Source organism: Grus americana, chromosome 3 (assembly GCF_028858705.1).
Source record: "Grus americana isolate bGruAme1 chromosome 3, bGruAme1.mat, whole genome shotgun sequence".
In the NCBI taxonomy this organism is placed as follows: Eukaryota; Metazoa; Chordata; class Aves; order Gruiformes; family Gruidae; genus Grus; species Grus americana.
The window spans coordinates 92,142,398-92,430,755 of NC_072854.1; the positions used below are offsets into that span (position 1 = coordinate 92,142,398).

At 47.7% G+C, this 288,358-nt stretch overlaps 1 protein-coding gene across 4 annotated transcripts; it reads right to left on the bottom strand.

Moving 5' to 3' along the window:
* Nucleotides 1-34,566: 34,566 nt before the first annotated feature.
* On the bottom strand, nt 34,567-177,796 carry MDGA1 (MAM domain containing glycosylphosphatidylinositol anchor 1). Of its 4 annotated transcripts, none has more exons than XM_054821119.1 (17): nt 177,208-177,796; nt 130,692-130,831; nt 128,357-128,531; nt 123,796-123,992; nt 120,836-120,968; nt 115,349-115,618; nt 114,626-114,955; nt 111,071-111,364; nt 87,079-87,348; nt 83,584-83,735; nt 66,149-66,326; nt 65,033-65,056; nt 56,797-56,937; nt 55,451-55,585; nt 37,445-37,575; nt 36,372-36,480; nt 34,567-35,046 (listed from the first exon to the last, which is right to left on the bottom strand). In XM_054821119.1, exons 1-17 carry the CDS (start codon nt 177,332-177,334, stop codon nt 34,955-34,957), a joined length of 2,898 nt encoding a protein of 965 aa, XP_054677094.1. In that variant the 5' UTR covers nt 177,335-177,796; the 3' UTR covers nt 34,567-34,954. The 4 variants fall into 4 exon arrangements, with proteins under 4 accessions (XP_054677094.1, XP_054677093.1, XP_054677095.1 ...); XM_054821118.1 differs by having other exon boundaries at nt 56,785-56,937; XM_054821120.1 differs by lacking the exon at nt 114,626-114,955 and having other exon boundaries at nt 56,785-56,937.
* Between the last annotated feature and the right edge of the window lie 110,562 nt (nt 177,797-288,358).

A 288,358-nucleotide genomic window follows, 5' to 3' on the forward strand; every position in this document is an offset into this window, starting at 1 on the left:
CCCAGTGCTCATAACCACCCTCCCGGCCCATCTTCCTGCTCCTGGGGACTACACTTGGTGTAGTAGGTGTCCGTGAAGCCTCAGCCCCCACCGTGAGCACATAGGGATGGGGTTGCCCTTGCTCCCCAGGCACCCTGCGCCTGTGTGCGAGCACTGGGAATGATAGTAATACAGCTCCTTCGCAGGAGAAGCTCGGGGGCTGTACTCAGCCTGTCCCTGAGTACCGGATGTCTCAGGTGCTTGATGAAAAAGCAGTATTTATAGAGTAGTCCACTGGAACCTAAAGCCTGAAAGGTGCTTTTTAGGGGAAATACTGGCTGTCTGGTATGATTAGCTGGGAATGGCATATTTAGCGTGGAGGCTTTTATCTAGCTGCATTTAGCACCCTCAGGTAATGCGAGGTGAATCTGCAGGCTTGCGCTCTTGCTGGCTTTGCTCTGCAAGCGCTGGGAAGCAAGCAGGTCTGAGGGGATCAAGCTGCAATGCCCGCAAGGTTTGTGGGCTAATGGATGTCGCACACCCACCTTTATTCTCAGGATGTTGAGAGCAAGGAGAATTCACTGTGCAAATAAGAGCAAGTTCAGCTCCTTTAGGCAGAGCAATACTGCAAATCAAGCTGTGCTGATGCACACAGCATGTGCTGAGCTGTGGAACTCCTTGCCACAAGAAATTATCCTGCTAACGATGAGAATAACTTAACAAAGCTTAAGGACACATGTAGCTAGGCAAACCAGCGTGTGTAGTAATACAACCTTGTGATCCATGGCATAAGAAGGAGTTTCTTTTCTAGCTGTTAGGTCTGAGGGTCTTTCTGAGGTTTTTTTTTCACCCTACTGAACAAATGTGTCTTTACTGTAGGCATGTTTCTGTTTGCACCCATTTTTTTCACAGGGCATTAGATAGAGATGACAAATGTTTTTCATCTCTGGGATGCTGGTTGGCTGATGTACCCTGAGTCAGAGAAATGGGCTTGTGTAAATGTAGCTACTCCTCTTGCCTTCCCAGAGCTGTCAGTAAGTACAACACCACCATCTTACAGTTCAAGCCCCTTAGCCAGACCGGCTGTTGTTTGGGAGAATTTGTGACCTTCTTCAGCCCTGATCTTCTGCTGGGGCACTCTCCTTGTCCTTTTCGGTCTACATCCCAGTTCCCTCATCCCAAACTTTGCACTTGTCAGACACTGCCCATCAACTTGGAACAAACAGATGCTGTTTGCTGCCCGCTCAGCTGCCTCTTTCGTGTCCCTGTCACTGTGGTTGCACACCAGATTCAAGGCAGTGTTCCCTGGTGTGAGCTGGGCTCTTGTCTTTTCCTTCCCCTCCGCTGCGCATCATTTGTGTCCTTGTCACCTCTCTGGTGCCATGCTGCCTTCTCCCCTTGCCTTCTCCCTGGCGTCTCCTTATTAGATGCCACTTCTAGAGGTTGCATTGGCTCCCTGCCTTTACACAGTCCCAGGAGCACCCATTAGCTTTAGACTTTCCCTCCTTGCAAGTCACGGACAGCCCCACTCCTTTTGGACTTAGCCTCTAGTTTTAGCATCTCTTTCTCTTACAGCTGCTCTTCTCATAAGGTCATAAGAGTCCTTGCCCTGTCAGAGAAGTCATTCTCTTGGCAGCAAGCAGATATTTTGCCATCATACAAGCCAGCCTTCTCAGAACAAAGCAACCTTTATTAGGCAATGGGGATGCAGCGATCCAGGGTCATTAGGCTAGGCTGGCATGGAAAAGCTCACACGCACATCTCTGTTGTGAGCATGTACCTGCAGCTCTGCCCAGCAATGACTGGCGGTCCAGCTCCAGCCCTGCACTGGGCAGCAGAGGGGTCTCCCTTCGCTGGCTGGCACTGCTCTGTGGCAGTGTCCTCTTTTTCTCTTCCCACTTCCCAAGGTGTAGGGAATCCCTGCAGACCCTGCAGAGGTCTGTGCCTGGGGATGTCCCTAAGCTTGGTCCTTACCCAAAGGTTATTGCTCTGGTTTTGTGTCTCAGAAATCTACTTAAGTGCTTGGGAGAGCAGAGCCCTCCCCTAGCTCCTCTGGGAGAAAGATATGCTTCCCTAAGCAGGAATTCCCCGGGTCGCTCCACATCTCCTTGAGTATGGCTTTTCACAGAAATTGCCTCTGTCGTCTCTGAATTGACTGACACCCTCTGTGAAGTGAGCTGCCTTTTGGTCGCACTGCACTGATGGTATGACAGGGCTGTGCATTGAGGTTCTTGGGGAAGAAAGGCAGCCTATGAATTATTTAAGCACCTCTGTTTCCGATTAGCTTATGACTAACGTTCATCGCACTAACCCCTGAGACGCTGCACGTTAAAACTACTGGAGAAAATATAATAGGTTGAATTGCTTTCTAGGTAGCAAGGTACACACAGAGCTTTTGTGGACTTTTGTGTGTTTGTTTTGCTTTTAGTTTTAAATAGGCACACTGAAAGAGAACTCAGAAAGTCTGCTTAGGGATTGGGAGTCCACAATGGGCCTGAATAATTTTTCAAGGGCAACAGGGAACAACAGGGAGTGAATACCACAGCAGACAAGGGAATTAGAAAGAAATCTTCTTTCTGGTGTTACATTAAGGTTTTAAAAGCCTTAAGACCAGGCAGTGAAGCAGGGAGTAGGGATTGCCTTGAGATAGCCTGTGGAAAGAAGGGTGCATGAGCAACACCAGCAAATTTCACATCATGTTGAAAAATAATAAAAAATAGTCTTGTTGGAGCTCAGAAGCCAGAGGCTGATGTTAGGGCAAGTTAATAAATGGCTGATCTGTACTGACCTCTTTGTGGTCTATGGCTGGAGTTGGAAACCCTTTCCTGATGGAGTGGATATATGACAATCCCAACCACCTACCTCTTAACAGAGGGTGTGAGTCTTACGTAGGAGCTCAGCTACAACCCTCCTTTTAGACTGAAAAGACCAGTCCAGAACCTGAAAATGCAGAGATTTAACTAACAGTTTCATGTAGGATTTGGATACTCAACATTACAGTTTCCCAAATGATTCCTGTATCTATTAGCAGCTCCCCTTGCCAGGTGGCAGGTCTGTCTTTGGGTCATTGGGGACGACAGATATCCTTTTGTCTGCTTCCCTTCTTGCTGTGGGTCAAATGAGTTGAAAACTCTCAGCTTGTACTTCTTTATTCACATGCACCGACTGTTAGCGACATGTCCCTCTGGATACCTGTGCTGGCTTATTAATCAACTGAGTTATATTTGCTAAATAAGGATATGGTTCTTGATCACAAAGCCCAAGCAGCGACTAAAAAGGAAACTTCATTATTTGTCATATTATTCCACAATATCAAAGCCAGCTGCAGCATGTTCCAAATGGTGTGAGTTTGCTGGAGACCTTTCATCGGCTGAGCTCCCTCCTGGTAAGACAGCTAGAACAAAAGACATTTAGAACAAAAGTTTGGGGTCCAGAAGGAACACCGGAATGTCCTCTGTTGGGGACCCCAAGCCAACTCCTGCAACCTCCTTCAAAACTTGCATGTAGTTCTCAAACTTCTTTTGTCTGCACATAGGTCTTTGGGTTCCTTCCCTCTGAAGGAACAATATGTGGTGGGCCTGTCAGGATTGTCTGAGACCCCACTTAGCATCAGGGAGAAAATAAAGAAAAAAAGAAGTATATAACAATAAAGCCAAGGATTAAGGTCTCAATAACAGAATGTGCAATTCATTGCATGATAAGCATTTTCAGAGGGTACTTCATCTGCTCTCTTTATCTGGAATAGATGAGATTTCTCTTGTCCTTAAAATGGCTCTTCTACTGTAAGAAGAGCATGGGGGGATTATTTTACATGGAGGCATTTGCACAGCGGACATCTAAAACGTGAGCAGGAGGGGGCAGATTTTGCCCCTGGTTACAGAAGTAAATCAGAACGATGAGAGCTATCACCCAACTCTTCTCCTTGCTCCCTCGTAAAGTTTTATGAAGGAATATCTTAGCTGCAGGAACCAAAGTGGTGTTTTCCAGAACAGACCCAACCAGTGAGTTTATGATCCCCGTTCAGACTTGAGAGCTTCCAGCTTCTACTGGAAGCAAAGACAGATTCAAAGCATTCCCCAAGAGCTCCTCAATAGCTCTATTCATTTGAAGGATCCCACTGTGCAGTAGCTGTGCCCACCTCTTGGTGCAGGCGAGAAAGCCAAGGGAACATCTGATCCACAGCTGGTTTTCCTGCCACGGGCGCAGAGAGTGCTGGAGCACTGGCTCTCCCTTCCCTGCTACCCTCGCCTCTGAGGAAACCAGCTGAATCACAGCTCTGAATTTATGTGGGTGGCTGTTGCCAGTCCAACCTCATCTGAGCATCTCCTTGCTGTGCGGCGAGCGCTGGGCTTCCTGGCAGTTTACAGAGACTACGTGTCTCAGACTAATGAAATAGATGTGGGACTTCTGCTTGCTCCCTTCGTTAGCTCTGGGGAACTAACTAGGTCTTTTAGCCATTTGAAGTCTCCAGAGGTTCTTCCCGTAGTCTAGATTTCACCAGATCTCCTAAAATAAACAGGATTCTGCCTGGTCAATGTCCCCATGGGAAGCCTGCAAGGCACATGTGAAGTGCTAAAGCAAACAGCAGTGGCTTTCTGCATCATTGGCGTGGTCTGACATGAAGGGAAGCTTTGCTGCAGGATGAGCAATCTTGTAGCTATATCCTGAAATGCAGACCTCAGTAATGCCTTGACAATTTTTAGCCCTGCTTTTGTGACTGTACCACAAAGTTTGTGACACTGCTTTGTGCACCAAGCTTCCCACTGCGGCTGATATTTTTCATTCTTTGTCTGATTTCTGCAAGTGCTGCCCCATAGTCCACCCCAGGGGCAGCTGCACTGCAGCACTGAGGGACCCCATTACCTGTGGGAGCCCCTTTGAGGTGGAAGGTGCCACAGCAGTGCCTTGATGGTGGCACAAGGGAGACCGCTGCTGGGGACCAGCTGCTCTCTCTTTTTGCCATATGTCTGCTTCTGTATGCAGCCTGAGTGCAAATGCATTTTATTAAATAAAAATGTCTTTAATTGAATGAAACTCCCAAAGCTGGTTGGACTCCAAAAGCACGTCAGCTCCAGGCACTGCTTTCCTTCTCTCTTTTGACTTTTAGCTTCTTAAGTCCAAACATCTCTCAGATATTATCTCTTCTGCATTTTTAATTGGCAGGGCTCACAGGATTAGAACACTTGTGTGCTCAATTCAAGGAACAGCATGGCCTCAGGACTGCTGCCAGCAGGATGCACAGGTGAGGCCATCCTGATTCAAGAGAAGAGAGTTTAGCTGCACGGATGTCAGCACCACGCCATGCTGCTTGGTTTACTCACCAGAAAACAGGCCCTGGCCTCTGAGACCAGGAGAAAGGGTGTCTTGTCCTAGTCCAGCACTTCTGGTCTTCTAGTGCTCCCTGTCACTGCTCCAGAGTGTGGAGGCCAGGCTGGCTGCAGAGGAAGGCCCTTCACCTCCACAGCCATCCCAGGAATAGGACGGATAGAGCAATTTTTCTGTAGCCCTGAGGCTTTTCTCCTTGCACACATCGCTCCCCAGCCATCATAGCAAGGCTTGACTTGAGGAAGGTAATGTGTTGGAATGGTACAGGCTCCTCCTGCTCTTGGGTTTCTCTGTAAGATCTTCCTCCCAAGCCAGCAAGCCTTTTGTGTCCTATCTCATATCAGACAGTCCTTCCTCAGAGCGGGGTCAGCCCTGTGGGCGTACTGAAATGGAGCCCTCCAAAGGAGACACCAGTTCTGCCCTGGCCTAGGCAGTCAGGCACTTTCCCATGATAATAATGCTACCTCACGTCTCTGTTGTTCTGTGGAGCAAACCACCAGCAGAAGACATGCATGCTAAGCTGGGACTCTGACTCATCTAGAGCCGCATAGCTCCTCTGCTTGCAGGGACATGACCGCCAGCCCTGTTCACAGCCCGAGCTGTGTTTACGGCAGCGCTGTCCTCGTGGGGTGCTGAGGACAGGAGAGTGGCAAAGCAGAGAGAGGGCCACAAGCTGTTGAAAGTGTGCAGCAGACTAAAGCACTCAGAGAGGAGATGTGCGGTATCTCAATAACATCTTAAAGGCATGGCACCAGTGTGTGGAAGAGAGTCTCCTTCTCCCAGTATAGCTACAGGAGCAATTTTAGTCTCCATTTTATTATGGTCACTTGCAGCAAGGTCATGAGTCTTGCTCGCGCACCTTTGGTGTTGCTTTGAGCTTCTTTTCCATAGTGACGCTGCTATAAAACATCCTACTGAACTTGTCCTCTCCTTGATACTATCAGTGTCACTCACTAAGAGAGGGAACCTGTCCCGTTGTACTTACAGCCTGCTAAGAAATCCCTCTCCCTGGAGGTCCTCGTCCCCATTCTGCCCATGCTGTGCTGAACTAGCTGCAGTGTAGGCAGCTGCCTACCCCCCAGGGTACCCCCCAGCTGCAGGGGACACACATGTCCTGGAGATGGCCAGATGGGCTGGCACAGACCTGGGCCATGCACAGGGTGCAGAGCAGCCTGTCTGGAGTCTTTAGGGGGTAACCAGACTCCGGCAGGATGGTTTTTTCATTCACGTGCCAGTCTCTGGCCGCCACACAAAACTCCTGGCTGGGTTCTTCCCACAAATATGCAGCATTGGAGCATTACAGAGCTATGTGCTCTGGCACTGTGCATTAGGCAACCTTGACGGACACTTAACTGTTGTTTTCAAACAAAGAAAGACAAAGGCAGTCATTAGTGCGCAGACATTATCTCATCCATCCTAGCAGTATCCACTCCTGCTTCCTCAGCATTTGTCATGGCACCCCCTCAGCCGAGCGCAAGAGGATGGCTCGACTGCCCGATTCCTCTTCATTGCACCTAATTGCCGCTGCCTGCAGCTGGCACCAGAAACAGCCTGTTTTCTCCCAACACTACTTTCAGGCTTGGGATTAAAGCAGTGAGAAGCTGGGAATATTTCTCTTCTCTACAGTCAGGCTGTTGTCATTGCTAGTCTTTATTTGCCTGGGTTGAAACTTGAAAGCAGAGTGCAGGGATCTACAATCAGAGCGAATTGCTTCTATCACCTGATGCTTTCAGCACTCACCTGGACACAGTCCTCAGCCGTTCCTACAAGAACTGACAACACTTTCACAGTGGCATCATTTCTTGCAACGAAAGCACGTTGCTTCTGACAGTTGTCCACACTATGCTTTTTGCAAGACTCTTGGTTAATGTGTTGCACAGATCGTACGATGCTGTCTCAAATCCCTGGCATCTTTAGTACTTGTTTCCAGTGATATTCTAATTTTTTGAGCAGGTTTGGGGTCAAATCAGCCTCACTCTATAATCATTGGTTGGGGGTTGTTTTATTTCCCTGAACACAGAGTACCCAGTTCCTTCATGCATCATTTATATTCCCTGCACCCTGGCAAAGCTCTGGCCACTTCTCTATTCCAGCCACGTTTTCAGAAATGTTAATTTTCTTTCAGATTCTCTTTATGAAAACAGAAGTGCTCTATCATCTCCGGTGACTCTGAGGATAGGTGATTTTGTAGATTTTCCACAATCTCAGCAAATGCTTTGTCTGCAGATTTAATAGACACTGCTAGGCTATGCAGTAGATTATAAATTTTAGCCCCTATTATGGTCAGTAAACTGCCAGGTTTTTCTACATGTTGTACATTGTTCACTCTCATAACATAGGGGGAGCAGTTTTCTTCCAAGGCAGTGGAGAAGCCCGTTTTCCCCAGACAGTCAGACATGTTTAATCCTTTTCTCTTTCCCTCTGCATGAGTAGATTACTTACGGCCCCACGCCTGCACCACACAGCTCCCCATGCCGTACGAGTAGGTCTCATGGCTCTCCTCATTCATCAGCCGCCCAGGAAGAGGGCAGAGCTGAACCACAGCAACTGGTGGGGAAGAAATGGCTGTAAATCCTGAGGGCTGGTCTGTACCAACACTTTTGCAAAGGGATGGTTTTGTGCACCTGTACTGGTGGAAGAGCTGTACTGTCACCTCGTGTGATGCTACCCAGGCCTCCCCCCACCTTCCCTGTCTTGCAGAGTTACAGCAGGAGCTCTGCTGATTCCTGCTGTGGGTTTGCAGGGCATGAGCCAGCGCTCTCATCTTGGCTGGTAACCCAGTTATCGCCATGCCTCAAACACCATTAAGCTGCCTGCAGGTTGCTAACAAGCTGCTGCCACTTCCATGTTGGAAAAATGACAGCCAGGTGGGCTCTATGCAGTTTTTGCCTTAGCTGGAGCATCTTTAAAGAGGAGGGTGGCTGCAAACTGAGCAGGTGAGGCATGACATGAACTTTCTTCCTCCTTCCCCATGCCTGTGTTTCTTGCTGATGGCTTAGTGATGCCTGGCTGTTTTGTGAGCCTGGACATCTCTAGCCAGGAGGTAGCTTCCCACCTTTTTACATTGTGCAGGCTGGCTGGTGAGGACCTGCGAATGCTCAGCCAAGCGGCACAACTCCAGGACAGCTTCTGAGTACTCTCCCCACCTCCCCACTCTCTGTGTTCTGGTCCCATTGCTTTCATGTTACATTTCCCCCCACAGCTGGATTTTACTCCTGATTAGCTCTCCTACTCTCATGTTTTCTGCAGCTTGCAGTCAGTTCACTGGGTGGAGGCATGGGGAGATGAACAGGAGGGGGATGGACAGAGCAGGCTGTGGCTGTGAGATGCATAGCCCTCAGCATCTTGCTTGTGCAATGGTGGGACCTATGAGTTATGGTATTGCTCAGTATCAAGAAGCTGGGCACAAAAAGCCTTTATTCCTGTGCCGTAAAATGGAGACATTAGGCTGGCCAAGTGGTCTCTCAAGCAGAAACCACTGAAGCAGGAGGAAAGGCTTTTCCAAGATCCCTCAGCCCCCAGTCTTTGGGCAGATGTGACGAGGGAGGTCACACTGTGCACATCCCAGGCCCAGCGTCCCTCTGGAGACCTCTCAGCTCTGGGTTACTGCTCTTTGCTGAGCCATCCTGACCTCCAGAGACCTGGGAGAGATGGGTTAAGGCAGAGCATGCCTGAGCTGCAGGAGGCCCTGAGGCTGTGATGCTGCTGAGCAGAAAGGCAGCTATTGAGTCTGCTGAACATTTTATAGTGCGTTCAAGTACTGAGCCTGCTATCAAAGCTGGGCATTATCCATTTAGAGCCTTGTCTTTAAAATAAATGATAACTCTTTGAGGATGAGCTGCTGCCAGGTGAAAGAGGCAGGTTGTATGTCTGATACGGGGAGACAAACTATACCAAGAAGCGCTCTCACCTGAAGGGAAGCAGAGATGGGAAATCGGCTCCCAGAGCCTAGGTATCTCTCCAGACCATGGCATCGTACTGGGCAAATTTCCCAGCCAATGATATTTTTGCATTAAATTGGAGAATTTTGAACCCCACATTCATCCCAGGAGAGAGGTTTTGCTTATGTTTTTTTAAACTGCAGAGATAAGTAAAGCATCAGTCAGTACAAATGGTTGGGGGAGGAAAGGGGAAATAAAAAGGACTGTGATGGGTGGGGAATGCGATGCCACAGGCTCTGGCATGCAAAGAGAGGCAGCATGGGCCTGGGGAGGGAGCTGTTTTGTCAGGGAATAAACTCTGGGAAGAAGATATTGTGGGTTGTGGGCAAAAAGGAGCTGTAGATGTTTACAGATGTGGGGGATAGGTAAGCAGTGGGAATATAGGAAGGTTTGCACAGATCTGCAGGGAGCTGTGGGGCTTGTGAGCCCCGGGGGGCAGCAGTGTGAGGGAGCAGTGTTGCATCTGAAGGAGGTGCATCGAGCAGGTGACCAGCATTTATATGACAGTAATGCCCACTGTGTGCCCAGCCTTGCTCAGATATACAGAAAGAGACAATTGCCGCCTGGAAAAACACGAGCAGTGAAACCAACCAGTAAACAAAAGGCATGATGGAAGGGAGAAAAAGCAGCCATTGTGAACAGAGGAGATGCCGCACCGGACAAGATGAATGTCCCTTTAGGCCCTTATCTCCACCCTGACAGTGGCTGATATCAGATGCTCCAGAGAAAGCTGCAAAAACAATCCTCACAACACATCTGGGCATTGGTGTGATAGTATCCCCACGAGGGCTCTTCCTGCCAGACCCCATTTGCTCATCAGCCTACACATGGAAATCAGCAGACTGAGAGCTCTTGTCAGTTTTGCTCTGGCTGATGTTGCAGCCAGAAGGACTTTCACTCATGTAACCTGCTAGCCCAGCTGGTTTTCTTCCCCAGTTGCTCTGTTCTGGGTGTACTATGGGCTCCTCAACCCTTCTGGCAAGTGTAGACCCATGAGCTATGTCCCTAACCCCTGTGCTCCTGCAGACGAGCACAGTCCAAGGTGGGGCTGGACTATACCCTTTCTAGCTATGTCTAATTGCCATGAATTGAGGGCTCACCCAGTCTCCATCCCACAGGTTTAAGCACCTCTCTTCAAGCGTAGGTAGGCAGTTGGAGCAGTGTGCCACCACTCTTATCCTCTGTGAGGGACCATTCCCAGAGGATGGGTTAGCAGGGGTGTGAAGAACAAACCAGGTGATCCACATACCACTGCCACGGATAGTCATGGAAGGACCAACAACGCTACATGGCCCAACTATCGGGTCTATACCAGCATCTGCAGGTGCTCTAGACATTGATCCTGCTGCCTCCATTGTGTGTGCAGAAGGAGTGTTGAATAGGGAAAATAAATTTGAGGAAGCAGCCCAGGAGCAGACAACAAGCATCTGGGATTGATTGACGATTGCTGAGCAAGTTGATGGAGTGCAGCGTTACCCTGAGAGACCTTTGACAGTCCCTAAGATGATGTAAAATACCAGAGTAGGATCTACAGAGCTATTGTGCATAGATCTGTTCATGGAAAACCCACGCTATCTGTTCATACTCAAAACAGAAGAAAATCAAACAACAAGAGAAAAATGAAAAGAAGTAAAAGAACTTTCAAAGTTTTATTTGGCTGCTAATGACAGTTGCTGTGGGCTCTCTGCACAGGATGCTTTTCAAGAAGGTTTCTCAGCAGCTTAGGTGGCCAGCTACAAAAACAGAGGTGGTGAAACTCTGACCTGATAGGTTTTCTGGGCAAAGTCCCCATGGATGTGATTAGACGTGAGCCTGGGACTGCCCTGAGAAAGACCTTCCCTCTCCTCAGTGCTGCATAGGAAGTGGCAGCATAAACCACGGAGGACCTCCTGGCTTACGGCTAGTTCAGTTCCTCTGATGGAGACTGCTGAACACACTGAGGGGTGTAGGGTTTTGGTCTGGGACCTCCCGCCCCCTTGCATGCGTACACACACACGCATATGCACAACTGCCAGTGGTTTCCAAGTGCCATTTCTGTGATTTCCCCCCACTGCAGCATTACATGCCCAGCGAGCAGAAGTGGTTTTGTTCTGTCCCCCCATGACCTCCCTCAAAGAACTGATTTTGCTGAACACACTGCACCGATTTATTGCTATTCCTTTACATCCCTACTGTAAAAGCGCTGACCATAGATCACAGATCCACTGGCCTGTTTAACGTGTTCAGGTTCATGGCACTACAGTCCCCAGGCAGCGGTTGCAGCCCGCCGGCCTCACTGTGCCCACTCGATGGAGGTGCCCCAGGGAGAGGAGCACTTGGCTGCTCAGCTGCTGTCAGCCCTCTGCTCACACCTCCCCTCTGCTAGCACCGGGGCTGTACCCCACATGGCACATCGTGAGAGGCTGGATTGGGACACACACAGCGAGCACATGGTGTGGTGAGGTCCATCCCAATCCGTCTGCCCTCCATGCTCTGCTGCAGCCCTCAGAGGAGGTGGCTTTCACTCCTTGACTGCCTGCATCACAGGGTCAGGGCTGCGGTGTCACCGCGTGGCATGCGAGCCCAGTGGAGGAGAGCAGGTCATTCATAGGAGTCATAACACATGAGACTTGGCTGGGCACTCCAGCTGCATTAAAGTCCTTGGGAAGATAAATCACTGGCTCTCCAGAGATGATCTCTCCACGCACCAGCCCTTTCCCTCTTCTTTCTCCTGGCCTTTAGTGTGAGCCTTCTGGATCTCAGGGAGGTAATTAGGGACACTTGAAAGCTATGATTTACGGGTTTAGACTTACACTGCCTGATTTTTTTAAGGATCAGAATTATTTGCTGCCGGGACACCGCACTCATGCTCCAGCAGCCGCTTCAGTGCCATTATGTGCCACAGCGCCCGTGCAAGAGACAGCGCCCAAAGCAATGCCTCAGCAAGACCTCTACTCTCCCTGGGTTATCACTGCCCTTCCCTGAGCAGCTAGGGGCAGTGGCAGCTCAGCACTCTGCTTTGGTAAGTGCAAGGCAAGGGCAATGAGCAGTATCCCTCCTTGGGCTGCTAGCGCGTCCTGGTTTGGTTTGTGGGAGCTTTATGGTTTCTGGTGCTTGATTTGGAGCGACTGGCTCAGAATACCTAATGTGGAGCAGTGAGCAAAGCCTGTTCACAGACCACATGAATGCTTGCACTCTCTTTCCCTTAACACTTTCAGGTTGTCAACACGGAGTTTGGCAGCCTGCAGAGATCTGGGGGGTTTTTGCCTTTTTTATCCCCACTTTAGTGTAATTGTTTCTTCAGTAAACATTGTTAGTTGGTTTTGTGGGGTTTTTTTTTGTTTTTTTTTTTTTTTTTTGCGGGGGGTGTGTGTGTGTGTTGTGTTTGGGGTTTTTTTCAGTAGTAGCAATGCCTAGTTCAAAGCTACTTTTGAAACAAAAACCCCACAGAATTACTCAGAAAGTTTTTAGCAGACTGGGAAAACCTATAAATAATGCAAAGGTAGCTATATCCTGACACAGGTTATTGAAGTACACTGGACTTCGTCACCCCTCACTTGCAAGAGCAAAGCCTACAGTCAATGCAGACCACAAATCCATGAAGTGTTCCTTACATAGTTAAAACTGAAGCCCCAACGTGTTCTCCCCTTCATACACATTATAACCCCCCCCTCCCTCAAAATAGCAGCTTGGAGCTGGGGCAATCCCACTGTCCACACAATATGGATCCACAGCTTGAGGACTACACCAGCCAACTCTACACCGCTGCCCTCCAAGGCTTGCTGTGGGGCAGGGGTGTCGGAGGAGAGAAGGCTGTTTCTATGCAAAGAGTTTGAAGCAAAGTTTGGGTCTCATGAAGCTGAGATTAAATGGTCTATTAGCTTTGTGGAGCCAGCGGAGGATTTTGAGGTTGGATACTCTGGAAGTCAGAAAAGGCATTTGGGACAGATAGGAGAAGGGCAGGATGTGCCTCTGGCAACACAACCGTGTAGAAATGTGTTTAGCTGAATAAATTGAGTAGGATTGTCTCAGTCTCACAGAACAAGTGTCCATATCCTAAAAACTTACCTTCACTGTTGGTGACGCACATGCCTAGATGGAGGACTGAATGATGGATTTGTAGCTCCCCAATTGCTCCTAACAAAGATCCCAGTACTGATCCATGCAGTGCCTGTTATCTGTTCTGTGCATAAACAAGGGAATTCATCCTCCAGGGACTCTCAGTCTAGTTTCTTTCATTAAGAATAAATTAAACATTAAAAAAAAAAACAACAACGTAGGAGGAAATTAAAAAAAGTGGATTTTTGATTGGAACACATTTCTGTAAAGCTCTGACTGGAATAAGCAACATGTAGTGCAATGTATTTCAAATAGATAGAAATAATGCCCTAAATATACCAGGCTAATTAGATGTTCTTTCTCTGCAAAACCACAATTCTAATGTTCCTGTCTTGCTGTAATTAAAGAAGCATTTACCACGCATTGGAACTTTTAATTAGGTCTAACATCTAATAAACTTGAAGTAAACTAACAAATATTTTCTCTGTCAGTGGGTAGTTTTTAATCAGTGTTTAGAGGTTTGAAATTTCAGATAGCAGACATCAGCCAGTGCCTAAAGAGCTTGAAGAGACATTTGAGCATAACCTGGTAACCATCGTGCTCACCCTCATAGGGACGTGTCGAGGGAACCAGTTCCCAGCCTTTCCCCTTCGGTAGTTTAATTCTCCCGGGGGGGTAATTACTTTGCAGGCTGTATTTGCATGAGGTTTGCTGGGCTGTGGAGCGGGCTTGGGTCCCTGCTGGGTGCTGAGTGTGGGCTCCTTCCTCCTTGCAGCAGCCACCCAGAACTTAGACCAGCTCCTTGCACTCCTGCTGTAGTCAGTGGAGGAAAAGGGGATTAATTCCCTCTCAAACAGCTGCTTAAGAAAGGTGAGACCAACCCCCCGCCCCAAGATTCCTCTCTTTCTCCATCAAGACAGAGCACATCGGTGGCCATCCCACATTAAATGTCTAAATTATAGATGGATGAAGCGAGGTGAGAGGTGTCTCCCCACCCTGTACCCCAAGAAAGACCCACTAGCAAGAGATGAAGATCTGACTGAGTTTGCTGGGTGTCCTTGGACAGAAATCGGAGCATGGCCTACAGGAGAGCTGTCAGGGAGGAGAAGACATCTCCTGGTGGCAGTGGGGTTGCAGGAACCCAATGGGGAGAGCTCGTGCTGTCCTGCTGGAAAACTGTGGTCCTTTCCTCAGGAGGAGGGGACAAAGCTGGAGGAGCTGGGACCTGGATGCTGAGGAGGATGGAGGGCCCGGGGCCACAGCTACACCTATGTGCCACATGCCTGCGTGGGGTAGGGAAATGGACATGTCTCTTGGTGATGAGATGCTGTGAGTAGGAAGGGTGAGAGTCCATCTTAAGCAGTTTGCTAAGACTGTGTTGAGCTTTACATGGCAGTAAGACAACCAGGAAAGGACATTACAGTGGCCATATACATGCACAAATGGACAGCAAAAGTGCACAGGCCAAGAACATCTGAGGAGATGAGGTCACCAGGACAGACTGCATTGGAGGAGAAGAGGAATGGGCAATGGAGGAGTGCATCCATCTGCTTTCTTGCAGTGGCTCTTTCAGTGGGATCAGACCAGTGTGGGCCCTTCAGGACTTGCCCTTTCAGTGAGTTTGCTATGTGACAGGACAGCCCTTTTGAATCATAACCTCCTTTATCTGTTCCTCTGGAGGGCAGGGGCATGACGCCAGAGCAGCAAAGCATAATCAGCATACGGTGTATCTGCTTGCAGCACTTTCCCCAAGCATCCTAGACTGCCTCCAGAGACCTGTCATGCTATCTTCCCATGTTCTGCATCTTTCAGCTCCTTTCCTTCAGGCAGTTATTTGAAGTTAATGATCCAGATGATGGTCTTCTAATACAGCTCCAAGGTAACTTTATTCCTGTGCTAACAAGTCCTGAGAGACATTCCTACCTACTTACTGTCTTCAGAAAAGAATCCCCTACCATCCTACCCAGTGGGGTGGTGGGAGAAAGGGAGTGGGGAAACTGAGTCATGAAATATCTCAGAGATTTCCACATTCTCTGCAGAAGAAGAAGGGGCAGGGGGCATAGAGGATAGGAATAAAAGAGCTATTGAGGAAGTAAGCAGAGAAGGTGGGAGATAGATACACAGGGCAAAGGCTGAGGGAACGCTGTCTGGAGAAAGAGGGTGTAACGCAGGATTTGATGAAGTGGAGAAAGCTGGGAGGATGGGTAAGGGGTAAAGGCTTTCAGATTTGGCCATGGAAATGGGGTTAGGACCCTTTGGAGGGGCAGGATGAAGATGAGGTGCTGCTGAAAAATGGGAATACAAGACAGTGTCTGTGAAGGAGCCTGGAGAAAGGAAGACTGTAGTATTTGCTTCAGTACAACTGGCAGGTGCCTGTGTTTTTGGAACAGAAGGTCATATATTTTGTGTGAAGTCTCCAGCATCTAGGGAATGACTTTAATGTAGCTTGAAGTACCAGTAAGTGGAATAAGTATGTGCCATTACCAATAACAGCCCTGGAATACTTTCTACCCAAGGATCTCAAAGCACTCCTTTTTATGACTTATTCATTGACTCTTTATGTCCCTAGGGAGTTAGGGGATTATAATGATCACCCACTTCATAAGTGGTGAAAGGGAGGGTAAGTGGCTGAGCTGTGACTAGAGCTGTGACTGTTCTCCAACAGCATCAATTTCCCAAGTCATTGGTTGAGAGGGAAAAAGCTGCAGCACCTGCCAGGAAAAGCCTCTGACATCGCAGGGGGTGCGGAGGGTGTACCTGTTGCGCTTTCCTGATGTGACTGCAGTGTGGGGAAGGCAGACGCCCGGGGAACATTGAGGGCAGACCTGAGCAAGCTCAGCCTTGTGTGGGGCAGCGCGTTCCCAGGTGCTCTGGCTCCCGTGGCGTGGGTTCAGCGCCATGCGGAGGTGCCCCAGCTGCAGACCTGCTTTGAGAAACAGACTTACACAGATGGAGTGAGCCAGACAAGGGTGGTTGGTCTGACTTGAGAGTGGGGAGGATATTTGGGGTCTGCTACCTCCATCTGGCTATAACTGATGTCCACGTTGGCTCTTATGCTAGCAGACCAAAGATTAAGTGGTTATGGCACAGGTCCACACAGCTATGGGTCACACTGCAGACTGCATGCTATAGTGTGTGCAATACATACAAAGTGTACAGATTTAAATGGAAGTTTGAGGGGGAAACTCATCTCTACCTGCATCTTTAAGAAGTCTACTAGGAACTAACTGGGCACTACCAATGTAGTAGGCAACTTCCTAAAAGGCAGCTATCCACAGTTGTGGAGATGACTGTTTCCAGATGCAGAGTAAAAGCTTAAAATATTCGTGTTGCAGTAAGAAAGGGCTCAGGCCCTTGGAGAAGATACAGTTAAATGGCTTGGCCAAAGCCATTGAGGAAGCCTTTGTAGTTAGTGAAGCCTCTCTCTTGCCTCCTGACCCTTTCCACCAACACGACTCCCTCTTTCCCCACCTGCTGCCCTTACTGGACCTGACTGATGACAGACACGAAAACCACAGACAATCAGAGCCAAGCTCCTCAAAATGTTTGTCCAGTGTCGGCCAGCAGTCTCAGGCCCATCCTGGGGGCAGGAGGTGGCCTTGTCCCTGCCTGCACTGGCTGGTTCCATCTCTCAAACGTGTACAGGCTAAAGCAAAAAGCCTGAACTTGCCTTCTGCAGCTGAGGAGGGGCTGGGGGAGCTGCACGGCAGCGCTGAGAGTTATCGTTATGGTATTCATGGAGCATGTTGCTATGAATCGATATCTCACCATAATTACCTCATTTACCCATTTTTCAAATTAGATAACAAGGTTGAATGCTTGACCAGACCGTTCCTCATCCATTTACATTTCCTCCTCTCCTTGGCAGAGGAGGGGAGCCCCTCTTCTATTAATTAGCAGGCCTTGGGGTAAGTGGGGTTACACCCTGAAAACCCACGGCTCCTTTTGCTTCTCATGCCTAGACATCATCCTCAAAAGGTGGGAGGCCAGGCCAGACTGCCTGCTCGGTGAGGACAGGGGCCGTATGTCCCGGCTGGCTGCGTGCTGAGATCAGAGGCGGAGGGGAATGAGCTCACGCTCCGTTCAGACGGTGACATTTCCGTGGGGCAGGGCTCATCCATCATGATGTGGTGGCTGAGGAGAGCTGTTAACTGTTTCGAGCTGGTTGGCTGCTTCCTGCGCTGCAGCCAGGGCTCGCTCCCCTGAGCGGGGGACGGTAAGGAAGACAGGACACCCCCCACCATGATTCAGTGTTTGGGGAACACAGAGCACCCATTTCTAGGGGCAGTGCTGCTGTTTCACCCCCCCAATGGTAAGCACTGGGGAGAGGGTTTTTTTCCCCTTCGTACCTGCTATTTTCTTCACGGAGGACAGGCAGACTCCCCCCAGCACATTCCCTGCCTTTGTGGGTGCTCACAGTCCGCACCACAGACTGACATGCCCCCGCCTCTTACCTCAGGGGTGGCTGCACCCATCATCCCCCTCCATGCTGTGGCTGGGGCTTTCTTGTTTCTGTTGCTCAGCAAAGCACTCATGCTCATCTGGGTTGCCACTTGGCTTTTGTGAAAATGACACTTGCTTAAAATCAGAAGTTCTAGCAGCTTCTGATTGCATCCTCGCCCCTCTCCGTGCCCCATCCTCCTGAGCCAGCCTCCAGGGCCATACCTGTTACCGGGTATTACAAGCAGAGCAAACGCTTGCAGTGAGATGGTTATTAGCTCCCGCTTCTCTGGGGATGCTCCTGTGCCATTCCTTTGCTCTCCCTCCCCTGTGATGAGCAAAGGACCCCACCTTTGCAAGCGCTAGGTAAAGAACAATTAGAGAGTCATTAATCTGCAGAAGGGAGGGCAGGAGGGGCACAGGCTGCTGAGCTGCCTTTACATGGCTGAAGTGCTGCGTTTCAGGGGCAGGCTGGAGTGCAGCTTGGATCAGAGATGGGGGAACTGTCTTGTGCCTCTCCCTTGCTGTCAATTAGTCCAAGAGGTTAGCCGGACCTCCAAGGACCCAGGAGACCTTGGAGCAGCTCTCAAAACCACAAGCAGGCTCTTTGGAGACTAATTGGGGTCTTTCACCTCTTTTTAGCTGCTTCCGAGCGATGTGCTCAGGAGTGCAAGCAGGAGAGGATGCACTTAGTTTGCCAGATGCCGGGAGTCAGCAGGGCTTTACCAGTGCCCTGGAGCCCAAGGGGTAATAGAAAAAGAGACCTGGGAGATACGGGCTTGAGGTGCTCTGCAGCTGGGAACAGACCCTCGTGTGGCAGGGTGGTGTCTGCAAAGGCACAGCACCCCCAGCTTCCAGACCCTGCATGGTCACCTTTAGAGCCTGCCTGCTCTTATGTCCTTCTCCATGCCCAGGTCAACATTCGTTCATTCGTTTCTTTCACTTGGCCTCAGAGTCCTGAAACATATTGCCTGACTCCTCTGACAGGCCTCTGCACTTTGCTCAGTCCTTGCATGGGTAAAGGGGGAGCTGGGGTAGAGTGGACCCTCAGGTGGAAGCATACCCCCCACTGGACCCACAACATAAAGGATTTTGATCCCCAGAGCTGTTGCTTCCCCCTTCCCTTTCCATCACCCCAAATAACACACCACCTACTTACTCCCCATAAGGAGGCTTTGTGCACAATGTTTAAGGGACCACCTGCCTTCTTCTGCACCTTCTCTGGTGCGAACATGCGTGGGGAGGCATTTATGTGTGTGTGTGGGGCTGGTGGTCTGGCAATGTGCTGCAGAGGAGGAACACGTACATCCATGTGGGGAAGCACCCCGTACCCCTGATGCTGGAGAGGGCTGATGGTCACCTCCATCAGAAGGTAACAGAAGGTGTCCTACAAAAAGCGAAGGGGAAGGGCTGTCCAGAGGTGTCCTCCAGGAAAGGCATCTCCACCTGAGGAGAGGAGCAAGGGATGGGCTGTTCTGAAGAGGCGCTCTGGACTGCACCAAAACACGCCACGCAACGTGTTTGAATGGCGGCTGGTTATGAGCCCCGGGGGGGGGGGGGAGCAGGATTCAGGCTCAGTTATTAAGACCATAAATCATGGAGACAGTCATGGGGAAGGCTGATGAGGCGGGTGCGTGCAGCCAGGAATGCCGGGAGGGAGAGGCGGTGGGCATTGGAGGCACACGGCTTCTCCACGTTGCATGTTATTTTAAGAATTTTTCATTTTTATGGCAGTGCTGTCAGTTTTCTCAGAAGAAGGGACCAAATGATTTTAGGCTCCCTGATTTCCTGAAGACCCAGGCATGAATTCCAAGTTGCTCCTGATCCAGAGGAAGGGATGGGGAGCAGGAGTGAAACGGCATTGGCAAGGGGTGCAGGGCAAGAGCTGGAGGCAGGGACAGGACTGGGGTGAGGTACTGAAATACCAGGGGAGACCCCATGTTCAGGGCAGGGAACAGCCAGGATTGGAGATGGCAAAGTTTTCACTGCCAAAAGCAGGAGGCAATTTTTGGTGAGGGTGGAAGTCAACTTGCAGCGCTGCTTGCAGTGGAAGATGTTGCTGTTTGAGGTGGCTGGGAGGAGGCTGTGCAAAACCAGGTGAGCTCCAGCCCTTCGCTTTGGGCAGACCACGTGGCGCTGCTGGCTTTTCTGCTGTCTACTCTGCTCCAGCGCCCAAACCCTGTGGTTTGTGGTCAGCTCTGATATCTCTGTGCAACGCTGTAGATATGTTGCCTGAATACCTGGAGGATACAACAGGCAGATCCTTGCCCACTTGCAGCTGTCCAAACCTCCTGTATCTCCTTATGAGCCTTCAGCCCTTTCTGGTGAGATGCTGGGGTCTCTCTGAACTATCTGGAGCACGGAGAGGTAAACAGTCACTCAGAGCTGTGCAGCCAGTGCTCCTGGCTACTGCACTTTGCTCAGGGAGAGCCACTGTTGGGCTCAAGACTGCTCTGCGTGGCTCTGGCTTTGTTTTTGGCTCTGGCTCAGAGCACCAGGCATGGCTGGAGCTGCATGGGAGACATGCAGTGAGCTCGAGACACAGCTGAAGTACTGACAGCAGGGCACAGGGCTCAGGCATGCTGCAAAACTCATCCAGGACATAGGGTTAGCAGAGGCTGAGTTTTGTGAGTGTAAACCTATTGGGAAAAGGACATCCCAGTGATTTCCCTCCACAGTCTATCTCTTTTCAGAGGCAGATAAAGCGGAGATCAGCCAGGGCAGCCCATGAGAATATAAAACTGGCCCTGGCATTTTGAGCTGACACCCAGGCTGACACAGGGCAGGACCCTGGCCAAGGACTGCAGCTCAGCCATCAGGCATGGGGTGGGACCCCGTCCTCCTCAGCAGTACAGAGTGTTTTCTGATGCTTGTGCAGGCAGGAGGTGATACCTTGACCCGTTTTGTGGTCTCCTGACAGACTTGACTTGCAGCCCTGCACTCTGAGGAGCAGCCCTAGCCCTCCTGCCTCATCCACTCCCAAGGAAAGCCCCCAGAGACATGTCAGTCTGTGCTGCATTGCTCTTCCCTTGCACCCAGGGGCTCACATTGGATGTGGAAAGGCACTGCTGTCTCTGGACTCATGGCTGGGCTGTCATGATGGAAGAAGGGGATGCCACTGAGGAAGGAAAGCAAACACACAGTGCTGTCCCATACACCCCCATCACCACTGCATCCTCTTGCCTGTCTGTGGCTTGCTCTGTCCCAGAGCAGGCTGCATGGCAGTGTCTGCCTGAGGGCTTTTCATAGGGGTCTGCTGTGGGTGCACCAGGGACACCTCTGGGCTGGCCAGAGCAGCCAGGACCCTTATAACTACTGCCTTCACAAAGGGCTCCCTCCCCAGCCCACTGCCCCTCAGGTGAGCTGCAGCCCTGATATAAATATAACTGGCAGCCATGTGAGATGCAGCACCCTGCTCCCTGGGAAATGTCGGTGCGTGCCCCAGTGGGCTCCCATGCCATGCACACACACCAGCCCGGAGAGCAGGTGAAGGTTGATCCATCTCTGTCACCCCAGGGAGCGATGTCCCTCCTCTCCAGCAGCATGCTCCTGTGAGGAGCAGGGATGGATGGGGCAGCTCCAGGCTCCACCTGCAAAGACCTTCAGCCTGCCTTGGCGTCCCCCCATACCCACCAGCTGCAAGGTATCAGGCACTGAGCTAACCTGTCCCTCCTCAAGGTAATGTGAAGTCATTAGCTAATTAAGCCCCATTCGCTCTCTAAGGCAGGGAGGAGTACTGGCTCCATGCCAAACCCAAGGTGACAGGCAGCGATTTCACCTTATGCTGGATGAGGTAGCAGAGCTAGTGTGGAGGGCTCCAGCATCCCGAGCCCCTGGTGCAGCAGGGGACAGGGCAGCGAGCCCAGGGGACCAGACTGCACTATCTGTCTCCTCCCATCAAAAGTCTCCAGGGCAGCAAAGAGGATCAAGATGCAGCCATGAGAGACTGAAGGGAGTCAAAGTGGCTGTCCCCATGCAAGGGGGGACAGTGCAGGTGGCAGGCCACGGAGGGAGGAGAGTTTCCCAGAGATCAGAGATCTGATGGGAGCAAAGAGCCAGGAGCAGATCTGTAGCTGGCATCGGCACGGGGCTATCGCTGACAGAAAAGGGCTGGGGGAGGGAACCAGGCACAGTCAGAGCCCTCATGGGGATGGATGTGTGGCGGGTACAAGGGACCACACGATGGAACAGCATGACAGCGTGTGTGGAGAAAAGCAGCTGGAGGGAGGTGCCCCCTCCGTCACCAAATACCCAAGCATAATCTAATCCAACACATCTTCCCTTTCCCCTGCACGCCCAGCTGATGGACGAGGCTTTCCCAGCCAGAATCACGACCCCGCTCTGCTCTGGGGCTCACATGGGCTGGCGGGATGCTGCTGTGGTGGGCTGTAGCTGCAGCCTGTATCTCTAAATCTTCTCTGCTTTTTAGGTCACTTTGTTCTGCTTATAAATCCTGGCCTTGTCATACAAGCCATAAATCTTCCTCTCCAGTCAGCATCATTTTTTTTTCCCTGGTATTGTTAAAATAACAGGGTCAGAATGTTTAAAATCCAGATTGTTGCATTTTCTGCAGTTTTGGCTCATAGTAAGTATTCTCTTCCTCTCTGGGAAACTGCCACAGACTCATGGCCAGACAGGATTGCTTGGGAACTTGAGGGGAGAGAGAAATGGGCGAAAAGGAATCCAAAGGATGTGCTGAAATGCTCTGCCACTCACATAGCCCCCACACATATGGACAATCCCATGCACGCATGTAGCACTCCCAGTGCACCTACACGCACGCAGCCTTGCCTTCCCTGCTTTCACACACCTACCGCCTTGCTGGCACCCTGCGCCTGCCTTCTCTGAGGCACGACTTTGCACAGATCAGAGCTGCATCTCCTCCCTCCATTTCTGACCCCCATATCCACCCCGAGATGCCTGGCAGGGTACCACACAAGTAGTTCCTATCCTCCCCCTTGCCAAGAAGGGTTGTTCACCCAAACCTGGTCCCTACCATCCCAGCTCAGTGCTCTGCAGCTTTCCACCCTCCCCAGTGCCAGGAGTACCTTCCCAGCCACATCTCTACCCAGCTGCACTCCTCACCCCTTCCTGCAAGATGCTGCTGGGTCCCCATCTGGGAGGAGCAGCACCTCTCCTCTGCTGCCTGCCTGGGCAGGGGGAGAGACTCTGTGAGAGTTGGGTTCATGCGTTGGCACAGTGGGAAAAAGCCTCTGCTAAGCACCAGGTACCAGGGCAGCCCTGCATGGGATCACGAGCCTGCCAACAAGGTGTGTGTGTGATGGTGCAAAGCCAGCGCTCCCACGCTCAGCCAGCCTGGAGCCCGCAGAAGTGCAGTGAAGCATCCCTGTGTATCTGCATTACAGTCCTCTTCTAAATGACCGTACCACTAGTGTTTCTGCAGGTTTCATGTGAAAGGCTGTACTCACTTGAGCATGCAGTCGATACTCCTTTCGATCTTCATCACTCACTGTCTGGCTCCAGGCTTTATTTATTGCACAGCATCAAATCACTGAGCCAAAGACAAAAACGGCTTGCTCCCTTGCGGCCTTTTTGGTGGGCATTCCCAGTGACCAATCTTTAACAAAATTAGCATTGCTTCTACCTTTGGAGGTGATATTGGTGCCTGCGGTTCATGCAGGAGGGGCTGAGCCGTAGCAGCTGTACAATGAATAGTACCGAGCACTGTGCAGGAACAGCCTGGACCTCAGTCTAGTTTCTAGTCTGCCAGCACACCCTCTTCTCCCTCAGGCAAGAATTGCAACATAAAGTCCAGGAATATACTAGTGTGTGAGAATGACCGCAGATGGGGTGTAAGGCATAGACACAAAATAAAAAGTAAAGCCTGGGTTATCAGAGGTAATTCTCAATGGTGGTGCCCTGTCCAAGAGAGCCAGAGCCCATGCTTTTAGGCTATATATCATTTTATAGTCAACAACACACTGTAAGATGTGGGTGCTTCTGCAAAGCAGACCCTAAAGTTGGGGCATCTAGAACAGGTGGAATTAACAATTAATGACAAAACTACAAAGTGACAGGACAAAAGGTCAGTGGCTGGAGCAGACTCCAGCTCTCTGGGTGGTATTTAACAACCTTACATGTTCCTTCTCTGGCTGCCCCTCCTGCCTCATTTACCTCCCAGCCTGTGCAAGAAATAACGCCAGGTTCCTGCAAACTGGAGCCTGCTTTCCTGCCCAGCCCCTTGCCCATCCCCAGGGCTGTTCTGGTGTGTGTGCTAAAGTAGGGGGGGCCCTGAGGAGAAGACATGGCAAAGTTGGACTCTCTATCTCAACATGCACATGACAAGGGCGAGCTGAACTTGTGCAGGGGTGAGAGAGAAGAACTCTATGTGCGTGCATATATACGTGTATATATATGCATGTTGCATACATATATATATGTGTGTGTGTGTATTTGTTTAGTAGTACTTTCCCTCTTTAAGACCTGAAGCTCCACAGTAATTCCAGTATCCAGTTCCCTCCAGATTCCCATCTGGAGCAGTTATTTTTCATTATGAGAGGGAAAAAAGGAAGCATTTACTAGGCATAACTACTTTCCCCTGAAGGAACCAGCCATCCGTTTTGCCAGTGGGCTTCACAACTGCTTGCTGGGAGGGAAGCATAGGAGACAGAAATGCTGGGTTGGCTTGGAGGACTTTTTTGCCTTCCTTTGAGCCCTGTCCCAAACCTTCTCCAGGCAGCCCAAGATGCCACTGACTCAGCATCACTAACACCAGCAGAAGCAGAGGAGCTGTAGCTTATGTGATCCACTGGCCCACAGTCAGGGCAGGTATCGGTGCTGTTTTAATGTTTTAGCGTCTGTGGAGCTTCAGCCAATGATTGCAACTTGTGGCATTTAAAACAAAACTATGTGTGGCACTCACATCCAATGCTCTTAAGTGTTGCTCTAACCACAGTGCTGGGATGAGGCAATTTTTACTTCGGCTCTAGCTGAGTAGCCCTGAAGATCTTCCAGCACAGAAAAGACACCTTCACCCAAGAACATCTAAGGCATCATGCGGGCCATGGCTGGCATTGCCCATTCCCTGATGGGTCTGTGGTGTAGCTGGATCCATGTTGGAGACCCTGGGGTGGCGGGGAGTACCAGGACAAGGGGGCCTGGTGCCACTGACATTCTATGGCTGCCAGTTGTTTCACACCTACTGGTTTTGGAGCTGCTGCCGCACCTCCTTTCCTTGCAGAGAGGCCAAGAGCAAGGGACAAAAGCGGACCAGCTTTGCTTAGTGGCAGCAGGAGCCAGCAGCCTCAATAGCTGCAGGCCTGGGGCGGGAAGGAGAGGTTTGGGGAAGGCGGCAGCGGTGCTGGGTAAGGGCACATCAGGGGAGGGCTCTGCTCCCTTCACAAGGCTCGCCCAGCACTAAGTGCCCCAAACCTGTCCGCGCCATGTCCTGTGCCCAGCCGCCATGGTGGGGTTTGAGCAAAAAGTGAGAAGCCTTCCCCAGGGACCTAACCAGATGTTTTGGGAAGACCCAAGGGTTGAACACTGGTATGTACCTCAGTGTTAGGCAGCAATACGAGCTCCTCCCTGCCCCAGCCACTGTGAGCACAAATTGCAGGCTGCACCTTGTCATCCCGACCCGGCACAGAGGGACACACAGGCTCACCCACTCCAGTACTGCAGCTTTATTTGAACGAATCAATCCATGTTGAGAATCTACAGGTTACATGGCGGGTGCGTCAGGGTTGGAGGGGGCGTGGATGAGGCAATGCTTATAAAACATCTCACCCTGTTTAAAAGGTTCAGTTCAGTCCCTTTGTGTTTTGTGCTTTTAACGTTGTGGACGGCTTGGTGTAGTGGCGGCGAAAGGGTCCCAGCTCCACTCGATGATGGTGACGGCACCCTACGAGATGTAGAGCAGGGACAGGACAAGATGTGGTGGCAATGAGGGAGGTGGGTGGAGAATGGGGCTCTGTCCCAGGGTCCCCACACAGGATACCGATGGGGAAAAACCCCAATAGACACCAGAGGAACCCCCTATCCTCCACAGTATCCCCAAATACACAGAGTCTGTGTGTAGCTCCTTTTGGGGGTGTGTTTCTAAACGCTTCTGTCAGGTCATAGTATACTTTCTACTGGCCTCGGCGACCTGGAAGCATGAGGGTGGCATAGTCCCACTGGCACTGGATCCCACTGAAGCGGCTCACTGTTGGGCCTGAGCTGGTTCTCCCTGCCCCTTGCAAGTTGAGGACGGGATTTTGGTGTGATCCCCTTCTATGGGATCCAGGGATGACGTCTGCTGATGATCTCTCCAGGCTGGAAATGAAACACTTGGTGAGGATACATATGGAGCAGGGGGATGGAGTGAGGAAGCGTGGGAAACACTGTCTGACACTCACTTCTGGCCAAAGGCAGGAGTTGCCACAGTTGCTTCCCCATGAGACAGTCTTATGTTGGGTGACGGCCCCTTTCCTCCACTATATACATTGTGATACAGGCAGGATGGTTCTGGCTGGGAAAAAAGACCCAAGCAAAACCATGCTGACATCAAATTTATCATCCCAGCTAGAGATCAGAGCTTGTCTCCATGCTGTCAGGCAAGGGCTATGACCAAAACCACAAAGAAAAGCCATGTGTCTCTAGCATCCACAGCTTTTGGGGAATGTCCTGAGAGATGAATGCATGCTGTGGGGCCCTCTGGGTCAGATCGTAAAACTAGAAGTTCCCAAGAACTGGGAAAACAGGCCAAGATCATCTATTCAAAAGCACTGACACTAGGCCGCTTTACCCGGCATTGATGCCACCAGTTACATCAATGCACAGAGAAGCTGGGGCTGGGGAGCAGAGAAGGACAAATATCAAGGCTTGATGAGAGCAGGAGGTCACCTCCAGCAAACTCTGAGAGAGTCTTCTTCTCCCAGGATGTTACATACCAGGGCCTTCTGGAAACAACCAAATAAATGGACAGGAAAGCTCCTTTGCTCCCAGTCTGTAAATACATTTCCCTACCAGCATCTGAATTTTCCCAGGGGAACCTCCAGTGCTCACAAGTCCCTTGCTGCTCAACCTCTGTGCGGTACATGATGCTGCCTATACAAAAGACCTAAAATACTGACCCCAGCCAATGCTTGGGGCATTTCAAAGACAGAACAAAATTGATTTTCTCCTCTCACCACAATTTAGGCGCTGAGCTGACCATGCCGCTACAGCCTCTCCTGGGTGTTGCTCTGTTTATTGATACCCATAGCTGTTTCTTGAGAACAAGGCCCAGTGACACACGATATATTAAATACCCCCACCTTGGAGGGTGCTCAAGGTTGGAGTGTGGACAGTGGGAGAAGGGAAAGGTGAGGGCTGGCCGGAGATGTTGCTGCCTCCAAAAGGGGCTTTCAAGTCCTGTCTCCTCCCTGCTGCATTGCTGGCAGCTGCAACACACCCACACCTCATTTTTCAGCTCTGATCCCTTCACAAGCTGCTAAGATAAACACCTCACCAGCGCTGGACCTACACAGTACGAGCAATACCTGGAGACAGCTTCATCTCGGCGCCGCATTATAAATCACAGTCACCAGAAGAAAACCAGTTGGTGCCTGCCCGCAGAGGCAGACAGGGAAGTGGGGCTGCACTCGCTCCCAGCTGGTTTGGGCTCAGCCCTGAGCAGATGTAATGCTGAGGGCAAAGGAGTCACTGCTCACCCACAGTGGCTGAGCGGGACTGCTGACGTCTGGCATGTTACAGCTCCTGCCCTGGGCCTGCCTTTGCTGATGATCTGAGGCACACCATAGTTATGCAAGTTTTGAACATCTAGGAGTAACTCTCCATTATAACAGCTGGGTTTTAAGCAACGGGAAGTCACATTGCTGCCTGAACGGTAGGACCAGAGCCCAGCTCCCTCAGCCAAAGTGGACCTCCATTGGCTAGCAGCAGCGGGTCTTTTGACCTGGCTGGTAGACAGGACGTATGCGTATGCAGGGTGGTGGAGCAGCCAGGTACGTTTCACTTGGCTCAATGCTTCAGGCAAGGACCTGGCCGTTATAACATAAAACACAGCCAGCACTGTGAGCTTTGGGCACTGGCACTGCTGGGGGTACCGGCACGGTGTGAGGGCTGTCCAGTTGCCTCTGTATTATGCTGAGTTTAGGCCACCCTGGGGGTAAAAAATCCCACTGTAAGCCAAACATTCATAGCCAAATTCCCCTTTAGGACAACAGTTAATGGAAGCACAAAATTTTGCCTCCTTCCACAGGAGCAAATGGTTTATAGGCCATACCAAACCCATGCAAAACTTGGATTTACTACAGGCCTTCACAGCTCTCCACAAAAACCTCTGTTCACCCATCCTTCCTTTTGTAACAGCCGCCAGCAAAGATGACATTTCTCCCTCTCTTCTTCCCTTGTTCTCTGCCCCATGCTGGAAAACCCTCACCACAAAAGGCAGGAGAGGGAAAGGCAGCGCTCGTGTGCTGGGACCTGAGCACCACCTCCCTTTGCAGCTTCCCTGAGGGAATACCCATGTGGGCACAGTGGGTTGCTCGGCTTCTTCATGCACAGACGTGCTGAGGATCTGGAGCTGGATCGGCACATTTTACTAGTACAGGTCCATATGGGAAATGTGGTCTAAAGGCTTTTCTTTAGTCTCCATTGCTGCAGGTCAGAGCCCACTGCCTGCCACCAGTGAAACGACTGACAACGCAGTGTGGAGCTCATCTTTCCCCTCTCCTTCTCACAAAGAACACAAACAAGCGCTGTTCCATCTTCTCAGTCACCCATGGGGCTCTTGTGAGCCCTCTTCTACCTCTGAAGAAGCCATGATGTGACCCACACTACGTCCCTGATGGAGCCAACACATGCTCTGAAGTGCTCCTGTCTTGCCGTTCCACCACCACCACCTCAGGCTGTGTCAGGGCTGGGGGGAGCAAGACGGAGAAGGTGCCAGACCAGATGAAGGTGATGCAGACGCTAACAAGTGCCTTATCAGTGGGACTGAGCCCCCCATCACCTGCAGCCACACAGCATGGAGACATGGTGAGCCCTGCTAACCTGCTGTTGGTCTCTGGAGCCTTCTCTCCTTTTGAGGAAGGATGCTTGATGGCAAAGAAGCTGAACATGCACCTTATACCCAACCCAGGATCTAGATGTCAGGCACACACCTCACTCAGCCATAAAGGAGCGGGATGGCACTGCTCTTCCATTGACAAGAGGTGTCCTGGAGATTACAGCTCCCTGCAAGCTGTATCCTCTCCCTCTCTGGAACTGCATATAGGGTGAAGGTGGCCCTGGGCTCTCCTGCGGTACTCCTTGGGATGTTTAAGGCCTCCAGGGCACAAGTAGTTGTCTCCGGTTTAATGTGACCATACCAGGCTGTAAGTAGCCATCAGAAGACTCCAGAATCCCCCCGTGGTGGGCTAGGTGGTGATGGCGAGCAGATGGTGAGCCAAACTGGCATGTCCCTTATTCCCAAGGGGAGTCCTGAAAAAGACATATATACCACAGCTATCATTTGGGATGCTGAGTGTACTGGGGCTATTCAGCTCCCTGCTGGAAACCACCAGCTGCCAGTTATTACCATGGAGTGTAAATTGAGCCCTGTTAAAATGCAATTTCCAGAGCTCTCCAGCACTTGTTTTTCTGCAAATGCCTTTTGTCTGCATTAAATGCCTTCCCAGGCTTAGCGGGATGAGCAGTTATCAGTGGGGCCAAAGCAAAAACGCATGGTGGCAACACCTTGCTTCTCCTGCAGCCCGCATAGAGTCTTGCTGCTGTATGCTTGTTCTACAAACAGGGGTGCACCCGCATTGAGGGCAGCCTGGAAAAGACAAAATGTCAGGGCAGTTTAAAGGAAAAAGACTGAGGGACCAAAACTGGTCTCTGCCAAAGCCAGCAGCGTGAGAAGGCCTCTCTTTCACACAGGAGATACAATGCAACTTCTTGTCCTCACCATAACGCAGGGTCCTGCTCCCTGGGTGCAAGAGCTGGCCATCACTTGGGCTGTGGTACTGTGTCCCACAGCTTAAAGCGCAGAGCCCACGGTGATGTGTCCCTCCATGCCGTTGCTGGGCCGTCCAAAGGCACACAGGAGGCAAAGGGGTGCTGCAGCATTTCCAGGGGAAGATGGATATCTGCATGGCTCCGACAGACAAAGGGGACTGAAACAGCAACACCCTGAAGCAGCAACTCCCTGAGCTCTCTGCTTTAAGGCAAAAGTTTACCTCTTTGAGTAGGGTGAGGTGACACCCTTTACCCCATCTAGGAGTGCAAGTGTGCTGGTTCCTTTGTTAGTCACTGCCGGGGGCAGGTGGGGTCCCTCAGGGCAGCGTGAAGGACCCCCTGGCTCTTCCCACAGGTAAAACTCCCTGCCTCAGCCTCACTGAGAGCTAGTGGGGAGCAGGGCTTGCTCCCGCCAGCGCCTTGCACGGGGACCGATTCACGCTGGAGACAGGGCTCGCAGCAGCAACGGTGTGATGGAAGGAGGGAGGGATGCTTCTCCCAGCTGCGCCGCTTGCTGCTGCCAGTGACTGTCCCTCCCAGGCTGAGAAGCGCAGGGCACCAACCCAAAAGCAGGGTGCTTTTCCTGGCACAGAGTCATAGGGATGGGCTGAGGAGGAGGAATCCAGACCCTGCTCTCCCTTTGGTACTAAAGCATTTGCGTGTCATTCTGGTGTAGTGCACCCACAGGATTTCGTATAGAAAGAAATTAAATTTCCATATAGCAATAGGGAATAAAATACAGTTTGTATCATGTTTACTACACTCATTCATACATCCATAAATTATTTTTGCAAGAAATTTACCAGCCTAAACATCTGAACTTTTTCCCTGATTGCTGCCCTATTTCCTTCCAGAATAAATCTACTTCCCAGAAGAAGGGCTCCACATTGCTGCTGCTGCTACAGCTGCTCTTCAGGCAGCACGCTGCGTGGCTCTGCTGGGACAGCTCTGCACGCATGCCAATCATAGCGCTTCACTTAAGGAGTTTCCAAACTGTTTGTACACTAAGGAAAGTTTTTCATATAGATGAAACGTTTTTTTTCACTCCCATACGGCTGGGAAGAGTTGCGCTCAGGCATTCCGAATTACTTAACTCCACATCAAATGAAACATATTAGCTCCGTTGCTTTCCAGTGACTGATCTATGTGGAAGAAAAATAGTCTATTACTATTACCAGCCAGGAGTTGCTTTTCAGAGCAAGCGGCAGGAATTGATGTTCATATTGTTAAAAGCCATGGATTAAAGTCCTGTTGATGACCTGTTATTGGGACTTGCACTGAACTGTGGAAAATTATAATAAAAGAAGTATATTTTTCAGAATACAATGAAAAACTACAAAAACAGGTTTCAAATGGAAGTTTCTTTGTAAGCCCCACTTGTAACTACATAGTAGCATTCACTACTTCTAATATCTACAACTTACACCCAGGAGCCTCCACACTCACATATTTTCTGTTTTATACCCTGGAAAAAAAAAAAGAAAAGAAATTGAGTATATATCGGCTAACACCCACACAGCATTCTTCCTAATGTATTTCTACAACTACCAAGCAGAGGTCTCCTTGTAAATAAAAGCAGTCTCTTAAATTTATATTGCACTCTTCTTCTGCAGGGACTTTCATACTATGTACAGGAATAATCTCCACCATCACTGAAATGCAGCCAATTCTGGAGTGGAATAAAGCAGCTACTCGATAGGCACAGAGCAACATAAAACACCAGGAAGAGAAACACAATGTACCCAGTTGGGACTACAACAGATATTTGAGAAGACAGTCTGTAATTAAGTTTAAGGACTGTAATTTAGCCAGAACACTGTGAAAAGTGTGAGGGGATCTTTAATTGCAAGGGGTAAGGAGCATGGCTTTACATCTCACCTGGGATGCATTGCCACCGCAATGAGAATTGCCCCCTCAAGCATGGGGCTGGGGTAGTAACCCACAAATACCACTGCCCTCAGAGAGGAGGGACATTGCCTCCCCCCGACCCCGTCATTGCACAGCTTCTCGTCATCGCTGCTGAAGTGCCTTTCCTCTGCTACACTCTCTCAGCACATCTGCCAGGGAAATGAGGTCCTTCCTTTCATCTTCAGTACTTCTGACAAGCTGAGGCACTTGGGTTAATGACTTTCCCCCAAACTCACCACCAGCTGCTTTCTAGCCAGAGATAAAGGAGCAGAGGTCTAAGTGGAAAGGGCCTCCCTGAGACTTTTACTGAAGTTGACGGGCCCATGCCTGAGAGCAGGAGAAGGCTTCACATCTGACTGGTGTGATCTGCTTGCTCTGCCCTGGACCCACTGCCACCTAGGGGCTTCTTCCCCCTGCGCTGTGGGTCGGCTTGGTGAGGCACTGACATCCTCCCTCGCAGGAGCTGGCAGCAGGGTACAGACACCCTCCCTGCAGGTGTCCCTTTCTAAAAATGTGGTGCCCCTTTGCTGGCTCTTGCCTCATAGAAAACGCTTTGTCCATGATGTTGAACCTTCAGGCTGGCCCTCCCCAGCCCCACAGCACCTCTGCTGTCCACCAAGCATCAGCAAAATGTGCTTGTGCAACCCTGGCTAAGCAGCCAGTAGAAGCAAGGCCACAAGGGTCTCTGCCTCAAGGCCTAGAAGGTGAGATGGTTGCCCTGGGCTATCTCTTACCAATGGGGAAACGCTCCTGTCTCCACCTTCTGCCCAGCAGAAGCCCCCTGGAACCAGCAACGTAACACAAATGTTTTGCCGCTGACAGATCAGGAGCCATCATGAAGCACCCAAGGGCCCCTGGAAAGCAGTGTCCTAGGAGTGAAAGCGGACTCTTATCAGGAGTGGGGTGATGACTTCTGGCCTACAACAATCATGGAAGAAAGGAAGAGCATCAGATCGAAAGACCTCATCTAAAAGATGACAGTGGCACTGACTGCCTGTGAAAATGGCAACAGACGGCAAGAAGCAGAATTGCTTTTGGCACCCACAGCATCCCACAGCACTGCCTGGCCCTGGGAGACAGCCACAGGTCTCCCGGTCAAATATGTAGTGTGATTGAGGTCTGGGCTCTGGAGGGAGGTGTGGAGACAGAAAAGACAGAGTCCTCGTTCTTGGAAGTACAGAAAAGCAACAGGAGCAAGGCAGACCCGTACCATCCCCTCTCTCTTGTCCCTCAGAGCTGATGTCTCTCCAGTGGTGACCGGGGAGCATTAGTGCAGATGAATGCCCTTCCAGGAGCTAGAGAGAGCTGGGTTTCAAGACTTCAGAGTGGATCTCTTGGGAGTTAAGTAAGAGCTTTCTCCCTCCATCAGTGGAGAAAATGAGGCACTAGCTGTTGCTGGAAGCTGAGCGATGCAGGAGGCAGCTAAAACATTCAGGTGATTTTAGACAAACACAGTCGTCTTGGAGAAGCTGATATATTCATCAGAAATGGGGAAGGAGCCATGGGTACAGGGGGCTCCGGTGAGAGAGCTCATCATACATCTGTAGTGCCCAGATATGGAGTTTGGATGGGGCGTCCCTTAGGGGGAAGAGTCCCACTTAACTACACTGCCAGAGCGTGGGCTAGTAAACCCCAGTCCAGTCCTGTGGGGCTAAGTCTGCCCTGTGCAGGGAGGTAAGTCATGCCCAGAGCTGCTGACACTTGCAACAAGGCAATCGGCTCCCATTTGGCCAGTGTGGGGCAGAACCTTCTCCTGGGCGTTCATCTGGAGCAGCACGTGCCTCCACCCTGAGGAGGTGTGCAGCAGAGGGAGACACCAGCTTTACCGTTTCACGATGCCAGCAAGTAAAAGGTGAATTTCCCTGTTCTTCAGTGGCAAACGGGGCCACAGTTCAGCACAAGCCCCTCTTTTGGGTCAAGCTTCCTGCCTCCATTCTTCTTGGGGCACTTTCCTGCCTGTTCCACCTTTCAGCTCCTCTGCCCGCTACTTTGGCAGCGGAAGCCGAGCGCCTGCAAGACCTCACACGCTGACAAAATTCAGCCACCTCTCCCCTGAGCAGCGATGCTGTTGCCACACTTCGCCCACCCTACTGCTAATGCACTTTGCATGCTAAAAGGCCTCAGAAGGTGAGAGGACAGTATCGGAGCTGCCTGAACTGCTGGCCCAGGGTCTGGTCACGGACACAGGACCCACTGTTTGACTGAAGAAGGTTGAAATGCCTGACTCTTCCCACAATCCAAAAAGCTTGAGGTAGGGGAAGTTAAGCAATGGGATAAAAGACCAAAATAAATAGGTAACAAAAGAGAGGCAGAGAAGCAATCCTGGGCTTAGGGCTGAAGCAACTGTCATCCCAGCATTCACAGGGGAAAGCCAATGTGCAACTGCTCGCCCCTTCCCATCCCACCCTGCCCCATCCCTCAGCCCCACAGAGACACCTTTCTGTCTGCAGCTCAGACCTGCTCTCATAGTTTCTCCACCCAGCAAGAGTGCTGAGAGAGAGAAAGAGGCGCTCAGAGGCCAACGCTGCAGCCGGATCCAGCCGGGACTTCTCCACCACTCAGCGTGGTCCACGTGATGGGTCCATTCCTGCTCCATCTTCTTCAGGCTGGCGGGTGAGAAGCACAGAGCGGTGGGGAAAGGTCAAAGCAAACCACACAGGGGGTAATTAAATACATGAGAGCCTGGAAGATGTGAATGGATGGAGACACTGAAGCACATGCGGTGCGAAGCAAGATGCTCCGGCCACTGGCAAGTGGGGCGGCTGCTGCCCCACTGTTGAGGCCGGCGTTACTGCAGGGAGCTGCAGCCGGAGCGGGGCAGCCCCAGCCAGTGGGAGAGCATGGGGAGACCAGGGGAATACTGCGGTATATCATCCACTAAGCTGTGGGCTCTGCAGTAAAGAAGGTAACTGTTCTGGTAGAAATTTGTGCTTTAATATATTTTTGTTTGTTTTTTTAAAACAAGTTCCCACTTCCCTGAGGAAGCCCTGTCCGACATTCCCAAGGAAACATGGGGGGTGGTTTTTTCCTCCATTTGCTCTTCACTTTTCTTCATTCCTATTTTTTGTCTTTCATTTCTTCTCTTCTGTATGTTTCTGTTTCTTTCCTTCGTTCCTCTCTCTCTCTCACTCTCTCTCATGCACGTGCTTTTAAAAAAAATTTGTCTTTATTTTTTAATTTTGTTCTAGACATTATGACTTTCTCAAGGAGTGCTCCAGTTCTGAACCAGATCCCTTTGCGTGGTCATGCCTGTCAGTCTTTGGTAACATATGGACACTTTGGTGTGCCAGTGAGGAGGGGAGGAAGAGGAGCAGAGGTGGCTGAGTAGGAAAGGAGCAGGAATGTCTCGGTCCGAAGACAGGAGCGCTCGCTTGCCATCATCTGAGCAGCACGTAAAGGAAGAAAGTCAATGGGCCACGAAGACAAGGGCTGTGCACGGCCGGGACACCGCTTCCTGGAAGAGCAACCGCTGCCAGCCAAGAAGAGAGAAAAAGAATTAGTGATGGGATGGATCCAGACATCATCAAACAAGTCAGTGCACATCAGCGTTTAGCCTCTCCTCCCACCTCGAACCATGAAGCACCTCCCAGATCTACTGGAAGACCTTTCTAGCCTTCCCTGAACATTTTCAAGGCCTCCCAGAATTATTTCTTTTTCAACTTGGGACAAAAGGTTGAATCTCAGTTACTTTTGCAATTCAACCCTCCTTTCTTCCCCATCTTCCTTCAAGATTCAACTTGAGTGAAAAAAAAAAAAGTTTTGCTTGTGTTTTGGTTACAGCTTGGCCATCTCAGGCTGAAACAGACATTTAACTGCACCTGAAATATTGAAATTTTTGTGTTCTGTTTTGATGTTTTGTTTCCCTCTTCACCTTTGGAATTAAGAAAATTGCTGAAAGTGACTCTTCCTCAACAAGAGTTTTTTTCCTTCAAAAATAAGTAAGACAAATTGAACTTTGCTCACAAGTGCCGGTCTGGCTCTGGCTTGCATACTCTGAACATCTTCTCTCCTGCCCACCTGAGGCATGCTATCAAGGGCACAGGCAAGACTAAGGCACAAGGCACACCAGTGATTCCCACCCAAGGACTAACGCCTATGTAATGTTTATGCACCTTGCTATGGCTTCAACCTACGGCGCACCTCAGCGAGACTGCGATTGTCTCCATTTCTGCAATGCCGGCACCAGGATGATGTGGATGGACTGGAAAGGGGCTGGTGAGATTTAGCTCAAGCACCCACTGTCAAGATCAGGAGGGAGGTGATACACAGCTTGAGTAGCTTGCTCCCATCCTGCACGTGCAATACCCTGCCTGGCTGTGCCTCTCTGCTCAGAGGGCAATGGGAAGAAGCCCAGCCCTCCCTGGCTCCAGGCTCCAAAAGGCAGATTTTTTTTCCCTGGAGAAGGACTGACTTAATGCTACAGGGGCACTTAGAGCCTGCAGAAGGTCCTTGCCCCTCCAAAGCTCCCATATCTAGGCTTTCCAGGAAATGGGATATTGCAGAAGCCTTCAGCTTCTTGGGGATGACATCCCCAACCCAACATACTGGTGCAGGCTTCAGCACGCTGGTGTCTGGCAGCACAGTCCCTACAGGATCTGGTTGTTCCTCTGAGCTCATGACTATAAAGAACAAGTTCAAGGTCCTGACAGCCCTTTTGCTAATGGAGTCGACCCATCTTGTTGAGTGCCACCAATGCCTCAATGTGCTCTGAAATTAGCTGCACATCCCTAGCATGTGCATTCATGTATACACTCCCACCGATGCGTTTTTCCTCTCAGGCATGCACACTCTCACCCTTATTCGGTCCAATTGGCTTCCTTGGACAGTCTCCCTTTTTCAGAGTGACATCATCGATGGCAATGTCCCCCTCGTAGCTCGTGCCCCGGACACCTTCGAAGATGATCTGCGAACAGAGCACGGGACAGAGCCCAGCGTGAAGCTGCAGTTGTGGGGGACCCTTCCCGTGCTGCGGGGCGCTCTGGAGGTGAGCAGGGCACAGACCGTATCTTATCAGGTCCACAAGTGAATGACTCCTTTCTGTGCCTCCAGTACACACAGGATCTGAAACCCAGACCCCACTGCTTACAGGAGACCAATCCCTGGGTGCAGAGCATCTGTAGAGTAATAAATGAGCATGCAGAGCTCTGCTTTATTAAGTGTGCTGCACTAACAAACCAACCAATACTGAACAGTGCTCGCGAGAGTAACTAAATCCTTATTTATTATTTTAAAGTACCCAAAAGCAAGCTGGGCATTTTGCCACAGTGCCACAACTTATCGGCCTGCACGGACCCAGCTCTCACAAAATAACATATTGGGCAAAAACATCAACAATAAAACATCGAGTAACAAAGCAGCCCACTTCCTGGGTACGCATAAACAACTGGATGAGCAGGTCCAGAGTGCCCAGCTCATATTCACAAGCTGTCCTACAGTCCTAAACCAAGAGGACAGTGGGGGTGGGCTCTTGCAGCACACGCTCAAAGCACCTCTAGCGCTCAAAGTCACTTTACACCAACAGGCCAGCATCCCCCAGCTGCTCAACACCAAGAGACCTGTCACACAGACCTGGTACCAGAAGGAGCTCTTTCCAGACCAGCAAAAATCAGAAAATTTATAGTGCCAAACGGATGCTTGCACATAACAACGTTGAATGGTTTCAGAGAGAAGTGGATTTGATTTCTGTGCATCCACCAAGCTCTTGCCCTGCCCCAGTGACCCTGGGGGTGGCGAGCTCCCAGTGCCCTCCCTGTGCGCGACCAGCCTGTGTGCCACAGAGTCAGGTGTCTGCTGAGAAGTCTCCTACAGCCCATGGCACATGGACAGGACAGGTGGCAGGTGGCTCCTTGGCTGTGGACCTGACTTACCTGGAAGGGCCCGGGTGGGTTGATGGGCACGTGTGCTTGCTGCCACATGTTCCCCCGGTTCCCACTGAGCGACCAGACCTGGGTGTCGATGGCTCGCTTGTTCCGCACACGAACTAGGAGGTTCAAGGCGCCTGTAAAAGAGAAACCAGGTGCTGGCATGATGGGGCAGGCGGGTAGCCCAGCCTGCTGGGTTGGTGCCCGGCGTAGCTCTGGGGCTCAGCCTTGAGCCACAGCTGTGTGCCCCAGCCGGCCCAGGGACAGCCTGCAGAGCCCCAGCGGTAACCTCTGGAGGGAGCCAGCTTTCTCCTGGCTTGATGGGTAAGTGTCATTGGAAGCATTTCATCCATCTCGGCTATCCAAGGGAGGACACAGACCCAGAGGAAGACAGAAAGGACAGGATGAGGAAGAAGTCTGTAGCATGGCACAAGAAGGGGGTAGCAGAAATGCTAGCTGCAAGGAACCTCTAGAGGCTTCCCATCCAACCTCCTGCTTGAAGCTGTCTCCAGCTCTACATGAGGGCAGCATGGCTTTGCCTGGCTAAGTCCTGAGATTCCCCAAGGAAAGTGACTTTTCCTAATGTCCAGTATGAACCCCCAGTGCTACCAGTTGTGGCCGCTGTTCCCTATTATATTGTCTAATACTACTGATAAGATTTTGGCTCCGTTACCTTTGAAATTGCCCTTCAAATAGTTGGGGGCCAAGGGCTGATAGCAGCCTCCTCTTTGCCAGTCTGAGCAAGTCCAGCTCCCTCAACTTCTCTTCCCCAGGACTTCTGCTCCTGGCCCTTGACCATCCTGAGCGCCCCTCTGTTGGACCCGCACCAGTTTCTCTACATCCCACTTGAACTGTGGAGCCCAGGACACATGTTTGCCTCTCCCTGTTCGCCACTAACACCTGATGTATGCTATGCAGCTTACAGCCCTCTCCCTGCCCTGGCCCTGCCCGTCAGCTGCAGCAATACGACTTGTGTCCTCAGTCGCCAGCTGCCCTGGAAGCAGCCTTGGAGCGAGCAGCCGTTCTTTGCTTGTGCTAGGCGGCATTGCCTGTACCACACACACTGCCTGTACCATCCCAGCCCCACGTTTTCAGAGGGACACAAAGACCCTGTGAATCAACGCTGACTTTAAGTTCTTTCAAACAAAGCAATTCCCAAAAGGTTTCGTCTGCCATTAAACCAAAACCAAAGCCAACAAATCTCAATGCATTTCCAGTTCTCACTTTGAAGTGTCACAACCTCCTACCCTCCACCCACAAATGAAACCATTTCAGTTTGTCTTCCTGCAGCATCTTTTCAGTAATCCCCTCAGCTGACTTTTTTTCCTTTTTTTGTTTCAGTGAAAAAATATTTTTAAACATTAACTCAGAGTTGACCTGAAACACTTTATCTCTTCTTTTTTTTTTTTTTTTCAATTCAGCTGGCAAACCAAAAGATCAATCACAACTCTAGTCATGCTGTTGCTCATCAGTGTTTCTGGTCTCCATACACAGACATATTACACCTGAGAGCAGAGAGGCAGTAACAACCCTTACTTATAAGTCCATAGTCTGTCTGCACCTGGGATGCTGCATTCCCACCTGGGGAAGCCCTTCTGAGAGGCATCACTGAGAGCTCAGGGGAAGAGACAGGGAAAGAAACTTTCCTATATAACCTCCCTCCTTCACGATCCCCTGAAATTCTTCATTCTTGGCATATCGGCCTTGGGGGCACTGTGTGAAGGACAGGGACCTGGAAGTACCCCCCCATGGAGTACCTGGCTGTCAGAAAGCTCTGATACATCACGGGGAGTTCAGAGATGCATAATAAAGACGATAAAATGTTTAGATTCTGAGTGGCTGACTTACAAGAAAAGGTTAAAAGAATGAAATATGTGTATAATTTAGTGAACTGAGAAAAGAGGGGCATGTTATTGCCTGGAAATATTCAGAAACGTTAGCAGTAAGTCTGGCTGAGAAAACTAGATGAAGGCCTGACCAGACAGGGAGAGTGTTCAATTCCCTTCCCCGGTGGTACCCAGTTTGGGATGCACACCACAACCCAAGAGAAGAGTGAAATAACTTGTTTCTCTCTCTAGAGAGAGAGAGACCAGCTGGCACTGCATGACCTTGGGGAGGCAAAGGCGAGTGAGTGGGATCTTCTCCTGGAAACACGGTGCCAAGGACGAGAGAAGTCACTACGGGAGCCTCTGGCAGAACCAGCTTTGAGCTGCTGGTTTCCTGGTGTCCTCTCTGCCCTCAGGAGCTTCCTACGAGGGAAAGCCTGTCTTAAGAAGGATACCTAGTCCTCATGGAGGCCCTTGGCCAACCTGATGGCCAATGCAGGATCTACATAACACCATAGATCAGTGTCAACAGGAGTGTGTTCAGAACAGCTAGTTACAGATGCCAGAGCTGGTAAGGTGAGGGATTGAGAGTGAATGAAGAATTAATATGAAGCTGCTAGCAAGCAAGGATTAAAAACAACCGTTGTCTATTCTACCCTCATTTGGGGACTTGCAGCTAGGATCTGCCGTGCAAGAGCCTGGCTGAGTAGCCAGCACTGGGACAAATCAGGCAGCAAATGAACTTTGATGCCCTAGGAAAAAAACAAAGGCGAGATAGAAAGAGACCCAGAGAAGCATCTGGAATGCAAATTAGTGCCCCCAAAGCACTGGCTGTGAATGCCTGGCCTAAACCCAAACCAAGCCTGAGCAATATCCTGGCTGACAGCTGCATGTCCTGACAGCATCAGGAAAAAAGTTTCAACCTTTTGGCCCCTGAATTCCCTAACAGAACAATACTGAATATAAGCAGGCATTCTTCAAATGGGTTGCAATTGGAAAGGAAGCTCCCTTATTTGCCCACAACATGCAGTGTTTCACCACCCCTGTCTACACATGGAAAACTGAAGGTCAAAACAGATGAACGGTGTGCCCATGACTTACAAATCAGAGTTGTGGAGTCAGATCTCATAGCCCTACCTGCAATCCCTGCCAAATTACAGAGCCTCCCTGAGGCTGGGGGAGAACCACACCACCCCCCTTTCCCAGTAATGCTGTCACTGGGAATGTGTTTCTGGGAGGCATGGCAGAGACTCCAGGACCTCAAACTAAACAAGGATGAAGTCTCTACCCCATCTGAACTAGGTCCACAGTGTTGCAGATGCTAAAAATTGTGCAGGTCTTCTAGTTTATTCCTTTCTACCATGTGTCAGTCTCCCACAGGCTGCCAGTCAAGTTTAAGGGCATGTAGCCTGTGAAGGAGGTACTTGAAAATGAACCTTCAGGTCTGAGCTCCAGGCAGAGCCATAAAGCATCGCAGTCCCGGACCACAGAAAGCTCCAAGTCATCTTTCCAATTCCTCAGAGCTTCTTTATCTCCATCTTCCAGTTTGGCCCCAAAAGCCAACTGTGTGATGGAACAAGTGCTGCAGGGCTTTGTGTTTTCCAAGGGAAAGCTTTGGGTTCAGCCCACTGCCCTAAAATCAAATGTTGTTCCAGGATCCCACTTACAGTCATGAAAATCCATAGATTAAGTCTCAGGCTAAAAAGGAGGTGGACCCTATGTAGATATTGACATCTGTAGCTCCTGGCCTCTGGTGAATTCACACCTGCCCATACCCACCTCCATGCAATCTAGTAATACCCATCTTGTGCCTTATTAACTATCTTTGCTCCCTGCGTAGCTTTCAGCATGTCACACAAGTTCAGACCAAACTAGCCACCTGATGCTTGTAGGGTGCCCTTCCTAGAGCACAGACTATATATCCAAATCCCACTTTGCAGGAGGTGGCCAATGCATGGTCCACACGTGTGGGGTGTGAGGAGCCCATTCACAGCTGTGAAATGACTTGCCACGTGATCCTTAGCAAACTGCTTTTACCTACTTTTATCTGCTGACATGATACGATGATAATTAAGAAGGATAATAACACTCATTCACTTAGAGGGGAACTCAGAAGCACAGCAAACATTTTACGAGACCTGAGCAAGAAGACACTAGGGAACAGAAGTGCCTGAGTTCTTCTACCTTTCCAGTGGTCACAAAATGAAGAAGGAAAGCGGGACCTGCTGTCCAACCCCCATCCCTCCACCAGTGAAGATGTGAAAGACCCATCTGGGTTGTTCTCCAGCGCCAGCTGCTGCAGCCACCCCTTTTGCCTGGTTTTATACTACAATCATGCCTAATTTCTTGTATCAGAGTCCAAATCCAGCTGGCTGGTTTTGTTACCTACTTCTGTCATTGTCTCCCCTTCCCCATCTCCCCCATCAGATATGTCTGGCATTTCCTAAGGGCACCTGCTGGTGAGGGACACACAAAGACAGACCATCTATCTGCTGCTAAATCTCTCCAGCTGACCAGAGACAGACAAACACAAGGGAAATCCCAGGACACCAGCAATCCTGTTGTTACCTCTCCCCATACAAGGCAGTCTTCGCATTTGTCTTGTAATCTGTATTATCCCTTCTTCCCAATCAAAAGGGAGAATAAAGGCCAGTGACGAGTGATGAGGAATCAGTTACAGGAAGAGTGAGCTGTACCTTCTGCTGGCTGCCTTTAAGACCAGAGCTGGCATTTCAAAAGAGTGGCACTCACACAAAAGAGCACCAGCTGGGCTGCCGGATAGAGTAGCCCAAGGGATGCCTTTAAATGTTACCTTCTCACAACAAGAAAAGGTCTTCTCAGTTTCCACGGGATGGGGACTTCACTGTTGCACTGAATAGCAGTGTAGATCCAGAAGAGCCGGCGCAGGCGGCACTGGGAGGGAGGCAGGGTCTGTAAGGGCAGGGCCACGGGCACAGTCCCTACGGGATGGCAGAGAAGGTAGAGGTTTCCTCAAGAGCTCTCTGTGGGGCAGCTGGGGGGGGTGGTTAATGAGGGGTGATGGGTGGGGAAAGACCGAGGCACAGCTCGGTTTACGTAGCTTGGATGGAAGGTGGGCAGCTGGAGCTAAGAAGCAAAGGGAGGACGACGCTGAACGCTGAGAGATGAGGTGCTGTGCCAAGTGCAGCAGAGCTCCGTGGGATGCGTAGGGAAGGCTGTCGGGATCCACAGCCAGGAGCTGGGCTGGCTGCAGGCTCGCACGCAGCCTGGTCTCACTGTGACTCCCTGCTGTGCTCCTGCAGGATCCCTGCTCCAGCACGGGGTGATCTCAGGAGATCAGCTATCCATGAGAAATCCTGGCTGCAGCCCCAGTATAGGTCTGGTACCTAACTGGGAATCCAGGGCTGGAAGCCCCCATGGAAATTCCCATGGCATATCAACTGCAGGCAAGACAGACTGCGATAAGAAGAAGAAACTGATTCATAGCAAGAGATGTCCAGTGGATGGAAGGAGATACACGGTGTGGGGAGGACTCAGACCTTGTATAGCCTGGCGGAGTCACTCGCAGACCCAGTATGAAGGCTAAAACCAGGCCAGGGAGAAAAGAGCTCTCACCTTTCTAACAGGGGCTCTGAGCACTTCCCTAAGTGTGGTTTAGTGTTAACACCACTGATCACAAACTAAAACCCCAAAGCTTAGTGTAGGCAAATGCTAGGACTGAATGACGGTCCCCAGAAACAATCTATTACTGTTCATAATCCTCACAACAAACACAGGTCTCCCTCACTCTTGCATTTAAACGGATGTTGATGAATAGCAGTCAGCGTCAGGCTGGTGTTCTCAGTTACAGTGCTGTGGGGGAAAGTTACCGCTCTGAGAGCTAGAAAGCAGAGGGTGGAAAAATAGAGATGGAGAAATAATATCAGCTTGTACTGACTCATAATTTCTAGGAATGTAAGTTGTCTTTGTGCCATGATATGATGTATTTACTCTTTCACAGTCTCTCATGATGCTTCATACATTAGCATACGTGGAGTAAGAATTAAAGCCTCTCGGCTGCTTTCCACTCCTAATTACAGAGAACTTTCTCTCTACATGTCTTTAACTGATGTCAGTTTGATGTGCAGGGTCCCCTGTTTCCAGTCACAGGGTCACTACACAGACCCCTTCCCACAGCCACCGCTTCAATAACTTCAAAGCGGGAGAGTTCAGAGAGCTCATCGATTGGAAGAGAATGGAGTCTTGGTCAGAGTTTGGAAAGCACCACTATCCCACCTCTACTCACGAGGCATCCCCACCGGCTTAAGAGAGGCACTGAGCATGTTCAGTGCTGTGCTGCAGGCCGGCTAATTGCTATGGGACACTCTTTCTGCTTCATTACGGTGGGGAGGCTATAGTGAAAGGGATCAGGGGAATCAAAGCCTCCAGTTCCCTGCTGTGGCTGGGACTTTCTGGGGATATAAACAGCAATATGGTAAGTTTTGATTGGCAATGTTTCCCCTACAACAAACCTGTGAAAATTACTTATATCTGGCTACAGGGAATTTTCTTTGGATTTTACTGTGGATTTAAAAAATCAAAGAAACAAACACATTTCCACCCCTGACCTCGTAAACCACCATCAAATGAGGATGGGCTTGAAGCAATATCCCCTGACACGGCAAAGCCAATTGCACAGATTGATCTATGATCCATCGCTATCTCACCTGTCTGGCATGCATATGAATTTTGGGACAGAGGGAATGGACCAGCAGAGAAGCGACAACACTGTACTGAAAAGAGGAAAAGTGGACACGTGGCTGGACCCCTGAGGGGGGACATGCTCGTCGGGGGGGACCTGGGGCGTGCAGGCAGTGTGGTAAATGCAACGGTATGGTCATGTCTGCCTTGTGATGAGGAATGGGAGTGTTAACGGGGGGGAAGGCAGGCAAACTACAGCTACAGCTCCTTCTCGCCAGCATATCCCCACCTGTCTGTGTACATAGAGAGCAGATGGTGATATGGTAGGAGCAGACTTGCAATGAAGCTATGCTTGAGCTCCTTTGCTCATTTGATCCATGGTCTAATTAGAGAAAGTGTTAGCATAGAAAGATGAACGACACAAGACTTCCATCTTTGATGCTGTGTATGGAACAAAATCCTGCCACCTCTTTTCATGGAAAATTCCCTCAGAGGTTGTTTGTGACCAGTAACAGGCTTTATATGCATGGACAACAGGATGTGGTTTATGGAATTCAAAAAAGGGAGAAAAAAAATCTCCATGCTCCATAACGTTAAATTTATGCTATCTCAGAGTGACAAAGGCCCATCCAATATGCAGCCAGGGCGCAGTAGAGAGGGGGGTAGAGAATCTGGCTTTTAAAAGACAAGAATCTGGAGTCCTCGGGCTTTTTGCCAACTTCACGTCTGATCCACTACACCATCTTGCTTAATCCCATCCCTTTCCCATACTTAAACATTTTGCAGGGGACACTGTGGACAGACTATGTCCTTTCCTACAGGACAGATGGGGTGTCTGACTCTCAGCCCCAAGCCCACCTGTGTTTTCAGACCCCCCCGGATGCCACCGCCAGCAGCAGCTCTACTCCCATGTGCCAGCTCACCGCGCTGCTGTGCTGCGTGGTGCCTGCCCACAGCCAGCGCAGGAGTCATCATGGCAATTCGCAGCAGATCTGACCACGGGATCAGGCTAGGAGCAGGTTCCCTCTGCCTATCACCTGCCGAGTTGTGGTCCTGCTTGCCTTCAGTCCAGACACTCAGCCGAATAGTGACCAGGTCCTCAGTTTCCCCACACCTCCTGGAGACCTCCTGCCCTCTGTAGGCAGAGGGAGGCAAGCAGGCAGGATGGTGCATACTACTCTCTCAGCTGGACGTGTGCTTGTTTACAACCCAGCAAAGCGGAAAACAACCGACATCGACATCGTGAGCTGAGCGAGTCTCCAAACACCTGTGCTCCAGCACACGTCCCCCTCCCTCGCCAAGCCCGGCGGGGAGAGCGTGCACTCAGCCTGCGGGGACCAGGCAGCCTCTTCAGAGATTGCTCCTCCCAGCCCCAGCTCAGGGGACAGAAACACTTTCCCAGAGAGGGAAGCACCCAGTAATCTCAGGGTCAGTGATGGGAAGGACCTTAGTGAGTGTCCCCTGCTTGCTTACTGAGTAGGCTGGTGCTTGACCTGCCTTGTTGGTCTCTTTGACCCCTAGCAGCCCCAAATATGCTGCCAAGCCCTGTTCCAGCACGGTGATGCTCCATCGTGAGATGGAGATCCCCCCTGGGGTTCATCCTGCCTTGCTATGACCCCCTCCATGCTGGTATATGCAGCACGCTGTCACAAGGTGCTGTCTGGATGCAGAGAAGCTCCCATTTGCTCTGTGTCCTCTGTGCCATGATAATTCATGCTAACACTCCAGCTCCTTGCACGACTCCCTCCATAACCAGTATGTGTGATAATTTACAGTATCTGTCTGTCCATATACCTCTCTACACAGAGATTCTTTCTCATGGGATTTCTCACTCTTCAGGAAATACCATCAGCCCCAAAAGGGAGGAATTTGCATTACAAGAAAGAACATATATTTGTTGGAAATGTCTCCTGTTGTCTTATGCTCCAGACCTGCCTCAACAGCTTGTTTTTATCCAGAGATCCTTGTAAAGGCTAAGGATGTGCACCCTCTCTAAGAAGGAGAGGATATAGCTGTGGAAAGAAGTTCTCCTGGACATTTTGAGCAGAACTCCATCTCCAGAGACTGAGAACAACCTGTACCACCCCTGAGCTAGGGCTTGCTTTTGCTCCTAGCACGGATCTCCCATACAAAAACACAGACAGGATGTTGCCTGCCTGAAGTCACGGAGCAGGATGAGATATATCCTGGTCTAAATGGAGTTGTACAACTCCTTTTCTATCCATCCAGCCCTAAGAAAGGAGCTACGACCTTTCCATAGCCACTGCTTCTACCTACGTAGCCAGAGAGTTCGTCCTTGCTTTTTGGGAGCTCTCCAAGCAAGCCTTCAACAATACAATCTACGTTAAATGCAGAGCAGGCAGAAATAGACCCTTCCCAGACAGCAGTGTTGCATTCCTTGCTGAGCAGGAATAGATAAACTAGACAGTTGGATCAAATCCTTGGTTTTGTCTGTTTAACAGAAAAAAAAGCCTCGTCAGTGAAATTCTCTTGGGAGGGAAGGTGTACTAAAGGTGCAAAGTGTCTGGTCAGGGAAAGCTGGCTGTAGTAGCAGAAGGAAACACGGTTGCGGCAGAGCAAGGGTGATTCAGGGGTAAGTTCAGAGCCGGTCACTCGTCAGGGCCACGGCTGTGTACGAGCCCAGCGCTGCCTCCGACTCCCAGACAGGGCAGAGGGAGCTCTGGGTGCTCAGCACCGAAATGGATGCCACTGCCATTGTGTCTCTGTGCAGCTCCTGGCAAGCTGGATGGGACGTGCCGGTGGGGATGCACCCGCAAAGCCCTGACTCCTCCAGTGCAAGGTGGGCAGCTTCTGTGGGCAGCAAAACAGACCAGCCCTGCTGCCTTTATTGTGGCCCTAATCCTCCCAAATATGGCACCATCTTGCCCTTAATTTAATGAGCAAATGTGTGACTATTTCTGCACCACTTCTGGTGGACACATGGGGCAGGGGGACAGAAGGCATGTGAATTAACCTTTATGGGGCATGTGATGGGGGGCCCCAGCTTCAGCTGCCAGCAAAACCACCTGCACAAGGGCTTGGTATGTACAGACTAGGGCTCCAAAGGAGGCCCAGAGGGTGATTTGGTGGGATCAGACTCCTGTTTGTCCCGAGTAGAAAGACAGCCAGTGTTGGTCTTTGTGAGATACACCAACCACCCTCTTCTCACCTGGCAGCCTGCATCACTCACCGTTCTCCTGAAGCTGAGTGCTGTAGATTCGAGCATCTAAATTAATCTGAAACCCCAGAATGGACTGTCTGGATTATGGTCCAGGTGAGTGAGCTGCAGCAGCCTATCTTTCTACCCTTCCGATGTTTTCTGGAATCAAGCTGTCTGAAGGCAGCCAGGCAGCTCCTTCCCTCTTACTGTTGCTATACCTGGTGGTCCCCAGAAGTGCTGGGTACTACCTTGGGGAGGAGAGGCCAGCCTGGGGGAAAATGGAAGTACGAGGAACATAGCAAGAAGGAGACCATATGTAGGCAACTTTTCCCACCAATTCTGCAGACTCAAGAAGTGGAGTGAACCATAGTTGCTGTAAGGTCTGCTTGCTCCTTGTTCACCCTCTGTTTCGTGACACGCCCAGATGCCTCCAGGCAAATGCTCTCTCTTCTCCCAGCTTTGATAACGGACCCTTTCATCTTTGCCACCAGAGACAGCTGGGTCCTTTGCGCAATTCATGTGCTCAGCTCTCAGACTGAGAGCATGCACTGTGCTCAGCTCTCTCAGAGGAGCTGAAACAGAAATCTGCTTCACAGACACTGCCAGGTTTAAAAGAGCACAACGGCCAGGCAGGGGGAGCGTGTCTGCCTCCCTTCTGTGGGCAGGCTTTGCAAAGACCTCAGCTAGGGAGGAGAGAGCCTCCCAGAGCCCCCAAAATTCACGTGGTGTGTGTGAAAGGGTTCCTGACAAAAAGCCTGCAGAAGCAGATGTACTTATCCTGAGGAATACTTTGCCTGTCTCTTTTCTATCCCTGTTAACAACCTATTTCCCCATCATCACCCAGTCTGTGGTCTCTCAGTCCCGGGAGCCAAGCACAGGGCAGCTGCAGGGCTGCAGGGCTTGGAGCAGATGGGCTGTTTCAGTGCGATGCAGAAGCCAGCAAGACAGCAGGAACGAGCAGCTGAGATCACATATTCTTCCTGTTGAACTGAAGACACTACTCAAAATCTGTTCTCCGGTCTCCTCCTCTGCCTGACTCAAGGAGATGTGAGAGGTGAATGTTTCAGGCCTGGGAAGTGGTTTGCTGCAGGAAGGCTGTTACAGTAGTAGTAGTTCCCAGCTTTGAGGCAGGATACATCATAGCAAGAGACGACTTTCCCATTTCATGCCTGGCTGTACTTTTACCAGAAAACTTCCACCGGACTAAGACAGTGAGACTCCCAACCTGGATCTGCAAACTCCTTCGAGTGCTGGGGTGCCTGTCCTCCCTGCAGAACTCTCTTTGGGAGAGGCAATCACTCCTGGAAGTAATGGTGATGACTGACACTTGTTGAGCATTTTTTTTATTTCCTGGGAAGCATTTTAATACATGTTACAAAGTCATGTCTTGTTAAAGTTCAAGAAGAGATTGGGATGGTTGCACAAGTAGCACAAGATAGTTGCGCACTCTGCCCCCCCCCTCCCCAGCCTTTATCCTGTCAGAGCACCCGGGGGGGTCTCCAGCTGTGCACCCAGAATGACCAGCTTCAGCCTCCACTTGTACAATTATGGCACTGGTGAAATAGTTAATGGTCCATAGAGAGAACAGAAGAGTGACCTGGGAATGCTAAGGAAGTAGCTGGATATGCACTGAGAGCTCCTGTTTCCTTTTAAGTGTCTGTTAAGTTTTGTATCTAGCAATTTCAGGGCCTGAATAATTGATGCAACACCTAATGTCTCAGGAGATGATCGGGTTGCAGTACATCCATAGAGCTACTCAACCTTGCGCAAGGCGGCTGCTGCAAGGCAAGTCGGAATGGAAAGACATTTTGCTGTGAGCCTGGAGGAGGGGAGGGGGGATCATAGCCGCTTCCCACCAGATGAGTAACAGTGACTCAAATCAGGTGAGCAGGAGCAAAGATGATCTGTGGGGATTTGGGGCATCCGCAAATGAACTGGTGTCAGCAATCTGTGCCCCTGACAACCTTCCCAACAAGTTCTGCAGCAGGAAGGTGGTCAAATCATGACTGGTAAGACAGAAGAAGAGGGCTTTTGAAGAAGGCAACATTTCAGTGGCTATCTGCACTGGGAACTTGATTCAGTGATGCACTTTTAGTGAGGAGCAAGGAAAGGCGGGGATTGATGCACCCAGATTCAAGATACTAAGCAGGATTCCTGCATCAGCATGAAGACACGTTATTCGTGGAATAAAAATGACACACAGCCACTCTACATCTGAATACCTTTCCCTCCTCTCCATAGCTTCTTCAGCTTTACACACCAAGCTCTTTGAGGTATGAGTCAGTCCTACATCTGCAAGCTGTGTCAAGCAGGCTGTTGGTGCTCTTTGTAAATAAACATCCAATGAAGGTATAGACACATAGTATTTACTGGGCTCCAGCAAGAGTAACTAAAGGGAGTTCTCTGCCCCTGGTTATGCAGGAAGTTTGATTAGATGATGTATTGGTCCCATCTGGTCTTAATAATCTTTAAATCTATGGCTCTAATCCAAAGTTCACTCAAGTCTTTAGAAAAACAATGACTTCAACAGTCTTTGGTTCAGAGCCACTGTATTGAACCTACAGAGGTTGAATGACACTTTACAAATAGGTGGTTATCTTGCCAGGTATTTATAATCCTTGCTCATGATCATGATATTTGACTAACTTCCAAAAAAACCAAACAGATACTACCAAAAGAGACCACAATCTATCCAAATGGTCCATACCATAGCCCACAGGAAGCTGCTGGATGTCTGCATAAAACATTAGTCAAATACACATCTATTGATGGAGGAATGAGTAAAGCCAAGAACCCATCTGAATAAGTGGAAAGAGTATTAAAAAAATTGAATAATTTCTTTCATTACAAACTGTTCACTTAAATCTAACTGCAACTTGTTTTCAAGAGCCTAGAGGGAAATGAATCATACTCATTAGGAAAATCAGCCTCCCTTCAATCTATCCAGTGATGTAATCTCTACTGTGTAAAGTTATTGCACTGGAGATAATGGCATGGATTTCACGAACAATGCCTTTGTGTATACGGTAACCTTTATATATCCAACAGAATGCAACAACCTCCAGAATGCCACCTGTATAACTGTGTGCAGTAGCAGGGTGCTGTGTTCATAAACAAGGTTTGTGTAGGAATGAGGGAATCTTGAAAAAAGGATGTCTTCATGGTTCAAATTGCTCTGACATTGACATAGCTGGTACCTATCAGTCTGTGTGACCTGACAGCTCTGACTACTGTCACTTGTCAGAAACAAGATGCAGCCACATAGCATCCATGCTAGCACTCGCTCCTATGTGTGATCATCCACCACAATCTCTCAGATACACCTTTGCACTGGTTGCGTTATTTGAGTTGAAGAAGTAAAGAAGCAATTCAGTTTGGCAGGCCTTCCAGATCTGTGTTTCCTACTCAGCAGGAGGGCGTCAGTGGTGACACCACCAGTGTAAGTGGCCTGCTTACAATCCAATTACCTCTGTGAAACAGCTTATGGCTTTCTTGAACTTGGATGATGTGGCAAGTGATCTGATCAGGTCTCATTGTTTCTAGTGGCTCAGAACCAAAATCTCTCTTAATCAAGCCCAAGCACTGTTCCTCACAGTGTCATGGAATGGAATGAAATGGAATGGAATGGAATAGAATAGTTCACTTGGAAGGGACCTACAACCAGTAGTCCAACTACCTGACCACTTCGATCACCTCTCTAGGAAGCCTGTTCCAGTGTCTGACCACCCTCTCAGGAAAGAAATGTTTCATAATATCTAGTCTGATCCTCTCCTGGTGCAGCTTTGAACCATTCCCACACATCCATCTCTGGATACCAGGGAGAAGAGCTCAGCACCTCCCTCCCCACTTCCCCTCCTCAAGATGCTGTAGAGAGCAATGAGTAGTTTACAATTCCATTAGAAGCTTCCCATCCTGATTATACATAGGCTAGATTTAGCTGGGGTGGTCAGATAAAGTCTATGTCAAGACTAAGCTGGAACAAAGCACTTTTAACTTTCCATGAGTTTCATGGATGCTGGACACATGCCAGAAAATAATCCTGTTCCCTGATTTCTGGGAGAGGAACTGGCCAAGGTAAGACCATGACACTGCTAGTGCAGAAAGGAGGCTCAAAGTACAAAAATTGCAAGCCAAGAGCAGGGTCTTCAGACATTGCATTCAATCAGGCCCATCTCTTGAATCCCAGGACTTGCCAGTTTCGCTACAGGAAGCAGCTGAAAAGTCCCATCTTGGGATGTACCCCAGGGCAAGAAGGAGTCTTTGCCTTCTCCCCTCTCTGAGGCCGTATCTTGTCACAAGCCTGTGTGCAGTGACTACTACTATTAAAAACACCGCAAACATAGTTTGAAAACAGTCTACTAATGAGCTCACAAATCAGAAGGCTAAAAAATTGCTGCTTGGGTACATCTTACATCACTGCTTTTATGTAGGTACCCCTGTGAGCAAGTAAACTCTTTGACCCAAGTGTTTTCCCCACGAGCACAGTCACTGGCTCATGAGATAGGGAGCTATAGCGTTAGCAATCACTGTGTACCATGGGGACCACAAAGGCTACACAAAAAGTTAAATCCACCGTGGCTGAAATTTCCTTGTCCCTCTGAGCAACCTTCCTCCTATGGTCTGACCATGAAGGCATCTCTTGCTGCAGGGTCTTCAAGAGCATCCAGGAGTGGGCAGGAGGCTGTGCAGATCATAACCTGGCTACCACCAAGCTAGGAGATGAGAGAGAGGTGGCAAGGGACTGCGGTGGGAACAGTCCGTCAGGGACACTGTGTCCTCAGAGCATCCCCCTCCCAGGCAGCCCCTGAAAAGGGAGGAAGAGGACTCTGATGGCTGAAGCAAGGATTTGAGGATCTACTCCCAGCTGCGATGCTGACTCACCAGGTCAACTCAACAAAGAGGCTTTTTGAACTTGGCAACTGGTTGCTGCCTGCTGTGGCTAGCTTCCTCTGCTGAAGCAAGCAAGCGATTCCTCATTTGATATATCTGCGCCTGCTGCAAGCAAGACACCCTCATCCTTGAATGCCTGGTGGAAACAAAATTTCTTTCCTTCCCCTCCCTCTGATTTTTGTGTTTGGGCTGGCAGGGTCATAGGGCAATGCGAATGCTCGCTCCGGAGGGGGCCAAAGGAAGGAAAACCGATGACCAAATAACTCCAGAAGAATGGGAATTGCCTCCAGGGAGCTCCCCTTCACCCTGCTCTCTCATCAGTTGAGAGATATTCAACATCACCCTGCTCTGCTAGTTGCTGAATATTTTATACCATGGCTACAAACGCTCCATTTGTATTCTGTTTCTCTCTTTCGTCATATCTATTATAAACGAGTAGTGTCTGGGAACTCTCCCAGGGAAGATTTGCCTGGATGGCTATGGATATTTTATAGTCAAATTGTGAGAGTAAACCAGCTTTCAAGTCCTATAGAGGGGGGGGAAGGTAATAAAAGGGTTATTAAAAAAATAAATAAATGTCGGGATTTTATACAGCTTCTTTTCATAGTGACAGAGCTTTGGTTTGCTCCATGATGGAGCTGGAGCTGCTAGGAGAGGCTTGGGCTGGGAGATGTCCTCTCGCTGGCACTGTCTGCCAACAGGAGCAATGTGATACGCTCTTGCTAAGTGCTATAGCTGGCTGAGCAGGGCTGGCATCTGGCTTGGCAGGACTGGGCTGGCACTAGGTGAGCCGGGGGTTGGGGCTGTGTCTGCAGGCACCAGGGATAGCTGGCTATATGGGATGCGGGACATGGACCAGGGTTGTAGACACTCCTTTTTTATCTTCATATCGTCACATATGTGATACGGGTAGGAGGCCAGGGTCTGTCTCCTCATTTGACAGAAGTCCTAGCCAGGAGCCCTGTAACTGAGAGAGGGCACTCTCCTCCAACCCAGAGCTAAAGAAGAAGGGCTGAAGAAACTTGCTTTGCCCTCAGGCAGGCTGCCGCTTCCCCAGGGGACTGAGAGGACTTCAGCCACCAAGGGCATTGAGCCTGGCACCGTCTAAACAAGCTAAAGCTTTCTGGCAGGGTTTCACAACCTCCGTGCAAGCAAAACCAGCCAGGGAGTAACCAACGTGCATTAGAAATGTAGACCGAGCCATTAGACCTGCTGGTGAAACAGAGCGTGTCCCAAACGCAGGTTGTGCCAGAGTGCTGCCAGCGTGGCAGTAAGGAAAAGGACCAAGTAGCCTAAGACTTAGTAAGTAGCATAGCGGGAATGATGAAAACCAGACAATTTTAGGATTACTAGGCATTCTGATTTCTCCTGGAGAGGTCTCAGTTTCACCCTAGTGCCCCGATATGTAGAAGAGAAGCCAAAATGATTACAGAATATCATGACTGGCCCTGAAAGAAACTCCGGAGTAGAAAGCAGATACAAGGTTCTGAATTTCAATTTGCAGACAGATATATTGTGGGTTCACTAGACCAAGCCACATATTCCACAGGCCAAGAGAAAAAGAAATTTTTCTCATTTCTTTCTCTTTCATTCTCTGACTCTATCGTCAGTCTAATTTTAAAATAATTTATTCACTCTCAGCTCAGCAGCACCCACCCTGGAAATCATCATATGGCATTAAATAGTCTACCCACCTCACACAAATTTATCAGTGGCTTTGTGCAACAAAGGGAAAATGGGGAGCAGGCAGGGGCAGCAACATAAAGTATGAAGGGAAAAATCAACACGTATAAAAGGTGTGTGAAGCCAAGGAACAGAAAATGGCACTCAGCAGCTTTCTTAGGTCTTACGAGTCACTGTGTTTTTTGCTCTGGGCAATTTGTGGGTGGAGCAAATGAATAAAGAGTTAAAACGCTAAAAGCCAAAAACCTGTAATGAAATCCTTGGCATGTCCAGTCCACCCTATCTCCAGACAGACCACCACATGAGAGCTGAAAAACAGAGTTCTCTTGCAAAAGCTGACAGACTTTTACTTTCTCTGTGAAATGAACTTGGAAATATGACACATAGCTGTATTCCTAAAGGAAACAAAGCAAGAGACACCTCCTCCCTCCTCATCTTCTTTCCTTGCCTGTCTCCCACCGGTTTGGGCCACCCTTCATCGCAATCACAAAGCATGAGATCCTTTTCAAAGCCTCCAGGAGAAGACGTGCAGGAATTGGGCAGCAAGGCTGACTGACCACAACAGAAAACTGCAGGGAACAAGGGAGTTTGCCAGCCGGCATTAGCAGCTGGACTCTGTCAGCTAAGCAAGACCAGCAGGTCCAGGAAAACGGGGTGTGAACCAACACTGACAGCGCTCTGCCTGAGCAACCTGCCACTGCCGGCGTGAAGACAGCACGGGGCAGCCTGTCTGCAGGGGGAATGCAGGTGAGTGCAAACACCTCCGACCTAGCCGGACTCTGAGTGCAGACAACAAACATGAGCCCTCAGAGGGAAGACAGAGACGGAGACCTGCTCAACGAACCTCAGTCCCTTACACCCTTACACCCACGGGGTCAGGGTTTCAGCTTCGCCCCCTCTGAGAGAAGGACATCCCAGATTTTGCAGCTTAACCTCTCTGCCACGCCACACGCACGCAGAGACGTGACGGCTGGACTCGGGGAGTGTGTTCACTCCCAATGACATCAACGGTGCCAAGGCAGAGAGCTGTTAATTAACCCCGTTTATTGAAGGGCGGACACATTCCTGCCTGGGCCCTGATTTTTCAGTCAGGCTCCAGTCCAGCAGGTGATTAATAACCCAGCGTGCTGTGGGAAGAGTGCATCTATTATTCAAATTAATGAAATTATAATCAAGAGGTGACGAATTAGCAATTGCTCCTTGACTGGATATGGAAACTCATTAGTGTGCCAGGTGCTTCTGGGGTGCTCACTGCACTCGTAGGCTTACGGTTAGAGAGGAGGGGGTCAGGCAGAGCAGACAGCCCCTCAGCACAGCTGAGGGAACACGCATCCTGCTCACCCCAAAATAGCTGCGGCCACTGAAAAGCTCTCCAGTCCCACAAAGCCCCTCCACCTCCATCTCCACCAAACAGACTGCTCACCTGGTGTTCTGCTGCCTGGAGCAAGGTGGCTGTGGCCATGAGCAGGGGAAATGTGTGCACAGGGGAAATGCTCTTTTTTGTGGAGGGTAGGGAGCCTTATGCTAGAGAAAGAGCGAGCCAGAGGGGAAGGAGTGATGGCTGACTGCAAGATACTGCCCCGAAGATGGGCTGCAACAGCCTCACAACCCTGACACTGCTGGGGTGTGGGTAAGGGACGAGTATCTGAAAGCAACAGCCCACCCTGGCGCTTTGAGCACTAGAGTAGGGCTCATGAATCACTGGCCACAGGCATGGCCGGTGGAGCAGAGGCTGGAGGTCTTTCTCAACAGCCCGCACCAGGCTGGGGTTACCCCTCCCCGGAGGGTACTCACCGATGTGCTTCCCATACATGTGGTAGTAGAATGAGACGCAGTAATACTTGGCAGTAATGTTGTAGAGGGGGCTGATGAGCCGGGCTTTGTCTCCCGTCACCCGGGGCCGGGACGCCTCGATGAACATGTAATAACCTACAAAATGAGAGGGAAAAGTGGGGAAAAGCAACGTGCACTGGGTCTCCCTCCCTGAAGCGATGGGATGCTGGAGGCTGGGAAACCACTGCTCCTCTGAGAGACATGGCCTTGCTCAGCACCCACTGTGATCCCAGCCAGAGACACTTCCAGGATGTCCGCATTGCCTCCCCTGCCTCTGCAGTATTTCGGCGCGAGCAGGAGAGACGGGCATCAGCAGACCCGCTGTGAGCGCATGCAGCAGATGAGTCCCTGAACATGCACACACACATCTGTCTGGGTGCAAAATGAATCTTCCTCCTGCAGCACGAGGAGCCCCAGAGCTGACCGCACTGTGTAAGGAGAAAACCAGAAAGAGGAGGGAGGAACCATTCCAGCCTAATTTCTCTGCCTCAAGCAGAGGGAGAGAGGATTCGGTATATCTGGCCTAAACAATATTGTTATCTAAAGAGAACAATACCAAAGTAGTTGTTAACGACCCAGGGAGAAACAGATTAGCTATTTAATTTGTTGGCATCGTTTTCAATGCTCCATCGGGCGGGTGTACTGAACACTAATGGGAAAAGCCATTTCCTTAGCTGGCCATTGGATGTTTCCCATTTTTTCTGAGTGCAAAAATTTGTGCTTGCATACAAATTTACTTTCCTCATTAGAGAACGGGGAAAGTAATATCCAGCTAAAATGGGAGCATGTACTCCATGCACAGCTAGCATGAGCAATACACAACACCAGTCTCCTCCAGCTAGAGGTGAGGCACTTGCTGCCACCCCGCAGGCAGCTCCCACCTGGTCTCTCATGCTCCTGCTTGGTGCTAAGGAGATCTGTTTGCCTCCCAGAGACCTTCTTTGAGTAAACAGCTGGCTAAAACCAGCAGGGCCGTTTCTAGGTGTTAAGAGATGTTCTCCTACTTACTTATCCTTTTTTGACTTCAAAACAAGCATCAAATGGGACAAGGGCATTAGGCAGCAGGCAATTAGCTGGTAACAAGAACTAATGCTCACACTATTCCCTTAAACAAAGTCATCGTGGGCGTTTTAATTGTGTGTTTAATGCCAATCAGTAACATGCAGATTAACTGCCTGCTCCCTGCACCCAGTGCAGAGGAGAATCATGTTGTGCGGAAAGCAGATCAGCACTCCACCAGCTCCCAGAGCCATAGGGCTCCTGACCAGCCAAAAGAAACCCAGACATGTGCCTACCCTCCGGCGTACCACTGATGTCCGTGGGGGGCCCCGTGTTGACGGTGCGCTTGGGATTCTGGGTCAGGGCATTCTGCCGGGTCCAGTCAAAGTTGTCCATCTTGTCTTGCACGAAGCCACAGATCTTTTCATCCTCAAAGCGGCAGGTGTTATCTGCGGGGAAGGGAAGGGGCTGGTCAGCTGTGGCTTTTTAAACCTCCTCCCCACGGCTGCCTGGGTGCTTGCAGCAAGTTGCACAGCACTGCTACACCACCACCGCGGCTCTGCGCCAAGCTGGGGACAGATGGGCAGCCCCTGACCTCAGAAGGAGGCTGAAAAGGAGTATATCCGTGATTAGTAGGAAGGTTTAATCCAGGTTGGTTGATGGCTGTGATGGTGTGTCAAAATGTAAGAAGGTTATTAGGGCTAAAGAGAAAGAGAGATTCTGCTTGTAGGTCTGAAGGGGTAAGTGTAGAGGAGGATAAAAAGACAATTGAAGGCAAACAGGCCACGAGGGCTTTTAAACCCGAACAACTTGATGGTAGAATAATTTCCTCAGGAGAGAGGAAAAGGCACCAGCAGATGACCCCCCCCTTTGGGCTATGTATTAAACTAAACCATGGCACACATGAAAAAAATCAGCTGTGGAGAAGAGGTCAGCTCAGTGCTACAAATATGTCATTTAGCTAGAGTACATCCAATTTATACCAGCTAAAAGGCACATTTGATATTGCAGCCTATGCTGGTTCCCCTAACAAAATAACTTGTGTAGGTAAAAGATTTTTATGTAGGATCAACCACATGTGCAATAGAGCTCAGTTTTATTACTACCACAAGACAGCCACACCCTACACCATTATTGTAAGATAGGTGAAAAATCTTGTGCATAGACATAACCCAATATGGACCTGCAGAGATTGGAATGAATTGTACTTGACCAGGCTGAAGATGGTAACCTTTGTAGTAAAAAGGTAGTTCCTGAGACACAAAAACAAAAGCCAAGAACCAGCTTTGCACTGCTGATGCAGCAGGAGAGGGATGGAGGAAACAGGCAGAAGAAAAAGAGAAAACAGGTCCAAGACCTGATGTGCAAATTGCTTTGTATTCTGAAAGGTCCCTGGGCAGAAAGCGGAGCTGAAGAATGGGCTGGGAGTGGGATCTCAGACCTCGCGAGTGGCGCAGACACAGTAAGCACAGATCTCTTTACCTTCTGCCTCTACACAAGAGCAAGGAGGTGTGCTATGAAACTGAAAGATAAAGCACTTAAAAGCCAAGAAAGAACACATACAGAAAGGAAAACAAGGCTCTTGCTAAGGGCTTGGGCTGTGCTAGAAACCTCATTGATGGCATGTTGGTGCAAGACTCAACTTTTTGGCGTTTATCCCCACACTGCTCCCGTTATCATGCCCCAGATGAAGAGAAGCCCAAATGCCTGCTCCTGCATTCTTGTATCTTCAGTGGTGGTTTGCTCTGGTTCCTGGACAGGAGATTGTCTGTCCTGGCGTGGGTGACTCTGGCAGGACATGCAGGGCAGAGTGGAATTAGCAACCTATGTGCTGGGTGCCAAGGATGGGGTGGACAAGGGAAGCTTTCTGCGATGCCAGGGCCGAAAGCTCCAGACATGGCATGTTGTGATGGTAGGAGCTTCACACACCTACCAGCACGCCAAAATCTGCCATCTTGTACCAGAGAAGAGAGACTACCCATGAAATGAACAGCATCTTGACTCTGAGATGCTGCACCTGCTGGTTCCTACCCTGCAGCTAAGGCCCTCTCCATCCCCTCCCATTTGGAAGTGAAAATGACCATCATCCAAACAGACATCAAAAACCTGCAGACACGTGTGGTAGGGAAACGGGGTCTCCATGCTGTTGTTCCCCCATCTTGCCTCTCTCCAACATCCCATCAAAGCAGTGAGAAAAGAAGAGACAGTCTCCTGCTATGGCCCACAAAAAAGGTCTTTGCCACCACAGGTTGGGCACTGTGCTGCAAGCCACAGGCTTGGTTCACGGACCAGGGCAGCTGGGTTTTCTGTAAGCTCAGCAGGAAACGCCGCTCCTGTGAGCTGAGCACAGCCATCCGGAGCTTGGCTGGGCTGGCCACTTAACTGCTGATTAACCCTGGCTAAGTGCTTTCCGTTCAATCCACTCATTTCTAATTAGCATCCTAATCCAAATTAGCCACTGCTCCAAAGTGCGGAGCACAGGGGGCCACATGGCAGCTGGAGCTGAAGGAGGAGGGAGAAGCGGGCAGCAGAGGACGGGGCAGATGTCTGTGGGGTCTGAGGCAGGGCAATTGTGTAGGCTGGGAGCCCATCCCCAGCACAAGAAGATGGAGGGGGAAAAAGGTGAGAAAGCAGCTTTTAAGGGTCCTTCCCCAGCCCTCGTGGCTGAGAGGAGGGAGTTCGTGGCTGCACCAGACACCCACTGGTCCTCAGAGGAGCGGCTGGAGCCCACAAGCTTTCTGATATTGCCGGGTTGGTCTAACAGCCCAGCTTCTCTCCATAGGACTGAGGACAAACATTTGCATGGCTCCAGCTCACAGGTTGCCAGCTGCACTTAGAAGACACTATTTTTCTCTTAAAATTGCATTATGCTACACAGCAGGATTCACCATGACTGTCCTTTTGCAATCAAAGGGACCGGGATGGTTTGCAACTCTGACCCTGTTGTGCACATGGACCTTCAGGGGAAAAAGGTGACATCTTTCTCCAGCACATAATTCCCTTAGCAGGGAACATCAGGTGGAAAGCAGAGCTGAAAGCTGTAACACAGAGGCCAGCCAGGCAACCGATTGAGAGGGAGCAAACCCACAGCGGACGAGGCACAGAAACCAAAGGAGAGGCAGATTAAGGATGTCCTGGTTTTGGCTGGGATAGAGTTAATTTTCCTGCTAGCAGCTGGTACAGGGCCATGTTTTGGATTCAGGATGAGAATAATGTTGATAACACACTGATGTCTTTAGTTGTTGCCAAGCAGTCAAGGACTTTTCAATTTCTCATACTGGCCTGCCAACGAGAAGGCGGGGGACACCCAAAAAGCTGGGAGGGGACACAGCCAGGACAGCTGACCCAAACTGGCCAAAGGGATATTCCATACCATATGGTGTCATGCTCAGTATGTAACTAGGGGACTTGGCTGGGAGGCAGCACGGCTCAGGACCTAGCTGAGCATCCGTTCTGGGTGGTGAGCAATTGTGCTGTGCATCACTTGTTTTGTACATTCTATTCTATTCTATTTCTTTTTTTTCTTTTTTTCCTTTACTGTCATATTAAACTATCTCAACCCATGAATTTTACCTTTTTATTTTTATTCTCTCCCCCATTCCACTGTGGGGGGAATGAGTGAATGACTGCGTGGTTGTTTTAGCTGCCTGCTGGGTTAAACCACAACAAGGAGAAAGCCCAAGCTCAGGTGAAGATCAGAGCAAGCTGTGCAAGACAAGAGGATTGAGGACAATATTCCCAGCTCAACGTCAAGGCCTGGTCATACCAGCTGATGGACTACTGTGGCTCATTTGTAAAAAGCCCCACACACCCATGGGATGAGACTGCTCAGACAAGAAGGCTTGAAAGCTTGAAGAGAGCTCTTTTAATGCCAAAACAGGGCCCTGACTCCATCCTCTCCTCTCACTCAGATGCAGCTACTTCCAGAAGGCAACACTTCTAGCAGAAAGCACAAAATAGAGAAGGGTCCTATGCACCACAGATACCACAACATGGTGAGACTTATGTGCACCACCATTTGTGGTGTGGGAATTTTATAACTACAGCACATTGCCCCTGCTTTGCTTGGGATCTCAAGGCACTTTGCAACAAGCAATGAACAAGGCTTTTTAACATCTCTATGAGGTAGCAATGCTTCCTTCTATATACCTCCTGTATTACACATGGGGGAACAGATGCATAAAAGTAGACACACACACGTTTAAGGTCACAGCAGGCAGTGCCAAAGCTGGAAACAGAACCCAAGTGCTCTGACTCCTGGTCCTTTGGTTTAAGATGAGCCACAGGAAGGCAAAGATCTGGCATTTCTCCGAGCTAGAAGTGGAGGTGCCCCAGAATAGCTAGATGTTCAGCGTGGTTTGGGACACTGCCAGCACGTTGCCTCTGGATGATATCAGCCAGGCTCACCAGGAGAAACCTGGCAGATCCAGCCAAAAAGAAAACCTTTAAATGACCTGCTGCGTCTCAGAGGCCACAGCAGTGATCTAACTGTTGACCTTGGTTGTGTGAAGCAAACCTTCTTGTGGATTCACACCATCTGCCAGGGATCCTGGCTCAGCACTGCAGTGCAAAGGAAGCTTCCTGTTTAAAAATTAAACAGTGGATTTAAATATTGAACACAGAAGTTGTTCTTTGGATTGTTAGAGGCGAGGTGGAGGTGGCAGGGGAGCTGGTTCCTCAAAGGCTGGAGTTAGCGCTGTCTTCACCAAACAGATTTCCTTGGCAGGCTTTGCAGTGGCAGCAGCTCAAAGTGCAGAGATGTTTGCTCCTGGTTACAGACACCTCCCTGCATTCCCAGGGGAGGTACCCTCTGCCATGGCTATTAGCATTTCTTGTTGCTTTGCCTTCTTGAGAAACATAATGGAGGTTTTCATTTCAAGTCCTTAGGGGGAATCCATCCCTGGTCCTGAAATTCTGGCTGCCAGATGAATGCAAAAAATAATAATCCTATTCTAGCTGCAGACTATGGGTGAATAGCAGATGGAGCGCACTTGAATAAAATTGCCTTCGTCATTTAGCTGTGGTCTGATGACTGAAACTGGCTTGGAGCATAAGGGACCATGCTCTGAGCCTCAGCTCTGTTGCAGACCTGCTGCGTGACCCACAGGCTATTGCTTTCTCTCTGGAGATCAGTTCCCCCATCTAAAAGATGAAGACAATGAAAACTGTATTGCAAACTCAAAGTACATTGGGATCTAAGAAACAGCATTTAACAGCCTTTTCCATGGTAAGTTTCCAAAGCATTTATAACCAGTAATGGAAGAAAGCTTCACAATACCGTAACTGGTTGGGTCATACCGGATTGCCATCTGCTTTAGTATCTCCATCTGCAACTGGGAATTATATGGCCCAGACAATCCTATTTGCCATCACAATATAAGGAATTGGTGGCTTTCACCATTTTTAACCTTCGTGTTACACACATTCCTGAGGAATGGGCACAAAATTTCAGGAATCCAACTCTAAACACCAGGCTCACATCTTATTCTCACATGTTCATACCGGGGCAACAAGCTCAGATTCCTCTAGACTATGAGGTGTTATAAGAGACAGGACACACAAGCACCAGACAGTAAGCAATGAACCAGGGTAATCTACAAAAACCAGCATCTGGTACTGATCACCACCCACTGCACTCGTCCATGATCCCAAAACATTTTAGCACCACACACAGCCAGACTACAGATATACGAGAAATAGCGTTGCTTCTCTGGAAGGGCAAGACATACTAGCCAAGAGGAAAAAAACCAAAACCCAAACCAGCAATCCCATACGCTTCTTAATGCCCTCATCACTAAGGTTGCAAGACTACATCTGCTAGAACCAGGGAAACCAAACCATCCGCTGCTGATGAGCTGGACTAGCTTGTGGGGAAGCACTGCAGGGTTTAGGTTAGAAAGTGAAGACCATATCCAAATTAAATTGCAGGGGAGACATAAGAAGGACAGAGCAGATCCCCCAGCACTGGAATTTAGTCATGACATTTAAATGATTGGTTATTCTAAAAGATCTTTAAGGTAATATCTTAGATTAAGGTAATTCTAAGACAGGTTTTATAAAGATAAAGTCTGGTTTTTAGAACCAGATTAACTGATTTTTAAGAGTTACGGTCAGTCTAACTGCTAACCTCTAAGTATTTGAAATCCTCAGTGTCTTTTGTTCACTTCCTCTGCTTTTAGTTTGCTTTTGCTTTATAACCCCGGCACCTGGCTCTGTACCCATGCCACATGCATGCCTGCCCCAATGTCATTAACATCTTATTAGGCTGAGAGAGAAAATGCATGAAGAAATAATTGTATTAAGTGACTCTCAGAGTTTGTAAATTAATCACCATTGTGCATGCCCTTGGATCAGGCTGCCAGAGGCATTAATCATCTAATCTTTGCCTTTCACTTGAGAGTTCTCAATGTTTGCTCCCAGAATTTGGCTGGGCAGCCTAGCGTGAGGATACTTTTACAATCTTGTCCCAACTCTTTTCCCTGGGGGTGGTGGTACCAGGGGAAGTTGGGAAAAAAAAGAGGTAGTAGCAGGGATTTCCGTGTTACTGGGATGAGAGTCTGGGAATTGAGCTGTGGCACAGAGACAGAGCTAAGAGCCTTTGGGCTGATATTGCACTGGCAGCAGGTCTGAAAGGAAGGGTCATCTCTGAAAGGAAGTGTGGGGGGTGTAACTCCAGGCAGTCAATCTCAGGGTGTGAACTCATGGGCAAGACCCCGATGACTGGCCCAGAGGTCCCAAAATCCAGCACAGGCTGGATAACTCGTATCAAGGGGAAACCCTAAGTGTTGGGTTTACTGTATGAAAACACAAGTGTGGCTGAGTTATCCTCCACCATAGGCAAATTGCATGCAGTCGTTCTGGTCTCAGTCAAGCTGCCAAAGCAACCCCAGGTGAGCAGTCTGAAGGCCCAGTTTACAAAAACCCCAAGAGATTGATACGATTAGGGCTGAAGTTGCTCTGGCTTTACCAGTGATTTATGTAGTGTAAATGCAAGTGGCAAAAGGCCAGATTTTTGTCACTTCCTCCTGTGGACTGGGATGCTTGCCTCCTCCAGCGAGTACTGACAGACACATTCTGGAGTGAGTCCCTGGCAATACACTCAGTGTTTCCCAGTGATGCTTCTATGGAGAATCATAGAATCACAGAATGGTTTGGGTTGGAAGGGACCTTAAAGATCATCTAGTTCCAATCCCCCTGCAGGGACACCCTCCACTAGACCAGGTTGCTCAAAGCCCCATCCAGCCTGGCCTTGAACACTTCCAGGGATGGGGCATCCACAGCTTCCCTGGGCAACCTGTTTCAATGTCTCACCAACCTCACAGTGAAGAATTTCTTCCTTATAGCTCATCTAAATCTACCCTCTGTTAGTTTAAAGCCATTACCCCTTGTCCTGTCACTACTTGCCCTTGTAAATGTTTAAAGAGGATCAGAAAGTGGGGAAAAGCAAAGCGAAGGGATCAGGAATTAGAGCCACAAAATCACTCTAAGAAGCTCCTGCTCTCAGACAGAGTATGGTTCATCAAACCATCCTCAGACTGCGAACCTGCAAGAGTGAATGCCTCATGGCTCATTTAACAAGATAATCCCATACCCTGAATCCTGGCTACCGTTGCCTAATCCTGGCTTCTCCTTCCCACTGCTACCCTGCAGTGCAGCAGTACCATTTGCCTACACATACACAGAGTAATAGATAAAAAGGCTGAATGGTGATTCAGCAGCAACAGAGAGAAAGAAACAGCTACATGGAACCACCTGCTCTTCACGGACCACTGGCAAATAGTCTGCCCATTTCTGCCCAAGAGCTTTGCCTGGGCTTATATGCAACAATCAAAGCAAAGGGACTTCGTTTCACCCCCTGAAGATCACTCCACCACTACTTACAGCACACTAGAAATCATCTTTCGTGCTCAATGGGCACCATCATGTTCTTGTTAAAGACCGTGCTTCTGAGACATTCTGCTCTCAAAATCAAAGGGAACTCTGAGTGCTCAACAAAGATGGGCCTGCATCTTGGCAGGAATGACTACAAGGTAAATACGAAAGTAAACAGTGATGACACTGGAGGGAAAGAAGAAAGGGACTGTGCTCAAGGAGTGCGCAAGAAAAACCAGATCTGAGCTGGAGAATGCTCCATACCAGCCTGCAGAAGTGTCCAGTGGTATCTTTCCTGGCCAGAAGAGGATGGGGGGATATATATTCCTCAAACACAGATATTTTGGGCAATATTTAATAAGCTGCTTACTGGATGCACATTGCTAGCGTTAGGGACAGGGTGCGTTCAAGATCACAGCCTATCCAGTCACTGAGATATCAGGTGTGAATGGGAGGCGTATCTCTGGTATATTTCTCCTGGCAATAACTTGAGGTCCAACAAATGGCATTACTTACTGGAAGCATTAGTTTATGCAATTTCATCCTCTTTTGGGGAAAAAGATTTGGCAAAGCCAGCTGTAGACTCCAGCTGTTTGACTTCCCTGATCTGCTGGAGCACTTGACTAACACGCATTACATTCAAAACATAAATACAAAGGTCTTGGTGCTTACCTGTTGGGTTGGGATAGTTGATTGCTGGAAGAGGAAACAGAAAAACAAGTCAGAACAGCTAATACTCCCTCAAATTGCAAATTACAATCAAAGTCTGAAAATAAAACAAACACATCAAGAAAGATCACAGATGCACAAATCTCCTAGCAGCATCCCTGTGTAACAGCAGTGCTTAGTGTCTGCCTTAGTGATGGAACAAGATGCTGTCTCTCTGATCCAAGCAGCAACAGGCCTTAAGAAAACTCCACCTAAGGGGTCATCCCAGGATCGCACAGGGGAACCCTTCTGGCAACCCAAGCAGTTTCTTTCTTCCTGGAGCACCCACTGGGACAGCACCTACTTAGATACCAAAGCTTGGTATCTAAGAGGGACATCAAACCAGTTTGAAACACTGTGGAAGTTTAAGACAACAGGTATGCTGGGGACACCAGACATTGTCACTCCACAGGACAAGAGGGCTGTGTGAAATCATGCAAACATAGGAGGAGGTGGATCTGTACTTTCTGCTGAAATACAGGGTCCAGACTCCTGAGGGGAGTAAAGAAATCATAGGGTTGTGGGAATGGGGAGAGTTGTGAGCTGTTGGGATGCTGGGGAGAGGAGCATGGTCAATGTATATCAATGGGATGATCTGGGACTCAGGCTATTGGACAGAGCAACACGCTTACTAGTGACTGGTCAGGAAAGGAATTGTGCATTCAGCTCTGGAAAGAACTGAAGACCCCTGAAATCCTCTCACTTTTATGGGCGTGTGGCTAATATGCAGTGTCCAGTGGCTGTCCTCTAAAACATGTCATTGTGCCACGGGAGGCTGTAGCATGGCTTGACTGGGGACTGGGATTTTGGGGATCTGCTGCCCACAGAGCAGAGAGTGCAAGTCAGAGCTTCTGAGCGAAGGATGAGTGGAGACTGGCCCTCAGAGGTCTCTACCTATTGCTCTGCATTGATGGCAACAACCAAAATATAGCCAGATGTGATAGCACCGTGCCATCAAAACTCCATAGAGCAGAGACATCCACCCAAGGGTCACAGGAGACAACGTCTATGCATGCCCATGTCCCTAGGCCTGAGGCTCGGACCTGCTCTCGTAGCCAGGACCGAGGAGGAGACACCTACGTTCCATGTACCGGATGATGCGGGCAGCCATATCTCCAGCCCCAAAGCTGGTGATGGGTGTCAGGCGAACTTCATAGCTCTGAGGAACTTTCAGGTTGGGCAAGATGTGCTCCAGCAACAGGCCCTTCTCCATTTTCTTCACAGGAATGAAGGTTTGGATAGTGTTTCTCTGAGCCAGCTGTATAGAAAAAGAACCCACAGTGTTACAAAAATCCTGAAACTGGAAACCTCGGGGATCCTATCCACCATCTAACACCCAATTCCTCCTCTTCCTATACAGATAAGTACACCTGGTTTATCAATGATATCTTAATGTAGAATTGGTTTGAAAATTCCCACCCCTGGTACAGAACAGTGACCAGGAGCCTGAGCTCTCCCTGAAGGAAAGCCTTGGGGTCCTCCTGCCTGGGGGACAACTTGAACTACGGGTCCTGGAGCAACTCTGTTGGAACCAATGTCTCCAAGAGGGGAGGAATTAGCCCAACTCACGCCCATTAGTACAAAGGTCCTGTGCACATACAGTGTGACATTTTGCCAAGATACCTATCAGTTCACAATCACCACTGCAGAATTCATTCATTTGCTGTCTGGGCCCTGTGGCATTTCACTTGGTGCCTTGCTGGGACCTGTCTACTGCCATGCTTCCTCTGCACCCTTCCACAGGATCCACCCTTAAATCCTAGCCCACACTGCCTCCACAGACCAAAGCAAGAGATCTAGTTCAAGTCAGTGTCCTCTGGAGTCACCCACAGGCTCCCTCTTTCTCTGGTGCCCACTGAGGAAGGAGCTGAACCATGCTAGCTAAACCATATCGTGCTGAACATTGTTCAGTCTGCTAAGGCAGCAGGGAATTTTCAAGAAAACAATGGGAAAAATATCATTGTCAAAATCACCACCACTAAAAATGATGAATTACGTGTCAGTGAAACTTCCCTGCCACAGTCATGCTTGCTTGGTGGGGGAAAAACAAGAACAAGGATTGCATCGTGAAGGTACAATTTCCTGCCTGTTGCTGTGAGTGCCTGGATCTTTGTGGCAAGATTCAGTCTTGACGTGTTATTGAGGATGATGGTCCTGGTAAAAAGACCTTTGGCAGGGCTTTCCATGGCCCAGTGTTCACTGTCCCAGATGCTAAGCCGCCCTCTGCCTTTGATATATCCTCTAGGCTGACAGGTTTCATCGCAAAGGCAATTCTCCTGACAGGCAGGCTCAGTGTTCATCATTAACTCCAAAACTACAGGATGACTGGTACAGGGATACAGGGAGGAAGGTTTACAGCAAAACTGTCAGTGTGGAGAGTGTGGGGAAAGAAGATGGAGTGAGGGCACGGCAGGAGTGAAGGTCATCAGCAAGGCAGGGCAGGGGAGCAATGCAGATGTGGTGCTTGGTAAAAACAGGCACATGCAATCCTTCCTCTGCCTGCCTCCAGCCCTAACACATAGAACTCTAAGCTCAAACTCAGAGACGACGTTTGCCACTGGAGAGCTTCCTGTGGCAGAGCCCTGTTCATTTTCAGCATGGCCAGGACCCACCTCCTCACCTGAGCTGATGTATCCACAGTTTGGATGATGCTCTCAAGTGAAGAAGGGCTGGACCAGATCTTGCCACAGTACCGTGCTGGGGCAGGGACTAGCCCCTGGGAATCTACGGCTGCATGTGGTTCTCACAGTGAACAACAACTTTATACTGGTCTTATAGATTGTACCTAAGAGACCTTTGTACCTAGACAGATCAGGGTGCAAGTTGCTCAAGGAACTGCTTTCTGCACCCTCCTCCTCCTCCCCTGGGCAAGATGGGTCAGAGGGCCAGGAACTGCTCCACTGCCTTCCCCCAGCTCGGTGCCTTCCCGCAAGGCACCTGGGAGCAGTCCCAGTGGGCAGGATCAGGGCAGTACCTCTGGGAACCAAGCATGAACTTGGCACCGGGATGCTGCCAGGATGCATTCGTATCAACAACGCCCCATCTGCATGCACACGAGCTGGGTGCTGATCCAACTGGCATGCCTACCGCTCAGCCTTCCCATCTGCCAGCCCTCCGCACCGCCGCTCTGCCAAGCAAGAGCGGAGCTGGCTCCCAGCGGCAGGAACCTCACCTGGGATCATTAGCACCAGACCCCCAGTTATCTGGGAGGAGAGGAGGGGTCACAAGCCAGAAGCAGGAGGCTGGAGCGGTACGGCTCCTGGCATGGGGCTTTTTGGGGAGCGGAGCCTGACTGTGTGGGGCTGGCGGCAGCTCCTCCCCACAGGCTGCCATGAGCCAGGGGTGCTGGGAAGGCAGACAGCAAACAGAGGGAGGTCAGGAGCCATTTCCCTTGTCTAGACATAACCTTTAGAAGAGAAACAAAATGGAGAGCTGGAGAGAAGCCTGAGGCTGAAATTCAGACAGTGCAAATTCCACCTCAGCTGGGAGTTAGGTGGAATTTGGGTATCTAAAGCCTCTGGGAGCAATGTCAAATCACTTACCCTCCCACATCACCTAATCCAGGACAAACTGAGACGTCAGCCTCCAGTCTGGACTGCAAAGCTCTAGATCCCCCAGTTGAGTCTATCCTCAGGGGCACGTGGTTTTAACCAAATAAATATCTGGCTGCCACCCAGACATGGCTATGAAACAGAAATTAATAAAGGCACATATGCCCCCCGGGGGCGGGGGGGCACATCCTGCTTCCCAGGAGAGACCTGGATCACTAGGTAATGGTAACGGCAGAGCCTGGGCCCAGCACGTACCTCCCCTCGGAGCACAGAGGAAAAGTTTTGCAAGGGTCTCTTCCATTCACTAAATACTTTGGACCCAATTCCTCTCTCAGCCTGTGTCCTGTCTCTATTTGACCTGCAAGGTGGGCAGACACAGCAACTGGCTGCCAGCAAGGCTGCCCTCCGCACATCCTTACTACAGTCCCTGCAGTCCTGGCATCCCGACAGAACTGGCCCGGGATGTCTTTGGACAGACTGGCTCTTCTGGGGGAAAAGCAGCATGGGCCAAATGTCTCCCCTGGGCTAGCTGCAGCCATCAGGAGAAAGGGCCAGGTGTGCTGCCAGCACAGCTTAAAGGGCATGAAATTAATGCAAGGGAGAAAAAGGGAACAGGTCCAGCCAGCCGCTTGCTGTGTGCACGCGGAGCAGGTGCCAGCTTGCAGTCACTAGCACAGGTCCAGCAGACAGAGAGGTTAAGGCCAAGGTCTGGCTCTGCCTCCCCCTCCCTAAACAACCTTTGCCTCCCTGATTGCCAGCAGCAGGTCTGTGCAGAGCTGCATGCATCAGTCCAGCAGGAACCCATTTTTTAATCCTCTGCTTCAACTGCCCACTGTTGCCCTCATTCTCTTGCTCCGTGTGTCCTCTTATCCCATGCTACCCTGGTATCTTCCTCCCTCCATCCCCTCCTCAGCCTCCTTCCTCTTGATCACGCTGGCCCAGTGCTCCAGCTTAATATTGCTGTGGTGCAGTTAATAAAGCAGAGGCAGGCACAGAGGACAGTGAAATGCTGGCCACCTTATTAGAGATGCTGAAGCCTCAGTGGAGGATCTCACGCAACAAGCTCATTCATCACCAGGCTCGGGATGCTGCCAGTGGGGCCAGAACAAGAGCACAGTGCAATGCACAGCCTCATCTCTGCCTTCACCTCCTTTCATTTCCAATAATCAGAGGGAGGGGATGGGAAGGGAAAAAACAAACAAACCCACAGTTTCCACCAGCTGGCTGTGAATATCACACAGGCTGCAGAGGGGAGAACGTTCTTACAGAATGCATTCGCTAAAAACACCTTACAAAGGGCAAAATCAGCTCCACGTGGGACATATGCATTCACACGCACAGTGTGCAACCTGTCCCTTTCCCTTGTCGCTTGTAAGCAGTATTAGCGACTAAGGGAGAGCACACTCACATGCTCACATGTACTTAGCCATCAAGCCTCCAGGACCTGCAAACTAGGTCTGCCCTTTCTCTTTCCTCACCATCACATTCTGTTGGTAGGTATTGTCTGCCCAGTGCCCCGTCTTATCATCTGAGCTGGCTCGTGATGCTTAGAGAGTGCTTGACCCACTGTGGCCAGCCGAGACAGCTCACGGTCCAGGAATATACACAAAGAGCCTCAGAAAGAAAAGCAGGATGCCACACTACCCCTGCCCCCTGCTTCAATCCCAGCTGGGATGCTGTCACAGCAGAGGGCTCCAAAGTATGAGACTGCCACATCAACATTTTCTCTTTATGTAGGTTATTAAAGGAAAAAAGGATGTGTTTTCAGACTGCATGATATTTAAACCAGGTACTTATCAGCTAACAAACATAATAAAGCCAAAGGATATTAATAAACACATCTGTCAACAGTTGACGTTGCAGTCCTGCTCAACAAACCGCAGCACGGATTCACAAGACCACGATAACCTACCAGTGCTGGGACTTGGTGTGACCTGCGTAGCCACACATGTGGTCTCACAACCAGCTGCACATCAAGCAGCTGCATGCTTGTTTGAGGGAGAAATTAGAAAGAAAACCTGTTTCATCAGCAAGCCCCAGGGAATTGTTGCAAACACCAGCTAGAAAAACATACATTAAAATCATACCGATTCTCCAACAAGCTGATTGGAGCAAAGGAACTGCTCTGCGGGCATCCAGCTTCCCAGCATTGCTATTCACTCCTACCACTCTCTCCTTACTTGTCCCGCTTCCTCAACAACTTCTCAGCTCAGGGCATGAGCGCTAGCTCTGCTTTGCAGTATCTCCCTCCAAATCCTTTTCACACACGCTCACTCTCTCTCCCTTTTTTTCTCAGCCTCATTCTAATTCCCCCGGCTGCTCCTTCCTGCAGTGCAAACAAGACGAGGGTGGCTGCGCACACTCCCGCTCCGTCCTCGCCTGCTAACCACAGACGTGGGGCACTGGGAAAGCTCCCAGCTCCCATCCCCAGCCACACCAGCCTCTCCAAGGGGAGAGGAGATGGCAGACGAAGGCAGGCTGGTGTGGCACAGCAACCTCGCACGCAGGCTCCCTCCCTCTGACGGGCTCTTCCTTGCTCCCCGCACAGCTCTGCAGAGGAGCCCAACAGACAAATGCTGCGGGGCGTTAGGCTGAGTGCCCCCCACTCCAGCCCTCCTCTCTCATCTGTGAGAGTCAGGACACTCTGGAGAGCAGATGTGCACAGGACCTGGAGCTGTGGGGAGCCTGGTGGTGCAGGAAGCACAGGTATTTCAAAAAGGTCTGAAAAAAGCATGGGGCAATAATGTGGACAAAATAATCTTCAACTGCCCATGCAGCTGGTGGGCTGCACTCTTCAAGAAACCAGCAATCTAGGTGGTCTTCAAAGCTCAGTGCCCTGGCAGCAGTAGGTGTGAGGCCATCCGTCTCTCTCATGCCTAGAACAGCCTGTCTCAGCCAAGCTGCCCAGTTTCTCATCAGGCATAGACATCCCTGTTTAGCATGGTCCAGGGGCCAGGAGAAGGTGACAGCAGCAGAAGGGCACTTTTCCTCTGACAGGCAATGCCACTCAGGGTGGGAAAAAGCCTCCCATTTTTACCAGTTCAGCCTGTTTGCCAGGAGTCTTGGACACATTATATATCTCTGTCCTAGAGTGCTGCAGACATCATCTCACATCGGATTTCCCCTGTGGCTGTGACTGCCATGAATTCATCCCAACAAAGTCCAGCTAAGACACAGCTGCTCCCTGCCAAAGGGAGTATCGTTCACAAAGACCAGAAACAATCACACCATTGCCCTCAACATGATGGGATGGGCAGTGTCTGAGGCCTTAAATTGGTGACAGCCAGGAAAGATTACTCCCAAGCACCCCATCCTAGGGACTGGAAGGGGCTGAGCTTTGCTATGGCACTGGTAACAACTCCTGGGATGAATATGGGGCTCTGCAATGCAAAATACCCTCAGCAGACATGCCTTGCCCTCAATTTCTGCCCCAAATGCACCTCCAAAGCTACAGGATGCCTTGGAGAGGTAACTTCAAAGAGTTTAGAAGCCATGGACTTCTTAAAGTTTAAAAAAAAAAAGGAAAAGATGATGACAGGATTTATGTGGGTCAGAGTTTACAGTGTCAAAGATTGAGAGCAAATTATCCAAGGGCCAGACTCATTCTCCATTGCTGGAGAATGAAAAGTCCAGGAGATGAGTAAGATCATTGCAAATTCCTTGGGAAAAGAGGAATGAAAAATGCTCAGAATCAGGGGCAGGAGGGAGGTGGGGACAGGGAATTTTAGGAACCTCTCCTGAACATGAGGCTCCAGTATTTTCCACAATGATAGAAAAACGTGCCATAAATCTGGCCCTTCTCTCCCACTTCCTTCCACTCACTTTCTGACACACAGCAATGGATTGAGATTCTAGTCCTTGAAGTCACCTTGGCACCACAGGGCAGAGCAGAGGAAGATGGTTTGGTTTTGACATTGCAATTGAACACCACAGATTTGATTCTTGCTCTCAGTATTTTGGCAGAGGGATAAAACCCCTCTGCACTGGCAGCCCCCTCCTATCTTCCAGGAGTTCAGAGGAGGGAGAAGCACAGCCACGTTCAGGGACACAGCAGGGGAAGCACACTCCTGGCTGACAGAGCCCAGTCCCCTGTCACCGCGGGGACTACCTCTGCTTATTCATTTTATGAATGTACAACATCCCATCTTAAAAGCTGTTCCCGTTTGGCCTGCTCCTCCCGCTGGATGGCTGTTCCAGAGCCTGACCACCCTAATGTTCTCATTTCCAGCCTGAATTTATTCACAAGCAGCTTGCACCCAGTTGATCTTGTGCCAATATTGTCCTTTAGCTTAAATGGCTCTTTTCCCTCCCTGCTGCTTGACCCCCTGATGTTTTTATAGACAGCAATCACACCACCTCTCAGCCTTTGCTTTGCTAGGCTAAACAAGCTGAGCACTCTGTGCCTCCTCTTGTAACACAGACTCTCACTTTCCCTGATAGACTCTATAATCCTTTTCTGCATGATCCCACTTGCTGGAGTTCGGTATCCCAGCCCTGCACATAGGATGCAGTAGCACTTCTCCACCTTGCCTGGAAGTACCTCAGGCTTTACCTAGGAGTACACCTTTCTCACACCTGCATATTACCAGCAGCTCCTCAGAGTCAACTCACCCATATCGTTCCTCCACTTCAGTCATTTCCCACTGATGAGCTCCTAGCCTGTACAGATTCCTCTGACAGCACTCTCCACGTGCGTGACCTTGCATTTGTACCACTGCATTTCATCCCACCTGAACCACTCAAGTAATTTTCCATCTTTCAGATCTTCCTTATGATATCCTGAGGTGGCATTGCCTCCCAACCTGGAGTCAGCTGCACAAAATTTGAGCAGCACAATCTTAATAGGGGATTCTGATCTGACTGGCTGGGGAAGATGCCTGCCCACTCTGGAAAAGCCATTTGGGTAAATTGTGGGGAGTGGAGAAATTTGGTTTGGATATGAAGACAGTCACTGTGATGTTTCTTTATAATCTCTCATCACATTTCCTGTGCCTGTCCGATTGGATTAAAACATTTTCCTGGGTTAGTACTTCATCAGCATCTTAGGTGGAAATGATGTCAAGCATTAACAGCATCAGTTAAAGGGCTAGGGTAAGTTTAAACTTGGATTTATTTCATTCTCCTTGCTTGATAACCATTACTCATTAGGTGTTTCCAGAGCAAATAATCACATTGCAAACATAAAGTTGGCATTTGCCAGACAAGCACACCAGTGAACTGAAATTCATGCCTATGTTGTTCATCAGTCAAGCACACAGGTTCAGATCCTGGGGTTAAGCAAGCATGGATGGCCAAAGCCAATCTATTATTCAGTCCATATGAGGAGTCCTGGAGGCTTTTCATTCTAAATTGTCCTTATCAGGATGCTCCCTTTCTGGGCTGAAACATCCCCAGCTCCAAAGAGAGAAGCAACTGTGACCTTCAGTGGCTACCGAGGACAGCTGGAGCCACCCAAGCCAGGAGACAGTCTCTCTCTCTTCCTCTCGTACATGCAATCAGCTGCCCATCCTCATTAGGCGCCAAGAGCAGAGGTTTACAGCTTCCCAGTGAAGCCAAATTGGTGCTGTCATGAATTACTGTAAGTGCTTGTTCCACACTCTTCAATAATGTCTTTCATTAGGGGCTGATCAGAAAGCAATATGTATTTTATTAGCATATGTTCCCTGGTCTAAGAAGAACAGACCTAATCTTCACTCTGTCAGGGAGACAGTCAAGTAAAAGCCTTAACTGAGGCACAGCACGACTGGCGACTTCATGAGCCATGGGCTCACTGGGGCATCGCACGGCTACGCATCCTGAGGAGGGGAAACCCGGAGTTAGAGAAGGGGTAAACTAGCACCTGAATTTGGTGATGGGTGGGAAGGGAGGGAGAGCCACGCACTCCCCAGTCTGTGCAAGGAGCCACTGTGGTTTGTACTGAGCTAGACAGGTTACGTGTATGTCTAGCCATGCTTGTTATCTCTCTCCTACTGTCTCACAGCCATATCTTCGATCCTGAAGGCACACGCGGTCCTTCTGTTAAGACTGGAAGCTCTATAGTGCTGCTGCAAGATCCTACCCGTACACAACTATGCACTGCAGAGCCTGAAATCACCTACGTCTGCAGCATGGGCATAAGCTGAATAAGGGACAATATCCCTCACGTTGCTCCATAGCCCTCTCCTGCAGAGAGCAATGGTTCCAGTCTCTTTTGAGTCTCACATCTGGAAATCAGAACTGCTCGGTGCCTTACTGGATCCAACTTTAAACCCGTCCCTAACCTCAGTGAGCACAGGCTCCTCTTCCACCCATTTCCTTGCACTGGACACGACTGCCTGCAGCCAGACCCATGTACATGTCTATGCACCATGCTGTCAGCACTTCTGGCTCCAGAAAGAAAAAGCATTCTGGCTCTGCATAGCCCATGTTTGCCCAGCTGCAGTTAGGTGGAGCTCTGAGCCATTTTGTCTATAAAATGGTTGTAACTTACAAGGGAAACATGCTCCACCAAAAGGACTCGCCATCTCCCACACTTCCTTTCTTGGGTTCTCTACAGACCCTGGCAGAGCCCTCTGTTAGGGCACCTTTACCCTTAAAACCAGCAATTAATAAAGGATGGGGCCACTGCTTACTGGAGCAGAAATAGCCTTTGTATGGGACTCTGGACTTCCCAGTCTGGTACATGTAATGAAGATATATAGGTAAGTATCATTCCAGAGCCTATAGGCCATCTCTAACTCGACTGCATTTGCAGTCCTGTCTCTAGTAAAGAAGAGGCAGGCAGCACAGCATACGCAGGGAGAGCCATAAAGCCCTTCACATTGCTCCATGCTGCCTGCACTGGCAGCGTGACTCTGTAAGTTTCATTTCTTTATGAAACACAGTCAAAACATCTATCTAGTGCCTATTCCTGCCTGTTTGTCATTAGCTACGGGAGAGGCGACGTCTCTCTTCCAAACCCTTCCCCCTCCGCTCACACTCTCCTCTTATCTCCAACGTGTTCTAGGAAGCGAGAGCCAGGAATAAAACCCAAAACCAAGAACAAAACCAAAAAAGGAAACAGAAACAAAAGAAAGAAGAGGTGGAAAATAGGAGGGAGAACAGGGAAGGGGAAGAAGGTGCACAAAGAAAAGACTCTGAAGCAGTAGGACGAACATGGGCTGTCTATTGAAAACAACAGATGAGCAGAGTAAATGGGAGGAAGCTGCATCACAGCCTATCGATAGGGACTCTCAGAAAGACTCAATAACTAGCATGTACCCCTTGAAGCCACCAAAGGAGTGCGGATAAGAGATGCACACAAAGCACTCACTTTTATCTTTGATACCTGGCAAGCATTTTTCATCCTGTGCTCAGCTTTGTAAAACACAAGCCAACAGCCTGCTGGATATGAACAAGCACAATGGTGTGAAAACAACGTTGCAAGCCTGCAAGGCTGATATGAGGGGTATATTGGTTGGGGGGAATGTGATTATCTCTTCTCTCACATTCTCCTTAGCCTGAATGAGCACTGAACAGTGGTGTTAGGAGCTAGAGATAGATAAGATTTTGCTACTAGATGTGTTTTAAGATCATATGAGCCTTTCTAGAGAGATTATCTGTACTGTTCTCAGGCACTGTAACTATTCCAAACAGAGCTAAGAGTGGGAAAACTGTTTTTAATTATTCCCTTGTACTAGGAAAGCTAAACAATATCCCGCTTTTTCTCTTGCACAGTCAAGAACTTGAAGTGCATTAGGAGCAGTGCTTATGAAAAGACTAAAACAAAATCTCTGCTGCAAGGCACCTTCTGAATGGCAAGCCACCTTGTAAAAACTTCAGCTACCGTGGTTTGGGCAGGTTACCTTACGTACTTTGGATAATCAGAGAAGAGAAATGGTACCATGAGGCATAACAAACCTGCCACCACTCATATTACCAATTTTCCCAACTAACTGACTGCAAATGATCTGTGGACCAGGGATAACCAGCTCAGGAAAACTATGAATCATACTGAAGAGCAATTTGCAAAAAGACATAATTAGTCAGACTAATTCATTAGTTAGGGATCATTTGTTAAGCTCTTGTAGGCAAAGGGAAGTCTCAATAGCGGCATTGGAAGATGAGAGGCAGACCTAAAGGGGAAACCTCATCCCACAGCTCCCAGCCGTTTCTGTTGAACTCACCTGACCCATCGGTGCCAGTCAGGCCTGTATCGAGCTTCCCTGGCCAGCCTTGTAGGAATCACACTGATCCTCTGTCTGACAGGGATAACAACCACCATGGCTGGGCAGACACCCCCGCCTGCAGTGAGTCATGGCCAGGAAGAAACTCTCTTCCTTTCCATTGGGTGGAAAAAACATGAAATGTGGAAAAAGCTCCTTGTTTCCCACCCCCACCAAACATCCAGCTGTCCTGGAGTCTTCCCTTACAGCACAGGTAGAAAAGACCTTGTTCTAGCAGGTCTCGTCGACACATCATACCCCATGACAGATTGCTAGGGATGAAAAGAGAGATGGCTCAATGTGCTGTCAGCTGCAGTGACTGACGTTGATGTCCCATTTTCAGGCAGCAAAGAGCACAGCTGCGGCAGGATTCTGCCCTCTCTGCTCCCAGATGCCTGTGGCAAAGTTGCTGTTTCACCCCCAGGTCCCACACAGAAGTCTCATTAAGCTTCAAGCACAGCTTGTCTATCAAATGCTATTGATCAATCAGCTCTCCTTCCACCAGCGTGTGGCTGCCACTCAATCCCACTGCATGTCCCAAACCTGTCCTCCTCTTGAAGCCTAAAAAGGCAATGTCACCTCTCCGTCCTCTTGCTTTCTCTGGCTTTGCATCATGACGGCTGTTCGAACCATCCACCAAACACACCTCCTGTTGACACACCGGCTTCTTTCTGCATCCTTTTCCACCTCCCTCAGGGCCGAGTTCTGCATGGCATCACATAGCACAACTGAAGGCAATTGACTTGAGAGCACAAATGTAATCTGCCTGTTCTCACTGCCTGACCAAAAGTTGAAATAGAAAAAAAAAAAAAGAGAGTGCATCAGTGGGGGAGAGTTAGAGCTGAAAAAAACACGTTTTCCTGCTACAGCAGACGGCTCAGCGGGTAGGTGGAATTGTGTTGATTTGACGTTGTCCCATACGACAGCAGCCTGTGATCAGACAGCAAACTTGCAGTGAAGGCAGGCAAAAAAGAAGATAGGATTAAAGAGGCTGTCTGGCAGACGTGACTTATAAGCCATTCTATGACAGAAGGTCAGCTTTGAGATTCAGTCCTGGGAACACTGGGAGGCCAAGTCACTGCAGTCCCCAGTCCTAACACCAGTGAGACTGGACCACCACAACCCATATCAAGTGAAATAATAAACAGTAAAGGGATGTGCCATTTGTCACGCCCCACAAGAGTTTTGATCCATGCAGCATCTCACATGCAGCTAGGGCCACCATCCGCTGCTTCCTGGGAAGTCACACTCCCTTCCTTGGTGCATCCGGCTGGGACTGCAATGCTCTATCAGGGAGGAGGAAAGAAAAAAGGACTCTCACGTCCCTTTTCCATGTGCCCTGTCTGTGCACTGCACTGGGGCACCAAACTAGGCTGTCCAGTTAAACAGCCTCTCAGCAAGAGGATTACTCAGTGGATATGGCACCACAAGCCCTTTCCCTTTTTCCAGGTAACACCAGGTGAGTGCAGCACAGGTCACATTTTACAAGTCACAACTCCATCCTTTAAGGTTTTCATCTTCGAATATGAAAAGGAGTTAGGAAAACAGCCCTGACTGCTTTTCAGCTAAGCTGTCCTAAAACCTCACCATATCACCTCCTCAGCTCCTGCAGCATCCCCCAACTTAAAACCCCACTGCATCACTAGTGGGGGGATGCACAGGATGGGGTCACTGGGGACACGGTGCCCACAGAGCAGCAGGATGAGGGCGATGGACCCAAGCCTGTCGACAGCCCTGCGTCAGGTGGTTACCTTGGTGATGGCAGCGTTGCCCAGACAGCGTGTAATCCCCTGGAGCCAGCAAAATGTTAGCCCCTTGGTTTGTAAAGCAAGTTCAGTGACCTCTGCCTGCTTGTGCAGAGCTGCTTTCTTTCCTAGCTCTTGGGATGCCCCCGGCCCCCATGTGCAGCCCTCAGGCCACCCCCCAAGACACTGGCTGCTCAGTTTCCCGAGAAGCTTTGCCTGAAGCCAAAGCTGCATCTGCAAAAGAAAAGGGATTTTGTTCATCTCCCAGAGCGCAGAGCTGGGCTGCGGCAAGGGCCACCACCCACTCAGGTACACCATGACCTGCTCGGGAACACTGCCTTTCTGTGTTCACAGCCTTTCCTAACCTGGGGCCCAATAAACAAGTCGGCTTAAAATATTTAGAGGCAGAGAAAGCAATACTCTGTGTGTGTCTGTTTTATACTCTTCTCCAGGCACTGCCTACTGCTGAAGATGGGAGGAGACAAGCTTTTGGCATGGATGTTCTCACTCCTGATGAGTGCAGGGCTGGGTAGATTAGCTTGCTCTGGAAGTTTGTTCTACCCTGACTGCCCACACTAACTGTTTATGTTATCACAGGGTTGCTTACAAGCATTGGAAGATGCATCCAACTTCACTATGCTGGGTTCTTCATGGGCCAAGGGCCACACACATGGGTTCATCAAGCCATGGTGTTGCACGAACAGGGGAAGCACAGTGGTACGAGTTAACAGTGTTCTCAACTAAACATTTATGTAAAAGACTATAGGCTGGCGTACTGCTTGCTCATCCTCCCTTTCGAGTAGTACCACCCCTGCTTGGTGTGAAGGGAGCGAGTGAGAGATGTCCCTGCCTGGGTCTGCGTGTCCTTGGAGCAGCATCCAGCTCTGTGCGGCAATGAAGCCAAAGACAGACAGCAGTTGACAGACGCTGCTGAAGCGGGCTCAGAGGAGAGCAAAAGAACAACTCAGAGGTAGAAAGCAAGTGATACAAATCTGCAGCCCGTGGGCCTCAGCATAAAACCTCTCCCGCTGTGCTGCGCTGGCCATCAGTGGAGTTAACCTTCCACTCTAATCACAATCATTAAATTCCTGCTAACGCCCCTGTCCTATGTCTGTCCACACAGCTCTGTTATCTGTCACCTCCCCACACGGTGAGCCCGGCTCCCCACTGCCGCAGCTCTCATTAATGCCGCTCTGGCTGGCTGATGAGGCAAGCGGCAGCCAGCTCCGGAGCCCAGATGAGTTTTGTAGACAGCAGGGGATGTTTATCCAACATGGAGGGGATGAAAGTACAAACAGAGAGACCATACAATTACTCAGGCATTGCACAGGGCCACTCTCATTAAAGATGGTCTCCCCGACAGGAATTAATCTGAAGTGACAACCCAGTGAGCTAATTTAGCAAATGGGTCTGGGGCTTGGCCGGGTGCAAATTACAGGGGTCTGTCTGGCAGGTAGAGCTGAGCCTGCTCCGAGGAGGGGAAAGGCAGGAATGTGTTAAACTGGCCCTGTTCTGGCCCGAGCCTGTGTATCAGAAGGTATGGAGGAGACAGCAGCCTCAGGTCTCCTTGAGGGGCACAACAAAGATTAAACTTCCCTACTGCACCAATACCTTCTCCTTCCTCTTTCTCCTGCAGCCTCAGGTCACAGATGGGTTCCAGCTCATTAAGCGCACAGTAATTCTGCCACTATCCCCTGTAACCGTAACCACCAGGCCAGCTCAGATCTTTCCTCCAGGATGCAACCTGCTTGCAATATTAGATGGCTTTTCTTTTCTCTTTAATGTTAGAGGAGAGCTCTGGGAGGGGATAAAATACACAGAGAGAAACAAGCAACTTAAAAGGCTTTTTATTTTTTAAGCAAAGATCTGGTTTGGGGAGGCTGCTTTGAATCCCCAAGCAATGAAAAACATTTTCAGTTGGAGCACAATGCCTCAGTACCTTTCTATGCTGCAAGAATACATGGAAGGAAAAAAGATGACCAAACAAATACCCCAAAAGCCTCATGGCATCTGCCCACAACCAAACCACCGAACTCATGGTGAAGTGAGGTGGTCGGCATTTGGATCAGTTGTCTCAGAGCAAGAAAGGACAAACCTCCCAAGCCGCCAAGGACAGGTGTCCGTGAGGCCCCTGCAGTTCCTCAGTGGGGACGTTTTCCCCTCTGAATTGCTACTCAACACGAAGCCACTGCCTAGCCCACCTGACCGATGCACTTCAGGAAACAACAGCCTATTTGTCAAGACATAAAACAGAGGCTTTACAAGAAGCCTGCTCCACATTGCTATCGTATGTGCTTTGCCTGGGTCAGTGGCTCCAAGCTGTCAGGCTGTTTATTTGGTTTTAATCGAAGGTTAATTCTTATTCTACTGGAACTGGTACGTCTGCTGTGCCGCTCGGCCTGCTCCTCAGCGCTGGGAACAATGAGCTCCTGTGGAAACACACCTGCCCGTCTTGCTGGGAGCCCCCATGCATTGCTTAGGAAACCAAATTCCTCCCAGACTGCTTGCAATCCCCCCAGGAATGCCCAACCAGCCCTCGGAAGCTGCTGAACAGGAAGAGTTGGAGGAGCCACAGCACCAGCCAGTTAATAAACAGCACTTTGACTCTCACTCAGCCCCATTTTCAGCAGCTGCAGTAAGCAAATTTAATTCAAGGGTTCCCAGGTGCCTTGCAAAGCATCCTGCTACTTAGGGATCTTCATATTACATATGCCAAGAGCTCTCCTAGCAAACTGGGGAGAGCAGCAAAGCATTTTACAACCAGTGGGCATCCCAGCTGGCTGCCCTTTGGATTCCAGCTCAGCAAGAGTTAATGTCTTCTAGACAACCCCTCACCACCCTGAGACTGCACGCTGCTCCTGCTGCTGCCCCGTTCATCCTTAAGATGCTGAAGAGCACCTGCCACCGACCACCGAGGCTGGGGAGCTCCCAGAGCTGGAGGAGAAGGTGAGTTGGCTGGCTGGGTAAGCTTTCATCAGCTTGATGCCAGCAATAAATCAGTCGCGACTGGCTGCGTGTAAGGCCTGTTTTTATCTGAGGAGAATAATTCCACTGCAATCCTAGCTCTCTAGGAGGATTTCCGTGCCACCATGGCCAGTGCCTGGAAGCCAGTGTATCCAGTGAGGAGGGCATGCAGGCAAACAGCGGCTCCTCATTCAGGCAGACAAATCCCCTGTCTTAAAAGCTCTCCAGTCAGCAATGCTTTTAAGCTTTTGAGCTTTTCAGGGTTGTATTCAGTAATGTCACCGTGTTCTGCAGTCCAATGATGGAACAGCAGGACACGAAGCTCAGCCCACCACAGAGAAGGTGCAACGGAGCAGCAAAGCCTGCGGGATGTGGACGAGGGTGACGGCGCAAGGGAAAGAGTGAAAGGTCAGGAGGTGTCACAAGGCTCCTCTGGGACAAGGAAAGGAAAGGAAAAGGGCTCTGTGAGACCTCAGTATATGGCACATGGGGGCGGAGACCTCACCATGAAATGCAAGTGTCTTCATCGGAGGAGGGCCAGGAGGAGGCAATTACATGAAAGCCTTTTCCAGAGTGTTTCCTGCTTGTACTTGACAGAAGAGGGAACAAAACTCCTCTGCTTCCTCCTCTCTCTGCCCTCCCTTATTCAGACACCACCACAGCAGCACCTGTAGCCATTTCTAAGACACTGCCCATACGTGAGACTGGGCTACAGCAGGGCCGCGATACAACACTCCTCTAAACCACACCACTGAATAGTCACAGCTATGTAGTAACGCTGCAAAAGAAACATTAACAGCAGTAACTGATGGGATATGAACAAAACCAGCGAGGGTTAAATTCGCATGGGCACTCAGCCTCCTTCATGTCATAACTTAAAGCAGAAACGTGATTTTCCCTTTTCTTGATCCCTTTCAGTAGGACCTCAATGAGGAACAGATCCAAGATTACTTTTAGGCACTGTGCAAAAGAAAAAACCCTCAGCATCACTGGAGAAGGATAAAAATCACAAATTAGTTCATTGAATTGCACTGCTGATAATAGCAAAACTCAGCCAAGAGGGAAGGGGTACTATGACAAACTGCCTTCATTATTAGAGGCTCCCCTGTGTCCTGTATTATTATTAAGCACCGACAATGTGCTCCGCATGGTTCGAGTAACAAACAAAGGCTGTCCCACCCCAGAGAGCTCACAATCAAACAGAGACATAAAACTGGAGCCTACTGTGCAGAACTAGACGAAAGAGACACTTGGATCTTTTTAATTATTTTGTTTTCTATCTACAGTAAACAAACTTTTCCTTGCAAAATGCATTTGCTCCCAAGCTATGACTGAATGGCAAGAACCACCAATGTTAAGTGTCCACATTTTGAAAAAATGTTGAATGCGAGAGCTTTGCTGACTGTGGATCAAAGTAATCCTACTAGGTTAACGTGCTCTTTAAAAACATCAGACTTTTCCCTAACCTTCTCCAACCAGTGATCTCTTCAGATTTCCCTCAGTTCTCCCCCTCCACCCTCTGGTATGATTTCTCTTTAGACTCAGAAACCTTGAAACCCACTTCTCTTCCCCTGCAGAGTTTATATAGTCCAAATAGCTTCATTACTGTGACAGTATGAAAGCCCTTCTGCAACACAAACAGTCGATGACTTTTTCCTGCAGTTCCTGCCTGGAGAGCTCTTCAGCTTATTCCCTTTATTTCATATGAGTGAGTAGGATGGAATTCCACTCGCTTGAATCTTTGGCCTATAAAAATCTACAATACCTACTAATGACTGTGGCGTTTTGTTCACATTAAAACCCCATTCAAAACACTGAGCATGAGCAGTCTGATGGGAGGCAGCAGGGCTTTGAAAGCTCTCGATCGTACCCAACACCAGACGTAAAAACGAATGCTGAGCGGTGCACTTGGCCTGTCTCTTCCATTTGGTGGGGAAGGTGCAAGACCACCAGGATGTGGCAATTTCATCACCTTCAGCTCTTAATCAGCAAGGAGACATCAATGTAACTGCCGCCTGAGAGGTTCCTCTTCCCAAGGGCACGTGCTAAGGCTCCAGAAGAGCAGACCTTACCTGCCGGACTTCCAGTCGGTACTTCAGGATGGGATCCACAGCATCGGGCTCCTTCTGCGTCCACTGCAAGACGTAAGAGTAATTCTTGGATTGCTTCTGGCTCAAGGTGGGGTTGGGAGTGTCATAGTAAAACTCTGGGCTGTAAGCTTTGGCTGGAGGGGAGAAAAAAAAAAAGAGGGAGGAAAGTAAAAGAGGGGGATCAAGGCGAAACATAAATTACAAAGAGACGTGGTGAGAGTGCAACAGCCCCACTTGCCCAGCTCATCCGCTTGCCTCTGACGTGACGGACACCTTTACTATTGTAGCTGGTGTTGCACTGTTGTGCCATCATTCTCTGTGAATCACTACTGCTTTCACAGCTAAACTACTGGGAGGGTTAGCAGCCCTGCAGTACCAGTGGGGCATGACCGACACCAAAGAAGGCGGGAACAACTTCAGTTCTTCAGCTGGAACCAGCTCTAATCTTTTCTCTCTTACTTTGTAGTTTAGATTGAGGTAACAGCTTTAAACTGGCATTTCTCCTGTTTCATCTGCTGCTTTACAGAGTCTCCTGCTAACAAACCCTGAGGAAAGATCATTTGGCCAGTAGGTCACAGGAAAAGTGTTATTTATCACACAGGGACCACGGCATTAAAAAGGAGACCTTGCTCCCTCTGCACCTCCCCTGCCTTGGCAACACAGTGCCCCAGCCTCTTTGTAACACGACAGTCAACTCAGCAGCAAAGAGGATGCTGACCTCAGCCTGAGTAAAAACAGCGGGAGCTTTTGCAGGGATGGAGATATCTTTTTCTAAACCCATGTCTCCCCTTAAAAAACAGAGGGCAGCAGGAGGAAGGGAAAGACAGGAGAAACAACATAGCAGAGAGAAACTGGGTGATTCAAAGAAGGGATTTCCCATCATTTCCCCAGCCGCTGCTGTCTTGAACCACTACCAAACAGAATTCGAAGGCTACTGCCATGCAGCCCAGAAACTGGTGGACTAATGCACAGGGTCCAGAAGCAACCTGAGGCCTTAACCACATGTGGTTTTGCCCTATTTGAAATTACCTTCATTTCACTCTGTGCACTTCAGTTTTTGGCAGGTCCTGTCCTGAGCTAGGCAGGAACTGGACCTGAACAAAAACTCTCCTTTCTGGGTTCAGGTCCAATCTGGACCTGCACAGACCAGAAAGAAGCCTGGGCAGCAAGGGATGCCGGAGAGCAGAACTGGCATAAACACTGTCTCCCCCAGGCAGTTTGTTGCACCCTTCCACTTGAATCACAGGCCCTGCCATTCTATGTGGTTATAATTAGGCTCAAAAGGATTCAATGCTTATTTTTTATGAACTCAGATGGATAATATTGATGTTTATTTCCAAGTCCTTTTTTTCTTATTATTTTTATTGACTTGAATTTTTGCACAAGCAAGAAGTTCAGAACCACCTCAGAGACTAATTGCTGCTTATTCAACTTGTATTGACTGTGGAAGTCAAGCTTCGTAATGGATTCCGAAATAAAATCAGAACTGATGATAATCATCATCTTGCATGATATTAATTCCTTATTAATTGACTCCAAGATGGAAACGGAAGCTAAAAAAACCAAACCTTCTAATAGAAATGCAGCACATCAAGATACTTTTGGAACTTCCTTTCTGGAAACTTTTACCATTGCTGGAAAGTTTTGTCTTTTGCTTACAGCTGACATGAAGAGCTGAAGGTTATTCACTCCATCTCTCACAGCTTTTCTATGCTTGGGGCTAGTGGGAGTGCAGGTGGTGACCAGTATGGGCTGCCCTGATAACCTGCTCAAGGGGAGTGGGTTGGATGTCTCGCTATCCTTCCCAAACACCTCAGAAAGCTAATCTCACATCCATAGAAGAAACTAATCCCATCCTGGGCAGATTTATGAACTCTGTTTCCAGTACATCTGAACACCTCACAGTCACAAATGAGTCACTACCTCCCTGTCAGACAGGAAAGTTTATGGTCCTTCTTTCACAGAGAAGGACCAGAAACAGACTATGCCATCCCCCCTGCTCACACAGGAAGGCTGTGGCTGATGGGAATTAAAACTCCAGTGGTCCTGAGCCCAAGCACAACAGCCTAGCCACTGGATTATTTTTCAGGTTGCTCTACAGGCTCAGAAGGTCTAACTGCTTTGTAACTGTCCAGAACACAGGCAGAGATGTCTGGAGCTAAAAAGCCACCATCAGGTATCAATGCCTTGGAAACGGAGAAGGGATGCAGGAAAATAAATGCTTGCTGCTTTCCTGATGAGTGCTCTCTAGGGATGAACGCTGCTTTTTGCTGAGGGGATCTTATCTTGTGGGGCACAGCATGGCACACCAGGTGGTAAAATGTATTTGTTACTACTTCCAGCAAGAAATTCAGATCCTGGGAGCATTCCCAAGCTTGCTAGGGACACAGTTTGCTCTGGTGGCTCAGAGTGGGATATGATTTGCCATCACTTAGTGACATGAGAGTTGGTAACATATGAAGAAAGGGTAGAGAGGGCCAAAGCTCTCAAGTAAAGTCCACTGCCAGACAAATTCCAGGAAATCTCAAGGGGTGAGAGCAAGGTCCTGAAAAGGGGCCCAAACACTAGAAGTGGTCTGGGCTTCCCCATTTCTGAGAGCATCTCAGAGTTACAGCATACCTGAGCTTTTCCAAACCCTAGGAAAGATTTGCTTCAAAATCAGGCCTCTTTGGATGTTATTTATTCTCATTTGTTCAGCCCTGACTTGAAAAGTATTATAAATTGGCCCTGGACTGAAAACCCAGTATTTTGGCTGAATTTATTGCTTACTAAGGCAACTTCATTGCAGACCTTGTCGAGAAACTGGTGCCCAAGTCAAATCTGGGGTCATGGGAAAAGCAGATTTAATGATCAGCTGGAGAGGCTAGGTCAGATGTGTGGTTTTAAATGCTATAACTCTGCCATCCCTCTTTGCAGTTGCAGGTGCTGAAAAGGAATCCTGTTATGGTGCCTGCTGGATTCACAGAAAACTGTGAGCAGCAATTCCACTGAGTACCAGTACCCATTCCCAGCTCATGTTTGTCCTAGCAGGCATCGTGAGACACAGACCGACAGGAGACACAGGGAAGGTACAGAAACACGTAATACAGTTTGTTTGTTTTTAGAGGGGAAATTAGATGTTTTGGAGCCTGTTGGGGCCTTTCACTCCCCCTTGGTCAATACTTATCTATGATACAGGTTGTCCAAGCTTGAAAGCTGAAGGCAGTCTTAACTCCTGTACCTTTCAGGCAAGTGGTCAAACACAGCTAAAATGTACCAGTGGCTGGCACCAACTGCCCCAGGTCCATCCCAGGACTGCCTGAATGATGGAGGCAGATCTCCCTGTTGGCTTATGGAAAGCCAACCCCTGTGAACACAGTGTCGTGCACAGAGGAGGCAGCAGAGGTTGCTGGTACTGGCCCCAGTTTATTGGGAGCAAGCTTCCCACCTCCATGACCGCATCCAACAGCTCGCTCCAATGTGTGCTCTGTGACTTACCAGACACCTGGAAGAGGCAGGTGGAGACCCCCACGTCGTTGGAAATGCTACACTCATAGCTACCACTGGTCTCCCGGCTCACGCTGTCCACCTTCAGCTCCGAGTAGTCCTGCTGCTCTGCCAGGGGCTGCGCCAGAAGGGTCCCGTTGAAGCGCCAGACGGAGGTGGCCACCTTCATGGGGCTGCCTTTCAGCATGGTGCAGCGCAGGGTGACGCTGCGCCCCACGCCCTGGCGCATGTCCTGGAAGGCCGGCTCCACCACAGGGGGAACTGGAGACCAAAGAGCAACAGACAGGGACACCATCAGGGAACAGCCGTCTCGCTCAGCACGGTCACCCCAGTGGTGCCTCTGAGGAGGCAAGCACCTATGATTTCCAAGAGGATATTTATTTTCTGGTGCAAACTAGGCTTCATCAAAAGCAGCAATAGTCATCTGACATCCCCTTCTGACTGGGCTGTGGCCACCTCCCACCTCCCTCCCATTTATTAGGTAGGGGTGGCCTTTAGCAAGCACTCATCCCATGGTGAGACACTGCTTGGACGAGCTACCAAGCCCTGCTCTTTCACGTGAGAAGTACAACTCCAGCAGCTGAGGGCCACAGCTTGGATTCAGTCCTCAGATCCTAATCAGAACCACCATAGTCCTCGTACCCAGCATAAACTGCACTTCCTGAGCAGGCAGGTATGCTCCTAAGCAATTACATTCATGTTCTTCTGGTCAAGGTCTGACAGGTTTATGAGGGACAGCATGTTCAGATGGAGGGATACGCACTGGCTGTCCCCACAGAGCACAGACCTGAAAGGGTGTTAAAGCGCCTCTCCCAAATACATCAATATAACACATTAGGGACTGGCTACAGGGACTCTGGGTCCTATTTTTATCTCTGGCAACAATTCCCCAACATTGAGAGGCAACTGACATCTCTCTGTGTCAGCTTCTCTGCCAGTAGTATGAGAATGGTGATGTGTGACCACCTCCTTAGCAAAGGGAGGCGACTAAGTCTTGTTCTTTAGCACTTGTAAAAATTTACAGGACCCTCATGATTTGGGCATGGTTGAGGCAGAGCAAGGAGAAAGTCTGGATTGGTATTGCTTGGGTTACCCCTTATTTAATGCAATGGCAGAGGACTTCAGTCTCCACAGCCATCTGATGGACATCTTACACTTGCAATAAACTCTTAATTAAAACACTCCAGCATGGGAATAACCAGGAGCTCATCTTCTAAAATGAGAAAGGCTTCCTGAACACAAACCAGCTGTTAGCCTGAATGTAAAAGAGGGAAAACAGACTTACAGCAGCTCCAGCACAATCACAGCTCACCTTTTCCAGGTTCAAGCACCTGCTCTTCCACAGATGTCTATGCACTACAGATCTACAAAGCACCTGCCTCCTCTAAAGGTGTGCAAAGCTGCCAAGCACAGCCAGGCCCTAAAACCTGCAACACACAGCATCTGCAGTGCCACAGACACAGCTCCACCAAGAACCATGGGTCACACAGCATCCCTGCCGCCCTGAACACAGCCGTGCCTGGAGGGCTCCAGCACACCAGTGTCTCCCCTCCCACAGCCTGACCCAAGCAAGACTCACCTACAGCTCTGTAACACTAGTGACATCTCCATCTTTACCACAGATGAAGGTGGTGCACATACCGCCCCAGAAGTCTTGCATGCACAGTGTCCCCTCTCCCAGGGACACAGACACATCTGTGTGTACACAGCGTACGAGCATCCCCTCCACCTGGCAGCCCTTGTTTGACAGTGTTTTCTAGGTACCTGTTCTCAACTCTCAGCCTCTGGGCCCTTTGCTGCACTTAAGTGGATTAAAAGCAGCCCTTGACTGAGCTCACGCTGCCGTGCTGAGTGGCATGGTCAGCTCATTACAGATGGCTTCGCTCGCAACGTGTCTCTGCGGGTGCTCCAAGTGCTGACTTGCCTTTGGCTCACACGTCTCCCACCTCACGGCGAGAATAATGTGAGAAGTTGTTTGATTAGACCTAGTGCCATGGATGTGTCATCTCCATCCCTAGCTGCTATCCCATTTCTTGGGTCACATCTGCTCCTTAATTGAAGCCGGTGGGGTCTCACATTATAATCAAGGCCAGCTGGTGATGTAGGAGGAAAAAAAAAAGAGAAAAGGGGAGAGAAAAGAGAAAGGAAGGCTTAAAAGAAGTGGCACAGCAGCTCCAGATGTACTCAATGCAATCTAGGAGGAGAGCGAGCAGTGGGAGAGCAGCTTCCCTCACTGCACCGAGCAGCGCCTGTGTACAGAGCTGGGACAGAGGAAAAGGTCTGAAAATGGACAAAGTGCCCCCTGCAAGGACGTACGCTGCAAGGAAAGTGCCCCCCTGGACCTCACCGAGGGAGCCTCTGGGGCTGGTAAAGGGTCACAGAGGAGCGGGGCTGGGACAATCCAGATGCTTCCTTAGGTCACAGGAACAGCAGGGCAGCCAAGGATGCAGAAGATATTAAATCTTCTTCAGCTGGGAAATGGGATTTACTTGATTTGCACTGGGATAGGCTCTGGGCCTATGTTATCACCTTGAGAAGGGAATGTCTGAAAGTGCCTATACAGTAAAAACTGATTACATTTTCTCCTCTTGTCTGTGGCACTAGGAAACACCCAAAGAGCATTAACTCTGCAGGTAGTCCTGGAGCCCCTGGGTCTTCTGGAGAGAGCAAGCTGAAGCAGGTGATGTCATCACTGCAAAACATGCAGTACTACGCCAAGGGGCTGCTATTCCTGAAGGCTGCCAGTGGATATGAAAGCAAAGAAAGGTCAACAGCAATTACAGAGCCAGACATCAGCTCTGGCCTCCAACGCCTACTGGGGACCCCACACTTCTTTAAGTAGGTTGTACACAAAAGGGAGACCCACCACCAAGACAGGGATTCAGTCTGCAAATCCTAGCAGATAACACAGCTTTTTCTCATCCCTGGCTTAAACACAAAGGAAAGCTTGTTTAAATGAGCCTGTGCTCCAGCTACCCAGAACTGGGAACTGAACAGCTCCAGTACACCTGAGACAGTGGCTGTCTCGGAGCAGAGACCTCCAACCTGACTTTTGCACAGACATCTTAAGGGAGCTGCAGGAAATAATGATTTTCCAGGTGTCTCTAAAACCCACAGGGAAGAAGCATCCTTGCTGGCTATAAGGGAGAAGTATCTGGCTATTCTGGATCACTAAGCTGCCATGGTGCTCTTTGGGGAACTTGGGTATCAGCCCCAGTGTTTAGCCCAGTTCCAAAGGCAGGTCCTTGTCTAGAGCTCCTCAAATGCCTTTCTGTATCTCTCCTGAACTCCAGTGCATGCAGCTGAAGTGCTCTTCTAAGCAGCAGCCACATTGCAGGCAGCAGGTTGCTACGCTTCAAGGAGGAGGTAAAACACCTGTCTGCATATACAAGACTTTTGGGATCCCCTGGTAAGAAACACAGCAAACAAATATAGACAATTACTGTTTCCTCTCAGCACACAGCTTAGCTCTAGAAGAGCTAGCTGGCAGGAGGAGTGACAAAAGGGGTGAAAGAGGGCAGCGCATTACTGTTTGAAGCAATGTTGAAGGAGCAAGGCTCCTCCAGCAACCTTGTTAAGATGCAGCTGCTATGAAACACAAGGCAAGGCAGCCTACCTTCACAGCAGAATTATTGTGCAATAGGAGAAAACATAAACGCTCACCTGCTCATTAGAAGCAAATCAAATCAGCCAAACACAGGTGACTTACTCCAGCATGCCAGGCACCCCAAAGCAAAGGTGGGCTGTAGGCAGCTCCCTTGCTGTGAGCCAGAGCACATGCTCTGCACTGAAAGGTTGCTAAGCTAGCACGGTGTTCATGATGATGAAGGGCAAGATTGAGGGAAGCACAACAGAGAAATGTCAACTGTCAAGGGGTGTTGCTTTGTGCCCCAGTAACCTCTTATTTTCTTGGTTTCACTCAAAATAACCAGGACTGAAATGCTTATTCTGCTAGATGAGTGAGAAGTGCACTGGCTGTGGAGCTGCGGTCAAGTCTGTAAGTATTCGTTTTAAGTCTGGTTTTATTTTAGCCTTGAGGAAGAGAGAAGTGTTCTTCCTTACAAGAGCCAAAGTTCTTGCAGGACAGACCTGCACTGCTGTGCAGTGAACTCCTTTCACTGTTACATTGCTGTCCTGCTTGAGCACAGCTCAAGAAGGGGTACTCAGTGGTCCGTGCGATGCTGTCTGATGGCTGCAGGCTCCCATCAAATTCAGATGCCTACAGAAGGCGGAGATGCTTCTTTCACCAACGGTGAAGTCAGAGCATCCCAGGATGGCAGTGATGCACTATGGAAAGTTTTTCACTTATGGAATAAATACAGAAAAAAAAAGTTTTTTGTTTCTTTTCCCACTTTAAAAAATGGGCATGTTGTCATGAGGCTGCTCAATCTGATATGGATGAAAGGCAAAGAAAGGCTCATATTGATTGGAGTAGACTGATGCACAGAAATCAGCGACAAGCTTAAACACAAACCAGCATATAGAGAACAGGAGAACCGTGAGTGAACAGACCTTGCATTAAGAGCTCAGCAAGAATTGAGAAGGTCAAAAAATCCTAGACGCCACAGTACAACACTACTATGCAAGACACATGCAAAGTCTGCTTTCCCACAGCAGTTTGAAGACTCTGAATATCCTGGTCAATTCCCAAATGCTGGTTTGTTTTGAAAGGACTGTCAGAGCTGAGGAGCTCACTCATAACCTGCTTCCTGACTCACAGGCAACCCCTTCCCCTCTGTAGCCACTCTGACCAGCGACTGACAACAGCTATCGCTGTAGGTGGTCAGCTGCCCGCATTGTACTGCTGGTCTATGGCAGCTGCACTCTCATTGTTCTAAGGGATTTACTTCCCACAATGCATCCTCTGCTGCAAAGAGCACCACGGCACAGCAATATCTGGGCAGAAAGAGGGGCACAAGCAGAAAGATGGCCTGCCCGTGGTCACACAAACTGGCAGCATCAGACAGAAGCAGTGCAGGAGTTCTGTATCCTGACCCACACTTCAGTCCTTAGTCCCGGCTTCCTCCTCTGTGAAAAGCACCCTCTACTCTACCCTCCAGAGTCAGTCATCATTTACATTTTTATTTAAATCTAGAAAGTGCATAAGTGCATCATATAACACAAGTGATGAAAATAGCAAGCCTTGCTAGATTAGAAAGCAGCTTTATTTTCAGCCGCTCTCATCCCACTCTGCTGAATGACTCCCTCCAAGCTTAGCCATGCAATCAGAGCGCCGGAGGGACTCCTACTTGTAGTGTCTGTCTTATCACCCGTGTGAGAGCTAATTGACCACTCACTTGCTAGATTAACATTGCAAAGGACACACAGATAACCTGGTACGAAAGACTGCACCTCCTGGTTAGTTACAATTATTAGCTGTGTTTCATTATCCAAAGTGGCTAATGACACCAGGCAGTAATCTCCCTCTCTCTGGAAAGCAAATCAGCACATGCTGCTACTAGGGCCTTACGAGACCTATATGACCCCATCCAGCATTCATTTAAATTCTGATAAGTACCCTTCTGCAGTCTTCCCTAATCTTCCCTAGACAACCAAAGCTATCCCAGCAAAAGGTGCCTTCCTTATCCAGCCCCTGGTCCCACAATCTGGGGCAATAAAGATGTCACAGGCATCAAAGATACTGCACCCCTGCTTTCACAGCAGGTAGAAATTCCACGGATTCAGCTCCAGGAGAGACCAGAGCTCTCCACTTGAGCAAGTGGGAAGCTCCTTTATTGTCACAAGGCTGGGAAATCACAGCTGAGCAATTCTGTTCCCCATAACGGCACCCACATCCCAAGACAGCACATTAGGCTCTAGCAGTTTTCCATGTGGAGACAAATGTCCAACTAATATTTACAAGCCCAGTCTCATCAGCTTATTTCTGAGAGATGATATAATTGAATAGTTAGAGGAGGGGAGATAGAGGAAGGCTTGCTCAACCTACTTTGGCTAAAAGCCAAGATCTCTTTCTTTCATCTTCTAACCCTTTTGCCTTTGCACTTCAGCCTCCCCCTGTATAAAGAGATAAAATGTGTATTTTTTGCAAAGTGCTTGAAAGCCAAGTTGCAAGTATTGTTATTTCAAACAAAACAAGTTTGAGTACATTTTCTGCTAGACAAGTGGAGGGACCAGAGAAGCAGGGCTCAGAGCAGAGGCAGCTTAGTTCTGCACTAGCTGACTGCTTTTAAAAGAAGAGCAAGTGAAATGTATTCACTACCAGCTTTTCTGCTTTCCTGTTCTCTGAACTTTCCAAGCCAATTAGCTCAACCAGTCTTCACCTTGTTTTAATAAAGAGGGATTTACTAAAGGATTTCCTCTTCTGCATGACAAGCTGTGCTGATTAATACATAAGACCTCTAGCTCACTTTACAGAGTGCTTTGAAGAAAGTCCATCCTGGGTGGGAATTTCCAGACCTTCTGCCTCACAGATATGCCTCCTCAAAAAAAAAAATCTGTCCCAGACATGCTGGAACTCCACTCAGACTCACTGCCCAATTAATTCATGCTAACAAGATACTACAAAGACAAGTATTCTCCTGCAGTGTAAAGCTACCTCATTCCCATGCCTCACTTACCTTCAAGTGCCTGTTTCAAAACAGTACACTCCTCTAATTGAAAAAGATAAGTGGGAAAAGATGGTGGACGTACAGAAGACACATACACATTTGTATGTGAAATGCATGCTGATAATCCCATCCACATACCACCCAATTAGCAAAGTTCCGCACAAGAGAAATAAAGAGGGTGAGAGAGTGGGCATTTCAGAGCTAATACAAGACCAATGGCATAACCCAAATCCAGATTTTTTTTTTTGCCACAGACTAACATAAAAATATCATCTCTAACTCACAGCCAGTTTTGCTAGTTATAGCATGGTGAAGCAAGATGACAGCTAGGGTAGATCTGGGATTCTCCCGCCCACCCACATACTCACAGGAGGGGACACCTCCATGTGTAACAGTGTCAGACCACCAACTCTCTGCTCACGTTCTGCCTCTGTCTTCTAGAAGATAACAAGATGTCAGCTCATAACCATGCATCCATTATTACATGCTTCTGTTTAACAAATTGGGCTGGCAGTGACATGCCGCTCCCAATAGCATATAAATAGTTTAGATCCAAACATTCACTAACAGTCAGCCAATGATACTCTTTCCCCAAAAGCATCCCATATGCATTAGCTTTTGGCAGAGAACCAGTTATCTTACTACTCAATAATTCATAGGTGAGCTACTCAGCTGGGTAGTACTGGGAATAAAGCAACTCATTGCCAGAGCAAACTAAGGAAAAGAAATAAAGAAAAAAATCAGCCCACAAAAAAGAACCAAATGAGGTTCTTCTTCCAAAACAGAGAATCCACATCTTTCCTCTTACTTCAGAGTTTATCAGTAGTTTTTCTTACCATCTAACCCAATTCCCTTGCTGCAGTTTAAGCCTACTGCAAGTCCTGCCCATAGGTGTTTTTATGTCCTAGTAATCAACTCTGTCCTATCCTCTGTAGCCCACAACCTCAACAAATACTAGGAGTGAATTCTTAGTTCTCTTCTCTCCCAAAGTCCTTTACAAGATGATGTTGACATTTTATATACACATGTGTGTATGTATATATATCTTTACAATTCTCCTTTCCTTCCTCTGCTCTTCAGGTGGCAGAAGCACAGCTTTAGTTCCTATTTAGATTTTGTTTTCTCTGGGCAGAAACACTGTCCTAGAGTTTTAAATGCCAGAGGAATCACATGCAAAGAGTTTGGGACAGGATTAAATAGAAGAGAAACTTTGAATCTACAGCTCTGACTCTCCTCACACACCTGGCAGAGACAAGCCTGTAACGGGACAGAGATCAACAGGTACCATTTGCAACCTCACGAGCAAAGCGCGAGCTGCTTGGCCCATTGCAGCAGAATGCATTCCCTGTGCTTCCATCCACAGTGTAAAGAAGGGAAAATAGAGGGAAAACAGCCAATCTGTGATGTCCATCATCCTAGGATAGGCCCTCCACATTCCTGAGAACCTGGAACAACTGAGAAAGGACTGATCATTTGACAGCAAACCTGGAGCTAGCTGGAACAGGGCTTTAAAGCCCAAATTTATCCCATCTAACTTCAGGCTCTTCATTGAGGCACCCAAGTTAGGAATGCCACCTCCCTCCAAAGCCACTGAGAGGGACATCTCCAGAGGATGACTTGGATAGTAGGAAACCCTAGTTGGCATTACCCCTCTTCATCCTGTGCCAGCCCTCACATCTCTGCTAGGTGGAATGAATGCAGACCTAAGTAAATGCTTTTGTGACACCTGCACAGAAGTGGCCAGTGCCACCCTTCTATATGAACTTATCCACAAGCTCTCAGTGCCTTGTTTAATGAGTTCATTGGTAAGCAGAGTCAGAACATGCATCTGAAATTTGGGCACCATGTCCAGCTCTTGGACAGGAGACACCTCCTGCGTTTAAGCTGCTGCATGCTGCAACAGAGCTACCCTGGGAAGGAGAACAAGATACCAGCCTGCAAATATAATGTTAAATCTTTGGACTCCAGACAGTGTCCAACTAGTGCCACTGCTAGGGCTCATGTCCAAAGCATGCAGCTGCTGCCTACAAGGAATCAACTGAGTTTCCCTTGTCTCCTATGGAGGATCTCACCCACAACCAGAGGAGCTACCAGGCCAAGGTGACTGCTGTCTCCAAGCAGCAATCTGACAGCAACAGGCTCCTATTCCATCACCAGCTGCCTGAGCAATTCAATTGCCTCCATATGTTTAGACCCTTTTAATAGAAGAATTAAAAGTTAAGAGCAAGGAGGCTGCAGGAGAAAGTGCCTCCGAGAACTGCAATCCTGTCAAAATGGAGGAGAGTCCCTGCTTTAGAAATGCAATGATTGTCAGGGCCACAGGTGGTCAGAGCCTTCTGCTCACAGCTGGGCTACAGCATTACCTCACCTTCTGTTTTCAGTTTGAAAGCTAAATTTGGAGCACTAGATGATCCCTCCACAGCTGCTTTCCAAACTGGCAGGCAAAGCAAGAGGCAGAATAGCTAAAAGCAGAAATCTTGATTACAAAAATCAGACCTGCTTTAATGATGGGGTGGTGGGATCAGAGCTGGAAAGGGAAGAGATCCAAGCCAGAAAGACCCTGGTAGGGGAAGGAGGGCCATCCAAGGCAATTATGATAATCAAATATTAACCAGCACTCCTTAATGTGTTTACTTTTAATTCTTTGTCTGTACTAGTAAGCAAAAAGGACATGAGGCAATGCTAGACCAGGAAGAGTTAATACAGTGGTTGTCCACTTATCTACAGAGTGGAAAGAGGACAAGCCTCTCCATACAAACCAGGTTCTTCCTCAGGCTCTCCTTCAGGCCTAGTAGGGAATTTGGACCAAGGAGGAAGAACTCAGCATAGAGCAACACCCAGTTGTCCATCACTTCTCTATTTGCTGCCGTAGAGTTCTGCTGCCAATTGTTTAATATCCTGCTCCGCTAACTGTCATCGTTACCCCATTTTTCCATCCTTCACCCTTGATTGATCTTGATTCATCTGAGGAAGATGACGACAATGAAAACGTAACCGTTCAGAAAGAGGCTGAAAGGATGCTCAAACTAAAAGATTTATGGCAAACGTTCAGTCTCATAGATGAAGCAGCTGAGGTCAACAGATATCGAAGCAATTTTTCCGATAAGAATTAATGTAACAAGGGGGGTGGTGCATACAGGAACTTAAGAAATGCATGCAACTTAAAAACACAGGATCAGTATATACAGCATAGAGAAAGGAGAGGCAAGAACATTTTTTACTGTAAGCATTTTTGCTGTCACTATCTGGACGGTTACCTCTTCATCATTGTCATCATCATCTTCAGACGAATCAAGGTAGATCAAATCAATCATGGGCAAAGGATAGAAAAATGAGGATAGGTTCAGGCGGTCCAACAGATGAAATGGTTGAGGCCTTTCAGAAAAGTGACCGGCTACAAAAAGCCAGCTGCCAAATAACCACCATCTCTGCCATCCAAAAGTCCTGTCTTCCCCCTCCATCCTTCACATTGTTACCTGCATGCATTTAAAACATGTGAATTTCGTAAGTGCCTGTGTCCAACTCCTCCTCAATTATGAAACAAATGCTTTATCTGTCATATCAGTAACTGTCACAGCTTTTCATGAATGTATCTTCAGCAGATTGCTAGTTACAGAGAATCATCTCCCTACACCTTATTCCCAAAACTGTTAACCACCTATGGAGACAGCAGAGGATTTGGCAATCCCATTTCTTCAGGCCTGGATGATACCGCCCATCTCAAGAAGGGCATGGTCTCAAGCTATGGAGGACTTTCTTCCCCCTTGAAACCTCATGTCTTCTCTCTACATCGCCACTGTGTTTCCAGAGAAGCAGCAGCACACCAGCCTCGCTGCTGAAGCAGACACAGCCCTGCAGCTCTCATCTCCCCCTGCATTAGGAAGAACAGTGTCACTTCTGACAGCCGCAGGTGTTGTGGGCTCCCAGAAATCACCCTCTGGGGCTCAGGGTCTCCTCTGCAGCAGAGGGCACAGGAAGGAGGCCAATGACAGAACTGGCAATCATTCAAGGACAGCAGCCTGCTCCCTCGACCTCCCCATCTGGCTATCAGCTCTGTCCCATCTCCTCCGGACTTGGACCAGGAGAGGGAAATTTATTAACAGTCCCGCTCACTGGATAAATCTGCTCTGACGTTTGATTTCCCAGGCTGCTTCTGTGGCTGACCTCAAACTGGGCCAGCACCACAGGAACCATTTGGAGGAGCAGCATCCCTGTAACGTGGGCACATGCCTATCTCACAGACACTTTTTCATGTTGACTGAGGAGGACTTAGGCTGTAGGGAAGGTGATATGCATGACAAGTGGGAAGTACACACTCCATTTCTTCTCCTGATGCCTGGATCAACAGATAAATGCCTGAAACTGGTTCCATACAGTTTCTGTCATTCACATTCATGACTCTTCTGGGACACAAAAAGTAAGGTCATTACCTTCCTCATTCCAACCACTGCATCAAGATCTGAAGGTGGATCCTCATCTGAGTCAGTCCATCAGCAATTACCAGCCTGAGGGGTTCCCGCAGCACACACTGTAACGTGGCATCCGGCTCCTTCCAGCCTCTCAGTCACAGATAATAACGCCTCCCAGAATCAGATACCCCAGGTGAAAAGAACATTTTAAACAAGTTTCAGCATGCTGAGCCATCTCACTACAGTGGGCAGAGAGAGAGAGTGTATAATTCTGTGTACAGCACTGGAAATAACCTGCGTGGACTTAAATCTGGGAATATCTGTGGCTAAATCTGTGATAAAAGCCAGAGACGATGGAAAGACAGGCTCCTCTAGGTCCTGTTTATAAGGCTCTAGTGGGATCTGTGTACCCTGATCTGAATTCATCAGTGCAAAAATGGCAGAATAACAGACTAACAAAAGATCATAAAAATCTTAAAAATGCCATAGAAAATAGGAAAAGATGGGGGAAAACTTCATCTAGCCAGGCCTTTGAGGGGAACTTGGTGATAGCATTCTGCAAACACCAGAGGAGATAAAATTATTCTGTATCCTCCATGCATATATTGCCTATGGGAGTACAAACACAAACCAATTGGGTCAATGTAAGCAGAGGAGACCTCAGAACAGCCAGCAATAAACCTTTTTATTCCTCACCGATTCCAGAAAAAAAACTCATGGAGGATGAATGTGGGATGCAACTTTACAAGTTAGAAAATGAATCATGATTAATATAGTTTTAGGGGTCCTTGGCAGACAAACTGGGTAGTGTTTGAGAAAGCAACGAGAAAAGTAACTATCTTGTCATAACATCCTTAGGCATTAGAAAGATCCTGGCTTGCTTCCACACGACAGACTAATTGAAGATGTAATACTAATCAAATGCAACCCACATTAAGCAGATTAAAACCACATTAACTGAAAGAGTTCAAAAAGAAATTTTAAACGGGTGCACGCACTACTGAGATCTCTCTAGCGAGAAGGAAGACCTTCTCTAAGAAGACCTCTCTAGTGAGATCCCATAAACTGATGCTATTTCACATCTTCATAAAGGTCAAAGATCCAGCCAGCAGGTCAGCATAGCTAAAGCATATCAATTATAAAGTCCCCCACTCAGGCTGCGTAGCCAACATCACACATAACCACGTTTCATGTCTGAATGACCTTACATCCCTTTGCAGCTGGGGTGACTGGGTGCAGACTTTGGCACAACTCTGGGATGTGGCTCGTGCTTTGCTTCCTTCCCTCCACACAAAGGCAGTGCTTTAATGTGCAATAAATGACAATCACCATCCCTAAGTGCCTATGGCAGGATAAGATATACAAAAGAGGACAAAATACGCAGCAGGTAAATAACATACTAGAGAGATACATCAACACAGGACAATTTGGTTTGCTTGATGGAATAGGCTTAAGGTAACTGCATTCAATTTATCTTTGTTAATGTAAAGGTCTGGAAAGCAAACTGTTGAGGAAAGAACGCATCGCTCTTGTTAGGAAAGAGACAATGACTCCAAGAGGAGCCAGAGTCAACATAACCCAGTGAACATCAGCTTTCAGCTTAATTCTGTAGTCCAAAGATGTCCAAATCTTTGGATGATTAAGCAAAGCTTACTAAATGTATTGTGAGATGGGCATCACCTCTGCATTGGTGAAATCATTTTTGAAAATCTGTTTAATACAGGTGACCATGCTGCCAGAATGATGTTGGAAAAAAAAAAATAATGAGAAGAGGGCTATAAAAATGAATCAAGGGCTGGAAAACATGCCCTGCAGTGAATGGCAAAAGAGACTCTTTCTGGATTGCATACTGAAAAAAAGACTAAGCGATTACTTGTTCTGGTGTTTGAGACTACACAAGAAAGACTGCTGATAACAAATAGCTATTTATGTGAGAAGACAAAGGCATAAACAGAGCTTCTAGTTGGAAACCAAAATGAAACAGGCTTAGATTAAGTCATGACAACTGAACCATGAGAGTAAAAAAATTCTGGAATGAGTTACTGAGGCACACACTGAATTCTCCGTCACTTCAGTCTGTGAGTAGATGCTGCACTGAAAATGTACAAATAATCCACGTTTAGATCCAGAAAGGTAAACTCACCTTGCTCCTCAGCTCCACTAGTGGGAGAGACTATGCTTGGCACATAACTAACTCCCCTGTCTAGACAAACAGCACAAAATGGTTAGAACAAGATTCAAAGAGCTTTTGTTTTCTCATAATGATAAGGAAGCTGAAGTCCCAGCACTTTGGGTAGGCAGATTAGAGCACGTAAGCTTCTCCACATTTGTTTTTTGGTTTGGGTTTGGTTTTTTTTAAACCAACAACCCATCACAAAACCCAACTGTCTTTCCTCCTCTCTTTAAAACCTCTAGGTAGTTTAATTTGCATCTTTTCATTTACACACGTGAATTGGTTCCTAGAAAGCTAATCAGACTGAAAACTTGCCTATTTCCACACATAAACTTGGACTTTTGCAAGGCCTCATTACAAGTAGCCCAAGGGGAAGAGAAAAATCCCCAAACCACAAAACCCCATTTTGAGTGTTGCTCTGTTTTTCTCTGACCCAGCCAACTGCCACCATCTTCTCATCCCTTTAGACTCATTATGCTCTTTCCAGCAAACCACCTTAGATGGAGGGCTGCTCCTTTCCCCTCAAGCCCCAGTTGCCCATTTTCCAGCACACCAAAATGTTGGCTAAAGGGCCTATATTATGCATAAACTACGGACTGCTCAGAAAATCCCAACAGACCTAGCACTATTAAGCCCATCTATATTGCATTAAGTTGTTATTAGCTACTGCATTCTAGCTTATGATTAGGAGAGTAAAATATTTCTTTGCAATCAGCAATTGCTAAGGAAAATCCCTGTTCAGTGCAAATGCCACTGTTGTTTATTGCTTGCTTGACCTCAATCACAGCCACTGTTGGGAACCCCTGTTAGTTTTGGCACCCCAACCAATTCCTCCCATCAAATGCTTGGCTGAGTTGGGCCCAGAGTTGTAGCATATTTGCGACAGATGAGACTTACAGCGCTCATTTCATCAGATGCGAGAGCAGGTCACGACAGATCAAGAGCCTATAAAGGGTCAGATGGAATGGCCTTCAGTTGCCATTCTTTCTTCAGCCAGCAGGGATTTATCCCAGATGCTTCTCTGCCACATAAATGGAGTCATTTTCAGTCTCTTCTACATCCCATTCACCCCCCTGCAGCTTGGCAAACAAGCAAACAGTCTCAGAAGTCAGTTTCCTCCCGGTCAACAGTAATGAAAAATTTCCATGGTTTCCTGCGATCATACACAACCCTAGAAACAAAGACTCCAAAATCATACAAAATGCAACAGGTCTGCATGCAACTAGGAAATTTAGGCATGTCTGTCAGTCCCTGGGACCAATGAGGGTTTTGCAGGTTCATCACTAGGTTCATAAAAGAAAACTGACTGTTTTACCTCAAGTTCTGCAGGCCAATTACATTTGAATCAGAAGCAAAAGCTGAGATGAGGTAGGAGCGTGTGCACACACATGCTTATTTGTGTTTGCAATAGAGAGGCAAAGAGGAATAGAAATCAGGAACTATATGAAGTGAAATAGGGTGAGAGGAGTGCACGCTGGAAATGTGATCTCTGCTCATTGAGAAAACACTGTTTCCTGGCTTTGAAGGAAAAAAAAAAAGTTTTTTCCTCAGAGACTGGCCCAAGTGTAAAAGCACAAACTAGTAAATGAAGAGTTGTTTTCCCACAGAAAGCTCCAAAAGCCCCCTATGCCATTCCTAAAAACTGAACCCTCAGCCTCCCAGTACAGTGTCCCATCACAGAACTGACAGCAGGAAGACCTGAAGGGATGTAGAGAAGCCTGAGCACCTCTGAAATTTAATTAACATTCAAATAGTTTCCCTCTAGGAGTGAACATAATTGATGCTGTTTCAGAGCTCGAGGTCAGGATGGTCACGGCTAATTACCACACACACACCCCCCCCACACCCCCCCCCCCCCCCCCCGATGCTCAGTTTCCAACTAGGGCTTCTGTTCATATCAGGAGTGACTCAAGGTCTTTCCTGCATAACCCCCCTCCTCAAAAGCACCATCGCTCCTCTGTGCATTGCCTCCATGTGCCTGCCACAGTCCTCGAGTGGGGCAGGAGAAAATAGTTCTGCTCTAGTGCCAGTGTGCTGGGAGCAGCTGAGCAATAGCATGGTAGCCTGCTCCTGCACCCTCATAGGTGCTGCTTGGCATGGTTTATGGCCCAAAAATCATGGGAGAAAAGCACAGACACAATGGCATGGCACCACACAGCTTTCGCTGGGAAAGAAGGTGGAGGAAAAGAGCCTCTGCTCCCCTGGCACAGGTCTGTGTCAGGTCTGATGTCCTATGCTCCCCTGGAGGTGTGGACAGCTGCTTTCACTTCTCTCTGCCCCACACTCTTGTGCAGAGACTGAGGTATCATGAGAAAATGAACTGCTTTTTTTGCCTGCTTGGTATCTTCCCAGGTCCCCTACTGAGTTGTGGTCCGTGGCATCTCTCTCCCCACAGCTGGGCGCTCAACATGCTCACGTCCTGGTCACAGACAGGCAGAATTTGATAGGGACAGGACATTCGCATTTCCTGTCCTGTGACCCTACCCTTGAAACATGAGAGCTGACAGCAGTTTTCTAACTCTGTCCATCTACCATCTCCCTTGCCCCATGTCTCCTGATGGCAGTGTTACCGCATATAGCTCATGCCTTCCCAAATCTACTTTGCTCAGCTGTCAGCAGCAGCTCTGTTTTGCTAGAACATGTATACAAACCTTCCCATCCTCTTAGCTCTCCTATCCCCAAGTCTTTTCTCTTTCAAATATACCCACTACACCCAACCCATACAAGCAGGTATCACCATCTCTGCTCCCTAATGCATCCCCTGTAAAATCAGATCCCAGTCCCATCCATCACCTCTGGCAGAGAATATCCTGCCACCCCACACTCCAGGATCCATGGCCCTTTTTCTGCCTTGTCCCAGTTCCCACATCCCCTGGACTGGTGCTGTGCAGACCAAGTGAGAAAGGTTGACAACAGCTGCTGTGCCAAGCTCACCACCTCTGACCTCCTACTGACTAGAAGTAAGCGCAGCAGAAGTACTCACAGTGTATGTTAGAGAGGAACCTGCGTTACATCCCTGTGCAAACAGAAGCAGAGCCAGGACAACCTCTCCCTCCAGGCAGGCTGCCTTGATGCAGTCTGGGTACCACCAGCTGTATTGCAGTTCAGAGATCTTTGATACAAGTGGTTTCACCTGCGGCCTAAACCAAGACAACAACCACAAGGCTCAACACCAAAGCAGTTTCTTCAAAATGGCAAGATGGGAAGCACTGGGAAAGCATCTGACAGTACTTCAGCAGCAGTATGCTCCTGTGGCTTAAAGACAAGGACACGCTTGAGCGAGACTCAAACATGCACAGCCTTGCAGGATACCCAGCACAAAGCATTTGAGAGGATTCTGGAGTTGTTTTTTATCCCAACAAGTTGATGTATAGCTAGGTCCTACAGGGAAAATAGCTGCCATGGCAGGAAAATCTTAAAAGGAGCATCTGAATTAGAACAGCATGAGACGTGGTGCTCAGCCCTGAAAGGGCCACGGTAGGTGAGCAACTGTCCACAGAGATATGACCAAGACTGTCTGCCGTCCACTGTCTATACAGCTCTCCTTCGCTTTCCTGACAAAACTGTATAACTGGATGTCTGTCTCTCTCGATAAAATGAAGTTGCTCTTCCTGGAGAGTCTGGCCAAAAAACAGGATAATGGCAGCTTATGGAAAGTGTATTTGTTTCTCCCAACAATATCTGAGAAATGGATTAGCTGATTTAAACCAGTTCTCTTCTGAGTAAATTCATCTCTCTAGGCAAGGAGCTCTCACACAAGCTTTTACTCAGCCTATTGTTACAACCACAGAGGTGTTTAGAGATGAGCAATGAGCTGCACAAAGGCTCAACAGCAGTGCAGGCAGGCTGCAATCTCATGTAGCAGACCCAGGTCCCCTCTTTAAGGAGGGCTCCCACCTTTCTTATATACATATCTGGGTATTGCCCTCTCTTCTTTCACGGTCATTTATGCAGGGCACAGTGAGGAGGCCTCCTGGTACTTTGCACCTGACATGCGGTGCCGCAGACTGAACATGCCAGCTTTGCAAAATCTGCTCCCCAGCCTCTGCTGCTCCTGTGAATTCTCCCTGCCATCTGGGTGTTTTGCTTTATGTCTCAAGTCTCCTACATATCCCGGCCACCACAGTGTAGAGACATGCTCTGTCAGACCAATTTCAATCAAAGAGGTAAATCCGAAAAGCTCTCGGGGCGCAAGGGAGACTTCCCAAGCAAATCTCAGTGAGTGGCAGCACACGGGAACCTTCCCCACAAGGCAGCAAACAGGGAAGAGACCGGGGTCCTGCAGAGCAAGTCCTAACTGCTACATACCAAGGGGAAAAAATTCAGGGTAGCCAAAATTCATACAACTGCTTTGCTCTCTGAAAGGCGTTTTCCTCCAAAGTTGCATACACCAAACACTATAAAAAGCAGCACTGGGAGTCCTGGGGCTTGTCTCCACAAACATAAAGGTGGTCACAAAGAAGAAGGTTTTAGCTAAGCATCCTTAGCCTGTCAGACTACCTGCTCCTCAAGGCCACGAGGCTGGCAGGAGGGTAGGGCCTTGTCTTAGACAAACAGAAGCCATCCTCTTTTCAGCTACATTTGGTACAACTCCATCTCAAAACCCAATGTAAGTGCTGCCACAGCTCTGTCTGCCAGGCCCCAGGACCAATAGATGGTAATTTGTAAAACAAATCTGAGGCCAGCAAAGCCTCTGTGGTTGTTACTGTGCTCTGAACCGTGGCCATTTGGGTTTACAGCCATGATGGAGTAAAAGTGATTCCTCCTTCAGCCTGTCCTTAGACTGACAACTCTAATTAGTTGTTAGCAGCCAAGGCTCTGGGAAGCCGAGGGAGCAATCCTAACGCCGTATTGCTGAGGACAGGGCTACGTGCACAAACACAAGCTCTAAGCAACTTAATCCCAGACACAATACTGCAAGGAGAAAGTGTGTTCACAATCAGGAACAAAACTCTCTGCTCTTAACGGGAGGAGCAGGGGGGTTCTGGGTATTCATAGAAAGACAGAAATAACTTTCAGCTTAGTCACACAAACCTCTGTACAACAAATTAGGGGATAAATAGGGAGGACTTTCATCAAAGTGGGACCTAACAACCAGGTCATGCTTTGTTCAGACTGGTGGTTTGAGGTCATGCCCTTGACTACAAATTATTTTCTTCTTTTTGCTAACGAAGGTCTCCAGGTTTGCAAACACTGAACTTGCAGAAGGCACAGTTTTCCTGTGGTTTTGAATACAGACACATCTTCCTGAGAATATCAGTTCATTCTTAAGCCTCTGATGGTCTAAAATGAACCAGAACATCCCAGAGCTCTGGTTAGTAGTACAGCCCGAGGATTCCCTCCTTTGGGAGCAAGACCTGTATCGTGTAGAACAGCAATACTGAAGCATGAATGGAAGGGCAGGAAATCCCCAGTCACTACAAGGGTAGAAAAATCACCTTCTTCCCCCAGGTTAGCTCCTGAACTGCACTCCTCAGCTTGGAGGAGGGTGTCAGGCCGGACTTCACTGATGAAAATATGAAAATAATTTAAAAAATTAAAACAGTCACTATTAATAAATACACTCAGAAATGAAACCAGCCAAGTCTAAAATTCTTAGCAGATGGCTCCATACTCCAGCTCACGTGGCCAAGCAGCAAGACAGATAAGCCAGCTCAGTCACAGATATGGGTCAGCTCTAGCCACAGTGAGTCTCATTTCTCTTAAACTCCCTTCACATAGGCAGGAGAGCTGCAGGAAGCCCTCAGGAGCCAAAAGCCCAGTCCTAGCCACTCTGCAGAAATATCTCCATGCTAGGAGCATGTCTCAAGAGTACTTTTAATGGAACAGTTAATATCCTAGCTTATGTTTCAGAGGGGGCAGGGTACGAGCAAAGAGCATGGACACTGAGCTATGGCTTCAACAGTTGATCGAAACAGTTTAATGCATTTCCATTTCCAGTTGCGTGGATCCAGCAATGCTTCTTACTTATTTACAGTATCACCCCCTCCTCTCCTGCCTGCTCTTCTGTTTGCTACATAGATAACACAGGAAATTGATACTGACTATTGCCCGCCTGATGTACAGCATTGCCAATGGGTTCAGCAGGATTTTAAAGAGGAATGAATCAACAGCATGTGACCAGGAATAACAGTTGCCAGTGTGTGAGCTTGAATAGGAAAACATATCTGTGCCCACCTGAACATTAGTTTAAGTGACAAGGGCAACAGATGCCCCAGCAGGATGTATTCTGGCTGCCTTACAGATCAGGTCACCAGCCCTATGGCAATGCCTATGTCTAGGACTACGCAATGGCTGCTGAAGTCCTGTTAACCATGATAACTGCCCCTCCAAAGAGAACATCACTCTACTTTCCTGATTACACCTAATATTCCCTATACTTTGGGGATAAAGCACAATAATCCACCAGCTGTTTAATGTGGCAAAACTACCTAAGGGCAATAAGCGTAATCCTTTGGAGATCAATCCCAGATGACTGTGGAATATTATTTTAGATCCAGAAGGGGCCAAATTCACAGGCCATGTTATTCCAGGAAAGGAGACTCAGGTTAATTCCTTTTCTAGTCTTTCCTCCCGCCAAGATATCACCTGCTGTGTGACCCAAGGATGAGAAGCAGGATCATCTTTCAGACTTGACTATCCAAAACAAGGTCAGCCCTACATAAATATCTCTTCCTTCTTCCCTTCTTTCTCTGGGCACTTAGAGACACCAAGATTTCTTCCAAAGACAAAAATGGCACCAGCAAAAGTCTGCTTATCCAGCCATCAGAATTTGGTGAACTAATTAACATCTCTCAACAGAGGAGACAAGTGCTCTGCTACCAGGCTTTGGTGGTTATCCAAAGAGGGAAAACCCATTCAGGTGATCGAGCAAGAGCCTGAGACAGCAAGTAGTGAGTGCTGTGAGGGAGGATAAACCGATCTGTGGGAAAATACTGGAGTGGATGTATCAAGGATCAGGTATGATGAGGAGTGCAGGGTTGAGCTGGACTTTAACTGAACTGTCCAGAAGTTTATGACATGCTGGTCAGGACTGACAAAGCATCAGAGTTGATACAATATCATTCAAGCAGGATAACGTACTAGGATTGCAATTTACACCACACTGTTATAGAGGCTCTAACAGAGCAAATGTAATATTCACCATGATAAGACAGTCATCTCAAAGACCAATTCTAGCAACAGCTAGAGTTTAGAGTCACTACTAATCTTTGCAATTCATGGAAATGCTATTTTGACCAGGCTTTTAGGATACATGGCTAATTTTTTTTTTTTTTTTTTTTTTTACAATTTGTTATTATGTACTTGCTAAATTTGTATCTGGGTAGCATCCTTTTCACTGATTCACATATACACACTTTCTTTCCTCTGTTCATACATATTGGATCAAATGACACTTTGTATTCCAAAACCCAGAGTGCTGCACATATTCAAGCCCGGGGTGTATTTTACAGGCTTACACGATCTCACCTACAAGGGTGACCCACCCCTGATTTTACACCCACCTCTGCAGAGGATTCATTTTTCTGCTGGGATTTTTCTTGAGCGAGTACGTGTTCCTGAAAAAAGCCTTGACAACAGCATTAACAATAGCATTGATATTATTAACAGCAGCACTCTGCCCTTCCATTACTATTTTTATTTCAATATTTCAAAGTGCTATGTTCATTATGCCTCATAAATCCTTGAAGAGATGGGTCAGTTTTATTCCTGTTTTGAAGGTAGGGGAAAGACGACAAGAAATTGTCACTCCAAGCGGTAGCCAGATTCCCAGGAGTTCTGACAAGCCCAATTTCTCACTCTAACCAGTATATAACATTTCTTCATCCTAACCACAGAGCTATAAGGCTGCAAGGACTTTCATGAACTTATTAATCTTTCAAAGCTCTACAGTGCAGACCAAGAAGTCCAGGGAACAGACCATCCAGACTGTCAGAGAGCTGATGATAGACAATTACAGCTCGTAAGATAAAAGGAAAGCAACTTTTTCTGCTTGCAAAATACAAAAAAACAATAAAAAGCCCAAACACTTTTTTTTTTTTTGACAGCTGACTTGTTCTTTTTGTCTTCTCATTCTCTTTCCACTACTGCAGTGCAGTTCGCAAAGCCTATTTCTGGGCTAGTTTGTTACAATACAGCACTATATGCATGAGGGTGAGGGGAGAAAAAGAAAAGAGAAACACAGAAACAGGTTCTGACATCTAATCAGATCTACTGTATTGATTTTGCAACTTTAGCTTTGGAGCAAATCAGAGAAACAACCACATTATCACCCAGAATTCGCTCTTCCCTTGAGTAAGCCAGTTCAAAAGGAGCTCACACCGACACAAACAGGCACGCATGCATGCACACACACATGCACACGTGTGCACACCCGTGTGGATGCACACCCCACCTAAGCAGCTCTCTGATGGGATGCTGGGCTGGGGTAGGCAGGGGAAGTGCTCATCACAGAGGCTGCAGGAGCCACACGATCCACATTTCCAAGAAGATGAGAATTCCAGAGCAAGCCACCAGACTAATGAGCTACCCACGCTGGAGAGCAGCATTTCAATTAACCATGGCGGCCCCCACTGCAGCACCCACCTCCTTCCAGCTGCATGAGCAAGGAGGAGAGGGATAAACAGGGACTGTGGGATTTGGTTTTTTTTTTGCAGGGGAAGGGGGTGGTGGAAGGTGGAGCCTATAAAGGGGATGAGGGCAATTCTTGCTCTACTTTCTTGGTTCAGAATTTGTTCTTCATGCTGATGGAAGGAGCAAATTGACAGCCCTGAAAGCAAAGCTGCCTGCTCAGGCACAGAACAGGCAGTGCCACCGTAAGGTCCTTCCACAGATTCCAGGTGGGAGGAGACAGCTCAGGTGTACAAATACTCAGTACGCACCCAGCTCCAACTAAGGGTACACAAAACTGAAGGAGAAGGGAAGAGGGCCGTTTGGGTGGGCTGCCGCATGGATCCACACCACCATTACTTGGGTGAGATCACAATAAAGCATTGCTTGGCTTTGGGAAGAGCTACAGGAAGAGTACGTTGAGTTGCTCTTTACATAGAAGTTCATCACATCTTTGCCTTCTTGGCGGTCACATCAAAGGCTCAACCCCCAGAACAGCTTCTGGCTTGTACCTACCATCTTTCTTGCGTGGGGAGTCATGTCCTCCCGCTCCAGCCCCGAATTCAGGGCTGTGATCCCCTTCCAGACCACTTAGCCTGAATTCATCCCAGGCTTGGCACTGCTGCTCCCTCTGCAAGGGCAATGAGGGTCAGCGAGGACCACACAGCTTTCAAACATCAACACCAAAATGGGGACACCATCAGGTGTGGTTCTTTGTTCCAGAGTGAGATTTTGCTGCAGCTCCCATCAGTTCTTAGAGTGACCAAGAGTCACCCTCCCTGCCATGCCCCATACACCTGAGCCAGCCTGCCTTCTAAAACAGCTTAAAGCAAGACACCGCACATTTCCATCCTGCTTAAGGGAAGCTTCTCCACACATACTTACCTGCATGGAAATCGGCACACATTTCCCTGTCCCCATCCTGTAATTTAATTCCTGCCATGCTCCTGAATGGACAGAGATAATTTTAAAAGGGGATCTTGGAATATTCTAAGTGCATGCAGGTCTTTGCACACCTCCATTACTGCTGTGCTCCTAGCAGCTCACATCTTTGAGCAGTGTTTCTGGTTGGCTTCAGCCAGATTATCCGCTCTGGTCGCACTTTTTCCTGGGGAGCAAGTGTGGCAGCATGTCTAACGAGCACTGCGGTGCTGTGTGTGGAGGCTTGTCAGTCACAGCCCAGAGGCAGTGCGCCTGGGGGCAGACTGACCTGCTCCCTACCTATCCCACAGCTGCCAGATCCACGCTGCTCAGAGGACTCTGCGGGAGTTCAGCAATGGCACTATCCCGATGGGATGAGGTCTGCAGGGAGGGCTACTCCTACAGTCATGGCTCTTTCCGGACCAAGGCATTTTAACCAGCTGCCTTACCCCTGTCTGATTCAAAGTCTTTAAGGAGAGAGCACAGACTCCCGCATATCAAAACACACCTCAAAAGCATGGGAGCTGAGCAGGCACTCACTTCTCTGGAGGGAGAGAGAAATCACTGCAGGGAAAGGATGGAGATAGTCACCCAAGGCAGACACCAGCAGCATCCTTCCCTCTACATTCACCTTTGTGCACAGATATCGCCTTCAAGCAGAGCTGGGAGCACCACCCATCACTGAAATCACTCAATACACCACATGCTAAGAATCATTTTTCTGTTACTCACAGCTTTATTACATAAGAACCATTCGGAAGTATGCAGTCCTTATTAGGGTCTGCCTAGCACTGCTTTTCGGCAAAATGTCTCAAGTATGTCCAGAAATGGTAGCTGGGGTAACTAAGCTGAAGAAAGAAAGGGTTGTGGCATGGAAATGGTCTAATTAACATTTGTTTGCTACCTTTTCAGTGCTTGACTTTACAAACTTACTAACATATCCTGAAGGTATTTTACACATATGTATTGCACACAAGCACACACCTGGTAAAGCTGCTGTTCTGCACTCATCCACTGACGGGGAAATGGAAAGCATTATATACAACCACACACAACACCTCTCCCTTCCATTTCCAAAACACTGGCCATACGGTATCCTGCCCTTAGCCTTGTGTAGCCAGACCAATTAAATATAAACTCTTCAAAGGTCCCTAGACAAAAGTGATGCGTCTGCTCAGCCCAGTAAGATAGGTCAGCTCTGCCTGAAAGCAAGATTCAGTGTGTTAACCCTGCTTCTTCCACAGGCTTTTATGTACACAGGCATTCAGACAGGCACTCTGGTAGCGTACGGTTGTACTCACACTGCACGTTGAGCTGCACCAGGGCTTCCCGGGGTCTGATGTTAAAGCCATTGTACCTGGCTGTCTGACACTTATAGGTTCCACTCATTTCTCGGCTCACACTCTCCAGGCGCAGCTTCCCATCGTATGTCTCCATCGTCATTGTCCCTGAAGGCATGGGGGCTTCCTTATCTACCCGGGACCAGATGATGGGTGGCTTGGGCTTCCCTCGAACCTCGCACTGCAGCTCAGCCCGGGAGCCCTCCCGGACAGTGATTGTGGACTGACCCTTAGGGACACTGATGGTTGGTGGCACTAAAAGGGAGACAAGAAGGGAATCATTTTACAGTGAATTTCCAGCAAGTAAGGAATATTCTTGAGATGCTTGTGTTCGAGTAACACCAACAGCTCTGAACTCCAGAGGTTTCCACTCAACACACTGCAACCCCTACAGGAACGTACTGCCCATGTAAGTCATCCTACAGGGTCTGGAGCCACAGGGTATCAAGGAAGATCCAACAATGTATCCCAATGGCAAGTACTAGCTGTATTGGGACATTCTCCCAGCTTCCACCCCTCTGGTTGCAAAATGCTATCTAGCAGCAGGGCTAGCACAGAGAAATCCAAAGGCAAAAGCCTCTTTGATCTATTTCCCTACTTCTGGTCAGTGAATTTCCCAAATAGAACTGCAGTCTTCTGACCAAGAAACGGGAGTCATATCTGCCAAGATATCTGGTTCCCTTACACGGGTCAGACTGAAACTAAGACTTACAGGATTAGTGCTTGTAGATCTCATCTCAAGCCTTATCAGACATCCAGGATCTCTGCTAACTCCTAAATCACAGCCAGAAGCCAGCTCTGTTAAATGCCTTTGCTTACTTTACATTGAGATTTATATTGCAGTAGTTACCTCCAGCTCACTCAAGCAAGAGATGGGTCTCAGCAAAGATCACTTCAGGCATCGCTTCCAGGCCAGGCTAGGAACAGCAGAACTGCTGCCGAGCTGTGGCTAGAGCTGGAGGCACAGCAATGCTCAAAAAAAATCCAGCTCTCAATTGACAAACAAAACTTCGCTGATATGCAAAGCTCAAAAGAAACCCAATGACTGCAACTAAAGGCTGCAGAGGTGTTGGTGGGAAGAGCTTTGTTGTTCATGTCCCCAAGTCCAAGAACTGAGGAAAGGGGTGTTTGTACTAAACCCCATATAATAACTGACATTTTATTTGTATTAGGCTTCAGAGTTAACACTTCAACTGATGTAAAACAGAGCTGTAATAATTTTCTGAAAGCTCCTCATTCAGCCCTTCCTGCTGACAGTGGCAACACTTGGATTGACACTTCCATAGCCGCAAGGACCACATACTTTGTTTCCATTTAAATCAAAGTTTAGAACTACAGAGGCCATAACAGGCTGGTCTGACCAACATTAGCTCAATTCAACTCCAGCAAAGGAGAGTGTGCTATGGTAATTGCAACACATTACAGCCCACAGCTGTTTTAAGAGCAAATTTAGGATGGCTCCAGCCCAATCTCCCTCTGCAGTGACCTCCCTATGCAACAGGGAGGCCATATTTTCAATTTGCAGGTCTCCTGTGGGCTGGGGAATCTCATCACACCCTGTCCCGCACAGTGCGAAGGGATGACAGCGCGCTCAGTGCCCAGCACTGCCAGCAGCTGCTCACCTGGTGAGAGGCAATTTTCTCCAGGGGAAAAAGCTGTAAATTGCAACTGAAGATTTTTTTTTTTAATTAAAGCGATCTCCTCAGAGCTGCTTAGTGGAGGCGGCCACCTTAGTGAGCTCAGGCTTCACTCAGCAGGGAAACATGGAGCCACCGCTGTCACCCTCCTGCTCTGATCCTGCGGTCTGAGGAAAACCTGCTGGGTTTTTATGCGGGAACCACATGTCGGAGGCAGCTCATGTCTGTTCATGGGGATGCCGCATACTGGACAGCCTCAGCTGCTGCATGAAGGGCTGCTCCAGTGGGGATGACCGTCTTCATTCCCTGGGTCACAAAGCAGTCCTGCTGGCCCAGGATGCCAGAGAGGCGTGAAAACACCCCAGGCTGCCCTCCTGTCCTTCCCCATCAGCAGCATCCACATGAGCACATGGGGGTCAGCCTCCACCGGCTGGGCCAGAGCTCAGGGCAACCTGCCACTGCAGCACCTCCTTTGAGGTAGAGGCCAGCTGGCACCTGATCAACACCTGCACCAACAGAGACTTGGTGGGATCATGCAGGGTCTCCCAGCCCTTCGCAGCCTCCTACCCTTGCAGTCTTAAACACAAATGCACTCTGCCATCTAGTGATCTTGGGCAAAGAGGATTGCTCCTGGCAGCAGCAGCCACACAAGGTCAGGAGAGCCAGCTTTGCACCAGGACTGGGGGGGTTGCCCAGATTTTATTCCAGGCTGGTACAACGAGGATGGTGTCTGCTGGCACAGAGAGCCCTACTTGCCAGGGCTGCCAGCAGCAGGGAAGCACCACCCTTTGGTGTTTAGTAGGTCCATGGCACAGTCAGGGCTCGGTCTCCAGGCTGCTACCGAGCACTGGGCACAGTCCCATTGGGAGCGGGCTGGCCCCTGCATTTCTCTGGTGAGAGCAGAGCTTCCCAAAGCAAACACAGTCACAGCACCTTCTGCTAGGGGGACGAAGTGAGCAATGCCCAGAATCAAGACTGGGATCAGCCTGACCAGCACAAGCAGTGACTGCGAAAATTTTCCATGAAAATTCAGGACAAAATCTGTGGGCAACTGGCCCCCTCGGGAGTCCTCACCAGATCACTAGCCCAATGTTGCTTTATGCCATACCCTCGAGGTCCTGAAAGGCAACAAGATAGCATGGGTGTAATGGAGAACAGAGCTGGACCCACCACTTCCCCAGAAGCAAAAAGGCAGCCCTGAGACCCTGCATTTCAGTCCTCAAGGTGACTGACAAACACACTTATGGATTAGTCCTGTCCTCACCAAGCCATGGAGTGAAGCTTTGACCCTGATTTTAAAGGGGGGAGGCATTTATAACACTTGGACTCCTACAGAGAGTGTCCAAGACAGATTGCAATTGCAATCCAGTAAACATTAAAGCTCTTCACACAATTTGCTATGACAGATGATACCAATCTCCTGGCCACAGCTCTGAAAAAAGGGACATTCCTCATAAGCGATGCCAAAGAGAAGAAAGAGCAGCTTTATTTCTTTTTTACTCCCTTCTAAGCAAAGGGACATTTGAAATTTGGTGAAATACCATCCCCTCTTTCTTCCTTCACAATTTGGAGGCTCCTTTGAACAATCACGCTCTAAACCTGTCTCTGTAGTTTTGACTGGACTGCACTTTGGACTTCTCACAGGGAGAAAACATTAAGGAAGATCTGTTTGGTGCACAACACATCTGGCAGAGGATCTGTAACTATTACCCATCTCCAATCTCAGCCAAATGCTTGCCTGAGGATGCGATACTTTTTCCCACTGGGATTCAAGACACTCATGAGAGGTCCTTCAAAAAAGTCAGAGGGATAGGGGTGGGGGGCAGCTAGTGATGTCAGCCACTGTCCTGGGGTCCCTAGCTGCCACAGAGAGGCTCACCTGTCTCTGAGGAGATGTTCACCTCCACACTGAGGTCAGGAATGTGTGCTCCCTGGAAGGTAGCCACGCACAGGTAGGTGCCGTAGTCACTGAACCTCAGGTCAATAATCTCCAAGCTGCAAGTCACAGGTGGGAGTTCGGGGTCATTCCTGGTGATGAGCAACCGGTCTGAGAACCTAGCTGGTTTCCCATTCTTGTACCAGGAATAGACAACTTTCTCCTGGGGTATAGCATCCACATGGCACGAAAGCTTCAAGTCCTGCCCTAACTGGATGGTCTCACTCTCTTTGATCACATCAGGGGTGATTTGGAACGTGGCATTCTTCATGGCTGGGACAAACACAAGTGCAAAACTGGTTAGGGACAGCAAACCATCTTACATGGGACAACAGCTCTTTGCTCCTCAAAGGCAACATCTCCATGCAAAACCTGCCTCAAGACCTCCCCCAGTTATGTTCCCACAATAGATCCCCAGGGCCTCACATCTGGCAGTCTGGGATCATTTTCTAGCCCAGGACAGTGCTATAGTCTGGGATGAGGCTGCAAGCAGTGCTAGCACAGCTGCTGGTCTGGGAGCAAAGAAACTTGCACAGCAGCTTCTCCTGAATACTAATCTCTGCAAAGTATCACATTCACCCTCAGCTGTACAAGAACAGCCAGGAGAAATGCAAATCAAGCCCCTCCACCCTGAAAACCCATACACTGAGAAAAAGAGCAACTTACACCGCACCAGCAGGTTCACCATCTTCTTTGCTGGGTTCCCCACATTGTTGATGGCTGTGCAATTGTAGTAGCCCGAGTCTTCCACACGGATCCTCCAGAGAGTGAGGTTGCCTCCTTGTACAAGGCTGTTGGGAGGCATTGGGCCAGGAGAGTGAGACCAGACCACCTCTGGCAGTGGGTCACCGCCCGTCAGAGAGCACTGCATAGTGATGTTGTCACCAGGGTTGACCACCAGTGTCTCATTGACAGACAACTTCAGAGCAGGTGGGGCTGGAAGAGTACAAAGAGGGACACTTCAGAGCTTGAAAAAGACCCACCCACTTGCCTGTGCACAGCTTCACACTTTACAGGATTTGTTCTTGAAGATGGCTGGTTTGAGTAGGGAGAGCTGGAGGGATCTAGCAATTCTTTACAAATACAAGGTGTTTGTGAACCTAAGCATTATCATTACAATGTTTTTGAGTTAGAGCACCTTGCTCTGTCATAGCTCGGAAACACTGCAGGCAGGACCTCACACTGCCCCAGAACAGAGGTCAAACCTAAAACACTCCACCACTAGTGCTTAGGATTGGGCCACAAGGTAGGTATGACGTTTTAGCAGTGTTAGTGCAGGTTCTCTAGGCTCAGGACTCAGGTCAGAAGAAACTCCTGATGAATCCCCTTATGCACAGACAAAATTCAGCAGTGGAGAATCCAAGGCTAGGGACTTCTTGACTCCTGATGCAAACAACTGCAGCAAGGCAGGACAAAGGAAAGCTGCTGTGGCTCTGCATGACCTACCTGCACTGCATCCAGCCCACTCCCCTGCAGACATCACAGTGCCTTCTGTTCTCCCCTGACTCTAGACAGGCCCTGCAGAAGCATCACTGGAGAAAAAGCTCAACAGATAGCTCCTACTAGAGCGCCTGTATCTCCTTTACTGAAACACTATTGTATGAGCCACAATTAGTCTGCTTGTGCTTTGGACAGAAACAGCACACTGGGCTGAGCCCTGAGAAAGAAAAAAAAACCAAAACAGGACAACAAGAGATGCATTGTCATAAGGCATGGGAAGTCTCAACCATGAATTGAGCTTAGCATTTCAGGACCTGATAGAAAGCATGCTGGGAAGCTCTCTGGATGTCAGTGTTTACTGGACAGTTCTCACAGTCCCAAGGGAAGGTCAGGCAGAGCACCAGGTGCATGCCCAGTCACAGCCTGCTCCTTCTGCCTGACCACCAGACCTCCACCCTGATGGAGAGGTGAAGGAGAAAGGACAGGCTCAGAGGAGCCTGCTTGAATCCAACAGTTGTTAATGTTCAAGGACAGTTGGGATTAAACTACTCCTCCTCCCATTCAGCATTGCCATCCCCAGAAGGAATTTTGGGGAAGGTCTACCATTAAAAAAAGGACCTTAGCTATCCCATGATATGCCTCTCCATCTTTCACACCCAACAAGATGTCTTTGAGAGGCAAAGCCTTTGCCCAGCAGCTTGCCCTTGCAGCTCAGAACCTGACACAGAGGACCAGGAGCTGTCTGCACCATAACAGACCATGAACAGCAGCTCTGCATCCGCTCTTAACCTCCTTCACCTCCACAGGTGTCAAATACACTTCTCTGTAGACCTGGGGGCTATAGACCAGGTCACAGGGATTGTCTTTCATGCACAACTGAATAACTAGGATTGATTCAAAATAACTAGACAACCTCTCCTTTGAATACCCTAACACGGGTTTTGGTTTATTTTATTTCTGCACCCTTCTCACTACATCCCCTTCCAGGAACTGATCAAAAAACCCTTCCCTTTGTACTCTCTATTTCATCCCATGAAAAGCCTTTTAAAAGCCCTTGTCAGCACCATCACTGTCTCCATCCAGACAGAGTTGAGAAAGTAGCAGTCCACAGCACAAAGGCGGGGAGTATGTTTTAAGTAACAGCCATAATAATGCAAAATAAGACATTGTTCCATATTCATGAAGCCTGATTTAACAGCATCATTATTTCTGCCTCTTCTCTCCGTGGACCCCACGTTAATGAGCTGTGCTGGATTTGTGTTGGATCTCTGAATTACAGCCCATACAAACAAGGCGAGGAGAACTGCTCTCTCCTCAGCACCGGCACCATAATTTAGCAATGCAACTACTGCCATGCTGGGATATTGCTTTGGTGCACTGAATCAAATGTCCCCTCCCTGGCCACAGCGCGCGCTATTTGTGCCAACAGTGGCCAGCTGTGCCTAAGGAAGAAGGTGGCTCCTCTGCCACCTGCACTGGTCATATTGAGGTCAGTGGTTGCAGTCCTTGAATTTTAGGAGGCCACAGCCTGCGCTCAGAGCCTTTGACAGGTCTCTTTGCTGGAGTCTTGGAAACTGTGTGCAAGGATTAATGCACGCTAATCAGCAAAGGAAGGATTTGTACATCCTCTCCAAGCTCCAGGTGGTGTCATGAGGCTCAGCGAGGCCCAGGAACACAACAGCTCAACTCACCGTTGTTTGGTGGGGCAGGACACATTCCTGTCACTAACAGGCTGTCAGATGAGCATAGCTGATACCAAATAGCTGTTCCTGCCCTCTGACGTTGAACTGGGCTTGAGTTCACAGGGCACATAGACAAGCTGACAGATGCAGCATCTTGCTTGGGAATCTCTACGCATCCCCATCAGAGCCAGAGAAAGGCTGAGACCAGCCTATGTCCAGAGATAAGATGTCAGAGTTGGAGCACAAACCAGAAGAGGTCCCACAGGCTCTGGTTAAGAATTAGGGATCTTGTGGTGTTTGATGTGCAAATATATGAACAACACTCATCTTGCTCAGCAGTGACATGTTCTGGGCAAGGCAACCCAAAAAAAAAGTGACATGCTGGTGTGAGCACTGCCTCAGGGTAGGTTGTGTGTGCGTGCAAGAGGGAGGCAGGGAAACTGCAAAGCTGCCACCCGCACAGCTCCAGGCAGCAAGCTCCCATGATGTGCCCCAAAATGGAGCCCTGGCTGTGGCAGCCTGTGCAGCCTCCCACGCCCACTCCTGTCAGCAGACAGAGGTTAACAGTCTGCAGATATTGTTATGCAGGAGATGAATCTCATTTATTTGTAACCTGTGGCAATTCCTTTTGTTCTTGGCTCAGAAAACCTGCTGGCGGAGTCTGCCGAGCAGCAAGGGGACCATTAAAAACAAAGAGTCGCTTTCAATTCCCTTTGAAGTCCAATTTGCTGCAGAAAAACTGCAGGAGAATTAACCAGCTGGGCTGCTTAATTTTGCAGAAATCAAGGAAGGGGAAAACGCCAGCCTGATCCTGCTGGAGCAAGCGATGACAGCCCGGTGCTGAGGTGGTCCTGTGGCTCTGCAGACCCAACCTGCTGGTCTAGAGCCACACAGCAGCAGCAGGACAGAGGAGACGCAGGCGAATCCTCCTTCCCATTAAGGTTGCGGACAGAGAACCCATCCCCTGCTGCAAGGGCCAACCTGCTAACGCAGAGCTGGGCAGAAGCACGTCTCCTTGATGGAGATCTGCCCAAAGGCCACTGCCAGAGGAGCCAAAGGGAACCAGCTGAGGAACAGCAAATGAACCGGGAAGAGAAGATTCCCTTGGCCTGACATGACCTGACCCACTAATTCCCCTCAAGGTCTGTAGTAGTTGGGTCTATAAATATTTAAGAGATCGATTTCCATGCACCTCAGCGCCCTTTGGGCCATCCTCAGTTGCAAAGGCGAAGGCATCCTGAGCACAGCTGCTCAGGATTCAGCGCACAGCCAAGGCTACAGAGGTTGCTAAAGCATGAGCACAAGAGGGAAAGAAAAGACCTATGCAAAAAAGGACAGAATTAAAGATTTTTCTTTAAATATTTTCTCACCTATGCACAATACTACCTACAGGACAAATAAGCCAGATAACAGAAGTATATTTAACATGAAATATTATTTAACACAAACCCTGCTCACAGCACAATGCCAGCTTCATTTTCACCTCCAGCTTTTAAATGCAATTTGCTAGGAACATGTTTTCCATGGCCCCTTTGAGCTTGTGGTATCAGGCTCCACTGTTAACTATATAGCTAAACAAGAGATAAATAACTAGATATATGTGCTACACGGACCAGGTTCAGACCTGAGGTAAGTACCTAAGAAGTTGGTGTAAATTCAGCCATATCACTGGCTTCTGATCTGGCTACAACCTGAAAATACATTTTTCCCCGTTCACTCAGTAAAGGGGCTGGACTGAAATGAAGGGTAGTTTCCCTGTGCTTGGGCTGGCAGGGGGGAGTGGACATGAAGAGAAATCTGATTTTCTAACTCTTCAAAGGTAAAGACACAACAGGGAAGAAGAGCTGTATGAAATCCTTTCTTCATCATGAGCATAAGATAAGTTTTTAAAGGAAATATTCCAGCATTCGCTACAGTCTGATCCTGAGATAAACTCAGGCAGTGGTGTGAGCTGCTGAAGACATGTTCAGAGATCTTACTACATAGAGAATATTTTTTCTGACTTTAGCTATAGTTCACTTTAAGATCATTAGTTTTCTTCTTTCTACATAAAATGATGCAACTATTGCTCTGCACCTTGGGCTCAAGTCAGATCAATAAACATAATTTATACAGTATCAACAATATCCCATCAACAGTTGGCAACATCAAAAGAGTTCTGTTTCCACTGCACAAAGATGACACAGGGGATGCAAACTGCTTTGTGTTACATTAGAGAGGTGAATAATTCAAACAACTACAATGCCTTCCTTTCTGATCATGGAATACCCCAGGGCTGGAAGCGATTTCCTGACATTTACTTATTATTTGAAAATATTCAACACATGTGGGGGCTTTGTGGGTGGTTTCTTTTGTGGGTGTGGTTTTGGTTTTGTGTGTGATTTTTTTTTTTAAGACAGGTTGCAATCAGGTCCTTGCAAGTATTTGGTACATGATACTCACTTATCAGTCAGTTATTGCAGGTCAAGAAAGAGGCACCAAATTGATTCTGTTTGCAACTGGCGGTGCACTCAGGCACTGCCAGTATGAATATCAGTGTACAATTCATTTATTGGGAAGGCAAAGGAGCCCATCGGCACCAGTGGAGCCTGTTAGCTGGGCAGTACTGAGAGCACAGCCTGGCAAACCAGGGCAGTCACACACAAATTAATTATTTGTAAGAACTCCTGCTGCATCTGCCCTGCTCTAGACTGTATCAAATCTATTTTTAAAGTCACTTAGAATTATAAATAAATAAAACAGTGTCTGGATTAAAAACTACCTAGTGCCTCAACACCTACACATAGTCTGTTTTAATGATCTCATGGCAGGCCTGGCCAACGCACCGGCTATACACAGAGCCACAAGAAATTAGGGTATCCCTGGCCACAAAACTTCTGTGTGAAGGATTTGTAATCCCAGCAGCCATGTATGAGAATGTGGGGTGCTGCAGGCCCCGGACAGGGGGCTGTGTTACCCTCCTAGAGGGGTAATGGCTGTTGAGCAAGCAAGAGGTTGGAGGGCTGCAGGGACCCTCTGCATCCCCTCTTACCTGTGGTGTTTGTGAGCTGGAAGGTGATGGATTTGTCAGGGATGCTGCAGACATTGCGGACGGACACCTGGCACGTGTAGCTGGCGTAATCCTGGGGCCGCAGGTTCTTCAGTTTCAGGACTTTGGTTTCGCCCTAGGAGTTGGGAAAAGAGTCAGGAAAAAAGACAGAGGTGTACAAACCACAGCTCATCATTGCAAGTCCATAACCTGTCCCAAAGTTTACAGATTACCAGCAGCTCCTATCAAAACCTCAGGGAACTGTACAAACTCCAAGCCCCCCTAGCTGTATATAAGAGAGACACAAAATGTCTGCAGGATTCTACCTCCAGGATTTCTAAAAAGACTCAGCAACCAACTGACATTTAACCTGAAAGCACCGCCGAACAGGTCTAGGCATAATTTCTCATCAACTGCTGTCAGAATCATCTTGTGGAACTGGAAAAACCTTAAGCGTCCAAGAACAGACCTTGAGATCTCACATTGAGATGTCGGTAGGAACCCAAGTGATGTCATTGGGATCTCAACATTGCAAAACCAAAGTAAAATCAGAGCCAACTCAGGCATTAATGCTGGCCTAAATGACAAGTTCAACAGTTACACTGTAAAAATTTGGGGGGGGAGGGGAGATAATTCAGAGAAATACTCAAAGGACCCTAAAAAGCTTTCTGATCTCTCTTCTCCAGATTCTAATCTCATTTATGATGGTGTAAATCCAGAGTGACAGCACAGACTTTGATAGCCTTTTCTCATACTATGGTAACAAAGAAAATCACTCCCTGGCACTCCATTAGTTACTGGCTTGTTACAGAAACAGAATCAAGTTGTTAAATTAACAATAAATGCATTCCATAGATTTTTATTTATGGAATGTGGAAAGCTCCGAGATGCACCCTGTGGTTTGTACACCCTGCAACTCATATGTCTTCCCACGACAGCTTGTCGCTGTTGTTCTCCTTGTGTTTGTCTAAATCTCTTTTGGAGAAACCATTCCGTAATTGCCTGCACATGTGAGAAGGTGTCAGCATGACAAATCCTCTTGAGGACAACCTCAAGGGACTGGACAATGAGCTCAGGCATGCTAATATGCAGAGAACAAGGATCTGAACTGAGTAAATTAGAAAGATAAATACCTAGGAGACCAATAACCCTGTGAAAGTCCTGTCCCCTGAGATCTGTTGCTATGCCACACAAATGATGGCATTTACAATGTGCATGTCAGCTACTCACTTACAGGGTCATATATATCCTGTTTATTGATTAGTAAATGTTGAGTAAATGTGTATAAAACTTCAGTGTAAATAAGTTTTAAAAAGTTAAAACAGTAAAGTCTTCACCTCCTTTTAATGTAGAAGCCTACCCAAACCTGACACTAATACCATTCATCTCTAAGACAATATTACAAAGCTCTGTGAAGGGTGCTTTGTTAAACATAGTTCATTTGAGCACCAGCAAGATTTTCCTCTCCCAATAGTGTTGCAGAGGTGTGTTTTCATTAACTTCTACTCTTACCAACATAAAACTCACAGGTTTATGCTGGTGCTATGCAGAGGACCGTAAGGGCATGCCTGTGTGAGCACAGCAGTCCTAACACCCTCTTCTCAGAGCTGGGAAAGACCCATCATGGTGGGAACGTTGCCTGACAGGAGCTGCAGGATGCTGGGTCATTTACACATTAATGCTGCAACACGGTGAAATTCTGCCAGATGCCTTATTTCACTGAAGAAAATCTCAAATCCTAAGACATCCTCTCATAAGACAATGTCTCCTGTTAATTACACTGAGCTTAGTGAAAGCTGGAAGAGCCCATGGTGGCTTCCTCTAAGGCCAGGGATGTCCTGGTTGTATGTCACACAGCACTGGACTAGACAAAGCTCTCTTCAGGGCCCAACAACAGCGCTGACCTACAGCTTTTCTGCAAATCTCCCGCTAAGCTGCAGCTCTCTCCTCTCTTCATCCCCCTGAATGTTTCCATTTGGCTGCCCATTTCCATGACCTACAGAGATGGCGTGTTTCAATAAAATATGAACACGACTACATTAACTGAGAGGTTGCCTGGAGCATCGCTCAGAAATCAAACTCTGCCAGAATGTGCTCACAGGGCCCAGCTTTAGGAGCGCGAGGAGGTGCGTGGGATGAAACGGGTACCCTGGGGAGCAGCCCTTTCAGCCCTCCCTTCCCACCCATCACTGCCTCGTGCTGCCAAACAGCCTTGCTGGAAGCACTGGGGCTGGTTAGCATCTGAAGGACGTTCAGAGCGAGAGCTCAGCTTAAGATAACATGCCCAGAGTGCCTTGGCAAAAGAAAAATTCCCCTCTGTCTCCCACTGTGTTGGTGAGCTAATTACTGTAAAGAAAGTGGCGTTCAGAGGAACAAGTCTACCATAGGCAAGCAGGAGAAGCAGAAAGGATGTGGATACCCTGTCACAGGACGACAGTCAGAAAGCACCTGGGCAGTTGGTCTGCCTCTGTTCCTAATGGCCATTAGGAAAAGTTCTTCATTTCCCTCATGGATCCCACAGCAGTTCCTGCCAGTCACTCACACTGCTAAACAGGAAGCAATTCCCCTGATTTATGGAGTTTGGGAATTCAATTAAGAAAAATAAAAATTAGTAATGGGAGATAGAGACCCAATCTTGGAATTGTTTGCTTGGATTTTAGTCTCAGCCATCCAACAGCCACACAACCTCATTAGGGGAGCTGTGATCTGCTCTCAGGGACAGTGCCGAGAAGGAATTTCTAGGCTGTCATGCTCCCTCCTGCTGCTCTGCTCCTCTTGCCCCCTGGGAACCTGCATGCAGAACTAGGCTCTACCAGTCCTTTTGGAGAGAGTGCTCCTTGCAGTGGACACTACCCTCTCCCCAGTATCATAATCCACACAGGGAAAAAAATGTTGCCCACTACTGAGTGCCCTGCATCAGCAAGATGCTCAACGCAAGCTGGTGGAGGTTTGGATTTTTTCACCTGTGTGTAGAGGGGTTCATAGATGTCCACGCCATTGTCCTGACTGTGGGAAAGTGTCTCAGCTCCCCGTTTCCAGATGAAGCGAGCTGGTGGGTTGGAATTGACAGTGCAGCGGAGGAAGACAGTCTTCTCCTGGTAGAAGCTGCCACGTACATCACTGATGGTCTGATGAATGGTGAGAACAGGTTCATCTAGATCTGGAAGGAAGGTAAGGAGGGTCGCAGCAGTTGTTAGTGAAGCTTGGTCTGCACATACAGCCTGCAGAGCAGATGATGCTCCAGGCGCCATAGAGGACAGGGGAAGCTCCCACACATTTGGCTGATGACAACTGCTGAATTAAGAGCTGATCTGAGGGCAGGTAACACAAACAATATCTAACAGGAACAGACAGGAGAAGCCAAAATTGTCCCACTCACCACACAACCTTCAGAGAATAGAAAGCACCCTCTGGTCTGCAGATCCCACGTGGTCCTCAAGGAAACTGCCTGCCTGTCACATGCCTCTCAGACCAGTGGGCTGCTTCACCTTCCCCCATGACAACCTGTACCCCAAATCACTGCTCTCTACTTCAGTGAAAGGTCAGAAGGATCCCAGGAAACTCTGCTCCATCATCATTTCTTCTGCTCCCACTTTCCACTTCCCAAATTCCTCCTGAAATCATGGGGCTAAGCCTATGGCTATGAGATGCCCACACAAAGGGCATGACAAACCTTCAAGTCAGTAGAAGTTAGGACAAGATCAAGGAGCTGAGATGAAGAGTCAGTCATCTCCCAGACAGGAGCAAGTCTCGTGGGCTGCCATGGGAACATGAGATGCAAAACGCTGTGAGAGCTATGTACAATTTCTCCCTCTTCCTATTAAAATATCCTCTGTGTATTCTCTTCTTTTCAAGGTCTATACTGACTCTCCCTCTTCAGCAAGTTCTGCTCACTGCATCCCTATCACCCACCCCTAAACTGATCAAATTCTTTTCTGTTTTCTCCTTTTACAGAAAATGCTCCTTCCAATTCCCTCACCATACCTGTACCAGTCATGCAGCTGTCACGATTGGATCCATGGTTATCAGTCACTTCACTTGCAAGGACACAAGCAATAGCCCTGCAGGGAGCACACTTTATCCACCCAGGGCACACTGTTCCCAAGGGCTGCCCTCCAGCTAAAGAAGTGATCATTTTCTTGGGCTTTTGCACCAGACACCAATGTCTGAACATCAAGGAAGCATGGGGAAAACCTCAGAAGGGTTCTTCTCCCAGAACCACTTTGAGACTGATTGGGATTAAATGTAAAGATCCCATTTGACAAGATGGGACCCTCCAACTGAAATCTGTCCCCATGCCGTTAAGCATGTCATATAAGGCATCTGTTTACCTCAGCTGAAACAATTCTACATTTTCATCAGTCTTATGACCCCACCTTCAACTGCAAGGAAACTGAGGTGCACACACCCAGTATTCCCTTGTGCTGCCAGCACTGTCTTCTGCACAATAGCAGAGAAGAGGAGGACACGTACTCATCACCTCCTGCTCTCCTATGCCATCTCATTTTCATGATATTTTATTTTAGAGATTTGTAAGTTTGGAAATCTGACTTCCAGAAAGGAAGGCAGAAGTAGGAATGAGTTTCTGCTCACATGTCATCCAAATAATGCATGTTCTCTGCTGCATCACAAGTGTCAACTTGTGGATCTGCAAATTTTAATGAGCTGTATGCTTCGTAGACAGCAATTGTAATGGAACCTGAGGTTTGTCAGCTTGATCACGCCCTAGCTCAGAGATATGAGTAGAGCCATTCGCAGAATAATGACAAGGTACAAAGAAACCAACCCCAAAACAAACAGCCACCAAAAAACCAAGGCTGAAGAAAAACATACACAGGTGGAGAAAAAAAGGCTCCTCTCCATACAGTGCTATCTCCATGTGGCCACAGGGTGACCGAATTTTACACCAAGTTTTCCTGGACCAGTACTTTGGGCACAGCCTCTCCTCTCTTCTCCTTCTTTGTTCTTAACCCTCCATCATTTGTTCACACTTTACATGGGTAACTCTGTAGCTACAGTCCTTCTGAGCCTCCATTTCTCAGCAGGATGCATGGCAAAACACCTCCCTTACTGAACAAACAAGATACCCTTCAGGTCTCCTGGCTCCCAGCTACTCCCCACACAGAAAACAACATCTTCCTTTTGGTTGCTAAACCCTTCCTCCCTTTAATTTTTCAGCCTTCTTTCGTAGCAGTCAGGTCTAAGTCTAGCCCTTCAGAGAAAAGCTAAAATAAGACCTACGACAATATGTATGTCCTTGATGTACAAGTAACACCACTGATGTCAGTGAGCTGCACAAATGATAAATTTGGCCCAAGGCAGCTCATGGAGATGATCACATAGGATGTTTCATGCGCAATGTAAGCTTGTAAACATCCATTCTTTTTCTTTACTTTCCCTTTCTTCCACATGGAAATACTCCAAACAGCAGCTGCCTCTCTGCCAGTATCTAACCAATACTTTAAAACCTCACTCAATGCCTGCTTGGGGCAAAGGAATAACATGCTACACAGGTTAGTGTTTCCAGTTTAATATCCTCTTGGCATCCTGGCACCAGTCACGCTCTCTGCACAACCTTGCTGTCTAATACTAAAAGTATGAGTGAGGACTCGCACTAGCTGTCAAATACACCAAGGTTCACATGAGGGTGATTACTCACCTCCAACTACAAATTGGGATGCAGGGAAAGAAGGGGTTTATTTTCAAATTCTGGTTCATTCAGCTGAAGGTTGCCTGGGTGAGTGTTCAACAAAACCTGTGGCTTTTCCTATGTGTTCCCTTGTACCTACTGCAAATACTAGCAGAAAATAGCGTCTCCTCCCCAAAAACCAAGTGAGCAGAACAGAGGTGCATTACCAAGTCCATATGCAGAGTAGATGTTAGTATGAGAAAGCCCTTGGCCACCCCATTAGCCCCATAGTTCTACAGGTCAGAGCTGCACGAGGGACCACGGGACACTACATCACTCTAGCTCCAGCCTGCACCCCAGAAGTAAAGGGAGCATCCTCAGGGCATAAAGAGATTCATGCCACAGTCCTGTTCCTAGAGACACTGGCTCTGGCAAGGTGTCACACTGAGGCTTGAGAAAAGCAAGTTCCTTTTGCAATGGAGAATTATCATATGTCTCCACCACATGTAGGAGAAGAAACGGGCAGAGAAGGCAAGTAGATCTAGGTGGGTGTCAGAACTCCTCCAAACAAAGCTATGCAATGCCCATGAAGAAATGCTCATCCTATCCAAAGTGGCTGCTGCAGAAGCAGTGTATTTTCCCAGCCTGCAGGATGGTGCTCACACTACTCCAATACAGGATAGGGCAAGGAAGGGACAGAGACGGGAGCTGCTCCGAGACATATAATACAACTGCAGATCACAAACCTACCAAAGCCTAAGGATGTTCAAGTCTACAGCATACTTTGTGAGGGTCACATCACCATAGGGCTGGACAGTAGGACTAAGAGGAAGCAGTCAAGCAGCAGCTGCTGTCTGCAAAGCTCTGCCCAGATTCCAGGCAGGTATTGGGGTTTTGAAGCCTGGAGATTGCTCCACTGACAGATAACCACAGTGCATCTCAGCACAGAAGACTGTCTTGCTAGGAGTGTGTGAACAGGTGGTGACAGGTTCTGGGAGAGTTCCAGCTGCTTTATCATACTTTCCATCTTTTTAGCATCAACATCTTGCTGGCATTCTCAGAAGATACAAGTGAGAAGGATTTGGTGTTTCTCAGGTTGGAGAAAACTGGAATAGTGGATAGCCAAGGACAATGAGCAGAATGGTAATCTTCCCCAAGAGAGCAAATCTCTTCACAAGTTGCCTAGACCTTAAATCTTGCATTCCTCCTATATGGAGCTTATGGAATAAGTTTAATTTCCCTCCCTTCTAGCCACAGCAGTGCAAGAATAAACAACGCTAAGCCATCATAAGAAACCTTCAAAACTTGGGGCCCAAGGTGGAGAACCACTAACAGCATTTCCAGGACAGAAGAAGGATGGACATTGCAAGCAGCCAGAGAAACACTGAATCACTGAAACCAAGGGGTCCTCACAGATTCCTTCATGTTCATCCCTTCACAACTCAGTCTCCTCAGGTGCATCCCAGAGTATTTTGCTGTTTCCACCATGCTGCAGAGGTAGCAATGCTGAGCACAGGGCACTAGTTTCAGGAATGCCCCAAGCATCTGATGCACTACCAATGTCAAAAAGCATTGGTTTGCTTCAAAATGAAGACAAACAAAGCAGAAGCCATCTACAATGCTATGTCCTAGACAAGTGCTAGGGACCTCTGGAAGTGACAGACATCATGGCATCTAGATAAGAATGACTCACATGGACAGGCAGTGCTTATCTGCTTTGCGGATGGATCTAATCTCCTAGGAGAAAGGGACCCTGGGGACACCACACCAGTCCCTTTGCTCCTGAATCAGGTGTGTGTGGTCCTAGAGCAATGCAGCTCCCTGCCGGCCCCGCAGCGAGGCAGAGACATGCAGTAGAACTGTGGGAAGGTCTGGGTTGCCGCTAAACGACTTACACTGCACATCTACTCGAATGGACTTGATGGCAGGGACCCCAACCCCATTTTCTGCTTTACAGTAATAGCGGCCCCCCTGCAGCCTTTGGATCTTCTCAATCCGAAGGGTCTCATTAAGCACTGACGTCTCTTGGAATTTGTCCGATGCGCTGCCAGCGGTTTTGGTCCATCTCACCTGCATGAGAAGAACAAGAGAAATGCAAGCAATCGGTGACACTAGAGATCCCAGGGGACAGCAGCACTGCCTTTGCTCCTCTTCCCCAGCCTCCCTAGCCATTCTCAAAAATGGGCCCTACAGCACCACCAGACCTTACCAAAGTTCAACTGCTGGTCTCAGTAGACCGGCTGCTGATTCTCATCCATCACCTTCACATCTGAGTGTCCAGGATAACCCCTCAGTTCACCCAGACACACACTTCATATTTACCACTCCTGCTCTGGCCCTGTAAACCCAAGAACTTGGTTAGTTTTATATCACTACCTGCACAGCACAGGACTTCCAGCATTAAGCCTCGGGACCCCATGTGGCTGGTAGGGCAGCAGCAGACAGCAGCTCACAGCTACAGAGCTTTTATTGCAATCAACACTCTTTCATCTTTCTGTGGACAGAAAGGCTATTTCTACTGTTTGCTTTTCTAAGAAAGAGGGAGAAAATGCAGTTGCTATCTGGCTCTTGCCCCTTTTCCACAGGGAACCCCTGTGTATGTTATATTTATAAGTCATCCTTTTGCAGTACACAAACTTGTACTTTGATTTTAAAGATACAGAAAAGGAAAGAAAAAAAATCCCTTCAGGTTTCAAGCGCGCTCTTGCATTTTTTGCCCTTACGTTACACGTCTTAAGAGCCTGGCTTGTGGGGGCAACGGAGCTGCATGATATTTCATAGTAAACGGTGACAAGAGGACAGGACTCCTAAAGATTGAATGATTATTCTTATGTGTGGAATGAGGTACAGCCCTAGCAGTGGCGGTACAAGCTTCCCCCCTTGTTTTCTGCAGTCCAGAAAATCAAAGGGAGAGACGGCTTTTCTCAGCCCATTGGTTTGCCATACCTGCAACCTCCCTTCTAAAGGTTGCTGACTGGTGGTCTCCCACACTGGTGCACATTTAGGCTCTGGGACTGAGATCCAGCAAGATCAGCCAACAGAAAGGAGACAGACTTTCCATTCAGCATCAGTCACAGTTGACATGGACCAGATACCTTGACTCCTCCCCCAGACTTTGCCTACAGCTCACTACCACCACCTGATTGATGATGATGCTCTAGAAAGAGCAGGAGTGTCTACTTCCCATTCCCAGAGCGCTAGGCTGAGCAGATTTTCAGAGCTAATGATCATGGATTTATTTAGCCTTTGTAGGCTTATTATGAAATTGTCTGAGGGCCCCAAGACTCTCAGAGTTTCCTGTTTGCAAGGACACTTCAGCCAGCTCTTTAATCTTTGCAATTTCAATCTCATTTAAGTATTTTGGCCACATTTTCATACTTTAATGACTGGATCATAGAAGGGAAAAGAAAAGATTAAACAAAGGTCAGGATAAGAACTTCGCTGGGGAAGAAATCCATCTGTGAGAAGGGAGAGCAGAGATAGGACACAAGCCACATTTTACATGCACAGGTTCCAGCCTCCCTGATCACACCTGGTTCCATGCTCTGGTGTCCTCTCTGCATGTCCGGGCAATAAAAAGCCACAATGTTGCCCGCTAGCATGCTGTCTACATCGGGCTCTGCTCCAGCAATCTCTCTGGCTACTCAGGCTCAAATCCTCACAACCTGCCAACACCTTCCCACACTTTCAACATTCTTAGGCAGGGCCAACCCTACTATCTTCCTCATTTCTGATGTACACAGCTATCATCTGCTCATCACTGTCAGGAGCCTAGGCTGGTCATTTTTGCTGGCCTGGCTCAGATCATTTCCTTCTTATTGTTTCCAGGATATCCTTTGATGGATAAGCCATTTCAAATCCTGTTGGCTGAGTCTCCTTCTCCTTTGTCATCGCCTCTTCGCCAAGTAGCTCCCCACAAGCAAGTCCACAGAAGCGTTGATTAGTGTATGCAGATGTATGGCTTCTCAGCACAAGTATCTTTGGCAGGATCAGGGAAGGGGGCCAAGACAGCACACGTATTGCACTTGGCTCCCTTGAGTGTATTCTGGCACATCCAGCCTCGTAGCACGCACCAGCTGCCACTCCTACCACACTCTGTCCCAGAGCGGGCAGAACCGTGCTCTGGTCCAGTATCTCTGCAGACACATCCACACTAATAGCAGCCTTTACGCGGAGGCTACAAAGACGTGCCATGGGGAGCACAGGTGACAGGCAAGACTGAAAGTTTACCTGTGGCCGAGGGTGTCCTGTGACCAGACACTGCAGGACCAGCGTATCCCCCTCCCGAATTGTGTAAACGCGTTCACTTATGTTGTCTTCCTTCACCACGCATGCCTGCCCAGCATGGATGATTTGGGCCTGAGCAGGAGCTGTGGAGAGGAAAGAAGAGGTAAAGAGGGAAACAAGCAGCACCCCAGCCCCTTACACCCACTGACCGGGGTGGCTGCTCCCACAGCAGGGTGGAAGAGCCACCTCTTAAGCCACACAGGGGAAGAGCCAAAGAGTGCTGGGTATGAGACACAAAGGTCTCAGGAGATATAAAATTGAGCCATTTTCCCCATCTCCTGGGTGGCTAGTATCAACTGCTATTTTAAAACCTTTTGTCGTGTTGGGATGAGCAGCTCTAAGCACTGAACAGCAGAATATGGAACTTTTTGGGGGGACCTTCCTGCACAGGCTGAGGACCAAGAATTCCCTGCTCTCATCTCTCCCACAGAGTACGTGCAAGTGGCTAAAGCAGGGACCTCGTCAAATCACAACTGCTCTACGCCTGTCTAAGACAGGCCTGATCACTATGATTTACCTTGCAGGGGACTGGGATAACTACCGAGCAGAGACGGAAAGGTCCGTGAAGCTCTGTGCAGCTTTTAGCACACATCCCTAGAACAGGCATAGCACACATTGCAGGAGAAATGAGTCTTTCCCAAATTACACAGCAACCTACCTCAGCCCTGAGCCAGAGGGAACAGCCTCTGCAGGATCGGGGGACCCATAATCTCTAGGGATCTCTCCAGCTAGGGCTCCAAGTGGAGCCCAGTTACTGCCAGGAAAACAAGTGAAGAGCAGTGCTGTAGAAAAATACGTGGAAAGAAAGTTCCCAGAACAAAGTTTAAAGACTTCATGCCCCCCAAATGGCAATTATGTCCCACTGTAGCCCTGACCAACAGCAGGGAGAGAGAAGCTCCAGGAAAACAGGGTTTTTTAAAGAAAAATGCCTCTGCTCCAGAGTCCTGTGCAAACACCACTTAGGTCCCTACTCCAAAAGCGTTTGTGTGATCACTGAAATGGCTGAGATGTATTGAAGGTGACTGTGCTCCCCAATGGGACACATGTGCTTGTTCGAGGGGAAAACTCCAGTCACACTTCAAGGAACAGAGAATCCCACAAATACGTCTAAGAATTGGTGCCTCAGTGACAGTCCCCCCGGGATACCTCCCCGTCTTGCTACAACGCTTCCAAGCTCTGGAGTCACAGCTCTAGCTCCCATTAGTGAAATACAATGCAAACAAACAAACCACTGTGGAGATGATCAAAGGGTTTAAAGCAACAAGCTTTAGCAAGCCTTCTGAAACAAGCACAGATTTTTGCACAACCTGTTAAAGCTGAAATGAGCACCCACTTTTTTCTCAAGGTTAGTTTGAAGCTTCAAAGACTACTTTTTCAATTCCCCCCCCACCCTTCATTCTTTTGGCATAATCAAAATGCTCTAAACCCAGTCACCTGGCCAAGGAAAGTGCTCAAATTTATGCTGGTTTAATCCACCAGCAGCACAGACCTAGGGCAGGCTGTGCTCGGGCAGTGGAGGACATTTGCCTTTGAGGTCAGCCTGTACAAACTGGTGTCACCACAATGCCCTGACCAAGTAGCAGGGACACAAGACTGGACACAGGCTAGTGGGCAGCAAGCTGCTCTTGCTGCTGGGGCTCCACAGCCTGCCACAGCACCCAGGCAACAGCACCGCATGTGTAGCGAGCAACTCCTTTTTGCATCTCTTCTGTCTTTCCAGTGAGGTGGCACTTTGTTAAAGTCATTGTTACTGTCCAAACTGTTGACTAACAGAAGCCACATGTGTATTCGAATGATATAATGTCACAAACAGACAAATCACTCAGCCTCTCCTGTCTTCCCCTTCTGCAGGGCTCCCAGGAACGTGCCTGCCATCACTTGAGTATCACGGAATGCTGAAACCAACTGTCAAAGCTTCACTGATATGACTGAGCAGACGAGTGACCTTCCCCTGCCTGGATGGCAGAAGAGTCTTGTTGAACCCAAGAGAAAGCAGAAATCTATATGTGCTTACATACATCTGTGTTCGTATACACATAGCTGTATGGACATACATACAGATATGTAAATATATTAAGTAAAATAGTGATTTATCAGAAAAACATGAATGCTTTTTAAGAGGAGTAATCCAGAAGCCTATATAACCTTTGCCAGTATGCCTTAATCCAAATGACAATCCCTTGTGCCATTTCAGCCCTGGGATCAGACCTCTGCAGACCTGCCATCACACCTTTAACCCCACATGCACTACAGAGCATTGCTCAGAGTGCCGAGACTCAGGCTGTGATGCTGAAAAAAATCCCTGCTCTATGATTAAGAGAGATACTCTGTCCCTTCCCATCCTGTACCATATTCCTCCCCATCCCCGACCTGTGCTGCCTGCATTTCAGTGGGGTCCTGGCACCCTGCAGCAGCAAAACTCTTATGATCTCTCTTCACAGTCTCTGGGCTACATTTGCCTGCTGGTGGCTCTATTCTCCCTTTGCAAACATGACCTTGCTGCAAAAACTAATTTTCAGCCACCCCAAGGAGAATCAGAATATTTATCTGTAGCTCTAGCTCCCAGTGAAATGTTTCCTTAAGTCGCTCTTCTGTACCCCACATGGTATACAACTTAGACTCTTCTTCCTTTGGCCATCCCATGTCCATAATTTAACCTGTCTTCTGTAACCCTTTCCTGTCACTCGCCTAAAGGCATTTCTACATGGGGAATTTCCACAGTAAAATCATTAGGTACAGGATTAGAGGGGTTTTGTGCAACTGCTCTGGTGCCAAAATACCTTGTGGTAATCTGTTGGTGTCTCTCTGAGTTTGATAGAAATATTATTTAAACTAATCCTTATATGGCACTAATCTATGGCAAAACCCTAGGGATAAGCCCTGTGTCATAATTTTGTCCTCTCCTCCCAGATTCTCCCTAGGTCCACCAGGCTGTAATGAAGCTTACAAGCAAGGGTGTGCACATCCAGCTTTGTTCGTGGGTGTCTTAACCTGCTTGTGTTACTATCGCTAGTACCTGTCAGCAATATCCATTGGAAAGGGACATTCCCTTACGTGAATCCCCACTGCTTAAGCTGTAACATCTCTCTTGCAATCATAGCACCAGGTCCTCAGTAGAACAACCACCATTTTTCTATGTCTTAAGCCCCATATGAACACAGAGCTCTCAAAAGGGAGCTCAAAGCCTGGGGCTGTCTTGGGAGAGAAAGGCACATGCGTAGATGGCATAGAAATCTGGAAACTCTGCCTTTGGTTACAGCTTGACATTAGTGAAGCGGTGGGGGCTGAGCAACGAACCAACCCAGCTCTTATGGGATTGCATTAAATCACAAGATGAGACTCAGGAAGGTCTCGGTTCCAGACTCAGCCTGCCACAGCACACAAAAGCTGGGAAAGTCACCTCACACCATATTACAGATGGGCAGAGACATTGTGAGGATTAATTGCACTTTTAATGTGCTTGAACAGAAAGAATACATTATTGTTTGACATCATCCCAGGTCTCCTGGAGGATTTCAGTATGCAGACAGTTTGTACACTGCCAGCACAACAGGATGGCAGGACCATGCCTGTCAGAGTAAACAGTTTCACAGAAGGCCCTAGGAGGGAAAAGAAAGGCCAGAGCAGGTGCTGGAGATGAAGCCATGATCTCAGCAGCGCTCCATGAAGAACAACCCTTGCACAGATACAGCCTGCCCTGCTAAGTCCTGCTGGAGCAGAAACCCTTTCCCTCAGGCTGGCAAACCCCAAAGCAGAGGTCCAAGGAAGACCTCTGATGACCTCTGTGGGGAAGAGGGGACAGGTTGCTTCCTACTCTTTCTCCCCAACATTGAGGGACAGATGCATCATCACTTCCTTTCCACTTCCAGGTGACAGATCAACTTAGCGAAGGCTCCCAATACAAAGTCCTCCAGAGAAACTGGGCCAGCCAAATACTGAGTGCCAGAGGCTTTATGAAGGAAAAATTCGGGCTCTGAACATGCAGCATTAGGCCTTTCCTCAACAAAAGGCTGGCTTGCAATGCAGTTGGCCTCTGCACTGAGATTTCCTACTATGCTTTCACTTGATATATTTACACATTAAAACTAAAGGAAATTGGAGTGGATAGAATAACTTTATTCCCAGTGCAGTGTACTGTACAATGTTATTACCATAATCTGGAAAGTTTGAGACTCTTGGTGCTTAGAGGTTGCTACTATCATGAAAATGCAGAAAAGGAGAGAGAAATGGTATTTTGGAGAGGACCGAGTGATCTGTATTTGGTTCACAGGTCTAGCCATTCATCTTTTGGAGCCTGAGATCCCATGGCTACAATGGCAGTGATGAGAGCTCCTTCACAGACAGGGTGGTGAGTGACAGATAGTGCATTGACACTCCCTCACAGTCAGCAACCGCAGGGGCAAGGCTGCTCACCCCTTTTGCAACACAGCATCAACTGCACTTTGCTGCTGCCTTCTCAGCAGGCTAACACTAGCCATCACTGTTAGACTCTGCCCACCACCACCTTTGCCACCTGCAGACGTCCTGCAGACAGTCTCAAGGAGGAAGAACTTTCATCTCCCAAACTGCTGGCCCAATACCTGCAGCTACACACAGAGGGACACTGAATCCACCCATCTCTACTACCACTCTCCTGCAGGGTGGGGAGAGAGAGAAGCTGCGCCCAGAGCTTTCCCTCTTCCTCAGGCTTAATCTACCACCCTGCTTTGCAAGGCAAGTGATACCCTCCCATACATCTGCTGTAATTTAATTCAGCCTCTTCTGCACATAAGACAAGCAAAGAAGCCAGGGTCCTTCCCCATCCCTGTTCACAGGCTCTCTGGACTCACATTGCTCAGTTACACAGGAGCAAGAGTTGGGGGGACATCAGATGCTAATCTGTTGCTTAAACCCCTGAAGAACCTGCCCATCTCCTTCCCTCACCCTTCACGTCCTGAGCAAGCAGCATGTAAGGGATGTATCTTGAAGGCAGTTCCCAGAAAGGGAAATAATACATGGTGTTTATGGAGCACATGGGGTTGAATAAGCATTTAATTAAGGAAATCCACATGTGGCATCCCTTGCTGAACAGCCACTCTCAATAAATATCTGTCCACAGTGGAACTGCCCTGCAGCACCATTAGTTACAGACCCTGCACGGCAAAGCACCCAGGGAGCATCTCAGGCCTTGAAGTCACTGCTTTAGTTAGCATTTTATCCCATCTGTTCATGCAATACACAACTCTGCTCGAAGAGCAGGGACATACAAACACGAAGACCTCTGAGGAAGGGGTCATGTCCTCTTAGCAGAGCACAAAATTGAAGAAAGCACACAAGTAAAGGGAAGAGACATGCTAGCAACACTCAGGAGCAAGGAAGGTCTAGTAGGGTCTGCAGGGGCAGCATCCTGATGGTCAAACAAAACACCTTGCTCATGTCTGCTCTGGGAGGGGATGGCAGCTGCCTCGTTGTGTGTTCCATCACTATTCAGCTGGTTGCATTGATTGCTCCACTGTGGATGAAGACCACAGGCTTTGCTGAACCTTTCGACAAAACAAATTAACCAGGCCAGCTCCAGCCCACAATGCAGGGCATGATATTGATGGGCCATTTGAAAAGGAAAATTCACTCCAGCTCGAGGACAATTATAGAAATAATAATACACAATCAGTGTCCATTAACATCGTCAGCAGGGCTGTGGATCAATAGCATATTAATGGCTGAAGAAAGACCGCCCATACCTATCAGCAGTTAAGACCAGCACAATAGCAGAGGGAGAGGAGATGGCAGCGGGTGGGTGTAATCAAGCCCAGGCACTGGATGTCTTTGCACAGCCCACCCAGGGGAACCCGTCACCACCACTTTCTGAACATGTTCCCTGGTTGCTTGCTTGGGAGCCTCCTCACCTCAGCCCCTCCCAGCCTCTTTGCCCAGCACCACAGCAAAGGGTGCACAGCCCCTGCAGGGAGCTTCCCCAGCTGAAGCTGCCCAATACAGCTTAACCTGATTAGGCTCCAACTTCTAATACAAGGCCAGGTTAATCCCATAGCACAGACAGAGGCAATGCAGAAGCCTCCAGGGATAGCTGAGGGGCCAAGTGCATCTATGGTCCCAGGCCTCCTCCCACTTCTTGGTCTTTTCTCTTGCCCAACCTCCTCCTCTTGACTCCTCCAACACTGTGCACTGCTTGGGCAGCTCTGCGCTGCTACAAGGTTGTCCTAAAGCAAAAGTCACCAGGAAACCCTCCCTTCATACTCACGCTAACGGTTACAACCCCAAGCAAGACAGATCTCCACCGAGGCTCTTTTGCTCCCATGCATCAGTGTTCTCACCGAAGCTCAAACCACGTATGCTAAAAAAATAAAAAAATTATACTCACTGTACTCCTGGCCTAAATTTGCAGCAGGGAACATGTCATTTCAGCAGCAAAATGTCTGACTCCTTTGGTATTTGTACACTGATCATGACTAAAACATCAATCCACCCACAAAAGAAACAAAGCCACTTCAAGATATGCAAAGCAACCACATCTAACCCTACACAATACTCCATAGCACTCTTGAGCAAGAAGAGAAGAATAGAATTTTCAATGGAAGTGTGCAGAGAAATGCCAGAGTTGTGGAAAGTAATCACAGAGCATGAAATCTGGCTACTTAAGATAGCATAGGATTTTTTTTATTTGGAAGAGACCAAGACTGTCTTTACATGTCTGGCTGATTGCATCTCCCGAAACAGAGTTTCCTTTTGCAAAGCTCAGCCAGATGATTTGCAGTCTTAAAATAACTTTTTGCTTAATCAATGCCACTTCCTTGAAGCATCTCTATAGTTTTCTTTTAGAAAAACGCCAGCAACAAATCATGTGATATGTCATGAATAGCAGGTACACCCCCCAGTGACAGCAACACCTGCTCCAGAGACCTTCATTCAATTTAAAACTAAACAGGCATTGTGTGCTTTACTAAAGTATCAAAGTCACCAGATCATCACTGACACCCCTCCCCAACCCCCACCTCCACTGCCTGCAGTGGCTCAGTAGTCTTCCTAGGTGTTCCCAAAATTTTCTTACATAGCTGCACCTAGCTGTCCACCTAGCTGCAGAGTACCAAGCAGCAGAGCAAAATTGATCGGCAACTTTGATAGGAATCAAGGGACAGTTGTTACACACAGAACATTATGGTGGCATGAACTCTGCACCACTGCTTAACTCATATGCCTGAGTGGAATTGTGTAGATGACTCAATGCCAGCAATATGAAGTAGGTTGTCTTCAAAACTTTAGGGGTTCCAGATGTGGTAGCAGTCAGAGCCTGCACCTCAGCAATACTGTCCTGGAAGCTTCCAGCTTTGGTTAGGAAATGAAAAAAGCATGTCTGTCTTGTAATGGCCGTAAAAGAGACTATCATCTTTCCCAACCCACTTCCCCCGTGCCAGCTTCAGGGCCCAAGCTCTATCTCTAAATCTTGCTACAAATCCCAGTGAGCCACAGAGTCATGCTCAGGCGAGGTGATCCTGCCAAGCTGAGTGCTCAAAGCATTGCACTTAAAAACCTGTTTCTTGTCTGGGTGCTACTTAAAGCTCCTAAGCATTTTAGGGGAAAATGCAAGTGAGACAAGCAGCTCAGGGGGAGAAATCAGGCATCCTCTAGTCTGGAGACCACTGACAGACTGACTTGTAAAATACCCGAAAACAAAATGGTCCAGTCAGAAAAGAGGGCTCCAAAGAGAGGAACTCAACTGGACATGGGCAGCACAGACACTCACTCATCCTGCCCATGTGCTGCAGGAACAGTCCCCAGAGGACAGGCCAGCACCAAGCTCCTTGGCAGGTTTGATTCCTTGCCTCCCCCACCAGGTCTCCAGCCCCCTGAGTCAATCTCCAGCTGCCCCATGCACCCACCATCCACTGACGGAGGATGAACAGTTACAGGCGTCCATAAAACCTGCTAACCCTCTGGCCTTTGTAAGCCCTCGTGCTCTCAGCTTCCAGTGTGCCCATCACCAGGGGCCTCCAAGCAGCCAGTTCACCAGAGAACCAAGCCCAACTCGGACAGACAGGAGTCAGCTGCTCTTCGAGCATTTCACACTTCTGCTCTCCCTGCTCGCTCCTCCATCGCGGCACGCAGGAGCCACTGAAGCTGCACACCCCACTCAGCCAGGAAAACTGCCTTTCGCAGGTGTGCTGCAGCTTGTCAGTGCAGGTAGCAGAGCCCAACAGGCAACATCCCCAGGATCTGCTGCTAATAACCTTTGCAAGCTAATGAGCTTTGCTCAAATGGCCCCAAGGGTTTCGCCCCTCTCCTCTTTTCACTGAATTCAAGATCAGCTTATTCCCAAAGTCACCACTGGGGCTGCTTGTTCCACCTCCTTTCCCTTTTTATACTTTCAGCCACTTTAGTACAACAGTAACTCTTCAACAAAGAGGTCCATGCACGCAGATCTATAATCCAGTGTACTTTGAAACTCAGCTGTTGTTTCATTGCTGGACCATTTAACACAGGACATGAAAGGAGAGCACAACAGACACTTCATCCCTTCAAAAGGGAGAAAAAAATGTCAATTTGCTAATCATCTGTCACCTATATTAGCAGCAAAGGTGCATGAACTCTAATCAATGAGTAACTACAGGCTCCTTTCATATCAAAAGGAAAAAACATCAGGCAACAGCTGTGGCTCCTGAATCATGAAAAACAAGGAAAGGCAGAGGGAGTGGTTTCAAACTGGTTTCCCCAGCTGGCACGGTGCTCTAGACTTTGCTAGTGAAGAGTCCACCAAAGTCACACATACATGCTAAACCCCACTCCTGGAAACACAGAGACAGAATCAAGGTCCAAGTATTCTAAAAATAATAGGCAAGAAAAATAACCAAAACTAAACCAGAATGCAATCAGAGTACGCTAACACAAACTGAGTAAGAACAGGGTATTTCCATGAAACTCCAGCTGGTGCTGTTCAAAACATGCTAAATCTTGAGGCCCAAATTCTTCAACACCAAGGACCTTGGTGAGCAGGAGAAGGGTTGGCAGAGAAGAGCTACTGGAGGAGAGGACTTTTCTCTAGATGGAGAGCCAAGAGGAACGTTGTACGCTGAGGGCTGCTAACCCCAGAGGGTGGGTGCACGGCTGTGGGGTTAGCAAAGCAAAGGCACTTGGGGCTTTCACCAGCCCATGCCCCAGCTCTCCCGCAGATCTCCCTGTCCATGTGACTGAAGCAGCTCCACCATTGTCAGACAAGCTCCAGCAGAGACACAGAGCTCAGTACAGACCACAAAGCCCATGTGAGAAGCTGGGTAAACACTCAGGCACTGGATCTGTGCTAAATTCTCACCTGTCACCACTCTGCTGCTTCCAGGGCCCCATCTAGCTGGCTCCGAGGGAGCTGGGGATGTGAGGGCAATCACGCTGTGATGGCAGTGCAAACATCCCCTCCACATAGGAGAAGAAAGATTCAACAAATGGCCATGTTTACCCGCTGCTATACCCAGCCTCCACAGAAAGTGAAAGGCTATTTCAATTGTGAAATGGAGTGTGTGGGGGGGGGGGAAATCACTGCGAGAGCCAGAGAGTGATAAGAGCCACAAGAAAGAGACTGAAATAAAAATTTCCCTGAAAGCCTGTTTTGTTCTCGCCATAGTTAGAAAGAGCTGGAAATACAAAAGTTACCCTTAATTCAAGTATCTAAAATCCAATTTTGCTACTGAAAAGTGGTGGGCAGCAGGGACTTGTCTCTGTCCAAAGCGCTGCACAGCGGTTCCCATCCCACAGGCACTCCAGGTCCCCTGCAGCAAAGTCAGCTCCCAGGGGATGAAAGCACAGTGGCTGTACGAGGTCAGCTCTCTGCCCCAACCCATTTGGTGGGGGACAGGCAGCTGTGGCACAAACCCCAGCACAACCACTCACTGGCAATGCTAGCAGAGATGCCAAGGACCCAGAGGACAGCAGAGACTTGGCACCCCTCTGCCAGGTGCTTATCTGCTCCCAGCAAGAGCAGGATTAGGGACAGGGTGCTGATGATGATACAGGGATGCTGCCAGTGACACAGCTGCTCGGTGGAAAGAAGCTTTTGTGCCCAAATGAGTTCCCATACAGGCCCTCACAAAACACTGACGCTTTTATCCCCCAAGCAGTGCTGTTAGGTGGGGAAATGCTGCTATTGCACACTGCCAGCTGGGGAAGATAAAGAAATGAAATAGCTTGTCCATCATCGAGCAGGAAGCCTGAAGCACAGCCAGGGATCAATCCGTACCTAATTCCAGTCTAGCACCTTATAATGCAAAGGCCAAACTTTAGCTTCCAATGCTGCCTAATACAGCACTAAAAGTTCACATTCACAGGGAGCAGAGGAAGAAAACTTCTTGTGCAACACAGAAGGGTTTACTCAAGAAAAACTGTTTTCCTCTGGATCTTCTCCCATATCCCTTTTCACCTGCACAAGGAACTTGAGCCTGAAAACTACTGCCAGCAAGCAAAATGACCGAGAGGGAAAAGCAAATATGACAGTTCAACTCCACCCCAAAGGAAGAGAGGGAGCACTGAAAGGAAATGCCAGCAAATTGTCAGCAAAGCTGAGGCAATGGGGGCTGCGTGACACCCCTGGAAATCAAGCCAAGTAATGTTTTATCTTGACAGCATCCTTTATATCCCTGCTCTGCCTTTGGTGTGCAGAGTCCTAGAAAGTCCCTAGTTCTTTCCCTCTTGAGTATCAATAATTAATAACCACAACCTGGCAGACAAGTGAGCAATTCCCTCTGGTTCCGATAAGAGGAGCTGACATCTCTCTAACCCCAGCCACCTCCATTGTTTTATTCTCTTTGTTTATTGATCCTTTTATGCACATAATGCAAATTGACATTTAATAATTCAGCTGAGTTAATGGTGCTTAAATATTAAAAGGCTTTTCTCTTTTAATTAGCTGTAGCAAAATAGGCAACAAAGGAGTGCTAGATAGATGCCATTTAAAATGCTCTTGTCCAAGTTCCTTGGCATTTTTCTACGGACAGGAAAGAACAGTTCAAGGGAAATTTTGCACAAGTCTCCTGCTCTCACTAGGAAGGTAACTAACTCATAGAAGCATTTTCAGAGGCTTTGATTCATAGAGCATATTCATCTCTGTCAGCTCTTTGTTTTCTCTCAACAATGACAGAGGGGAGAGGAAGGAGGGGCAGAGGATAGAAGAAAAATCCTTTCCTCTAAGGAGGGCCACCACTGGTGACCAGCACCCATGTAACACAGTGCAGATGCAGAAGCCTTCTGATATGTCATTGCAACACCTGCAACCAGGTGAAAACAGAGCTAAAAAGTACACATAGCTAATTGAAGAGTTACAAACAGCACAGTAATCTTGCTATTATTCCCTGGAGCAAGAATAATTAATTCAGGAAATAAATTTAAGATCATAGTGACAAAAAATATTCCAGATGTAACAGGGCAAGGGAACACACATTTATTTCTCTTCTGTTCATTATGCCAAGGGTTGAGAATGAGAAGGAAGATCCACTTTAAATAATCTTTAAACCTCAGTCTCATCTCAGCTAGAGCCAATGGCAGTAATACATCTTAGTCATAATGTTGCTGGTGTATGGCATCACAACCACAAAGAGTTGGTATTATTTGGGATGTTTTAACTGTGCATACCTCCTCGCTTAATTAGCTCTCATTTTAGGTCCTGGATTGGTTCGAGTTTGGGAATAATGATCCCCCACCTGACCCAGAGCAAAACCATGTAGTCACAATAATTAGATATAGTAACTGTTAATAACTTAGTTTAATTACAACCTATTTTCCTCAAAATTAGCCTAGACATAAGATTTCAATGAATTTTAATTACATGCCACATTTGAAGAGCCTGTGCTACTGCATTATTAAGTTAATTCCAGGCAAAGAAAGAAACTGACAAACACTAAATTCCTTACCGATGACACTTAAAAAAATTAATCTTAATTCAAGCCAATTAATAGATTGACTTGCAAATTCTCTGCAAATCCATTCTTCCAGTGAGGACCAAGTACTGTAAATCTGTAGAGGATAAGCTGCATTTCACACATAACAAAGAGATCAAATTCCCAGCTTATGTGCAAAGTTATGCTCATCCTTAACAGCAGAGCAGCTAGTTGCATTTGCACAAAACACTGAAGCCACTGCTCTGAACCTGCCGGGCAGGGCATCATGGCAAAGGGTGTCCCCACGTGCAGTGGCACCCAAGGACTTCAGGATCATGGGAGAGGGCAGAGCACTGGTCCTTCTGCCCAGGAGCGACAGAGGTGTGCAACACAGCCTTGTTCACAACCAGCATCCCCCCACGCACACAGGAGAGGGCAGTGGTGCACATACCAGAGTTAGCCCATTATACTTTTATGACTGATTTTAAGGTGGGGAAGTTTGGATGCAGGAACTGCTACTTTATCTCCCCTTGCACGCAAATGCTAGAGGAGGGTCCTTCACAACCCTCTTAGACTCGGGGTACCCCCTGCCTGTTGCTTTGGCAGAACATGGGGAACCCCTCCTTGCCTCTCTAAGGCTCTGCACACAGGGAGCATTTTCTGTCACTCTGCATCTGCCATACACCGCTCATGCAGCAAAATATTCTTGACACCATAACAAGCAGTTTGCATTGTTTCCCTTTAATAGATTATCCACCTACTCCTCTCCAGCTGTGCAACACATCTGGCCACACAGCCTCTCCCAGGCAGGTACTCCTCAGCCCAACATTCTGCTTATTGTTGCTCAGAAGACTTAGGAGGTGATGGGGGAGTAAATGCCCAGTGGACAAGTTGCATCTCCAGGAGTTTTTGGAGGCAATAAAACACCAGCCTGTTTCCAGCCTCTTCAGCACCAAGTCACCAGCTTTGGCTTTCTGTAGTCTCCCTTCCGTCTGCAGCTGCTCTCAGTAAAATAGGGCCACTCTCTGGATGGATGTGCGACAAACTCACCCAGTACTGCAAGGCTGTTCCATGCAGACAGGACAGGCTTGGGGCCACCACTACAAAGAGCTCTGCTCAACCACAGGTGCCAGGTGTTGGTCTCAGGGGCATCCCCCACCCCCTGCAAAACACAACTAGCTCTGGCATTGCGACATCTTGGCTACACTGATGGGGCTCATTCTGACAAACAGCTGCAGCAGCTTGAACAATTAATCTGTTTCAGGGAAGGAAAAAACAAAAGAAAGGAGGGGAAAGTAGAGTTTTGCAAAAAACCTCCATCTGATTACAACTGAAACACAGGCAAGGAGAAGCAAGGCAGGCTGATGCTGGCTTGGCCGCTCCCTGGTGAGAGACTGCTGGCAATGAACTTGGGAGCAAAAGTTCCACAAAGCAAGATTATGAATTTATTACTCTGCATCTGTGCAGAGTCAAAAGATCATCTGAAACACCAGAGACTCGCAGAGGAAATTGGGGAAGCACTAATGCACATGGGATGTTGTTTAAAATAATTTCTCAGCTGGCTGACTGCACAGGGGTAGAGACAGAGATTAATTCTCTACCCGAGACCATGCATTTGTGCAAACATTGTTGAGCAGCTTGTTCAACAGGGGATTTGGGGACTAATGCAGCCATATCAAAGCGGACGGAGTCTAGCTGACAGCCTTGCAAAGAAAGCAAGATGATCTTTGACACGAAGGAAATAAAGCTCTGAGAGACTGAAATGCTGACAGGCACCAGCCTCAAAGCTGAAGTGTGTCTGAAGAGGGAAGCTCTTTAAAGACTTTTGTTCTCAAACTCTCTTCTGCAAGAGAAAAGGCTTTGGCCTACTTAGGCAAGGCCAAGGGCAGGCTAAGACCTCAGCATATTTTAAAATCACTCATCCTCAGCTCCACTTAATGTTCTCTTGATATTAGTAAGAAATTTCATTATATTTAAAGCACTCCTGGGCCTTCAGCTGTTTGTGGAATGACACAGAGCAGCCCATCCCATGGGGAACAGAACAGTCCCTTGGTCTCTGAAGGGGACAGGAGGAAAGGAAACTCCCAAGGAGAAAAAGTCTCAAACCAGACTCCTTTCTTAAAGGCCTCAACCAACCCAGCCTGCGGCAGAACACCCTTGGGCAAATTAACACAAAATTAGTCAGTGGGCTTCCCATTTAAAAGAAAAAAGTGTTTGAAGAGGGGAATAGGCACAGTTTCTGAAAACATGCACTTACCTGAACCTCCATAGTGTGCAAAGTTGAGCTGCCATCCTCTCAATGAGGAAGTCCCTTGCGCTGCCCATCAGGCAGGGAATTGGTTTACCTTCTAAAAGCTAGTTTTGCCCCCAGGTTCAGCCTGCTCCAATTTTGCACAAAGGGGAAAGAGTCCAGATCTGGGTATGCCCCAGAGGAGCGTATCTCTCCAGTAGCCCACCAGACTGATGGCTGGACAGGGACTGTGGAACTACTTCCCAGGGTTTGTCCCGCAAGACACATCACCAATTTCCAAGGCACCACCATTTTGTTTCACTGAGAAGGGCAGCACGCATATCTTGGGGCATTTCAGAGCTCAATGTGACAAAAGATTGCTTCTGTTATAAATTACATTGGGGAAACAACCAAGAACCATTTGAGTCTTGCAAATCACTTCTGCTAATCCTCATCTGGAGGGACACAAGTTGGCCTGGACAAGCTTATGGAATGGGCTGAGGAAAAAGGAAGTCATGCCTTGCTCCAGCAATGGGTGCAACCAGGGCTGGCTGTTTTCTTTCACAGGGCAACAAGCATTTGTACTGCTGAACACCCAAAAATGAGCCACTGTCACACATTACAGTCACCATACCTTTAAACTTCTCTCCCTGTTTGATCATGTCCTAAAACAGGGGGGAGAACAAAAAGTTGAGTTATCATACATGTGCTTTCCCTGTTGCTGCCTCCCAAGGAAGCGGGCAAGGAGTCAGCTGAAGTATCTGGGGAGCTACTCATTAAACACCAAAGGATTTCACTTGCAGCAGCAGAAGTGTTCCAAACCACCAGCCACCATCGAGTACTGACAGCAAATAGCTCTTCAGGACCTTGTTAACCACAAAGTTTTTCAGTCAAACTATCCCAACTCCACACAGGAGACATAGCATCCTGTATTTTTGCTTAGTTACGTGGATCTAATGGTCTTCAGTTCATGGCCTTCACCCTCTACCACTCTCATCTATCAGTGCTCAACTATGACAAAGGAAAACAGAGAGTGGGAAAGAAACCCAGAAACTGAGAACAATCTTCAATGAGCAACTAGTCAGTAATTGACTTGATGTGTGACCTTGGGCAAACACATTCTCCCCGTGGTGTATCTTTGTCTCCCCATGTGTCATTTGACTAATTGCACTACCATGTCATGCAGGGTACTTTAAAGCTTATTGTTTATACAACTTTTTGAAGACGCAAAACACCATGTAAGTGCTAAGTATTATTGTGGTTATTACCTTCCTCACAGGGGGGTTATGAAGCTTCGTAATTAATGTCTGTAAAACAAACCTCTGTCATTGGATGACATGTGCTAGAGAAGTGCGGAGGATTAATATCCTCAGTAATCTGATGTGGGTTTTACTGTTCTGCGCAACACTTAATAAAAAATAATTAAAAACAAACCTAAGCTGATACTGATAGGAAGGATGAGGAGGCAGGGCCGGATGCATGTGGGGACAGACTGCTCTCCATTAATTAAGCCCAATACCATCAGTCTCCAAGACAGTGCCAAGTATTTTCTTGCTCCTGGTGATAATCACACATTAAACTTAAAGCTGATTTTGGATAACCAGAACTCTTGAGCACCCCAAGAAGACTCACACTGCAGTGAGGAATACCAAATACAAGTGAGGCAGCACAGCTCTGACCCCACAATCCTTTACACAGCAACTGCTGCCTGGGGAATTGGATAGACAGAGAGCAAATAGGTGCAGGTATGCTTAGGAACCCCATAAGCACCTAGGGCAGAGCCAAAAAAAGCTGGAAACCCACCCACAGGGCCCCACTCTTATATACCCCAAGTCCCTGGTCTCCAGTCAGTAGCCTGGAGAAGCAAAATATCACTCCTTTGGCTGTGCAGGATTCAAGTCCCCCAGAGCACAGGCAGCTACCAGTCCTACGCATCGAGAGCCACTAACTCAGTGGCTCTGTAAAAATACATACCAATAGCTTTATATTTCTTCAGTATGAGAAACATAGTTCCTGAAGTGTTTTGTAGTGCAACCACTTCCATGTGCAACAGAAATGGAGAAGCCTTTGGAGAGTTTCTTGGAGAACAATAACCACTCACGAAGGAAAATTTCTGGCAATTGCTTTAGCTGCTTGAGTACTAGCTTTCTTCCCAGCACAGCAGATGTGGACAGAAAGTACCCCCATCCCAACACCCCTATACCTGCATTAAACAAAACAGCCCTCCGGGTGCTTCACTTGACTGAGTTCCCACCACATGTGCCCTTGTACCAGGTGGTAGAGGCATGAGCTGTCCTGCCTTTACACACACAGGTTGCAACAGCAGCTCCCTGGCAGACTCCAAAATCAACAGTACATCTAAAGCAGCACAGATTTTTTTGCGCAATGTTAATTAGGCTTCACTTTTACTGCCTTTGCCCACATGGTTTCTTCTGGTGCCAATTCACTTTGGTTAACACTAAAGTGATACAAGTGATACTGGTTTTCCCTGCATATGTGCATACAGATACACCAACGCTTTCCAGAGGCAAGTGGACCAACAGCAAAATTCAGAGGAGCTAGAGAAAAAGCTCAAGGAACCACACATATTACATATAGAAGAGTCCCATGGCACTTGCCAGGTCATCTGCAAGCAATCCCTACAGCCTGCTCCACAGTGATGAGCCTGATCAAGCTTTAAAATGTCCCTAGAGATGCATCTCCACAGCTGCTTTCATGTTTGCATCAAGGAATTTGTTCTGGCATTCAGCCCAAGTTGTCCCCACAGACAGAGAGTTTAAGTCAGGGTGGAAAAACAGCACCCAAAGCACCTGTCTTGTAACAGGCTTGTTATCTTTTTGTTTATCACTTGAAGGCACACAGCAATGGGATCTGAGCTGACATCACATATTGCAGTAATAGGTGTGATTATCAACAATTTTGGTCAGGCATGATACACCACCACAGCAAGAAATACACCCATTCCTTCCCTTTAGAGGGCTTCAAGTGATGATGGGAAGCAGACTACAGCACCACAAGACAGACAACAGCCACTTGAGGAGTCCATGGGATAGGGTGGGAGAAGGAGAAGCTAAACAAACACCCTTCTTTACATAAGAGGCTCCACTCAATACTCACTTTTAAATCCTGAGAAACCACTTCCCCTCTACACTGACTCACTTGAGACTCAAAAGGAATACAAAATGTGTGGCACTATGCAGCAGTGTAACATCCCTTCTCCTTTCTCTGCCTGGCGCAAAGGATCAAGTCAAACAGCCCCTCATCATCTTCAGTTTTACAGGGGAGGAGTTGGAGGGGGTGTGCCTCATTGGAGGATGCTCTGCTAATCCTTGCTATACATGACCGATAAGGGCAAAGGATTAGCATCACCAGCTGCTCTGCTAGGAAGTGCAACATGGAAACTGGATGCATATATGCAGTGTGGAGCCATTAGGAAGAACTGCTTCAAACACCTCCCCCTCCCCATATTGCAGTTCATAATTCCCCATGTCATGCCCACTGCACTCCCCTTCAACACAGCCTTCATCTCTTCTCTCCTCTGCAGCCTGTTACTCCAAGTGCCATTTCCACTGCTGAAACACAAGCAACACCTCTTTCCCATCTGCACTGCTGTAGAGCATGTTACTCTCAAAATCATCCAGGGCAGCTGGCACACGCTGCCGAACGAGTAGAGAATTCAGCACCTCCTGCAGCTTGCCCTTAGAGTGGAGATGCCAGACAGCCCAGCTGTGAGAAGTCACTTTACCTAACATTTCACTATCATTTGTCATATCAAAAAGACTTTATAAGTACACAGGTGGGCGAAGGGGGCTGCTTCTATGAGCAATGAAACACAGCTTCCTCTGAGGTGGAACACAGCTAGTTAACAAGGGCTTAGGAACATTATCTAATTGCTCAGGCTAGAAAGGGAAAAGCAATCTAAACTGATTTGAAGCTTCATAGGGAATTAGAGAAGCAGAATATAATTACCTAAGTTGGAATTTGGCCAGAACTCATGGGAAAAAAAGCATGATTCTGGTCTTTAATGACCACAAACAATCAGCAACTTAGTTTTCCATTCCTTTCCAGAGTGGTACAGGCATGCATTTGATCTCGTTCACACTAACACTGCTCTTTAAGAAGCACCTTTGAGGTAAGGAAAGATGCAGTGGATTTACACCAACGTAGCTGTCAATTACACTGCAGCACCATGCTAGAGGGACCATACTGTCTCACATCACTCAGGTAACCTCAAACTTGGGAATATGCAGATTTTCAGTTCTTGAACTTCACAAGTTTTAAAATCCCCCAGCAAATCTTCAATAAAGTAAGTACAGACTACCAACCAACTGCAGCCCATCACTTTTCAGAATATTCCATATCTGTTATCTTGAGACTTTTCACAAAGCACCCATGAAAGAACAGCAGGTTTTTTATGGCTAGCTGGTGGCTGCACAGCTCTGGGTCCATGCAAGACAGCAGCACCGTCCTGGGCTTCTGCCCCAGCAGAAGATCTTGCTGAAAAAGGGCTTTGTCAAACTCTGCATCCCCAAGGCACATGTCAGTACTGCTCTTAGCAGACCCAGTGTCACAGTGAGAAGGTACCAGAAAAGCATGCATTATAAAGGCTGTAAAGCCTTCCATCTCATTAGCTCTGGCATGCTGTTACTTTGAAGTTTCCCTGGTATCTTACAAGCTGTGAGAAGCAGCCAAGCCAAATCTGGTCTGTTTTAAAGGACAGCCAGACTCTCACACAGGGACTCAGACTACGCAGCTGCCTGCAGCTCACACAAAGTCCCTATGTGGGACGGGTGATGGGTAAAACACCACTTGCAAAAAGCTGCCAGCAATGCCAGACTGGCCCTTTTCCATCTCCAACCTTGCAAGTACCTGTGAACAAGTAAAGACAAGGTTGGTGTCCTTCTGCTCCAGTCTACCCAGAAACAGATGCAAAACACAGCTCTGACAAGGTCTCAGCCTTGACTATTCCTATCATAGGCACAGCAGGAGCAGGCTGGAATGAACAGAAGACCCTGCAGAGCAAAGCCTGTTTCTCCTGTTACCCTGGGGAGGGGTCTTGCTCCATGGCAGACATCACCAGCCCTAACTTTGAGAGCTTTGACAGGCAGCCTTCACAGAAAATCCTTCATAGAGAGAAAAGTGTCACAAGTTAGAACACTTAAAAACCATGTACCAAAAAAAGGAAACCATTGGCAGTAGGCTTTGCTCTCCACCCTCTGTCACACTTCAGTTCTTAACGGTAAAGCAGGGTAGTGGGAGACACTGGCATCTCCAGTCCACTGTAGACTGAGTGAAGTGCTGGTCACAAATGCTTGGAAAGTATCTTGCACTGACCTTGGAAAAAGGTCCAGAGGAAGCCAATGACGAGTCTTCTGTCTCTAATACGTATGGATCCAATTCCACCTTCTGCTGCAAAATTGCAACTTTCACTGCAGTCGATGGGAATTACACCTATTTAACAGACGGCAGAATTGATTTTGTGATCTCAGGTGTCTGGGCCTGCAAGATTTCCAGCCCACATAACTTTAGATAAAAATCCAGCAAACCCCAAGATAACAAAGTCTTTGAGATTCCACAAACACTGCCTCACTGAGCAAAGCTCAGAAGTGGCTGGAGCACAACGCAATCACAAGCTTCTGCTAAATTACCTTGGGCCAGAAACATCACAGATCAGGACATTTCCAGCCAGGCTAGGGACTAATGCCATGAGAATTGCTACCTAAGGGATATTTTTATTGCTACTCCATTGCTCCCAGGCAAAATGCAAAAGGGACAATGTGTACACAGAGCTACAATTCCCATTTAAGAGTTGAGCCTATGCTTCACATCAAGCTGTTTGACTTTACTCTGCAAGCTTTGCTTGTCACCGTGCAAATGCAACAATGTGTTTAAGGAGATCCTGTTAACAGACAGAAAAAGTGAGAAAGACAGCAGGAGCAGCTGTCACCTGCTAAGATGTGGCTTTGCAACTTAGTCAGTGTCACATTGAGGACTGTGAAGTGCCTGACAGGAGCAAAGAAAGGTCACGGATATATTTCACTAGTGGGTCTTGGCACCTTGATGTAAGCACCCCCGGGAAATGGGAAGACTCCTTAGCTTTGCTCCCCTTTGTGTTCTCCTTGCTGAGCTTCTGAGGGCAAGAGGCTGCTGCTGGAGCCAGCAGGTGCCCGGCAGCTGGAGGAGTTAGATGGAGAGGGCAGGACAAAGACCTGAGGCATGAGGACAAGCATCTACTCCCTTTCTCCCATCATATTAAATGTTTTCTGCAGCATGGGAAGCCTCACCTCACCATGCTGGAAGAGCATGTGAGGGACCACCTTCCTCCCTGCAGCAGTGGGGAAGAGAAACCGGAGCCATGCTGAGCAACAGGCTGGGAGCTCAGCAGGGCTCAGCTTGCAGTGCCATCCCACAGCAATGCCTGTTCCAAACCTAAAGGCTGCCCTAGAGTCCTAAAGATGAATTAAGAGTGTTCAAGCAAGACTTTGGCTTGCAATCCCTGTTCCCCTTGCAGGACGCAGCCTGTGCTCTCCTCCTCCCTTGGGAGCACTCAGCAAGCGTTACTGCATTCAATTCAGCATCCCTTCCCCATTAACAGTAACTCAATACCAGTGGACCCTGCGGACCTGGGTGATGCATTGTTCCCGCTGTGCAGAAATTAGATTGTTTAGCAGGCACACTGGCCACAAACTGCATCATTTTGTTGGCTCTTGGCCATAGTGATGGTGGCCCACTAGGACAGGGAGTGAAAGCAGCTTTCAGGGAGTGGGTCCTGCTGATGGCCCACTGCTTGTCTCCAAACACAGACAGCAGAAAGAGGTGCTCTGGCACCCTGCAGGAGCCTGCACCATGCCTGGAGAAAGGGAGGCAGGGAGAAGAAGGAAACAGACACATCATCTCTCTTCTGTGGAGGGCAAGCAGTTAGACTGAAGGGATTTGGATCACTGCCCTTCCTCACAGCCTTAGCCAGGCCTCTCATTTGCAAAGGGAGAGATGCTCATGCCCTCCTGGCAGGCTGGTCAGCAGCTGCACAGGTAAGGGAACCAGGCACAGACAGATTAAGGATTGTGACCAGGATGCTCAGAGAGTCAGCAGTTCAAACCAGGAGTTTACTATACTCATTTGCTCCCATAGCTGTAGAAATCTTCAGCAATGTATGGCAAGGAACAGCCTTGTTGGTGCTCATCCTTGCAATTTCCAGTCCAACAGCCCAGTTGCACACCTACCAGCCTCCCACAAAGGGAATCACAGTACAGAAAACACCACAGCCCTCAGGGCCTGTTTTCTGTACAGTATCCAGCACACGTTAGCATGGTCTGCCTGGTGCATCCCTACCCTATGGTAACCACTCCCTTGTAACAGCTTGTGCCACACAACACCCCGAAAGCCTAGAGAAAGAGGTGCTATGAGATGGAGGGGTTTACTCCACTCACGAGCAACCCAATTCACTGCTGGAGAGGTACAGCCCCTGAGGAATAACACAAGGGAGAGAAGTTATGAGCAGACAGTAGGAGATGGAGACAGAAAAGCCTTCTTTGTGTTTGTTAAACTACTGTCTGCTAGCCACCTCCTTGGCAGTGGTGGCATTTGTGCTGTAAAGCAGTGCCTTGAGGCAGAAGCCAGCACTCCTGGAGTAACATCAGCACCCTTCTGAGATGCTGAGTGTAAATGCCTTGTCCCCAGAGGAGGCCGTGAGCACGCCCTTGCCAGTTGCCTCCTCAGCTGCAGGTCTATCACTTCCAAACTGCCCGAACTCATGGAGCCCCTCAGCCTCCCAGAGCCCTGTCTCACACTCCCCCAGCTCTGCAGACCATGCTGCCTGCCAGGAAGGGCTGCAGTTTTGCACTGCCTGAAACACCCACATGCAAGGAGGAAGGAAACAAGCAGAAGGGGCAGCTGGAGATGCAGGACATCTAGCCCTGTTGGCTAGACATGTGGCCAGCCCAGCCATGAAAACCAGATGGGGAGGCCGTGCGCCACAGTAACGGCCAGCGCTGCCCTCCCATTAACCCAATAGTGAGCATTACAGTAGGCTGGATCCTTCAACAGGGAAGGCACAAGGTGTCCCACAACTTCAACAACAGGTTTCAGACTATTAAACACACGACCTGTGATAGACTCCTATTCATCCCTTGAGCCAGATTCCTCAAAGTGAAGGTTGATCCTTGCATGTTAGCATTTACCGCTTCTCCCTTTGCATGTTCCCTCCTTCCTCGTAAAACTAAACACATGTAGGCTGTTTCATGGTCTGTCTCATCCAAATCAGTCCACTCACCACAGAAACACATCCACATGGGGGCAGAGCCCAGCAGCAGTTTAATGGTGTGTTGCAGTACAACTTGAGTAGGGCAGGAGAAGGAGGAACATTAAATATGCCTCACATCAGACATTAAAATCCTCCTGCAGTCATAAAAAGAAAGCCCAGAACAGAACATAAACCCATGGTGGTTTGTTTGCTGGGGTTTTATTGAAATCTCTAGGTAAGCAGGCAAGCCAAAAGACTAATGCAACACTGGATATTCACACCAGCACAATGAGCAAGACAGCATTTTGCCATTCACCTCCCACTGATGCTACCAAAGCACTGGGAGACGCTCCCATCTGTTCCCAAACCAGGGATTTCCTGCTGTATCCTGTGCTCTTGCCCCACAGCACTGCATAGGATGCTCACAGCTCTACTTTGATGCAGCTGAAGAAAGAGAGAGTAAAAAACCAAACTAGCAGCTAATGGCAAAGGGCTCCGAGTGCCCTTACATACGCACTGGTGGCAATAGTGCTGCTGGGCAGACACTGTTACACCAGTTCCCATATAAAAGGCATGAGTTAGAAACCCAGGGAAGGCAGCTTTTCAGTAGCTGCAAGGGACAGCTGGTGTGTCAGAGGCTGACGAGGGCAGGAAGCAGTGGGGACTTCGAGCCCAGACACAGCCCCATCATAAGCTGTTAGCACTCTCGTGGGTGTGAGTGCTCTGGGAAAGACTTGCCTTGAGAGGCCACCAGAACCAGCCAGGTCTGTAAATGGCTTTCCCAGGGCACCATGGCAAGAAGGAACTCCAGGTTCATCTGGCTGGAGACACACATGCTGTTGTCCTTCCTGCCGAGTCCAAATAAGGCAGGAAAATGACAGGGTTTGTTTTGGTGAAGAGTAGAAAAAAAAAAGAACAGCCTGCTCCAATTGTTTGGAGAGAATTAAGGTTACTCTCAGATGAAACATCAGGGAGCAGCATCAGATCTGCCTGGGGAAAAGCAAGTCTCTGCTCACTGGGGGGATGGTATTTTGTTCAAAGACCAAAGAGCAGTTAAAACTCAGTTCTGTGCTCTGGATCCAAGACAGGAATGGATGTGGTAAGGGAGCAAGTTTCATCCTGCAGAGTGAGAATTATCTTGGTTTTCCTTGGATTGCATTTCTCAAACTTTTTCTTCCCTCCCCCCCCTCCCCCCCAATCCCTTCCATAACCGAATCATGCCTCTTCTGCAGATGCAAGGCTGGCGAAGAAGCAGAAAGCATCCAAGCCGGGAGCCTGAAAACTTCAGCTCCCTGCAAAGCACAGGGAGCAGAGAGACAGCTTTGAATCCATTGAAGCTATGTGGGCTAGAGCACATCTGCCTGGCAAAGCTGCTCCCCTTGGTCCCCTCCGTTTCTCACACAAACTTGCCCTTAGCTCACAGGGAGAGAATGGAAGAGTTCCCATCATCACCACCACCTCCCGGCCTGCGGGAAGCCAGTGTTTTGGCCACAGTCCGCTGCACAGATGACCACAATATAGACCGTCCCCACACTGACTCCAACTTACTGCTACACTTGATGGGAATCTGTGGTCTGAGGACCAAAATGTAAACTGCTGCTCATGCCAAGGAGAGCTGCCAGGGTCAGCAGCAAGGGCCAGTGGAGGGAGGTGCAGCCCCTGGAGCCCATCTGTGCATACAGGCTTGTGCAGCATCAGATTCAGAGCTGGAAGAGACTGAGTTGAGCAGTGCCCTCCCCACCAAGTCACACCAAGCCCCCAGCAACATGGGCAGGCAAGACAAACAGGCAGATGCGAGTGAAGCTTCTAAGGAAGGCTTCCTCTAGCATTTCAGGGGAACTAACCCTGCCAGTGGTGTTACCTCATAAAAAATACAGTGTACAAGACATTAAAGAGAACACAAGAATACACATCTACAGAGACGGTGGAGAGAAGCGGGTGCTGTTTTCTATAGTCCTGAACCAGACAGAGCCTGATACGCTTTCTAGGAGAAACATGATGAATCAGTCTTGCACAACAGCAGGGACACAAAGAGGGTTATTCCAGGGACCTGTCACAGACTGCTGTGCATCCTGGGGACACACTAGGTTTCTATAGATACCTCATATACTTTCCCAGTAGGCATTTCCAAGCCATACTCCACAATATGTGCTACAAAACTTTAAACATTAATTGGAGGAAACAGCTTGCCTCAGTCCTTATGATAACTTGTGAGTACTATGCGTCCTTCCCTATCCCCTCTTCCCTCAGCAGGGGAGGGTCACTGACAGCATTTTCCCCCTACGACCAAGGCAAAGCAGCCCCCAACAACCTTCCTGCATGGTCCTACCCCAGCAGTCTCCTCGCGCCAGGTTGCTGCTTGGTGCCGCACACAGCAACCCCCATGGGAGCAAGCACACAACTCAATACTAGCTTAGCTCCATCTCCCCAGCAGATTAGCAAAGCACAGCTTGCTTTCTTTGCTGCAGGAACCAACACTGCAGAGGACAGGCAAAATGTTAAAGACAACAGAAACAGTGCAGTTCCCTCCTACTGCCTGTGCCACAGCGCAGGAGGAGGGAGACAGTGGAAGGACAGGGCAACACATCCAAAGCAATGCCAAGGACCTGCAGCTTGACAACTCTGTTTCATGAGTCATTCTTCTTTCTGCTAAAGCCCTGGAAACTGGTCACACTTAGGGCAGGGTTTGGACCAATTAGCTGGCCTGAAAGGCTTAAAATCCTGCACCTGATGGGAGCCAATCACTGATGCATGTCAAGCAAGTGGCACCTTGCATTTTAATTGTCCCCCTCTAGCCCACATTGCTCAGAAAGCCTGGCACAGCACTTTCTCTGCCTGTTGTCCAGAAAGCCATGCTACAAGCTGGAGAAACGGGGCTCTCCTTCCCTTGGCTATGTGGCCAGCAGCCCTCCTGCAGTGGCTGGCACCCTTGCCAGCTGGGCAGAGGAGCCTGATCTCTGCCAGCCCTCCCTCCAGCACTCTAGCAAGCCCTCCGCTGACTATAAAAGCAGCAACAGCACACTCCACAGCCCTGATACTGTTAAATACTCCCCTAAATACTCAAAAACGCTGCTGTCATTGTCCCCATACATGCTCCCCTCATGCCATCGACTGCGGGGACCTCTGCTTGACTGCTTTAAAAATCTCATAAACTTTCCCACTGTTTCTCAAAGCTGGAGTTACTGCTCTCCATGGGAACCAGGCTGGTTCCCTAAAAGTTATGGCCAAGTCAGAAATAAACTTGTGGTTTAAAAATTGCACAGACTTAAGATCTAAGATGCTTATTTATTTCTGCCTTCCTACCCCCTACCTCCCTGTAAGTGTTTCTGTGACCATCACTAAATTAAAGTAAGCATAACAAGGCTGAGAATTCCAGCCAATTTTAAAAGCTAAAACCAGCATAAGAAGAATCGACCTGTCCTACCACTCCCCTTTACTTTTATACAAAGGAAGGTTTTCCTTTCTTCTCCTCCTTACTAAAAGGATTTTTCCACCTTAGGCTCCCATATTTGGACAAGTAATGAAAACAGATGGCATTGTGTCACTGGTTAATATGGTCAGCTGAAGTTTAGAGGCCTCCTCCAGTTCTTACATATTTCGAGGTGATGTATTTCAAGACACAACACTGACTTTTCTGGCCTTCTCAGAGGCAGAGTGCATGCTCCTATGCATAAACAAAGGCTTTCCAAATCACTTCCCCATCTCTCCAACCATGACTTTACAGCTCTCGTTACCAAGACAGGCAAAACTCCAAACCTGGAGGTTTCAAGGCTGGCACGGGGACCAGCAGGAAGTAGTTGGCATCAGACCTGCTGGTGACCCAACAGACACTGGAAACCATGACCCTCCTAACCTTGTCATGTTTTTTGCTATTATTGACATCAAGAAAGCATCAGGATACAGCAACTCCTGCAGTGGGCTCTTAGAGAAGCAGCACCCATACTGGCCATCTCCAGCAGCAGCAATTGGGCTAAACCAGTTGTGAGCCCACTTGGTCCACAAGTGAAGCCCACTGGTGGAGAGAGCCAGCCAGCCATCCTCCAAGCAAACCTGTTCCTCAGCCAGCACTGGCAGTGCACAGAGGGAAGATGCAGGCAGGAGGCAGGGACCACCTTTGCCGTCTCTCCTCAGCTTTTTAAAAGACTCCAGGGAGGTAAGTGGTTCAACCCTCTCCTGCTAGCCTTGCCCTTCAGGGCAGGCAGATGTAAGCAGACTAAACTGCAGTAAAGAGGACTTCAAACTCCAGGACTGCTGCCAGACTAGTACTTTATACCTCAGCATGAAAAGTCAATAGGATATAGGGGAATATATGTGTGCGAATGCATATGCCTAATGGCACAACTCCTCCTAGGAAAGGGACCTCCTCTCCTCCCCAGGGCAGCTTTGACATGGCAGGTCTGTGCCTCCTCCCTGCACAGGGATGCAAAGGGAGAGCCTGCTGCACTGCCCAGGTAACCCAAAGAGACAGATAGAGGATGCCCAGCTCAGAGTTTAATCAGACATTTTTTTCAGCCAGTTACCTGGATTGAGCTTGATTCCCACTTGAGAAGCACCACCCCGCAAACCCCCATGACAGGGCCCCCCCCTCTGTATACTGTGCAAATTGGAATACAAATCAGAGGAAAAAGCTTTCCTCTGTTTGAACAAATTGCTATAGATTCACCCCGTCTCAGGTCAGAGCCCCCGATGGGAAATATTTTCACTGGCTGACTGCTAATAGACTCTGGAGCAGCCATTGGATCAATACCTGAATAAGAAAATTAGCCAAAGCACACAATCTGATTTTGCCTTGTTTTGAATTACAGCAGGTTTGTGTTTATTTCGCTCCCTTTTCCCTCCTTTCCTCTCTAGCACGCTTCCCCCGTCCTTGCTCCCTGGTTACCAATCTATCAAATCTAGTCAGATTTGTGGGAATATAATAAAGTACGTGCAGGAAGATGTAATGCCTTTTGAAAACTGTTTACATGCATTAATATTTCCTAGTGAAACTGCAGCACTGCCACTCCCTCAGAGGAGACAGCTCAGGAGCAACAGCAAGATTTTCACATACACCCCCCTCAAAAAAAAAAAGCCATATGCAAACAATACAAAAAATCCACAAAGCAGGAGTGGGGTGGGGACTGGCAGCACACTCACTCTCAGAAAACCCAACGGGTCAGCAGTGAGGTCTCCACATTGGGAATTAAAAAAAGAAAAAAGAAATAATAATAATAGTAATAGCAGCAGCAGCTCAGTCCTTTCATTTGATACTGGTAGCAATGGAGATGTGTAACTACACCTGGGCTAGATTTCAGATGCACAGAGGGCACAACAGACAGTAGAAGTCATCCCTGTTCTTAAAGACTTCACCAGCAAGGTAACAAGCAAAGCTGATGCCTTTCACAGGGATTCAGCACTGTGTTTCTGGCAGCTGAGCACATGCATCTTCCCAACTTTCCAATTCCTTCTTGATAGTTTAGAGCCTATTTCATTTTAATCTGGAAATGGCCCTACAAGAGGGGGAGAGGCAGAGAAAAAGAACGCAGATACTAAGCACATTTAAAAACCTACCAAACCAACTGTTCAGATAGGGCATGTTGCCCAGATAAAATTCAGTGGGAGTAAAATAATGCCTTCTACTTCCTACCCCAGCATCCCACTCTCTGTGGGACCTACAATTGTGTCAAATGAAGAGAAAGCACGACTCGATCTTCAGCTTCCCGCTCCAGCATGTCACGCTGCGAAGCAATGCCACCAACCGGGCACCCATGGAGAACTCAAAGTGTAAAGAAACCCCAGAGCATTCAACGTGAGATGAGGTCCCACTGTCACATTAGCACGCAGCAAGTGGCTTTGAACTAAACAGTCTGAGCGGGACCCGACATCCCCTTTACAAAGGTTACTGAGAAACTGCACGTCTTTCTTCCTACCCAGTTATTTTCTGCTACACACCAGGGACAGGGCCCTCTTCTCTTGACATGGTGCACAGGACAGGGCACCTGCTGGACACTCCCCAGGTATCCCAACAGAGACCCTGCAAAATGCATTTGTGAGTGTAATAAATATATATATGCACACACATACACACATGTGTGTACATATATGTGCACACACATACAGATTTTACTCCCTGTGGTATGTGGCCAATTTTTTTTTTTACCCTTTTCTACCATCTCTAACCCCATGTTAGTTTGTTATACTCACAGAGGAATACTAAGTATAACTATTACCAGAGATTATGCCGCACATAATGGAAAAAAGTACAAACGTCTACCAGTGTATCTTCAGTTTCTCTGCTGGCAGGCTACGCCAAGAATGTGCTAATTACAGCAGTGTTAATCAAAGAACTTTAAAGGGAAGGATAGACTATAAAGCAATCCTTTCCATAAACATCATGTAGCAAGGACAATCTCATTGAAAGAAACCAGGAAATACTGTTTTTTCACAAAGCAGCACTTACATAGTGGAAGAAGTCCAGTGGGGGACCACCAAAATAGGCAGGCAGGTAGAATATATGGCGTATGAAGAAAGGCTAAGGAAAGTTTGGGTGGTTTTGTTTATTTGTTGGTTTGTTTTTCCCCAAGCCTTAAAAAAAGACAAGGGAGATCTTAGCAGGGGTTGGGGGAGAAGGAAGATGGACACAGAGTCAGACTCTCCTCAGAGATGCATGGTGAAAAGAAGGGCAAAAGCCACAGGACGCAACACAGGAAATTCCTTTTAGCCATAAAAAGTTTTTCACCATGAAGGTGGTCAAAAACCAGTAGAGGGGCCCAGAGAGCTTATTGACCCTCCATCCTTGGAGATGCTCAAAATTCAACTGGATGAGGCCCTGAGCAACCTGCCTTAACTTCAAAGTTGTCTCTAACTTCAAAATAGCCCTGCTTTGAGCAGAGGGCTGGACCAGGTGACTTCCAGAGATTCCTTCCAACCTCAATTATTCAATGAACTAATCAAGGCAAGAACACACTACAATGGCACCTAGATAAGAGGGTTTGCTCTGTGCCCTTGCCCCCTCCAGTGGGGAAGAGAGGCCACACCACCTTAAAAATAAACACACACCTTGACTCAAGCTAACAGATTTCAATTTAGAGGTGTAGAAGCAAAGTAAAATACCAAAACCACCAATGAAGACTGTCACAGACATTAGACTTATTAATAATGTATTTTTAATTTGTTTGGGGGTTGGCATTTTTTTGTTTTATTTGGGGGGGAAGGGGATGTTTGTATACTGTTGTTTTTTTAATTTGTTCCATTATTGCAGATGTTGACAGAAAGGAACAAGGATTTTTATGGTTTAGGGCCTCTAAACCAGCCTGCAGTCCAGGCAATAGAAATTTCCAGGGAGTGGAAAGATGCCACAGATTAGATGCAAGCTTTGTCCCAAGGAAACTAAACTGTAGGGTTTCTTATTCCTTTAAAACAAACATGGATTTCCCTCTCCCCTCCATCTACGGCACTGATTTTCATCATTATGAAGCTACTATATTGTTTTCCCCCTAGAGGACCATAAAACCCCAAAAGAGCTTCTTGGAAGGTGGCCACAGAGATCCCCAAACAATGCAAAATATCACCACTTTTCTCAGGCAGGGATTCCCAGGGAATCTAGGGGATTACCAGAGAGACAAGAGCAGTTTTCCCCAAATGGATGAATGATGCCTTTGCTGCAATGCCTACAACCGTACTGCTCACCTAAGGCACCTCACTGCTGCTGTCTGTGGGCATGCATGCTCCTGGGGGAGAGCCACCAAATACTGGAGAGGACCAACAGACCAACTCTGAAACGGGAGGAGTCACATTCCTGAGAGACTGGAAGGAAACAAAGAAAGGTCACTCTACAATTTAAGTAGATGAAGGCTTCATGCAATTCTTTTCTTCAGTAAAGAGAACTGCCCTTATCTCTATTCAACCCAACCATCCCCAGATGCTGCAGAAGTACTACAGTTTTTCAGTTATTGCTCATGAGTTACTTGAGAAACAACAAAACACTGACCCAGCAGCAACACACATTATGAACACACGAGTATCACAAGGAAACAGCTTCCTCTCTCCACCCTGGGAAGTTTAGCATCCAGAGGTTGTTCTGTCCTGGAATACGGAGAAGTTGAGCTTTGGCTTCATTTCAGCGTCAGCACCGGGCTGACAGGTACCCTGGCTCCAGGGGACACACCAACCCCAGGGCACCCAAGCGCTCACAAACCTAGACCCACATTTCTCCCTGGAGGGCGGTGAGAAGATGGACAAGTAATCTGGGAATGTATCTGCCCAAGAAAGAGGTAATAAATGAAAAAAACCCCAAAACAAAGACGGCAATAATGCCTGCGTGACGTGGTTCAGCCCCAGCCTGCAGGTCAGGGCCACGCGGCCGCTCGCTCACCCCTCCCGCGGCGGGGAGGGGAACGGGCAAGACAAAGGCAAAGCCCCGCGGGTCGGGGAAGGGGCCGGTTACGGGACGGCAAGGGGCAGGGAAACAGCAGCAGCACTGGCAACGGAACGTTCACACGGGTGAGAACCCCAAGCAACTTACCGACCCGACGCCCAGCCCGCACTCAACCGGTCCCGGAGCCGCGCCGAGCCCGCCCCTCCCCGACTGGCCCCTTTTATAGTCACAGCATGACGTCACGTGGTATGCAATAGCCCCTGGCCAGCTTGGCTCACCTGTGCTGGCTCCTTGGGAAAATTAACTCTATCTTAGCCAGAACCAGGGCACTGTGTTAGGAATATCATGGACTGAATTCGTGTGCGTAAATCTACGCAGTTAGTTGGCGAAGGAGGAGGGTGGGGCTGGCGAGGTGTCTCTAAATAGGAAGGAAAGCGGAGCGAGGGAGCACTGGGAATCTGGAAAGCTACTTGACAGGAAAAACAAACCAGCTGAAAGTAAGTTTTTTCTCTCACTCTTGCTCTAAAATGGAAGCAGTGATGACAGTTCACGCCAGCAGAGTAAATGCAAGAGCAGAGGTTGTTAGGATGGCTACAGAAGCCGCCCTGGAAGACTGCAGCCCTGCCTCAGTTCACAGCTGACACCCAGGAGCTCACCCTTGAACCCAAACTCCCAGCTCCCTGATGACCACCAGGCTAGGTTCTCACCCCAGTGAGATGATACATTTAACATTAAATGTGTATGAATAATTACAAAAATATTAACACAAAGGAAAGGAGAGAGATGGACACAGCAGAAAAGTCCATCTGCTCTGGAGTATTTAGCAGGGCAATCAAAACACGTTATGCCTAGGTCCTTCTCAGATATTTCTCCAGGAGTGACAAATGTAGCCTGACTACATTTGACAGAAAGAGCCTAGATTCACAGCAACTTTGGAGGCCTGTATGCACCCACGCAGCTTCCACAGCATACAAGGTATTTGGAAAATAAAGACCAAAAAAGCAGAGGCAGGGTGAGGACCTACAGTGCTGCCCAGACCCTTCTGCCTCCCACACAGAGAGGCAGCCCTGGAGTACCTGAGCCACCACAAGAATCAGCCATAATCCCAGGAGGTGGAGGACAGCAATTTGTCATGCAAGGCATTACCTGAGGGAACATCCCTTGGTTGTAAGGGCAGCACCCCCCACCCCGCTCAGCTGCCATGTGCCACTGGTCTGTATTTAACCCTTAAAAGTCAACCATTCAGATTAAAATCAGGAGGGTCAAGTTGCAAGTATCAACCCTCCAAAACAGAGACCAATTAACAAGCACAGCTGGTCAAGCCACGTACATGAAGACCATGAGGTAGACCGATACCCCAGTAAGGGAGAGGGACACAGGTAAAGCACTCTGCTATGCCAAACTCTCCGGTCACCATTCCTTCAGCAGGTGCTGAAGATACTTCTGGAGAAGCGCAGAGTGTTCAAAAGCTTTGTGGAAGAGGGTCAGGAAAATACCCCTCACCAGCACCATGCCTGCTACTTAATCTTATTCATACAAAAAGATCAAACCAAGCTTCCAGCTGCTGTTTGCCTTCAGCACTATGACTCAGTATAAAGGTATCGATGGCAGCATTTCAATGCCACTTGGTTTTCCCTTGCTGCTGCTTCAGTGGTAGAATTACTGTTGTATTTGGATATTTGCATGCGGGGAAGCAGGGGAAAAGGGCTTTCTTCAGTTGCAGACCTCTTGCAGGATTTTGTTTGCATACTCATTTTATGTGCAAAAGCATACAGTTAGGCTTTCTTTGCAAAGCCCTCTCTCACAGAGCCAATATGTGTATTTAAACTAAGTGATAATGTATCCCTTTAATACAGCTTTTATTGTTCAAACAAATATTATTATAAGCAAAGTGAATTCAGCAAGGATTCTGAAGGTGAAACAACAAGAACCAGGGGAAGAGAGAAAGCAGAGAAGACAACGAGGACAATGGAACAAAGACTCCTCACCACTCCAAAGCCAAGTGAGATCCTGAACACTAACTCTATTTATGTCCCTTCCTTCTAGCTGTATTTTTTAAGGCCACCAGAAGAGTTAGGGAACAAACGTAGCTGACAAAGGCAAGGAGAAAAGATTTCAACCACTGTAATGCAATTAAGCAATGGAAAGGAACACAACACATATCCCAACACAACAATCCTGCAGGAAACCAAAGGACGGAGAAAAAAAACCAAAACAAACCCAAACAACTCTTGCCAGCTACCTCCAATTCACTTCAAGACAGCAAGTCATGAGAGTGACAGGCTTGCAGTCTCCAGGAAAGGATACTCAAATAAAATCATATACTCGAGAAAACAATCAAAAACTTTTGGGGTAGGAAAGAGTGTTTTTGCCATTATTCCAGACTGACCAATGAAAGCAGAGAAATGACTTGCAGAGAGTTGAGCTCTAGTTCAAGTATACTAAGAATTATCCCATTCTGGAATAATCACAAACATAATCCAAGTCCTCCAGAGTAGTGGGGTTTGAAACCAAAGTGTCCAGACACTTTTCAAGCCCAGAGAAATGAGGAATCCCCCTACAGAAACCACCATCTCAGAGATTAGATCCAGAAAACCCTGACTACAGAGCTCAGCCTCTCCGGCAGCACGTCACCTTGCTAGCCCGAGTCCCGAGGCACAGCCCTCTGGTTGTACAAAGAAACCATCCTGTTGCTTTACGAAGAGGGTTCACACTCAAGGATTTTCTGTGCTTTGATGACAGATCTGCTGTCGGGTTCTCTGACAGCAGCTCACCCGGGGCAGCTCAGGGGCTGCCCGAGAGAGTGGCAGCAGCCCAGTGACCACAGCAACCAGCCGTCAATGTAAAGATGCTCACCAATGCATCGACATGGAAACTGCCACAAAACTAAAAAGGTCTCGAGTCAAAATTTAATGGTGATGGGAAAAAAAAATAAAACAGATGTCCATGAAAACCTGTAGAATACTAAGACGACACCACACAAAAACTGAGGTTGCCTATCTATGCTGTCCCTTCACATCCAGATGGAAACACCTCACTAAAATCACCAGCTTCATCTTCAAAACGTCTGTCCAAGGCAGACAAATGGCACCACCTTCCATTCACACAGGCAGAAGGCCAGGAGAAACTAACAGACCTGGTGGGGGAGGTTTTTGTGATTTGTTTTAAGGCTTTTTTTTTTTTTTTAAACGTACTTGGCTTACACTGAAGTCTTAAAAAAAAAGTCATAAAGAAAGACTGACAGCGACAGGATCCAAGCCATTACATGCAGCATTTCAGGCCAGCGTTTTTACCAGAGCAACAGCTCATCTGGATTTAACTCCCTTGCCTTAGAATTAAAATGCTATCTACATGAGTAGCACAGCCGAGCCAAAAAGCATAGCTGGGAAAGCAAATCCTCTGAGATTTCCCCCCACCCTGCTTCTAACTTCTGTTTTCACAGAGGATCTGAAGAAACACAATCATTCCTCCCAGCCAGACAGTAGCAGAGGCTGGAGTCAGAGTCAGCTTTTGCTGGTGGGTCACGGGCACAAGGGCTGCCTGCTCACACCCCCATGGCTGCATCGCTTCCTTCTGGGCTAATGAATAAAAAGTCACCTGTGTCAGCAAGGCGAGCAGGTGTCGCGAAGCCCACGTGAGAACTAAGACCTTCTATCAACAAAAATCCAATCAGCCAAATATGCCTCAAAAAGTAATTACTATAACTTTACCTGGATATGACAAAAAGGGAGAAATAAAATACAGGAAAAATCAGAAGAGTTAGTACAGCAAATGAGCCTCTTAATTACAAGCTATTACCCACTCTACACCACCCTGGGATTTGGGATCCAGCATCCGTGTTACCCGCAGCTGCTTCCCCACAGACAATGGCAATGCTCACAGAGCATCCAGGACCTTAAAAAAAGTGTATAGGAGTACATATGCAAAAGCTACGTTAAATCCTCCTGTCTCTTGCGACGGGGGTGCTAAGACTAGCCCCCTTTTACCTGACCCTGGAATTACAGCTATGAACCTCTGGGAAATGTGCAATCCTGTTAAGTCAAGGCTTCCGCCTGGCGGGGACGGCGGTTCTCACTTGCTCTTCCAATCCCTCATTTTCAACAGCAACAATGTCACGGGTATTATCATGAGGCCAATGAAAGAGAGAAATATTCTCACTCCTAGAATTTACACACCATCAACAGCATCCATTTCTTTTCTCTCTCTCTTTTTTTTTTTTTTAAATCTAGCAATAGCTAGACACATTTCTTTCTCATTTCCCTGTCTACCTCACCAAGCATATCACAGATCCTAGTACTTTTTAGCACCTTCCCCTGCTTCCTCCTTCTGCAAAGATTTTATTTAGGCCTAAGAAGCAAAAAGCTCATACGGTGGTTTCCTTCCCCCACCCTCTTCACTTACTACTTCCTTTAGACTTGCTTTGAGACAATCAGATGCAATTCTTTAATTAAAATCCTTTCATTAAGAACTAGCTCTGCTGGAGCTTTCCTGCACGCCGCTCTACACAAGGAAAGTAAGTTTGTGACGCCGTGATGCAGGGCTCGCTCCTCATTTTTCTTTACTGCTCTGTTAAGTGTCTGTGCAAAATGCCCTGCTGACCCATCTGAAGCTAAGTGATAAGCAGCTGATCTACTGTGTTTTACCGAATGTCTCTTATCTAAAACCATCTCCTTAAGCAAGCCATATGCTGCAAACATACTTTGAAATGTCTCCATAATAATCTAAGCAGAACTGTTTGTCAAATAGCACACGCACTACTGCTGGCCACTTGGAATAACCATCAGCCACAAGTAGGTACATATGCTCATTGTGATCTGCAAAAATCAGCATGGCATCTTTGCCAAGGCTTAGCAAATGCCAGAGTGGTTTCTAGTTTCAATAACTACCATTCACTTTGGCTAATTTCTCCTTTTACATGGAGTTTCAAGACTGATTACCGACCACGGATAAGTAACAAACTGCTCCTTTCAATTTGTTGTGGTGATATTCATGCCTTTTACCCAACATCCCAACATGAAAGATTTATGGTATTAATCATGCACATCATAGTAAACAGTCATTCTCTACTGTCGATTGCATTTTTCTGCTGGAATAAGGATGAAAGTCTTGAGCTGCTTATCATTTGACCAGCCAGAAAACAAACTATTATTGTGCTATTTTAACCAAAGCTGGAGCTTAGTTTCTATGGGTAACGTCTTCGGATGCAGCTACATGGTTCAGGAGCTTGACTATCCCATTTTGAAAAACAATTTAGAAGCTTAATCACAGCTAAATGCAGGGCTTGTCTATGCAAGGAATTATTCAGGAATAGCTTTTCAAAATGAAAGATTAATTCTAGACCTGTTGTCTAGAGACTCTGTTTCACAACAGCAAGCTGCATTAAGCCAGCTTGCATTCCCGCATTGCAAGCTATGCTTGCTCGAAAGATACCACAGAGCAAGAACAACCCTGGCATTTGTCTTGCTAGAGCTAGCTACCTCAAACCAGTTGCTGCTAAGCCACTGCAGCCCTTGAGCGTCAAACTGCACCCCACAATAAGCCAGCTAGTTGGTTTCTAGTTATCGCTGTCCGGTTGCACAGCCAAGAGTTGAGTCTGTGCTGCAATCCAAAAGCAAGCATGAACCTGGTGCAGGTGCCCCACGACTTATTTATCAAGGACTGGAGCGCAATATGGTGCTGCCAGGTGACCCCTGGTGCAGGGGGCTCAGCACACACCGCAAAGCCCACTTGGGATGTTTCATAAATGGTTGGAGCCCAGGCCAGGCTGAGCTCCGCGCTGTTACAGCTGTACTGTGGTCAGTAGCTGGCACAGCTAATTTAAAGCTAGCTGGAGAGTGCACCCACAAGTTACAGTCCTACTTTTGCATAGGGAGAGTGTACATGCACCTTAAGTCGATATGTTTACAAAAACATCCCCCTAACTCCACTGTCTCATGGCATTGGAAAGCTCCTGTATTCTTAACCCAATTTCCAAGTATTTCTCATTTGTAGAGGTAGAGGGAATAGCAAGGCGCTGTCTTTCACTGCACCTTGAAATGGGGATCTTCCCAACCTACAGCTAACACCACTGCCCACTTTCGAGTCCCAATTTCCAGAGACAAAAAGGTCTCCTTATTCAGCAATTATTTGATGATTGATCAATATAATCTCCTTCTCAAACACATACTTGTGAATTTTAGTTGCTCTAAACATAAAAGAAAAAAGGTCTCTTTTGAAAAAAAAAACAAACCAAAACAAGAAAAACAAGATCATTGGCATCGATTTCTTTTGGCCTGCGTTAACATTTGGGTACCAAACACTAAAGATTTCTTCTTCCTATCTTCATACTTGTAAGAAAAATAGGAATGTGGCTTAGCACATACTTAAAATAACAAAATGTGTTGGAATATTCAGACTTTCCTTTTGCTTCTTCAAAAGCTGTGCTCTGCTCTGGCATCCAGAATCCTTGATTCTGAGATAACTGGATCAGAGCCTGTTTTCAATGGCTTATTCCATCTTATTGAGAATGTATTTACCTTGGATCTATCAGACACACGGATTGCACTTAATTCCAGCTGCACTTTACCAGAGAGAAAAGGATGGTTAACTTTGCTGTGTTCGACTCTCCGTTCTGCCATGGGCAAATTACTTAATCTCCATCTTATTTCCCCACATGCAGAGTGGAATAACTCTAGGCAACAGGGGCATTGTAAAGGTGGAAGTTCATAGATATTACAGTGATGGGAAACACATAAACCCACAACGAATACTACCTGTGCGCTCAGAGTGATTTTTCAGGGTCTAACAACCACAGTGGAAATGCCCCAGAGCAGTTCAGTTTTCTAAACACCCCAGCTGGATGCCCTTGACTGGCCCGGGAGTTCAGTCTCCCATCCCCAGCTGGCTCTTGCTGCTCTGGTTACTTTTGTGAGTCTCAATTTCTCACATTTCCGCTATTTCGAAGGATGATCTGAGCCAGAATAGTCCATTTATTAAACTTAGCGAGAGACAGTCATTCTTCACTCTAATTCTACAAATGCTTTTTTCCACCGTGCAAGGCACGCAACAAGCACCAGAAGGTGAAACAGCATTTGTAAGCGAAAGCCATTTTGCTATGTTTCTCAAACATCTGTCTGAATCACATCTTTGTTTTTCCTTTTTATTTCGTCACAAAGGCACACAAGAGATGTGCGAGATTCCCATCCACATTTATTTTGAAACAATTTATGCCAATTAGTGAAGGACCATTTCCTTCCAAACAGGAGCAGCAATGGCAAGCAGCTACTCTGGTATTAAATGTCCACCTGCAGACATCCTAAAGCCTCTCTCACAGCTTGACTTTAGCTTTCAAAGTTATGTCAGTTCTTCCTTAGGTGACATTTGCTAATTTGTCTTTAGAAACTGCCGTTCTTACTGCACGTTTGTCAACTGCTATCCTTACTTTGCCATCATTTTCATTTACACGAACCCAGCAAAAGTATCTGCATGCCATTTGTCCTACCCTACAGCTCACAGCGGAGGGAAACCACAAGCCAGCACATCACAGCCAGACGGATTTTTAGTTACACCAGTGCTGTCTCCCCTGTGAAAGCTAAAGCAAAGGGATAACAGCCAACACCACGTCCATGAGTGATGGAGTGAACATGAGTGAAAGGAGCAACAAGAAAGCAAGAGGCTGACCAGATCCATAAAACCTGCTTGAGATCCTTGCTCGCCACCTTCCTGCACCCTCTCCCTGGAGGTCTGCAGCCCAGCACAGAGCCATGATCTGCTCACAGAGCCATGCTGGTGACTCCAAATCACCAGACCGCCCCAGCACCACCATTGTCCCGACTTATTTGTGACCACTGAAATACATAAATGGGTCTACACTGCTGTTCATTACTAGCACAATAGTAAGAACACAGAGTGCTTTACAGAAGCATACAAAGGGATCATCCTTCTCAGAGGAGTTTAAACATTACTAGACCATAAAGCTCTCTGTAGATTTTGGGAATACAATCATACAAGCATACACTGGAGGAACCAGATTGTCTAGTCTAGAAGAACAAGTAGAAAAGTTAAAGAAATAATAATTTATTATTATTATTATTATTATTATTATTATTATTATTATTATTATTGTCAGAAGACAATGGTGTACTAAGGTAGGGCCCTTAAGTCATGTTTTCCCACCGGCATCAAACATGGCATCCTCTGCCATGGCACCCTCAGCTCTGCTGCCTTACAGAGCCAAGGAGATATATTACAGCGCTAATGCCCTCACCTGAACACATTAGAGGCCCCTGTGGCCAGCTGCCACCTTGCTGTCTTCTTTTCTGCTCCTGCCAGAGCAAGATGATGCACAAGGGTCCCTCTTCCCTCATATCTGTTCAGATTTCTTTAACCCTACCTTCTTTTTTTTTTTTTTGTCTAAACCAAAACCAAACAAAAAACCCAAATGAACAACAACAAAAATGAAATACCCCAAAACACAAATGCACACATATATGAATAAAAAAGAAAGGGAGAATAATGTTGAAAAAGCTAACTCAGGATTTAAGAGGCCTGCACTCACTTCATTATGTGATCTTTGATGAGAAATGGACAAGATGCTCCTGGAAGGAAAGAATTCCTGCTCCACAGGAATATTACAAAGGAGGGAGGGGGGAGAAAAAAAGATCATGAACTGCTTGGATACAATGTGACAGAGCTTCAGACCCTAAGACAAACCAGAGAGGGATGCAAAGCAGCGTGCAAGCAGCCAGCACCGACAAAAACTAGAAGCAGCAGCTCCATCCCGGGCGTTCACTCCCGTGAACTTCGGGCTCGCCCCGGCTCTCGGGAAGACGGACAGGCAGGGTTTTCCCCAAGTCCACCACGGTGGGAACGGAGAGGACGAGCTGCCTCCGGGCGTTCCTTGGCGCTCAGCCGACGCTGCCGAGCCGAGGCCGGCCAGCCCGTCACCCGGGGACGCGCTGCCAACCCGCCCCACGCGTGTCCGGCAGCGTCCCTGTCCCTGTTCCGCCGGGACACGGGCGCTCCCAAAGCAGCGTTTCGGTTTCCATAGGGTTTGCCCTGAGCAAGTCCCGGCACCCCGCACTCCCCGGGGGAAGGGGCGCACCCCCGGGCACCCCCCGCCCCCGCCACCGGGGCGGTGCAACGCCTCCCTCTGCCGGGCAGCGGCGGAGCGGCACGGCCCCGCCGCCCAGATGTGCCCCTCGGCCACAGCTGGAGAGGAGCCCGCAGGCAGGACGCTGAAGGAGGGACAGCTTCGTTCCCCTTTCCCTTGGGCGAAGGGAAAGCAGGAGTCGCCTGCAGCCGGCGCGTTGCACCTGGGCAGAAGTCAGGAAAACCAGCGGGGAGTCAAAGCCTTCATTCCAAGAAACACCCAGCGCTCTGCCTCCAGCAAGTCCTGTGCCAGCTAACCCGTTGGTAACAGCCCCTCTCTGACCTAACTTTTGTAGAGCCAAGATCAGCTGATGCCTGGGATCTCCCATTCCTGGCTCCACTTCTCAAGTTGTTTCCTAGCTCTTTAACGCAGCACTTTTGATCGTCAGCTCCACAGGTTATCACAAATTTAATTTCTTCTTTTAAACACTAAGCAAGAGCTTGGCTATAAAAAACAAACCCCTGTTGTTCCTTCAACCCCTTCCCCCAAATAAAACACAAATGAAAGCTTTCTTCTTTTCAAAGCGAGTACTTTGGATCCTAACAAAGTAAAGATCTCACCAGTTAAACATGGGCACAGAGACATGAAACGTGCACACCATCCTCTCCCACCTCTTTGCAGCACATCACACTCTCTGGTGGATCCTGGAGGCCCTGCCAGATCGGCATTCTGCTGTGCAGCATCAGTGCCATATGCCCCCCCGCCCCCCTCCACAAGCCTGGGGGACACTGGCGTGTTTTCTCCTTCTGAATTTAAACCTGTGCAACACCAGCAGCTGATGACTGGCCAAAGGTGGCCGGGGCACGGGCAGTTGATGTATTCGCCTTGACTGCCTGAGAGCAGAAATGGTCTCAAATTTTCCTAATAGTTTCAGTCTACATAAGACCTGGGCTACCAGCTATAGCCTAAAGAAACCTGCATTGTATTACCAGATGCAGTTACCCGCCGCATCGCCGAGAACAAAACATTTTCTGCTGTCTCTTTTCTGGAAGGAGCCCATCACAAGCTGAATGCTCATCTTCCTCACCGCAAAATGCAGCCCCCTCTGAGAACACAACACAGCAACCCCTCTGCACAAAAAATACCAATATCTCACCTATCCTGATGAGAACTTCACCAATCAACTGTCTCTCCAGAGCTACACAGGCAAACCAGTTGACTGTGGACTTACCTTTTGCTGGCTAAAGAAACCTTTTGCAGGTAGGGTTCAGGACATTTCCACAAACAGAGTATGAAACACCCTCTACCCCAAGCAGTCTTTCACTAGTAGAAATGCATCTCTGTATTGCTTTTGCCAGCCCATTGACATTGAGCAGAATGCAATTTTTCCCCACCACTCAACTCTGCCCTCCTCATAACAAGTCGTAGCCACACAGACAAGACTCTTAGGCATAGACTATGCTTAACAAACCAAGAGAGCACAGTACGTGTGGAGGGAGGGACTGGAAGCCTGAAACTGTGCTATTCAAGAAAGTAGAACAGCAGTGACTCCAGTCTAAACAGTAGGGCTTCTGGTTGATGGGAAGTGTCACAAGATCTCTGCGTTTCAAGCATGGAAGTCACTTTGTCTTGTACCTTAAAAATAAGAACAGCATCCTCAGCGGCACAGCATCCCTTACTGCCACTGCTGAATTGCTGTCTGTCTACTGAACCTCCAAGGCCATCTTCTGCTGCATCTTCCACTTATCAGGAGCCACTTATTATATCTCCCTCCCCTCTCTCAAACTCATCTGAAATATATATATATATTTCAAAAAAATCCAGTGCAAACCTGACACGGTGATAATTTTAAAAGCTATGCTGCTCTTGTCAAATTATTCAACATCTGTCTTCATGTTCCCACAAAAATTAGCATAGGATGGTGGTTTCTGATGACACCTATAGTGAAATATTTTGACTTCTACCAGCAAGTTGCAAACAACCTGTCAAGAGGATAATGTCAGTTTTCTAGTACTGCATATTAAAGCCAATTGAGGGCTTATCTGGTGTGTGAAGCTACTGACCTGACCTAAAAACAGGGGCTTTGGTGTCACAGGAGGGTGAATCTGACACACTACAGCTGGAGAACAGCAAGGCATGCTGAAGCACAGGGCTCGACAGATTTAATGCCTTGACCTTAAAGAGCTGCTAAAGAACCATGCAAATCTTGGACCGACCCTGTCCTTTGGTGAGGCTACTTCCATAGCCCTCCAGTTACACAACTCATTCGTGTAACCAAAAGGCTACAGCCTCAGCCACCATAGATTTAAGGGCTGGACAACAAGGAGAAATGACTGAGCAGAAAGGATATGTGTGTGTATATACACACACACATATATATAGTTTGGAGGACCACTGCGCTCATAAACCACATTTTCCAAACAGAGCCAGCCAGGAAGTGGCTCACAGGAGCCAGCTCCACCACTACTTTAGCCAGCGATGTGCTCACCCATTTGTGAGGGTGCAAGGTTGGGCACAGGGTGCCCTGGGATAACAGCAAGGTAGCTGAAGAGCTCCTCATCTGGACTCCTGTTCCCACTGGCAAAACAGCCATAGGTAGAGGCAGAGAAGGACTGATCCAAGTCACCAGGCTCAAGGTTAGCATCAAGTGTGTCTCTGCCCCCAGAAACTGGCAGCAAAAGACAGGCATGCACACAGGTTGCGAGAGGGTGTGAGACATCCTGCATTAAAACCTCTAGGAAAAGAGGCTTTTACTCTACAGGTGAAAGGAGCAGGAAACAAATCATGTCATGCGTACATGAAATGAAAAAGTACGGATGTTCACGGCCTAAGCCCAGGATATGTTTTACCATGACACTCCTCCATCGCAGACACGAGAGCATTCTTCCACTAGATTTTTTGGCTGCCTGTAGTGGCATTTCATGGGTGATTCAGTGTGATGGTGTCTCTTTAAAGAAAGAGCTTTACTGGGTCATTTATTCCCCACCTCAGAGGCCAGGGCAGGACTACTCCGTATTTTAAGTGCTTCACCCCCACCAGTTTTGAGTGCTTGAAGTAGTGCAGCCCACTCAGCCCCTCCGATCATGGTGCCAGGCAGCTTTCCCTGCTGCCCAGTCTAAACCTGCTTTTTATTCGCTTTCCATCACCTTGCTGTAGCCCCTCGTCACACACTGTGATGCCCATTCCTGAAACGTCTTTTCTGCAGGTGAATTATGAGAGGCAGGGGACAAAACATCGTGCTCTTTTATTCAGCCTGAAAGGCTGCTGCTGATCAGCTGGACTGCACTAGTCGCAAGACAGCCCAGAAATGTTAATTATATACTGCACATGGAGTAAACAAAGCAGCAGCCCTGTGTATGCTCTGAACCAGAGCTACGCAAGTCCCGAAGTCTGCAAGGCTGACTAGGAAGCAAGAGGCATACTCCTCCCTTTGGAAGCCCTCCCTATTCTCCCCTATCAGTCTAATTTATAGCCTTTAAGTGTTGATAACTCCAAGTCTGGAAAGGCAAGTCCCCTTTCTCCTTACCTCTTCCTCCCTCCCCCCCAAATTCTGACATTTCCTGGAGATCTGTTACAGCTTCCTCCTCATCTTGACCAGCAGCATTAATGCACCAGGATTGAAAGACACATGGAGTTTGGGAAATGGGGTACCACAAAAGGCTAATAAAAGTTGCCTTTTGGCAGTCTGCTGAACTGCCTTCCGTATCAGGCCAGCCTTATCTTACTGCAACAAACAAGGCTGAAAGGATGGGATCAGCTAATGAGGAGAGGGTTTCAGACACACTTCAGTCATTACAACAAATGCCAATTTATATAACAAGCCTCTTCAGGTACCAGGCTAAAAGCACCTTGACTCCTAATTAAATTGCACCTCCATTGCAAATGCTCCTTTCCCAGAAACCCCCTTACACACATTTTATTTATACCATTCATCTCAATAAACCTCTCCAACAACTCCGCTCTCCTAGACAGAGGTCTTTTGTGCACATCCATGTGGGTGTATTATTTAAAGGGTACATCACATGGATACTTTATCTAGTTTAATCTGATTTAATCTCAGCAGATTTACTAAAGTGAAATATATTTATAGACTCATATAGATGCCTCTCGTCATCTCCATGGCCATAAATAAATATTCAAAAGCAGAAAAACAGATCTGAAACATGATACTTGAGTTCCCATAATTTCTACGTTAAGTGCCACATGAGACTGACATTCACAACACAGAACACTCAAGTACAGCTTAAAGCTATGGTGAGAGACTAACATTTAGGACAAATCAAAGTGGAGGGGGGCAGTGGGACTAGTTTCTAATCCTACCTTAGTTATCCTTGCAAATATAACTGTATCAATCCAGCTCTGCTTGAGCCATCAATAACAGCAATCTCGCATCCAAACAGACAGCGCTGGCTGCTCAAGGCATGAAATCAGTGCAGGGTAGTGGACTGACGGCAGGATGGGGAAAGACAATATGAAAACTATTAGTCACTGTAGAAGTTTGCAGATACGCTGCTCTGGGCTGCACTCAGACAGCTGTGTATTAAGGCTCCCGATGGTCTCAACAGATAGTTTGAAGAGGTAGGGGAGGGGAGAGGAGGGAAGAGACTGGATTTCTCCTTTGTGTAGTTAAGTAAGAGAATAGATAGAGGTAGTGTACCATTTTTGCTTAAAAGGATGCCTTCATCTTAGTGCATGTCTATATCTGTGCTTTCTTTTGTACACAGCTTCTCCAATCTCTCTCAGAGAAAAAGACACATCAGTAAGTTATTCTGAAGATCTAATTTAGCATCAACTCTATCAAATGCAAGTTCACTGAAGTGGATGAAAAAATACAACAGGCAACTTTCTAAGGCACATTTAAGCAAAACCAGTTTTTAAGTGGTCCGTCTTGCTACGATCCTGAGCACAGAGGCCATTCTATAGCAAGTGACAGCTACTCAGCAGCAAGCACACTAAAACAAAATAACGGAAGTTTGGCTAGAAGCAGATTACCTGTGTTAAAGGATTAAATAACCTGCCCTGACCAGGTTTCTGTACCACAAACTCATTCTATTCCTCATCTTTCCAGCCTTCAGAGTGTCTTACAATTTTCCTCTGGACATGCAGACTGGGAGAAAACACGTATAGTGGGAGGAAGAAAGAAAAAAGAAAGGAAGCTAAACAGCCTCTATTTACAATGGTTATTTTACAAAACGGACCCAAACTCGAATTAACATCCCAGCCCTCATGGAGAAAGGAGGAATTGTTTCCATTAAAGAAATACATCATTAAAAAGTGACCTACAAAGACTTACCCATAGTCAGTGAGACTGAACTGATCTTTGCCAGAGCTCACACAAGAGACTGGCTGCGTGCTGTTAAAAAAGGGGGAGCGGGGGGGCTGGATTCTCTCACTGGGGTCTCTCTTCAGAGCTCAGAGAGCTTGGCTTGTTAGAGGCAGAGGCATGCCTTCCAGAAGGACTTTACAGCAACGCACAACTGAGTTGTAAGCCAAGATAAAGCCGGCTTGTTATGAGAGGCAAGTCTTGTGGGTTGCTTTTATTTATTTTTTCCCAGTGTATTGGAAATGCAGATCTTGTAAAGCAAGAATTAAGAGAGGGATGGGAAAGGGGGGCTGCACGGCTGGCTAAAGTAAATCCCGCTGGTGTCTCAACCCAGGGCTTGTGCTCAGCGGGGGCACGGGGTGCCATCCCCAGCCTCTGCCCCCTGCCCTCCTCTCTGCCCTCGGAAGCTGAAGGGCTGCGGGAACCCGACCTCTCAGGCGGACACTCGTGCTTGCCATTTGCCACCCTGCCTGCAAACAAGGAGGGGAAGTAAGCACCATAATTGCAATAATAATAATAATAATAATAATAATAATAATAATAATAATAATAATAATAATAATAATAATATCAAGCAGCTCGGTATCAGCTATACCACAGACCACCCCCACGGTGGAAAATCGGCAGCAAAGTTCAATAGGGTGTAAAAGCAGCCTCACCCTTCGCCCCCGCGGGGCTCGCCGCGGGTGGTGCGGGGGAAGCCGGGGCAGGGCGGGGTGCCGGCCCCGCCGAGCCGGGGAGCACCGCCCCACACGCCGGCTCGGCGGGGAGCGGGCTGCCCCCGGCAGCAAGGGAGACCCCCGGCAACCCGGCACGGAGCCCGGCGAGGCAGCGGCGGCCGCCCTCCTCTTGGCTTCCCCGTGCCGGTGCTCCTGCGAGGAGGCAAACCCGCAAGGGCAGCGCGGGGAGCGGATCCTCCGTCCTCCCCCTGCCCCAAAGAAACTGCAACTCGGAGGTGCTCCCAGAGCCGCGCCGCCGCGTTTCTCACGCCGGCATCAGCGTGGCGTCCCCACGCGAGGCGGGTGGGGGAGAGGGGAGGCAATGCCGGCGCCCTGGGTCGCTCCCCGCGGCAGCTCTCGCTCCTCCCGGCTCCGGGCGCGGCCAGCCCGGCGGCAGCCTCGCCAGCGGTCCCTGCGTGCCATCTCGGCGGACTCGTAAATCGGAGGCGGCCAGGGGTTACGGCGAGGAATTATGAAATAGCTACAGGCGCTGGAAGCCCTATTGCTGCGCAGATCTCTCCGCTCAGGCTGCGACGAGCTTCGCCGGCATCGTTTACTTTGTCCTGCAGGTGCTTTTTAACTTTGATCCCACCGCCGCCGTCTGCGCCCGCGCCCCCCCGTCCCCCCCTCCCCCCCGCAAAACAGCGACCGCGACAACATCTCTTACCGTAAACCCCTTGTCCTCTGCTGTACACCGGCACCAGAGACAGGAATAAAAACAAAATCAGCTCCATCTTCAAGGCAGAGCCTTCATCGCCGGCGAAGAAAAGCAGCCAAAACAGCCCAGGCAGCATCCGGCGAGGGAGCGAGGAGCAGACGAAAGCCTCCCGAAACGCCGCCCCATGCGCCCCGCTCCGCGCCGGGCACCGGCGCCCCTCGGGCGGAGGAAGGGACCCCCAGACACACTGGGGCCGCCTGAGGATAAAATTTAAGAGAGGAAAAAAAAAAAAGGAAAAAAAAAAGGAGGGAGAGAGCGGGGGAAGGAGACAGGGAGGGCAGCAAAGCGGAGTGGAGCGCCGCTTCCCCTCGCCAGGTTGCTCAAGGATCTCCAGGAAAATGGGCAGCCTCGCCCGCTCTCGGGGTACGGGGAAAGGCCAGCCCGGCGGCACCGGGCAGGGGCAGGGCCCGGGCCGGCCCAGTGCTGCCCCCCGGCCGCTGCGGGAAAGGGGGTTTCTTTGTTCAATGGGAGCCGCCGAGCGCTGTCCCCAAGTCCCGCGCTGCCCGAAGTGCTGCCAACTGGGGCCAACTTGGGAGAGTCCTCGCCCTCCCTCCTCCCGACGAGGCTCTGGCCACAGCCCCAGGAGCGAACGGGGGGAAGAAGAAGGAGGTGGAGAAAAAGGGGGGGGGGAAGAGAGGGTGGGGGTAGGAGCCAGCTGCTGAAAGGCGGAGGGAGAGGTAGGTGATTCTCTCTCCTCTTTTCCAGATCTTCTGGGGAGGGGATTGTTGTAATTAATCAAACCCAGGAAGGATTTTTTTATTTTATTTTTTTTAAAGCGGCTCCCAAGAGCTCCCCCAGCTGCACTGCATCGCCCCAGCCAGCCTGAAGGGAGAAGCAAACGAGGAGCAGACAGACCACGCACCCTCGCTCCGCCTGCAGCTCAGCCCGGCTCTCCTCGCCTCCTCCCCAGCCTGCCAGGTCCTTCTCCCTTCAAAACTTTCTCTGATGTTGTGTGCTGGGCTCGGTCGGGTGCTTCGCCTCCGCTGCTTGCCTGCTCCGCCCGCCTCGCAGATGATTTGCGGCTGTAGAGAGGTCCGTATCGCTCTCCCTCGACGGCTGCCGGAGCTCCTGGTGGGAAGTAACAGGGGCTGCAGCTGGAAGGGAGCCGACGAGGAGGGACAAGAAGCTGGAGAAAGTGGCTGGAAACCGCTTGGCAGGTCCCTGCCTCACCGCTTTTTCCTGAAGCGCCAAAATCTCCTGCAAAAGTTGTCGGGAGCGTCACCGCTTCCCGGCCGGCCCCGAGGCCCTCCGCTCCGCCGACCCCCGACGGGACGTCCGAGAGGCACCGTACCGCGCCCCGCCGGCCGGGCTGGCCTGGGGCCGCCTCACCCCTCCCTGCCTGCTGGCTCTGCCGGGTGCGCCGTATTTTCTTCTCCTTCGGTTCTCCAGGTTTTTCCCCTCCCCTCTTCACCATTTCATTCCCCTTCGGTTAAAAAAAAAAAAAAAGACAAAAAGAAAAGGAAAAAAAAGAAAAGAAAAAAAAAGGAGCCAATTAAAGCAGCCGTGCTTGGAAGAGCCCTGCCTCCTGCCCAATTCTGCGAGCCTCCCCTCGCCCCGGCCCAATTAGAGACAACACCACAGGGCTGGGGAGAGAAAGGGACTTGCTTCGGGCGGAGAGATCAGCCGTGAGCCCGGGGTCCCTCCATCCTGAGGACACTCGCGGCAAGGTCGGCTTCTCCCGGGTGGGACCTGAGATATGAAAAGCCCAGGGGCAGCGGGGGACTCGGGGCGGGGGCGCCTCCTGGCTTGCATGGGCAGCGAGCTGGGGTCGGGGGGCAGAGCAGGTTATCGGGGGTCTCCTGTGTTAGCGATGGCTGGGGCCAGCAAAGTTTTTTTGGGCCCCCACAGGTAGGTTGCAGGCTGGCGGGTCTGCCTTGTGCATGGTGCTCGGGAGCGGCGGGGCGGGGGACCGCGGCGGGGCGGGGGACCCCGGTGGGGCGGGGGTGCTGTACGGGCCCCCAGCCTGGTGCGTGGCTGCGGGGGTCGGCGATACCCGTGGGACTGCCGGCCCTGGGCTGTGCTGATGCTCGTACATAAAACCTGTAGCGGGGGACCTGTGTGTTTCCCCCCCGCGCAGGGCCCGGGGCGAGACCTCCGGCCGGGAGCAGGAAAGAGATGCTGCGCGACGGCCCCGGGCATCACCACCGGCACCGGGGGGCTGCGCCAGCGCCCGGGAGCGCCGGTGCGGAGCCCTGCTTTGCCATCCCTATCTCCATCTGCTTTGCTGGGGGCATAAAACGCTGCTTCGGGGGAGCCTAGAGCCGCTCGCCCCGCGGGGCTCCGGAGCCGGCGAGCCCACTCGTGCCTGGCTCGGGGCCGTGGCAATGAGCCCAGACCGTAAAGCGGAGCCAGCGCCGTGGAAACCCCTCTTAGCGGGGCGTGCTGCTTCCCGGGAGCAGGCGGGCTCCGGCATGCCGCTCTCCCGGCGCTGGCTCCGCCGAGGCTCCCGGGGACGGGCTGATGCGCCCCGTCCCTTAGCGACGCCGGGTCTCCTCCGCCTCTTCCCCGAGGCTGGTTCCTGCGTGCTCTCCCGCTTCGGCCACGCGTGGACTTGGCGGCCCCACGCCGCTCATGGTGCTCCTCTGCTGCGCGCTGCCCCCGGGTGCTCCCTGCCCCACAACCTCTGCATCAATGTCTGCTCGCCACGGTAGCTAGCGAGAGGGGCTGTACCCGAAGGGAAAGCGGATGGAAAGACGTACCCCAGCAGGCACTGAGTTGCCGTGTGAACAATTCACTCCCTGGATAAAAATGTAATTAAAAAAAAATAAATGTTGAGATATATGGCCCAGAGAACGGCTAGCTGCTCAGTCACGCTCTAACAAACAAGCAATTAATAGATATAGCCGCTAATTAGGAAGCAGTTATTCCTGCTGTAAATGGTGCTCAGCGGGAGAGAAAAGCGATAGCGTGCAGGAGGAGGAGAGCGGCGTCACGGACAGGGCAGCTTCACCCCAGTGACCGGCAGCCCCGCATGCAGGCGGCAAGGCAAGCGGATTTCCCGCTGCACCCTATTCCCTCACTTGTCCGGATGTCGCCAGTATAAACCTGCTTGGTTTGGTTTGGTTTGGTTGGGTTTTTTTCTTTGTATTTTTTCCCCTTTGTAACCGAACACTTCCCAAGAAACTGTGAGCTTTGCTCTCTGAGGTGTCCTTTTCAAAGATGACGGCATGGAGCAGGGCACTTATGAAAGCACCTGATGTGAGCAAGTTTATTTTTTTAATACAATAAACCCTTATTTGAGAAGGATTTAATCCTTCCCGCAGTGGGTGGTGGCAACATTAATAAAGGGTGTACGGGTAGAAGGAGGCAGCCTGCATTAGGAGGACAGGCGGAGCAGCCCCTTTGCCAGGACATGGGGAGAAGCAGGAGCTGCTGATGATGAGACAAATTAAAGTTGTCTGCATCTGCATGAAGCAGGCTGAAAGCAACACGGGGAAAAGAGATGAAGAGATGTTTGCAGATCCAGGAAACTTCATGGTGATAAAAAGCCCATGGAGACATGAGTCTTGTTTTTTCTACTCATAATTTTGAAATAAGGATATTTATGGGGCATTTTGTAGCCTTTCCATTTTATTTTTTTTTTCAGGGATTCTCATTAGATTATGGATTAGTGCCTCAGACTTTGAACGAGTATGAGTTACATATCTGGATAATGAGTCTAAAAAAATTAATCCCCAAAATATGTCCTTCACACCCCTTTTTTGTGTTAACATTCAATGCACATGCTCATGTTTCATTGGCACAAATGCTTATGAAAAAACGAATTTCAAAGTAAACTGCCAAAGTATGTGAAACAACCCAGCTTTCTTTTAGCAAATAAAAGTATTTGTGCCAAAAGTACCTTTGAACTCATCCAGTTAGGGAACAGTAAAAAAACTATAAAGTGAGACTGTTTGTGAGCGGTCCATTGAATTAAAGGGAAAAATAATTGGATAATAAATAATTAGAAAGAGCTGTCATCTGTCCATGGATATTCTGAGTGGAAAAAAAGTACTGCCAAAACCCAAGTACATAACTGCATTTGCTAAATAAGGTAATTAATAATTATTGGTTGAGGCCTAATAAATCATAACACTCATAACTATGGTGTTTCTAATGGGTGACCTCAAGCCAGCATTCCCATGCACACTTGCTAAGCAATCTACTTGTCATAAAGAAACCATACCTTGTAGTGATTCTACTTGTCAGAAAGCAAAGATGAGGGATTTCTTTCCTCCCCCCAGTCTGTTTCTGCAGAACATATTTGTCCCATCTTTCCAGCTGGAAGTCAGTCTCTCCAGTCCCTTCTCAAGACCCCACTTGTCAAATGAGTCCTGTCTCTTTGAAATATTTATATGTACTACATCACCTATATTTCACAGCTACGTTAAGAGGTTGACAGTCTCTGGGACAGATGTGGTGTTCAAAGAGAGCAAATCATATATAGCACAATGTCACCAGGCAAGAGACGATTGAAGAACTGTGTGAGGCCAAGGTCCAGTTGCAAGAGCATTAATTCTCTTTGTGTCAATGTTTTCGTGCTATAGTCTGGTGCAGTCTGCCATTTATTTCTTTTCTGGGATGATGCAGCTATCTCTGGGCCCCAGTGATCTCTTGAGCTTGTGGCTTGACATTTCTGTCATCTCTTTCCTGTTCATTTTCTTCTCAGCACCACATCCAAGAATGTCACCAAGATCCTTGAGGTTTGATCTCTTCCTTCCCTCCCTCCCTACACGCACATATGGAAGTGAGTACTGCCCAGCTGGAAGCTGTGCTGCAGCATTTCCCTTGCTGTGGCTTACTAAAACGGAGTAGAAATAGAAAGTAAGAAGGGAAAAGGAACACAATGGGGCACCTTAAATGCAATGGGCACAGCCAGGGTGACTCCAGATGCTGCAAGAGAGGTGAGAGTTGAGAAGGGGAAAGGCGGAGGACGCTCCAGCACTGCAGCAGATATTAGCAGGGAGATGGGAAAACAAGGGAATTCTAACTGCAGCACAGGTCTGCATCAGGGAGCTGAGCACACAGGGGTGCTCCTGCGATGCTGCTGTGCCAGGCTGAGCTGGGGCAGGCTCTGCAGCAGCGCAGCACAGGGGCAAGGGTCCGACCCAAGGCAGCGAGATAGGGCAGCAAGAGAGCCAAAGAGAGGGAACCGGGAAAGGCGAGGGAAAGCTGGCGTGAGTGGGGAGGGGGAGCCCCGTCGGACTGCTATAAACAAACTGGGGGCAACAGCACGAAGTACTCTGCAAAGCACAAACTGCTGGAAGATGGGAAAGCATAGGCAAGGCTACAATGACAGGATGCATTGAAACTGTCCATTGTCTGTTTTATTTCTGTTTAATTGGTCTTCACAGAAAAACTGTAAAAAAAAAATTAAAATGCTAGTTTCTCATTCTGAAGTGCTGGAATCAGCATCTCCTTGGGAACTCCCCCCCAGCCTAGACCAGTGCTTCCCACCATCCTTAACACTAGGCTGGTGCTATTACTGTCCCAGATCCTCCTGGGTATCTCCTGCTTCCTGTATGAAGCATGCCAAGATAGGGCTATAAATCCCAAGGTGTCTGCTTTGCTGTCCTCGGTTCTCCTCACCTTCACTCCAGGGAATACACCTATGCTGTGCTCGCTTTCTTCCCAGATGCATTTTACAACACTAGTAGTACCTCTGAGCCTCTTATGGATTCTCTGCTTTTTTGATTAGTTCTCCTCATCGCAGAGAGTGTTTGGTACTTGAAAGGAGTGATGAAGGAGTCCATCTCTCTTCCTCACCCAGGGTATTCATCCTGCCTGAGCTCTACCACCCTTCCTCCCTAACACTTCCCTGATGCAGCCAGTCTCAGGGCCATGCTGGGATTTCTGGCAGCTGGTTGCTATTGTATTGCATTTTGCAATTCCTGCCTTTACCCAATTATACTCTGATAAACTTCTGTTTCCTGGTTAAGGCTTATGGGAAAGCCATTGCCATCCCTTGCCCCTGTGATCTCAATGTGTGGCCACTCTTCTTTCCTCAGCTCAAGTGCTCTCTCCCACACACACCCCCCCCACACCATCCCACTTCTTGTGCACTAAACCCATAGGCTTTTAACTCAACATTTTGTACCAGTTTCTATGCTTTTTAGCCTATATATCTAGTTTGCCAGAGATCCTGCTGGTTTTTTGCTCTTGTGCTTTAGGACAGATTGGGGCTGGTATGGGGGTGCAGACAAGTTTCTCAGCATCCCTGGGAGCTTCTTTTTCCTGTTTCACCCTTTCTTTCATCTTTTTTTCCTCTCTGCCTCCTTCTCCTCCTGCATTCACGCTTTCTTCTTCTTTCGCACCCTCCTTTTCATGTGTAAAAAGTGAGTTAAAAAAATGTCAAGCTGGTGCTGGTCAAAGGAACTTGTTCTCCCTTTTTTCCGCTTCCTTTCATTGCCTCAGCCCCCCTTTCCTAGCACACGTCTCCCAGAGTGCACTGGAGAGGGATGCTTTTTCACAGAGAGCACATACAAAGGATTTGGGCATGATTCTCCCCTGTTCATGCTCTCTGCCACCGCCAGCAAAGGGTGCATTGATTGCAGATTTTGTCAGTGCCAGGCAGATAATCTGAAATGTGTGATCTCTGCCCTGCGGTGGAGGTGGTGGTGCTGGGGAGGGTAAAGGAGCTATTCCTGAAGCAGATGCCTTCAGCCAGAGAGTTGTGTTTGAACCAGTTGTCAGCACTCCCAGGAGACTGTGCTACTTGAGTTTCCCTTGAGAGGTTTTAGACACAACTCACAGAATGGGGATGATGGATTGGCATGAGTCAAACTAAAATCTACATAGGACAACTCTTAGATGGGACCTTGCTGTTTGGGCCTTGGTGGAGGCAGCCTTTGGCCACAGACAGTACATTATGTCTCCTACAGCCTGACATGAGGAGGAAGCCATCCTGCAGAGTCACTCTTGTGAGAGTGCTCAGGTAAGGCTGTGGGCTTACATGCCCCGAGACCTCTTGTTGGTGAGAAAACACCCCAGCTGGTACCTCCTCACCTCAGCTGCCCAGTGGTCACACTGGTTTTTGGGAAGCTGATCTGTTATCAATACATTGATTTAAAATTACACACAGGAAGTTCGTCAGTCCCTGTTTGCCCTCAGGCAGAGCCACTCACACTTCAGGAAGGTGAGCATCTGTGTTTTTCATGTAAAAAGGAAGCTGCAGAGAAAACTATTTTTCTGCCAGAATCTCCCCTCGCTGCTGATCCCAGACCACAAGAGATGGTTACAGAAAGATTCAACAGCGTGCCAGGCAGGCTGCAGAAAAGAGCATGCAGTTCAATGCCTGAAGCAGCCCCACTACTTTCTGGGGAACCAGTGGTGCTCATCAGTGGTGCAGCTCTCCACCGGCTTCTCACTGTAACATGACAATGAAGAAAAATTGAAATCCAAAGCTGTCAGGAGCCTATGCACTCTGCCACTGTCCAAACAGCTCAGGCAGTCAGACCTTTACTGGTATGGGCTTCGTTCCACCCAGGAGAACGGGCATGCAGTCCCCAGCTCACCTGGGCATCGCCAGCTGGTTTTGCTGGAGATATCTGAGTCAGCCCAGTTCCCAGTGGAGGCTTCCTCCTGCTCTCTTTCTGGCAGCTCTCCAGCTGATCATTATTTCCCTTCACTACCACAAATCCACTCTCCTGGCCTGACCCATCTTCCCTCTGCCCAGGCTCCTTCCAGGAGAATTATAAATAAGCACAACTTCAACCTGAGTTTTGGAAATTCTGGGGCCAGAGCTCTTGTTGGAAATATAGTGGCCTCAATGTACCTATCTCCTCCAGAGGTACTCAAAGCTAGATGTGGACACTCATGTTTTAATTCAAAATAACTTTTATGGCCTGTTTTACTGTCACACCTTTCTCTGCTTGTACGTATAGCCCAGGGTGGCAGGTGAATCCATCAGAGGGTTTCCAGGCTTAAGAGAGAAGGCAAGGAGCTGCCTTACAGGGCAATGCATGTCTCAGCGCCACTGAACTTCCCTGCCTTGGGTCTGTAAGCTGGTGAGGACTGAAGAGATGGAGTGCTGCAAGTCTTACCCCCGTGAGGGAGGACTCTGAGCTCATCTGCTAGGAGCCTGGGTCTCTCAGCCCTCATTTACGTTCTCCAGCAGTCTCTGTTCAGATACCACTTGCATATACACTATTTCATCTCCATGTTTTGACCCCGTATGACTTTAAGGAAACTTGGATGCCTGAAGTCCAAGTGTCAAGAGAAGTGTAGAATGCAAAAAACCAAGGGTATTTGGCCTATCTGACTTAATCCAAAAGCCACTGTCTTGTCATGACTCAAATCTAGCCCATGGTGCAAAACTAGCCCACAACACTCGGCTCCTCTAAGTGAGTTGGAGAATGAAACCTCTATGGTTAACTTGTGCAGAAGTAGTTTCCTTGTTGGATGCTGTATAAGGTCGATGAGCTGCCCTTGCAAGTTACTATTGCCTCTTCATTTTCAGGTGGCGTCGGCTGCTGCTGGAGCTCTCAACTCAAGAATCCAGTGATTTTTGTCTTTGTGTGAACCTGTATGTACATGCACACACACACATGCACACACATATCCTTTCCCCTCTTGTCCAGTGACACACCACAGCTACATTTTTAACAAACCACTTGTTCAAGTCAAAATATCTTAAACAATTCTTTGCACAAATCCAGAAGTTGCAAAAGAAATGTGCAAAGAAGAGAAAACATTTGCAACCGTGCCTGCTGAAAGGATGCTTTAAAACACACACACCACACCCCCCAAGGCTTGCTGCTCCCTATCTTTGGGGTGTTTTGGCAGCACAATTCCATGTTGCCTCTATGCTTAAATATACTCACATCCTTAAGGCACAGTCGCATCCTTGTCTTTCCTCTGTAACTTGATCCATTTTAGAAAAAAACATGGTAAAAGACTGTTTCGACTTACCATGAGTATTTATAACACAATTCTCTAGCAAACCAGAGTCAGAATTAAGTAACAGAGCAGAACTAAGTAACATGAGATGGTACATACAAGAAATTAACAGAAAAAACCCTATTGGGAGGAAATTATAGAAACACCAACCGCATTTACCAAGGTGTGTTTCATCTGAGCTGCTCTAATCATTTTAGAAAAGCTGAGGCTGGGGCTACCTGGGGACATGATACAGGTGTGCGGGTGCTGTGCAGCACTGAAGCGCTGGAGAGGCACAGGTTACCAGCAGAGCTGTTCCTGCCAGGATCACCCATCTCCCCGCTGCTCCCAAGGAAATGAATCCGCACTTCATGCGGACGGGTTTTGCTGGCAAAGCCGTCTCAGTCATGAGTTGCACCCCTGATCAAAAGTGAGTATCAGGGAACGCTCCTCTGTGTGAGGCAGGAGGGGATGAAACACAAAGTCAAAGTGTGACTCACCCAAATTCAGACAGCGAGGCAGAGACATGAGCAGAGCTGGAACAGAGTACCTTCTTCCCTCATTTCTCAGTGCGGCTGCAGACAGACAGCATTGCCACTGAACTGTGTATTCCAATGTATAATTACTTGCTTATTAGCTGGCTAGCTCATCATGCCAAGAAAGTTAGCGGGAATGCGGAGCAAAGACATTTCTCCTCTCCCTGTCTTTCAGACCAGAGAAGAAATGACAGATCATACAACCTGCTGGGAACCTCCACCTCCTCCACCCTTTATAGGCTGGCAGAGGTTGAAGTTTGATTGATTTCTTAGTTACATCTACTCCTCAGAAGAAAGAGAAAAAGAGCTAATCATGCTAGCCTGATACTAGAGCCAGGGACTCTGATGGTTGTGGCTATTACCGCTCCCAGAGTGACGTGCTGGGCACATGTGCCTGATGGGTGACCTCGCACTGAGCCGTGAAGATGTTGGGAGCAACCAGCTCTACCACACACTGTTGCACAGTACCTCACAGAGTGGGAGGAATATAACATAGAGTGTCAACCTGACGTAAAGCCAAACACAAGGCCACCGGAGCCAAGATAGGGCTTGGCTTACCTATTGTATAGGCAGCACGTCTTTTAAAGCTTGAAAATGTAGTCCCCTCTGTTGTAACCTCCCTCTAGGGGCTCACCAGGCACTGCAGTATTTTCATGCACATCCCCTCATGTCTCGAGCGTTGCACACTCACCCCATGGGTTTCCAAAGAAGTTTCTCTGTGCAGCTCCCCAGGTGGCTGCACGCTGGTGAAGGGGGAAGCGATTCTCCTTGCTAAACTACCCCTGCATCCAAACTTCCCCAGGAAAATCAGATAAGGGTTTTGAGTAACAGCAGCAGACTTCTCTACTAGCAAAGTCAAGCAGGAAAATTAGTGGAAAATAGCATAATTTTTATATGGACCAAATCATTCATAGATTATGGAGATAGAAGGAAACACTGCTGGTCTGACCTCCTGTTCTAATCAGAGCGCATTGTGAGGAACAACTTCTAGTCCTGATTTCTGAGAAGCCAATAATAAACCATTCATTTGTATTTCACACAGAGCAGTGCCATATTCCATCAGCATGCACAAACCGGTATTCTGAAGAAGAATACGCATTTGGGATCAGATTTACAGCTGTTCAGTAGCCTTCAGATTTGCAGGTAAAGCACAATATCTGACTTGCTGGAAGGTTTCATGGCATGTGACGCTGGCACTGAGGAATAAATACCTCTGATTTTCCCTCTCTGATTTCTCCTGGCCTCTGGCATCTGAGGGAGACTGAGGGACACAGGAGTCAGCTCTCCGCCCAGCTTCAGGAGGGATTGGGGGAACCAGCAAGATCCAGGAGAGAGGGAGAAGCAGGTGAGAAGCCAGGGCAGGACTGACTCAGGAATTAATGGGGGCTGGCAGAGAAAGGAAAGGGTGGGAAATGCCCTGGGGGAGGGATGAAAGAGGGACAATGGGGCAGTCTGAAGCACGGGAAGAGAAGCAAGGAATGGAAAGATGGTGTGAGCAAGCGGACAACCGAAACTTGGGGAAAGTCAGGATGTAAGCTGGCGCTGCCGTGGCATCAATGGAGAAGGGACTGATGGCCCCAGGTCAGGCTGAAATGGGGTCCTGGGCCATGGGCAGTGTTGGGGGAAGGCCCGGGCCAGGGGAGATGGGCAGGGTCCTCAGGACCCTAGCAGCTCTGCCCCTTCTTTCTGCTCAGTCAGCCCTTATTTTTCTCCATCCCACCTTTTGGCACCCCTTCCCTTGCTTCACACCCTGCCAGACTTCCTTTATGGTCCTGCCCTTGCAGGGAGCCGGAGTGGTTGGAGGGGCCGATAGGAAGGTGAGGGGGGAAGGGGGTGAAATGTGCCTCCCTCTGCCTGAGGAGCCCGTCCAGCTGCCCTGGGCACACCTGGTCTAGGGGATAACATGGAGTTTGACCACCTTAGCTGACAAGGCTGAGCTCATCCCTGCTCCAAACATCCCATGTGTGGTGTCTCGTGTTAAATACCCTTCTTCATTCACCATGCCTGGAGAAAGTACCTCTGAGACCCTAAAAACAGCAGACATTTTGATGGAAGATGCCTGAGAAAGAATATTTTACAGGAACCAAGAGATGCCTGTGTCTCTGGAAAATGAGCATTGGCCAATCAAGAAATTACCAATAGATATTTCTCATATTAGCACTTTTTTTTTTCCTTGCTTGTCTTGGTGGAGAATCACATTTCATTTTCAAAGCGCAGTTCTACATTTATCATCCCTGATTTACTAAATTGCCTCTTGCAGAAGCAGTGTCTAACCTACCTTTATTTAAGACTTTGCAGGATAATGTGTTTGTGTTGGACTCAGAAAGGGTCACAAAAAAGTGGCAGATGCTGTAAACATATTGAAATGGAGGTAATGTAAATAATTTTAGATTCAAAATATTCCTCCTTAAGTAACTAAACACTTTCAGAAAATATTGTATTGTTAGTGAGACTTAAATCTAAAATCTTGAAGCGAGAGGAATTTTATTGTCTTTCTACTTTATTTTTTTCTTAACAGGGATCAAAATCAACCTTTCAATAAGCCTCTCTTTGTAGTCAAAATAGAAGGAGGTGAAGATACCTCTATAAACAGAGTTGGCTCAAGGCTTATCAGCAGGGTAGGCAAAATTTAATTTTGCAGCCCAAGGATTTTCTCTTCACCCTTGGGCAGGGAAAATTCAGCTGTGTGGCAGCAGCAGAGTGGGTCCCTCCCAGGATATGTTTCTCCTTTTCTACCCCCTTGATACTGCACAGCTCAGGGGGAAAGGCTGGACAGTCGGCTTGTGCCTGCTGCAGTGTGCTGGTTTTGGCTGGGATAGAGTTAATTTTCTTCACAGAAGCTGGTGCAGGGCTGTGTTTTGGATTTGTGCTGGAAACAGTGCTGATAACACCGGGATGTTTTCGTTACTGCTGAGCAGTGCTCACACAGAGCCAAGGGCTTTGCTGCCTCTCACCCCACCCCACCAGTGGGATGGCTGGGGGTGCACAAGGAGTTGGGAGGGGACACAGCTGGGACAGCTGACCCCAACTAACCAAAGGGATATTTCATACCATATGGCCTCATGCTCAGCATATAAACTAGAGGGAAGGAGGAGGAAGGGAGGGATGTTTGGAGTGATGGCATTTGTCTTCCCAAGTAACCGTTATGTGTGATGCCCTGCTTTCCTGGGGATGGCTGAACACCTGCCTGCCCATGGGAAGTGGTGAATGAATTCCTGGTTTTGCTTTGCTTGCATGTGTGGCTTTTGCTTTATCTATTAAACTGTCTTTATCTCAACCCACGAGTTTTCTCACTTCTACCCTTCCGATTCTCTCCCCCGTCCTGCAGTGAGGGGAGTGAGCGAGCAGCTGCATGGTGCTCAGCTGCCGGCTGGGATTAAACCATGACAGTCTTTTTTGACAGTCAACATGGGGCATGAAGGGTTTGAAATAATGACAGATTTGATTGGAATGTGCTAGATCAAATTTATAGCTGTTATTGCTGTTTAGGTATTAATTGACCGGCTCCTGTGCTTGCCATGGAGCTTGCTTGCCTTACCATGTATTAGCATCTAGTGCTCATTAGTGGCTGTTTTTTGATTTCGCTGCTTGCTGTAGTGCTGTACTGCCTATCACCTTACAGTGCTGTGCCTGGGAACATTTTGATAACAGGAATGGCGATGTGCCTGGGCTTGCAGACAGCCAGGGCATCGCTGCTGTTTCTGTGCTGCAGCAGGTACACCTTGAAGCATCAGTGGTTGTGCATAAGGTCACGCTGGAGCACCCCAAAGCATGTGGCTATGGATGAGCCCACAACAGAGCAGGTTCACTTCTGAAGAGACTGTGCCTGTGGGCAAGGCCACGCTGGAGCAGGTATATCTCTGAAGGCATTTTGACTCATGGAGAAGGCCATGCTGGAACAGGTGCACCTCGAAGCGACTGTGGCTGTGGCTAAGTCTATGCTGCAGCAGGTGTACCCCTGGAGAGACTGTGGCTCATAGATAAGGCTCCACTTGGAGCAGGTACACCCCTAAGGGACTGCAGTCTGTGGGTAAGTCCAGGCTGGAGCAGTGGCAAGGGGAGGAGTTTGTTGCAATGTTAAATCCGATGGTCTCGTCCAGCACATGCAGCTATGGCCATCCCCAGCTCTTTCAGCCCAGGAGAATGGGGCTGCTGGTTGCCCCTGGCAGGCTCCCACCTTTGGCAGCCAACGGCTTTGCCTATGCCTGAAACCAGTCCTGTCTGTAATGAGATAGAGAAACTCGCACCTGCAAAGCCAAGCCTGCAATTATTATCTTATAGCTGCAAATGTAGCCTCCCACTTAAATGAAAGGATGCAGATAATTGGGTTATCTTGTATAAAACAAATTCTTCTGCCCTATAAACTGTAGCCAGTAGACGTGATGCAATCTCACTGTGCCAGGCTGGAAAGAGGGGTGTTGGGAATGGAGGTGGCTTACCCCCAGCAGGAGAGGACTTCTCCTGTGCCCTTAGCGCACACACACGATCAGGGGATCGTGACATTCACCCATATGCCCCCTCCCCATTTCAGGTCCATGGGAATACAATCAAGCCGATGATTTCCAGTGAAATCAATAAGAAAGGTAGAGGGCATCAACAAAATCATTAATAATTTCTCTCAATTATAATCTAGTTTCTTCAAACACAGCTGTTGCTGGAGCCTCCAGCCAGAATTAATGATATGGAAAATCTGAAGGACAATAAACAGTGTATTTGTGAGCTAAAGGGATGTGAACAAACAGTAAACAAAAAGGAAAATGTCAAAGGGGTTAAATTTTTAATAAACTACTGCTCCAATATCATTTGATAAGCTCTCCTTCAGATGTTTCACAAATATTTTCCCTTGCTTTCAGACTCAGCCTGGTCTTTTTCAAGCCAAACACATTTCACAAGACAAAATTGTAGAGGAACTGTAATGGGCCTTTAAAAGAGAAATAGATTGTAACCTTATTCTTACGCTTTAAAAGCAATAACATGAATGCAAGATTACACATTCCTCATAGCTGGGATTCCTCATTCCTTGTAGGTACACAGCCCGTCCTGTGTTCAGCACGGAGCTCATTGGTGTTCAGTGGTTTCTGCTGTTTATAAAGTGAATCAAGCAGGTACATTCTGCAGTTGTTAACACTAAGGGTAATAATATACACACACACATGCATCCACCCACATAAGCACAGAGAGGTTAATACCAATCTAAAAATATTTTGTATGGCAGAAAGAACACAAAAACATTGTCAGCAGAGTTGTTGGAAGACGTTAATGGGAGGTTCGCAGTCTTGGGCACATGAGCGTAGGTTTTAATCTGTGTTGATCTGTCCAGCCTGGGCAAAGACTGCGTTTACCCCTTCTAAAGTGCTTTATCAAGTGCTTTGGGATGAAAAAGACCACAATCCTTAAATCCTTAAATCTTAAATAAAGTAGCCAGCAATGCAGACGAAAAGGGCACATTTATGAAGCCAAGGAAGGAAAGGCTAAGTTTTCTTAGCCCTGATTTCATGTCACAGCTGCATTTTTGTGACTTTTGGACTTGCCAAGAGTGACTCAAAATGCAGAATTTCGATTCCCCCAAGACGCAGAGACAATCAATCACTGATGAAGGGCAAATGCTGAGTTCCCAGTATCTAGCCTTCTCCAAGAAAGCCTGTCGGCTGTGTAATGCAAACTAATCTGTTCCAAGCATCAGCTTTTTTGTTTCTTTCCCTGGTTCACATATATACACACATCCAGTGGGAGACAGAGAGAGACAAGGGGGGGCGGGAGGGGAAAGGCAACATCCACACATATCAATGACTGTTTGACAAAAATAGCTAATACATGGAGCTGGAGTTGGAGAAAGGTGGGACTGCTCTGCAATTGTCTTGGTGAACTGCAGCCAAGATCAGTCCAGAAATAAAACACTGCATGGAAGACAAAAACCAGGGCATGTTTTTCACTGGCTAGGGGGGAAAAATAGCTATAGATTGTGGCTGGGAGAAGCAGATGGCAATGAATTATGAGAACAGGGCACTGCTGCCGTTGCAGCCGCTGCTGCAACTGCCACAGCTCAGCTCTCTTCCATCTGACAGAAGGGCCTCTGGGCAGCCAGAGATGAGTCAGACTCATGTGTGTTGTACAGGCATCTCTGGAGAACCCCAGTTTTTCCCTTCATTTGTGTCACACTGCTTCAGGGTTTGAAATGAGTTGCACAGCCCCTATGTCCTGCGAGCATCCTTTCCCCTCTCACTATATCTTTCCCGGTATCTGAGCTGCAGCCAGCCCAGATCAGCACAGCGTGGCTGGATGGCATCATGCAGGAGCGATCCCTACAGTCTCCAAGCAAGGGTGCCATTAGCATCCTCCGAGTGTTGCACCAAAAGTCCTGAGCTAATGCCAAGCTGAGGAGGAGCAGCAACTGAGGGTGCTCACACTGAAGCCGCCTTGCTTGCACTCCTTAGGAAGACCTGCAGGCTCCACCTGCCAACCCAAGGATGTGCAGCTGCTGCTTTGCCAAGCTTCGGGTTTTGGCAAACCCACTTAAACATCCAGGTTACCCATTAGCACTGCTGAATGGTCCCCATTGGCTCTGGGAGACACCTCAGCTCTTGACCAACACTGGCCCCAACCCCAACAGACAAAGGAAGCAGAAGGACAGCATTTTGAACTGGAGACTGGCCAAAACATATCCAGCGTATCCCACTGCACAAAAAACTGCTGACTGCTTGCAAAAGAGAAACTATGCCAGCAACGGCACCCTGGATTGCTCTTTTTACACAAGACTTAGCTGTTGGTTTGAAGCTGATGAGCAGTTTCCTATCCTCTAAAGACTATTCTAAGCTCCACAGAGAGCAGTTGTTGAACAAGCTCTGTTAACACAGAAGATCAGCAGCAAATCCATTTCACCTTCCTAGCTAATGACTTCCCCTCCTGGAAAAGAGATTCCTGAGGAAGGAAACAAGCAGTTCTGTCTCCGCCACCACGCCTGACCTGAGCCTGCCCACAGCAGGCTGCTCCCCTTGACACGTGGGAGGGGAAGGGGCACCTCTCTGGTGAACTGCTCTGCCCTCAAATACAGGGCTGCAGGCTCAGGGCTGTGCTAGAGGGGAGATTAGCTGGGTGAGGAATTATTGCTCTCTGTGCGTTGATACCTTCTGGGAAAAAATTAGGGATACTTAGCTGCTGTCATACAAACATTTTATGCAAATCTTATCTTTGTCTTCTGCATACTGGTACATAATTTGCATCTGATTATCAACTTTGGGTCTATTGTGTTATTCCAAACAGAATTCCTGCTGCTGAAAGATGTTGGATTGACAGCCCTGGTGAATAAAGTCATCTCTCTAACAAGGGGGAAGGAGAAGGACAGCTTCCCACATAGGGCTCCACCATTATTCCCCAGCCAGGGCCAGCAATGAGGATGCCAGCCCTTGGCCTCTTCTGAGCCCGCCAGCTGATGCAGAGCAGGCTTGTGAATGTGGAATCCCTGTGACCTTTCTACAAAGGCAACCCAAAATCCTTCAAAAAGGAACAGCTATTCTGTTGGGTCAGGTTCACATTTGTGCTACACACAAAGGGTTCCAGTACCTAGCTGGTTCTGAAGTCACACCCAAGGATCAGGAGAAAGTTTACACGGTGGGATCTTCACACCCAAAATCAGAGCCTCTACCCTGTTGACCGAGAGGAGAGGAGGATTTTGCACTCTCTGGCAAATGCACAAATATTGCCAGCTGGGTATAGCCTTGTCTCCAGCAGCAGCAACACGCTGAGTCCTTTTCCTGACTGTAGTGGGGTGTCTTGCTTTGTGTCACAAGGCAAAAAATTTGCCTGGGGCTAAAGCGTCTCATGTCCACTGGTGTCAATGGCTTGACTTCAGTTTACCCCGGCTGAGAATTTGGCTCAGTTACACCAATTAGCAGAAACTTTTTGGGAAGCCCCATGTAGAAAATGATAACCAGAGATCATGGTCTTTTAGGTCTGCAACATGTGGATCTTATCAATTACTTCCTCTGTCTCTGGAAAGATACTTTTCTTTTGTCTCGAGTAAGGGGCACAGGACCCTCCCTAGTGCTGGGGAAGCACTGGCAACTATTCACAGTAGCTACAGGATGAGTTGGGGACTGAGCTACCGACCTACCCTGCAACACATGGCTGCCTCAGTCAAGTCAAAGAATGAGGACAAATGAATGTTAACCCTGATCCTTAGGCTTCGGCAGTCGCAGCACTGAGAGATATGAGTCTGTCCACTTGACTTTGGGATGGATGACTGTTCTAGCTGTGTTTGTCCTGTCGATAAAGTATTCAGCCCCAGTAACAGCTGCTTCTGTAAGAGTGCCAGATTAAGACAAATAATGCAGACTTAGTGCTCTTTACATGGATTGCATGGGCTGACCCTGCTGCAATATGCACACCCACAAATCTTCTCAGCTCATTACCTCATTGAACACGGCTGCTCCTCTGTGAGGACAGGAGCCGGGTGATACCTCGGCAGAATTTGAACATGACATGCTAAGTCAGAGCTAGAAATAGCTGACTGAGAGCTCTGGGTCTGGCCTGGCAGGGAGGTGCACCCTGTCAGAAAAATGCAGCCTCAAGAAGGACATGGGGCAGCCCTGCTGGACAGGACCCTTGGCTTTGCAGAGGAAGGGGCATAGCTTTCCTATCATTAAGACATCCTTCATTATTTCTGCACTTGTTCTTTGCTAACACACTCAGTATTTCGCTTCTCTCCTCTGCACAGCCAGTTCTGGGTTAAGAAGGCAAGAGTATGCATTGTGTAAATAAAGTTTGTTGTTTTCCTTTGAAGTATGTCGGAAAGCTTTGAAAACCCAACTGTAGCTGTTCCCAATAATCTCAACTTTCTGCTCTATTTCTCTGGTTAACCTTGCTGACTCAAAACAACAAAAAGCATAGCCTGAAGGAAATAGTGCTCACTGCTTTCTTAACTTTCCAATGGCATTTTACTGGAGATATTTTCTTTTTGTTAAGATCTTTGAAGCATATTCCTCTCTTTCTGTGTGGATTCCAATTGAGACTGAATGGCTCTCACCAGCCTACTTCCCCAGGCATGGGGTGGGAAGCATGACTGCCTTCCCCAGGTCATAACAAGAAGGAAGAGTCAGCAAGTGGGCTGATGAGATGTCAGCAGTAAACAAGTCAGCACAGAGATGTGTTTCATTTTCTTCCCAGAGGATGGTGGGAGTGACACCTTCCGTCACACGTGTCCCAATTAGAGAGCCAAGATGTGATCTATCAGGTCACCACTCTGCCAGTCTAGTAAGACTCCACAAGTGTCTCTTTCATATTGCTTTGCATTCGGCTCAAGAGGTCACTCTTGACTCAAGTAAACTTTCTTCCCCCACCCATGCTTGCTTCCCCTGCCCCTAGATGCATGTACAAACTAACTTCCAGAAGGAAGCGATGGGAACTTCACATCAAGGCAGGATCCTGCCAAGCTTTGCTAAGATACCTGCCTGGCTGAAGAGGCTGAAATCTGCCAACAAGATCACTTGAGGGAAAGCAGACACCCTTCCTTATTCCCCTCCTGCTACAGCACTCCCAGACAAGAGTCCATCTCCTTTCTTGTCGGGGCCCAAAGGACTGCGGTTTGCTTGCCAGCCTCAGACACTTTTCTCAGGAGGGTTTTCCACATGCTGGTCAGTGGCTTGTGGGACAACCATCCCATGCCTGCAAGGCATAGATATTGCTTCTGCTGAGGTACAAATCCTGAACTTGAAGAATGTGATGGAGAAGGGCATTTGTCACGCTATGAAGTGTGTACCACACCACCACGCCATATAGCAGGCTGAAAATAGGAAAGACACACAGCTGGGAGATGTTGCTGCCAAGACTTTGTTGAAAGCCATGGATAGAGCAACAGGGCTCATCCCAACCAAGTGAGCAGAATTTAATATCACTACCCCCTGCCTCTGTCTCACCTCTAAGGAAATCTCTATTTTTTCAGGGGAAGATGAAGAAAAAACCCATGTTCTTCCTCCATAAACCCTAGCCCTTCCATCATAGGCATGATGAATAAAGGGAGGGAGAAAGAACCGTATAAACAGGCCCCTTGAACATAATTGAAGAACCAGGCTAATTTGGCTTGTCTTTATGACAGGCCAGAGCCGGGCACTAGACTTACCCACAACAGATAAAGATGAGTAACTACATAATGAGGTTAAAATATTCATTAAGCTAATTGCATGTTAATTAAGTAAAGGATGCTATTAGGGATCCATTGAGCTCCATCTGTGTGTGCAAACAGGAGTGAGAATAATCACACCAGAAAGCAGGAGAAGAGACAGCGACAGTGCTGGGGCTCCTGGCACACGGGAACCAGGGGTGGAAGGGACAACCAGTGGGGGCGGCTCCGGGTCCTGGGGGAGCTGGCAGCTGTGAAAAGGCGGGTGGTCTCGTCAGAAGAGGGGGAGCTGGTAATGAGAAACTCTAGGTGCTGTTGCCAGCAATCAGATTGTGAATGGGCATATAATTTCCCCGCACTCTGCTTCCATTTCCAGATATGTAAAACAGGAACTATAGCTGTCTCCCAAGTGAGAAAATTCATGAGAAAACTCAGGCAAGGGTCTAGCCAAACTTACCTTCACTATTGTATCTGTTGATTTTATCAGAATTGCTTGCAAGGGCAGAGATCCATCACCCCAGAAAATGCCGTAGGACTCAAGCCAATAGGCCGTAAGGAACTGGAAAGGTCCATTTTTGAAAATGGCCTACAAGAAGGCTAAAAATAAGGAGGCAGAAATTACTCTTTCATTTAAACTTCCTCTGTCAGCACCATGGAGGACAGTTTCTAATAAATACTTCTTCAAGAAAAGGAGAAAAAATTCCATCTGACATAATTATGGCCAATGCTCCATAAGGCAGAATAGGGAAAATGCCTACATATTTCATGTTAAAATTCATTAATAATGGAAGGCAAGGATTAAATTATGTAACTGCCACCTTTAAGTTAAATAATATTTTCAGCAGAAGAAAAGGGAGATGGGACAACTCCATAACCAACACGTTTATTTCAGCACATGAATAATTCAGGCAAATAATACAACAGCTTTTTAAAGGGGAGAAGATTCAGTGAGGAGGTTGGGTTAGAAAGGACTTGCACTGCATTTGGAGATTTGAAGGACTGGAAGAATAATTCATATTCAATCATTCATTTGATTAATTTGTCCTTTCTTTCAGGCCATTAATGGCCAGATTGTTCTTTTCGCAAATGCACTTATAGTTTGAAGTTACTGAAATAAATCTGGTCCATGGTTCCCCTTGAGTGGCCAGTTTCTGGCAAGAAGTCACTGCACAAAATGGAAACATGTTTGGATGGGGAGGTCATCTCCCAGTGGGTTTCTGATCTCGCACTGGCTCCTCAAGTATTTTTTGCCATGAATCTAAATTTAATGTGTCCTCATTCTCCTGCAATAATTGTTTAAAATTTCTGCTTTCCCAGGTAGACCTGCCAGCTGACCCCGCTCATCCTGTGCTGGCACGAAGCAGAGGGTAAAACTGGAGTGAACATGAATGAAGCAGATTCATATGAAAAATTTCAGACCATTATTCATGAAAAATTAGTTTATTGTGTTAGCTTGTCCCCAGTGAAGCTGGCATTGATCCAAACTACCCTTCTGATGAGTGGGAAGGAGAAGAACTGCCTAAGTCATTCATATTTCTGCCAAGAAACCGGACAGATGACGCATTATCCAGGGGCTGATTATTGTCATGGGCAAAACACAAAAACCCCTGTAGATTCTGCTAAGTGCCCAAACACATGTGCTCTTCTCCACAGCCCCAGAACCTCCCAGACACACTCCAGCTCATGAAAGACGCCCAGGAGAACTGGCACAGCCCTTCCTGCAGGCTCCCAGATAAAACCAGCTGCAAAAGTTAACCAGATTTCTCTGAGTGGCTGGAGCTGCTGGCAAGAGCTTGGTGCAGGTCTTGGGATGCTGATCCCTGCATAACAGCAGAGCTCTGGCGCCCAGAAACCATGCCTGTGACTGACTCAGCAGGAAGCCTTAATCCTGATAATTTTACGGCTCTTAGAGTCCTACGCCTAATGATTTTTGTCTGGAGTGCCTGCCCATTTCCAGGTAGATAAATGTCTGTGTAGTGAAAACAGAAGCCCTGTTTGGCACTGAGGTGCCTGCCAAGCTAGGGATCTCAGTGGGAAGCCTCAGGGCTCGGTTCAGTCTCCATCCCACATCTAGAGAAGACTGTTTTGCAGCAAAAGGGACAGAGAGCAAAGGATAGACAAATGCACATTGCCTCTGCTCTGTCTGTAGTGGGAACAAACAAACAAACACCTGTCTCCAAGGATGCTAATTAATTCTGCACCATATTCTCTTCTTTCAAAGAAAAATTAGAAATAATAAAAACTTCTGAAAATATTTGCTGTAGGTTTGAGATGCAAGTGAAATCCAGGGAGTTCATATGTGCATGCAAAAGGGAGAAGGAGCAAGAACGGATGAGAGCGAGGGTACAGGTGAGCAGGAAAGACTGTTATTTTATCTGAACTGCTTTATGGGCTAGATGACCTAATAAGTCTTTTCCATCTCTAATTTCTCTGCTTCACCTATCCCTAGTTTATCATTAAGGAATCACTTATGCAAATTCAATTAAGTATTTAACATTTTCCTTCCTGTAGCTCCCTGCTTCACTGATTCTTCATCCCATTTCAAATCTCATCTGACGACATCTCTTACCTCTCTGGCTCCCATTTCTTTCCCCTTAGACTATTAAGACTATTAACTGAGTAACTGTGTGATGTAATCCACTGAAAAATTTGGGGTTTTCACTTTCTCACAAAGGAGAGGCAAAATAAGGCTGTAGCATACTGCATTAGCAAAGCCAAGCTTGCCGCTGCTGGGTGCGCAATCGTATGCTGCAAGAACTTAGCACGCTGGCCTGGCAGCTCTGGTGACCCCAGTCCAATGCTGCATTAAGTCAAGAATGAAAATGAGGTTTTTCCTTTCCATTGTTGGTGTTCACTTCCTAGGTACGACATATGGGGCTGGGTTTAGCAGAGTGCATTTGTGAACTTAGGATGGGAAGCAGCAGGCTGTGGCGTGAGCCAGTGGGGGAGGAGAGCCGTGCATGAGGAGTTCAGGGCTGGAACAGCAAAAGGTGAAAGGGTTGCAGGATGTACAGCAGTGATGTGTAAGTGCCGCACAGTCGCAGCCCAGAGTTATAGCTCTTTTGGGTTTTAGGAAGGAAATTTTAACTGTTTAGTAGCTTGGGTTTTATCATCCTGTTCTTTCTGCCATTAGTCTTCTGGGATTTTGCGCTCTCTGGCATATGCTACCCTCCCTTCCCACGTGCATGCTAATGCAATTGTATGTAAACTTGCTCAAGTTGAAAAGCAATGTTCTAGAAAGGCTCAGGAGCAAGTCCCAGCTAAGTGCATAATTATATAGTACTTGGAGTAATTTTCCTTCTCTGAAAATGCACATTGGCTCTGATTTTCCTATCTGCAGATTGTAAGCTCATAATTAGCAGTAAATTACTCACACAAGTGACAAATTTTGTGCTTTCAAGTAAACAGACGAAATACCCACAGTTTACAAATTGCCTCGTGGTGCCACAGACACCTGGCTTTTCCCGCTCCCATCTATCCCACTTGCGAGAGGGGTAGGTGGATCAGAAAACGTCTCTTGAAAGAGCATGGATCATGACATCAATTACTGAGTTACCACAAAAAGCTGTAAAAGGCAACTGCTGAGCTAAGGCAGGCCAGTCCCTGAGGATGGCGTGGCTTGGCTGGGTGTGAGCAGGAGAGTGTGTGGCAGAGGCATCCCGGGAGGAGAGGGTCCCCCTGCAGCCGTGACTCCAGCCTGCCTACCCAGAGCATCTGAGGACATCAATAAACCCTTGACATAAAAACTGTAGGAGATATATCCGCCCCTCTGAAGCAAGGGGATGCAATACACAATAACACATGGTTTGGGAAGCTGTGGCAGAGCACTGGGGGAAGGTGAACTTGCTGAGCTATTGTGGAGCAAAGGCCAGGGTAAGCACCAAGGGTGGAACAAGCTTCTTAAAATCCAGGCTGGTCTTGGACAGTGCTGTATGATGAAACAATACTGATACAGTTTGTTAATCATAGTTAAACACATATTTAAATTGCACTGATAGCCAGATGTATTGCTGGGGGATAGCCCAGACAGAGTGGGTGGACTTCAGGGCAAATGAGCCTATGATTTTCCAGTTTTAAGAACCATCAGCTGAGGAATGGCTCCTGGAAGAAGCCCCAGAGATACGTGCAGCTGGATGGAAAATCATCTATCCTGACTGGGCATCTGTCTGAGGCTCAGAGAATGGCAACAGGCCCATTCATCTGGCTAATGAGCAATATGTTTTCAGGGATCTGACGTGACGGTCATCAGTATCTCTACCACATAGCAAGAAGGTGTTTCAGAAAAAATTACCACAGCAATTATCAGAGAGGTAGAGATGACAACAGAAAAGAAATGATATCTGGGGTCAAAAGGTAGCTGTTCAGCAATGCATAAATACAAAAGAGGGATTATTGGAACGTGCAGTTAGGAGCAGAGGAACAGAAGGAAAATGTGAGGAGAAGAGGCTGGGTGGGGGAGGTTGGGTGCGTCTGGAGCAGCTTCCAAGAACCAGTGTGTGCAGTGGCAGGGTAAGCCCTGTTCTCCAAGCTGGGACACTGTCATGGATGCTGCTGTGACAATGTAGGCATGAGCAAAAGAAAAATCATATCCTAGTTTCAGCTTCATTGGAAATTTGGGGGGGAAACCACATAATCTACTCAGCAAGCAGAAAAGAAAAAAAGAGGAAAGGAAAGGCATTAAAAATGGAACTGGAAAAAAAAGAGAGAAAAAAAGGGAGAGATTACATGAAAAAAAATTTGAAACCAGAGCTTGCAGTTGGCCTGGTATCATAATCCTTTCATTATTACATATTAATATGTAAGGGATATTTGCAGGGAAAAGATAGGACAAAACAATTAATCTAGAGCATCCATCCAAATAGAGGCAATTCTTTCGTATGTGGAGTATCATGTGAATACATTAGAAACAGGGCTGATCACAGAAGCATTCAGTCCCATTTTTAAAGGTGGACTGAAATTTTCTAAAGTGTGTGTATATATATATATATGTCCTTGAATAATAGTACTTTGCAGTTTTGTAGCAACTTCCTTCTGAAGGACTCAAAGGACTTTACAAAAATGAATGAATGAAGTTTCTCCAGCCTACTGTGAGGAAGATAACTACTCTTACCTTATTATACAAAGGGGAGGAGGGGAAACAGCCACACAGAATAGTTAAGCAATTTGACAGAAGTCGCACAGTACATCTGATGGTCTCAATGAATTTAAGATTGAAGTTGTGAAGTTGCTACAGAAAGTACACAGCCCGGCTGATATCAGCTCTAAGGAGAATGAGGGGGTGGCAGATGTTGCAGCAGCCCTCTGAAATAGGTGTTTGGGAAAGCAGAGCAGGGAGTGTTGGTTACCTGTGATGAAAACAAGGCTGGAATGACAAAATATCTGAAAGTCGCAGATATAACAGGGACTCTGGAAGGGCGTTTGCAAAACCACTTCAATCTATTAGCACTCTTTGAGCACGTCAGCAAATATGGGACAAATGAAAATTGTCTGCCTGTTTTCACATGGATTTTCAAAACATTCTCGACAGGACCCAAACAAGAGGGTAGGCAATCAGGTACTCTATTAATGAGAACATCATGCCGCGGCAAGCAGACAAGCTGGCTAAGCGTCTGAAAAAATAAATACGTAATTTAGCATCAAGTTTGCTATTTCTAACACAGCAAAATATTAATAGCAGCGTGCATCTAGAAAGATCTCTGTTGGTTTGTAGATTAAAGGACAGTGTGGTAAAAATAAATAAGGTGGCAATATTTGCAAATGGTACATATTCTTTGTCAAACCTAGAGAAAGATGTGAGGAATCAACCACGGAACAGTGTAAAGTTTCTTGGTAAAGAATGCACCTTGGAAGGATTCATTTGAAGTGTCCGTATGTGTTCCCAGGTTCAAAATGAGTAAGATTTTTTGTCCTCCGAGGCTGTAGTCAACATCCCTGTAGCACCGTGCTCCTCTGCGGTCAAACAGTGCTCTCCATTTCTTCGGGCTTGCATATGTAAGAGGGTGGAGTTTCTTACTAAAACTTGCGTGAGATCAGTATGTAAGTGCACTATGTCCAGAACATTGTGTTCAGTTTTGTATTCAAAGAAAATTATAGCAGAAATCAAAGGGGTCCAGAAATAGTCAACACAATTGTTTCAAGGCATAGCATGACTTCCATGTAGGAAGCAAATTAAATGGCAGGTGTATTTATTTTAGAAATCATATAAATAAAATAGTCATTCAAAATAGTTAGAATAAATTATGTAGAAAAGCAAATTCAATGTTCCTATTTACCTTGTCTTTCACACTCCAGCACCAAAGGCACATCTCATTAAACTGAGCGATAGGGAAAGTACTCCATCAAAGGGAATACTTTTCCTCAGGCATCCTCATTCACCTGTGGAAATCTCTGCTGCAAGATATCTCTGAGGTGCAGGGTGTGGAAGGATTCAAATAAGGAGGAGATACTTGTGGATATTGAAATTTTCCAGATTTACAATAGGAGAAGTTAAAATACAAATGATGAACATAAAAGCTTCACACTATAGTGCGTAAGCCAACCACTAATGAGGGTGCTAGGGAAGATGCTTCCCCAAGCAACAGTTACCCTTAACTGTCCAGCGTTAGATCCTGTGAGCCTTCCTTTGTAGCTTCTGGTACTCGCCAGTATCAAAGACAAAATACCAAACAAATGGCTAATCGGCCAGATCAGACATGGCATTTCCCGTGTTCTTGAACCTTCTTCTCCTCTGTTTCTTTCAATCCTCAAGGCCACCCTTCCTGTCATCTAAAGTGCATGGTGGTACTGCTGAATCATTTAACATTTCTATCAGTGTTTTTTTGGCTCTTTTAAGCAATTGAACTCATGGTGCCCAGTGTCAGGCTCACTGCCAAGTTTGACTTGACCTGGTCACAATTTTGCAAGCACTGTCAATGCCAGAGCGACAGCTGAAATGGAAATTTTAATGATGTTAATGAATAAAAGCTTAAGCTGCGCTTCCTGCACCTGGGCAGCAAAAGTGCATTTATAATTACTTGCCAAACAAGCCTCCTGGCTGCATTCTATCTGCCCCAGGCAAGCAGTTAACTGAGGTTCTCTCTTTTCACCAAGATTATTTTTGAGTGAATACTTCTGCTAGTGAAGGGTGTTGGATTGACAGCTCTGGAGACTGAAATCCTCTATTATGTGACAGAAGTGAAAAAATCTGTAACAACACTTTTTATTAGGTCACCTAGTTCATCCCTCTGTTAACACAGGATTGTTCTCTAGAATATATTCTTGAGTGATTGCCCCCCTCCGCCCCATTCTCCCCCTGCCCCGTTCTCCCCCTGCTCTTAAATACAAATCCCTAGGTCTTTTCCATTTTGCTGCACAACTCTGATCCTCACGGTCTCTTCCACACTGACACTATAGGAAAGAACCCTGTGTGTGTGCATCTTCCAGGCTCCCAGAGTTCATCAGAGAAGGGGCAACAAGAGGGTTTGGAATCTGCAGGGAAGATACTGAGAAAATGTCAGAAAACAATTTTTGTGGGCCAATGTTTTACCTCACAGATGCCTTCTGAAGGGAAACTTCAGATCAAAGTTCCTTTCCTTGCCCTAATACACAACTGGTATTGTTCAGATGACCACCACCTCTTTAACAGCGGGCCTCCCTGAGAACTCGTCATGGCAACTTTGCCTTTGTTTAAAGAATTGAGAATTGAGACACAGAGGGATTAGTGACTTGTCCAATCTCCCAGTGGGTGAAATGAGTCTAGGTTCCTCCCTACCTTCTAGCCCAACCCCTTAAAGCCTCTTTGAGGACTGATTCCATAAAACTCAACTGACAGTGAATCTTTGCATAACAGGGTGGTGGTCCCATACCAATGCAGTAAGACCAGAGGAGCCCTGGGCTCAAAGAGTTCATCCAAGGAACAGAAAGTCCTAATCAAATCCTGCATTGCAGAGATTTCTGGGCATTCCAGCCTCCTCTTAGCCCCTTCTCCCCTTGCAAATTGCCGGGGTACTGGATTTATTACCCGGGTATTGTAACATAATGTTGTTTCTTCCAGAATAGGTCTTTCCCTTGTGTCAATGTTAAATCAACAAACAGAAGAAAACTGGAGCCTGCTTAGCCTTGTGAGAAGAGATCTGACAGCTGTTGCTATTTAGTACATGAATGGGAATGGGAGCAGAAACTACACTAGGGATGACCAGTTTACAGAGATGCATTTTATCTCTTTTCTGAAATCTTGTATTTACAAATCATTGCAACAGCCAGCAGCAATTACCAGACACCCTTTCTTATCAGACTCCCTTCCTGCTACCAGTTCTTGTCCTAGAACAGACCTGGGCTAAACATCTTCCTCCAGAGAGGCGCCCTGAAACCCCTTAGCTTCAAAGGACCATTAGATCAGTATATAAAATGGCCAAGACTATTGTCCCGGCCGTGATCCAGTTTGATTAACAGTTGGGTTCCTGCCACTTAATTCTAGACATTGGCTTCATAAAAGGAGCTTAGCTGGCTAGTGTCAAACAGTAGCCAGGTGTGCTCAGTAGGGGAATTACAATTGACTTATTCACTTCTGTGATAGTGCACATGGATGGATCCTAGACCATGTGCTGAAAAAAACAGGGCATCTCCTGCTCTTGCTTACACTAGAAAGCATACGTCCATCATGCAGTGCAGCTCATGCAGAAACTTCCAGGCTTGCACGTCATGCCTTAGCTGTGGTTTCGAAGGCACAGCAGCTGCACTGTGTGGTGCTGGCTCCAGGGAGTTGGTCCTGCTGGGAGCACTCTGCTGGCATCGCTATGCCACTTCCATGACCTGAGCTAATGTTTCCACGCAGCACCCTGCTGCTGGGCTCTGTTGGCACTCCAGCACAGCAGTGCACTGTGCCGTGTGGACATGCCCTCAGGTCACTTGCCAAAGTCATTGAGTTCCTCCCAGCTCACGCCATGGCAACTATGCAGCATCCAGCTGCGTTTATTGAAAAAGAGGACGATTACGAGAGGATGTTACTGACAGTCTCTACGAGCCTGAACAGGAGAAGGGCTGGTTGAAGGAAGTCAGAGCATGAGCAGAGCTTAGAAAGGCATCTGAGACTGGAGACAGCCTCTGTGGGGATTTCACTGTGCAGGAGAAAGGTACGTACATGGGCCAGATTCAGCAAAGAAACAGAGGACAGTGGAAGCGCACCTTTGCTGAAAAAGAGTCAGGCACTTAAAAGACGGTGAGAATCTGGGATGTAAATACTGGTTGTGTCAGATGTCTGGACCAAGCCTGGCCACCTGGCCTCCTTCTGTCTAATATCATTACTTTGCGCTCAGCAAAACAAGGTCTGGCCAGCTATGCAAAGACACCTGGAGCCTGCCCCATCCTGGAAGAGAGGCACCTGGCTCCCAGCCACCCTCACGCACCACAGAGCAGCCAAGGACAGGAGCTGTGAGAACCCTGGGGCCTCGTCCACACCATGCCCACAGCGCTCATCCAGGATCACACAATCTTGTGCCCTGGCACAATTCATGCCCTCTCTAAGTGAACAATTTCCAACAGAGTAACACAAGTGATTCATTCTGTCTGACAGTCTTTCACATGTAAATATTTTATATTCCTATTGAATATTTTTGGATGATTATGAATTCTTGATGTGATGAGGACCTTGCTATGTATGAGATGCAGGCAGCAGCAAGGACTCAGCAAGGAGGAAAAGCATCCAAGAATAAAAAATAAGATATCATTACAAACTACAAATTAGAAAGAGCTGGGATAAAAACACAGGCACATATCACTCTTCCTTCCTCCTCTGTCTGAACACTTTGAGAAACTGACTGGAGCTCACATAAGGAGCTTTGCACGTGGATAGATGTGGAGTAGGCTGCCTCTCTCTCCTTCCCTCCATTTCTCTCTCTCTCCTTCTGATTTAGTTTCTTTATTCCTGTTGAAAGATACAATGCCAACACCCCAAGGGACCCAAGACTGAAGTCACTCCAGAGTTTATGCTCTGTCTTCAGTTTGACTCTGTTTCTGCAGTGCACCCAGAAACCCAGACTGCACCTCTGAATTCACGCAGTGAGTCTAGACTGAAGGTGGAGAACTTCTACAAAATGTGAAAAGATCTGGAAAAGACCATGATTTCTTTTATACCCCTGGTATTGATAGTGGCAGTACAAGCTTCATGTACGAGTACCAAAATGTCTCGGAGTCGACAGCAGGGACCTTTGCTAGGTTGCAATGATCTCTCTCTAGGTCTCAATGATCCAGTTAGTCAGAAGGACTTGCACACACGCAGAAGTGAAGGGGTGAGAAATGATAAGTCTCAGTCAAGTTAGGACAGAGTTTGTAAGCAGAAGCATATCCTCTTGATTTGGACTGAAACAACTAAAGGTATGAAGTAGAATTAATGTTGTTTGTCCCCATGTATCCATACATAAGCCTCACTCCTCTTCTAACAGTCCTCCCCATGAGCTAAGAAAGGGACTCATATTGCCAATTGTTTTTATATTGCCCTGACTAGCAATGCAATGTCAATGTCTGTGGGTCACCACAAGCCAGCTGAGGCCTCACCTGCTAGCCCAGAGCTAAAAGTATGTGGGCCTAAGACTATCCAAAGGGCACACAGTTTATGTTGTTGGTATATCTAGCAAGATTAGGAATAATACTCTTTCCAAGGTTTCTCCAGGATCCTGGTTGTCCCTTGTCCCTGCTCCCAGCAATTGCATCTCCGTAGAAATCCCATGACAAAGAGACACACTGCTATCTGCAGAAGAACCATTTCTCAGAAGCCTCTAGGGAATAGCAAAGATACCTTTGCCTTATTTATGTAGTGACAGAACCTTATTTATGTGGTGACAGAAGAGAAGCTAGTCTTTGCAAAAGTGGAAGCTAATTTGGACAGGCCTAAACTAAGAAGTGAACACAGAAAATGCTTACCTGTCCCACGACCCATCTTCCAGACCAGTCCACCTCTGCTCATGCATCCATAAGCAGTTGTCTGCCAGAACAGCCCCCCCACGACTGTCTGCTTGCCATGTTGCCTGCAAAGACAAATCATCCCACCGTACACAAGGGAAATGTGGCTGACCAGCACAGCGAGGGGAGTTCTCAGCTGAACAAGCCCAGATAAGGATTGCACAAAGGACCCTGGTTATCTGGTCCCTGTCATGTGGGCATCAAAGTCCTGCACTGAGCATTAGGGTTTCCACGAGTCCCTGGGGCGCGGTACGCTGACTTTGCTTGAAGTGCAATTTAAGATTGATGAATTCAGAGGTTTTAAATCAACTGCAAGCATCCGGGCTGGCCCCTTGATGAAGGCTATTAACTTAATGAAACTGAAAGGCTGTGAAGTCAGATAACAGACATTAGAGTCTTTATTTACCTAGAGATTTAAGGAGACCTTTCTGAGGTAGCACACGACTTCTTTTTTGAGAATTGTAAGCTACTGCCTAACAGCACTTTCCAGGCACATGTACACACACTCACACGCACTCAGGCTGCCAGGAAGGCACTGCGTGTTGACAAGGGCTCGCTCCCTCTCAAGCTGGCTGACAAGTGGCATGTTGTGACAGAAGAAAGGCTTCTTTTAAAAGTACAGGTTCTGCTCCAGAGGCTGTCCAGCACCAAAGGAAGGACACCCAGCAAACACTGGGGTCTCACATAGCCAGCCCCCAAAAAATGAAGCAGGTGATTAATGGATGCTGTTTACTGGGTATATGCAAAGTCACTCAGCAAGTCAATAGCAGGGCCAAGGGCAGAGGCCAGCTCTCTCAACCGCTGCCTGGCTGTGCTGGGCACGGGGCACCACAGGTTTCCATTCCACGCTTCGAAAGGAGAGCCAGAACAGCTCTCCAGTGGAGTGAGTGGAGATTTAGTAGCAAGTGGGAACCCCCTGCTCCCCACCTCATGGGTAATGCATACAGTGTAGCACGTGTGTGCTCATTCTGTGCACAAATGTTGTCCGTTTCAACTGCTATGCAAAGGAGTCTCTCTGATAAGCTCAAACCGTATGTTTCTTGCCTTTCCCCTGCTGCCCTACACAGCTACAGTGACAGGGTGCACAGTTTGAATGCTCCGGTGGCTGCACAGGAGGCGGGAGAGGCTCGGCCATCTGGCTCACTGCTTTTGGGAGGGAGCAGGGAGCAGCAGAGCAAGCGCCCAGCACGTACAGCAATCCCCAGGCCCCCGCTCGCACAGAGGCAATGCTGCAGCCTGCCCTGCGCGGCATCCCGGCATCACTGGCAGTACCAGGGAAAGAGCAAGGAGGATCAGAGTGGAGGATGGAGGGCAAATAGATCTAGCGACACCCCCAGCCCCTTGCCTCCTCGCCAGTCAGCTCAAGAAGGAGAGAGGGTGTTTGGGAAAAAAAATAATGCACCATCTCCAGTCCTTGCTTTCGCTTCAGCCAGCTTACACGGGGCTGAAATCCCACCAGACTTCATGAACCACACAGATTTGCAATGAGAGCTGTTAGGGCTATGGCATAGCCTCCTACAAGGCATTAAGGATTTCCTGCTGCTGACGTAATTTGGAAGAACAATCTTAAGTGAACCATTGGTGGTTGGATGTGTTCGTAGTTATGCATCCTTTGTTCAAAAAGATCCCCTTGCTCACTCACTGAGGTGCAACAGGGCAAATTCTTTAGAGGTCACTCCTATCCTGGAAACCCCAGCGCAGAGCCTGGCTTATCTTGCTCAAATGTACTTGGACTCCTCCCAGCACCAGACAGAAGGACTCACAAGCATGTGATAGAGGATTTAAGTGTCAAAATAACTAAGGAGTATTAGGGAATTTATCTCGGCTAAATGACATATGTTTCAATTTGCATGAGGCTGAGGACTATTCCATTTAAGCTCTTATGCAGATGATTTTTGCTCCTGTTCACCTAGATAAAACCATGTCTTTTCAGAAAAAGTGCAGGGGTCACTTTCTGAAACAGTCTTTTTATTCAGTTCTCTTCAGAAAAAAAAAAAGGAGCAGTTAAAGTTTACCTTTTAAAGCCTTTCCAGTTTCCAGTTTTCTTCTTTTAGTGATGTATCACCTCTTTGGATTTTCCTGTGGGCTGAATGCATTAGTTAGTCTGCAGCAAAAGGACTACATTTAAATTCCAGAATAATCTTCCATCTGCAGGAAGTTGAAATCAAATATTATATCCAAGTTCTTGTTTATGGGCATAGTGGAAATACGCACATACATATATATATAAAAATATATCAAGCCAAGAATTCGTTGTTAGTATAATTGAAATCTTAACAGTGTAATCCAAGAATAATACTCCAGATTGGACTATAACAGAAAAAGGAAGCATAGTTCTGTACAGAAAAAACCCCTCAAAAATAGTAATAACGCGTTTGAAACATCTCAGTTTGCACCCCTTTTCCTGGTGTTATGCTCACCCTTCCACCACTCTTGTGGGTTTTGATGGTGGTGGTTTCTCTCTGATGGGAAGGGATGGGGGTTGTCATGGTGTGTTATCAGCATCTGGAGTCCTTCACTGGGAAGAATATGATGTTAATATTGATGGTTTCTTCTTCCTCACTCTAGGGTCTTGTTGGAGTCTTTTTTTATATGTCTGCTTTTACACTTTGCTCTTTCTTCATCAGTTTGCAACTCCAAATTACATTCAAATTTATTATGTATGGTGCATTTTACATATGCTAGATACTTGTTCCTTGATTTCTTTGTGGCCCAGAATAACTGATTTTGTCCAGCTCCAGGACATTTGTCCAGCTGCATTTCTTTAACTGGCTGTTGCTGAGTTGTTTCTAGCCACGTGACTTCCAGTGCCAGCCTGTGCCCCATCTCTTGCCATCCCATACCTGTCCTCTTCTAACCCACATCCCATGCCCCCACTTCCCAAGGCCTGTTGTCAAACCAGACTTGCGTTCCTCTGTGATATATCATGATGTTAGAGTCAGAAATACAGCTATACTATGAAAAGATAAACAAAAGCAAAACAAACTGGCCGTAGCTACCTGGTAAGTTAGCAAAGCTGTTGTTACAGCTAAACCAAGTAAAACAAATCTGCAGGCAGGTCAGGAAAAGCTCAGGCAGAGCAGGCCTGACAAACCTCAGCCTCGAGGTCTCGCAGACTCAGTACAAAGTCTGTGACCTGTTACTAGCAATGGCAATATCACATCACAGGGCTACAGGATTGCCCGAGCTCTTTCTGGAACTTTTTATATAAAGTAACTGGACTTTCGACCAAAAATGCAGAGCTTCATGCGTATGAGGCTGATAGAGGTCCACCTGCTGCGCAGCCCCGCTGGTGCTGTCCCGGCATTTTTGTCTTAGTATTGTTCTTCACTGTCACAAAAATCTTCAAGACCAAACACAAAGACAGGAAGCTTTTTCTTTTAAATCTCTGTGGCTTTCATTCCTCCTCCCCACTGTCTGCCACCTCTAATTAAAGTGCAAGGACCATGTCATGAGAATGATGAAGTTGTATCCGGACTGCAAAATTTGTTTCCTAGCCCTGTCACCAACTTACTGACTGACATCAGGCAAAACCACAGTCTGTGCCCTTTGTTTTTCCCTTTGTAAGGAAAGGATGACATTGCTTATATATCTGCAGAACTTTTGGAGCAAGGACAGATAATGCATTGACCCGGATTTGCAGATGTGCTCTGACAACTCAGACCGTGAAGGAAGTGGCTAAACCAGTGTAATTCTCTGCCCAATTTTTCACCGGTTGTGGTCCTGGGGTGGAGAAGAGAAATCCTGGGGATGACCAAATGGCAAGCCTAGGTAATCCTCTAGGGATTATCCCCCTGCAGGGGATGGTGAAAGCACAGTGATTCCCTACTTTTCCCATATCCCTCACATGCACAGTGCCAGGGATGGGCTGGGAATAATGACCTAATCCACAAGACCTGTGACTGCTGAGTATGGGGAACTCCTCAGCAGTCAGGTACCCATCCCCTCTGGCAGGATGACAGGATGGAGAAGGTCTGATAACCTTGCAGAGAAGCAGTAATAACAGCAATAAGAGGAGCTGTCTCTCCTGCAGCCTGCCTCCCAGAGCGAGAATTTCTTGCTGAGGCTCTCATCCTAATTCACTGCTTCATGCCTCCCGGGCTGCAACTACAGAAGCACACCATTGTGCTCAGAAACATTTCTAGTGCACAGCTGCTGGCTCCATTATTAGAAAATTGTGCATTATCCACTGGTGAGTGACTTGCGTGTTAAAAGTCACCCACGGGGCCCTGTCCCCTGTGCACACAGGGTGGTGCAGCCTTTGGTTACTAAGATCTGGCGCTTTTTTTCAAGCTGCTGCAGACCACGATTCCTCTCCATCACTGCATCACGCTGCCCACTGCACTCTGGCCATAACGCTGTGTACTGGAGGGCTACTTCTGCTCACAGTTGTTGCTCGTTCTCAGACACATGTTCTGCAGCAAAGGCAAAAAAATACCATAATACAAGTAATTACATCTCCTACATCTTACCCTTCAGCATTAGCCATAATTAGGGACCTGGGTGTAGTCCCATATTGTCCTGGTTTCGGACACATATCCTAAGTCAGGATTGTAAATTTTGCCTTTACAGCACAGCTGATAATAGGTATCAGAGAAAGACCCATCAAAAGTACAACAAAAGGATAACCATTCCTGCCCTATTCCCTGATGGAGGCTTTCTCCCCTTTGGTTGTTGCAGAGCCAGAAAAATAGCAGACTGACTGACTGTCACATTTCTTCTTTGGACCTCTGAAGGCCAACTGGCCCTCCGAAGGCAGCACCCTTTCTCTTCTCCTTTCTGGTTTGGGAGATAGCTCCTTCCCATGCCCTCACCATCCGTTTTCACGCTGCTTGGCAGAAGCAGCCAATTCCCTGTGTGGCCCAGTCTATGTGAAGTGCTACCACCACCGGGTGGGGGAATGGGACCCCCTTACCTTGAAGGCACTCTGGGGAACTGAAGGGGAACTCTAGAAGATAATAACCAAACCAAACCCATTATTGTTTGTGAGAACAATAATTTTTAAATCCACTGTGAACTACTCTAACCTACTACTCCTTTTCCCATTCTGCCTGGATACATGTCCTAGGGGCACAAACGCAGCTTGAAACGAGCAGCCACCCCAAACTGGGATCAGCTGGAGTTACCTGAGCACATGCCATGTCTGTAGGAGCAGCAGGGGCGATAGCCTAGCGTACGGGCAGCCCCCTTGGGATTACCTCCAGCTACTACAGAGAGTCAAGATCAATACCCAAGGTGGATTTTACTTCTGTTTTGCCCAAGATCAAACCCAGAAAGCTAGCTACGAGCCCCAAAGAGGACTGTCTTCTCCCAGCTGTGAAGGAAAGGTCTGTGTTGCCTGCTGCTCAGGCAGGGAGGGCGACAGCCACGCAGGGCCTGTGCAGCCAGGTGCTCCTCAGAGAGCAGGGAAGCCCCCCAGCTTCTGGGTGTCCGAGCCGCCCACAGCCCTGCCCCAGCCCTGCCGTCCCCACCATCTCCACCCCCAGAGGGGAACTGGATGGTGCTTCTCCAGCCAGGCTGGCCCTGCCCCATGTGTTTAGTCTTTTCACTCTGTCATAGCTGGATTAACCCTCCCACTCAGCTGGACAAGCTGATTAGTTAAATAACTTGTTTCATCCCTCTTTAGGGCTTTATTTTTCATCTGTCATTTTCCTCTTTATTACCACAGTAAGCCTCTGCCTCTTCAGCTCTTTCCACACCCCCCACTCACTGCCCCCTCCATTTCCCCTGCCACCAGCCCTTACCAGCCTTTCCCAGCCGAGGTGAGGGAGCAGAGCCTTCCCCTTTACCGCAGCGTGGTATGTCCCCATATCCTTTCACCTTCTCCCTTCAGACATTCCCTTTCACACAAGTTAATCTCCCGTTTATTCCTCCAGCACTCTTTCATACTCCCTTCTGTTTCATCCCCCTGGGGCCACGTTGGCCCCGTGCACAGGACTATGCTTGAAGACCCTGGTGCTCCTGCACGTGCAAAGGCAGTTGGGGGCAGCCCATCATCTTGGCGTCTTTCCTCACCATACATGGTAGCCTTGGGTCAGGAGTCAAGGAGGAAGGCATATGCAGGCAGTTGCCCTATAGAAAGTTTGCGCATTGGCGCTCATTTCTGGCCAACAGGAGCTTTGAACCATGGAATGGAGGCTCCAGGACCTTGCAGTCCATCAGAACAAGAGGGACCGACCCCAGCAGCCTTCCTAAGCCTTTTGCAGGCCCAGCAACACCACCGCCTCAGCTTCCTTCCTCATCTCAGCAGTTCGAACATGGCCTTATTTCTCCTTCTTGGCTCTGTCTAGGTTGTTGGTTACCTCATCCTGACCATTGCTCCCTCCTCCTGCCATCTCCTCTCTCTGTTGTCCTTCCAAGTGCCTCTGCACATCTTTCTCCATCTCTGAGCAATACAGATGAACCCTCCAAATGGTGGGCAAGTGAAATGTATCTTTAGGAAAAAAAAACCTCGAAAAGAGCCTATAATTATGCTGCCCCAGTGGCTGCCAGCAACAGCCCTGATCGTTTTGATTGTACATTGTGACCCCTTTTGCCATGCTCCATCTGTTTGTTTTTATAGTCTGTGAATTTGCAGCAGCAAAAGGACCGTGTCTTCTTATTTGTATCTACAGGGTCCCCTGTGCAATCTGCCCCAGTCCTGACCAGGGTTTTGCTCTACAAGAGAGATAAGTAAGAATAACAATGAAGAGTGGGAGCTGCAGCCAGCAGCACAGCCCTACTTTTGGAGCAGAACAAGACAATTAAGGAAAGGATTTTCAAATAATCCAAATGAAGAATACAAGGGAATAAATATTTAATACTCGGTCATGCAGCTTCATCCTCTCTAATAATCCCTAATGTTTCTACAGTGTCTTTCAGAAGGGAGCAGTGCATAAAGGGTAGATGCAAAATGTGGCTCCGGCAGGCAAAGATCCCCTCTCTTCCCCCAGTGGGACGGTGAATGTGCAGCTACACCTGAGACACAAGGGAGTCCTTTCAGTCAGCAGCCATATCCGTAACCCCATGGAGCCCTGCTTAGGCAGTAGCTATGGCTATAGTTCCTATTCTTACTCCCCTTGACTCCAAGGGCAGGATCATGCAGAGATTACGGATTTGTAATACAGTAATGCTCTGTTTAAAATTAAATAAAACCAATTTCCACTTTTTGCAACACAGTCCACGTTGCTCTCTGTCTGGGGGCTCAGCAAGTATTGTGAGGTGCAGAAGAAAGTATTCTTCATGTGGAGAGAGGGTGCACTAACCATAGCTCTCCTGCAAAAACTTGGCATCCCCCAGACCATTTCTCTGCCCTCTTCTTCCCCAGGCTCTTTCAGGTGCCAGGCTCCACTCAGGAATTCCCAGCAAAGACCAGTGCCAGTATGATGAATACTGGTGACCAGGCTGGGTCGAAGGGAATTGAGGACAGTGGGAAGAGACAGAGAGATTGTCAGTGGGTTGGGCTGGCCAGAGAGAGAAAGAAGGACATGCCGAGAGGCTGTGTGTGCATGTTGGAAGATGCAGGAGCCAGCGCCTGGGGTACCTGCAGGTGGGAGTATTTTGTCTGTGTGTGTGAAGGGAGGGGAGGATTTCAACATTCTGGGTTTTAAACCTTTTTGCCCTTGTTTGATTATCAGTTGTGATTATAAGCCAAAATTAACAAGCCATGCTCATGCTAGGCAGGTAATACCTGTGCACAAAAGGAGACATACTTACAATAGGGAATGGGCCACCTGCAGGGTGTCTACAGCCCCCTGCCCTTTCTAAGTGCAAGCTCAGTCTAGTTTTCTTCTTAGTAGTCTAGGGCTAACTGCAAGCAGCTGGAGGGAGAGGGGAGAACTGTTACCCACAGGCTGTATCCCTGTTTCTGAGATTACATGAGTGTACTTGGGTGAAAATAAGTCCCAATGGCCAAGGATGGATCCAGATAAAATCTCTGGGACCTGAAATGTTTATCAGGGATGATGTTATCTTCCAGAGGCTTCAACAAAGGAGCTGCCATATCACATTCCCTTCACAAGCTCTCTGGATTATATAACCCTTTGCAATTTTCTGCAAAATCAAATGTGTGTATGGAGAAAGCACCTGCTTTGTAAGGTGTTCTTAAGGTGTTTTTCCACAACTCATTTTCAGGTCCTACATCCCAAGAGGAGGACAGGCTGGCATTTCAGAAAGGCATTTTCCCTCAGCAGTTTCCATGTGACCATGAATACAACACTGCATAGTGGCAACCTTGGGAGGAGAAAGGAGCAAAACAAAGAATTGCTGAATAATCCAGGTTGGAAGTGACCTTCCAACTCCTGCCTGTAGGATGGTTAACTTCAAATCTGAGTTGTGTTACTCAAGGCCTTGTGCAGCTGAGTTTTTAATATCTTCATGGATGGAGATCCCACAACCTGTCTGGGCACCTCTCTCATGACCATCCTCATGGTGAAAAATTTCTTCCTTATGTCCAGCTGGAATTTCCCATGCTGCAACTTGTGATGACTGCCTTCTGCCTTCTCACCTCTGGGAAGAACACCTTCGCTATCAATCCTTTTAGGTAGTAGGAAACAGCAATTAGATCTCTCCTTTGCCTTCTCTGCTTAAGACTAAACAAACTGAGTTCCCTCAGCCTGTCTCTCCGCACGGTGGGCTGCAGCTCCCAACCATCCTGATGGCCCTGCACTGGACTCCCTCCAGTTTGCCAAGTTCTTTCTTTTACTGAGAAATCCCAGACTGGACATTGGGCACCAGATATGTCCTTGTGAGTGCCAAATAGAGGGGAATAACCACTTCCCTCAGTTTGATGGTCAGCTCAGCTTTCCAGATCTGCCCCTAATAAATCCACGTCCTGGATGTGTTCTCTACAGTTCTATGCTATGCATTACATACAACTCAGAAAAGGGAGAGTTTACTGGTGAGTGTCAAGCAAAATTTCTTTTTATACTAAGCAAATGAAAACATTTGAAGTAATTAATATTTTAAAATTACCAAGAGGGAAGAGATTTTAAATGTTCAGTAACATTTAAGGGCAAATTGTGTGTGTGTGTGTGTGCATGTGGGATGTGAGTAGGTGGCTGAGTGGGTGTCAGTGGCACTAGAAAGGAATTCTTGATGATTTTTACAATAAAAAACATTAAGGATCTAACAGTATGAAATAGCAATTATTATGAAGCGTGATCTCATTTCTGAATCTGGTATGAATTTCAGGCTCTGCAGTTATTACATTTTGAATAAATAGCAATTAACATCTAAGGCTTTTCTACTTCTTTTTTTTTTTTTTTTAAACTCCTGGCTACCAGACAAACTTAAGCCATTCTAAAATTCAAATACCTCTGAAGAGAATGTCAAGACCCCTACATCACCACTAATGGGAAAAAAAAAAAAAAGAAATTTAAAAAAAATCCAAAGCATGTTGTTCAACTTTGCGATTTTGCTGTATCTTCCTGGACTGACATGCATGGACCACTCATGGGTTGTGATTTATCGCAGTGCAAAATGACTACAAATCTTGTACTGACTTTGCAGTTGGTTTGTATTTCAGCTTCTTGTTCTAGTGCCTCACTGCCAAGTTTAGACTTTTTTCCCTTGCTTATACAATAAGACCCATAAAAATGTTTTGCAGACCATGTCCTACTGTCAGTAGCATCGAACAAGTCTTCTTTGTGCACTTCATTGCCAATGATACCAGTGCATACGCTAAGTCTGTGAATTGTGCCTGAAGCAGCAGATGTGGGATGCTCCCACTGCCACCGGAACTTGTGAAAATGCAGTGTGGAGATGAAGCATGGAGAGCTGGAGCTGGTCACCCTTCCAGGGTTGTGTTGGTGCTGTAGGCGACAGCACTGAAAACCAATGACAATGTAGTTACCAAAGAAAACAAACCTAGTTCTCAGATGGTAACATTTGCTTTCCCTGGAAAACCCTTTCTGACCCATCTTCTTCCTCTGATGTCTCCAGTCAGGATGTCTAACATCTACAATTAGAAAAAAGCCTTGAAGATGAGATGAAATGTCCACACCAATGAATGATACCATTTTTTTTTTTTAGTTTAAGAGCTCCTTAAAAAAATTCCAGTGTAAGTGTTATTTATGTCCTGTAGAACAAATGTAAGGGAACTAACTGGCCACGTTCATGTTTCTTTGTTATCATCCACAAGTCCTGTAGGAGCAGTCTGTGGACTGCCAGGAATCCGCACGGCTCAGATTGAAAACCATTGCAGTGATGTATGCAGAATAGATATGCTGGCTGCAGAGCAGCAGTTGGGCTGGTATTCAGCCAGGTATGAAAGCTTCTGAACAGACAAAATATTTCATTAATAACCTCTGTTTAATAGAAAGTGCTATTGCTGGAGGACTTATATATGAGTTTCACTTCTGAAGAAGAAACCGTACTATAGGCCACTTGATCCTGAAACATATTAACCTTACTAAGCAAGTAGTGCAAATAGACTGAGACTGTGTGCTGGCTGTTTTAAGGTAACCTCAAAGGATCTTCCACCCCTTTCCTTGGGAGACTATTCCACAGCCAGATAGATGCTCCGTTAAGATTTGCCTTCAGACTGAATGATGCAGTTTGCTGTATTTTATCCCCCTGCCCCTGTTTTACATATTGCCTCCATCTATGCTTTTCAAACCTCCTCTGAAACATGCTGGGGCATGTGCAATACCCTCTAAGCATGATGCTAAGGCTCCATTTGTCCCTTTTCCTGTATTCCCGCTTGACTCTGCATTACCCTCTGCCAGGCACAGCAGGGGGATCTGGATGGAAGAAGTTTCCTGGAAAGTTTCCTTTCTGCAAGTGCAGGATTTTCCTCCGCTGCTGCAGGGATGCATCGTCCGTTGCGGTTTTCAGAGGGCAGAAGCAGGGAGCTGAGTGGCATTACTGAATCTCTAATTCGGTGCCATTAGCAAGGAACACATTCAAATGCTTCTCCCTTAATGAAGCGTTGGCTGTTCCTTCCTGGCGTTTCATTAAAGTGCAAGCTGGAGCAAGCGAAGATGCACTGGAGTGAAAACAGGGAGAGAGGGGCCCCAGCTGGAGCCCTGTGCCCTCCCTCAGCCCCTCCAGCCTCCTGCAGCTGGACCCCTCCCCCAGCTCACAAAAGATTAAAGCAACTTTTTTTTTGTTTTGAGGGTTTTTGTTGTTGTTGTCGTCGCCTTTTCCCAGTGCCGTGCCCATCGTTCCAAAGAGAAGAGTGAATATTTGATTGCAGTAATTAGTTAATCAGTAACTGGCATAATTTTTTCCCTGATTAATGTTTGAATAATCATTGCAGCCCTATCTGTAGGCAGTCCTGTTATCAGAGTCACTTTGAAAACAGCTTTGAAAAGATATATCTGCATCCTTACAGATAAAATTAGACAGGTCAGATGCTCCACCCTCTGAAAACTGCTCCTTCACTGAAGTTGGTCAGGGGGAAAAAGAGATCAAAAATGCATTCTCTTCTCCCAGCTCACTCATTTGCACTTCCCTGTAAGTACCGTGCTGGAAGGACATGGGGAATGAGTCCATATGGAAAATTCCAAGCTCACAGGGCAGATGGAGGCACAGGATGGGCCTTCCTGAAAATGAGGACCAGGGAAAACATTCATACAAAGACTAATCTCTCTGTCCCCAGAGCTTTTTTCATTGCTCCAAGGAAATGCTGAAACAGAGGGACCACATATTTATCTCAGGGAAGAGTAAGCTCAGTGTGGACACCGTGTATTTACACACACACACACATATATACACTTATAATATTATACATATATATATAATATTTTTATATATAATGCGTGCTTTATATATGCACAAGAAAAACATTTAACTTCATAGAAAGAAAACAATGTGATCTCCTCCTTGCAGGAGTAAGTCCAATTCCTAAAGTGGTGTTAAAGTTCAAAGTCAGCCCTGCTCTGGAGGGATGAATAGCACTCACTGGGGATTGCTATAAACAGGCCTGGGTGGGAATTTTTCAACCCCCAAAAAATTTTGTAACAAATTATTAATTCTGAAAAACTTAAACTCTCCAGAAGAGAGTTTCCCAGTCTCAGGAACAGTCTTTTTGGCTCCTGGGTGGGATTTCTAAGTGAAATGTGAGACAGAGAGAGTTCAAGTGAGTATATGCAGTGCTCAGAATGCTCAACAAGAGGCAATGCTCAATGGGAAGGGCCCAAATTTCAAAACCATGGCCTCTCCAATTGAGTTTGGAAACCTGGACCCCAGTTTTACTCATCCCTGATCAGTGCTGTAGGCTCTGGCACATGAGCTATTCCAAGGGTCTGCTCCCAGTCTGTCGTCTCTCCCCAAAAAACATGAAAGACTGAAAGTTTTCTGGTTTTTTGTCACTGTGAAACAGGGATATTTCTAAAATCCTGAAAATGGTGGGAGGATGGGGTACCGTTTCCTGACAGCTCCACCTAGGCGACCTTGCAGAAATTATAACATCTGCAATGGGCACATCAGTACTTGCGTGATGGGCCCGTCAGCAGCTGTGACTTGATCCTCAGGTCACAAAATCCGGATCAAGAAGACAGAGGGTATTTTCCCAAGGAACATTTCTGTTTATTTGACAGAATGCTATTGGGGTTTTTTTTAGCCACCATAAGCTATCAACAGCAGCCATGGGAGACTAGTGATCCTTGCTGTGTCTGTTACCAGTGGCTAGGTAAATAGATCATGATCTGCTAGAAGAAAAGAGTGAGATGTGTACAGCAAGTGGATAAAATGCCCCCTCTGTAACCAGGGCTATCACCACAAGTATGAGCTGGATAGGATAAAACAGACACACGCCCAAGCATCCTTTCCCAGATACAAGTTGAATCCCCTCCTTGAGCCAGTTCTCAGGAAACCACAGCACTGATGTATATCAGGTGGAAATCAAAGGGATTTTTAGATTAAAGAAGAGACAAGCAGCATATTTGTGTATGAGGACTGACACTACATCACTCAGAAGAGCTGGACCCAGCTATTCTGTGTGACCCCACAGACATTAGCAGGAAAGGGTTGAAGGAACCTCCTCTATGAATCCTAGTCTCTATGAGACTAGGATTTCCTGTAATACACACAAAGAAATATATTTAGTGATCTTACAGTGTGATACCACAAGTAAATCAGGAACAATGCAATTCAGTTACGACCAGACCATCTTATCTTTATCTAAACTATGTTCTCAGTTATGTTATAACTTAAGGAAAAAAATTGTATCATCTACTGACTTCTTGGCAATAAGGCCATTTCTTCTGACCTTTGGCCCATGGAAAGCTTCAAGTTATTTGTCTCACGCCTCCAGTATTCCCTGGACATTTAACTTCCACTTAGCCTACCTAATGCTGAGCTGACAAAAGCTGTCTTGGTAATGGGTACTCGTATGTGCGAAACTACTACCTATACTCCTATCGTATTCTGTCTCTAATGATTATTGTATAATATTTCCTACTTTCTCTTACGCTTAATACTATACTTAGACCTACTAAAAGAGTCAGGATTAAATGACAGGTGAACAGCTATCAAAATGGATAATGCTATTCCCCTTGCGTCAGGAAGACTCCCAGAGTGATATGGTCTGACTGACCAGTGCATTTGTAGTCATGAGAAACCAAGCAGACAGATACCTCCTCATTTCTGTCTCTGGAGGAAAGAGAGCTGCTTAGATCTGCTTTCTGGCTGCTTAGCATGCACTGGCCATCCATAGGGGTGAAGAAAGTAGGACCCAAACAGCGATTGGAGAGGACCCTTGGACAACTCTGTTTCATTCCCGGACTTGGAAGAGCCAGGTCGCTTACTAGTAAAGCCAATAAAAACTGTGAGATTCATTCTTGCTTATATAATTTCAGAAATAGATCTCATCTTCCAAACACTGTTTCTGCCTTAATAATTGACCTGGTCCTGCCGATACAGAGATATCTGCAGGACGGAAAAGATGATCATTCACTTTTACTCGTGCTCCTCCCAGTGTGGATGCATGAAAGACAGAGGGTCACAGACTCCCTTGTCCATTTATTTAACTAAGGGAATTTGTGACTGGAGCTGCCCAGCAAACCCAGGGCTCCCAGACTGGGGAGAGCTAGGGCTGCTGTCCTGTCCCTCCTGGTGGCAACTCCACAGCCCCTGGAGACTCAGACTTCACTGGAAATGCAGGGACCAGAAGCAGTGTTAAATTTAGACCACGTTCATTTCTGCTGTCTGAGGGAAGAGGGAGCAGCTGCCTATGCCCTGGATCCCACATCTGAGCTATCTCTCCCTCACGCTTGGATGCTTGGGCATGCGGAAAGTCTGGGAAAGGACTAGGGCTGGGGGTAGAGGCAGGAAAGCTGGAGGACCTCTACCCACTCTCATCCCGAGGGAGAATCTCCCCAGGCTTGGATGTATTTTTAATCTGTTCCATCAGCAATAACAAACACAGTCAGAAGAAGTAATAACAGGGATTTTGCTGTGTATGAACTTGTTATCACAAAATGTAATCTCTCAATCAAATTAGAGCTGTGTTCAGACATTCTCTTCACTGACCTTGGGCTCATCAAGAGAAAAACATTTCTTTCCAAAAGTGGCCTGTTCTTCACTCAGCCACCTGAGCATGTTCCCCTCGTAACTACCTCTTTAATCTGTAGATGCCTAACCACACCTGCCTAACTCCGTCTGAGTCAACAAGTGAGGTCAAAGCAGCTTATGATGTTTTCTTTAACATGAAATGTCTCATAAAACCGACAGCTGAGTCTGTTTAGTATCGATGCTCTTGTTACTTCTGTGCCCAGGCCAAATTCCAAGCCAGAAGAGTTACAGCCTACTCTGGATTTATCCTATAGTTTCAGATGGCCAAGAGTACCTCTTCTCTTCATATTCTTAAATGATGTGTAGCTATGAACTGAAAAGCAACTGCTATAGTTCACAGCAGGGCTAACTGAATTTCAGTGCTGGGCAGAGTAATACCAGTATGCATGATGTGTAGTAAGTTGATGAAGCTTGTTAGATATCTTGGGTGTTAGACATCTTGGGTGGAAGACACTCACTCATCATTTACCTAGGCATAACTCCTCAGGCAATCAGCTCAGGATGTCAGACACCCTCCATCCCAGAGTGCCAGTGCTTAATGGCTCACACGGAGCAAATAGCTACTGCACCTGCTTGTTTGGCCAGTGCTCCTTATGATGAACGTTTGGGAGGATTTCTTCCTGACCCCTAAGGCTGATCGGACAATTCCCTGGTGCAGGCGAGCTGGGTCTTTGTCCAGTGCTCCAGCAGACTCGTCAACTCACCTAGCAGAAGTTATAGGGCAGAGGTACCAAATGACCCTGCCGTGTCCTTAACTTGCCAGCATGCATAATTCATCTTCCTCAGCTAACCTGCAGTCCTTCCACCCTTCTGGTGACTGTAGCAGCATTTGCAATGCAGAGCACTCCTTTAATTTTATTTATTGAGTGACTGATTTGCACAGCGGGGCATCACTTTGTTTATTCTCCGCTATCGTTGTTACCTTTAATGAAGACAATGAAGAATTTAAAATAATAATTAAAAAATATATCCCCCTTAGTTACCATGGCAACAAGCTGGAGCTTTTTAACACTGCCACATATTCCATCTGTTTCTTTCTTTTAAATGACAAAACAGCTTCCTCCCATACCAGCATTGCATGGAGGAGAGGAGGTTCTCAGGTGGAGGAAAACAGAAATTCCAGCTAACAAACAACTCACATTACTACCCTGAAGGAAAGGCACTTTCTAGTCAAGAGTGGTTTCCTCCCACCAATTCTGTCTAACAAGCCTTTCTCTACACAAAAAAGGGCACAGGTCTGTTAACAATCAAGCCTCCGGGACTTCTCTCACTCCTCCATCGCCAGGGCAATAGGTACAGTGGTGAATGTCTTCCTCCCTTATCTCCATCTCAAGCTAAATCGAACTCTATCAGCTGAATGTCCTTCAGCTTGGTGCAAGTCTAGACCTGGGTATGACTCTGAGCAGTTTGGAAGACAGAGAGCAAGAGCATTCTTGTGATATTGCGAGAGAGATGTTAACAACAAAGTGCTTTCTGATAGATTTGAGGGATGTGGATTAGGGGTAAATAAAATATCATAAATTTATTATTTTCTAGCCTCAAAGTTTCCTTCACTGCTCTCTAACCCAGATGTCCTGGGTGGACTTTTTTCTTTTCTTCCTCTTTCTCAGACTGTTTTGGGGCTTACCCCAGCCCATCCCAGTTCCCAAAAATCTCTTAGCTCTCTAAAATGAACTGGTCTTCTCTCTTCCCTTGGGCTCTTAGTTTTGTTGGCAGATAAACCCTCTCCTCCTAAAGACTGGCTGTCTGCCACTGCTCAGATGTAAGTCACACCTGCCTCCTGCTTAGCATCTGACTCACGGTTTAATCTGGAATCATTTGTTATATGAAGTCTCCATCTGCAAGATTTTGCTCTTACTTGTATGGATGTAAAGCCAGAGCAATTCTCCCAGATTTGGTGGACCTACTCTGCCTTTTATGCTTGCATTACCAAGACCAGGACTATGCCCACATGTTCCATTTGGTCTTGCAACCAATAGTCCACAGAGGAACACCAATGGACAAAACTGAATGTTTAGAAAGCAGGCTGGGAAGTGACCTTACATGCCCAGCAAAAGCAAACCTTATCTTCAGAATCAAAGAGGTTGTGGTCTCTCTCCAGCTTCCAGGGTTTGTTGTTTTTTTTTTTTTTCCATTATCTAAATGTCTCCTGTAGTCTTCTGTCTTCCTTGGCAGTAGATTTTGCTTTTTTCACCTTGTGCCCCAGTGTTTCTCCCAGAGTCCAGTTTAACCACCCAGAATTTTAGTTTCAGACAAGCTGTTTTGGGGTTTTGCCTCTTCTCATACAGTCAGTTTATTGGTTCCTTCTGTCCTTCCAAATAAACAGCAGATTGCAGTTAGGAGTGGAGGGGAAAAGCCTGTTGGCTGTTTCTCTCTGGAAAGCAATCTGAGAGTCCACCCAGTGATGGAGCAACAACCAAGCCTGAAATGAGAGCCAGCACCTGGTCAGGAGAGGTTAATGCCTTTCACTTCTGCATATATGGATCCTGGCTAGAGCCAGGTCTCATCTTGACCACTACTAACAGCCACTAGAATACCATCCTGATGGCAATCTCTGCTTTGGAAAGATTCAGGGCTGAACAGCAGAGAAATGGGACAGTCAATAGCAGGGATGTATCTGCAGAAAGCTTGGAGGTTACAGCAGACTGGAGTAGAAGAAAGTGCTGTAACACTGACTGAAGTTGCCTCAGGACATGACTAACAGGACAGGCACCTGGTGGAGTTGAAGGGACAACTATGTAGTGGTTGCAGCGTAGAGAACTGTGACAGAAGCAGCAAGACTGGTGTGAGTGAAGGATGAATAGGAAGGTCTGAGTATGGTCATGCAAGAAGGAACAGCAGAAGAGCTGTAAGAACAACCGATGTTGATGGCACCAAAATGACATCACCAGGATCACAACATATCTACAGGTAGTTTCTCGAGAAACCCAGAAAAACACTGTAAAAATAAAGGGATATGATTTTTTTGTTTTGATCAGCACTGGTGTTCTAGCCCTGAAAGATGTCAGTGCAGAGACAGAAATATCATTAGCCTTTCTCTGCCATGCAGAGACTGAGATGCTCCTTCTCTCCTTCTCCCCTCATCTCACTCCATAAGAAGGAGGTTCCCAGAAATGCTATTACTTTCCTGGAGAATACAGAAAGTTATGAGAGCAGCAGGGATGTTTGCCTGTAACCCTGATGAGCCATTGAGCCAGGGCTGAAGAGTGGTGAAGCTTGTCTGCTGACCAGCCCAGCGTGGGAAGCATGGTAGAGAGTTCCTCAGTGAAGCAAGAACTGGACACTGTTGGATGAGAACCAGAAGAGCTGAGTGGCCTATTAACAAGTGGGATGGAAAAACCGCTTGACGAGTAGTAGAAGATGGAAAAATGGCTGGTTTTGTGACACCTTGCCTTGGGTTTTCTAAAGGCAATGTGCAATCTCTGAATGATAAACTACCAGCAATGTGGTTGATATCAGCCTTAAGAGATGTGATGAAATCTTTGAGGGGCAGAAGGGGAAAACAGATCTATAATATCTTCTGTAATATGTGTGAGCCAGGAGTGCTTGGGGCAGACATGCCACCATCCTGCCTTGGACCTGCTGTTTCACAGTTGTCCATCACGGGGGATTTTACCCTTTACCCCGAGGTGTCCCTTGGTGTCCATTGCAATAAACAGGGCCCTGGAGCCAGATGGTCCCATTAGCAGTCCTGATGCTGGCAAGACAAGAGCACAGCACTTGGCACTTTATTACCTTCTCCTTTACATTGTGTATAACTGATGGTTGTGCTGCTAAAGAAGGACAAATATGATAAATAACCATGGAAAAGAAATCTATGGAGATGGATATTCTACTGTAAACCATATGTCTCTGTCCAGAGCTACTGCACAGTCATTACTGAAAATGGCAGGGTAATAAAAAGCAAGATTTCCTACATTTTCAATAATGTTTTCTGACTACCTGAAATACCAAGTGTTGAGAGACTGGCCAGAATTTCGGCCCTGGAGGCCAGACAAAACCTCCTCATGTCACGCCTTCTGGGACCTTTCGCTAAGAAGAGGGAATCATTGCTGTCGACCAGCGCTTGCCTGGCACCAGGTCCTCCTCCTTCTGCTGGTGGTGAATCTGCGCCTCCAAAAGAAGCCAGTTTTCACTGCAGTCCTGGTGATCATAGAGCTAAATGTATTGGCCCTTGGCATTAGCTGTGCAAGGATGGAAAACTTACTCAGAGGAAGAACACATGCATAAATTGAGGAAAATACAGAATACTAGTGCCAGGAAAGAGTTAAATCCCCAGTTTTCCAGGATCCCTGATGACAGAGTCAACCCATCAAATTCCTTTCTCACTCACTGATGAGGATGTCCTATGGGTAACAGCTTCTGGACACCCATCTATGAAACTCCACTTATGGCTAGACTATCAGTTCAGGTATTCCTTTGCAGGTCTTCCTCTAATCCCCACAAAATCACCTGCCTTCACTCTCTTAATCCAGCTAATTATTCACCTCAATTAACATCCCTACAAGGAGGATTTACCAGGGGTATTTCTGCTCTAATAATGCCCTGACCATCATCTTTTGCCTCAAAGTCTTCTGTGACAGCTATCATTGTTAAGCTTTCAGTCTATGTTGGCTCTCTGAATTGCTTGATTTATATCTTCTGCAGCAAATCCTTACAGGATGAAAGCTAAAAGTGCTTAGCAAAGCAAGAACCCAGATCAATGAAATCATGAGTAAACACAATATGCTCCAAGTTAGAGGCAGTGCTGTCCGTTTACCTGCATCCAGGGAGACACGGTGAGTGGGACGTTAATTAACTGTTGCCCCCAAACACGAATGCCTTCTGCAATTCAAAAGAAATTCTTTTTAATCTTACAAATCTGAAATCCAAGGTTATAGTGGTTTATTGCCCTGTCACAGAGAGCACTATGGGTAGGGAATCCGTACAAATGGAAATAGAGTAATTTCCTCCTCTGCCTGAGTAGGTGGAATAAAGACTCCTTCTTCCCTTAGAGCTCTGGCTCTTGGGCACTGGAAAGCTGGAAGATTGCCTTTTTACTAGCAACTATGGATGGAATAGGGGTTTTCAGTTGGATTTCTGCCCCAATGGATTCGTTGAAGTGAAACATTACAGAAGAGAAGAACATCTGCAATCCCTCCTTCCAAGCCTTATCATCTTCTCCTAGCTGCTAAGAGGAGCCAAAGGATTTGTTCCCCTACCTGTCTTCGCTGAGCTATTTTTCATAGTGGACAGAGAAAGGCTTAAATGTTACAGATGGCTGAAAATCTTGTGGCATCAGCACAGAATGGCTGTTTCTGTTCATGCTAATAGCCCGAAATGAACAGCAGCAGCAGCAACATGCCATTGTGAGCCTCGCTCCAGTCCCTTTAGTGTCAATCAACTGAAAAAAATGAACCAACATACCTGATGTCAAAGAGAGTCCAAGGCCTTTTTGGCCCAAATCTCTCACTGTTACTAAGACTGCTTTGGCTCCCTCAGTGGTAGCAATGGAAAGCGAGAAGGCTCATCCAGACAGTTGCCAGCATTGTTAATGTGTTGTTTAGCAAAGCTGGACCTAAGTGGCTGTATAGGGTATTTGTGTGTTATGCATAGCAAGGGAACTATGAAAAGCCTCTTGTTGTGTTTGAGACCATTTGGTTACCAGGTCCCATTAACTCAGCTCTCTGTGATAGCTTGGAGCCCACAGGTCAGTGTCGCATAGCCTTTTCTTCGCTGTATGCTTTTGGAGCAGCATTAAAGGTGACTAGCAGCTGACTATCTAACTGCTTTCTGTCTGTTAACTGAAGCAGTAGATGAATACACAGCATCCTTTACATGTGAGCTTTTGGTTGGAAGACCTCTCCATCTGGCCTTGTAAAAGTCTTTCCATATACTCAGTCCCTTCATGCCCTGCCTCCTTTGTTCTTACTTCTTCCTTTTATTAGAATGCAGCTGCCTCTGGTAGGATGAGAAACCAGCTAGATTATATGTCTGCACAGCAAACTGATTATTTTCATTCTCACATCAAGTAATAGCTGTAAATGCAGTTACTTGGTGCAAGAGCACCTGTCACTGAAACCCATCACTGGAGCCCTGGAGCCCTCTGCTCCCCACCCTCCTCCATGCAAAACAGGTATTTGCCAGCAGACATTTGCATGCACGTGTGTGTCCTCTCTACAGCCTTCTCTGTAACGAAGTGTGTAAGGAGGTGTTCAGCCAGGCCCGTGTTTGAACTGTTCATCTAACAACAGAAAAAGTAATCCTTAAAAAAAAAAGGGAAAAAAAGAGCCAGTATGTTAATACTTCAAGAGATGCATTTGTTGGAGACAGATTCCAGGGGGCTCCTGAGATGTTGAGCTTAGCTAGTATTAAGTGACAGGACCTAAAACTCAGTTTCCATGCTTTTCTGCAGATATGTTTTTAACACCAACCATGGTTACACCTTGGACCAGCATCCTAGGAAAGCAGATGGGTTTTCCTGGCATCAGGTTTCCTGGGCTTTTGGAGGCTACTGCATCCTGTTGTTAGGGGAATGTATTTTCCAGAGCCTTAATGGGATTCTATCTATTTCCAAATATAATGGCTCCCTCCTAATTTTCAGGCATGAGGCACTGCCAGGCATGGCTCAGCCTGACACCATTTTACTACAATGCACATGTGAAAATAGTCTGATTTCTGCATTGAGTTTCCAAGCCAGGAATTAATTGAGCCAAGAACAAATAAATAATTCCTTGTTTATTCCTCGGTTAAGCTTTGCTGCTGTTGTCAGGCCATAACAGGTCAGGGAGGAGAATTGTTCTCTGTGCCTCAAAGAAAATATTACTTGCCATTACAGAAAATTAATAAATGGCAGGACTCCAGAGTGGGAAAGGACTTCTCCTCCTCTTTTTAATTTACACTAGTGTTTAGTAATCTTTGCCCCTTAACTGTAAGTGGTTGGAGTATCACTACTACTTTTTGAAACAGAGGAAAACTTTAAGCCAGAAATCACAGAAAAGATAAGATGCAGACCTTCCCTGGGGTTTTCTCCCACTTTGGACACCACAGAGGTTCCCCCATGGGGAAGCTGTAGAGGTCACTCCTGGCTTTAGGGACAAATCCAGGGACAAGATGCCTGGAAGCACTGAGCTTGTGAGCTGAACACATATGTTTCCATGTAGAAGCACCTGGGAGTTAGAGTTCAGCAGAGCATCATTGCCAAAGTAAAGCCATGGGATCTGAAACACAGCCTCCTTCTGAAGGTCTTCTTCCTTTACCACCACAGTAGGAGGCAACAGGAGTTGCTGGTAGCTGCAGCTCTTCATTCGTAGGTGCTTTTGAAAAGCTCTTTACCTTGTGATTCAGTTTCTGATCACCAGGAAATTTGCTCTTGGCTTTATATCTTGGGTGAGAATCAGTCTGAGGAGCAGGGACATTTCCTAGCAATGTGAGCATTGCTTCTACATGGTGAGCCCTGAAAGGAGACCTTTCCTTGGAGCTCAACCTCCTTTGTTGCAGGTTTCTTCTTTCTGGCAGCTGAGGAGAGTCTCCATGGTCTCTGTCCATCACGACAGAAGATAGGCAGCTTGGGAGCCTACCTTGTGTCTCACCCATGGAGACACATCCATTGCTAGCACCCACCTCTGCCTGGGCAGTGCCCTGTAGTCCTGTGCTTGAGCTCTCTACACTACAGGGGCACTGCAAAGGCACCTTCTTGGCTAAGATTGCTTTTTTGGAACTGGCTAATTTAGGGCGGGGACACACAACAGTCCTGCTGCAGCAAGGGAGGTGCCCAGGCCATCTCTCCCTGCTCAGAGCTGCTCGGGATGCTCTGCTTCTCTGTGAGACAAGGGACGGCACCCGGACTCTGCTCCATGCCTCTACCAGCCATCCCTGCCTATAGCGTGTGGTTACTGTTGCTGCAGTGCTTTTACCTTGATATTTTACATTCCTATTCTGCTTTTAGTTTTAACGTTGTTTGATGCGCAATGGGCCCCTTCCAGAGCAGTGGTAAGCACCACTGAAATAATTACAGTTGGTAGAGCTCGCCTGTCTTTATGTAACACGTAATTTTCCTCCAGCTTTGAGACGAGTATCTTGTGGAGAAGAACAAAGTGGCCATTTAGTGGTGTCCACTAAAATTATGCAAGAGTATAGGGCAAAAAGCAAAGTGAGAACCCGCACTAATCAGAAGTGTTAGGGAGATTTAAAGAGCGGGACTATAATTAACCAGGCAGGAATGTGGCCAGGAAACCCTGTTTAGTGCCCCACTTTCTTTAGGAAAGGACCTGAATTTTCTGTGTGCAGCAAATAAGGGATTTACCAGAATATTAAGAATATAGAATCATAGAATCATAGAATGGTTTGGGTTGGAAGGGACCTCAAAGATCATCTAGTTCCAACCCCCCTGCTGCAGACAGGGACACCCTCCACTAGACCACGTTGTCCAAAGCCCCATCCAACCTGGTCTTAAACACTTCCAGGGTTGGGGCCTCCACAACCTCTCTGGGCAACCACTTCCAGTACCTCACCACTCTAAGAGTAAAGAATTTCTTTCTAACATCTAATCTAAATATATGTAATACCCCCATCCCTATGTGACAGCACATTCTTGGTACAAATAGAAAGGTATTGCTTGCCACCCATGGTCTACTGCCCTTGCTACTTAAAGACCCCAAGCACTTTGCATTTTGCCAGCCACTTGGAATATATATACTAGCTATAAAATGATACTTAAAGAGTTCCCGCACTTTGTACAAATGGCTATTTATGACCTGCCATCAATGTTGTTCTACAGAGAGGCATGGGGAGGGGGGATTGATGGAGCACTGAGCCTAATCCATCAGTCACTTTGCTACAAACTCTAAACAGATTTTAATTGTGCGGCCAGATTTACTCCAGCCATCTGTATAGCAAACATGTCTCGCCATTGAAATAGAGAAATACTTTATCCTGAATGCTCTTTTGCTATGTATATATTGTATCAATGTCAATAAAATATTTGTCACAGCAAAAATGTAAGCCTGTCTGCTGCATAACTGAGAGCCCCAATGGAAGGCAACACTCCCAGATTTAATGCTGACTAAACTTCTCAGTTGCACAGGAAATTAATGGGGCTGGGGAAGAGCCTTGCAATTAGAGGAGCAGGGCTACAAATTCTTGCCTTGCTGTTGGCTTTCTTTATTGGAAAGATCTCAGTTCTCCGAGCAGGACTGGGCTGGCGGCTGGAATTGCTGGGAGCTTTTATTTCTCCTCAGAGCAAGCAAAATAAAGCCACTGGCACGACAAGCTTGCCTACGCCTCCATCCCCTGCTCTGCCAGAGCACCCTGGGTTGTTCCCCACGCAGAGCTGTGGATTTACTCCCCGCAACCCCTTTAAACCATGGCATCACTGCTGAGACTGCCAACATGGGACCCAATTAGGTGGTGCTACAAAGATGTTGATGCCTGTGGTCTGAGATCTGTCGGCTCGTCTCAAATATCCCCTGAACTGCCATGAAGTGGTAGCAGCTTTTAATCACCGCTGAGCTTGACTCAGTTCAGACCATTTCCTCGAGCTATCCAGTCCTTTTGTCCGCCTCACTTCCATGATGATTAAAACTCTGTTTACTGCAAGAAGACACTTTCTTCTTTAAATTTTATTCCTTTCCTCATCACTAGCTATAACAGAATTGCTCCTGAAGATCTGTAGTTTAAGTGACTTTCATGTAACATGCCCCTCTCTTGTGGTAGACTCAGCCTGCCACCTCAGATCTCCAGACTGCCTGGCACAGTCACCATGCTCGAGACCTGGTATCCAGCCCTGCCACAGCTCAGCTCCGTCTGGCGCTTGGAGAGGCACCGAATTACGCCACAGACAGACCCTCTCAGCCACTCACAGATCTGTTTTAAACCAGGTAGAACAGTTTTTCTTCGCAATTCCTAATGCACCTGCTAATGATACGTAGCACAGACTAAAAGTGCCCAGTATAGCCTGAAAGCTGGTTTATGCAGGAGAGGTTGGTCTCCGGGACTCCCGGGAGTGCTGTGCAGGTGAGAAACACTTTCTCTGCAATCAATTGACCAGTGCGTGCAGGTGTCATCTTTGCTGTTTGTGAAGGTGCAAATCCTCCCAGTCCCATCGCATCCACATTTGTATTTTTCTCCTGTGGCATTGTGGGTACCACTCACTCATCTGTTGCGATTTTGGGTTATTCAAACAGCTGATGGCACAGGACTTTAGTCTAATTAACCTGAATGGATGCTGGTGTGCTAAACATTGTGTACTCTGATTTATAGAGGATACCTCAAAGGCTTATCCTTGCAAGGCTTTTCAGAATCCAATTTGTTTTTCACTTTCTGCTGTTTGCTTGTTCCTCGGCATTTCTCTCTGGTGGACAATGAAAACAGACGCCTGGCTTTCACTTCAGTTTCCAGTCAGGTTTACTCTGAATTTTGTGCGCTAACAGAGTAACATTTGTGTTGCAAGCCCCCAAAGGGGATTTTTCCTTGTTTTTAAGAATGTTTCTTTCATGGGATTTTTTTTTTAATGAATTGCTGTGCAATATTTTTATTGGTCTGTGGTATTTTTTGGGCACGCTTATTTCCAGCAAAAGCTGTACTGGGGGTTACACTCAAGCCTTGGTGCTTCCCTTAAAATGGTGGTCCCTGGGCAATAGTTATATGAATCTAAAACATTCATCACAGGCTTCCTGTGTGCATGAAGGGAAGAACAGATATTGACAGTCTCTTATCTCTATTTCTGGCCAGCCTTGCTTGGTATCAGGGCAGCTAGTTCTCAAATCACCAGATGAACCCAGACTTCTGCGCTGTGTGATTCAGAGACGTCTGCCAAAAGAAGAAAACAGTAGGTCAGTGTCGGTCCTTCGGCGTTAACCTGGCGATGTTCGCTGCACAGGCGAGAGCCTCGTCTCCTGGGTGATATTGAACAACCCAGGAACGACTCCAAACTCCTCAGGCTTTGCTCTCGCTAGGCTGGCGGCACAGTTCGCCCTTCTCCCATTAGTGGTGAAGTGAGACAAGGAGTATGTGGATGCGAAGATGAGAAGGGATCCCAGTGAGGCAGGCAATAGTTTGGCAGTTAAATTTACCATCAAAAACACTCTAATGTATTCTAGAGGCATTTTAAGTGCACTGCATTAAACACAACTGGTAATACAAAAACAGAGCAGAAATATGCCTTTGATTTCCTTGCCTGTGTTTTATTGCTCTAGTGTGTGCTCTGTAAACCACATGAGCATTTGCATCCAGTGTAAGGCATTAAGTGACGGTGCAATTCAGTGGCCAATGTTCCTGCCTCCAGGCAGGCAGGTCGGAGGTTCAGATTTTCCTTCAAGCTCATACCTGCTGGTAGGACAGCAGCAAAGGGCTGGAGGGATAAGTTGCTTTTTGGACCAAGCATTAAACACAGAAACATTGTAAGAAACAACAGGATGAAAATGAGGATGCACATCACTCATTGCAGAAACATTATAGCAGAGTACGTACATCTGACACAAAACAAAATTTATTAAAATGACAGTACAAAGTCAAGCACTGAAAAATTAGAGAAAGGCAGGAATCTTCAGGCAACCATTAGTTTGCTCCCTTATGCGTTAACTACGTGGCTACACAGTGTTTTCCCTGCAGGGCCCTGTTTTATTCTCTGCATAAGGTAGGCAGCGCTATCTTAATAAATAGCATTTCATTATTTCCTTTCTCCTTGGCATTCGCTCTGCCGCCTGCACGGTCGGGTTCCTCATCTCCTGTGCCCCTCTCCCCTTTCTTGGTCCCTGTGCTCCCAGCCCTACTCCCTTCCCCTGCCGGTGTCCCATGCCAGATCCTCTCCTTAGACTCAACACCAGGTCTTGCTGCCCCTTCCCATCAGTGCCTCTAAGACACCCTGTCCCATTAATCTAAGTTCCTCTACATCTTCCTCAACCCACATCCAAGGGTCGTCTGTGTCCCTGCAAGGTCCCACCATTATCTCCCCACCCACCCAACCTCAGCCACGGAGGACTGGCTCCCCACAAGACCCTCACCCAACCAGCCCCACTTGACCCCAGGGGAAGAGATGGACAGAAGGACCGAGGAGTCAGCACTGCATCCAGGGGGTGTGGGGGTTGGACTGTGACATGGAGAGATGTCCTGCAGAGGGTTTGCATGCCAGCGTGGGCCCAGTGCTCTGCAATATAGGCAGATCCCCAGTTCTTATCAGCCTCTGAAGGCTTAAAACACCCAGGGGATTCGGCAGCTGACGTCCCTCCTGCAGGCTGTGAGCCCGGGCCCCATCTATGATCAAATGTGGAGGTGTCCATCTGAGCTAATCATCTGATGAGCCTTTTGTAGTCAAGACAGAGAAAACACAACAGTCCTGGGGTATGATTCATCCTAAGCAGACACTTAATATAGGTCAGCTGAATTGCTCCCTATGAGTGCCACTGACTATAAACAGAAATAGAGTGCATGAAGCTATGCAAGATGAATGGCACTCTGGTGGCCAGGAGGGGGAGATCACACCATCACGTAGACACAGTCTCCGTCTCCACAGTCCAAGTCCCAGCCTGACTCCTTGATCCTACTTCCCTCACCCAGACAATTTTCCAGTCCCAGTCTCTTTGCTCATCACGTCTCCTTCTTTCACCCTTCTCCAGATTCCAGCCTAGTTTCCCTCTCTCTCTCGCTCTCACCAGCTCGCAGGTGAAGCTCCCACTCTGCTCCCCCAGCAGCCGCTGAAAGCTGGTTCCACATAGCTACAGCCCTTGTACAGCAAATTCTGCATAGTCTGGGGCATCAAACATGTCCAGAACAGACAGACTTTTCAGGCAACATTGCTTCTACAATCCAAGTAGTTTCCAGTAGGCATGTGCAAACTGCAGTTTCTTGGAAGCCAGATTTGGTGCAGGTTCATGAAGGCACAGAGGGCGCATTCCCAACTCAGAGACTAAACTGCTCAATTTCAGGTCCTATTTCCACAGCATGCTGGATACAGAACATTTAAAGAAAAAAGTCACCTTTATTTTTTAACATGGATAAAGGCATTTTTTTTTTCTGGCTTCATTCTTAAAAACTGCTACATCATTTTGGATGAAACAGTCACAAATACATGTACCCCAGAAAGGAAGACTGAGTAACCATGAAAAATCTCTGCCTAGAAAAGGTCTTGCATAACTAAAAATAAGATCTTATGATGGGAAATGCTGGACAATCTTAATTATAGGTGAGGCTAACAACCTGCACATAAAGATGAGACACTGTCAGGAATTGATGTGTCAAAAGAAAAGATGCAAGAATAAATGCATTACATTAAAGAGTTGTAAATCACTAGTCTCTGATGGCCCAGGCTAAAAAACCCTGAAGGCGCCCAAGAAAGAAATTTTGAAGGAAAATACATAATCTCTCAATAAAATTAGTTAGCTGGAAGATAGCAAACATCAAGTCTACCATTTTCAGAAACACTAGGGTTACTCATCCCAGGAAATACAAATCAATACATCTTAGTCTGGTAAACAAGTTTTGTAATGAAAATTTAAAACATAATTACAGCACCACTGATTGAGATACGTTAAGGTCTAACAAGCAAGTTTTCAACACAGGAAAATCATGTTTCATTGGTCTATTGGACTTCTTTGGATAAAAGGCAATGGAGAAATGGTTGCTACAGGCTATTGGGTTCCTACAGAACTTTTGACAAAGTCTTTCTTAAGACAGAATTGCATAAATTAAGTAGCCAGAGGCAAAGCAACATCATAAACTAGAGCAAGACTGCAAAGCAGAAGAAAATCAAGAGGAATAAATGGCCAATTTTCATTATGGTAAAACACCATTAGTGAGATACAACAAGGTTTAGTACCAGGGAATCATATTACTTAACATAGTCATCGATGATCTAGAAATGGGAACAAGCAGCAAAACGAGCTAATGAGGTCCCTTCATTTAGCCAAGGCTGTGGGGGCTGATCTGGGTGTCTGGGCTACTCAAACCTCCAGTGGGGCCACCACCACCAGCAGGACAGAACTCAGGGCTACAAACCTCGCTTAAAGCTGTATTTGCCTACACTGCTTTCACAAGCCTGCAGCTGCTCCGTTGCACCTTTCCAACTTTAATTTGAAGTATAGCTGGTCTTCAAACAAATGCTCCCTTAAAAATCACTGATACTACTTATGAAGCACAACCTTCCCTCCTGGGGAAGCACAACCCATGCTGCACTCACTCTGGACTCTGAGGATCAGTACTTGTACCAAGAGGGTCTTTTCCTGGAAACCTTTGCTTCAAACTCTGTAAAACTTCCACCACGTTCTTAAATAGCATAGCATCATGTATATTTATAGCATTATAAAAACTAAAATAGTCTTTTTACTACCACCAGTCCACTCTAATCAAGAGTCAAGCCAACCCAGGTCCTTTGTCCTGGCACATTTGGATAGGAGACTCCTTAAACTCCCTGCAGGGGCAGCCAAACTGAAGCCAGTTGCTCTGGAGGGTGGCTGCTTTAGTGCCTCACAGGTCTCTGCCTTTGAACTCTCTGCTTAAAGTTGCTGAGGACAAGGCATCTCTAATCCCAGCAGCTGGGCATGCATCCATAGATCACAGCTCCCATTCTCTTAGGCCTGACCCCATTTTTTGCTGTGGCACAAACAAATCTCCCAGATTGTGCATATAGTGGGTAATAAACATGCCTTCTGCTCCCATCTATGCATCACTGCTGAGTGTGGGGAGCTGATGAGGAGATGCTGTCTCTGTTTCTCTGTTGGGATTTTCCTCTTCTCTGGTTAAGTGGGAATTGCAACACCCAGGAGCATTCAAAAGCTCTCCACCCACAGCAGCTCCCCACAGCGCTGCAAAGGGGGATGTAGGGAAGGAGTGGAGGTGGAAGAAGAGGCGACATGAACTCATCAGGAAGCAGAGCCAGAAATGGGAAGTGTTCCTAAGCCCTCACCTGCAATGCAATATTCAAAATGGTCAGGCTGGTTTGGAGGCTGTAGTTCTGTGATAAGGTTTGGAGAGTGCTCTGGAAAGAGCTGGACAGTCCCCAGCTCGGTGTCTTTGCAGCATGACGGCAATGTGCTCTGTGGCTATTCATCTGCGGGCTGTGCCAGCCGCCGGGACACACACTGCCCTCACGCTCGGATGCGGCTGTGTGTTTCGGAGGTGCTGCTCTCTCCTCTCTACATAGTTATTTCCTTCTTTGCCCAGTGTCCTAAGACACTCAAGTGGAAATCATGGGGATCTTGGTGATCTGTCTGCTCATAATCATTAACTGTACAACACACTGTGAGACTGCATTCACCTCCTTTCCCCCCTCTAACACACCTCCTTGATGTATAAGCCACCAGTCCTTCCTCCTGTCTGTACAATCTGATGTCTGAGCTCAGATTCCCATATGGAATTCGTATTTTCCATGTTTGACTTCCACAAGGCTCCTCCCCTAATACCACACTTTTAAGAACTGAACTTCAAACCAAGAATTTTTCCTGTTCTCAGACAGCAGAAAGAATGAAACATTTACTGTTTCTCCAGCTATTTACAAAGGCAGGCGGACGTTCCCCCTCCAGTGAGGACAGGACATATTGAAAACCACCCTTCAGGGCTCCTAAATAAAAGCATCCCCACAGAGCGGCCAGCTGAGCTGAGCTCCAGTGCCACTCCTCTGCCTCCCCTTTCCCTTCTCACCCCTTTCTCCAAGTCCCAAGCTGCAAAGGGCAGCAAATCTTCAAAGGTCTGGTCCTGACTCGCTGGAGTGGGAGAGTTTGGTGTCCGGCTTGCAATGCGGGGTCATTTTCCCTAGTGCCCAAGGCAGCATGGCAGGCTGTTTCGAGGATGCCACCTCAGAAGTAAAATGGGTATCTGTGGTCTGAGTTGGATGACAGCTGTCTAACGGATTGAAAAGAAGTGTAAGAGGACAGTCATGTGGGCCTGCAGCAGGGGACCAGCCCCCTGATTCATATGTTCACTTACAGGCTGGAAAGCAAGCCTTCCCCTCCTGTCCCCATATTTGACTGCCTCAGAGACTGGGCATCCCTCACAGCAAGGAAAAAATGGTCAAAAGCAGGGCATCTGAGAGGCGCTCAGGTCTCCCTAGAGCGCTATGCAGAAGGTACCAGCCTGAATGTGCACAGTTTAAAAAACCTGAGCTACCTACAAGAGAGACAGTGCAAAGAAAAAAAAAAGAAGCTTCTGTATTTGTGCCATGAGTTTTGCGCAGGAGAGTCTATATCTGGGCTTACATGTGCCCGTGACTCAGTACCTGCTGTAAATAGTTGGGGTACAGGGGAGGAGAAAGAGGCCATCTTTCCCCATGCACAACTGAAGATTTTGCTAGCTGATTTGCAGGCAAGGGGAGGTGGCAGGGACTGCTGCAGCTTTCCATGCTGACCTGGCATGGATGGATGTAGGTCATGCAACTGGCAGAGCACATCAGGATATCTGCTGTCCCCTGACAGCCAAAGCTAGGAAGAGCATCTGCTCTGTCCCGCACTTAGACCCAGGGTGGAATTGTGCCTGGCCATTGACTCACACCTGGGAGTGTTTTGGTTCTGTGCATAAACCATCCCTGGGGGAAGGGACGCATTTCAAACACACCTTCTTGCCACAGAGAAGGCGGTTAAATTAATGCATCTGGTGATATAAGCAATTGAGACTGTTAGAAACTGAGAGCAATTCCCACCATATTTTTTTTTTCTACTTTGCATTGGAAAAAAAAAGGACTAGAAATCATTTTGGGATATTTTTTTGGATCTGATTTTCTGAGAGCAGTTCATAAGCTTGTGGGGAAACCCAACAGCTAATGCAAAACTCCTCCAATGCTCGAATGGGGCAAATGCTGGGGCCTCACATGTGGTTGGGTAAAGATCACAAGCAGCAATTGTTTGACTTTCTTGACAGTGTCATGAGTTCCAGTTAGCAACCTCAGACATCTTTGTAAAGCAGTGATGCACCTTTTCTTTTAGGGGTCAGGCTCTAAGTAATACCCCAGGGGAACCAAAAGTTCCAAGATATGCTCTGTCAAACAGTCTTCCCTTCAGCCAAGCTGTCGGAGACGTTCAGCCCCACAGCATGGCCACATACAACAGTTTTAGCTGGGAAAAATGTACTGAGTGGGAAGCTGGGAGAAGGTTTGTCCTTTTTTACACCATTTTGTCAATGGTTTTCTCTATTAGACTTTTTCTTCTATAGGAATTGTTTCAATTTAGACCCTTAGGGATAGTCTGCACATAATTTTTCATACTGACTTAACTATATTAGCTTCAAAGCCACTGTAATTAAAGTAGTATTCCCTCCTCCTCCACAGTCACACTTTAACTGGTATAAAGGGACTTATAATGGTACCGCTTACATGAAAATGAACTGCATTAATTCTTCCTTCTCTGCACACCTGTATTACATTTGGACAGCTGCAACATCACCAGGGGATGGACTGGGGATGAAATACCAAAACCCTTCTGACAAAGTTGAATGGGTCCAAGTGTAGGTAGATAATACTAACAAGGCAGACCATCCTACGCTCTGGTCTTACACTTCATGGCACAGACTGAGAAACGGCATCTATGAGTTTGAGGAAAAGGAACCTAGAAAAGTTTGATTTGGGGCACTGTGTCAAGAAAGCCCCAAAAGAAAGAGGAGGTTACAGCTTCTGGTCTCACACCAGCATTAGGATCGCCACGCCTGATGGCAGAGAACAATGTGGGCGTTTCAACTATTGCCTCTAAATATCTCCTCCTACACACAGCCCCGCCAAGTCTCACAACTCCTCCTTTGAGCACTGAAGTTCGCAGCCATCCCTCCACACACCCTGCCCTGCCTTTCCCTCGCCCCAAACTCCAGGTCTCCTTCCAAAGGAACTGCCTGCACCCCGCATCAGGCGAGCACCTCTAAGTCACTGCAGTCATCTTCCCTGCACAGACGCCAAACAAAGTGCAACATAATTTCACATTTGTCACTTCCCAAGCTCCTTCCCAGTCTCCCTGATTTGTGATTTCTATTTCAGGAGCTCTGCAAAGGAGCTCCACTGATTAATCCTCCCTCTGCGAACTAAAAGTAGCTGTAATCCCAGGGCATGGGGGAGGGACCCTTAAACATCCCCGGTGGAAAGAGGCAGTATTAATTCTGGCATGGGAACAGCACTTAGCTTGCCTGCAGAATGACTTAATTTGTTTCTTAATGGACACGATGCTTTGCTGATAAAAGCCCTAAAGTGCCTTTAAAAAAAAATTAAGAAAGTGATTGTTCATTCCTTACCCATTGGAGATTTCATTTGTAATGTTTATGCTCCAGCCTGGAAAGGCAGAAAGGGTTATGCTCCGGATGGGAAGTTAACACATGTGCAGGCTCAGGCACTTTGTTAACTTTGAAAGGGAAGGGAGGAGCCCGCCATCGAAGAAATGCAGAGAGCAGCTCGCTGTAGCAATTACTGTCCAGCCAGAGCTTCAGAGCGGGGCGGGAGGGATGCCTAGACATCCGGGGAGATTTTTTACCCATGATCTTGTGTGATATAGGAAAAAGAGATGGGAGATTAAACCCTGCATCTAAATTTCCCTAAACTGGATAGTAAGGAAAGTCAGCTCCACCGTGAGTTAGGTAAAAGCTGGCACCAAGCACCACTCCCTGGGCAGAGAGTGTTAACAGCCACTTGGCTCTTCCTTCTGATGCAGCCTTCAGCTGCTGGTATTTCCTTATAATTGCTGATATCTCAGGGAAATGGAGGAGGAAGAGTGGTAGGTTCTAGAGATGGGAATAAGGAAGAGCTTTTTTGATGATATATGACATCAGAATATTAACCAAATATTCAGAAATGGAAAATCAGATCACTGCCTGGCTCTGGACCTGGCCCAGCACTTTGTTTTGGCCATTTCTGCAGGCTGAATTTGTGCTGCTGACCACTGCCAAGGAGTCTAGCTGCAAGCTAGACGAACCATTTGTTTAATCTAACATGACAGTTCCTATGCTCTGTAATGAGTGATGGCTATGACATTTCTAGGGACCCCAGGCTTTCATCTTAGGCCCAACATCCAGGTTTTGGTACCCAGCCTCAAGCACTAGGGCTCCTGCTTGCACTCCTTGCCACATTTGCCTGGAGTTGCTGGGCGAGTGCCAGCCCCAGCACTGCCATTTCTGCACACCTCCATGGCAGGCACAGTCTTTTTGGCATCCCCTGGGTATGTGCTATGTGCCGGGCATGGTGCTGCAGCAGTGCTGCTCATGTTTCCTGGCAAGGTTAGCGGCTCACCCCCTCCCACCTCCCCTGGTCTGGGATCCCTCGTTCAGTTATTTTCACGCTGGACTTCTTGGAGATGCATGGCTGACAGGACACCACCTCCTCTTATGACTGGAAGCCTCTTCTAATAGGATCAGGAAGGAGGGGAAAGGAACCTCTCCTCAGAGGTTCATCCCTCTCTCCGGGGTGGGGACAACATACTGGGTTGGAAACTGAAGGCTTGGAGGTCAGCAGAGAGCTTCCTCCCTTTCCAGGAGATGAGGATGGAGCAGCAGAGCTTTCAGGGGCGGGACTAAAGTAGATGAGAAACCAGTGTAAAACAATTGAGCTCATGGAGAAAACTTGACAATCCAGGAGTATCATCAGGATGAAGGAAGATTTTGCAGAGATCAGAGCTATAAAGGGCAATAAAGCAAAAGAACGTGACTAGCTACTAAAAATAAGGCTTCCTGAGTCATATTGTATTAGCCCATTGACTTCAGCAGGAGAAAAATTCCCTAAGTAATGTACAGAGCAACTAGGTACAGAAATCCTGGGCCAAAGCTGAAAGAGGGGGAAAGTGCACAGGAGTCTCTGGTTTAGTGTCACCCTGTCATGAGCACTCGGCAAGGTTCAAATACCGGTGAAAGCTGCGTATCATCCTGGCCCTGCAAGCAGAAAGGGCACCCTTGTGTCTGCAGAGCAGGAAGGATGAGCATGAGAGAGATGCAGGACTTGGCACCAGGCAAGGTGAAAAGCCCTTGACATTGGGAAAATCCAGGTTGAAATCAGTGCAGGAAGCCCCGTGCTGTCTTGGGCTTTCCTTCCTCTTGCCTGGCAGGTCAATATGCTGTTACTTGCTCATACAGGAGAAACCAGGGAAATCCCATTCCTAAATGTACCGTTCTCTGGCACTGAGCATCCAGCCCAAATTCCGATCTCACTTTTACAGGCATCAAGGCGGCATCAAGGCCGCATTAACATCAGCTGAGCAACTTCAGACTTAGAGTGGTGTCACCATGATCAGAATCAGGCCTTCAGTCATTCCTGGCATGAGACGCTGTTTCCCTCCCCCTCTTCCTCCCTTTATTTTCTGCGGTCTATAAGATAATTCACTAAAAATATTACAATGTGCTGTTTATTCTGGCTGCCTCTTCAAGACCTTCCTGTGCCGTCACCTCTTCCCCACCTCACTCTGTGGCAATTTCACAAATCACTGCAGGTTGCGCTCACCTACGTGGGGACATGCATCACCTAAATACCCTCTTCACAAACTGCCTTTTACCTCAAGGACAATAAGAAAAGATGCTCCTGCTGGCTGGTCCGCTTCTTGCCTCGCAGAGGATGTGTGAGGAAAACTCCAGACGCAGCAGTATATTGATCTAAATTAAACACACACACACAATCTAATTGAACTGACAGGAAACTGGTGTTTAAAAGCAGAAAATTAAAGCTGTTAATATAATAATGAACAGTTGTGCTTACTGTCTGTGCCTCTGACATTTCATATTGTCATCTCACCAGCTAATCACCGCCTCTCCCCCTTTTGTGGGAGTTAATGTGTTTTCATCCATTCACCCAACAAGGTAGCTCTCCAATTGTTTGACAGTTACTAATATATCCTACCTGCTAATGAGCCACCGAGCTGGAGCAGTGCAGGTGATGGAATAATAACCACCCACTGCTCCACATTAACGCTGGTCAGGCCGGGCATGGTGCACTACATGCCCGCTTGCTGCTCGTCTTGGCCCCTGGGATGAGGTAAGCCCCCCAGTAGCCCCACTCGCTCCCTCGGTGCTGCGAGGGGACATCAGGAGTGACTCTGAGCAGCGATGCTACGCTGCTGCAGGAGGAGGGGAGAGACACGGCCACTGCTTTTGGCCAGGGAGGTCCCTCCTGGCTCAGCGCTGGGATGTCAGACCCTGGCCATGGATGCGGACCCCATCCAAAATTGCTGCACCTTCTGTGGCTTTGCAGGGCAGCCGGCAGGTCTGCCCATGCAGCTATTCCCAGAACAAGTCCTGGAGGTTTTGGAGGCACTGTGCTAAACACTGGTCCTGGCTTTTGTAGCAGTTCAGCTCCTCTTATCTCCAGGCGAGAGCTGTGAGGACTTCAGCCTGCGGCCAGTCTGGCTACTGGGCTGGGCCATTTCAAACGGTCTCTGCAAGTTTGCTGGCCAGCTGCCACCTGCCTGCTCACCCAGAATCGGGGGTATGAGCACTGTGGCTCGACGGCTTTTTTTGCTCGGGGAACTGCACGCACTGGTAAATAAATATCTCTGCTCCACAGACGGGGAGCCCGAGGGGAGGACAGGAGGACAGGCTTGCTTGTGAGTCAGCAGCAGGAGTGGGAAATGGACCCTTGCCCCATCCCCCAGCGATGCCAGTTTCCATTTCCACCAGTAGAAGAGAGAGAAGGGGAATGAGGCTCATCCGCCTTTAAAGACGACCTGCGAGCTGATTTCCTCCACTGATTTTCCAATAAACTTGACTACATCGCCTGAGTGGATTCTTGACAGCCTCAGCATAACAGAAAGGGCACCACACTCCCCTACGGTAGCCCCCACGAGGGCTACACAAGCTCGAAGCCTGTGGAATAAATGTTACATTACCCAGGCCAAATCCTGCTTTGCACTGCCCACCAGTCATGTCCTAGGTGATGTGTAACTACCTTGTTAATGGCAGAGGGATGAGCTTGGAGTTGCCAAAGTGATTGCACCTATGGCTATTCATCATCATGACTGGGAGACACCTTCTTCTGCTTGCACAGCCGCTGTGTGCAGAGTCCCCCGTCCAGCTGGAAACAAGGAAATCCAGAGGGAGGAGGGAAGGAGGGAAGGAGGGAAGGAGGGAAGGAGGGAAGGAGGGAAGGAGGGAAGGAGGGAAGGAGGGAGGGAGGGAGGGAGGGAGGGAGGGAGGGAGGGAAGGAAGGAAGGAAGGAAGGAAGGAAGGAAGGAAGGAAGGAAGGAAGGAAGGAAGGAAGGAAGGAAAAGCCACTATTCTCCAGATCTGTCACCACAGGCTCTGGAGACTCTCACAATTGGGCCTCTGACTTGAAACATGGGGATGAGCAGGACTTTGAACTGGTGCTGTGGTCATGTCCTGAGACTTCCAGGGGACAATGAAAAAAACCTCTGCAACATAAATTTATAAAAGCATGTGTCCCTTGGGGAAACTTCCTCCACCACCTGTTTCATAGAAACTGGTTTCTGCCATGAAGCCTGGGGATTGATTGTCCATCTTATAAAATTAAGAGCATTTCCATTATCCATATTCATGCCTAATTTTTTATTTTGGTCCCATTCTGTTTTTTGGACACATTAATTTCTGACAGCAAGGAGTTCCACAGACCTGGAGCTATTTATTACACAAAAATAATTATCTAGCTTTTTATGTGCAGTTTCTCAATGTAATGACTCATCTCTGAGAAAAAGTAATTAGGAACATCTAGTGCACTTACACAATAGTGTACCATCTATAGTTTTACTCTTGTCTACCATGTGCCTTGTTATTTATCTCCTCTGTTTGATAAAAAGATCCTGTATTTTCCATCCCCCTCCCAAGTTTTTTTCTGTCTGGTTGCCAGTTCCTTTTACTCCTCCTAAACCTCTTCTGGACAGATCTCCACGGCTGAGTACAGTATTGCAGGTAAAAGCAAGTCATCTAGCAATATCATGGCATCGCCACACAGTTGATCTCCTATCACATTTCCAGATGTTTTTTGCTTTGCTTCACTGCCTTCCTGCACGCTGGAGGGGTTTCACGGAGCTCTCTGTACTGGAAAGCTCACTTTTTTCCTTCCCTTAAGTGAAAACACAGCAACGTCATTGAATGTTTTAAATTCTTTCTCCCTGCTCCTCACCCATGATGGCACTTGCATCTTTAGGAAACAGATTATTGGCTTTGTTCGGGTTGGCAGTTTCCCATCCTCTGCATCTCTGACCGCCTGTCACATCCTCTACCAGCTCTCTGTTTACGGGCTGCATGAATTACCCTCCAGTCCCTGAGTCAGCCCCACGTACACAGACCCACGCCAGCCATTGGGAGCAGCACTGGATGCAGATGGATGGACACCTCTTTCCCTGCAGTTTGCCTTAAACCCTCCACTGAGGAGCTGCAGGAAACCAGTCTCCAAGGCCAGACTTCCCACTACCAGAGACATGAAGAACAGAATAAATCTCCATCCCCCCAAGAGCGGAGAGTACTCGTCAGTGACATTCAGGTTCCTGCAGGGAGGAATGAGGCAGTCAGATAACCCCCACTGCCACTACTGTGCACCTTTCCTGCAGCTGGAGCCAGGTGGGTTTGCTTCAGTGCTTGGGTTGATAAAATCCAGAGGACAGTCAGCAAAGGCCACTGAACAAGCAGGGACAGCAGAGGTCCTGTTTCAGAGGGAAAGAGAGGACAGCGAGGCAAAGTGGAGGGGGGGGTGCTGTCCTGCAGAGTAGAGCCAACTCCACAGCCCACCACCACCACACTGCAGAGTGTCAGCGTGCTAGTCCTGGCAATTGCTGCCAGTGAGGGGGATGCTCGGTGGAGATGCTTCACTTCTGGGCAGCCGCTGGCACCACATGCTGCATGGTAGTCAGCAGGGATGGGAAGTGGGGATGGGGGTGATCAGAAAAGCCAAGATGTGGTGAGTTGTAGAAATGAATCAGCTCTTCCCCTGGCCTGGCCTGGACTGTCCTTGCCCACGTGAAATGGCTGGTGGACATTTGGTGCAAATCACAGCTACTGCACCTGCCTTTCCCATTGGGACTGAGCCCAATAACGTCCCCCTACCCACAGACCCCATCCTCTGACAGGCAGGTAGCATCCAGGCTTACCCTGCAATTTGCCACTCAGAGGTCTCTTTCGGGGCACTTTGCTCCTTACCTGCCCACAGCACAGCAGAGAGAAACACAGTGTCACCTGCCCCAGGGAAGGACGTAATTTCCCATTGCCCAGGCAATAAAGGTATCTTTCCTAGTTTTATAGACATCTGCTGACAGGCTTTAAAAATAGGAATACCATTTCCATTTTCATGGTATTCCCTTATATAATATAAAGGAGCTATAAATTGGAGTGATCTATATTCATCTCATGGTTTCTTTCCACTGCCAAAGTGCTGTAAAATCTGTTGTAGTGTAAATGAAAATCAGGTCCAAAATGTTCCTCTACAGCACAGAACAGCACTGGCCTCTCCAAGGCTTTGAGCAAGGTACCTGGGAAGGGGGAAAGAAGCAGAAATCCCACATTCAAGGAAGGAGGGAAGTAGGAGGGCAGGGAGGGAAATGTGTCCTTGACAGGCATGTTTGAGAAATAACCCTCTACCAGCTCGTGGCTGTGGATGGCTCTCAGGGATGTGAATGCTCAAAGAGGTCACGCGTGCATGAATTAATGTGGGTCTACGCTTCTGAGAGAAACAGGCACCATGCAGGTAACACCTTCAGTAACACCGCATGTATGTACGTGTATAAATATGTATGTATATACACATGGATATCCCTGAGTTTTGACAAATCTTTTCAAATTTGTTTCAAGTACCACCGAGATCCCGTGGATCATTGATAATTTAGAGTTATCCCTCCTATACAAGATAACCAGTTTCATACGCAGTGTAAGCAAATATGTCAAGCAATTTCCTGGTTCACCCATCTGTAGCTGTCAGTCATGCTAGGATTTATGTATTAACTGCGTTGGATCAAATTTCGACTCAAATGTTGGATAATTTGGGGAGGGAGGCCAGTGTTTTTGCAACTGAAAAAAGAACATGCTGGAAGATGAACAGGACTGTGAGCAACAGTAGAGGTTTACTTTCTCAACCCCTGACAAATGCCACAGGCAGCAAGGCTGATCACGTCCCCTGTTAAAATTGGGAAGATGACTGTGGTTTGGCATATGCCCAGCTTACATGGAGGTAGCCACCGCCAAAGGCAGCATTCCCCTCTGACCTCCTCCGCTATGCCCATGGGTGCAAAGTGATAGTTGCAACTCCTGGGCTTGGAGGAGGAGGAGGAGGTAACACAGCTGCCAAGAGTCAGGGAACAGCAACTGCTCAGCAACAGGTTTCCCTAACAACTGCCAGCCTCTACAAAAAACATCTTTTTCTTTCAGGGTGTCTATTCAGCCTCCCCTCTCACTGCTCACAGATAGACCAGCACAGCTAGGAGGCATTTTGTTTTTATGACCAAGATCTGCAAAGGCTCCCAAGTCACTCTATGCATTTATCCTCCAAAGAAACTGGTATGACAAGAGGAGGGCAGCGGTGCCCTGTCCCTTGGACCCACACTAAGCTCCAGAGAAACTTTCTGGCTTGAAAAAATTGCACTGAGTGAAACCGTGGGATCTGCACCAGGCCAGCGGCTGAATGCTGGCATGTCCCAAGGCCCCCCAGACATGCTTTGAGGACTGGAAGAGGGACAACCTCTCTGACCCTTGTGCCTTTGCTCTGATTGTGGTACCTCCTGCCCATCTGATTCCCCTGTGGGACTCTGAAACTGCTGGGAAAACCAGTAGGCAGGAAAAGGGGAATCAGCTTTCACCAGATTGCCTCTCCCTTAGAGCACTGTGGGAAAAGTCAGGTAAGGGTTTCTGGGATGTTGAAAGAGGAAAGAGGGAAGAAGGGGGTTTCGCAACCCAGCAAGGGTGAAAGGACATGAAGTTTGTAGGAGGCAGCCTCTAGCCAAAAAGGAGGCTTTGTCTGACATCTCTGGTGCATTAGAGATGTGCAAAGTCCAAACACACTGGCCTATGCTCTGCAATAATGTCCTCTTACCACAGAGTTACTGTCACTGGGTGACACAGCATTTGGGGTGAAAGACAGAACCATGTGAATGCCAACAGTATGGGTAACAGACCAGGAGATCCCATTGACTCCCTCCTCTCATGGATTTCTGATCTAACATAAAATAACAGTTGTCTTCAGGCTCCCCCTACAGAAAACAGCTTTCTGATGTCCATCTGGTGGTCTTTTAATTCTGCAAACTTCCACTGCTCCTTCCCATCACACGTCTTTCTTCAAAGAGAGAGGTCACACATAGTTCGGAAAGTATTTGAGCACTGCACGTTTTCCAGCCAGAAAACATGAAAACAGCTAAATGAAGTGAGCGGGTTAGAATTGGTCTAGGATGATGGTACCCTTTGGCCTAGGGAGAAAACCTGTGGCATTTGTCAGGGTTTAAAGATATCACTAGCTGAACAGTTCCTCCAGGGCTTGCTCACTCTTGTTGAGCATAGATTCAAAGGGCAGAGAGTGGCTGTTCCCCACAAACACAGACACATCAGAATACCAGTGCCATTTCCCACAGCAGCTATGTTTCCCATAGTGGGGTACGGAGGCAGATTGATGCTGCTTACTTTGCAGGACAGGCCCGAAGCAGAGCTCCGAGTGACGCCATGTGTTTGTCTTCCTGTAACTTCCTCTTGCTGAGACTGGTCACATCTCCCTCCAGCCACCTTGGCCAACATATCCTGAGCAGAGAGATTGCTGGCACCAGCTGAAGCAGACTTGACCAAAAAAAAAAAATCACAGCACTTGGTTCTTCCAGAGCAAGGCCTGTCCACAGCAAGCCAAGGGCTGAGCAGGAGTCAAGAGGGACTCTTCCCAAGCTTCCAGGCAAGGAGCTGCTCATGTCAGGTTGTGCTTTCCAGAAGACTTCTCTGGTAGAGATCACTCCTCCAAGGCTTGCTTTGGTTTCACTATTTCCTAGCTCATATTTGACTAGTTAAAAGTTTTATCAGCCAGGGCCATAAATTACCATGACAGCTTCTAGGGAAACTCGGCCCTTTCGTCTCCTGCTCATTTCCTCTCTGTCCCTCGCCATTGATCAAACCTGCAGAGTTTTAGACTTTTCAAAAGCAGAAACAAAGAGAACTCCAACCCTGTCTAATTGAGACGTGGGTAAAGTTAAAAAGCAGCCGCCACACGCATGTATTTGCCTCAATTAAATTGGCTGCTTGATATTTCTGATAATTCCTTTTTCTTGTTTCCTTATTTTTTTTTTAAAGCAGCTTTATGATTAATGGCCGCTGTGATGTGCTGACATTTCAGCTTTTCGCATATCCCACGCCCCTGTTAAATGGCGGGGGCTCCAGCTCCTGTTTGCAAGGAGCGAGAGGACCGCAAGAAGTTGTGCTATTAATCAATGGGGTAATTCAGCCAGGGTGCAGAGGGAGAGCTCGGAGCCCGGCTCCTGGCAAACACGATACCCCCTCCAGGAACCTCAAAAATGTTTGTATCAGATGTGCTCTGCACCTGAGAGCAAAGCGGCTCGGCTGAGTAGAGGGCTCAAGGCGGTATCACTGCCCCGCTTGAAGGTCATTAATTTGCGTCTGATGAGGAAGAAAAAAAAGCAGTGAAAGCCAATGCTTTTCCAATGTGTGGATTGGGGCTTTAACAGGCCCTGAAGAGCTGATGCTGGAGAGCAGGAGTTGTGTTTCAACCCATTAAGCCCTGGCCTGACTTCCAATGTCAAAAGGGAGATGGATGACGGTGCTGAGAGCACAGTTTCCTCACACAGGAGTTTGGAGGCCGTACAGTAAACTTGGAACTGGAGGGAGTGTGAGGAATATGGGGCTGTGCTGGGGGCTGCCTCTGTAATAACAAGAGTTTCAGACATTGTAACTGTCTCTGATCCTAAAAGGACTTTGACAACCCTGGCTACAGGAATCAGTCTCTGTGCTGAAAAGGGAAGGGTGGCTGCTCCTGGAAGAAAACAGCCGCAGGGGTGTAAGACAGCACCCCATGGCAGGAGGGTGGGACCGATCCTTCCATTTAAATGAGAGCATCAAGAGTCTGAAAGCGGTGAACTCAGGTAATGTTTAACTGTGTCCCTAAGGGTACACCCTAAGTTGCATGAGCACGATGGTTGCTTGCCAAAAAGCCTCAAATTTCCATAGTCAGGTTTCTTGGTCAGGTCTCTGCTAGGTCGGTCATTTTGCAGCTGGGGACATCGGATAAGGCCATAGCTCGAGATGGGCGATGAGCTCTGTACACAAGCAGGGGAAAGCACAGCTGGGATGGGCAATCAGGATTCTCCCTTTCTGCCCCTGGCTCAGCATTTCTCAACGGGGGTGCCAGCTCAGCATTTAGCGTCTGAAGAAGCGTCAGAGCGCTGAACATCCTTTCCTCTGAACGGGACCCGAATCAACTCCCTTGTTGTTGAAGGGGTAGTTGCTCAATATGGTGTGTTCAGCAGCAAACAAAAAGACACGGGTTAAAAATAATCCTTCCTGAAAAGGGCCGGAGAAGCTAACCTCGATCTTCTTATCAATGCACAGCACAGCCCTACAATTGGTGGTATCAGGACAACTGAAGGGGCTGCAAAATGAGATACAATTTCTTAAGTCAGCTTTGTGAGCAAAGGAAACTTATGATGTAATTACACTCTGCCAGCAAGCGCAGCAGCAGCAGGTCTCCGTGGTCCCTGGATTTCTGTTCCTCCCTAGATGCGTGTAGTTATAGTAAAAGTAATCCAGGCAATCCAAGCTACCCCATGTGAAATAACAGCAGTGAAAACAACAGCGGAGAGCTTTGTCTGCCATGGCTATACGGGGCTTGTAGATGATGTTCCCAGCCCTAGGAAGAGTAAAGGTTTCTCTAGGACATCAGGGCACCTACAATCACCATGTCACCTAACTGGTGTGGAGATGGAAGAAGTCGTGCTTACTCTTTGGGAAGACTGGTAGAGCAGCAGCCCTCAGAGAGAGCAGCAGTGCTGGTAACCAGCTATTGCAGAGAGCACTCCGGTTCCGCACCACAACAGTAATTATCCCACACTGACTGGGAGGGGAGCAAAGGGCAGCAAAGCAAGGAGGAGAAACCCCCAGTCTGTTCCACATCACTGCTTCTCTTTTCGAAGCACTACAGAGACATACAAGGAGAGATGCAAGAGCCCCTTCTTGGGCAGGTGGCATCCAAACCTTCTGTCTTTCCTGCAGTCCTGCCAAACGCAACTCGGAGATGTAACGAACAAGTAGGCTCCAACAGAACTAAAACAAGGTATAAGCAGCAAGTGTTTTGCTTGAACAAGAGCAGCTCCCAAAACAGGGTTTGGGAGGCCTGGGAGATCCAAGAAAAGGATTTAAGGAGGCTTTGACAGGGGGCTCAGGGCCACAAGCCTCAGAAGGGCAAACATCAGAGGGACACGTTGGCACAGCTCACCTCACCTGGGGAATTTTTGGCGTGGGTACGTGTCTGCTGGGAGAGACTCAGCTCTAACTAACCCTGCTGGGGTAGGAGGATGGATCAGCAGATCTTGTGAAGTCCTTTTTACTCCCATTTTCTGCAGCTGCTATGAGAGGAGCCTCTTTGTAAATAAAATAAATCATTGCCTTAATTCTTCCACAACCAGAAAACAGGCTTAAGCAGAGCAAACAGATTTAGATATAAAACCCAAGGGACAGGCAGCTCCATTGGAGGCCATAGTTTTATCCAGTAACCCCAGCCACTTCCTCCCTCCCCCGCTGAATAATTCAGAGCTTCATTTTCTTATCTGCTGTAATCTGGGTTTGTACAAACCAGCCCTGCTGTTAAGTAACACAGGCGAGATAAAGAACAACAAGGCATCTTTGTGCAGGGGGAGCCTCAGCAGGCAACATATACCTCCTCTTTGTGCTGCCACGCTCTGTGAGAGAGGAACTGGCATCTTTCCTCCGCTCTGGCACACTCGCTTCCTTCCATTTTCTCTCCATGCTCCTTTCCCCACATGGATTTGGTATGTGACTAGGCTGGCCTCTACCCGGAGCAGGGAAAGCCAAGCAGCACTGGGGAAAAAAAAAGGAAAAAAAAAAAGGAAAAAAAAAAAAAAAAAGAAGGCCCCAAGCTCTGTAATAGACTTTTCATGACATTTAGTAAATCTTTTAGAAGTTTTCCTTCTTTCTGCACTAAATATCAGTTGCTTAAGATAATCTGCGAACCTGTAGAACGGCCATTAGGAGCTCCCTGGTGACTAGGTTAATTCACAGTAAATTACAGTCACTGCCAAGGAGATTGCAGGGAGGTTAGGAGGAGATTGGAAGCGGCAGGCAGTAAAGCACTGTAGCATTTACCAAAAAAAGAAAATAGAACAATAATCAAAACTCTCCCTTGTAAGGAATAAGGAGGGCAGGCATTGAATGCGCGTTGGAATATGGTCATTTCCAAACTCTGACAGATGCTGGTAAATACTGGGATCAACACTGGGCAAGTTTTCTGAGTGACAGGCCAGCAGTAGCCAGTGTTACCATGCCACCTAGACCAACCTTTTCCCAACTCTTTTTTAATGGACCCAGGAGTGATGGGCAAGAACAAAAAACTTGGCTGCACCAGGCACTGCACTTATGGAAGGATGTTCTTCAGGCAGACAACTTTTCCACCTTCCCTTCCCTTTCTCCTCACCATCCTTCCATCCTCTCCCATTTCGCTGTTAATACGATGGCACTGACCTTGTTGCCAGCCCCATCACTGGTTTTGCTGTGAGTACCTGGGCTCTTTAATAGCCCAAATGTTTCATAGTGCAGTGGGTGCACTGCAGCTCAGAGGCAGGAACTCTAGGTACATAATCCTCCTCCTGATGATGACCAGGTAATTTTAAGCATTAAATGGGGGGGCAAGTCCCTGTGCAAGTCATGTCTCGCAGAGCACACTCTGCCTCCTTTCTTATGGCTCATTTTGGACAGCAAATCCCTCACATCCATTTGGCCATAAGTACATTTCCATAATCACACTTGAGAGGGGGAAAATGCCGTGATTCAGGCAATCCCCATTTTACCCAACAGTAATTTCAGTCACATGCAACGTCTAAGCTCTGTGACAAAATTGTGTCTGGAGAGCTTTTTGGAGAATGTCACACTGTAGGACTGTCCCTAGCTAACTGGAGACTGCAGCTGCCCCACTGCAAACCTTCTCAGGGCTCCCAGAACAACTGTGTGCATCACAAAACTGCCAGCATTTCTTCACCACAGCTGCCAGACACAAAAGACTCCCTCAACACACTTGTACAGTGTCTGCATCGCTTCAGGAGACCAGTGCAGTGAGGACCAACCTGGCCCATAGCAGCAGTGTGGCCATAAAGCAAAAGGACACATGGCAAGTGTCACCATCCCAGCGTGGCTTCTCTCCAGCCTCCCACCCAAGAGATGTTTCCCGTCTCTTGATATTGCCAAGGTCTCTTGCTCCAGCCGCTGCTCTGGCTACCAGCCAATATTCCGATCCCTCCGATATTCTGGCTGTGGCTCCTTAGCATACAAAAGCCCAATATTCAGCAGAGTCCCAGTAAGTTGGTAGTAGATCATCCTCCAAAGTGCTGGGGTTTCCTGCACAATTCAGCTCAATTCATCCCTCCACCACCTACCCCAGGAAGCGGCATCGGGCACCCGCTTTAGAAAGGTTAATGCCCTGACTGCTGACAACCACCCTTTCTCTAAAGTGGGCAACAGGCAAGAAGGGATAGAGGTCCCTGTGAATTCTGGTACCAGCTCATCCTCATCTCTCTCTCTCCCTTCCTCCCTCCCTCCCTCTCTCCTTCCCCAGCAGCTTCTGGGCTGCTGGTTCTTTTAATATGAACTTTAATTTCTGATGCTAGTAAAATTTAACTGTACCTAAATCTAATTTGTGCCTTTTTGTTTTCTTCCTGAAAATATAGATATTAACCTATTGGAAAGGCTTCCTTTCTTCTGCCAGCCGATATCAACAGTCAATCAGAATCTGTCAACATAGCAATTTTATCGTCTCCAACTCGGGTAGCAATGCAGTCGTCATGGGAACCAAAATAGTAGCTATGGAATAGCTGCCTTAGTAACAACAACAACAGAAAAATGTGTTGGCATAAAATTGCGTTTGTAGTAAATTTCAGTTAACACTTTAGAAATTAAAGAGTCACTGTGTGAATCCTGGAGTTTGTAAATCTGAGGGCCCTCTCCAGGGAAACGATGGCTTGTAAAGTTCCCCAACATCTAACCTCGTTGCTAGCCCCTTGTACTACAAGTTGAAAGAGGAGGAACAGAGGGAAGCACGTCTTTATTTTGATATGGACATCTGTGGAATGTGAGATTAAGGATGCATCAGCTTTATCCAGCTCAAAGAGACAACCTGCATTCCTTATGTGTAGAGTTAAATTTGTGATGCTGGGGAGAACTACAGAGATTTTAAAAGCAGCTTGCTTTGGTCCATGTGAAGATTGAAAAGAACACGACCATGGGCAAACAGCAGGAAGGGAAACACAGAAATTGCTGTACCAGAACAGACCTGTGGCCCAGTACTCTGGAGCACATCCGCATTTCAAAGGAAAATGCATATTCTCAAAATGCTTTTGGTCACATATGCACAGATATTCAGCTTTGCCGGATAGTGGGTCATTCCCTTAATTCCTTTGATGCTCACACTATATTCCCAAAAGCAAGAGAACAGAAAGGCAGGCTATGTCTAAGAAAAGCACTTGCTGGGTATTTCTTTTCAGAGGACAGGTTTAATATGCTCAGTGCTTTTATCCCCTCCAGACCTCTGGGTTTTGTCCTGTAACACCTTTGGAAATGGAAAAAGTCAATCCTAGCTTTACTTTGTACGTGACCTCTAAAGAGTCTGCCAGATCTCCTTGCATTGCATAGAAGAACATGACTCTCTTAACAGCGAAGATGAATAGCTAATTTCCAGGACAGCTTTTTAAATTCTGTCAAGGAGGTGACCTACTCAGCTGAGCATCAACACTACCCACAGCAGCAGGTTCAAATCCCAGCACTCTCTTCTGTGCCCTCCATCTCCTTTAGGTAGATAAATAGTGTTCTCTACCACTGAAGTCAATAAGACACTCTGGACAATGGAGGGGGGGTGGTATAAGAGTCCCCAAAAGAGTAACGAAGTTCCTTATGAAAGGTCTTAGGGCTCTTTTTGAAATGACAGCACTATTTATTGCAGTTTGCCAACACTACCAAATGTATAGAAACCACATCTGGCACTGGAAATGTTGAGCCATAGTAGGCTGGAGAAGATGTGGGGAAGTATCACTAGTTGCTTACACTGCTCTTATATTCTTACTGAAAGGTCCAATTTTTGGCTCCTGACAGAGAAAAGATACTATGCTGTATGGATCTTTGACAGGCACAGTTTGAGTATTTTTTCTTCCACACACATGCCCTCTTTGATTTTGCCTCCATCCAAAGAAGAATTTAATTCAATTGGTGCTGTATTAAAATTGTGAAGAAAAAAAAAGGGGGGTGGATAGGGAGTTAATGTTTGTCTTTCTAGAATAAGAGGTAGTTAAAAAATTTGTATAATTGATGTTTCATAGGATTGCAATCCATTCACTTTAGCACCAAGACACCCTTTCTTGGAAACAAGGCCGTTGAGACTGTCAGTTTGCAGCAAAGGGCAGTGACCCAACCTTCAACATCCTGCTCCAGCAGATGATGTTTCCAAGTGAAACACGATCATTCAGAATGGTATAAGTGGTGTACACAATTTAAGTGACCTTTTATCCAGATGAGTTTGTCCTAGTGACTAGTTACCTAGAGAGAACACGTTCAGAGGAGAGCAATGGTCAGAAAGGTCAAGAAACTTTCCACTCTTCATCATTCTGAAATCTTTTTGTAAGCCAAAGAAGCAAGGATGCCTTGAGATGCTACAGAGAAATCAATAGGAAAATTCTGCTGGAGCAGTAACAAAATCTGTGTCATGTAAAGTGAATTTAGACATAAGGTTTAATGTCATTATCTTAAAAGGGCATCTCTCTACATTCTTTCCAGCACTGTGATAGTACAGCGCAGAATGGCCAGAAAAGGTGTTTCTCAAGAGGAGATGTGAGTGCTGGAGGGTTTGGAGGATTAACCTTTCAGTTTTGGAGACCAGGGCTCAAACATAGACTTTGGCATTAGAGAAGTGGCTATGAGTAAGTGAGGGCTGCAACGCTATCAGCATGGACGGAGCTGACGAGGTTACAAAACAGTTTGTGTGATTAGCCAGGAGCCACAACAGAATCAATGACAGAAGTGAAAACAGATTAGAAATTCTGCAGCTTTGAAGACAGGAACCAGGACATTGGCTAGAGAACAAGGTTAGTTTGCTCAGAGGTGTTCCTGTGCTAATAAACTGGGGCCAGGGGATTGGGCAGGGGGGGCTCTAAAGCTGATCCAAAAAACAGAACTGCAGGTAGGAGAAGGATTGCCCTTAGAAGCATTAGCAGGTCTAGGATGTCCCCATGCAAAAGAAGACGTAGCTATTATTTCCTCACTCCACACTTTTACCAGTCTCTCTCAAACACTTGCCCCTTCTCCCTGTCAATCTGACAGACACAACCACTTTTCCAAGCGAAGGCGGGGGTGAGGTGAGAAATTGTCGCAGTCATACCACTCAGGAGAGCTGGACACTAACCAGAGTGTTCACGTGAAACCTTAAAGGACTATTCAACTTCAGTGACTGTTTGCCAGTCTTGTCTTTTCCTGTGTCTGTGAGCCACATCCTTCCAACTCCTGAAAGATGATCGCTACCGTTCTCATTTCTGAAACATACAAGAGAATTATGACTCCTTTTTGCATCAGAGATTTATGGATTCATCCCAGTGTTCATGGTGCCTGGCTACTACCTATGCTGTTCTCATCTAATCCTCAAAAGGTTTCCATATCCTATATATGATACAATTAAAATGTTTTACAGAGAGCTTTAACCCCAAGCAAAAAGAAGCTGGAACACTCCATAAACCCACTAAAATCTACTGGGATAAGGAAGGTTTCAGGAGGAGCAAAGGGAAAAAATAAAGGTATTTCAGGAGACAAATGGTGTGTAGCATGGCATGTACATGACAGCCAGTTTGTCACTGTCCCTCAGTGCCACCTCTGGCTCAGGAGGTCCCGTAGCTGCAGGCCACAGGCAGCCAAGGAGAGTGCACCAAGGAAGCATCATCGCCTAATGGCTTATTTCTGGTGCTCTTCTCCAGGCAACAGCTGCTGCCAGATACTGGATCCTGAATGAAGTGGCTCTTGGGTCTCACCCAGAGCAGCTGTTTGGATGGCCGCATCCTGCGTTCCTGGAAGGCAGCTCTGACTACATGGAGCTGGAAAGGAAAGATCTCAGTCCAGGATGAAACACTATGAGCAATTCACAGCGGCTGTGTTCTAAAAGTGTGTTTACCTTTGACACTTCCAAGAAAATGTTGCTGAAATCAGGTCTGCATCTGCTGACCTATTTTTGCAGTTACAGAGCACATGATTTTTGAGGTGAAAGTGACCAATTGGTGCCAATTTTCCTTTATCTCAAAATAAGGAGCCAAACTGGGAAGGCATCTCCCGCATGCCCTGCGTGGCTAGGATCAATATTCCTTGTAATGCAGCAGCACTCGGATGAGGGAGAGGGGGGGTGAAGCTCTGTCTGAGCCACGTGCACACCCCAGCAAAGGCAAAGAGCCCAGCTCCACGTGGGTGAGGAGCTGTCTGAATGCCGCAGCAAGAGGAAACCCAGGCCTGAAATGGTCTTCCTGCCCAGCTTTGTGCAGCACCATACTTATCATTTGATGCAATTATGTCATTAACTAATTTGCAAATTTGCATAGAACCATTAATTTAATCTTTAAATAAATAGTATGGATTTAGCGCTGGTGAAAGCACTCCAGGTTAACTGCTTGGTGAATGAAGCCTTCTGCTTATCTGTGAGACAGCAGCAGGACAAGCTTTATCCACGTGGTGCCCTGCCAGCACACTGCAACCTTGATTTGACAGCTACGTGTACAGCTTCATCTGAGGAGTTCAAAGAAGGAGCTCAGCTCCCTGGCTCAGGGACCTCGTAATCTCTCTCGGGCCAATTAGTGCACATCAGGGTAGAAAGTTTGCACAGAGGGCAGCTGGCACTGAGACTCACCACAGCCACTGCGCTTGAATCTCAACATCCTTGATATCAAAGTGACTAGCGAGTTATCACAGGGAGCTAGAAATGGCCGCTCTACGAAATGAACGCTACGCAGCTGTGAGCGGCCGCAGCAGAATAACACTTTCACACGTTCTCCCGCTGTCTTATTGTCCTATACCACCCACATCGCTTAAGCTATTTATACCGTGCTTTACACAAGATGCTCACACCTCCTTAGAGACGGGGAAGACAGACAAGGAGTCTGATGGTTGTGTTATGACAGCTCAACTGATTGGATTATCTTGACTGCTTGGAAGCTGCCCCCACAACCGCTGCTCTCTTGCAGGTTGCAGAGAGAGGTGGCGGTTGGGTTGAGGAGGGGCAGAAGACCCATACGTACCTGCTTGGTGGTGGATGGAGCTGGATTCCCTCATCTACCCGTCATAGCTGGGCAGACTGACAGCTAACAGCTCTTCTCCCTTCAGCTGGAAAAAACACAGGGCCTGCACCACGAGAGGAGGAGGAGGAGGAGGAGGAGGATCCAGGCTTTTGCTCCGCTGCCTTCGTGAAATCCCAGGACCTTGAGATAACCATGACAACTACTGCTCTGCAATCAGGGGAGCGAGTACTAAAAGGCAGTTGCGGCCAGCCATGAGGACTGGCAGACAAAAATCAGAGGTAGAAAATTAACAGGAAAGAGGTGACTTTGCAGCATGTGATGTGAAAATCGACCCAGCGGCCTCGCACTGCTGCCTGAGAGGGATGCTCAGCGGCCAGGCACACCTGGACCAGCCGGTTGGCTCTGCACTGCTCTTGTTATTCTCTGGAACCCTTCAGCGTGACTCTTGACAGAAAAATTACCAAATGTAATGCACTTGTGACTTAGTTAATTTGCACCTGTATCTAATTTCAGACTTGCTGGAATAACAGAGCAGTTCCGTAATCAAAACACGAGTAAAAAAAGCCAGATCTGCCACTCACTGGAAGCTGCAGGTGAAACTGTCCCCACTTCACACAGGGACCCCATGCGGGAGCTTTGCACGAAGGTCGCAGCAGGACGCAGAGGTTTCCCTGGGAAGGGACAAAGCGAGACCCCGCGGCAGTTCGCAGCAGCCGGCAGTGCCATGCTCCTCCCTGCTTTCCCAATCTTCAGGCTCCTAAATGCCTCTGTGTTGTCATTTCGGGAGACCGTTCTGAGCAGTTTACAACTGCCTACTTGGGGCTAATGGCCATGACTTTCTGGATGCCAGAGGGTGCCATGTTTCATCAGCAGAGAAAGCACTAATGAGACAAAGTCCCTCTGGCCCATGGTTGTGGTTCATTAAGGTACTAGTCACCGCCTCAGTTTCCCCTCCAGGCTCTGGGGAGCCACAGCAGTTAGAGTTCATGTGTCATTTTTCATCCTCTCCCTCAGTCTCTGCAAAGGTCTAGCTCCTCCAGCGTATTTAAGTCCCAAAACAAAAGATTCAAGAAATTTAAAAACACTACTTTTGGCGGTTCTCCCAGGACCATTACTCACCCTGGTGCTGGGGCACTCGGCCCAGCCCACTCAGCACCTGGCCACCACGCTGTGCTTCCCACTGGCCCACAGACCTCTGGCGACCAGCAGCTGCCTTTCCATCAGCATCTGGCACAGAGCTGTGATGGCAAAATGCTCTTTCTGAAGAAAATCAGCAAGGAAGAGCTTTTGTTTTCTCCTTGGACAACTTCTCTGTCTGGCTCTCCCCAAAGAGGACCTATCTGCCCTACTTCCTGCTGTCCCCTCCCCGCATGGGTCCCATCGCAGCATCCAGATGTCCCTTGCATCCTGATGTCCCTTAACCTAGGTGCAACTCTACCCTGTCACACAAACCACTGTTAAAATCCTCTCAACCCATACCCAGCCTTCTTCCTACACCTTCCCTCGATGGCGTCTGCCGTTCCTGTAGCGCAATCACCCATCACCTTCCCCGGCGAGAGCGGTGACTAACCCCGGCCATCTTCTCCCTGCGGGGAGCTGGAGGCAATACAGACGCACGTACAGCACAGAGCAGCCTGCACTTTTCCCCTTTGAAAGACCATCAGCCGATGACAGAGCTGTGTAGAGAAAGCAAATCAGGACATAAAACATTTTGAGATCTTCAGATGAAAGGGGTTAGTACGTCATTAACATCAATTTATTTGGCTGAGACACATGTTAAGCACAGGACTGGGAATATGTAAGTCTGATGTTTTAACCTTGGCTTTCTCACTGACCCCTCATCTCTAACCCTGGTCACGCATATTAATACCCTTGCCTCGATTTCTTGTCTACGAGGAGGCTGATCCTAACTGCCCTGCCTTGCAAGGCTGCTGTGGTTCTGTAATTAGGCACAGCCTGTAGATCACTGTAAATGTGAAGAGCAACATGTGAGCATTATCTTAAAAAAAAGCTCAGTGTTCTACAATAGCGAGTGTACCACAGCAACGCGCTCGCTGAGGAAATCTGTCCTTCCACCTCACGGCCTTGCTTTTCTCCACATGGAAGTGCTCTCTTGGGCAGTCTGTGCAGGGGATATCACCCACTACAGCTGAAGCTGAAGCCTGAACCAAGAGGAAGGAATTTCAGATGCTGTCTCAGGATGTTCTCATGCTGCAAAGGCATTTATCATGCTGTTTATCCAAAAGGTCTTCTCTGCACTGGAATACAATTCTGGGAGGCGGTTGCTCACTCATGGAGGGAGAACGGTGCAAAGCATGACCGTTGATCCATGCTGATCATCCCATCACTGCTGAAATTTCCTCCCAGTGATGCCCTGCAGCAACGCAGCTTGGAGAAAAGTCTGAGTGAAGGGTATGCACGTCTGTCTTCAGAGGGACAGCTGAAGCCACCATTCTTAACCTGCCACAGGAGAGCAAAGGTGGACCATGAGCAGACCATGCCAGGATTCACACCAGAACCACAAGAGAGAAAGACTATGGGGAGCAAGGAAAATCAGGGCACTGAGTGGTGTCGAGGTCTTTCTGCATATCGCAGTTTGTGCCAGCAAACCCTCCACTATGGTCAGCTGAAGAACTGTTTCACATTCACTGTACCTGTGCAGAAATTCTTTCTGTTTGGCGTTTCTATGCCAAATAGCCTTTATATGATACACTCTTTATACGCTTAGAACAAACAACTAGCACGGAGATCCTGGAGTCCTCTCAAGCCACTGTGACTCATGACTGGGTAATTACTTACAGACCTGCTCCTGTGAGACAAGCACCTGCCTATGGGTTGGCATTCATCACTCGTCTTACTTTCAGTCCTAGCAGAGAGGCCAAGCCCCGAATACACCAGGGAAACCAAACATCTAATCCCTAGAGGTGGTGCCTCCAGGGCAAGGTTGAAGGCATATTAGCGATACGGTGTGGGAGAGCTTTAGTTTATCTCAGGATCCAGAGCCATCAATCCAGCGCTGTGGTGGGGAGATGCAAAATCTTTAATTAACTTTTGCACACTTGCTCCCAGCACTGGTGGAGGTGGGTGGATGTGATTGTTGCTCAAGGGAGGATTCTCCCCTCCCCCTGCTTTTGAATTCCCAGGCAATTAGTGCTCTGTATAGAACAACATAAATAGAGCTCTTTAAACCTGGAGGGTTTAGTTTGGTTTTGTTTTGTTTGGGGTGGGTTTGCCCTCCTACCTGTTCTATCAAATACCAAGCGATTTATGGACCACTTTGCATGTGTTTGCACACCCTTTTTGCATCTTAACTGACAACCTACATGCTTTTTTAATTAAAATTTTATTGGTTTTTCCATAAGTGATATACCTGCTGTAAGTGAGCACAGTTCAGTACAGATAACACGTGGTTTGTTTAGCTATCTTGCAGGAGATTATTTCTGTTATCATTGTAAGTTGATTATTGTAATTATTGAAAGAGAGAGGGCTGAGAGAGAGAGAGCATGCAGGAGGAAAACAGGGGGGGGAATTAAAAGATAATAATAAGAGATAATAACAGTCTCCTTTGTTCTTATTTCTTTCTCTTGACAACCTACTGTACATGCTAAATTCCACTTTAACGTTAGAGTCAATCCCTCCTGTTGCTAACACACCCCCATCAATAACACAAGGTCTTTAAACGCTAGATGCCTGCAATTAACTTCAGCACCAAAGAAAGCCAGGAATTGTCTCTCGCGTTAGTACAACCAGCCCTGTGAGTATCTCAGAATGCTTCTTTTCACCTCTTTATTCTGAATTCACTTGACATTTTTAACTCTCTTTAGAAACTGTGTAGCTTAAATGTATACAAAATTAAAGATAAGCATGTTGTATGTGGGGGATACCTCTGTGTGTGTGTATGTGTGTGTGTGCATAAAAAGACTGGAGGAGAGAGATTATACCCTGCACTGATGACCATGCTGTCCTGCCATCACTTTGAGGCCAACGTGTGGGATGGGAAGGCAGAAACCCCTGAAGGCCAGTCCCAATGCTGTTGGTGAAACGCTGTGCTACCTTGCTCTAGTCAGGAGGGCCGTACGTTCCAGAGGCGGTGAACATTCCCTGCTTGTGTGAAGTACAAGGCAATCTGCAGACGCCGGACATCTCTGTAAGGAAAGTGCTGACCATCCCAGGTGAGGAGCTGTTTTCCACACCTCAGAGAGACACTGACCGATGCTTACAGCAACTGGAGGAGGATATCAGAGAGCCACCTCTTCCCCTGCTTATTTTTTGCTGTAGTGGGAAATGGGAAGACTATCATATAATTCAAATAGTGCTGATAAGGTGACTTTTTTTAGATACTTTGATCCAGGCTACTAAAGCTTTCAAGGACTGAGACTTTGAACTTGCTTCTTAAAACTTGAGAGGAGGTGACGGCACAACCAGCTTAAGTTCTTGAAGTGTTCTGGGATGCAGCAACGTCTCCCACACCCTGATGACTTTGCGCTCAGTTGGATCAGCAAAAAAAGGGAGAAGCATAGATCCTTGTGGGACAGCAGCACAGCCAGGCATTAGCAGTAGGGGTGTATGTTCACATCTCTACTAACTGGGTATGTCCCACCAAACCATTCCCACCAGACTGCAACCTCCCTTCTCAGCAGCGGCCAGCAGGAGTTCATGGTCAACAGAGTCAAAACGCTGCAGAGAGATACAGCGGGAAATCTGTCCTCTAACCATCAAAAGCAGAAGTGCCACAAAAGCAGTTTCATCTAATGTCCTGGCCTGGCTCCAGCCGGAGCCCCTGTGTCATTCCAGGAATACTGCGAGCTGCAAACCTCACTCGGGTCGGGGGTCAGTGCTGAAGCTCTCCAGCTATCAGCTATTCAGATGCTTCTCAGAAAACCCTCCCAACAGACCAAGCCCCGCGAAACCTACCTGAAAAATAAAAACCAAGAAATCAATGCTGTGCTCTTTACAGTTTCTTTGCGGTAAATAAATACTGCATTACCTACACTGTGCTCACATTAGAGGATTTTCTTCACTGTGAGTAGTTACTCACTTCAGCATATTCGGTGTTTGCTTCCCCTCTTTGCCAGAAGATCTGATTTGTGATGTCGCATGAACTTCAAAATGAACTGGAGCTCTCTGCTTCTTCGCACAGAAAAGGAGACTAAGAAGCTGCATACCCTTGCCTACCTCTCCCGAGGAGGGAGAGCTACAGTCCGTGTTACCTCTTTCTAATGACGTGACTACTGATGGCTGCAAAAGTTTTTGCCAGGGTTCCTCTAGTGAGGAGGAGAAAGGCAGGACTGAAGGCTCTGAAGGTCAAAACAAAATGGGCAAACCAAGAGAGTATTTTTTCCGCTGTGGGGGAGGTGGGGAGAATAAGCCCCTTGAGATCGTACGTGAACATAAAAAAGTGGGAGGGACAGAAAGAGATGATTTTCATTTGAGGGGTAAAATTCTGGAGATCAAACTGAAAATATATTAAAGAATAACCAGTTTCACCATGCCCTCATTATATAGCAGTGCCCATCCTGACCTGCATGTGGGAAGCAAAGAAATGAAAGAAACTGGAAGGAAAATATTTTTAAATTAACCCAGCTTTCTCAAACCACTTCAAATAAGCAAACAACCGAATAAAAAAGCCTGACCTGCCACTCCCTTCTTGGATGCAAGCTCACATCAACTTTTATTTTTCTGAATTGATTCGCTTGTTTGTATTGCTTGCCATTTTTATTTTTTTGTCCCTGAAAATATTGTAAAAAGCAACTAATAGGGGTACAAAATAGTAAATTTTATGTACATTGCAGAAACTTGTATATGATGCAGTTTGTTAAGAACTCTGCCGTTCCCCCAGCAGCGTGTCGGGTTTGTCTAACACTCGGCCCTTGAGTTACAGTTTTACAGTGCCGATTTATAGCGTTGTAAGTTTAATATAGTGGTGCATTGTAAAAGGCCTTTGGGTTTTTTTCCCCCTTAATTAATATTTTAGACCCCAGGAAAACACCACAAGGGCACATGGCAGGAGCAGGGGTATAATTTACAGAGTGCCTGCAGCACAGCCCGGAAAATCGGTTCCTAGTGATGGACCGGGAAGAGCCCCAGGGCTCGGCTCGGCTCGGCTCGGCTCGGCTCGGCTCGGCTCGGCTCGGCTCGGCTCGGCTCGGCTCGGCTCGGCTCGGCTCGGCTCGGCTCGGCTCGGCTCGGCTCGGCTCGGCTCGGCTCGGCTCGGCTCGGCTCGGCTCGGCTCGGCTCGGCTCGGCTCGGCTCGGCGGGGAGGCGTCCGGGGCTGCCCGGGGCAGCGCTGCCCCCTGCCGGCCCGGCGCGGCTCCCGCAGCAGCGGCCGCGGGCGCCGCCTCCGGCCCTCGGCGCCCGCCGCCGGTCCCGTCCCCGCCGCGGCCCTCCCGGGGCAGCCGCCGGCACCCCCGCGGCCGGGAGTTGCTCGCCGAAAAGCCCAGGGCCCGCGGCGAATATACGTGAGGTGTGGGCTGGACGGTCGTGGGGTGGTGTAATAACAGCTCCAGCTCCCCCACGCGCCTTCAGAGTACTGAGCAAGCAGCGTTAAAAATAATACTGATTTTAGGAAAAGATAGCACTCTCTCACTAAAAGAAATAACCAACCACACCCAAGAATATGGCAACCAGAAAGTAATAAAAAATGGAACAGACACAACCCCTTAACTGCCTGTCATTGCTAATGTTAGTGTCAAACTGCAAATAAGCGGGGCAAAAATCACAACGTGCCAGCCCTTGTGCGCTGGAACCAAAACATCGGCCTTGGGCTCATGAGTTCTTTCCCACGCTTTTCTGACCCTCCTGAAAAGACCTTGCTGCAGCTGGGATCCTGCCTGGGCCACCTCTTTGAGACCTTCACCTCCCTGGATCTCACCTCCAGCCTGACAGGTCTCCTCCAAGACACTTGGGAAGGTCTGGGCGACTCCAGGAAAAGCAGCAGCATTGCCGCTACTTTTTAAGCCTTTTAATTTGCCGTTCTCCAGTGAGACGTTTTCCCCACAGACTAGTGGGATCTAACAGTATTGCCTGCAAACCCAAACCGTATTGTCTTACAACGGAGGTGGTGGTGCAGAAGCGAGTTGCGAAGTGAGGTTGCTTTAGGGATAGAGGAAAGAAGAGATGCTTTGGCTTTTGCTGCAGCCCTTCTTTATTAAGCCCCCCTCTCCTCCACACAGCTGCTTGCCATCGGCCATGCCCATCACTGGAGCTGCCTCCTGCTTTAGTCCCTGCTCCTCCGCTCCTCCTGTCACTCTTCTCTCCTTCCCTAGAACACCAATTTGTCTGATTGTTTGCAATTAACTGTTGATTATTGTGCACAAAAGTCCAAAGAGGATAATCAAAAAACAGTTCAGCCAGCAGCAGTGGAAAGAGTCTGCTGCCGCAGAAGAGAGAACGGTGCAGAGCAAGCACATCCCCGATGACGGTGGGCTGATGTGAGCTGGTCAGGACCAGCAAGGCTGGTGTTCACGGGCAGACTGCAGGCAGGGCAGGGCAGGCTAGAGGCTGTTGGTGATCTCAGAGAATTAGGATGAAGCACTGCAGCTTGCTGCCCTGGCTCCCAGGGGCACCCAAGCTGCAATAAGCACCCAGTAAGCCCTGAAAGAGGGGTTGTTCCCCATCCTGTTACCAACAGGACCAGGAGCCCTGCAAGTGCAATGTGCAGCCAGGTCCATGGCGGCAGCCACGAAGCCTTGAGCAATTTCCTCAATAACTTTGCTGAATGGCTTGAAGAAACCCAGCTTTCTGCCTTCTCTAGCAGCATCTCTTTCTAGACAAATTGTCAGTGGAAAATCTTCCAAGAAACCACCTTGCTGTGAAATACGCTTTTGTTGCTCAAAATAAAGGACACAGGCAAATGCTGGAGCTGGTAATACAAAGTGCCCGCTCAGTCCTGTGTCAACACAGATCATTTTTATCCACAGCATTAGACAACGTGGAGAAGCCTGAGCAGAAACAAAGTACACGTGCTAAATTGAAACCTTGGAGGACAAAGTGTGGGAAGTGGAGTTTTACTGAGGTAGAGGGGTTTGCCTCCCCAGTTATACAAAAAAGAATTGCAGGTCGATTAGAATGAAGAAAAGTCTGTCCAGTTGTATGCGCTAAGCTGGCTCTAAATGCAGACCTCAGAGCTTCCCTCAGGTGCTGCCTCTGAACACGAACAGCCTGTGACTGGGCAAAAGGAAGGAGGGTGAATGAGAGAAGAAGGGAGGTTTGCCGTTTGTCTCTAATAGCATGTCAGAAATGAAGAAAATAACTTTTCCACTTGAAAAATGAACCGTATCCAGAAGGGACTACTGAACTTGCTCCACCATGGGTGAAACCCCATCTTGGTACGTGGTCAGCTGAGGCAACACAGGTGTTTCTGCTGAAAGGAAGGGACCTTCTTCCTTGTTTTTCTTTACCTCTTCCCTTCTCCTTGCCCTGTGGGCCTATCTTTTCCCTTGAGCCAATTCTCGTTGCTCACCAAACCCTTCAGTGAACTCTGTGAATCATTAGCCTGGCAGGATATGATCCTATTTTCTGAGGTGTTTTTTAGCTATCTTAGTGAGTTGAAGCCACTAAGAGTATGACACACACAAGGTAAGAAGAGGACAGATGCAGCTGGAAGAAATAATAAATCTTTCTTCAAAGGGAAATAGCAGGATGCCAAAGCTGGTGAAATGGTTCAATATTTTGTAAGAAATAGACCTTGAGTAAATCCCAACCTTGACCTGTATTTGGTTGACCGTCTTGTACCCCGGATACAACCGGCAATGCAGAAAAAGAATAATTGAACTGCTTTGATTTTCAAAGAGGTTTGGGACAGTCCAACTGTGAATATAATGAACATCTTTTGTTTCCTCCATAGGAGATCTGTAGGGATACAGTTCCTATAAAGATATGGGCTCAACAAGCTGATAAGACATGATTACAGGAACTGTGCCATGCTGCTACAACAAAGCATACTTCCAGACACAGATTTAATATTTTCTCTGAAAAAGGTGGAGCTAATTCTTTTGGTTTCGCTGAAATCTGCTTCTTGGCTTCATTTCAAAAAGCCTGAGCCAAGGAAATGTGAACAGCTGGGATACCAGAGGCAGAGTGGAAAGGAACAGGAATTCTGTGCAGGGGAAAACGCAGAAATCCAAGCTGAATGAGGCTTAATACATCAGGGATGAACTCTGCTTTGACTTTTCTTTTAATAATACCCTGCAGTCTGAAGACTAGATGCTATAAGAAAATAGCTCTCCTCTGAAGCCTGATGTTTCAAAAGAATCAAGGCTTAAAATCCCATTAGATGTTTGTTTAAAGACTAACAAATTTAGCAGCTGTAAAACCTAACTATAAGGTCTTGCTGTTTGTCCACTCAGTCACATTACACTCTAGCAGTGGGATGCATACTCTGTTTTGCTGTCCTGCCCGTCCCCAAAACTAGGGTGTTCTCGCTGAACACGCCACTAGCATTGTACGGTTCTTGTTCTAGACCTTGTATTTAGGGCTGGTCAGGAGGGATGTGAGAAATATCTTTGAAAAAGCTGACCTCCTACCAGGCAGCTCAGGAGCAAAAAGGCGAGACGGGAGCTGAGGTAAAAAAATGATCAGTTTTTCATTTGTAAGAATTCAAGAAGCCAAGGGTAACTCCTGAAATACACAGCTGTGGGACACCCACTGATTCCAGTGACGCAGCGCCTTCCCCACAGGTTACTGCTATCTGCACCGTGGGATGATGGACGGGTCTGAGGGAATGAGGGTTCCTCTCACGGGAGGAACTGTCCTGAAACCAAGCAGGCTGCTCATGTTTCATTCACAATTTCAGCAGGAGCTTTGCTCTCTTGAACCCGGTCTGCTTTGGTCCATGGATCCTTTCCAGTGAAGACTAATGCATGTTTCACGGGTGCTCAGCTACTCACTGAATCTGTGCTTGGGTGGGCAGGTGAGCCCCAGCATCCCAGCATTCTGGCTGCTAAAATGCGACGCCTCAAATCTTCAGGTCAAGCTTCTCATTTTTCCCAGTCACTGACAGGCTTTCATCCCATTCAGAAAAGCTGCTCTCAGTGCTTAGAAAGTCATCCTTACAGCCCAGTCTAGCCTCTCTGCTGAGCCTCATAGCCCATTGACAATTTTATTGCTCTCTCCCCTGCTGTGGATGTGCCAGACCCAGAACTGACAATCCTCAGTACTCGAATCAATAAATGGTGCCCCAAAGTCGTGCGTTTTGTCCAAAAGTTGTAAGCTGACATAGATTACTTAGGGACAGCTTCAATTTGCCTTAGTCTATATTTCCCTATGAGTAGCTGGCTGGAGATTTGAGATTCCAAAGGAAAGAACAAAGGCATTAATTCCTTGTAATCACCCAGCTCCAGGAGACAGACCTGCAAGACCTCAGAGATCCGGTAAAACCCTGAGCTGGCAACACCCCAGCCTTGGGGCCTCTAAAGAGCCGCTGGGTGAAACCAGGCTTCCCAGCTCATCAGCGTGGAGCAAATACAAACTTTATTGTGTAATCATTATCGCTGGAAGAATTATCTATTCTTTATCTCAGTAAGAGCGAGAGAGATTAAGTTTGGAAGCCTATTAGCCACCACTGAAATGTCATTGTTATCATTCACTGTTAATCATCACGCCCGGCTCTAAGGCACTTAATCAGAGCAGCTGACACTTGGGCTCTAAATGAAAGGCAGCCAAGCGGGAGAGAGGAGGAAAATGCCCATGGCTGTCGCATGGGGCTGGCATCTTCTGCTCATGGCAGCTTTTGACTCAAATAAACACCCCAGAAGCAGGGTGGGAACTCCTGGCAGATTTTCCCTGATCCCTAACTGATTACAGCTGGTCTCGGCAGTACATTTAAATGGCACGGGGAAGTTAGCAGAAAGGCTCCCTGTCATGAAACATCCAATGCAGGACTAACAGACATGCTGAGGAAGCCAGCCCCTGGTCAGGGAAAATGCTTCTTGGGGTCTTTTTGGAAACTCCTGACTGCCAGCTGTTAATGGATGGGGCTGAACTGCAGTCTGAATGTTAATGAGCCTATTATGAACAGCACTTTATCTTGTGACAAAGGTGGATTTAATGGAGTTGAAAGGTTTCCCAGAGTAAATTTCAAAATGTCCTAATAATGCAATGAAGACTCCATTAGTGTATTTATTAATTACAACGCAGCCTCATTTCAGAAAGGCTGTTTCAGCAACCCAGGATGTGAATCTCCCAGCAGAGGAAGCTCACACGGACATGTGCTGCAACCTGAAGACGAGATCATGCAGGGCCACGTAGTAGCACAAAGGGAGCTCCTCATGGTTCTGGGCCTTGTGGGTGGACTGCTATAGTAAAATATCATCTCCAAATTTAGCTTGGAACATTTTGTTGGAGCAGAGCAAACCAGAGGGTGGAAAAGCCTGCTCTGTCCTGCACAGACGTGTGAAATCCAGACCAGAAGAGACCACTAAATAGTGCAGTCTGACCTCGTAGAAGTCATTAACGTGATGTTTCTTATCTCATCTTGCACCTTTACTTCCACTCTGCTTTATTTTGCAATAATTCTAGCCTTGATGTCTATCAGTAGCTTCGGGTGCTTATCATCCAAATGCTTCAAAACATCTCCTCAGCTGATCTGTCACTGATACAGTTCTGGAGCGGGATGAGGCCCCATCTCACGTCGGTCTGTAGGTTAGGGCCATATCTCACAGCTCCCTAGGCATACCCCGTAGCTTCTCTGGGCTATTTTAACCAGGGCTTTGCCTCTACCATGAATCCTCCAGCAAAAGTGACACTCATGTCAGCTTCTCCAGTGCCTGCTTTTACAAGCTACTGTGACATGCACCAATTCTTATTCTTCCCATGCCTGGGCTCAGATCCTTTAAAGTTCAGGTCAATCTCAAGGCTAAGATGAATCCCTTTGTCTCAGGATTGATGCTGTCCTCTTGACCCTGCTGGTCAGAGGGCTCTTCTATCTTAGATGTTCTTGCCGGGTTTCCATGAAGATTGTCCAGAGGAGATAGGGACCATGTTCATTGTTTTACAGCACTGACAGATAGAGGACATCTTTCTTTGTCTTTCAGCTTATGGTTTGGGTTAATAGCTAAGCGTGAATGACTGCAGGCTTTCTGTGGGTTTGCTGGAGTCAAGCTTTTGAACTCTTTCCTCTCCTAGGAACTAGCACACTCAGAGGCAAGGAAAACAAGGTGTGCAGTTAACATAAAATTCTGGCACAATATCATGATTCACAGTATCTCCTGGGTTTTCTTTTCTGTGTTCATCACCTCTGTCTCTTATTGAATGCCCTCTGTGCACAGAATACCTATGTTGTCAAGCTGTAATCCACATCTCATCCAGCAACTATACACCTGTTAAAAAAAACTCGCAAAAACAACAACTCACGACTTTTCACTGACAAGGAGAATGTGATCTTTCCTATCTCCACCAAAACCTCCAGTAGAACAACTTGCTGTGAAAGGGGCTGCACTGATCTATAGGAGACACTCTCCTTCATGCCAATTGGCTCATTAGTCATTTTAAAGGAAGAGCTTAAAAGTCTATTTCAGTTGGAAAAGGGGACTAAATAGTCTCCTTCAACCCAGTTTCACTCCATGCTCTCAGCTGCATTGTAATTACCTTTACTATCTCAAGCAATCAAAGAGCATCTTCAGTCAAAATAAGAAATAATACTTCTTCTATAGTACTTTCTATCCAAGACTGCTAATATCCTTGAATTATTTATTGTTATCGTCCTACTGCCTATTGCCTTCCTTCTGCTGTTGGAAGAGCTGACTCAAGGTGCTGTGAAGCAGCTTGTCTCCACTGACAAAGAACAGTGGTGGGACAGACAGACTCCATCTTGCTGGCCCGGACTCACTTCCCATTCCTACACACTCAGTCGCTCTGATTTGAAGACACTATGAAAGAGGCCATGCTGCATGAGGCCTATTGTGTGGCAAGCATGTCTTGCTAAGCAATTCCAGATCTCATCAGAGGTCTAGCAAGTATTAATGCTGTATTAATGCAAAATGGCTGCATTTTGGTTTTCTCACGGTAAGAAAGATAGATAGGCTCATTCCATCCTTTCTTTATAGCGAAGAAGAAATTGCTCTGAACATGGAAAGGGCCCTGTTGAGACCATCTGGACCACTCCCTGACTCACATGCCGTCATGCAGTCACGTAACTGTGAACTTCAACATCACTACAGAAGGGTATCGTTAGAACAAGAGGTCCTGCTTAACACAGGTATCCACAGACCTCTCAGAAAAAAAGGGACTATGATGGATCTAGGAGTCTCTGTTTTACACACTGCTCCAGGGGTAAATCACAGGAGTCTCAGCAGAAATCATGAGGGAAGCTATCAGCTTCCTGACATTTGTCATAAGTGACCAGAGAAGTGTATAAAACCACACATAAAGCCATTTGTATTGCTAAATCGGTCCTGAACATGGCACTTTTTCTAGAAAATACAAATAATAGAAATTAATTTGTCAGCCCGTGTTTAGGCTCCAGCCTGTTCCACAGCAAAACATTGAGGAAAGCTGGTTGAAATAATTATTCTCAACTTATGCAATCATTCTTTTTATTTCTGAAGGCTAATGGAGTGCAAACACGCTTTCCAGACCTTTGCTAATGACAGAGTCAGAAATAATGATTGGGGACCCTTATGTTCCTCTCATAATGAGGAAAGCAACACAAAATGATAGGGATGCAAGTCCTCAACAATCACTTGTTCTTTATTTAAAAGGCAAATGGAGCGTTCAGATGAGTTCTTTAGGTTAATGGAGCCACAAATAAGGTTTTGGGGCAGGATTTTTCACAGATAATGCAACACCGGCAATACCTTCTCTGGAGGACAAAAATATTTGCAGACACTGAGATTTCACTGACACGGAGAGGCAATCTGAAAGCCAATACTGCGCAGATAACCCAAATCCATGCTTTATTTCTCATCCCCCCACCCCAGGTCTGCACACACAGTCCCCGGGGGTGCGGAGGTACCGCATGCCCAGCCTGGGTTTCAGGGCAGCGTGGGAAGCTCACAGGCAGCGTCAGCCCCAAACCAGATTCAGAGAAGGGGACACAGCAAACTTGAAAATTACTCCTCGCGTGCCTGTCACCCGAACCTCACGTGCCCCTGCCATGCACTTTCTTGCCTCCTACTTCGTACACTTGCCTGAAGCACAGATGCTGGCACCAACCCAGCCCACACGAGACCCCCAGCAAGATGAAATGACCCAGCGACTCCTGCTCCACTCCTGTTTGCTGGAGGTCACGAGTTTGGACAGACCAAGCCCAGGAGGCCCCTCAGAGGAGCCCCAAGCAGCAGCTCAGGCAGTTTTACCCCAAGGTCAGGAGAAGACAGAGGGAGTCATCCACAAGACATTCAGCTTCAGAGGGGAGGGACAGAGTGTGGGAAGTCCCCCAGGCTCTTTGCTGATGGTCAGGTGTGATTTGTTTGACATCTGCTACAAACAGCTGGATGGAGAAGTGAGAGCCTGGAAAGACTTCTGCCCTGCAAGGTCCTTCATGCTAAAGGAGACTTGTACCTGTTGCTTTCTCACAGGCTGGTGAAGGCAGTGGTAGATTGGAGCCCCCTTAACCTTGGGATGGCAGTTCAGGTCCAGGTCTCCAGAGGGATCTACTCTTTCGCCACATCACCACAAGAAGCAGGTTCATGTTTCCCTCCTGCTTCTTGTCGTACTCATCAGTTCTCCTGTAAATAGACCTGACACAACAGTCGTAGGCTGAGGACTTTTAGAGAAAGGCACCTTAACTCCTTGGTCACTAGCACCACATAAATTAATTTTACATCACTGCTTTCACTTCTACTGCAGCAAGAGGACAGCCAGGCTTAGGCACAATATCCGCCATACAGTCCAGAGTCACCGCGCTCTCTGTAGAGACACAGGAGGGAATACAAAGTCCCTCCTTCATTCTTAGCAAAGCCTACCCTGCAAAGGGAGGATCCTCTTAGTCCTTCTCAGGCTGCTGGTTCAGATGTTTAAAAAAAATCCAAATGCAGGTATACCCCCATATCATTAATTACTCAGAAGGAGGAGGCAGTACATAATCCACAAAGAAGTTCTGAAAGATGCATATTTAGTACAATTAACAGTCTCTCGTTCCTTTCAATATGAGACTATCACAGGGGAAAAAAAATTTCTAACCACCACTATGATATTTATAACTCAGCATGTATCATGAAGCAGTCTCCTGGAAAGAAAGAGAAAATAGTTCACAGATATGTTTGGTTTTTATCAAAGCCTGCTCAGCATTTATACATTGGAAAAATAAATTTAAACCCATTGATCTGTCAGAGTTAATGACAAGAGAAACAAATTTGAGAAATTAGTTCAATTCTCGAGTCCCTATTTTAATAAAACTATCTGCTTTCCTAGGTTGTGATCTCCTCAGCTCTCACAAGCTTAGCGGCAGGAGCTTTGTCAATGTGTTCACTGGGAGCCCATGAGTGTGTAGAGAGGCACACTGAAGTGACGGAGGAAAGCTGCCTGGTTCTGCGACTCAGGACTTGAGCCCAGCACCCTGGCTGACATTTGCCTGGCGTAGTCATCTGTGAAGAGAGATGTGGAGACAATGTACTCAAAATCTGTGACCATAAAAGATTCCACAAAACTTTGTGGGTTTACATTAAGGTAGGTGATGTTTGGTTCTGACGGGCAAAAAACGTACTAAAATAGAGCATCTATCAATGGATCCATCTTCATATGTGCAACTTCTCCTTTACGTTTTTTGACTTTCACTTGACATCCTGGATGAAATCAAGACATTCCTAATATTTAACTGGAAATAGACTCCCCTTCTATTATCTTTACATCATTCCATAGAAATATGAGTCTTCGATGTTGTAAAACAAGCATCAGCTAGAGAAATTCTGCTACTATGACTTTCTCTCCCTACTCTGACCAAGACAGTATGAGATGCTAATCACCCTTCAAACCTCACAGCATGAAGACTGACTCTTGAGAGCCTGTTAATGAAGACCCAGCTGCAGTAAGCTGGGCTCATGGTTTGGACAGATGGTACAAGAATACCCAAATAATGAACTCGGAAGGGCAGTTGTCCAAGAAAGTACTTCAAGTAACTTTAAATGCATATTTGACTATATGTGTAATTTATCAGCCAACACATGAATCTTTAGTCACAAAAACAGCACCAAGCTCGGGGAAGATAAAGCCGCTTTAATCAGCTTGCCCCTGGGCAGAAAAAGCACACAAGGAGAAGGGTATCATCAGTAGAAGAGTGACACGTGCTGAGTGTAGAATACGTCTCTACAGTCACCTACACCCCCATTGAGTCTGATTCACTCATTGCCGGCACAACACCGTCACCCTCACCTGTAAGAGACTAACACTAACGTACGCAACCAGCTAAAAACAGCCTGTGCTGGCAAAAACCATTGGCAAAACAGTCAGTGATAAGATCCAAACGTATTACCCACGTGTAACAGATATTTCAAGAGGAAAAAAAAAAAAAAATCCGTGTTAGGGCTGCCATGAATAAGAGTTAACCGGATCAGAAGAGTTCCTTGTTCCTGCAATCCAGGTGAATGACTTGGCACTTGGCAACATTAAAAAGCATTTTATTGAAACAGGCACTACAGACTGCACCATCCTATCTCTCTGTGTAACCGCTCTGTCCCCATCGTTACTGGCTACTCTGTCAGCTTCTGTGCCATCCTCAGATTTTATCAGCAGGAATTTTATATTTATTTCCAGATCACCAATAGAGAAATTGAAATAACACCGGACACAGACTATTTTATAAAAACTTCACCCCCATCAGTCAGCATTCCCTGCCTCTTTTGACTCAAGTCAAAATATTGCGTTGGGCCATGCTGAACACATTGCAAAAGCATATTATCTCTCTGCAGTCACTGTCAACAACTGAATTTGTAATCACATACAAAATGAAAGTTGTTCTGTATAGCAGGCTCTACCTCCTTGAAAGCTGTGTTGCCTGATATTAGTTATATTTCTAGTTAGCAACTGAATCTCCTATTTCCCTGTGCATTGTTTTGCCAGATATTGACTTCAGGTTGGTGAGCTTATAATGATCTTAACCACTTTTCACACCTCTCTGAAGTACTGGCAAAACCTAAGACCTTTGCAGTCATCTGTAATATTGCCAGCAATCTCAGGTTCATTAAAACCAGATGTTTCCTGAGCCAACTCTCTCAAGACTCTTAGGTATATGTTATCCTAATAGATGGTGTTTAGCAGACTCATCAGCTACTTCTTCTTGGAAGTAATCATCCTTATCTAAGCCCGTATGCTGTGGCTTTGAAAATACAGAGTGGAAATCATGACATAATGCCTCTGACTCCCTGACCTCATTATATTATCTTTAATTATCTCTGCCCGATAATGCCAGCATTCCTACTGTTCCCAAACCTACAGAAATTCCTTGTTGCCTCTACCTCCTCTCACTAAACTGGAGGGTTTACGTGGTGTGTTTAGCTGTCCCCTGCTCCAGCGACTCCTCTTCTGCTGCCCCATTCCCCTCTCCAACGCTGAAGGGGTGTCGTGGACAAGCAAGTCCCGGAGGAGGATCAGGAAGGACTGCCTAGGGTTTTGGAGGTTTTCTGAAATTTACCTACAGGTTAATAGGGCCAAAAGCCCTGCCTGCATTTAGGGGAAAATTGCACAAGGAAGAAAATTTGCTCCCATCCTCAGGATCTCCAGAGCGTTGCACAGGGCTCCTCTCCTTCCAAAAAAGGTCAGGAAAGTAAGGTAATAGTTAGCACAGAGCCCATAACAGAGACAGGGTCAGAAGTCACCGCTCTAAACTATTAATTTTGTGTCTTTTTCCCATTCTACTCCATCTTTTTTCCAAATTACCTGCCCCATCTTGTCTTCACTGCCACATGTACAACTGAACTAAAAGCTTTGCACTCAGAATAAATATCTACTACAAGGAGAAGCTAGTTATAGTAATAACACATTCACTGCACACACACTGCATTCTAATAACTATGGTCGTGTAGAGAAATCCTCTTAAATCAAAGAAATACCGCAACGAATAATGAGAATGTTCAACAAAACTCTCTGAAGCAAACAGGGAAATAGAAAGATTGTTTGACCTTTTAATACTGTAAATACATCTGCAGTCCCTGAGGAATGGCTGCATCCCACAGCCTCCTGAACAAATACCTGATGCCCCCAACAACACCATTTTCCTGCATGTCTCTGTAACAGCCGCATGGCTCCTCTTAGCAGCAGGACAAGACAGCTGGGATTATACGGACCAGCACTTCCCAGATGTTTTGGGGTTTGTTTGTTTGGTTGGTTTGGTTTTTTTCCTTCCAGGAGCTGTGTCCATTGAGTAGGCTAGGTCATCAAATGCAGCATCCATTTCTTCTCGACAGAGTAGCAGGATACCAGGGATGCGCATGTGCAGCCAGCCAAGGGCTGCTTTATTAGCCACGGCAACCAGAAGAACTAGCTGCAGTGAAACACGTGTCCCGCTGGAGAAGCCACACTTCACTGGGACAAGTAGGATGAACAGCCTGATCTTAGAGGTCTCATGGTTCTGAAGAAGCTGTGAGGGTCAGAGGGGGGTTTTGATGAGTGCCTGGTGCAACAGCATCCAGCACCTCCTCAGTACCTCCCTTGGCTGACAAGGGAAGCAGCCTCCATAGGCTTTAGGGTTCACCCCGTGCAGAAATGGTAGCAGGAAGAAGGCTCCTCATTGTCTGAGACTGGGAGCAAGCCGATACACCCCCCAAAGCACTTTCTGTGAGCTTCCAAGCAGCAGTGATGGGCACAAACCATAAACTTGTCTGCTTCATACAACCGTACACAGAGCAAAGACCATCAAGTTAATTCTACTCTAATTATCTCCCAAACTGGAAGGAGAATAGCTGTGAAGCTGCTTTCCTGTACAGCAGGGCTAATTTGGTGGGCACTGAAAAGTCTACTGGGTCTCTGGAAGCTGAGCTGTTATCTGCACAGAGCCGCGCTGTGCCATGAAGACTCACCAGCTTGTTAAGACTGCACAGCCCTGGGTCAGGTTTCCAAAACCGTTCAGTTCCCACTGTGTTAGGTCTGTGAAACTCTAGTCCCAGGTATGAGTACTGATCTGTTTGGAAAATCAAGCCCTAAGCTCTTGAAATCTGCCCTTTCTCATGCTCTTCCCATTACTACTGATCTCATTTAAAAGCCTAGTAGCGCTGAGGGGTGGTGTGATTGGCACGGTAATAGAAATGGGGTTTTGGAGTCTACAGTTACCTCTGCTTGGAATGTTTTAGCCGTTCTTCCTTGAAAGTAGCATTAAGAGTGGGAAGAAAATAGTAACAGGGTGTTTAAAATGATACCCACAGAAAGCAGAACTGTTTCATTAATCTCCCACAATTCTCTGGCCGTGTCAAAGGAAAGCCATGACTTACTTAGACTGCCAAAACGCTCTTAAGCAAACATCACAAAAAGAGAAACTATAGGAATTAAGACAGATAGCGGAGGGGATAAAACATTTTTGGATGAAACTCTAACAAAGAGAAAAGAAGCGAAGAATCAAATGGCCTATTTTCACCCTGGCAAACATCATACGCCTCAAGGCTCCATCCTGGATCCTGCACTGTTTAATTTGCTTGTGTTTATGAATGATCTAGAAAGGGATGGAGCTGAAATAGCAAAAATGTACCAGCCACAAATTTTTAGGTGGGTCAGTAGTTGGAACGATTACGATGACATTCAGGAAGACCTTAGGCAACCAGATAACTGGCCCGTGTAATCAAATTCCAGTGCTGAAACACCAAAGACATGTAGCATTGGAAAGGGGCGGGGGGAAATCCTTGCACAGGAATCTAAATGGAGGTAGGCAATTTTTTCTTTACCAAGAAATAAACTTTTTCTTTACACCCATCCCACGATCTGCGCCCCCCAAACTGCTGAGACCCCTCATTGCTTCGCAGTGCATCCCCATAGCAGGCACGGGCGCAGTGCCTCTGGCGCAGAAAGCCACCGCGGCTCTGAGCAGCAATTGCCCCTGTCCCACCGTGGGAGAGGCTGTGCCCCACAGCAGGGCAACACCTCCCCTGCCCGGCTCCCTCAGGTGCCCCTTGGCCTCTGTCTCAGTGAGGAGCACCAAGCAGGAGAGCAGAGAAGGGCAGAGGATGCAACAGGAAAGAGAAAGAGACTGAGACGTTATAAGGAGGAGAAGAAAGGACAGAGACAGAGCAGGGAGGAGGAACGGCCAAGAGACGGGGCTGAGGAGAGGATGCTGCACCGCAGGTGGTACAAAGATACAATGCAGGTGACACAATGAAGCAGTCCAGGAGATCGCTGTAGATATATTCATGTAGATTCAATATGTGTACAAATGATAGCAGAGAGCCAAAATTAATTAGAAATAAAATGCTGAAAAACGTATGAGTGATTTTATGTAAGCACTACGGACCCAGCTGAAATGCTAGACATAACCTCTCTTCATAGGCTCTAAAAACCTCCTCAGAGACACCACACAAGTTAAATGGGCTTATGAAATGCAACAAGGAGGAAAAAAAATTCAAAGATACCCATTAAAGCAAGATATTAAGAAGGCATCCTAGGGAAAGAGCAGCAGACAAGGCTAATAGCTAGGGTTAGGGTTAAAACAAAGCGCAATAAAAGAGCTACAGATGGAGCGGGGCAGAAAAAGGGATGCCAAAGGAACAAGGAGGCTGCAAATGCATTCTGCACTGACAGCTTTTCCACCTCCAAGATGCCTAAGGGTCTTGGGTAAAGCTGTGCTGACAAATAGGGCAAGGGGAAGGGTTAGGGTTAGCGTTGGGAAGAGAGACAAAAACTACTGCTCCAGCTGGAGCAGGGCAGGAAAGGGGCTGCTAAGGGATAGATTGTCTGCCAAAGTAGCTCTCGTAGGAGAGCTTGCTCGTCCTAGCCATGGCTGGGAAAGCTGGGACAAAAGTCAGCCAAGGTCAGCATTTTGGACTAAGGTGTGGATTAGGGTTTGTGTTGGGAGAGGTGCAAAGCCTATCTCTCTATTTTCGAGTGGGGCTGGAAGCAGGCTGCCAAACCAACGCTTAAGCTGCTGAAACGATTCATCCCCTGAGACCTTTTGTACAATAATGTGATGAAGGAATGTGTAATCTTTATAGTATACTCATTTTATCCCTACTCCTTACTTCATAATGTCAGGAAAAGAGACATGCAGTGAAAAAAAATCACAGAGAAATCACCACAGATAAAAAGAAATATTGAATATTTTTTTTTCAACCACGTATTTAAGCCTATATACTCATTGCTATAGTAGTCCAAGGACACAGGATGATTCAAAATGAAAATGTATTTGTCTATGGATAATATTAGTTTCCAGAGTCATGGGAGTTAATGATAACAACAATTTTAAGAGTATATTAAATGCTATACTTCAAGGCTTAATCCAACCTCTAACTATTTAGGGATCAGGATGAAATCTAACGGGGCTTGAGAACAAGGTTGAAAGGATTGATTATCCTGCATCTGCCTGCTGTGAGGGTCTTACATCTTCCTCTGAAGCATGTAGTGCTGGCCAGGGTCAGAGGCAGGATGCTGGATGGGAAGGCACCCTGGATTAGCTTGTTTGTACTCCCTCTGCTCTGCCTTGGCCACAAGCTATGCAAGGGTTTATGTCTGTAATCCACAGCTCTCCTTGAGGAACACAGAGGGCCTCTGAAATGCTAAACAATCCAGGGAAAGAAGCTTACCTGAAGCCATGAGTAAACCCAGCAGTCAAACCTCTGGCATAGATTTTGGCTTCTTCCTCTTCTAAATGGCTCAAGGTTTGGATGTCTTTGTTTTCAGCACTGTATCTGAAAGATAAAGGAATTAGCAGGATTTCTTTAATCTTTGGGTTCTCCCAGATAAGTGTATTAGAGGAATTTTGTAGGTTATGGAAATATTTATTTTGAATTAAAATTAAAGCTGCACCACACTGTGTATTATTGTACCTTAGTGTAGGGCACAGCTGAGCCATGCAGTCTCCTATACCTGACTGCAGAAACTTCATTCCTTCTGCCCAGACCTAGATAAATGAAACAACAATGCTCTTTTTTCAGTGAAACCTACTTTACATCTGTTGTGACATAGAACCCAGAAGTCCAAAATCTGTATTTTATTTTCAAAATTTCAAAGGGAAATTGGTTTTGGCTTTCAAACAGCAAAGAACTAGAAGTGTAACCTAGGGCATTTTGGAGTCATTTTGCCCAGTTATTGACAGAGGAGACCAATAATTGTATTTCTGTGTAAACTTCTTTTAGTGAATGTAAGAATATCTCAACTGGCTTTACCTGAGCTCTCTCCAGCTAGTTTCCTCTAATTTAACTGGAGGGAAGGTTGCTGTTACCTTCTAAGATAAAGCAGAATATAGAAAAAGTGATAGTCAATTTACAGTCAGATAGGCTTCCTCACTACGAGCAGAGCTGTTGGTGGTGTCTACAAAATTCCCTTCCCACCTCCAAAGGAAATACAGTTTTCAGAAAAGATCAAGCCCAGAACACACTCTAAATCTCAGAGGCAAAGATTTGCGAACAGAGTGAATGTATTTCTCAGGTGAAGTGCTCCGCTACCGGGACAGAAGGATATAGGGGAAGGTGGGAAGCACAATATGAACCCTTCCCATCTCAGCAGCTATGGGCCTCTCTGATTCCTCCTCATGAACACAGCAGCCCACCAAGCAGCAGCTGAACTGCTTTCTCACCTACATCCTAGCAACCCTATCATAGCCTTCAGCAAATCTCCTTCAGTCTCAGCCCTGGCCTGGAAAACACTCAGGGAAATGCAGTTTCGTTAACCCTTTCTCACAAGGACTTCATCCAAGCACACCATCCAGATAAGTACTGTTGGCTCAGGTCCTATTGCCTCAGTTTCTCCTGCCACTCTTTTTCCCCCCACTTCTGCCTTCAGTAAGCTCTTTAGATTGAAGCACTAACCTCCGGCCAATTTTTTTATTTCAAAGCTGGATTACTGCCTTAACTCCCTCTCCCATTTTTCGACCACTTATCTCAATGCTCTCTGACTGTGAGGATGTAACACAGCAACAAAGGACCAGGAAAAAGACAAGGGATTAAAGTATAAATGGATCTAAATACTTAATAGCTGGAAGGAAGAAAAGTGTGACCTACATTAATCAGAGGCAAAATAGTGACAATAGGCTTCAGCTGGTCCTGTACCTAATTTTTTATTTATTTATTTTTAAGACACCAGGTAACAAGAAAACATAATCGAAAAGGTTTCATTCAAATGTGGATTCAGACACGATATGGAAGTTTTCTACACTTTGGAAACAATTAGACAGCATTTGAGGGGAAAAAGTAGAATTCACCTTTATGAAGACTGGCACTCCAGACAAGACACAGTCAAGAGTTGCAGATTAAACCCTCCTGTTGCAGATTAAACCCTCCTGTGTGTACATTACTGAGATTTCTGTTTAATTTCACCATGAGAATCTTTGTTGCCTGTTCTTGAAACTTATCCACATGCTTTTCAAACTGCAGCTTGAAGTTCTAAGTCAAGAGATGATATGAAAGTCTCAGCTTCCACCACAAATAAAATTGACGCCTCACTTATGATCGTGAGGATAATGTTGAATGTCACCAACGTTCAGATATCAAGGAGAAACCCCTCTCTCCTATCTCTTTTTGACTTATGATTTTTAAAGGCAAACTCATAAGGATGGTATACCAACTTGTCTTCTGAACCGCTGGAGTGAGCAGTGTGGAAAACACGGGGCTGTCGTAAGTACGCAGATCCCTCACGGCTGTTTGCTGCATCCTTTATTTCTCACTCCAGCTGCTACTGGGAGAAAAGGCATAAGATGCAAATGGCAGTGCAAACAGCTAGGCTTGTGCCATCTGCTGCCTTGTGGGAAGTCTGGGAAGAAGACTTGCTTTGCTGAGGCTTCTTGGCCAGCCCAAAACAGGGTGTCTTTGGGGTCCCCAAGCCTGAAGCAATGAGCAGCTGAGAGTGATGCATTCATAGCTTCAACCTGTACCTTATCTGCTACCCGCCTTTGAAACACTACAGCTCGACTCCTTGACTGTACTCTTGTTTCAGTAGCCTCCTGAGCTCTGAGCTGGATGGGGTTTCCTTTAACAAATCAGCCTCCTAGCCCCCATTTTAACATTAATTGATTGGAGATGCTTTTAACTGTTCCTTCTGGGTGTATTAATTTTTTACAGATTGAATTTGGTTTGATGAGGCAGGAAACCTGAAACTATTCCTGGCATCTCCTGCATACTCAGAATAACCGCTCTAATGCATTCAGAGAAGCACACAACAGCAGGGTGGTAACAAAGCAGGGCTGGGGAGGGGGGAGGCAGGAGAAAAGGGATAGGGAGAGCCTAGGTAGTCACCTATCCATTTCCAAAAGACATCAGTAAGTGATTGCTTACCCGTGTCATCTTTTATATTAAACATTTTTCCCAGCAATGCAGGTATTTCGATCAGGCTGGGGCTGCTGACATTAACAGATATTAAATACACTCAGGAGAAATATGATCAAATGTTTGAAGTGTCTAGTAAATGTGCTGTTAGCCGCCCTCCCAGGGAGCCTTAGTGCAAGCTATTGTGTTTTGCTGAGCGAGAGAAAGGCTGGAATATTAGACAAGGAATCCAAAGGCAATTTTATCAGCAGTGTTATGCAGCTCTGGAACACATTGCTAAAGGATTGGAAGCTTTTCTATTACAGCCATCAAATTACTTGCTATTCTTAAACATTGAAATGCCATTTTGCATTTTAAACCCTCCGAGTTGGCATCTGTAAAGGATTGTTATGCTCAGCAACAACACCTCCTTATTCTGACACTGTGGCAGGGCTCTGGGCAGGGCTGGGCTTTGATGCCCTATTAGAGCAGACAAAGGTTTCATCCTTCCTGCTCACCCAGACAGAAGTGGGAGGTACACTTGGCCAAGCTCCTCTCTCACGTAACCCTGCTCAGCTCAGCGCATTTAACCAGTAGATGAAGTTGACAGATTCCATTCCTAGCGAGATGCCCTGGATCATGAAATAGGCATTATCCATCTCAGAGAGCGTTCGTTTTTTCCTCCAACCAGATTTGCTCTCTTTTTACTTCCGGAGATGTAGTACCAGCAAACCCCATCATTACAGCTCACCTTCTCTGCTCCTGGAGCAGAGGAAGTAACAGATGGGAAGACAATTGCCAGAGGAGGAAGGGAATCGGCCACACTGGAAGTTGTGTCAAAGAACATCAGGAAAAAAGACTGGGAGAAGATCCTCCCTGAACGTATATCTCTGCACTGTGGCTATTTCTCCTCTGTTTTGCAGCTTTTGGTTTCATGAGAAGCAGTTTGAGGCTGCTTCTTCCCCTTGACACATCAGGGATACCTGTGAGACCTCTGTTAGGCTGGGCTATGTAAACACTCCCTTGCAGAGGTTTCCTCACCCTTAAAACAGCCTCTTAATCCTGCAGGACTCTTCTGCAGTGTCATAAAAAAGAAGCCAAACAAAAGCAAAAGGCCACTTTCTTTGCTAAAAGGTTAGGTTCCCCTAGGAAAAATGGTTGTAGATTACAGAAGACATCTCATTTATTACTAATAAATAAGTTACATAGATTAGGGACATACATAGTATTTTTTCTATCCTGGAAAGCATCCTCATTCCCTTAAAACTTCCTAGTATACCCAAATAATCCAAATACAGCCATGCCTGGACTAGATACAGCACCTCACAATACTCCTCTCCAGCCAAAAGGGCTTTCAGTTCAATTCAGCCAAACTGAAGGACAGCTTTTTTTTTTTTTTTAAAGAAATCAAATGCCATGTTTCTGGGGTACATCCACACCTTACCTTAGGTGGTCAGTCCCAGGGGCAGCCTGAAGCCTAGGGCACTCCTGAGACCCAGGGCTGCATGTCCACAGCACCCTTGTAGATTATTTGAATTCAGCCTGAATTCGTGCTGCACACAAATCTTGCCGCCTTTCCAATAGGCAATGTTAGTGCCCTGCTATGAAGGACTTGGACCATTTCATCTGTCCAATCAATTATGTGATGTCGCTACAGGGCAAACAAGATACATGAGGACAGCAGGACCACGCATTGCACGCTGGGGTTTCCAGGTACACACACCCCTTAGTGCCTGTACAGTGCTGTGTCCCCTTTCTCTCTCCTCCCTACAACCCTGGGCTGAACAGCTGGATTAGCCCAGAAGTACCCCAAGGCAGGGATTCAACAGGCTAGACAGCCAGTGCGGTTGGCTTCAGTCAAGGCTTTGAGACCAGTCATTAATCAGTCATGATGGCCAAAAAGTAATAGGCCAGCGCACTGCAGAGGATTTTAACCCACCGGTGAAGCACTGGGTACTGACAGGGGCTGGCTTTGGTGAACCAGTGGTCTCATTTAGCAAAGCAAGCCCTAGGCCCTCCTGTTTGTTAGAGTAGCATGCTTATTTTAAATTCAAACCTGCTGTCTTTTTCTACTCTTCTTTTTCTGTTGCTAAAAATGGTTTTATGACAGATCGTGATGGATATGAATTGTCTGCCATATGTTGTTTCCTTTCCTGACTGTTATCTCCATATGTCAAATGTACTTGGATCTGATGATCTCCATACAAATGATAACAAAACAAACAGACAAGGAGAGGCCAGACTACAGGGGAAACAGAATCCCAGTCAGAGGACTGAAATACCAGCAGACAGCCTTTCTACCGGAGACTGTACGGTTTACGTGCTGTCACTCAAAAACAGTGACTACCTACTCCTTCCAGGCACTCTTGCACATTAGCTGCTCTCTGACTGCTAAGAAAGGCTGTGTTCGAGGGGAGATTCCCTGGGGATCCACCACCATGGTTAGGATATGCAGAGTCTAGTGAGAGACCTTGTGAGTAAGCACTTTTTGCCTCAAGCATAACCACTGCCAAGCTTTTTAGAGCTTGGTTTTTTCCTGGTAAATTGGGTAAATTATCAGAAGTGCCTCAAGTGACTTAAATTTACCAGAGATTTGATCTCCTGAGTCCCTCAGACACTTATGAAAATTGCATCCCTTCTGTCTTACAGTCGTCGCCTTTCTCTTTCATTTTCTCCTTATTGTATTTTTCTCTGTGTCTTTGAGGCTACTCCTGTTCTCCAAGCGATCCAACAACAAGGAGTATTAAGAAAACAGAGGACTGTAAATACCTGATAATCCAAGATAATGTAAAGGTGAGAATCCTACCATATTATTCCTAATTACCTTTTCCCTATTGGTCCCAGTTTGTATTTCCTAAACCAGGTACAGGAATTCCTGCTTGTCCTTCAGGCTGCTCCCCCCTGCAATGAACATCTGTGAACGTGAGCCTGGCCAAAGTCTCCTTTCCATGCTAGTCCCAGGGAGGCTGGTGACAGTGAGGACAGGTGAAGCCCTATTGTACAGCACTGTCATCTCTGTGGTGGGAGCTTTGTCTGAGGCAATACGGATCCAGAGTCACATTGTGCAGCCCCTGTGACCGTATCGCATCGCTGAAAAGGAATCGTCTTTCTAATGAGAACTATACCTGCAGCCCTGCCTCCTTGCTCCCGTGCCCAAACTTTCCGCACAAGACCGAGGCACAGTGCCTTTCTTCCAGGATGAATCCATGAGGAATGAAGTTCTTCGTTATGGGCCAAGGTAAATCTGTGCAGTTCTTGAGAAAGAACCCACCAGCAAGGTAAAAATTAAAAAATACACTTTAGTTGTGATAGGTTCTGACTTCCTCAAGTTCTACTTCTCTGAATCCTTCTTTTCCTTCTTCCCCTCACAGTTATTGCCCTGCTGAGCTACTGAAGAAACAAATAGAGATCTTTGCAAGGTTAAAGACACCTTTCGCTTTAACAAATGACAGTCTCCATCTGTTTAGCATCCCTCTCATGTGTCTGTAACAGATACAGGCAGAATTGATTACCTTTACTTCAGGCCTACTAATTAAAGCCCTCCTCTGATGTAATGGTACCACTAAAATGTCCACTTGGGTCATCTGTGTTTTTCTGTGGATCCTAGCTTTTTTTCAGGACAGAGAAAATAAGATTTAAGGGGATACAGTTTTTACAAGAGATCAGACAGAGAAGAAATGAAAGGAGCTGATAAGTCAAAACAACACAAAGGAGTTCTAAGATCTAGAATAATTCAGGTTGGAAAGGATTTTAGGAGTCCATCTAATCCAAGCACAAGCTCAAAGTCAGCTTCAAAAGTCGATCAGGTTGCTGAGGACCTTGTCCAGAAGTTTTGAAAATCCCCAAGGGTGGTGATGCCCCAGCCTCTCTGGAGACTTGTTCCAGAGCTTGACCACTCAACCTGCAGGCTAATACAGCAACCTAATAAAGGGCTTTATGGCTGGTACCTGTCTTGAGCTATCCTTTCAAGGCAAAATGTGGAAAGCACGGCTGGGTGTGGCCAGCATTTGCTTGGGGCTCAGCATCTACCCAAGAAAACTCTATGGCCCACAAGAGGAGATGGTGATTTGCTGTTTCAAGCCTTTGTTCAACTATAAAATATATCAAGGATGCTAGGTCCTAGGGAAGCATAAGTCAGCCTGTGCAGCCATTTGGTGAGCAGTGCAGAGAGAAAAAGGTCTGTAACACAATTCACCTTAAAGAGCCACTGTGGTGAGTCCAGCGCTTCCCAGAACATCCCTCATCTGGGGACTCACCACACTGCACTTCAGAACCGAGAGGATTTAGGGACTACTATGTCACCTATCATGCTACCAATGATTTCATTAGTTTTACAGTGTCACACACACTTGCTTTGCTAGATAGCATGGCTGTAGCAGATTTCCTACCACCTCCCCCATTATCTCTTCAGGACCTTACCAAGTGGTCCAGGTCTACATGATGCCCAAGGGGTCAGTCAGCTTGACCACAGAGGCAGAAACGAGCAGCAATGAGCAACCCAGTTCAGAGGACAACAGGCCAGGTTATGCCAGCTTCAGTGCCAAAGTCGATGAGTTAAAACTATGGCCCCAGTGCTGAGCCACTACTGGAAGAGATCTCACTGGAATGAGTGCTGATGCTTATGTCAGCAGTCAGACACAGGAGAAGGACTGAACCCTTCAATAAATGCCTTCTTCTGGAAGGCAGGTTACCACCTTCTAGTCTTGAGTGTAGCTGACAGAGGTCAGAAGTTCTCCCTAACTCTCAGGGCGAGTCCCTGACTTCATGAAACTTGCTGCCATTTGACCGGCTGCTTTGACTATGGTGGTCCCTTGGACTCTTCCCATGGAAGGAAAGAAGAGAGGCACAGGCTGCAGCAGAATTTTGAATGCATGGGGAAAGCTGAGATTTTTCTAAGAAGCATGCAATACATGTGTAGTTTATTTGTCAAATTAGTAACGCCCAAGATAACAAAAAGCTTGCTGCTTCTCTAATGAAATCAAATTTTAGCTGTTGGCTCAGGTCAATACTATAGCAGACTGGTTGGGTTGCCTCTGTTCTACATGATGGTTGTTACTAAATGTGTATTTAGACTATTTTTAAAAAATGAACGTGGTTTGGCTGAAACACTGTGTTGATCCAGATGGAGTGAATAGACAGTACAACATGCTTGCACACACTGGAGTTTTTCTTTACCTGAGTAATTTTAGCACCAACCAGCCCTAAGATTCCAGTAAGCAGTAAAGTTCACACTTGTTAAAATTCAAATCTTCTAGGTCACTTGCTCATTAGCCATAAAAGTGCTCTGCTTGGAAGCATAATATAAATAAATAAAAGATAATGTGTGTAATTCAATTGCAATTCAAGAAAAATTAACCTGAAGAGTTTTTCTTAAAGTCATTCAGCTTTCTAGGACTCCAGTCTTCTGACTGTGCCCTAACAACTGCTGTTAAAAACCCCAGCAGTTTAGCAAGAGGCGCTGGGATAAGGGAAGGGTTGAGGACCAGGAAGGGATCAGTTTGGGTGGACTATGACCACCACGGCATTAGCACT

What these genes read in the sequence shown, in the direction of transcription:
- MDGA1 (XM_054821118.1), bottom strand. Translation starts at nt 177,334, where the DNA reads ATGCTGCCTGGGCTGTTTTGGCTGCTTTTCTTCGCCGGCGATGAAGGC. An exon ending in CAGAGGACAAGGGGTTTACG is followed by an intron (nt 130,832 to 177,207) that starts GTAAGAGATGTT and finishes TCCTCTCCACAG; the next exon opens with CTCCTGCTCAGGCCCAAATC. An exon ending in CATCATCCGGTACATGGAAC is followed by an intron (nt 65,057 to 66,148) that starts GTAGGTGTCTCC and finishes TTCCTCTTCCAG; the next exon opens with CAATCAACTATCCCAACCCA.